General features: G+C 40.4%; 12 protein-coding genes, 1 long non-coding RNA gene and 1 other non-coding gene across 35 annotated transcripts in view; 4 read left to right on the top strand and 10 right to left on the bottom strand.

Annotated features, from left to right (window-relative positions):
- The first annotated feature begins 2,508 nt into the window (after positions 1-2,508).
- si:ch211-85n16.4 (ras and Rab interactor 2) lies at positions 2,509-27,681 on the top strand. 2 transcript variants are annotated; one of them, XM_037536358.1, is made up of 11 exons: positions 2,509-6,219; positions 8,039-8,142; positions 8,362-8,545; positions 8,654-8,765; positions 9,716-9,788; positions 10,981-11,072; positions 12,097-13,392; positions 17,531-17,839; positions 17,998-18,135; positions 26,588-26,751; positions 26,909-27,681. In XM_037536358.1, exons 1-11 carry the CDS (start codon positions 6,160-6,162, stop codon positions 27,230-27,232), a joined length of 2,856 nt encoding a protein of 951 aa, XP_037392255.1. In that variant the 5' UTR covers positions 2,509-6,159; the 3' UTR covers positions 27,233-27,681. The 2 variants fall into 2 exon arrangements, with proteins under 2 accessions (XP_037392255.1, XP_037392256.1); XM_037536359.1 differs by lacking the exon at positions 2,509-6,219 and adding an exon at positions 6,857-7,590.
- A 4,628-nt stretch (positions 27,682-32,309) lies between these two features.
- On the bottom strand, positions 32,310-36,205 carry LOC108436405. Its single transcript, XR_001858523.2, has 3 exons — positions 36,072-36,205; positions 35,777-35,837; positions 32,310-35,541 (listed from the first exon to the last, which is right to left on the bottom strand). It is a non-coding gene; the product is annotated as an uncharacterized LOC108436405 (long non-coding RNA).
- A 5,500-nt stretch (positions 36,206-41,705) lies between these two features.
- rapgef4b (Rap guanine nucleotide exchange factor 4b) lies at positions 41,706-81,634 on the top strand. Of its 6 annotated transcripts, XM_017712895.2 has the most exons (30): positions 41,707-41,862; positions 46,800-46,942; positions 47,053-47,141; positions 51,891-52,037; positions 61,275-61,347; positions 62,178-62,242; positions 62,903-63,009; positions 63,291-63,412; positions 63,651-63,834; positions 67,236-67,320; positions 67,539-67,599; positions 67,728-67,804; positions 67,906-68,052; positions 68,173-68,279; positions 68,380-68,465; positions 68,640-68,718; positions 68,988-69,138; positions 69,705-69,793; positions 69,906-69,936; positions 70,050-70,128; positions 70,338-70,484; positions 70,932-71,029; positions 71,113-71,238; positions 72,323-72,501; positions 74,768-74,858; positions 76,160-76,210; positions 76,315-76,402; positions 76,555-76,619; positions 77,115-77,169; positions 78,485-81,634. In XM_017712895.2, exons 1-30 carry the CDS (start codon positions 41,795-41,797, stop codon positions 78,610-78,612), a joined length of 3,018 nt encoding a protein of 1,005 aa, XP_017568384.1. In that variant the 5' UTR covers positions 41,707-41,794; the 3' UTR covers positions 78,613-81,634. The 6 variants fall into 6 exon arrangements, 4 of the variants coding, with proteins under 4 accessions (XP_037392413.1, XP_037392414.1, XP_017568384.1 ...); XM_017712896.2 differs by lacking the exons at positions 41,707-41,862; positions 46,800-46,942; positions 47,053-47,141; positions 51,891-52,037 and adding an exon at positions 57,974-58,118; XR_005130009.1 differs by lacking the exons at positions 76,160-76,210; positions 76,315-76,402; positions 76,555-76,619; positions 77,115-77,169; positions 78,485-81,634 and having other exon boundaries at positions 41,706-41,862; positions 71,113-71,240.
- Positions 81,635-82,330: 696 nt separating this feature from the next.
- Positions 82,331-106,353, top strand: LOC108436423 (mitogen-activated protein kinase kinase kinase 20). The gene is made up of 12 exons (XM_017712897.2): positions 82,331-82,462; positions 87,535-87,733; positions 89,449-89,536; positions 95,181-95,282; positions 95,558-95,623; positions 99,390-99,418; positions 99,569-99,706; positions 100,735-100,821; positions 101,882-101,956; positions 102,541-102,647; positions 103,998-104,139; positions 105,154-106,353. The coding sequence occupies exons 2-12, from the start codon at positions 87,575-87,577 to the stop codon at positions 105,499-105,501; spliced, it is 1,341 nt and encodes a 446-aa protein (XP_017568386.1). The 5' UTR covers positions 82,331-82,462; positions 87,535-87,574; the 3' UTR covers positions 105,502-106,353.
- A 3,431-nt stretch (positions 106,354-109,784) lies between these two features.
- Positions 109,785-113,778, bottom strand: LOC108436392 (tubulin alpha chain). Its single transcript, XM_017712847.2, has 4 exons — positions 113,662-113,778; positions 111,803-112,025; positions 111,388-111,536; positions 109,785-110,930 (listed from the first exon to the last, which is right to left on the bottom strand). Exons 1-4 carry the CDS (start codon positions 113,662-113,664, stop codon positions 109,953-109,955), a joined length of 1,353 nt encoding a protein of 450 aa, XP_017568336.2. The 5' UTR covers positions 113,665-113,778; the 3' UTR covers positions 109,785-109,952.
- Positions 113,779-116,055: 2,277 nt separating this feature from the next.
- LOC108436424 (tubulin alpha-1A chain-like) lies at positions 116,056-117,890 on the bottom strand. Its single transcript, XM_017712899.2, has 3 exons — positions 117,681-117,890; positions 117,266-117,414; positions 116,056-117,160 (listed from the first exon to the last, which is right to left on the bottom strand). The coding sequence occupies exons 1-3, from the start codon at positions 117,859-117,861 to the stop codon at positions 116,180-116,182; spliced, it is 1,311 nt and encodes a 436-aa protein (XP_017568388.2). The 5' UTR covers positions 117,862-117,890; the 3' UTR covers positions 116,056-116,179.
- A 9,162-nt stretch (positions 117,891-127,052) lies between these two features.
- Positions 127,053-149,448, bottom strand: bin1b (bridging integrator 1b). Of its 10 annotated transcripts, XM_017712900.2 has the most exons (21): positions 149,144-149,448; positions 143,380-143,460; positions 142,568-142,622; positions 141,799-141,893; positions 141,098-141,133; positions 140,118-140,213; positions 139,927-140,034; positions 139,527-139,619; positions 138,502-138,587; positions 138,295-138,370; positions 138,138-138,193; positions 137,975-138,001; positions 137,617-137,683; positions 136,783-136,908; positions 135,475-135,555; positions 133,525-133,548; positions 132,567-132,806; positions 132,283-132,309; positions 131,887-131,952; positions 131,680-131,781; positions 127,053-129,843 (listed from the first exon to the last, which is right to left on the bottom strand). In XM_017712900.2, the coding sequence occupies exons 1-21, from the start codon at positions 149,222-149,224 to the stop codon at positions 129,742-129,744; spliced, it is 1,725 nt and encodes a 574-aa protein (XP_017568389.1). In that variant the 5' UTR covers positions 149,225-149,448; the 3' UTR covers positions 127,053-129,741. The 10 variants fall into 10 exon arrangements, with proteins under 10 accessions (XP_017568389.1, XP_017568393.1, XP_017568391.1 ...); XM_017712904.2 differs by lacking the exon at positions 139,527-139,619 and having other exon boundaries at positions 149,144-149,447; XM_017712902.2 differs by lacking the exon at positions 141,098-141,133 and having other exon boundaries at positions 149,144-149,446.
- Positions 149,449-149,774: 326 nt separating this feature from the next.
- On the bottom strand, positions 149,775-158,822 carry ihhb (Indian hedgehog signaling molecule b). Its single transcript, XM_017712849.2, has 4 exons — positions 158,143-158,822; positions 153,374-153,635; positions 150,376-151,057; positions 149,775-149,898 (listed from the first exon to the last, which is right to left on the bottom strand). The coding sequence occupies exons 1-4, from the start codon at positions 158,440-158,442 to the stop codon at positions 149,895-149,897; spliced, it is 1,248 nt and encodes a 415-aa protein (XP_017568338.1). The 5' UTR covers positions 158,443-158,822; the 3' UTR covers positions 149,775-149,894.
- Positions 158,823-159,376: 554 nt separating this feature from the next.
- Positions 159,377-177,499, bottom strand: nhej1 (nonhomologous end-joining factor 1). Of its 4 annotated transcripts, none has more exons than XM_017712854.2 (8): positions 177,418-177,499; positions 176,882-177,103; positions 176,220-176,438; positions 175,930-176,068; positions 174,180-174,238; positions 161,003-161,201; positions 160,830-160,903; positions 159,377-159,678 (listed from the first exon to the last, which is right to left on the bottom strand). In XM_017712854.2, exons 2-8 carry the CDS (start codon positions 177,050-177,052, stop codon positions 159,592-159,594), a joined length of 948 nt encoding a protein of 315 aa, XP_017568343.1. In that variant the 5' UTR covers positions 177,053-177,103; positions 177,418-177,499; the 3' UTR covers positions 159,377-159,591. The 4 variants fall into 4 exon arrangements, with proteins under 4 accessions (XP_017568343.1, XP_017568339.1, XP_017568340.1 ...); XM_017712850.2 differs by having other exon boundaries at positions 160,988-161,201; XM_017712851.2 differs by having other exon boundaries at positions 160,988-161,201; positions 176,882-177,081; positions 177,418-177,474.
- A 15,523-nt stretch (positions 177,500-193,022) lies between these two features.
- Positions 193,023-204,852, bottom strand: atg3 (autophagy related 3). The gene is made up of 12 exons (XM_017712910.2): positions 204,643-204,852; positions 204,056-204,097; positions 203,902-203,951; positions 202,876-202,946; positions 199,016-199,123; positions 198,884-198,933; positions 198,625-198,709; positions 197,269-197,303; positions 196,973-197,128; positions 196,732-196,859; positions 193,857-193,925; positions 193,023-193,524 (listed from the first exon to the last, which is right to left on the bottom strand). The coding sequence occupies exons 1-12, from the start codon at positions 204,712-204,714 to the stop codon at positions 193,443-193,445; spliced, it is 948 nt and encodes a 315-aa protein (XP_017568399.1). The 5' UTR covers positions 204,715-204,852; the 3' UTR covers positions 193,023-193,442.
- Positions 204,853-215,347: 10,495 nt separating this feature from the next.
- LOC108436428 (DDB1- and CUL4-associated factor 6-like) lies at positions 215,348-236,927 on the bottom strand. 4 transcript variants are annotated; one of them, XM_017712914.2, is made up of 19 exons: positions 236,437-236,927; positions 235,803-235,864; positions 235,626-235,718; positions 235,360-235,542; positions 232,972-233,085; positions 232,706-232,853; positions 232,147-232,355; positions 231,120-231,207; positions 230,056-230,172; positions 229,726-229,854; positions 227,655-227,760; positions 227,471-227,568; positions 223,686-223,848; positions 223,535-223,576; positions 219,609-219,747; positions 219,060-219,216; positions 218,774-218,862; positions 216,193-216,298; positions 215,348-216,049 (listed from the first exon to the last, which is right to left on the bottom strand). In XM_017712914.2, the coding sequence occupies exons 1-19, from the start codon at positions 236,525-236,527 to the stop codon at positions 215,997-215,999; spliced, it is 2,187 nt and encodes a 728-aa protein (XP_017568403.1). In that variant the 5' UTR covers positions 236,528-236,927; the 3' UTR covers positions 215,348-215,996. The 4 variants fall into 4 exon arrangements, with proteins under 4 accessions (XP_017568403.1, XP_017568401.1, XP_017568400.1 ...); XM_017712912.2 differs by having other exon boundaries at positions 229,726-229,896; positions 232,718-232,853; positions 236,437-236,926; XM_017712911.2 differs by having other exon boundaries at positions 229,726-229,896; positions 236,437-236,925.
- A 4,865-nt stretch (positions 236,928-241,792) lies between these two features.
- LOC108436404 (voltage-dependent L-type calcium channel subunit alpha-1D-like) overlaps positions 241,793-288,358 on the top strand; it is a 64,087-nt gene continuing 17,521 nt past the window's right edge. Inside the window, exon 1 of the mRNA XM_037536588.1 lies at positions 241,793-242,035. Within this exon, the coding sequence (XP_037392485.1) occupies positions 241,916-242,035 (120 nt within the window). The 5' untranslated portion in view covers positions 241,793-241,915. The remainder of the gene's footprint in view (positions 242,036-288,358) is intronic.
- On the bottom strand, positions 243,776-285,652 carry hs6st3a (heparan sulfate 6-O-sulfotransferase 3a). Its single transcript, XM_017712916.2, has 2 exons — positions 284,488-285,652; positions 243,776-246,971 (listed from the first exon to the last, which is right to left on the bottom strand). The coding sequence occupies exons 1-2, from the start codon at positions 285,015-285,017 to the stop codon at positions 246,230-246,232; spliced, it is 1,272 nt and encodes a 423-aa protein (XP_017568405.1). The 5' UTR covers positions 285,018-285,652; the 3' UTR covers positions 243,776-246,229.
- Positions 254,741-254,904, bottom strand: LOC119262953. The gene has a single exon (XR_005130025.1). It is a non-coding gene; the product is annotated as a U1 spliceosomal RNA (small nuclear RNA).

Raw genomic sequence — 288,358 nt, forward strand, 5'->3', positions numbered from 1 at the left:
GTTTGGAGTTGAGGGCCAGAAGGACAAAGCGTGGTATTAAAACACCACGTCGTCGCGTAAAGCGTGTGATACACGACGATCCTTGTAGATTCTTAGCGCAGAGTGAAGTGGTGAAGTCTAGACGGGAGAAGTCGCTGAAGACTGTCCGGACGGCGCTCATGTCATCTTGGACGGACTCCACGGTCACCGTGCGTTTCACCTGAATAACGGAACCTTATGGTTAGTCACTAAATTCTTTGGAGGGATGTTTAACTGTATTGATCTTTAAATGTGTGATTTGTGAAGACTCCTTGTCTGGGCAAAGGAAAGTATAGCACGTTTACTTCTATTCCAAATTCTCTTATTCTTCACACTTCTGTTGGTCGAGTGGTGACTTTCAGTGAAGTTGTTGTATAATATTCAGTTATTGTTTAACAGTAGAAATAGAAGAGATCCATTAAGCCAAGTTCATTTCAGAATTCGCTTAATTCACTACACTGTCACTTCAACAGAATAACGCTTGGCAATATTAGAACAGCTTGCTTGCTCTCAGCTGCAGGTAAAATACCTGCACTTATGCTGTCACAGATCTCCCACACTACACCTGAAGCTTTGCTCTTTGGAATTAACACCTGCATAGGAAACTGTATACAGATGGTCCTGTTGGCCTGGAATACGTTCAGAAATGTTCTCCTTTTTATTCCAGACCAAATGAGTTGAATTTCAGAAGGGTTTGTATGTTTTTTATTTAATCAAGAAATCAGAATGAAGAGAGTAACTGGGTAAGTGGGATAGGGGGTAATTGGCAAGCGGCATCAAAAATCTCCATTTTTGTCCATTAAATCGCATGTGTCTTTGTTTGCATGCAGCTGCATTGAGTATGTCCTCTTACACTTCACTGTTTAGCTGAGATAGCCTGAACTGAGACTAAGGACCTCTTCACCAACAGCACCAACAGTAATAATAGGACTGCACAATATATTGTCTGTTAATTGTTATTGCAATAATGACCTTGCAATACTATTGCAGATGGTTGTGATATGCAAATGAGCCCTCTATGAAATCACTGATTTGTGTTGGGTTTTTTTTTTTAAACAGTGCTGTACACTGTGTGACCAGTCAGTTTCAGATACGTGTTTGTGGGTATTTTGAGGAAGCAAGGTTTAAATGCAAACAAAAGTAAATTATTTTGGTCAAAGGAATGCAGGTGATGAATGCCACTTTAGTCCTTTGCTTTATAGTCGCTATATAAATATTTTGTCCATATTTCTGATAAATTGCATATGCTTTGGGAAAGTTTGAACTCAGCTTGGACACAGCTCACCCTGTGTAATTGGGCTAACTGGAGTGTGGATAATCTCATTCTGTTTCTTCAGCTCTTTTCTGAGTTCTGAGCCACCCTGCCACCACTTGTAGCCATGCTGATTGGGACAACTCTATTCTGTCCTTTATTTCATTTTATTAATTGGGTGATTGGTTGGTCGGTTCCTGTTTTATGTTCTGACATGATAAGACGTGTTAAGAGAATTCCATGGATTTTTTTCAACATTTCTGCATAATTAAATTAGTAAACAGTGAAAAGTATTTCAAAATGGTTTGATGTGAAATGCGCCATTCCACAAAAAACACAGAGTCAGAGTTGGTCTTAACAGTAGTGATAGGAACCAAACATCTGAAACATTTAATGATTTTAAGTTATTAAGTGAAATGGTAATGTTGCCTGATCTGTCCATTGTTGTAGTACTTAAATCCAGTCTCGGTCTTGACTTCTGTCTCAGTCCCATTTGGACTCGTTTTTTTTTTGGTCTCAAGATTAAGGTGAAATCGGTAATTATTGTTGAGACCCAGGAGTGGAAAGTGATGAAGTACAAGTGCTTTGTTACTGTACTTAAGTATACTTTGGTTCTCTGCCTTCTTTGCTGTAGACTGCGGTTCAATCCCCACCTGGATAAACACCCTATACCAATAAGAGTCCTTGGGCAAGACTCCAAACAATGCCTGTACCTTCCTGTGTAAAATAATCAAATTGTAAGTTGCTCTGGATAAGACCATCTGCCAAATAATGTAAATGTAATGAAATGTACTTTGTTACTGTACTTAGGTATTTGTACTTGAGTATTTCTGCCATTTAATACTTTTTACTTTTACTCACTACATTTTGAAAGAAAAAATCCAAACTGTTTACTCACAACATTTCCAAAACCAGCTCTTTTATTTTAGTTTTATCAATGTATCAGTTTATCAATTATATATGTTTTAATCAGCCAATTCCATACAGGTATCTAATGATGCAAAATCAGAATCCTACAAGATATGAAAGGTGGAGAGGTGGGAGCCTGTGATTGGCTACGTTCATGGCTTACAGGCCTCAGCAGTGAGCAGACAGAAAAGGAAGAAAAACTAAACAGATGAGATCATTACTAAACACTAAAAAGTCAGCTCCTCATTCACCAACTTCTTGTTCAGATTTTTCCTTTTCACCTTAAATGCTGTACCAGTTATTTATCCAAGCACCATTTAAAGTGGAACAGGAAAATTTGAACAAGAAGTTGGCGAATGAAAAGCTGACTCCAGCCTCGTAAAAATCTACCGTTGAAAGATGTTTTACAAGACACTAATGTTATTCCACTTTTGTGGAAACGTATTCTGCGAGAAAAGTGGTTACAGCTGAGCTAAAGCTTAAAAGAGAGCAAAGTAAGTCTGTTTCCATTTATATTATATGTATTAGCCTGTACTAGCACATTAGCATATACTGAGACATACAGCCAAGATGGTAAAATGGACGTAAAATGTTGTGGCGTTCTGGTTTAAGTTTTGTTAAACGGACAAAATGGCTCTTCTCAACATTTGGGTTGCCTACCCCTGGGTGTAAACATGCAAGAGGGATAGAAATAATGTTGTTGACAGCTCTTTACATTCTATGTTTTCAGATTTCTCTTCAGTATTTTGAAACAATGCCGCCAGTATTTGCCATATGTTGTTGTTTACAGTAAGCTAATGTCAGTGAAAAGGGCAAAGCTGAAATTGGCTTCCTTTTTGGCAGATTCTTGTTTGAGAGAGTCCAGAATGTAACAGCTGCAGCATTTATGGCGTTACATGAAAATGCAAACAAGAGCTGACTTCAGCTTTGTGTAAAAAGTTATTGTAACAGTTTTATATCCCTCAATTCTGATGTACTTTGACATTTTCTGTGTGTTAATACTCTAGAAGTGCATTGTTAACATTCTGGAGGCATTTTTAAAAAATCCCCTTGGGGACCACGCCCCCCAACTCCCCTATTACAGGTTTAGCCCCTGTATCCATGAACCTTTAGTGATGCTCCAGGTGAAGATGTAATTCAAATTGAGACGCAATATTTATATGTATTTTGTATTTCATCACATGTTAAAAACAAAATAGAATCACCCATTTGCCATTGCATTTCCTCATTGATTGTCTCATTGCAATCCTGTTTGTAATTACATTTTCACTGTTAATGAGGCACCTTGATCAATCAAACGCTAGGCAGGATGTCGGGAGAGAATATTAGTGTGGGGTGTGTTTTAGGAAGAAGTGATGAGAATAAACTGTGGTAGCTTCGAAGCAGATCTAGATACCTGTTTAACGCAGTCAGAACTGGCAATAGAGCTGTCTACAGTGATTTTCATGTGGATATGATTCATGACCAAATATGAGGGCCTGTGACTGCACAGGCAGCGATGTTAATGATTATTTTAGACTGTTCACAGCATCTTTCAAATGTGACCTATATACGGCTTTAGTCTCAATAGATCACGCTCCTAAACTGACCCACATGCACAAAACAACAATGCTTCACATGGCGTACTCACCCAGAGGTAAACAATCATGAAAAGCATCCCAAGTCAAAATTGACTATGCAGATTCAGTGTGTTTTTTGCAGGGAAAACAATGACAGTCCTGTGAGTTTCTACCCTTAGAGCTTCAAGCCAGTAACATTGGTGCTTGCGCAGATGCATGCGGTCATAAATTACTTCCACATAATGAAATTCACTTTAGACAGAGTTCTCCTTGGCCTGTTTAGCAATTGGTACAATGTCTCTAGCAGTGGTAGCTGATGCTAGTTCTGTATTGTATTAAACAAGCATCTAGCTAGCTTGGATTTATCGTACCTCTTAAAACAATTCTCTACTGACATTTTTAAAAAAACATCAAAAAATGGCATATAGCTTGTCCAGCCGTGATAATGGATCTATGTTAGCTGGCATGGAATGACCCAATTGAAACATAAGATAAAATATCAGATTGCAATATACTTATCACAGAAGCATGATAGTCTACATTTAACCTGACACCCATTCCCTACACACAAAAAACATGTATGCTGTGTAGGAGAATTCAGTGCATTTTAATAGCAAGCAACACACACAAGCTGAAGATGAGAGGTGCACAGCACCATGTATTGGAGAGCCAGTGTTCAGGACAGTTATGTGATTTACCTGCTCAAACACACCTGATTTGACTCATCAATTAATTGCCAGGCTTAGTGCATGTGTTTGAGTAGTGAAACTTCTGGACTGTGCTGGACACTGGGCCTCCAGCACCAGAGTTGTACACCAATGCTTTTGTAGTTCTTTTGTAGTTAATTCATTCACATTACTTTAGGGCATCGACCCAGCAAACACACAACATTTTCACAATGTTGCAGACCTTCTTACAACATTGTTAATTGCTGCACCTGTCCAGGGTGTATTCTGCCTTCTACCCAATGACCGCTGGGCTAGGCTCCAGCACCTCCACCCCCCACCCCCACCACCCTGAGGGAGAAGCGCCTTAGAAAATGTGTGTGTGTGTGTGTGTGTGTGTGTATGTGTTAATTGCTACTTGTCAAAAGGTGGTGCTGTTTACGTTGTCTGACTAAGGTTGTCACGACGTTATTGTTATGTTACATTGCCCTACAGTATTATGACGGCTTACTGACAACAATGCCACTACATTGTTATGACTTTCTAGAATGTTGTCATATTACATTGTTGCAAATTTTCTTACATTTTAACATTGTGACAACGTTATGGGCATCAAAATAATAGATTGACACAACACTGTCACATAATAACCGGAAATGGACAATAAACAGGTTTCACGCCCACTGTGGCAGTATGCTGTTCCCTACGATTATATTGTTCTGGTTTTTAAGATTGTGTCTGTGTTGTTGTTTATTTCTTTTAAAGTTTGTACATCTTTAATTCTTTTACTGTCTGTCCAGTTTATCGTTGATCGACTGAGTTTTATCATCTTCTCTGGACAGAAGTTGCGCTTGTGCTGAGTGGACACATGCTTTATAGAAAGGTGGTGCAGTATTGGTTGTGTTTATGTGAATCCAGCTTTCTGGTTTACTGCTGTTTTGTGTCAGGCCAGAAGTGTTGGAATATGTAAGGTGACGACTGCACTGTTGTTAGGAATAGACTATAGCTGGATGTAATGACATTTATCGTAATTATGACAGTATTTCACAACATCACATTAACTATTTGAAGGCATGTCTAGGCTCACTGGTCATTTTTGATCACTGATAAAATCACAATATTTCTGTTGTAGACATTGTGATCCTTGGTTTCTATCACCATCATTGTGGTGAAAATCCAGGTTGGTAATTTTCTCCACAACAAACCATTTCACATGAAAACACTCTGAATGACTTTGTTTCAATCTCTGAATTACAACTTACTGAATTATGTAGAAGCAATAAAAATGGTCATAATTCCCCTTAAAGAAGAATGTCTCAAAGATAATTTACTGTCTCTGAAACACAGGGAAAATGATAACCAGAGATTCTTGTTGTCCAGTGATGTTCTGGTAAACCAAATATAAAAGAATGGTTGAGCATACTCCATACAGAGACATTATAATATGCAAATTGATCTCCAAGTCCCTCTGTACCACTGGCTTCAGCCAGTAGACTTTAAAGTAGGGCTCACAGACGTCTCTTTATCTTGATAACTTCCTGTGCACGTGCACACACTTGATGGTGCAATTCAAGAATACCCAAACTACACCCAGCCTGACAGAAACACAAACACACCAAATAAAGATGTAAAATGATCAGAGATGACATAAAGAAAAAAGATTCTAGCACCACTGCAGCACAGTCGCAACAAGTGCTTTGTCTTACATCTCCCCTTTCCTGTTGAATTAGCAGGGTCTATAGACAGCCAGATCAGCATGTCCATGAACATTGGTTCCCTGCCCTGCAGGATGGACAGAACTGGGAGTTTCTTAAAGGTAAGTTGTGACTTGGAATGCTCAATCATCATTCAGTCTCATGTGTTTCTATCCTCTGTCAAATTCCCTGTCAGTCAGCTATCAGTTTTATTTCCTCTCTGATTCTCTGATAATAATGTAACCATTTCTGCAAATGTTATAAATATGCCTATTCACCTTCTACAGCAGTGCCACAGAAGGCATACTAGGGAACTTCTCTTGATGTATCTTGAACGTAGAAAAGCTTTTGGAAAACTGCAACTGCTTTTGGGGTGGATTTTGGGGGCAAGCTGTATTGAAATATTTTATGTTTGTTTTGTTTTTGTTTTTCCATTAGCTGATGAAAGCAGCTACTGTTACTGTTATTGCTAGGATGATGAATATCTTATTCTGTTCTTATTCTTGCAGTCTAACTAGAGTCTTCATCATTATAATAGTGAGAATGGATGACACTAATGACAGAAGTGAATCTTCATTTGTATACATCTTTTCCTATATGGATAAGAAATATATGTGAAGTGTATTTATCAATTACATTAGGAAACTGACAAAAAATTGCTTAATGTACTTGTATAAAGTATATAAATAGATTTTGGAATAAAATAATACATTTCAAACATATAAATGTCAAATAAATCTACATGCCGTTGCATTTATTTTCTGTATCTCTTTCATTATGTGCAATCTGAAGGATAGTGGGCATTTTACTGTGTAGGTAAACGATGGCCAAATAACTTCAGTAGTAGTAGTAATCATACGTTTGACTGCTGTTAAAGCTATTTTATTTATGATGGTGGTGAGTAGCTGCACATACATACACCTTCTTGCAGATCTGAATTTATTATTTTCTCATGTGATAATTGGTATTAATTTTGGACATAAAGTTCAAATAGCATGCTTACAGGTCTTCACATGCAGAGTCATGAACAAAACCGGTGTCTCTTTGTACTGTAGAAGAATACTGCCCTCTGCAGGTCATTATCTTATTTAGTGTCTCGACACCCAAATTTTACAACAAAAATAAAAGTTCAGTGGAATGCCCTGCGACCCCAAGGGAGAGGTGGCTTAGAAAATGTGTGTGTGTGTGTGTGTGAGTGTGTGAGTGTGTGTGTGTGAGTATGTGTGAGAAATGCTCTTGGTCTCATAAACTCTGCATCCAACTTTGTATCCAAGTCTACTTTCACATCCCTCCTGAGATCCCTTATTCCCTCAAGGACCAAATGTTTACACCACTTCGTGAGCTCACAGGCTGATAAGCAACTTAAGCCAGTTTGCAATAGCTGAAATTACGGGAGCCATTACAGGGACTACATGAAGCGTTACTTCATGGCTGATTTTGGGGCTGTAATGTTAATGTGTCCAGTTTCCTGAATGGATTTTGAGCACAGGAAGGTGAGTAACTGGCTTCCTCCCTCTGGATGGATCTTAGAGGAGGTTGAAACATTTGTTTAGTTTCATGAAAGCGGTGTCCTGTTGTTGTCCTTTCCGTGTTTGTAGAGGATGTATCCCTCTCTCTCTCTCTCTCTCTCTCTCTCTCTCACTCTCTCTCTCTCTCTCTCTCTCTCTCTCTCTCTCTCTCTCACTCTCTCTCTTGCCCCCTCTCTCTCCCTCTCTCTCTCTCCCTCTCTCTCTCTCCCTCTCTCTCTCCTCTCTCTCTCTCTCTCTCTCTCTCTCTCTCTCTCTCTCTCTCTCTCTCTCTCTCTCTCTCTCTCTCTCTCTCTCTCTCCCTCTCCCTCTCCCTCTCCCTCTCTCTCTCTCTCTCTCTCTCCCTCTCTCTCTCTCTCTGATACTAGCTGTTTTCAGTAAAAGACTACCTCTGTCAATCTTTCTGGTTCTGTAGTTGGTTGATGCATTTGCATCAGAGCTTGATCAGTTGGAGCGGGAAATGGTTTATACAGCCTCACAGAGATACACCAGAGAGCCTGAAGCCCCTCTCTACCCAGAGTGAGTAAAAGCTCTGTTCTTTCATTCTTCACGTTACTCGTTTCACTATCATCATCATCATCGTTGTTGACCGCTTAATCCAGAAAGGGTCGCGGTTCATATCACTATAATAACACAAAATATATTACACAAGATTACAAATAGCACAAAAAACTGTGAAACTTGTATGGCTTTGTAAATCCTTAATCTTTTGCTTGATTTCTTTCTCTTTCCTTATAGAGTGGAGGGAGAGGTTAGTGGGGTTTACTTGCAGTCCCCTTTGGGAGAGAGATCTTGTGTCAGCGACTGTGTAAGCGGACACATGAGTGTGCTGGACAGGCTCACTCTCACACATCCCATTTGGTTACTTCTGTCTATTACAGAGCAGGAGGCCAATCACATCCTACTACAACAACCAGCAGGGGTGAGAAGGAGAATTGTGTGTGTGGATGTATGTGAGTGTGTATAAAAGGGGCTCCTACCCTTTGTTGACCCCTATAATAGTCATGTTTGTGACCTCTGCCACCTACAGGTATTTTTGGTGTGGCGGTCATCTGCACTGCAGAGAAAGGTGCTCTCTCTTCATGTGAATAATATGCCAGCGTCTCCTGTCATCCACTACCCTGTAAAGGAGAGCCTATACAGTATGTTGCTTCTCATTCAGACACATCTTTGTTTTGGAAATGTCACAGTAATGATATTATGATTTTTGATTTATCATTTTATTTACGTTATGGTCTCTATGTTTAAATCAGATCAAATTTTCTCTTAAATGAATGAAGTGAACAAGTAGGGGAGGTGTATAAGACGACAGGGGATGTCTGTTTACAAGGATATAGAGAAAAGAGAAAACACTGTATAGGCCTTGAAGTTGTTTGTCTTTCTTTCTTTTCAAATGATCCCTCTTTTTAAAATATCACATGCCTTTCAAAGAGGAAGACTGAACTAAAAAAATAGTAAAACATTTGATGATGATGAAATCCCCAAGTTTTTTACTATTTGATGCTGTTATTTTTGAATTGTTGCACGTGTCCCCATCTTTACTTCTGGAACACTCAGCCTCTTTGCGATGCTCTTTTTATACCCAGTCATGTTACTGACCTGTTGCCAGTGAAACACATTAGTTGTGAGGTGTGGTGTGAGGTTGTTTTTTAGCCTTATACAACTTTACCAGTCTTCTTCTGCCCCTGTCCCAACAAATGTGTTGCTAACATTAAATTCAAAATGCATCTTTTTAAAAAAACATTAACATTTTTCAGTTTCAACAGTTAATACTTGTTGTCTTTGTACTATTTTCAAATATATGATTTAAATGATTTGCACATCATTGTATTCCATTTTATTTGCATTTTGCACAGCATTTTGCACAGGTGTGTGTTTGCACACCTAACTTTTTTTTAAACAGGGCTGTGTATGAAGCAGCTTGTTGGACATACAGTATAATCAGCTAGTTCCATTTGACCCTTTAAAACTGTAAATTTTTGTTAAACAGTGTTAAATTTGACACTGTTAAACAGAGAGATGGTTAGAAAATAAGCATACTATTTAATTTTGTGAATTGTTAATGATCTGTGTTGATGTTAATGTGTTCTAGCATTCTCTTTGGAAGGTTCAGGAATCAGCTTTGCAGATCTTTTCCGCCTTGTGGCCTTCTATTGCATCAGCAGGTAAAATCAATGTTACATCACACACCACCTGATGTTCTAAAGTGTTTTCTCTGCGAATCTAAAAAATCAACGCAGATATGTAGAGTGATGTTTGAAGTTTATATTGAAGTTATGTGTAAGAAATTGAGACAAGGTTTCAAAACAACTGGAACTGCACACACATAATTAAGGCCATTTAAATTAATTAAGTGATACTTTTTTGATCCCACAACCAGGGAAATTGCACCTCCGCATTGAACCCATCCGTGAAGTGAGACACCACAAACACACTAGTGAACACACACACTAGGGGGCAGTGAGCACACTTGCCCAGAGCGGTGGGCAGCCCTATCCACGGCGCCCGGGGAGCAGTTGGGGGTTAGGTGTCTTGCTCAAGGACACCTCAGTCATGGACTGTCGGCCCTGGGGATCAAACCGGCAACCTTCCGGTCACAGGGCCAGATCCCTAACCTCCAGCCCACGACTGCCCCAAAGATTTAGATCCTATTTCAAACTTGACTCACCTTTCAACCCAGCAAACCTCTCACACACAGCGTTAAATCTTTTATATACACTGTTATACTCTTACCCACTCTGCCATACTCTATCAAACTACATTCACAAGAGCTAAGCAAGAAGTTCAAACCTGTCCGTTGAAATCGCCACACAAGTCGTGTGTTTTTCAAATTTTAAGTTAAGTGCAAATGATTGTTAGACACAGCAGAAGAGATCAGATTTGGATGCACTGGTTTTGTTGCTTTACTTACAGTTTTTTTTATTTTTATTTTAACATCAAGGACAGGAAATGTGCCTGAAAATACTCACAGTGTGTCAGGGTTACAGAAAAGTGTTAAGACCCAGTGAGAAAGGTGGAATTCTCCTTTAAGTAATTTAGATGGGATTTTTTAGACCTTAATTTATAAACCATGTGACCACTGCTCTTTGCGAGACTTGGTTACAGCACCCCTGAACAGCTTGGAAGCAAGAGCCTTCTGGGAATCCCCGTGAGACCCTTTGCAAGTGGACCAGTGCGACTCTCAAACTGACAGTACAATCAGTAATGATTACACAGTTTAAAATCCTGCATTAATTTGTGGTATTCATTCAGGCTTTTTTGTGTGTGTGCAAACCTCTAGCTCTTGCTGCCCTTCCCTTGTTTATTTGCCCTTTCTGACACTTCCTGTCTGGCTGTCTCCTGTGATTTCCTCTAAAGAGATATTCTGCCCTTCACCCTGAAGCTTCCTGAAGCCATCAGCTCAGCAAAGGCCCCTGCAGAACTACAGAAAATGGCTACGTTAGGAGCAGGTACTGCACTGGGATCAGGCCAGCACAATAGCTCACAACAGTAATCCATTCCACTCATTAGCAGTACACCTCATGTTTCTGGCCACAGGTTTTTAGCATGAATGATTTAGTGTATATCACGTTCATGATATTTTAAAATATTAATGTAAAGAAAATATCATAGCAGATAATATTGTTGTAGGTGTCACAAAATAAAATAGTTCTTTGTCATGTTTACTTTTTATGTTATTTGTTGTGAAAGATGGTTTGTAGTTGTAACATGGCAAAAGCTGGCTGCTAATGAAACTGTAAGTGAACTCTCACTGTGTTTTCGCTGCTGCTGTTAGTCCCACTCCTGTTATGGTCTCATTCCATGTTATTATTAGTGTTGCCAAGTAAGTGTGACACATGGAATTTACATCAGAGTGAAAGTGCAAGTGGTCTGTGTATATATATACAGATACTGTACATATGTGTGTGTATATATATATATGATTGTGAAAATTGTTTTAGTTGTATTTTGCTGCTTGTGGTAGCAAAATAATTGCTATAGGCCAAATAGCAGAAAGAATGAAACTAGGCCAGCTGAATGTAATGGGTAGAAAGGGGGAGGAGAAAAAGGAGGGGCATTCTCAGGCATTTATAGTTCTCTCGTCCACACAGAAACTTAGTTTGGATTTGAGTGGCTCAGAGGTGACGGCTGTGTTAATATCATGTGTCAGATTGTTCAGGACTTGTGATTCAGCACTTGCGTACCATAATGCAAGATTGAAATCACTGCCATTTCTAAACCTTCAAGATCGTGAAGATTAGAGGACCCTTTTGAATCTCTGTTTCTCTCTCTATCTCTGTCAGACACACACACACACACACACACACACACACCCACATAGACACACACAAACACACTTATACTTTGTACTGACCAGGAAACAGAAAGGAAGCACGCGTGAGTATTTGAACTGACCTTCTTTTCATTTTTTTGTTAAAAGTTCATGAGTCTTTAGTTACTCTTCTATTGTATTGTACCTCTGTTTTTTGCCAGGATTCTGGGACTCTAAGGCATGCTCTTTTTCACTAGTTCAGAACAAACTTCCCAGCTCCCTGCAGTGTGAACCACTGGTAACAAGGACACAAAAGGTAACATGGACACAGTGTAAGACACAAAGTCAGGTAACATGGACACAGAGTAAGACCCTATCCAGACACAAAGTTTTACCTGGCCAGGAGGGTGCTCCTCCTGCACTGACCCGTACCTGCTCCACTGCTTCTCCTAAAGATCAGAGTAGCTCCAATGAGCTACCATTGTCCTTCTTTAATCCACTTTTTCTCCAGACACAACAATGGCTCACAGGGAATGCCATAACAGGCACTCACAAGGACCCCTGCAAGCCTAACTTTCGATCACAGGGGGCTACCAACAAATCCCGGCCCACTCCGCCACCCAGGCCACCTCCACCTCGCTGCTTGCCTTGTCGTCCAGCTTTGCCCCCAGGTCAGAGAAGACTGCCTGTGACTGCTACATGGAGCAAAAGCAGTCAGAGCTCAGCGCAGAGATCCAGACTCACAGGCTCTATGGGGCCAAAGCACAGTACTCTGAAAAGACACCAAGCGCTACCTCTGTCACAAAAGCAGCTGGACATTGATCATCACCGCTGTACTTTTGCGCTAGATGAGGAGAACATAGCCAAGGCTTTGTCCCAAGCCAACCAAGCCTGTAAGGCACCTTTGAGACATACAAGTGAGGCTGTTCAACTTTGGGATAGAAAAGGAGAGTCATGCCAAGGACTAAGCGACGTATCCACCTCCTCATCTGACTCCCTGGACTTGTCCCCGCAGCCTCACCAATCAGATCTGTCCCTTAGCCCAGACAGAGGCCTCTCCACAGACAACAGCAGTGATGAGGAAAAAGAGGATGAAGAGGATGACGACTATGGTGCAGGACTTCAGAGGGACTTGAAGCTGCGGATGCGAACCTCCCAAAACTCCAAGAAGTTCCTGCCAGTGGGGCCTGTTGGGGTTCGTCCAGGATCACTTCTGATCCTGCCACAGGCACTTAAAGGGCACTTTCATAAGGTCAGGGGAGTTCTAGGCGTGTTGGCCACTCCTGAGAGACGTGCCTTGCGCCGTATTGTTGAACTATCCCAAGACAAAAGCTCTTACTTTGGCTGCCTCATACAGGACTATGTAAGCTTTGTTCAGGAAAACCATAGTTGCCACACGTCAGGCTTGGACCTGCTGCAGACCATCCGACAGTTTATGACTCAGATGAAGGTCTACATAATGCAGGGCTCTGAGCTGAATCCACCCATTGAGTCCCTGATACCTGAAGACCAAATTGGTAAATATTTCAGATTTCGTTTTCTCCTAGATTTTCTTTTTTGATTTTATCACAGCTCTTTATTGTAGTCAGGGCCTTTCCCTCCTTAAATTAAAAGTCATTATTTTGTACAATTACAAAATAGTGTAAATTATAATTATACCTGAGTGAATTTGCATCCCCCACATGCCTTTCTGTGTCTAGAATAATGTAATATTGGCATTTTAGAATGTAGACATAATCTCCCAATACTTTTTTTTTCAAGATTCAAGATTCAAGAGTTTTATTGTCATGTGCACAGCAGAACAGGCAGTTGCACTGTACAATGAAATTCTTACTTTGCTGTTCCTCCATTCACCATATATACTCTTAAGAGAATAAAAAAGAGTGTTATTATTAGTGTTTGAAAAATATGTTGACGTTATGGGAGCTATAAGTTGCTCTTTGTGCTATAAGCTACTACTCAGGACATATTTTTGTTTGTGTTACCATTACATATTGATTTAAAGTTCAAAATGTTAGCCTTAGAGTACATGTGTTTAACATGGCTTCCTCTCTTCCTCAGAAGCCAGGGTGAGCTCATTTCAATGCAAAGCTTAGGAGTTTAAAAACAAATTTATGAATGTACTAATCACACATTGTGTCCTATACTATGTCTTACACAACATGTTGCAATTACTAACTAAGCTGCAGGGCCAGCTTTAGCCTTAGGGGTGCCCCAATAGGAATTTTTGTGAGGCCCCTATTTTGCTAGCTGATATACTGTAACATTAAAGATGAACTTATAACCATGACCACCACAAGCTAAATTATGTAAATTTATAACTGTCTAATTTCTGTGTTGTTGATGACTGGATGTTCATTTTGGGTTCCTAATAAGTCATAGAAAGCCTTCGTAGCATGGTTTGGTAGTGTAACGGCTCAGATGTTTGTGGAAAAATGAACAAGGAAGACTTTATTAATGAAGACATAATCCAAGCTCATAGTCACAAAAAGGGCGTGGGTCAAAACCAAACAATCCAAAGGGCGAGGCAAAAGATCAAAGTCCAGAGAACAGTCCAAAAGGTCAGAACACAGAGATATTACCACAGGCAGATAATCCAAAGGGAATAGCAAAAGAAGTAATCGGAAAACAGGCAAACGGATCAGAAACAATCACAGATATACAAAGAAAACGCTCAGTAGGTCAACAACCGATACAACAAGCCGAGAGGGAACGAGAACTCGCTCCCCCGCCTTTTCATCACCGACCCCAGCTGGCAGCTTGGGCGCCTGGGTGTAGTGAAGTGGCATAGCTGTGTCACCAGGGGCGGGGCCTGGGCAGCAGAGCTCAGGACTCGCTCCTTGTTCTGGTGCCTCTGGTGGTCGGCACCAGCGTCCTCGTCCTCTTCCTCTTCCTCCTCCCTCCGTCACTCTAGTGACTTTGCGCTCTGCCCCCTCCACACTCGTGGCTGTCTCCCTGGCGTCCTTGCCGAGGTTTGTTACCACTGGGTGTTCGGGCCCCGCCTTCCTGCTGGCTCTCCTGGCCACTGTTGTCGGGGCCCAGGGGGCGGGCGCATACCACACTGGATTAACAGTGAAAGTTGTTAACATAAAACAAGTTAACTGCACCGCGGAAACTTCAGAAAGTACTTAACACTTTGCAGTGACCTGAACGGGCCATTGTTTATTCAAAATATGCCAAAACTGTAACAGCAAAATAGGCATTGAATACTTTAAAAAATACAATCTCGTTTCCAAAAAAGTTGGGACGCTATGCAAAATAGAAATAAAAAACAAAATGTAATGATGTGCAAATCATTTAAACCCTATATTACATTGAGAATAGTACAAAGAAAACATATCAAATGCTGAAAATGAGAAATTTTATATTGTATATTTATTTTGAAAAATATATGCTCATTTTGAATTTGATGCCAACAATAAGGAGTTAGGATGAGGGCACGTTTACACATTGCATTGCATCACCTCTCCTATTAATAACACTCTGTAAGCATTTGGGAATTGAGGAGTCCAGTTGCTGTATTTTGAAATATGAATTTTCAGATGCTCAAGAGTTCATGGTCTTCTTTGTTGTATTTTTCATTCCATAATGTGCCAAATGTTTTCAGTGGGTGACAGATCTGAACTGCAGGCAGGCCAGTTTAGCACCCGGACTCTTTATATACAAAGCAAAGCTGTTGTAATGCATGCAGAATGTGGTTTGGCATTGTCTTGCAGAAGCAAGCAAGGTCTTCCCTGAAAAAGACATGATCTGGATAGCAGAATATGTTGCCAAGACATGTAAATATATTGTTAAACATTAATGGTTCCTTTACAGATGTGCATGTCACCCATGCTATGTGCACTGAAGCATCCCTATACCATCATGAATACTGGCTTTTGAATTGTGCACTGATAACAAGCTGAGTGGTCTTTCATGTTTTGATTTGTCGGACCCTGGAAGACACTTTCCCACTTCCCCCCAAGTCCATTTTAAATTAGTTCAGGCCCAGAAAAGGTAGCAGCTTTCCTGGATCCGGTTTATATATGGTTTTGGCTTTGCAATTGTGGATGCAGTGTTGAACTGTTTTCACAGACAGTGGTTTTCAGAAAGTGCTTCTGAGCCCATGCAGTGATTTCCTCTACAGAATCATATCTGTTTTTAATGCAGTGCAGCCTGAGAGCCCAAATAGCATGGCCAGCGAAAACTGTTTTTTGTCTTGTCTCTTGCATACAGAGATTTCTCCAGATGCTTTGACTCTTTTAATGATATTATGTACTGTAGATGATGATAAGCAAAAGTTCTTTGATATTTTATGTTGAGAAAATGTTATTATTGAATTGTTGCACTATTTTATCGTGCAGTCTTTCACAGAGTGGTGAACCGCTCCTCATCTTTACATTTTTTTTTCATGCCCAATCATGTTACTGAGCTGTTACCAATCTACCACCAGGTGTTTTTTGTTTAGCATTACACAACTTTACCAGCCCTTTGTTGCCTTGGTCTCAACTTTTTTTAAACATGTTGTTGGCAACAACTTCAAAAAATATTTTTCAAAAAACAATTAAAAAATGGGGGTCCCCATTCAGTGCATGCTAGAGACTAGTGCTTCTCAGGGTGAAATGGACTAATAAGAATAAAAAGTTAAAATCATTTCGCAGGCCTAGAAGGACTGTGTCACAGGCCTGACTTGATACGTTGGCACATGGGCCCTAGATCAACTACTTGTCTTTCAACTACAAGCCAAAATAAATGGCATTACCTTAACACTACAAAAGAAAAAAAAATAACATATCTTCACAAAAAAACATCACATCAGCAGAGAGAGTAGGCTATTTTGAACAGGTGAGTTTTACGACTGGATTTGAAAAGAGGAAAAGAGTCAATGTTACGGATGTCAGGTGGGAGGGAGTTCCAGAGTTTGGGAGCAGAGCGGCTGAAAGCTCTGCTCCCCATGGTACTCAGACGAGCAGAAGGTACAGAGAGATGAATGGAGGAGGAGGATCTGAGCGAGCGGGTAGAAGTTGCGATTTGGAGAAGATTTGACATATGCATCTCTTTTACAACACAGACATTTTGTAAATGAATCTAAAACAAATTAAATAATGTGGGTGGTGTGTAGCAATACGGAAGCTAATATATGGATTTTAAAGTAGTCTGAAATTCCTTTCAGTTCCTTTGAAGCTTGGATAGTTATTCTGCTGTGAGGTCTGATGAACTTAGCAGAACACTGGTGGTGTTTCATTTAGCTACATTAACATAATCTCATCTCAGTAGTTTATAGGAAACAGTGACATTTAAACTACAATCAAAAGGTAGGAATGGATCATAGACAGGTTAATAGAAAGTAGGTGTTTAAAATTCAACAAAATTCAGTTCTATATAATACATTAGTGTCTCAATTTGATACATTTTCTAATACAACAGAGTGGCTAAAAATTTGTCTGTGTTAATGTTTCCATTTTCTGTTTATTAGCATGGTAAACATTATTCTAGAACAATATATAAAACAATACGATGCTTTCTAGTGTTCCAATCCAATGCTCTGGCCTGTAGCAAATATGTTCATGATACAACAAAACATATTGTCATATTCCTAGTCCACAGGCTTTATAACTGCAGTGTATTTGAGGTGTATTTTAGAGAATGATTGTAAACATTTCTCCTCTCTGATAGATGCGGTGCTGGAAAAAGCCATGCATAAATGTGTGTTGAAGCCTCTGCATGGCTCACTGGAGGCTGCCCTGCATGACTTCCAGGTCAGCAGTGGTGCATGGCAACAGCTGCAAGAGAATCTGGCCTTGGCCAGGGCCAGGCAACCCAAAGAGCTGGGAGTAGATGGAGCCCAGCCTCCAGATTCTCATGCCATTGAGAGAATCCGACGCAAACTCCGTTCCATGTGCAAGATGTACTCGCCAGAGAGGAAGGTCATGGTGCTTTTGCATGTATGCAAGCTCATCTACACTGTCTTGCAGGATTACTCGGGTGAGCAGGGCAGTGTGTGTGTGTGTGTATGTGTGTGTCAGTCAATCAGAAAATCTCTCATAATTATACAATAAATGCATTGGTTAAACGATGGAGAACTGCATGTTAAATTAGGAAAATGAGTACTTACTGTTGGATACGCCTTCCTTCTCTAACAGTGGCAGGGAGGATGTTTGGAGCTGATGACTTCCTTCCCATGTTGACTTATGTGTTGGCTCAGTGTGACATGCCTCAGCTGGACACACAGGTGCAATATATGATGGAGCTCCTGGACCCCTCTTTGTTGCATGGAGAAGGTAGACCTCCCCACTGTTCCCATTCTTGTGGATACACCTGTGTGTGCTTTCTCAGTTGGTCTTTTACTTAGCAAAAGCTATACATGCAATCAATCACATAAGTGTCATTGTTAACAGGCTTAAAGCTTTATTTGAGGGTACTGACATCAAAATGGTTGGATTCACATCCATTTTCATACATTTAATAGGACAGTTGGTTGCTTAGCTGTTCTGTGGCCAGGTGTGTGTTATTCCTTCTTTTTCACAAAATGCGTAGAGTTAATTTCAATTGCAGTATTTGAACTAAGAATCTGTTGCTGTTAACTGTCTAAAGATCTATCATTGCCACCGTTAGGCTGAAAAACAAAACTATCTGAGAGAGAGCAAAAACATTAGATGTGGCCAAATCAACTATTTGTTACATCCTTAGAAAGAAAGAATGCCCTATTGAGCAAAATGACCAAGAAGACTATGCAAAACAATTGCAGTGGATGACAGAAGAATTCTTTACCTGGTGAAGAAAAAAACACCACAAGATGTAAACCATTGGTAAGCCTTACTCATAGAAAGACCAGATTTGAATTTGCCAATTAAAAAAAACCTCAAAGAAAAGTACAGCTCTGCAAAAGCATCTTAAGGACAGATGAAAAAAAGAACAACTTGTACCAGAATGATGGGAAGAAAATGGATAAGGGAGGTAACTGCTCATGATCCAAAGCACAGCACCTCGTCTGTCAAATCAAATCAAATCAAATTTATTTATATAGCGCTTTTTACAACTGATGTTGTCACAAAGCAGCTTTACAAAAATGGGAATCACAGCACAGAGAATCAGACAAAACACTGAACATAATATACAGAATATACAGAATATACAGAACCCCCGTGAGCGCTGAGGCAAGGAAAAACTCCCTCAGAGCTGGAGGAGGAAGAAACCTCGGGAGGACCAAGACTCACATCTAAAGGGGGGACCATCCTACCACTGGTCAGACAACTTATAAGTTAAACATTGAAAAGTCAATTTTACATCCACGCAGTTCTAATATATTCAGGTGTGTATAATCAACAGTGGAAACAATTAGAGTTCATATAGATTTGGATGTGATCTGTAGTGGAGAAGCTGCGTTCCAGAAACTTCCATCAGTCTGGTCAATCAGGGGGACAGGGGGACTTGAGGGTGGGACATCCATCAGTATTTGGCCCGACCGGTGGACAGTCAGTAACTCGGAGGAAGGAAAGATTTAGGAATTAGTTTAGACTGGATTTATGAAGAACAGAAAATGTAAAAAATTATCAGAGTGTGACTAACGACTCCGGCAGGTCTGAATATAACAGCCTAACTAAAGGGAGAGAGCCAGAAGGTAACATAGACACGGAGGCTCCCTGAGACACTGGCATTCACCCACTCCACCGTCCACAAACCTGAGTGACTGAATGTAGTGAGTGACAGCAGCACCAGCATCTCAGTTTACCCACAATTCACTATGTCCATGAACCCCTGGATCTGCAGCCTTATCTAAAGGGAATTAACATTAACTACCAAAAGCTAAACTAAACAAGTAAGTTTTTAGTCTAGACTTAAAGATTGAGACTGTGTCTGAGTCCCGAACATTATCGGGGAGATTATTCCAGAGTTGGGGCGCTTTATAAGAGAAAGCTCTTCCTCCTGCAGAGCTTCTCTGAATTTTGGGAACTACTAGGAAGCCAGCACCCTGTGATCTAAGTAATCGTGGTGGTTCATAATAGGAGATAAGGTCTCTCAGATACTCAGGAGCGAGCCCATGTAGGGCTTTATACGTTAACAGGAGAATTTTATAGTCTATGCGGAATTTGACTGGAAGCCAGTGAAGAGCTGATAGGACTGGACTAATATGGTCAAATTTTCTAGTTTTAGTAAGGACCCTGGCTGCAGCATTTTGAACTAGCTGAAGTTTATTTAAGTTACTGCTAAAACATCCTGACAGTAGCGCATTACAGTAGTCTAGCCTTGACGTAATGAAGGCATGTACTAATTCTTCTGCGTCATGTAAGGATAAAGCATTTCTTAGCTTGGCGATGTTACGGAGATGTAGAAAAGCTGTTTTAGTAGCATTAGATATGTGTTTATCAAATGCTAGATCTGAATCTATGATAACGCCAAGATTTTTAGCTGTTGAACCAGGTGTGACTGAGAAGTCGGCCAGATTCAACATTAGGTGTGATAATTTATTTCTAGCAGCTTTAGGGCCTAATAGAAGAACTTCTGTTTTATCACTATTTAATAGAAGAAAGTTGTGTGACATCCATGATTTCACATCTTTTACGCAATCCTCCATTTTCTTTATTCTCTGTTTGTCATCAGGTTTGGCTGATATAAAGAGCTGCGTGTCGTCTGCATAACAATGAAAATTAACATTATGTTTTCTAATAACTTTGCCCAGGGGGAGCATGTATAACGTAAATAATAACGGTCCTAAGATAGAGCCTTGTGGAACTCCATATCTAACCTTTGTATAATTGGAGGGTATATTATTTACCCTCACAAACTGAAAACGATCGGTCAAGTATGATTTGAACCACGATAAGGCAGTTCCAGTTATACCGACCATTTTCTCTAATCTTTCTAGGAGGATATTATGATCTATTGTATCAAAAGCTGCGCTCAGATCAAGAAGTACCAGTAAAGAAACGCAGCCTTGGTCAGCGGCAAGAAGCAGATCATTTGTTATCTTAACTAGAGCTGTCTCAGTGCTATGATGAGGCCTAAATCCAGATTGGAATTTTTCATAGATCTGGTTTCTTTGCAGATAAGAGCCAAGTTGTTGGGCCACGGCCTTTTCTAAAATCTTAGAAATAAATGGTAAATTTGAAATAGGTCTATAGTTAGATAGTACACTAGGATCAAGATTTGGTTTCTTGATCAAAGGTTTAATTACTGCTAGTTTAAAGGCTTTGGGAACATGCCCCAGGTTTAATGATGAGTTTACTATTGTTAATAGTGGTTTAATTATGTCTGGTAATACCTGTTTTAATAGTTTTGTGGGAACTGCATCAAGTGTACAGGTTGTGCAGTTTGATGAGGAGACAATTTTCTCCAGTTCTAACTGATGTAGTGGGTTAAAAACTTCCAACCTGACTTCGGTAGCTGGATTTTGTTCTATATCAGCCACACCAGATGACAGACAAGATGTGCTATTTATCTGTTGAATTTTGTCCCGAATATTTTCGATTTTATTATCAAAATAGTCCATAAAAGCATTGCTAGTGTGGATTGCTGGAATCTGAGGATCAGTACCTGCCTGATTTTTAGTCAGTTTAGAAATAACACTAAAGAGAACTCTAGGGTTGTTTTTATTAATCTCGATCTGAGAGGCCAGATACTCTGAGCGGGCTTTATTCATTTCTCTTCTATATTCAACAATACTGTCTTTCCAAGCAGAGTGGAATACTTCCAGTTTGGTTGATCGCCATTTTCGCTCAAAATTTCGTACTAATTGCTTTAAAGTACGAGTTTGGTCGTTATACCAAGGCGCAAGTTTTTTCTGTCTCTCTTTTTTGTGTTTAAGTGGTGCTACACCATCTAAAGTAGACCGGAAGGTATTTTCTAAACAATCAGTTAGTTTGTCTAGTTCTGCTGGGTTACCTGGAGAGTACACTATGGTTGATAAATCAGGAAGGTTATCAGTAAATTGTTGAGCGGTAAAGGGCGTTATTGAACGTTTCATAGAGTAGCTGGGGGATGTACGTATATTATGACTAAGATGAAGTTTAAAAGAAATAAGATAATGATCTGAGATTACTGAGGTTTGAGAAAGAATATCTAGGTTATCTATGCTAACACCCAGGGTCAAAACCAGATCCAGAGTATGATTACAGTAATGTGTAGGTCCTGTTACATTTTGAGCAATACCAACTGAGTCTAGAATTGATGCAAAAGCCTTTTTTAATGAGTCATCAACTTTTTCAAAATGAATGTTGAAGTCTCCTACTATAATTACTTTATCACTACAAACTGCTAAATCTGCAGCGAAATCACTAAATTCTTTTAAAAATTCTACATAGGGTCCTGGTGGTCTGTAAATATTAATTAAAGAAAATGCATTCTGTTTTGTAATTGGATTAATTATATTGATGTAAAGAAGCTCAAAAGAAGTGAAATTATCATAGTGTTTCTGATTGACAGCTAGGGAATTTCTAAAAATTATGCAGACCCCGCCTCCTCTACCGGACGATCTGGGGTTGTGTATATAATTATAGCCTGCAGGGGTGGCTTCGTTTAATGCTAAATATTCATCGGGTCTAATCCAGGTTTCAGTGAGGCACAACACATCAAATTTCTGATCAGTTATGATTTCATTCACTATTACTGCTTTTGAATTTAGAGATCTTATGTTAAGTAAACCAATCTTTAGTTTTGAAGTGCTAGTGCTACAGTCTGGATATGATTGTTTAATATACGTTAGGTTATTTAGATTTACTGTTTGAGTTTTTTGACATTTATGTTTGACTCGGGGGACAGACACAGTCTGAATACATTGGTATCTAGGTAACGTCTCTTTGCAGCTCACAGACGGTCGGTTAAGCCTCTCTGTCTGCGGCCTGGTCCCGGCTCCGGTTTGTCAGCAGCTTCTAAGGCTACTGCTACTCTGCCGACTAACTAAGAGACTATGTGCTATGCTGCACGAAAGTAAGGCAGCACCATCCCGCGTGGGGTGGACACCATCCCTACCTAAAAGACCAGGCTTGCCCTCAAACATTAGCCAGTTGTCTATAAAGCCCACATGATTGTCCGTACACCACTTGGACATCCAGCGGTTCAGCGAAGAAAGCCTGCTGTAAGCTTCATCGCCACGCCTCATTGGGATGGGGCCAGAACAGATTACCTCCTCGGACAGCGTCTGGGCCTGTTTAACCACCTCTTTAATATTAGCCTTAGTTACTTCAGACTGCCGCAGACGAATATCATTGGCCCCTACATGAATAACTACCCTCGAATATCTCCTATTTGCTAACAGCCTAAGGTTGCCACTAATGTCCGGTGCTCTGGCTCCCGGTAAGCAGATAACTCTAGCCGCTGGTGCCCCTAAAGGAGTAGCTAATTTCACGTGCCGGACGATAGAATCTCCTATCACCAGAGTACCTTTAACAGGCTCCTCAGCGGGTGCTTCACTGAGCGGGGCAAACCTGTTTGACACGTGAACTGGGGGAGCATGGTGTACAGGTGGGCTGGCTGTGGCCTTTGCAGTAGCATTAGCCTTAGCCTTTCGACTATGCCGCCGAGACGTTACCCATTCGCCCTGCTGTGGGGGCTCTAAGGCCGGAGTCGAGGGGGTACTAGCTCTCCCTGGTGTACCCGGGGCTGCTAACAGTGACCCTTGCTGTCTATCCCTTATTAAACCCCGGATACGCAGCTCTAACTTGTCCACCTTCTCTACCAGGCAGTTAACTAGCTTGCACTTTGAACAAACCCCACTATCATTATGACTATCGGTGGAGAAGGGGTCTAAACTAAACATGCCACACTCTGAACAAGAGAAAAACCCAGCAGTAGCCATGACAAAAAAGCACTCACCTTGTTTAAGTTGAAATTAGAAACTAACACAAACCAAACAGCAGCAGCAAACAGCTAATCCAGCAAACCTGTGGAAGAAGTCTGTAAAAGTGAGCTAAGAGTGGATTAATAGGTGGGTAGAGCAAAGTGGAAGCAGGCTAAAGGTGGATTAGTAAGTATGAAGGGTGAAAAAGGAAGAAAACAGGGGTAAATGTAGAAATTGAAGTAAATTAAAGAGAGCTAGCAATCAGCACACCACCAGCAACAGCAGCAAGACAGTAGCAGCATGTCTAGCATGGTGCAGGTACTGCATCCAGCATGCATTTCACTAACTGAAGTGAATGCTAAAGGTAAAACACCCCAAGAACATGCAGAAATGATGTCTGATGATGTCTATGAGTTCCAGTTCATTGATTGCACAGTATGTGCAAAGTATCAAAACTTACCCTTCAATTTATGATTATGATTTTATTCTATTACTGTTGAGCCCCTAAACATGGGGCGTGCTATTTAAGAAAATTGTTGTAATTTGAAGGCCCATCTATAGATAAAGCTTTGGATGCGTTCAGATAAACTGATTGCTTTAGACGCTGTTGGATTTGACCTAGCCTTAAAAAAACTTTGCAGGAACTTGTAGGAGCCAGCCATCTCAATGTTTTCCGGTAGTAAGTGTTTGGATACTGGAAGGGTTTCATAAACCTCAGTGGGTTGTCTGTGCTGTGCATTGTTACAGTCAATGGCACTTCCTTTACAGGCTCATTTCCACCTGGGTGTTGGTCTCCTGTTCTCAAAAGGTAGTGGTCAGAAGCCCAGGCAAAGTAAAATTGTCACTAAGGTTTTTAAGGAATTCAGGCACACATAATCCTTAGTCTTGTGTTATCTTACATGATTAAAAATGAATATACAGTATATAATATTAAGTTTATACATGCTGCATTTCAATAATTTGTTTATGCTGATTTAAGCTCAGAAGTTCCCTAAGGAACTTTAATGCACAAACAAGTGTGGTGTAGAGAAACTTACTGACTTGGATTTCTTCAAAATGGTGGAACCAGGGGTTGTGATGTCTTGTGATGCAAATCTAGCCTTTTTATTTTCTATCCAAAAAGACCAGTGAATCTACACGTCTTCTGATTTTTTTTTTCTCATTTTATAATTTTTTCATATGTAATGTTGATAATGGTGAATTGGAAAAAATAAGACACATCTCTGCCGTGAATGGATATTAAAAATGTTTAAGCCAACACTTTATCTCAGAACTAAATGATCTATTTTGGATAAGGCCTAATGATTGTTTTAGAAAGCTTTAAGCCCAAATCCTGTCACAGCTTCAGTGGTTATCAATCAGTGTTACTTTGAGCAAGTAGTACCAGAGACCTTCCCTAGGTCATATATGATTGGATTTCCACTCACCATGTCTGAGATGATTCCGAGAGCCTGCTGTTATGCTTTTTCTCAATGCTACACAACAGAGGTTTGCCACCTCCTCTTATGTTATGTTAGAAAATCTCTGGTAGCAAAACCAAGATGATGTATCTGCTACCAAGCATTGATGATGCCCTGGATCAGCTCACCAGCTCTGCATGGTTCAGATCGTTGGACTTGTGGAGCAAGTATTGGCAGGTGCTGGACTACGGCAGTTTACAGTAACCTCTGACTGCACCTGAAAAAATGCAGCTGCCTCCAATGAGTTTCCTGTGGAATGCAGGAGTGAAAACAGACCTGGGTCTGGCTTTGTTCTATTGCTGCTTTGCATTTGGGTTCCCTATCATAACCACACCGTTACACTGACTCACAGAAATGGGTGCTTCCTTCCAAAGGGATGAGGAGGCTGAGTGCGTGTTTGCTGCTGTCCGTGCCTTGCTATGTGAGGGGCTGTGAGTTTGTTGTAAATGTAGACACCAGTGATAAGGGCACTGGCACCATCCTCTTGCAAGTACAGGAATGGAATGAAAGAGTCACTGCATAATGCAGCCGATGGGAGCAGTTGCCACTTCCCCACCACCAACGCTGGGAACCACTGTGTTCTTGTGACCATGGATTATTTGATCTTCAAGTTGGTGATCATGGCTAAGGTCTGTGACTTGCTTGCTACCTACCTTACCATCGTCACTGCCCAGCATCAGCAGAAAAGGGTAGGTTCTGGTCCTGCTGGCGTGCCGCTCCACCATGTGAGAGTCGACTGATTTCACTCCTGTTCATGTTTAGCAGCAAACTCAAGACTTCCATGGGGCTGGTTTTTGGTTGCCCACCAAAGTCTAGGAACCACCAGGGCACATCCAGTGCTCAACAAAAATGGGCATATGACTCCCAGGGTCAGTCCTTTTCATGGGTGTGACTATACAAACTGTGCTGCAGATAAGGATGGCACCTGTTGCTGTGGGAGGGCCCCAGCATGCAGACAGAACTGTTATAGTCCAAAGAGAAAGACTTTCCTCAGAACTGACCCTGTGAACAAGAGACTATGGCTGAAGAGTGGGTGCCTCGCAGCACTTGTGTTGACCAGGACAAAGGACATTCTAAAACCTTTACTGCAGAGAGACTGCAGCAGAGGTGACACATGCTCCCTCACATCTCAGGGACATTTTTTTACCCTTAAGAGGGGTGACATATAGCATCTGCCCCTTGCCCTGTCTTTCAGAAGGGGTTTTAGGGGTGTGGTATACAAAGCTGTGCAGCCTACCTCCTCCCCCTTCATTAAAAGGACATTTGTTTTTGTTGTTAATGTTCTTGTTTGTTAGTTTAAGATGTGTTTATGTGTTGACTATGTCTTATTGTGTTGGGCTGTGGGCTATTTAGTGTGGCTTTAGTTTCTACCATAGACTGAAGTGCCTTCCCCACTATTTTTGCTGTTATTCATTGGCCTTTTCTGAATAGTGAATAACTGTCAATAAATAACTGCCATAAAGTGAATAACTGCCACATCTGGGTTTTGTTTTCTAGGTGGATACTATCTTACCAGTGCATATGGAGCCATGTCACTGATTAAGAACTTCAAGGAAGAGCAGGCTGCTTGTGTTCTCAGCTCTACCTCTCGCAATACACTGCACCAGTGGCACCAACGACGTACAACCCAGAAAGATCTTCCCTCTGTAGAAGACTTCCAGGTATTACAGTGATTACAGTATTAAATGTATGACACTGATTCCAGAACACAAGTTTCACAAGCGTTTAACTGCAGATTATTGTGTATATTTTAGATTGTTGTTAAAATTGAAATGCTTTAACTGTTTATCTATTTTCTGTATGTTTATGTATGTTCAGAATTACTTGCGAGTGGCTCTGCAAGAGGTTGACAATGGCTGCACAGCTAAAACTTTGCAGGTGCACCCCTATACTACAACCAGGGAAGTCTGCTGCCTCTGTGCCCACAAATTCCGTGTGGCTGACCCAGAAAACTATGCTCTCTTCCTTCTCACGGATGACAGCAGCCAACAACTGGCCCCAGACACATACCCTCAGTGTATCAAAGCTGAGTTCCACAGCCGCACTCATCCCAAGCCCTTCCATTTCGTCTATAGAAGACTGCCAAAACCTAATGGCTGCATTCCATCGCAGCGTCTCAGCAGCAGCTGCTCCCCAGACTGAACATAGACTATTTGTGGACTACACTTATTGAAACATTGTAATGAACCACTGTATGCTGTATTATTTGAGTCAATGTTTAGGGGTCCCAAATACCTTCTCAGTTTGCCATGTGACTAGGATGGTCGGGTGAAACTCAAAAGAAAAAAAGTTGGCTGGATAGCTGTCCTTGATAGTACAGTTAGTAAGATGAGTGCAGTGTACAGTGCTCTCCAGAATCAGCGTCAGTTGATATGAATCAAATATACTGTATCAATTTCACTTGTTTACATTGGTCTGGTAATTAATAAGTAACAACTTCCTTGGAGAATATTTCCAGAATCAGAATCAAGCTGTATTGGCCAGATATGCTTACACATAGAAGGAATTTGGTTTTTGTTACAGAAGCTCACAGTGCACAAGTATCTGACAAACATTTACATGTAGAGAATAAAATAAAATAAAACATGCAATTCTACCATCACTCCCTCACACACACACACACACACACACACACACACACACACACACACACACACACACACACACACTCAGTCCTACCTGTAACCTTTAAATCCTACACTTTTTCAATGGCGTTTTTGTTGGAAGACTAGAATGGACATTGCATTTAATGGAATGCACTGTTTTACTGGAAGACATTCAGTGCTGCTCTAAAGTGAAATATGCTAAAACAAAGCTAAACCGCGTTTCTGTCACAGTAATTTTTTTTGCTTAAATGTTGCTCTTTGGTGGCTCAGAAGACTTAAAGGTGATTTATCCTAAGTTTCATTAGAAGAAAAAGCATTAGAAAAAAGAAGACATTATATACAGGCTGAAGGAACAGGAGGCCTTGCATGGACGCTGAAATGGGACTAATGGGAATATATGGATATATTATATGTAATAATGTAACAGTATGTAGCACTATATGCATTTCTCATTACTATATGTGATGAGAAATATATATATATATATATAAAATTCTGCCCTTACTGCCTGTACATTGATCTGTAGAGAAAGTATCTTAGCCCTGCGTTATTTCCACATTCTAAACTTGTGCTTGTGAAACTAACAGGGCAGTTTCAAAAGAGTTGTTCTTCAATGATGTCTAGTGTTAAAGCAAGACTGTGAGCTATTGTTTCCTTTAACTAAGTTAAGTGAGAGTGTGGGAAGATACTTCTTTCTCAGTGGAAGTGTATATCACTTTCATTTGTCATGGAAATACCTGCGTTTAGAAAGTTTCTTGTAAATATTGATATAATAGAAAGTTCCTTCATTACAGTTACAAGCTTTTCTTATCTACTATCCAAACAGATTAAATTAGTATCAGTATCAATCAATTTTCAGGATATAGCTGGTTAAAGCAATTGTTTGGCCAAAAATCAGGTTTACAAAGTTTTGCAGTTACATCAGGCAAGGCATGTTTGTCATCTGAAAGCTAACAAATTATGCAAAGAAACAGATGCACTACTCCAGAGAAAAGAAATATTCTAAATGAGATCTCCTCTTGATCTCAGGTTCTTCTCCTAGACGTGGTTAAGTCCAGTTTGAAATCAGAATGAGCCGTTTTCCCGTTTCTGAAATTTGGCTCCAAGAAATAACCCTCAGATTTTCTCACCTTGGTCAAAATGTTGTCACACATGTTGCTTAAACTTAGTGTCTGACTCATCTCACCCCAGTCTCAGCTGAATAATATTTCTCATTCATCATCAGAACTTTTCACAGTGAAATGCTGATTAATCTCCTCTTTTCTCTTGAGAGGGGTTTAGAAGAATTAATTCAGAAATCAGTGATCCTTCATTAATATAATATTGAAATCTACTTTATTTCTCTGAGACAATCATAAGAAAGATTTTTTTTTCCTCTGGGACAGTCTGTAACACAATATACAAATATAAAGAAAAAAAAACACACATACACAGTGTATCTCCTAAATACACTCATATACATACATGCAGATAAACAGTTTGTAGTTAAATATAAGCTTTCCAAGTGGGACTAATTTATGAACAAAAAGCCCCTTAGCACTTTTTTCCAAACTAGATCATCGAGCCCAGAAATAAGTGTTCAAACAAATTGTGTATGCTGAGAAAATCCACAACAAACACCACCTTCAGCATCACATCGTGGAGGCTTGTGACAGCATAAAAAATAAGATAAAATAAAACAGTGTCCTGTGACTTTTGGCTCACCCAAAACATTTTCTGGCACAATACAATAGAATATGCAACAAATGTATACCTGAAAAATTTTGAGGTAAACCCTCATTGACCCCTAACACACAAATCTTAGCCCCTAAATTAAGAGAACATTTGAAAATGTTCTCAATTGACCTCAAACCAAAACTTGTGTATATGCGGACAACCCCACAAACAAAGAAATAAAGATCCAACTGCTATGTGACAGTTATTACTGAATTAAGACTAATTAATTAATTTCGAATTCATCTTATGTCTAGATTCTGGGGTAATATAGAGCCAATTCTGAAATGCCTCTGCAAATCTGAGTTGCTTGCTACAACATGAGTGGGTTGTCCACATATATTTATCCAGTTATCCAAATCAGTTAAACCAAAATCTTCTTCCCACAACTTTTTAGTTTTATTAGTATTGTCCATATTGGTATTATTAAGATCACTGTATCAAATCAAATCAAATCAAATTTATTTGTATAACGCTTTTTACAACGGATGTTGTCACAAAGCAGCTTTACAGGATTTCAGAAAAGACAAAGTTTCCACAGGACTGAAAGAATGTACAGAACCCCCCCCAGTGGGCAAGCCAGGGGCAACAGTGGCAAGGAAAAACTCCCTCAGAACTGAGGAAGAAACCTTGGGAGGAACCAGGCTCACCAGGGGGGACCCATCCTCCTCTGGTCAAACTACCTACAAGTGATTATACTACTAATATTAATAGCAGTAATATTGGTATTAGGAATATCTAGGAGTCTATGAGAACATCAGGGTAGGGTGGGCAGCTCATCCAAGGTGGGCGGTGGTAGCTGAGGTGTGGGCAGCTGGTCTGAAGTGGGTAGCAGGAGGGCTCGGCAGTCGGTCGTCCTTCAGTGTCCAGCCGGACATGTGGGCGGTTGTATACTCGGAAAAAAAAGCAGGTAAATGGGATTAGTTTTGTTCTATCCGTTTGTACATAAACAGGGAATGTAAACATTTACAGAGTGTGGCTAACGACTCCGGCAGATCTGAATTAGGATTATGAATAATCCATTCTAAAATAAATCTTAGCTGAACTGTCAACTGATGCAGATAAGCCTCCCAGCTTTGAAGGCAAACCAGATAGCTGTATCTTAACCTAGGCCGTTTTCTGCACCAAATAAATGAAATGATGACACTGTTTTTTTAGTTAAACTTTTCCTTGATAGTAACACTGGGACCACCTGGGAAAGATACAAAAAACGTGGAAGGATATTCATTTTAATTAAGTGAATTCGACCCAACAGTGGTAAGGGAAAGCTACCCCATTTTTTACAGCCTGAAGAAGAGGAGCAAAGCTATTCTTAAAGAGGTCTCTTTAGCTGCAGAGAGATTTTTATACTTAAATAGGTGAAGCTGGATGGGGACCAATGAAAGGGCTACACTTAAGTTTAATGCCTGTGAATTCCTAAGAGTCACGGCTTCACTCTTAGTAAAGTTTAGTTTATACCCAGAGAACATACCAGATTCATTTATTAGCTCTATTAATTTCGGAATAAATTGTTTCAGAAAATCCAAATATATCAAGACATCGTCAGCATACAATGAAGTCTTGTGCTGACGAGCCCCCAGAGTGATGCCTCTAATTTCCTTACTCTGCCTCACAGCTGCAGCAAGTGGTTCCATGGTGAGTGCAAACAACAAAAACATAATCTCCTAAATCAAATTTAGAGAAGATAAAAATTAAATAGGGCCATTCTAGCCGATCAAAGGCTTTTTCAGCGTCTAGGGAGACAACTAAAGCCTCCGGGCTATACAATGATGCATGCAGAATGACATTTCATCTCTTAACATTGTGGAAGAGTATCTCCCTTGGACAAACCCAGTCTGGTCATTATCAACAAGAGATGGTAAAACCTTTTCTAGTCTTAAGGCGAGAGTTTTAGCTAACAATTTAAAATCCAAGTTTAAGACAGATATGGGTGTATAAGAGGAGCATTCCTCTGGAGGTTTTCCTTTTTGCAAAACTAAAGAAATATTGGCTTCTATTAAAGAAGGGGGAAGGGATCCCAATTCAAATGAATACTGGATCATATAATGTAAGGGTGATACCAGGACGTCTACAAATCCTTTATAAATCTCAGCATTAAGCCCGTCAGCAACATAATACTTAGCAAAGAAAATTGATTTCTCTGCTTTCTTTGTCCACATTGCCTCTGACGAGGCTTTAATCATGTGTAATTCACTGAACAGCTCATCTCATGGGGATCTGTTAAATCTCTGCTGTAAATCATGTCGTTCTAATTCCAGTTTCCTTTGCTTTCCTCTATTCCTCCTCCTCTGATTGGCTGCATATGCTATAATCATACCCCGAATGCAAGCCTTTGCTGTATCCCATAAGAGACTAGGTGAGACACCCGCCGTACTATTCTCTTTGAAAAAATACCCAAGCTGTTCATTCATCTATTTCTTGAAATTAGGGTCATGTAACAAAACAATGAATTAAATCTCCGTGCTTTATTCTAACTAATCATATGAGAAATGTCCATCTCTAAAAAGCAGCTTCATGATCTGAAATAAAGATGTCCCTTATAGTACAACTATGAATATTTTGCAGTGAAACCTTAGGTGTTAACATTAAGTCAATTCTACTATTGGACTTACGGACTGCTGAGAAAAATATAAACTCTTTTATGGGAGGCAAATCCAGCCAAAAAAAAATTTAAATGAAAACAATAAATGGAAATGCAAACCTCTTTTGCCATTTCTTTTTCCAAACATCTGCACAAATATCCTGCCAAAATTGAAAATGAAATAAAATGCCTTCATTTGCAATTTCATTTTTCACATGAGCACAAGTCATTTGTGGCAAAAATAGAGATAAATATAAAACATCTATTTGTCATTTAATTTTAGTGCTTATTCTGGTCTTTCATGGCCAAATCTAAAATGAAAAAGCTAATAGAGAAAAGAAAATCCAAACTTCGCTTTGGCTTTGTCTCAAAAATCTAAATGCAATGTTTACATTCTTTTTTCTTTTTCATAGTAATTGGCTGCATATCTGACAAAATTAAAATGAAAATGCAAAATAGATAAATCAACAGCAAAGCGACAGTTTCAGTTTTTGGTGTGGACGTGCTTTAAATATCAGAATAAAAAGGCAAATGGAAACGAACATCGACACCACCTGCTGGAGATTTACTTTACATTTTCCACGTTTTTGTTTCTGTTTTCAAACTGACCAACATGCAAATGTTAATTAACACTGGGCGGACCTAAAACTACAGAACTGCCCGCAAAATCCAGCAAAGGCAGCTCATAGCAACATGGTGGACAGATTGTTTGAACGGTAAATGAGTTATTGAGTTTGGCGAATTGTCAGGATGAAGATTATTCCTCAGATGTGAAGTTATATTAGACAGAATTGGTGATATTGAAGCTTTCACCAACGCGGAGGTGGATAGAGTTGTATGTCAGAATTTATGTGAAGTGGTAGGCCGCTTAAGCTCGGGGTCAGTGACAAAGGCGACCCGCCCTGTGCGAGGTCAACCTAGGTTGGACATTGCAGTAGATGCAATGAAGACGTATCTGCTCTATGGAATGATGGCCCAGAAAATTGCGGAGCTCTTCTGAGTTTCCGAGAGGACCCTAAGGCGAAGAATGGAAGAGGTTGGACTAAGGTAAGGAAAAGTACACTTTGGTTAATATGCTACTAACTTAACCTAAAACTAATAAAACGACACATATTCACAGTCATATTTGCAGTTGCACGCCAAATTGCTAGTCAACATAGTTACACAGCTAGCAGCAATGCAGTTAGTCCATCTTCTGAAAATCGAGCAATTACGTTAAATGTTTGTGAGCTGTCTTCTGGACATATTAGCTCCTTTCAGGATAAAAGCTGTTTCCAATGGTGTTTCCACATTTGATTTTATCTTCAAAGTGTCTGAATTGTACTCAGAAATCACTGATGCAGATCTTGACCGCACTGTGGAAGAAATCCAGAGGTTGTATCCTAACTCTGGAAACAGAATAATTCATGGCCATCTTCAGGCAATAAGGCTTTGAGTCCAAAGTAAGTATAAGAAACTGCCAAAATGTAAAATGTGCTCATATTTGACTGCACATACGTTGCATTTGTAATGTAAAACACACATGTATATTGTGTATGTTAAACTTCCATAGTAGTGCATCATGACTTTTGAATAATTTGTTATAATGTTCATTACAAACTAACCTAACTAATTAAGAGCATGTGCACCTAGTTAGTTCTTTTATTGTTGTGTTTAACCGTCAAGAGTGCAATGTTCTCTTCAAAGAGTGGATCCTGAAGGGTCACGAATAGGGGCCCTTTCAGCACCTATGGTGAGGCGTCGGCAGTACTCAAATAAAAGCTTAAGGCAACCCCCACATTCCCTGAACCGGAGAAAATGGATTCTTTCCTGTATTGACGTTGTCAACCTGGAACTTTCAACTGCCCACATTCATAGCGCTAAGGAAAAGACATAAAGGATAAGGCTTGGGAGGATGCTGCTGACATGTTTACAACACTGCTTTGAACTTGTCTAATTGTATCTCTGATTACTGTTTTCAATGTAACATTGTTTTTGATTTAACTGGCTACTGGAGAAGGGTGCCTTGGGGAGGCGGGGTGGGAGTTCGTGGGAGGTGTACACAATCACCCCCATTCTTGATTTTATACTGTAATGTATGTTATTGCTTATAGGTGGAAAATAATGAAAATAAATAAATAATTGATCAAAAAAAAATAAATAAAAGCTTAAGCAGGAATATCACCAAACTGCATAAATCCATGAAAATTATAGATGGATGGATGAAAATTGTAGAACTGTCTGGGATGGCCCAACAAGATGTAGTGAAGTGAAATTTCAGTTCCTGAGGTCCAGCTACCACATGACCTCACAGCACAGGAAGTGGAAGTGGATCCCCATGTTCCCTTTTCGGATGTGGTAGCCACATATGGCAACACAGTTAACCAAATTAATCAACTGGTAGGATAAGGCCTTACTGACTTTTGAGACCGTTTACTGTGTTGCAATTAGCTACATTTATGAAATGTACTTTTTTAACCTTACAGGTAACTGAGTCAACGTGAAGGTTATTACAGACAGTTTTCAGCTGTTTTCGTACATGGAAAAGAACATAAAACCAATCAACTCAAAACTTTGTGCCTTTCGCTTTTGTATTTTGTATTATTTCCCTGTTCTATGTCATTGTCCATGATAATTGTAATATTTAATTATTTTTTTTGTAACACATTTTTTTTTGTATTTATTTATTGTTAAACCAGAATGTATCACTGAATAAAAGAATGCAGTTAAACAATAAATTGTCTTTATAAAACATTCCTGGACAAATTTAGCTTTTTGGGGGAAGAGAACATCACCACCACTGGGGTTGAACAGAAACTTTAAGAACAATTTTAACAGCAATGAATGTTCAGAAACAGCCACCCTTGAATAACAAATCCTTAAACCTCTGTACTGCATTTAACTCAACATTGAAACTGCATATAGAATTAGTCAAATGGTCTGAGAATGTAAATCATATGCACAGAAGCAGAAGCATGTGTTGCTTAAGAAACCAAGTTCACATTTCAGCTCAAAAATTATAACTTCAAAATTGTTTCAGTTAATCCAGAACACCTAACATGTCCAATGTACTGGCACAAGAAGCCTGTCCCTTTGCATGAACCTTCAAGCTGTCACAATTGGCCCCTCCCAGTCCTGTCCATATGTTCTTGTTGTGTTTTAGTCTAGTCCACATGCTTTCTTTGTTTTGATCCCCAGTCCGGCCCCTTGTTTTGTAACTCCACTCCTGATTGTTCCCACTTGTGTTTCAACCTGTGTCCTGTTATCCCTTGTTAGCCCTATGATATTTAAGCCCTGTGTTTGCCCCTTGTTTTCGTTGATTGTTTGTATGCTTGCTTTATTGTGCTGTTTGTATGTATAATTTGTGTGTTTGTTGGATGTATCATTTGCTATTTGTTCTCTGTGTTTAGCCTGTGTTCTTTTGTCATGTTTGCCCCCTGATATTTTCGTGTTGGCTATATGAACCTGGACTGTTCTGACCCTCACCCTGAATTTGCTCCATGTCACACAAGCTGGTTGTCCATGTCCTCATCACTGTCAAGTGTTGGCCAAACTGTTTTGTCCAGGATCATCTACAAAAAACAAACATCTTTAAATCATCTGAAAATAAAATTGTCACAATTAACAGTTAAACTGACTGTACCCAACACTTTGTGTAACATAGTGTGAACAAATGTAAAACTTTGCAGGGATGCCCCATCCTGCTACTGGTGATGTACTTTCAGCAGGTTTAAGCTGCAGCAACCCTCAACTACTCTTTACTGTAATACTCAGATGGTTGTAAATGTAAAACATGATGGTTGTTACCGTTTCCCCAACTTCAGTCTTGAACCCCCTTCTGCACAGCATGCTGGATTTTTGCTGGACTCTGGGGACAGATGCACATTAGAGCAGAGAAAAGAAAAAACTGTGCAGTCAAGATCAGGGGTTATGACTGGAGAGAAACTGTTAATATTCAATTAATATTCAAGCAAAAGTCTGCAGGAGAGTAGACCATGTGTAGGAAATACAGGGACTGTCAAATAAGCAAACAGAATATACAGACCATGTGGTAGAATTATATCTGTTCTGTACAATCAAAGGGTTAAAAAAGCTATCATACCACTGTCTCAATTACTTGAGAAACAGTTCTTGGGAAAAGCTGTTCCATGAGAGCAGGGGGTTCTTTAATCATGGAGAGAACAGTGTCTTTCAAACCCTTCTTGATCTGCTGCGTCTGCTTTTCTCTCCGACCAGCAACCTAATAACAAAATGTAGAGTTACACACACTGGATAACTGAAGTCATAAGAAAGTCTTACAGCACTGTGCCAGCTTATCCCCACTTCCTGCACATGCCTACGCTTGGCTTTAGTCAGTTTCCCAGGACCCTGAAGCTGATGCATCAGTTTAAAAAATATCTGCATAAAAGTAATGTTGCTCAGCAGAGTGTACAAATCATAAGTGCCAACAGTGGAAAATCACTAGTCTAACATCAATGTTTTCATCACACTCACAAGAGAGACAATTTCCACGATGTCAGTATCAGGACAGTCATCTAATTTCACAATCACTGGTTCATCCTTCTCTTCAGTCACCAGCCTGAACATGGAGCGGCTTAGTCTGGTGAGCAAGGGTCTACCATGTATGAAAGAGTGAGCTTCAAGTCTGGTTCAAGTTTCCAACCTATTAAAATGCTAAATTGAAGTGAGAAAAGAAATATGTGCAATCAGCAAAACTCTGGTTACTTCTAATATCTGAGTCCTAACCATGATTCTCCAGACTGCCCCTGCCTCTGGCCTTTAAGACTGATCCATGATCCTCTCTGAATTGTCACTGCCACTGCCTTCCAGGGCTGCATAACATCTTCCTGGACTTCGTCTTCCACTGATGTCCAAAGCTGGAACATGACTGTGCCTGCCTCTGTCATCTAAAGGCACTGCTTGGCTAGCTAATCTGTGTCTCACTCCTGATATTTGTTGCTCCTGGTTACCGTTTTTCTGCCTGCAGCTACTGGATTCTTCAGATCTGAAACATTAGTTTAATTTTTATGCAGGACCATGTTTGTCAGACTCAAATTCAAAAAGTGTCTTAAGAAAAACCTTAAATGTGTTTTTTTCTGAGCTTCATTCTTAAGAAAAACAGTTATGAGAAATTGTTATTCTTCAAGTAACCTCTTATGAGTTCTTATTTTCTTTTCTTAACCATTTTCTTAAGAGACATTCTAAGAACAAGTGGTATTCTTGAAATTACTATATTCTTAAATGTTTTCTCAACCTTACAACAAACTCATACTGTCTTAGGCTGTAAGAACTGACTAAGTCAGAATCTGAATTTATCACAGACATCGTCTCTGCTACTCCTGCCCATCCTCATCCATCACCACTAATTATCAGAATTTCCAATGAGTATTTTTTCCTGTTGGCTATTTCTACCACCATCACCTGTACTTCTTGTTTATTACATTTTTAAATGCTTGGTTTGATGTTTTTCTTCCTTTGCTCCTCTGAGTGGATTAACTAGATAACAAATAACAATTAATACACATTCAAAATCTCTCACGGGTTGTTTACGATACGTGGAATACTGCAACGTAGCCCACATAAGAAAACAATGAAGAAAACAAACACTAAGAAGTTCATAAAAGTGGGACTCATTCCACAATATCTTCCTACGTTTTTCTTCAATTTGTTTTTGAAATAGATGCTAAGTAAAAGTCGACATCAGATTTATGATGTTTTTTAAGCCACAGAATTGTTTGCACCTTCGTGCTCGAGTGTGTATTCTGTTCCTTCCTAAGAAGAAATCCCAAATAAGAAAACATTTGTGAACATCAGAATCTTTGTCAAAGCTGCATAAGTGGATTTTAAGAAATTACCGCTAAAGAACAGTTGATGAATGAGGCCCAATGTTCTTAAATGCAACTGTCAAAAAAAAAAACAAACTCCAAAGTATTCTCTTAAAATAACCTAAAGTAATAACTTAACAACAAAAAAATAACTTAAAATAAAATGTTTCCTCCCACAGTCCAAAGACATGCAGTCAGGCCAATTGGACATGCTACATTGCCCCTGGGTGTGAGTGACTGTCTGTGTCTGTCTGTCTGCCTTGCGATGGACTGGCGACCTGTCCAGGGTGTATCCTGCCTTCCGCCCGATGACTGCTGGGATAGGCTCCAGCACCCCCACCCCTCCACCCCCCGGCCCCGCGACCCTGACGGAGAAGCGGCTTGGAAAATGGATGGATTTTCGTAATAAAAGAAAGAAAATCTTCATTGTTTTCTTATGTAGGCTACGTTGCATTTTACCACATAACAAACAACACAAGATACATTTTGAATTTGTATTACCTGTTACTCGGGTAATCCAGGGGAGCAAAATGTTGAAAAAACATCAAAATAATAGAACTAGAACAACTAGAACTAAAAGTAATGGTGGAAGAAACAGCCAACAGGGAAAAATCCTCACTGGAAAATCTGATAATTGTGGGGTAACGGACGAGGATGAGCAGGAGTAGAAGAGGCAGCATCTGTGATAAATTTAGACGCTGACCTCGTCAACTCTTACAAGCTAAGACAAGCGTGGGGCTGTCGTGAGGTTTAAAGAACACTTAGGAGCATATTTTCTAGAATACCATTTGTTCTTAGAATGAGTCTTAAATAGAAAATAGTTAAGAAAAGAAAATAAGAACTAAATTGCATATGAAGAATTACAATTTCTTGTCATTTTTTTCTTAGGAATTTAAGAAGTTAATGAAAAAAAAAACACATTTAAGAAGATTTTCTTTCTTAAGACACTTTTGTGAATCCTAGACAAAAAATATTGTTTTTTTCTCACAAGTTGCACTCGTCCACATGGTCCTGTATTTCAACATGGCAGAATAGTTTGCTGCAGTAAATGAACTGTATCATTGGTCCATTTTCATGCATTGCTTTAGATATATTCTAAGACAGCATTGGGGGAAAAAAGTTTACAAATCACATTACAGAATAACTTAATGATTTTTAATGGATAGCTGTAACAAATCGTCACATGAACACAATAGAAAAAGGTTACATCAGTTAAAACATTATGCAATCGATCTATTAGTGTAGTCACGTTACTCTCCTGAATGAAATTTTTAAATTTGAAATGCCTCTCCACAGATTAGCAGCAGCATCTGCTGAAGCTCAGACTACCAGCTAAATATGTTCTGACATTTATCAAAGTCTTTAAATGCTGATTAATTTCAAACTCCCCTTATCTAACCTGAGATCTCGCTGAGAAAGGTCTAACATACACAGTTGCTGCATGAATTCCGTAACCCTCAAGATGTTGTGGAGGGTATCCTTCTTCCGGACAGGGAATGATCTCCAAAATCTTGCTCCTAGTTGAGCCATAGGGTCTGAGCAACTGAAAACCTCCTCCATCTTTTAACTTGGGACACTCTTTCTGAAGTCGTGCTTCTAATTCACCCTCTGTGCCAAGTTCCTTTGAGCCAGAACCAGCATATACTGTTTTAGAAAATGGATAGTTCTGGTCCTAAAATCTGATTGACTGAGCCACGCTCGAAGTCATTGTAAAATCCCCAATATACACACACCTGTAACTGCCTCACAACAACTGAATTGTGTATTACTGCACTACAGCACACAAAAAAACATTGGGCTGTTAATGGAATAATCTTTGACTCTCATGCTAGCCTCTACAGCCAAATAAATGTATCGAATATGGATGTGGATGAATCCCACATGACTTCTTAGCTATATTTTGAACCGTTGATGATCGTTATTTAAATCCAGTATTTAAATTCCTAGTGCACTATGTAAGGAGCAGGGAGCCATCAGCCCCAGTGTATGATGAGGGGCACCGCTGGACTGGTGTTAAAAAAGACTTGTGGTGGTAATTTGGTGACCAAAAAGTACTTCTAAAGTGAAGGTTTCTGCTTTAAACAACGCTGTGTTATCATATGTTCAATATATACAACAAAATTTTTTAAAAAGTGCATTTGAATAAAAGCAGATATATTTTTGGTCAAATCTGTGCATATACACTCACTGGCCACTTTATTAGGTACACCTTGCTAGTAAAAGGCTGGACCCCCTTTTGCCTTCAGAACTGTCTTAATTCTTCGAGGCAGACTTTCAACAAGGTGTTGGAAACGTTCCTCAGAGATGTTGGTTGGTTATTTGAGTTCCTGCTGCCTTTCTATCATCTGGAACCAGTCTGCCCATTCTCCTCTGACCTCTCACATCAACAAGGCATTTTCATCCACACGACTGACTGGATATTTCCTCTTTTTCGGACCGTTCTCTGTAAACCCTAGAGATGGTTGTGTGTGAAAATCCCAGTAGATCAGCAGTTTCTGAAATACTCAGACCAGCCCGTCTGGCACCAACAACCACGCCACGGTCCCTTAAATCCCCTTTCTTCCCCGTTCTGATGCTCGGTCTGCACTTCAGCAAGTTGTCTTGACCACCTCTACATGCCTAAATGCAGTGAGCTGCAGCCGTGTGATTGGCTGATCAGCTATTTGTGTTAAAAAGCAGTTGAGCAGCAATTGAAGTGAGTGTAATTTTGCGCAAGCCTCCTTAATGAAAACATAAACCTTAATGCAAAATAAAACTTTATCTCAAATGTGCGTTTACTCTTGATATTCAATTTCACCAAGAACTTTCAAAACATGACCATGCTGACAGTTTGCTTGAGAATTCTGCTTGAGAACATAAGTTGGTTCGTTCCTCAAGTGAAATACACTCTGTTGCCAAATGTACTCGCTTCACATGCATATGAAATTGAGTGAGATCCCATTCGCAACCCATAAGGTTCAATATGATGTTGACCCACCCTTTGCAGCTATAACAGCTTCAATTCTTCTGGGAAGGCTTTCCACAAGGGTTAGAGACACTGAACACATTTATGGTAAGGATACCTAAAACATGTAAAGTGCACCCAAACTTGCATTTAACCTATATTTAACAACATCTGAAGACAAGAAATCAGGATCTAACAAACAGAAATCCACTAACTTGCTAGGACTTCTTCATAACTCCTGTATTAACCTATTGCTTGTCTTTTGAGTTTGTTCTAGCTACTTACTGAACGTGATCGCAATTCATTGAAATGTATATTTTCATTTAAGTACAAATAACGGCACCAGCTTCGATGCTCCAGTGCAAACACGTCTTGGCTGATAATCTCCATTTCGAGTAAAATGTGCCGATTTTGTTCTTTTTTTTTGTTTTGTTTTTTCGGACCACCTCCAGGGCAGGGCGCTGTGCCTGACAGCATCTCATCACTTCCTCTCCCGCCCGCTCTTATTCCTCTGCAGCTGCAGCATCTAGGTTGTCACCACGGCGACAGGCTATTACTGTAGCGACTGGCCCGCCTCAGCACCGCTGGACCCGTTTTGGGGGCAGCTGCCCTGTGTCGGTGCACAACTGCTCCAGTCGACAGCAGAGGGATAGTGCTTAAGGCTATAATCCTCCCCGACCACATGCTGTCCTTGACCCGCAGATCAGCTAGTGTGTCTAATTAGGTGTGAAACTTCGCCGACAGCAACGCAGCTTGACCGTGTTTATCGTTTAAAAGGCCTCGTCTGTTCATGAAAGCATGGCCTATATCTAAATCGTATAACAAGCTGAAGGAGCCTTCCTGCCGGACTGTGCTATTGTTTCTGTGAGCTCACAGCGAAGCTCAGTCCACGCCACTGCAGTCAACGGCAGTGGTTGAGAGGGAGGGGTGTTGGGAGGAGGAGGAGGAGGAGGAGGAGGGGGGGGGGGCTGTCAAACCTCTAGTAGACTAAAGCAGGCTGATGTAGCGTAGAGTAGCTTGCTAAAGCGTCTACAATACACGGTAGTCTAGCCGAAGATGGTAGCAGTGTACACCTCCGCCCAGTCAGTCGCTTCCACCGAGTGGATTGTCTGCCTTGACAAGAGGTGAGCAAAAATACATGCAGGTGCTCGGCCAGTGCGATTCGCACCCCTTCGTTCGAGCAACAAGGTGACATCGTGAAGCCAATCCGCCATCGCCGTGCGGTGTTATTGCAGCAGAGTTGTGCGTTTTAAGTGATGTTGCCTTGCTGTCTATGCAAGACCGTTAAATGCGCATCCAGAAACCGCTTGTTCGAGGCTATTTGGCATTGCTGACTATCTTTAATAACGCAACGCTACGCGATTTAATCGAGCGCTTCCGAATTCCCCAAACTGGAACGCCACATTCACGATTTTCTAGCGTGTGGAAGGCTAAACGACTTGGAGCCAGCAGAAGAGGCTGTGGTGCTGCAGGGATACAAGCATGCCTCAAGACTGTGAGAGAGAGAGAGAGAGAGAGAGAGAGAGAGAGAGAGAGAGAGAGACGGGCTAAAAGTGCCGATCGCTTTGTAATTCAAGCAAATAAGTGAGGAGGAAAGTTGCAAGGTGCTGTTAAGGTTAATCGCCAAATCCTTATTTATTCACTGAATTCCGCGTGGCTGCGTGTCTCATTCTCACTGTGATGTGCTGCATTGGCCCCCCTTCTCACTCCGAACCCCAACCCCTTCTTAGCACACGCAGGTTGCCATGGCAATGTGAGGAAGTGTGAGATCACCTTTCTAGCTGGTGAGATCGGCCTGGCAGCAGACGATGTCTTCTATTGAGTTTTTCAACCTATCAAAAGGAGATCATGTTTAAACAAATCAATATCATATTCCTTCAGTGGATTTCTTTGCTTTCAGGGCCCTGCACTTAACTCTGGAGCACTCAGCACCAGTCCTTTATGCTCAAGATCAGCACCCATAGCACAGAAGTACCCCCTGATGCTGAGCTCTCTGCTGCTCAAAGCTGCCTCTGCGCTTCAGAGACTTAATAGTTTGTGTCTGTTCAGAGCAGAAAATCAGCCTTTTTAATGCAGGCAGTATTATGGAAAATGGGAAAATGTGCATGCTTCAACATGTATTTGTTTATTTGTCACTTAGCCATTTCATTTATGGCATGCTGAGATGCATCTGTTGTAGATGATTGATCGATACATGTAAACATCCTGTCAGATGAAGCAGTGAAGGCTAATCCTATGGGTTGGACAAGGAGTTGGTTCAGGTGGGGTTTGATGCAGCCTGTTGACTTCTGTTGCAGACTGTGAGATATTGTGAGATACCTGTCTGAGCAAATATCCCTGCAGCCCTGGGATCAGGCAGAGGGGGTGGGGTGGTGCATTTACATCAACCATCTGAGGCAAAGGGGATGGGGACTACATAGCATGGAAGACTCAGTAGTATATATGAACACATCTGAGAGATGGAGGGAGAAGGGAAAGGAAGATTTTAGAAAAGACCCTTTAGTTGATTAAATGTTTTTTTTTTTACAGTTGACAATAGTAGAAGTACTAGTGAGCCATGCAATTGTAATAAGGCAGAGAAAGAGTGGTTAGTTGTCTTGCTCAAGGACACCTCAGTCATGTGCTGTCGGCCCTGGGGATTGAACCAGCAACCTTCCAGTCACAGGGCCAGTTCCCTACCCTCCAGCCCACGACTGCCCCCTCGACTGTATGTGTACACCGGATGTCCACACCACTGACTCCAAGCACATAATGCTTGGCCGCAGACACACTCTGAAGAATACAGAATGACTGGCCAGAATCACTCAGGTCAATATGTTATGGCGTACTGTAACCTTCAGGCAAATGAACAAATACAAATGACACAAATGGGCATGCTTTGCAGTAACTCCACTGGACCATAATTTAGAATACATGTTATATCCTTGACATTATACATATTCTTGGTACAGGAATTCGTCATGTAGCACATAATGCCTTCTTAGGATTATGGCTTTGCCTGTGGTGATTTGATTGAGTACAGTCAAGCAGAGGGGCATGTGAAAGAATCTTCAGCTATATTGTAAGCAAAGCAACCTCTGATAAAGACAGTTTTGCACTAAGGCCATAGTTTCTGAACATTTACAAGATGGCCTGGGGGCTGGTAGAAGTTATGATTAGCAACATTGGCTTATTTAGATGCCTGTTAGCCAGGACATCTACTCTTCCTTACATGATACCATCCAGAATGTTATACAGCTTTACAAATGAAGGTAAAGAGTTCACACTGTGATTTTCGAAGGCTCCTTCTGGCTGTCCTGATATAAAAGCTTCATGACTGTCAGCTTTTATCAGCTGTGCTAGCTAGTGTCGGTATGACATATAGGCAGAGAGTTCAGGCACTTGCCTTTTTAAGAAAGTGGACTGCTACTAACAAGCATAGTGTTGCTAATAAAAATGATCTATACAAAAAGCTGCTAATTGTTTGTCATATCTTTAGTCTGTGAAATCATCTAGTTTAGGGTACTCTGTGAATGCAAGAACCAACCCTCCTCCATGTCACTGAAGCCATGTCTTAGCTTTTATCTGTTTGGTGAGCACAGAAAAAAAGACACTCTTGACTTGGACTGCTCTGCACAAAAGCGAAAACAGCAAGCAAAACAGTGTTCTTCTCTGCAAAAAGGCATACAGTGTAAATCTTTCTCCTTATGAGAGTGAGAGTATTTGATAAGCTCTTCTCATGATGAGTGACCATCTCTATGGCAACATACAGATGTCCCTGATGCAGAAAATGTAATGATGGTCCTCTCTTCGTGCGATGCATTTACACAGTGTATGTATACACTCACTCTTTATGGTGAGTTGGGAACAGATATAGACTATTCCAGTCCATTCTGTTGAGCAGTTGGCAGCTGAGCACCTATGGGAGTGAGTGCTTTAATGTATTGACCTTCCATTAGATTTTGTTTGAGTAAAAATCTCAATCCACAGATCATACAACACCTTATAGAAGGTACTATATGAGTCATATTTCCAACTATGACTGCAATATTTGTGGTTGATAACTGCTAAATGGCACAATTTATATGATTCCATTCAAGAACACTAGAGTCTATTAATACAACAGTTTCAGTGGTAATTTTCTACCATGTGTTGTTTTTTTTGTTTTTTTTGTTTGTTATGATGTTTGTTTTATAAACCTTTCACCTGAACTCAGTGCCCTGCCTCCCCCACATCCTTTTTCTTGTTGTGATTACCAAAATGTATGCATGTACGGTGGTGCTTGAAAGTTTGTGAACCCTTCAGAATTTTCTATATTTCTGCATAAATGTGACCTAAAACATCATCAGATTTTCACACAAGTCCTAAAAGTAGATAAAGAGAACCCAGTTAAACAAATGACACAAAAATATTAGACTTGGTCATTTATTTATTGAGGAAAATGATCCAATATTACATATTTGTGAGTGGCAAACGTATGTGAACCTGTAGGATTAGCAGTTAATTTGAAGGTGAAATTAGAGTCAGGTGTTTTCAATCAATGGGATGACAATCAGGTGTGAGTGGGCACCCTGTTTAATTGAAAGAACAGGGATCTAGTCTGCTCTTCACAACACATGTTTATGGAAGTGTATCTTGGCCCGGACAAAGGAGATTTCTGAGGACCTAAGAAAAAGAGTTGTTGATGTTCATCAGGCTGGAAAAGGTTACAAAACCATCTCTGAAGTGTTTGGACTCCACTAATCCAGTCAGACAGACTGTGTACAAATAGAGGAAATTCAAGACCATTGTTTCCCTCCCCAGGAGTGGTCGACCAACAAAGATCCCTCCAAGAGCAAGGCGTGTAATAGTCGGCGAGGTCACAGAGGACCCCAGGGTAACTTCTAAGCAACTGAAGGCCTCTCTCATATTGGCTAATGTTAATGTTCACGAGTCCACCATCAGAAGAACACTGAACAACAATGGTGTGCATGGCAGGGTTGCAAGGAGAAAGCCACTACTCTCCAAAAAGAACATTGCTGCTTGTCTGCAGTTTGTTAAAGATCACATGGACAAGCCAGAAGGCTATTGGAAGAATGTTTTGTGGATGGATGAGACCAAAATAGAACTTTTTGGTTTAAATGAAAAGTGTTATGTTTGGAGAAAGGAAAACACTGCATTCCTGCATAAGAACCTTATCCCATCTATGAAACATGGTGGTGGTAGTATCATGGTTTGGGCCTGTTTTGCTGCATCTGGGCCAGGGCGGCTTGCCATCGTTGATGGAACAATTAATTCTGAATTATATCAGAGAATTCTAAAGGAAAATGTCAGGACATCTGTACATGAACTGAATCTCAAGAGAAGGTGAGTCATGCAGCAAGACGATGACCCTAAGCAAACAAGTCGTTCTACCAAAGAAGGTTAAAGAAGAATAATGTTAATGTTTTGGAATAGCCCAGTCAAAGTCCTGACCTTAATCCCATCGAAATGTTGTGGAAGGACCTGAAGCAAGCAGTTAATGTGAGGAAACCCACCAACATCCCAGAGTTGAAGCTGTTCTGTACGGAGGAATGGGCTAAATTTCCTCCAAGCCGCTCTGCAGGACTGATCAACAGTTACCTGAAACGTTTAGTTGCAGTTATTGCTGCACGGGGGGGGTCACACCAGATACTGAAAGCAAAGATTAACATACTTTCCACTCACAAATATGTAATCTTGGATCGTTTTCCTCAATAAATAAATGACCAAATATAATATTTTTGTGTCATTTGTTTAACTGGGTTCTCTTTATCTACTTTTAGGACTTGTGTGAAAATCTGATGATGTTTTAGGTCATATTTATGCAGGAAAATAGAAAATTCTGAAGGGTTCACAAACTTTCAAGCTCCACTGTAAACTATCCTGTTGCATAATTCGCATGTATGAGCACAGTTGTGTGTGTTAAGGTGTGAAATGGTGTAAATTTCACAAACATGGTGTACTGCATGAAGTTTTAGATAAATTATGGCACTGCTGGCTTGACTATGTTCCTTGCTCTTCTAACTTTGTATATGTGCTGTTTATTTGTGTATGTGTATGCATATTTATTTGTGCTCCTCAGGCCAGCAGAGCGCTCGGGGGAGGATGTGGACATCATTCTGGCCAGGCTGAAGGTGGTGAAGGCCTTTGCGAAGTTCCACCCCAACCTCCTGCAGCAAATCTGTCTGTGTGGCTTCTATGAATACCTGGAGAAAGGAATCACCTGTAAGTGAAAGCTGTGCACTGTGTCTTCAATGAGGCTTCAGACGTACTGGAATTATTGTATCAAACTAGTGAAGATTACCCACTGAGACATCCCTCGCATCCCCCCACAGTGTATCGACAGGGAGATATTGGCACTAGCTGGTATGCTGTTCTGTCTGGCTCGCTTGATGTGAAGGTGTCTGAGACTGCCAACTATCAGGTAAAAAAAAAACACACACACACACTCTAAAAGTATTGCCTCCATACAGAACATTAATGAGGTTGTGAGTTTCTTTGTGTCATTGTGCTCATACAGACAGTTTGAGTGGGTGGTGATCCCGGTCACTGGCTTGTTGAATGTTTAGTCGCGTGTGTAGGTGGTGGGAGTACTGTGGAGAATCTGATCATGTGTCTTAAAGAGCAGGGGATTCGATGAGTCACACTTGAAGCTCTCTTCACTGGCCCTAAAGGAAAAGGGATTCTGGAAGACTCTGGAAAAGCTTTAAGAGTCTGCTATGGGCCTATACTTACATTTGAAACGGTTTTATTAATACATGATAGATGAGAAGTAAGCAGAATTGCTCTACACTATTGAGATTTGTATATTTAGGCTTGCTCTCCAGTAATTAGTTAAGATATTTTCTCCAGTGGTTAGAGAGAAAAATAACAACAAGGCCTCTTTTACTCAGCAGCGTACGCCACACAACACTACTACACTGCTAGCCCTATTTCTAGAGTGTGGGATATGTTTCCAGCCACAAAGGGAAAGACACATAGTGGACTATTCTGTTTTATTAAAAATGTCTGAATACACATGATAATCCATGCTTTAACCATTTTTAATCACCTATTATGTGTTTTTAAATAAGCAATAAAAGTCATGTATTTCAGATCCAAGATAAAAAAATAGACATGCACAGCAGGGGCATTTCTGACTGAAGATGGTAGGTTTCATTATTATTATTATTAATATTATTATTAATATCCTTTTTTTTTTGTCGGAAAAAATGTTCCAAGTACATAAACTGCAATGCTTTTTCATAACTATATACAATGTTTTATTTTAGCAAAACTGCAGATCTGCATATCTCCAATTAGGGCACTTCTTTTCTTTCTTTTTGTTTTTTTTTGTTTTTTTTTTGTCAAGGAATCAGTGAGAATAAAACAAATATGCATCTACAGTTTAGCACATTAGCCAGTGTAGTCAAGGACAGATAGACCCAGAAGTAGTTGTGCAAGATAGGACAACACATTTTCTAATTGGCAGAGAATCCCTTTTAAATGTTTATATTGTTTAATTTTAACAGCTGACAGCATCTTATATACACATATTTTGCAACATATTTAGCAAATATTTTAAAAATTAGTTTAGCTTATTAGACATTTAATCAGCATTCAGTTTAAATCCTGCATAGCTGAAACCTAAATTAAGATTTATATCAAAGGGTGATTGGCCAAGCTGTATGTCCACATTTATTTTGTTAAATATGCTCTAAATACTGTACCACTCATTTCAAAGGTTCAAATCATCTTTGTCATTGGAATCATTCCTTCATTTCTCATTGATTGTTTAGCATGAAATAGCTTTTGATCCACAACAGCAACTGTGAAGTTCCACAACATGCTATCTTTTCAAACTGCTGTAAAGCTGCTTTGTGATAATATCACTGTAAAATGTGCTATACAAATAAACTTGAATTGAATTGAATATCTGAATAGGTTCAATAATAGGTTCATCTATACTGATATCCTTAAAACTCATAAAATGCTATTTTTTTGGTAAGTTTAGGCTTATGAGATAGGATATGATCTATATAAGACTATAATTTGAGCTAAATTTGCACTTGTATAACCAGAGTAGTGTTTTGCAAAACTATTCCAGAAGCCTTTTTGAGTGATATAAAGGGTATTAGAAGGTTTTAATTGCCAAACTGTGTCAGTCTTTTAGGCTGTTTTCTGTTTTCTGAAGGGTATGTCAATAGGTGGCAGTATATCTAGAATCTTTCAGCATAGCAACTGAAGTTTTGTTATTTTATTGGTCTAAAATTGGGGGAAAAAATGCAGTGCAGATGCTTTTGTAACATAACATGCATATCATGTAACATAAAGAGATAAAATAAAGGAATTTGTGACTAAGTCATGAACATTAAAAGGTAATTATGTAAAACATTGATAATGTTCCTCACATGTATTTTTAATAAGAAGTAAACGCACTGTCATTTAAAAGTAATTCTATCAAAATATTGCTTAAGTAAATATAGCTGAATAAATTTTACTACCTACTTATGCAACAGCATACAAGTGGAAGGCATTTAAAACAATGGCAATAATTGCAAGAAGTAGGCGCCCCCCTTAAATGTCAAGGAGAATAATAAAAGAGGAAAAATCACTGGTAAGAAGAACGCTGAACAGAAATGGCATCTATGCAAGCGTCCCCAAGAAGAAGCCTCTTCTGTCAAAAAAAGAGCAGAGCTATTCATCTGACATTTGTCAGAGACCCCTTGGACAAGTCTAAGGAGTTCTGGAAGATTGATCTCAGGAAGTTGTCCGAAGTTGAACTACAACCTTGGTTCCAAATGTTTGGACACTGCAAAACGTAAATACAACCCCATATCCAAAAAATTATGATGCTGTGCAGAATGGAAATAAAAATAGTATGCAGTGATATGCAAATCAAGTAAACTATATTTTTAAAGGAAAATAGTACAAAGACAACATATCAAATGTTGACACTGAGAAATGTTGTTGTTTTTTGAAAAATATGGCCATTTTGAATTTGATGCCGAAAACACATTCCAAAAACTTTGGGATGGGGGCAAGTTTACCACAGTGCTTCATCACCTCTTCTTTTAACAACACTCTAAGTGTTTGGGAACTGAGGCGTCCAGTTGCTGTAGTTTTGAAAGTGAAATGTTTCCCGTTCTTGTTTGATGTATAATTTTCGCTGCTCAACCGTTCAGGATCTCCTTTACCGTATTTTTCATTCCATAATGAGCAAAATGTTCTCAGTGGGTAGCGGTCTGGACTGCAGGTAGGCCAGTTTAGCACCTGGACTCTTTACATGCAGAAAATGGTTTTGCACTGTCTTACTGAAGTAATAAAGGTCTTCCGTCTCTCTGGGATGCTCTTTTTATACCTGATCATGTTACTGATCTGATGTCAATTAACATTATTAGTTCCATGAGGTGTTTTTTTTAAGCATTAGGCAACTTTACCAGCCTTTTGTTGTCCCTATTCTAACTTTTCTGAAACGTGTTGCTGGCATCAATGAAATAGTTTGAACAATTGATATGTTGTCTTTGTATTTTCAATTAAAGATAAGATTTAAATGCTTCGAAAATCATTGCGTTTTGTTTTTATTTACTTTTTACACTGCGTCCCAACTTTTTTGAAAATGGGGTTGTACTTGGACACAACAGGATAGCCTGTTTGGTGAAGAGCCAAGACAATCTACCACCAGCAACATCATCTTACATTGTCAAGCATGATAGTGGAATGCTGTCCTTGTATGATATTTATCTCACTTTGGCCCTTGGCAGCTTAACATCATTTGGAAATCATGATGTCTGAGAAATATCAAGGAATTATTGAGAAAACATCAGGCCAACGGATTGAAAATTCAAGCTTGGCACAAAGTGGGCGTTCCAACAGGTCAGTGACCCTAAACATTCACAGTGTCCTGGAACAGCCACAACAAAGCGCTGACCTGTGTCCTATTGCTGTTTTGACAGGGTGTGGAGAGGCCTGTTCATGCAAAACAGTTTTGAATCATGACAGAGTTTTGAAAAAATCCCTCTAGTAAGATGTGAGAGCCTGATAATTGGTTATAGGAGTTCACTATGTGAAGTTATTTCTGCTAAGGAGGTGTCACACTTGGAGTGAAATGGGGTTTTTACACTGGCACACAAGAATAACTGGTGTCTTGCTAATGGTCAACATAAAGGAAATTGAATGTAATGATTTTTTTATGTGGAAGGTTTTTGGATATTCATTCCATATATTCATAGAATTAGAATTCATAAATAATAAAAAATAATGTCCAGTTCACAAATGTATTTGCCTTACTGTAAGTCATAATCCATGCAAGAGTCACCACATTTCATATGCATGCTTGCCTTGTCTTTTGAAAGAGGAGGGTGGTGTCTCCAGTATCGGCGCTCAATGCCACCTCCTCTTTCTGGCAACTAGTTACAGAATCAATAGAGAACACTGCAGATATGATCTACTATGCAGTTCTTGGTCTCTCTTTCTACAGAATATCCACTTTGTATAGATATTTGTGTGAACATGTGTAGTTTCAGTGATATGTTCACTCTGTTGTAGCTGTGTGTGAGGCATGGATTTTTAAGCGCTCTGTGGGGCATTCTGCTGCCACGATGAAGCACTAATCAAATCTGTCTGAAGTACATGGATTGGATGGTTGAGTCGTTTGTCCAGGGCAGTGGAGCGACACAAATACACAGTGCTTAAAAACATGATATTTGAAATGGCATTTTTGTTGCTAAAGGCCTACATTCCTGGCCCTGTGATATTAAAGCTATCTTTGAGAGTTTTGAATTTTTTTTTTTTTTTTTTTTGAGTAGTTCACTGTGTGTACTAGTCTGTTCAGCAAATTTGGAGTTAAATACATTCAGTAACATGAACATACGTAAATATTTGTTGAAAGTGGTGCCTGTGTGTGGTGTCCACTATGCGTTGGTTGGTTAGTGTAGTGGTTAACACCTTTTGCCTTCTATGCTGAAGACTGGGGTTCAATCCCCCACCAGGGTAAGCTCCCTGCACTATACCAATAAGAGTCCTTGGGCAAGACTCCTAACACCACCTTGGCCTAACTGTGTAAAATGATGCCATAGCTCTTGCCACTAGCAGTGACCTTTTTAAAGACAGTATGAATACATTTGAATAATTTGGAGATTAGCACATACTGTGATTCAGACTTAATTATTTTTCTGGCTCTGTCTTTCTCTAGGATGCTGTAACTATCTGTACGCTGGGAATAGGGACTGCGTTTGGAGAGTCTATACTGGATAACACACCACGGCATGCCACCATTGTTAGCCGAGAGAACAGTGAACTCCTGCGCATTGAGCAGAGGGAGTTCAAGACCCTGTGGGAGGTATGTGAGTATTTTTGTCTGTGTCAGTTTTAGAATATGGATGTGTGGGTCTGAGAGTGTGGCCATAAAAATCGGCCTGAAGTAAAGTGACATAGCTGTCCACAGGAGGGTGTCATGTGGTTTTTTAACATCATGGGACTTTTAGTAAAATGTTTGTGTGTGTGTGAATATGCATTTGTGTGCATGCATTTTCAGGACAAACTGTTCTGGCTTTGTAGGACAACAGGGATAACACATCAATATAAAAGTATTTTTATTTATAAAAGCTACGGTTAAATGCAAAATTTTGAGCACCCCTGGTCGAGTTAAATGTTTTTAAAATCACATTTTGCTTGCAGTTTAAAATGTGCTGTGAACGCACGTTTCCAATATGTGAATTTCAGCAAATAAACAAGAATTGTAAAAAATAAAAATGTGTAAAAAATATAAAACAAACTGCACAGAACTATGCTCTCTGTAGAGGATATGTCCTTATTTTCATATCAATAAAAAGTAATTGACCAGGGACTTTCAGTCTCTCATAATTTATAGATAATGAAAATGTGTGTAAGTATGTATGCATGTTTAAAAAATATATGCATTTACGATAACAGAGTAGCCTGAGCACATTTAGGCATCTGTGTTGTTACTGCTGCCTATGTATGTTGTATCACTTCTTGCTCACAGTTTAGAGATGACCATATGAGCTGCCTCACACACACACACACACACACACACACACACACACACACACACACACACACACACACACACACACACACACACAGACACTTGTGATGTATTTGTTCACTCGCACACATACAGCCTGCTGGTGTGCTGTTTACTTATAGGTCAGAGTGAGATGCTGGTTGAAAAGCTCTGAAAGCATAATTGGAAGGTGAAAAAGTACAGCATGAATTATGCATCAGTTTTATGGAGCAAATGGTGCAAAGCTCTCTGTCTGTCCACCCCTCCCTTTCTTTCTCTTTTTCTCTTTCCCTTTCAGTTGCTATACTTTTATAGCTCCAATTAAAGTAAAAAATTAGGAAGTAATATTACTGGATGGATCCCCAAGGGGAAATTCCGCTCCACTGGTCTGTATACACATGGCTGTCTGTCCAATGTACCATCTTCAATAATTGAAGAGACTGCAAGGTCTCGAAAGCCTTTTAGCTTGTGTGTGTGTGTGTGTGTGTGTGTATGTTGCCCCTGGGTGTGAGTGACTGTCTGTGTCTGTCTGTCTGCCCTTTGATGGACTGGCGACCTGTCCAGGGTATATCCTGCCTTCCGCCCAATGACTGCTGGGATAGGCACCAGCACCCCAGCGACCCTGACGGAGAAGCGGCTTAGAAGATGGATGGATGGATGGATGGATGGATGGATGGATGGATGGATGGATGGATGGATGGATGGATATATAATATGGGTTGTTCTAAAGAGCTCACTAAATTCGATCGCAGTACCATAATAGGATAATAGGCCGCGTAAAGCACACGGCCACTATACCTGGGAGCCACCACAGACTGAAAGAATAACCCCAGTTTGCACTATAGCTGCAACAGACAAATAATTTGATAGTCGAATCATCTATTGATTACTGAAACGAATGATCAGTTACTCAGATTACAAATCATTACAAAATGAGAATGTAGCTATTAGCTTTTAAATTTCACTTGAGGTCATTTTATGCATTTGCTAATTAACAATGAAAACCATAAAAATGAATAACTTATTCAAAAATTCACTGTTCCAGGTGCCCTATATGTTTGTGTAGAGCTACCTCCTTAAACTGTTAGCATGTGGCGCTAAACGTGTGCGGAGAACAGAGACCTGTTTGTAATCGCCCTCCTATTCACCGAATTTGAACGCACCTGCAGCCTTGCCATGAAGGCCATGGTGCAAGGTTTAAAACTGTAAGCATTCTCTGTTTCAGCTACATTAACGATACCAGAGAACGTGCACTTGGAAATAGATGTCCTAGCCAGCTCAGAACATGAAATAGGTCGGAATTTAACATTGACACTAGCTAACTAGTTAGCTCGCTAGCACAACTATCACTGTGTCCCAAACCATCCACTACTTTACTTCACACAGGAGTATGTGTTTCCATAGCCAGCTAAGATCAGCTTACAAATAGCACAACTGAACTTCTTTTCTAAGTTTAGCTCCACATTTATTTATTTTTTCGGATGATGCGTAATGACATCACCAACTAATCAACTACTAAATTAGTTGCCAACTAATTTGGTCGTCAATTTTAGTCGACTAAGTCGAATAATTGTTGCACCCCTAGTTTGCACAACACTCAACATACTGAAATATTAGTCCTTGCACACTTTGAAAGATCAGAGTTTCCATAGAACAAAGTGTGCTCTGGCCTCTTCTGTCCATGTTATCTTTCAGTCCAGTCAGTCAGGAGGCTGTGGGTGCATCAGCCTGTTTTGCTCTGAGCTTGTTTCCCAGATGGAGGAGCAGGACATGGTTTAAAGCTGGAGAAATCAAATAACTTGGTTCTAACTATGGCTCTGGCTTGTAATCTGTGTGAAGCATGTATATCAGAGAATCTTGAGGGTTCATGACCAAAGTCAGGAGCTGTTTAAGTATCAGCATCTGAAAGGTTTTCTCATGTGTGATGTGAGTAAAACAGTTATTCAGGTTGCAAGACCATTCTGTCTTTGCCACTGGGATGAGTTAAGGCACTTTCTGCAGTCTCAGGGAAAATATGAGAACAGTTATGGTAGCATCCCACAGAGCCGGCTGATGCAGGTCTTCACTGAAGCAGGGATAGTGGAAATTGGGAGAGATGAGAGGGAAGTGGGATTCATTTTTGGAGGAGTTGTGAGGTTATGGGAGTTGGGGAGAGGAAATACAAGTGCTACAGGAACCTGAGATACAGGACTACTTACTAAGAGTCAAATATGATTAAAATAAAAAGCTGGCTTGCGCTCCAGTTTCTTCAGCTGTAACCACACTTGTTTTCATGCCTGCAGGTCCTTTGTGATCTGTTGTTTTGTCATGGGGAAACAGTTGATTTAGCCTGTAATACAGTAGCTAAGATCTTCAGTCATTTCTCTTTGCAGTTCTCAAAGCATGAACAGTATGTCTCCTTCTGCGCAGCTTCCTTATCCTTTTATTTTCATTTTTTCATAGTCCTGGTGGTGACAGGCAGGCAGGGAAGAACAGGTGTAGTGAGATGCAGCATGCGGTGGTCTGGTATGCCCAGTTGGGGCAACATCTCTACCTTTGTGTTGCAAACCCATGCTGTAACAGTTATGTGCCCTACAAAAAGAGAAAGTTCACCTTCTGCCCTCTTTATGCTGTCTTTTGTGGTCCTATTCATTTTTTAGAGTGTACATGTAGGTCATTGTGTAATGGTATTGACATGTACACAAGTGTGCAAAATGTTCAGTACATAACACCATACAAAAAAGATATAACAATAAACATGCATACAAACCTATTGCTTAACATATGTCTAATACACTATATTGCCAAAAGTATTCACTTGTCTGCCTACACACACATATGAACATCCCATTCTTAATCCATAGGGTTTAATATGATGTTGGCCCACCTTTTGCAGCTATAACAGCTTTAACTCTCCTGGAAAGGCTTTCCACAAGGTACAGGAGAGTGTTTATGGGAATTTTTGACATTTCTACCAGAAGCGCATTTGTGAGGTCAGACACTGATGTTGGACGAGAAGGCCTGTCTCCGCTCCGCTCTAGTTTTATCGGCTTGAGGTCAGGACTCTGTGCAGACCAGTCAAGATCTTCCACACCAAACTCGCTCATCCATGTCTTTATGTACCTTTGTGCACTGGTGCGTAGTCATATTGGAACAGGAAGGGGCCGTCCCCAAACTGTTCCCACAAAGTTGGGAGCATGAAATTGTCCAAAATTACTTGGTCATTAGGAGTTCCTTTCACTGGAACTAAGGGGCCTAGCCCACCTCCTGAAAAACAAGCCCACACCATAATCCCCCCTCCACAAACTTTACACTTAGCACAAAGTAGACAAGTACTGTTCTCCCAGACTCGTCCATCGGATTGCCAGATGGAGAAGCGTGATTTATAACTCCAGAGAACACGTCTCCACTGCTCTGGAGTCCAGTGACGGCGCTTTACACCACTGCATTCAATGCTTTGTGTTGTGCTTGGTGATGTAAGGCTTGGATGTAGCTACTCAGCCATGGAAACCCATTCCATGAAGCTCTCTACGCTGTTCTTGAGCTAATCTCTTGAAGTTTGGAGGTGTGTTGTGATTGACACTGTAGAAAGTTGCCTACCTCTGCGCACTATAGGCCTCAACATCCGCTGACCCCATTCTGTCATTTAACGTGGCTGGGATTCACTGAGCTCCTGAGAGCGACCCATTCTTTTACAAATGTTTATAGAAGCAGTCTGCATGCCTAGGTGCTTGGTTTTATACATGCGTGGCCACAAAGTGATTGGAACACCTGAATTCAATGATTTGGCTGTTTGAGTGAATGCTTTTGGTATTATAGTGTAAGTTTAATTAAAAAGGAAAGGAATATTTAAATTTACGTTTTGCATTATTGCAACCATATAGTAGTAAAAGTAAAGCAAAAATATAGTTCATATAGAGGGAAACAGAGGGATTTGAGGATAAATTAACTTATTAATGACCAAAAATTACAGAATTTTAGAGTAGTATTTACTTAAAGGAATTATTCTATTATTATTATTATTATTATTATTATTATTATTTTAAAATAACCTTTCCCTGCTGCAACTTTGGCATATGATCTATTATCAATTATATTATCAATTAGGGGCAGTCTTGGGCTGGAGGTGTGTGTGTGTGTGTGTGTGTGTGTGTGTGTGTGTGTGTGTGTGTGTGTGTGTGTGTGTGTGTGTGTGTGTGTGTGTGTGTGTGTGTGTGTGTGTGTGTGTGTGTGTGTGTGTGTGTGTGTGTGTGTGTGTGCGCTCACTAGTGTGTATGTGGGGTTTCACATCACGAATGGGTTAAATGTGGAGGTGAAATTTCCCCGTTGTGGGACTAATAAGGGTCAAAAAAAGACAATGAGGGGAAAAAATGAGGAAACGTGTTGCCTCAAACTACACTTTTAATAGAAATTGACTGGCAGGTTCTGACAAACTGATCATTTGTTTATACTGTATTGTTGGTGTATTTCTTTAACTGTAACACTGAGTAGACTGTTCGTAACGGGCATTTGTTGTTTTTATTATGCTCTTCCCCAGACATGTCTGGGAAGTTGTTACTTTGATGGGAAATGCTTTTAGTCAGAAAGACCTTCTTAAAACCTCCTGTCAAATCCTTCTATGGTAGTAAAGACAGACTCATTTTTAATGTGGCAAATGTGATTTCTTTGTGCCTAATGGGTACACACACACACACACACACACACACACACACACACACACACACACACACACACACACACACACACACACACACACACACACACACACACACACACACACACACACACACACACGGCTGTCTGCCTGTTCAGTGTAAATACAATTTAACATCTTAAATTATTGATGAGACCTTGCTCTCAGGAGCCTTTTAGCAGCCCATACTCACATTCTCCTTCTCTCATACATCTTTTTCCATCCCTCTCTCTCTTTCACACTTGCACTTTCATCTTTGTGCATGCTATCATGCTTTCACATTTTCCTCTCTCTCTCTCTCTCTCTCTCTCTCTCTCTCTCTCTCTCTCTCTCTCTCTCTCTCTCTCTCTCTCTCTCTCTCTCTCTCTCTCTCTCTCTCTCTCTCTCTCTCTCTCTCTCTCTCTCTCTCTCTCTCTCTCTCTCTCTCTCTCTCATGTGAAGGGTGCATTGTGTGTAGCTCCCTGATTGGCTTACAGTAATCGCCTGGCAACGCCTGGTGTCCAATCACACATGCGTACACACACGCACAGACATGAGTGTGTGGAAGAAGAGTTTTGTTGTGTGTGCATGCATCTGTGTGTAGAGGGTTGGTCTGATAGAGAGGAAGATTTAGGGGCTATAGTAGATGATGCTGCTGTGTCGGCTTTGTTTTGAAAGTGACCGAGACAAGTGTCTCTTTTTTGGAAGAATCTGTCAGAGTACACTACAAAAACCTTTCTTGGGTAAGTCTTGTTTGGATTTTTTTTAGATTTTATTTAGCGAAAAGTGTAGTTTAGTGTTTTGCTGGCTGGTCTGTTGTCTATACTGGTATAGCAGTACTGGTATCACACAACAATGTTATTGGTAGCTAGCAGTAACTTAGTTAACTGTAATGTTGTTTGTGGCTGCTTACAATGGTCTGTTCTAAAAGAATGATTCAAATGCATAAAAGTAGTTGAATTAACTTATAGAAATGTGATTTCTCTTTGGTTAATATTTACATTACTGTGTAAAATTTATGAGTTCATGAAAAAGACGTGAGTTGAGTAATATAAACTAGTACTGGTGGATTTAGTGGTGGCGTATTCAATATGTTGCAAATTATTGAACTTGAGGAAAAACTAAATATTTTGCTGCATGTTTTGTTTGTAAAAAGTATTGTGAAACTGTATTTTTGCTATAGCAGCCATATTGATCATGTGTATATTAAGCATGATGCATAACATGGATTGTTATCTAAAATGATATCTCCCATGACAAATATTGTGTAAACTTCCATAGGCTAGTGTTGAATGTATATCACTGTCTCTGAATCTATTGTTGGCCACTGTAAAAGTCCTTGTGGCTGTTGTCTGGTATTCTGCTTTTAGTGAATGTGACTGGTGGTGCAAACTCCACTAGTCATCATTGTTCGGAGTACAGCAGTAGAAACTTGCCAGAGCTGCTGTGAGCTGCATGTTGAGGAGCTTCTCTCTCACATCTGAGATCCAGGCAGGATGGGGCACAGCCTGACCTGGCAATGACTTAAGAAAAGGAACACGCTTTCTGTGTGTGCGTCTGAATTACATAATCATGGTTTAATTATTCAACCTGTAAGAGAGCAGCCAGCTGGAATACAGAGAGACAGCCGTTTTTGTTTTGGTGTTTGTGTGTAGCAAGGGGGCCGGAGGGCTATTTGGAAAAGAGTATATTGACTTTGTAAGGATGCAGGGTTGCGGAATGGGTATGTTGAGCACTCATGTACAATTTATATCATGCTGTAGATTAGTCAAAAAATTTTATTTTAATTTAGTTCCAGTTCAGCTGTGCCCTCAGTTTGATCAAGGCTAAACATTTGGTGATATTCACATTTCATTTCTGTTTTTTAATGGTGCTCAATGGACACTTTACTCAAGGAAACACTTTCTTTACAGATATTACTGTTTTAAAGCTTACCAGTTCTCAGCATATTTGTCCCTGTGAAATAATGTTATGCTTATTCATCTATCTCAGCAGTTATCCATAATCTGTCTATAGATGGGAAGGCATCCTGTGGATTTTACACAGTAACTTTTTTGTTCTCAGCTGTTCAGCAGCTTAAGCTGTGCTAGAAAGGTCACAGTAGCTTTACATTTTAGATGATTGAAAGGTATAATACTGTAGATTTGCATGCTGGATTGTTTTTCTTTCAGCAGTTCTGTACTTGTCAGCAACATGGAGTGACTGAGAGGCATTGATGTTTAGAATGGTACTGTAGTTGACAATTAAAAAATGTTGATTGATTGTCAGTTAAGGTTGCATTCATTGATGAGGTACTGTCCAAGACTAAATACAGAATTCAATTCACTATGAAATTCCTATTTTTCTATACACCAGTGATTTCTGTAATGAGTTTTCCATCAGACTGAGATTACCCAGAATAAATTTTTGTATAGTAGAGAGGCATTGTGATGAATTGAGCTTTGTTATATGAAAGTAGCCTGTTTCTGCGATGACATGGTAATTAGTGAAGTCAAGGAAGATGAATAGACATGTATTGTGTAATGTTTAATAAAGAAATTATTATATAATCCTAACCCTATTATATAGTGTAATAATAAAATATTATTTAAAAATAAAATGCTAAGCATTGGACAATTTACAGTACTGTACATAAGAGACCAGAGACCTTTCATTTCTTGAGTTCAGTTAAGATGCTTCTAAATAAATAAGATCATCAAATCAAATCAAATTTATTTGTAGCGCTTTTTATAATGGATGTTGTCACAAAGCAGCTTTACAGAATTTCGGAAAAGCCAAAGTTTCAACAGGACTGTAAGAATGTACAGAAACCCCCCCGGTGGGCAAGCCAGGGGCAACAGTGGCAAGGAAAAACTCCCTCAGAACTGAGGAAGAAACCTTGGGAGGAACCAGGCTCACCAGGGGGGGACCCATCCTCCTCTGGTCAAACTACATACAAGTGATTAAACTACTAATATTAATAGCAGTAATATTGGTATTAGGAATAACTAGGAGTCTATGAGAACATCAGTGTAGGGTGGGCAGCTAGTCCAAGGCAGGTGCTGGTAGCTGGGGCGTGGGCAGCTGGTCTGAAGTGGGAAGCAGGAGAGCTCAGATCACTTGCATAAGAGCTTCCAAAAAAATCCACAGGTGTTTGTCTGTCCTTCCACCGTGAGAAAACAACACAATGGTACGGGTCTTAAAGAATGTGTAGCTGTCAAGATGCTGTTATTGAGAAAAGGAAATAGACAACAAAGAAGAAAACTTGCAAATTGAACAAAGTAGCTGCTGCTGTTCTCAGAACAGTGCACTGACCACCCCGTTGTTGAATGTGTTTGGAATTACATTCTCCGTTCAGAGAAGCAGAAAATGCAACCAGATGAACTTTGGAAGTGTGGAAAAATATTCCTGTACACTTCCTTGAACAACTGAAAAAGTCTAATGAAATAAAGGCGTAGTGTGAACACACTAAATATGAAGCATGTTATGTGTTAAGTTGTTGAGGCTTCTGTATAATTTTTTATTAAATATGTTTTCTGCTTTTTTCCTGACACTGCAAAATTATTAATATTTTGACTGGAAACATGTTTTTTGAATGAGGATGTGTACTTGGGTAAGGGTAGTTCGGCCATTTACAGACAGCTGTGCCCCCAGCTGCATCTAATACCTCATCATCCATTACCATGGAGACAAGGTGACACAAATAGAGACTGGACAAAGACATAAATAAGGGAGATATGAATATTCATAAGGATGGTTGCTAAGTCACAGGGGGCTTTACTCTAATTGGGTGGGCTCTTTATGGGGTGCTGGCTAAGAAGCTGTGGTGACTGGGTATCTTCTGAGGAACGTGTTAATTCCATAGGTATGCAGTACATATGACTGATTCTCTCTGTAACATGTGGTAATGTGTGTTACAGAAATACAGACAGTGCATGGCAGGACTGCTCGCCCCTCCTTATGGGGTAATGGAGAGCGGAGCTAGCAATGACAGTGAGTTTGTTCTTCTGTGAATGAAATTGCTATAAATATGGTCGTCTGTTAGTCTAGCTTCTGCTGATACATAAAGTTCTGTATGGCTGGGACAATAAGCAATTTTGAAAAATCAGTGAATCAGGATAAAAATCAGTTTCATTCCAAAATGCATTATATCCATGTGTAACAATTTTGAATATAACAAGCTTTAGAAAAGAATAAGAGGTTATATGTAATGGAAAACATTGCATTTTCTCTAATAAAGGTGATATCAATCATAAAATAGTATTGAGGTTTCTTATATATGTAAAGCCTCCTCCTAACAAAGTATATCATAAAAAAGAATTCTTGAAGGTGGTCTGTAATGGATTTTTGGAACCTTTTCATAACTTATTGATAAATTGGTATTTTTATTATTTATAAGGTTTACAGTTCAGCATTTAATAGACCTATATCTGAAAGCCTTAGACATGATGATTAAACATCTAGTTAAAGTTCAAGAAAGAAATATTCTTATTTTACAGGTCAAATCTTTCAATCTGGAACTTGAATCAGGTTTTAGGGCTTGGAATTTGTAATTCCTGGTAGTCAACTAAACTTCTGGTGTAACTAAGTGGTCACCTAGTGTCATAACTACCAGCAATTAATTTTTTTCCTCTGCTATATATATATATATATATATATATATATATATATATATATATATATATATATATATATATATATATATATACATTTTATATATATATATATATATATACATTATTTATATATATATATATATATATATATATATATATATATATATAATATGTATATGTAATCGTAATCTGTTTGTATGCCTACAGGAATGCCAGACAAGGACAATCTCAGCACAGATCCACTGAATTTTATGTCAAAAAATCTGAACAAGGTACATTTTCCCTCATGTTTATTATCTGTTGCAATTCAATTCAGTTGCAAAGAAGCATTTTTCTGTGCTGTCACTTTTTCAAAACTCTTCACATACTTTTTAGTTTTAATAGTTTTCCGAAGTATTTACAAATTAAGCTACAGAAATAATAACCGTTTTTTTACAGCTGTTTTTTGGAATGGTGGTCACTGAATATATATTTTTTTCAAGCATGGAGAAGAAAATTATGGTTTGATCTGAACAAAGTGTTATTGTTATAACTGTATGAACAGTTTTGAAAAAAGCGAGCACCATAAGCAAAAATGCTTGGAATGATTGTAAAAAAATGTAATTTCCATAACATAACTACTCGTTTAATTGTTTCTCAGTAGTCCTCTCGGGGATGTACTCCTACGTGGCTGCAGGTTATTGTGACTTGTTTCACAGAAATGCAATGGAATTGTGTTCATAGAGAATAAAAAGTCTTTTGTCATCAATGTCAGCCAGGTGTACATATGGATTTGTGCGCTTGTATTGTATTTTTTGGATTTAGATTTTTACATATAAATGCTCTTTCTTTCTTTGTTTTAATCGACCTCTCTTTCCATCACTCTCTTTTCATACTCTTTTTCACTGTCTCTCTTTTTTTCCACTCTCCCCATTTCCTCATCTCTCTCTCAGGTGCCATCAGAAAAGATTTTGAGGGGAGGCAAGGTCTTACGTAATGCAATTTTGGCGAGAGCTCCCCACATGATCAGAGACAGGAAATACCATTTGAAAACATACAGGTACAGTTTGCATATGGCATTTGAAATTAGCATATAACATGTATTGCTAATAATCACTGTGCTGATATTAGTTCTATGTTGGTGATTTTGAGTAATTAGTCTGAATATAGTCAAATAGACCAGGCGTTGTTTTTTTAGATTTAAACCCTGAATATATTCAATTTAATATAGCACAGAATTGCCAGAATTGTCCAATTTTGGAATAGAAAAGAACTCAACATGTCATTTTCAGTGCAAAGATTCATGTTCATTTGTGTATTGTGTTGGTTGTGTATCTACAGGCAATGCTGTGTGGGCACTGAGCTGGTTGATTGGCTATTACAGCAGAGTTCATGTGTTCACAGTCGAGCCCATGCAGTTGGCATGTGGCAGGCTTTGCTGGAGGAGGGAATTCTCAACCATGGTGAGACTGCTACTCGCACATACATATCATACCTGTCTGTCTTTCGGTCGTACCGTGGTGGTTTTGGAGATACAATGTTTTGTTCTGACAGTTTGTTACAACACTATTATCAAGATTTAGTATTATTCTTCATGGCCTCATTCAGCAACTTCAGAAATATCAGTCAATCTACAAAGAAGCACACAGCACCCAGTCCCATACAGACGTGAGAAACTTTGGAATTTTTCTTTTTCTACAGTGGATCAAGAGCTTAACTTTCAGGACAAGTACCTTTTCTATCGTTTCCTTGATGACGAAGAGGAGGATGCAGTGTTGCCTAGTGAAGATGAGAAACGAGAAGCAGAGGAAGAGCTGCAGGAGACCCTCCTCTTCCTCTCACAAATTGGCCCAGATGCACACATGCGCATGATTCTCAGCAAAGTGTGAGTGGACCACCGCAGTACCCACAATTTAACAAAATCGAGGTAGTTTAAATTACAATTAGGGGAGATTAACACATTCTGTTTTAGTTGTTTGTGCTGTACCTTTTAAATGTAGATACAAGATACCCATATTGCCTGTTACAAATAACAGTAGTGTAGAAATCTGCTTTCATCGTTACAGTCTAACCCATTAGCGAGGAGAGTTGGGGGCGAGAATGACCTACACTTTTATATAACTGCCAACATGTATTTCTTCTATTTCTTCTATTACCTCTATTACTTCTATTTTTAAAATCTCTTTACATAGTTAGCACAACTGTAAACCGTAAACATGTTTTCCTTTGCTTAAATATATAACATTTCAGTGAACCATGATTTTCAAAATTTTTATTCTCTGTGTTCACCTTTTAATAGATTTGTGTATTTCTGTAGCACAGTTAGCAAATGCTTGCATATGCTATTTCAAAAAGTGTTACACTTATCTCCAGAACCTAACATGAAAAAACACTGCATATCAATCTACCAAATAACAAATAAAACAAACATATTAAACATTAGTCAAATAAACTATCAGACAACTGTCAAAGCCTAAATAATTGTAATGGTTAAAGAGACAAACTGCCAATTAAATGCATATAAATAAGCCAATTACAACTGATTCCTGTCTGAGCTGAAGTTCTACCCAAGTGTTGACTGTCTATAAAGCAGGATAATCTAGAGCATGTGTACAAGCAAGAGAGGACATTAGTTGGGTTGTGGATGAGCATAAGATTATTTAATGCGAAGCAGGTACAGTAAGCATTTATAGTACCTGCAATTTTTTCTTTGCTAGATAATGAAAAGTTTGGATTTGTATTTTTTATCACTTCTTCATTTGTTTATATATGATATATATATGATTTTTTTTTTCCACTGTAAATAATGGTTTGTTGCTTCAGCTGTTGGGACCAAGGGCTATCCAGCCCTAGGTCTCCAACGTAATATTAAGCCCAAACCTTTGTGAGAGAATTAACATTCTCTGTTTGCCCAGGACTACCTCTTTGGTGTCCACAGAGAGGAGGACGCCCAACAAAGCTATGATGAACTCAATGGAAAGATACCCCCAGGGGTGCCCAAGAGAGGCACCCCTGTCTGACGGACACAATGTCAACAGACCCAGGCAATTGACAAACGAGCAAGCAGTGTGCATGTGGTAGTCTGCAAGAACATCCACGGCCTGAAAATCCACCAACCAAAGATGAAGTGTTTGTTGGGAGCAGGAGCACAACGCACAGATGTTCAACCTGGTGAGACCAGGCCAGAGGAGCAGGAGGAGCCTAGCCCAGAGTCACCCCATAGTACCTGGGAACCTCCATGTGCTGTCGACTAATCCCCCAAGCATCAAGTCGGACTGGAGGCAGATTAAATGGCCTGCAGCTACTGTGACTTCACTGTGGAAGAAGTTTGATGGCGATGTTGACCAAATTCTGGAGGCAATGGCGAAGGGAGAGGCTGACCGGAAACGTCAAGCCATGACAACGATCATTGTCAGCATTGCAGCTGAATGGTTTGGCAAGGAGGAGAAGAAAAGCTCCAGAACATCTTACTCAAAGAACCAGAGAGCTGTGAAGATCCACAGCATCAGAAAGGAGATGAAAGCTCTGAAGTCCCAGCACAAGGGGGCAGGAGAAGAGGAATGCATTGGCCTAGTCCAGCATGTCCATTGTGTTCCAAGAGACATACCCTAGAGCACATCCTCAGCTGCTGCACTACGGCACTTGAAGAAGGACGATACCGGTGGAGGCATGACCAAGTCATTGGACTTGTGTGGGCAAAGCAGTTTCATCCCTCCAAGAAAACCATCGCCTTCGTCAGAGCTGGGGAGCAGGCAGCCCCGATCAAAAGATCACCAGCAGGCGTCCTGACCACTGCTAGAGACTGGCAGCTGTTGGTGGACCTTGAACGGCAGCCTAAGTTTCCCAGCCACATTGTTATCACCACCCTCTGACGAGACATTGTCCTTGTGTTTGAGTCGACCAAGCAAGCCGTGCTGCTGGAGCTGACAGCCCCGTGGGAAGATCACTTGGAAGAAGCATTTGAGAGGAAGCTCTCCAAGTACGCATGACTGGTCGGCGACTGTCAGCAGGCTGGATGGAGAGCGAGGTGCCTCCCAGTGGACGTTGGATACAGAGGTTTCGCGGCCTGTTCCTTGGCCAGAGGCTTAAGCAGTTTAGGCATTGTGGGAGAGCGAAAAAGGAGAGCCCCCCGCAATACCACCGAAGTGGCAGAGAGGGCCTCAAGATGGCTGTAGCTCAAGAGAGGAGAACCATGGAGTTGTGGTAGCCAGCTAGCCAGCCATCTGGACACAAGCTGGGGTCTGATCAACCCCCAACCTGGATGAGGGTGTATGATGTTGAAAGACCCGAAACACCCAGTGATTCCAGGAACATCACTAATGATGATGCCAATATGCATCAGCAGATGTATTTACACACCAGTGGTTATTGATTACAATATTTATTCTATTTGATTAGTGATAAGGGGAATATTTCTTCAAAATTTCCATCACAGCTTCCAACACATACAACTTAAATATTTTCAATTAGACAATGCAAAGGTAAATGTTAGTTTATATTAACAAAATCAACATTTTACATCAATTCAAACAAACACTTCAAATCAATGCTTTTTGCAGCGTTGTTCAGATCAGTCTTAGCACACCAACACAATACAAAACAACAGAGTAAATATCTTTACAACTCCATAAATTACATAAAGTGGGAATTTGTTTATTTTTAAATGTTTCTGCAGTCATTTGACCATTTTAGGTACAACATACTCTGTAGTTGTGAGCTGCATGTTTCTGCAAAGAGGACTATAAAGAGTTTTGAAAAATTGAACTTGTCACTGAAAAATGCTTCTTGGCGAAGCATAATGAACTACAGTTCTGATACACAGGGAGCCGTGGGACCCATTCTTTCTTTTTTGGTCATGACATGACAAGTTTTTTTTCTCCTGTAAATGAAGAAAAAGCATACATTTTACATATTACATTAAACCCAAAAATCAATGATTTAGAATGTGTCAATTAGAACATTTCATCTCTGTTAGTATGAGTGCTAAGCAAATTTTAATCAGGATATGAAACTTCTGTTAGCTCAGAATGGTGATGTGCGACTATGGTAGTGAGATCAGCCATTTTTGATTGTTGAAACCAGGAGTGTCAAATCTTACCTTGTGATACAGTCCTCAAGTCTCACCTACAGCAAAGTATATACTATAAGGATTATACTATTTCTTCATTTGCAGTTTTTGTTACAGTCTGATTATTCTTCTATCATAGAGAAATCTCAGATTCTAAAAGAAAGAGATTCTTTACCTATTATTCTGTCTTTGCTCTTTTCTTATGTGTCTCTGTGTAGGCCGGGGCAGAGGACACCTGAAGACCTGGAGATTATTTACGATGAGCTGCTGCATATTAAAGCTCTTGCTCACCTCTCCAACACTGTAAGATGACTTTATTTATATATATAATATAGACATTGTTCAGTTACTCAGTGTAAACATGCACAGGGATTATCTGTTTTGTTTCCATACATGGCTCTGAGATTACTGTTATTGATATTTTTTAACACTGTTTACTGAAAATGTTTTCTTTTTGGTGCGCTGCCTTGCTGTTGTGCACTGAGTCGGCCTATTAGTTGTAGTTATGTTGCTCTCTGCAGGTGAAAAGAGAACTTGCTGGTGTACTCATATTTGAATCACATGCCAAAGCAGGCACAGTCTGTAAGTGCAAGAAGTTTATATTTACTTCTGTTCTTTGCTTAGAACATGTATTAATAGGAAAGATCTTTTTCAAGTGGCTTGCTATGATGATCATAATTAACCAATATGTTTTTGTATGTGCTATTTAGTGTTTAATCAAGGTGAGGATGGCACGTCCTGGTATATTATCCAGAAAGGATCTGTAAATGTTGTCATCTATGGCAAGGTGAGGCTCATGACACAGTGGGACACTTTGACTAACTCTTACTGGTCTCATCACATGAGGCTTAGTGCAAATAAAATGTTGCCTTGGCTCTGTGTTTGTAGGGGGTGGTTTGCACTCTGCATGAGGGTGATGACTTTGGCAAGTTAGCACTGGTCAATGATGCTCCACGTGCTGCCTCCATAGTTCTGAGAGAGGACAACTGCCACTTTTTACGAGTGGACAAAGAAGACTTTAACCGCATACTCAGGGTGCAATACACACACACACGACAGATGTAATTCAACTTACGAAAAGACAGTATAAAATGAAGAGAAATCTTCCCCATTTTCTCAGTGATCGTCTAAATGCATGTGTATGTGTACGTGCAGGATGTAGAGGCAAACACAGTACGGCTGAAGGAACATGATAAGGATGTATTGGTGCTTCAGAAGAGTCTTCGTCCCTCCAGTCATGGAAATGTCCCTGCCCATTTCAAGTATGCACCTGCCAATCAGTTTATACATGGTTTATCATGTATAATTAATCAATTAATTTAGATCCATTTGTGTATTAATCAGTTTGTATTTGGCCTGAAGGTACACTGTGATGTCAGGAACCCCAGAGAAGATTCTGGAACATTTGCTGGAGACAATGCGTCTGGATATTCATTTCTCTGAACCAGGTTAATAGTGCTTATTCTAAATTAGCAACACACATTTGATAGCAAAGGACAAGGGTAAACTTATTTACCATACTAATAAAAAAAAATAGAAATGAATAGATTTGTTTTGTTGATTAAATGGATGTTTGGTTGGAAGATCTGACTGTTTGCTTAATTGCTGCCTTTCCAACACAGATCCTGCTCTGGATGACTTTGTTCTCATGCACTGTGTCTTCATGCCCAACAGCCAACTGTGCCCAGCCCTGCTAGCCCAATATCCTACTCAGTAATTCTCACAATATAGTTTTACGTTCTGTTTTACATCTCCAAAATTTAGCTGCCCTAGGCTGTTTTTAGCAACTGATATTATTAATATTTTAATTAAACTTGATCATAGTGTGTGTGTGTGTGTGTGTGTGTGTGTGTGTGTGTGTGTGTGTGTGTGTGTGTGTGTGTGTGTTTGTTAACTTTCCTCATGATGAAGTAAGCCTCTTGTCTGCAGACAGCATGTCCTTATGTGTGTAGTCCTTAGCATGTGTGCACCTACCATTCTCAGGCGTCTCAGGGTTCAGAGCAGGAGCGCATGGACTATGCTGTGGCTAGTAAGAGACGTGTGCTGAGCCTGGCTCTGCGGTGGGCCAACCTGCAGGCCCACCATCTGCTGGAGGATGACACTGCACTCAGCTTTCTAGAGGTTAGATGCATACAAACACATTCGCGCGCGCACACACACAGCTGTCCATCAGTGGGATTTTAGCACCCAGACACTCAAAAAACTAACCATCAAAAACACTACAGTAACCCAAATTACTAGAAAGTGATGCTTCATTTAGTTGCACAAACAGACATGCTCTCTACTTACTGTATAAACCAATGTGCCAGTTTAAGTCACTCACTGACTGTTTTGTCAGGGACACCCACTATATTGGTGTCCCTATATCTCCAAAATAATATACCTTTACATCAGAAGGTAAAAAGTCATTGAACAAACATAAGTGTAAGATTTATTCCATGGAATTTTTTAATGGAATTTTGAATGCAGTTTCTCTTGGTCTATTTGTCATTAAATGCTCAAGCTGCCTTCAAATGGTGTAAAACATTTAACTATGAAGTTCACATAGTTATCACAGCAGTTATATACATATATTCAAAATATGTAACATACTCTGTGTGTGTGTGTGTGTGTGTGTGTGTGTGTGTGTGTGTGTGTGTGTGTGTGTGTGTGTGTGTGTGTGTGTGTGTGAGAAATTGTGTATACAGGAGCTGTATGGTTTTGTATCAGGTGACACCAGGGTTTTACGCCCACTGAGGGAGCTACTACCAGAACTGGAGAAAATCATTAGGCAATAGTAAGCATATATGACCTGTATAGAATATGAATGAGTATAGGAGTATGCATGTGTGTTATGTGGTGAAAACTGAAGCATTTAGAAAGCAAACTTTTTTTTTTTCTTTTTTCAGCCCTGACGATGCTCGAACTTCTCAAAAAAAGGTGTTTTGTTAGTTGTGTCATTGTTTTTCCTACTTAATTATCCTTAATGATCTATCTAAAAGTTATTGTATGCTCCTGTTTTACTGTAACAAAACACTTCGTTTCACTTTTAGCATAAAGTTCTGTTGCGGCAGTTTAGCTCTGGAGAAGAGAGGCTTGCAAAGAAGCACCCAATCAGGAGCTTTGATGACAGTGAGTATGAATGTGTTTGTGGTGCAAATGTGGATAAATAACATTATCATTATCAAGTCTTATGTCCTGCTGTGTTCTCTCTCATTCTTGCTTTCTCGCTCTTGGTGTGTGTGTGTGTGTGTGTGTGTGTGTGTGTGTGTGTGTGTGTGTGTGTGTGTGTGTGTGTGTGTGTGTGTGTGTGTGTGTGTGTGTGTGCTTTGTTTTTTTAGTACTATTGAAAGTGTACTGTGGTGATCACACATATACCACCATCCGAGTTCCTGTGCTAGCAACTGGGAGAGAGGTGACAGCAGCTGTAGCTGATAAACTAGGTTCTACAGAGGAGCTACTTCTTATCAGCCTCAGTTCTTCTGGAGGTACTCTTATGTGAAAGAATGGTGGTAATCCAATAAGAAACTCTAAAATTTCAGTAGTGCCATATGATACTGTAATAATTTATAGAATAGCATATAATATGTGTAATTTTTTGAAATATCCTCAGACTGAGGTTGACTGAGCTTGTTAACAGGTGGCAAAAATGGATGACCTATGACACCATAGAAACACAGGGATAAATGGACATGCAGGGACACACATTTAAAAATGCTCTTTTGATTAGAGATTTGTATCCACAGACAACCTTCCCCTGCCTACCCTCCTTTCCGTTTTGAAGTTGTTCTGATTGACATTTACTTTGACATTTGTGAATATACCTATGGATACTTGCAAAAATCTCAATCACTTAAGTGTTAAAAAAAAGATTAGGAAAAGACAGAAAAGTCAATTAGGTCAACTGAAATGCTTTTGCTTTTGTTTCAATGAAGAGAAACTGATTCTGAAGCCCAATGATGTATCAGTGTTCCAGTCACTAGGAGTAAATGGGCGGCTGTTTGTCTGTACTAGAGAACAGCTTGACTCACTGGTGAGAGAATCCACTTATTCAAAAGTTTTGCATGTGTGTGAGAAGAGGTGTGTTGCATGAAGTATTCTGTTTTATGTTTCCAGGCTTCTCTTCCAGAGCAAGAAGGTCCTTCCACGGGTTCCATGTCCAGTTTTGAGCTTATGAGTTCTAAAGACCTGGCTTTTCAGATGACCCTGTATGATTGGGAACTCTTCAGCTGTGTGCATGAGGTGTAGATTATGCACACCTACACACACACAGTATTACACACACTTGCTTTACTAGTTTAAAACTGCTCATCGTGGCCAGTGATTACTTCCTGATACTAACTGATAGTTAAACAACATCTTGAGCTGAGTGAGTGTTTAGAGCAGGGTACTCCAGGACCAGGATTGGGAACCACACTGCTCTAAAGGAATAGCTAGAAGATTCTAAATGTTTTCTAAGCATTTTTTAATTTAGGCATCCATCTGGAATTTTGTCCATTTTTAGTCTTCCTGTATAGTGATAGTCTATAGTGGCATCTAAATTGATTGCCAAGCTGTGATAAAGCTTCTGAAGGTCTTGCAGATGGTTTTCTGGGTGAGAAATCACCCTGCTAGATGTTCTGTACAGAAGTCTCTTAACATATTATGTAACGAGACCTAATAGGTGTAGCCGTGGATTTATACTAATGAAGAGAAACACTTGTAAATGTGGAGGATTGAATGATTGTTGATGGAGAGTATTTGTCTTTAGTATAGTGACAAATATTCCAATTATGCTGTGTGCTCTTAAAACATAGGCGAGAGTTTAAAGCTGCTTGTTCATGCTTCTGAAACATGAATATGCATACTCAAGTGTCTTCCAATTGATCTACCTTAGAAATGCCTGATGAGAGGGTTCTTTGTAGCCACAAATGCTGGGTCAGTCCACTCGCAGCTTTCATATCCATGTGCTGGGAGATTAGAAAATATGTTTAATAAGAACAGTGCAAGAACACAATTCAACTCCAGTGACAACAGATTTTTTGGCATTTTGTTCAGCCATATTGCAGGTTGATGCATAAAGGAGCTTAAAAATACCTTGGCTCAGACGTAAAACTAACATTGGCATGAAAGTAGGATGTTTTGTTGTGGTAAAAATATATACAAAAATATATGTTCGATTAGATTAAGTGACCCTTATTAGTTCCACAATTGGCAAAAGTTCACAGATAAGTTAAATATAAATATATTACAAAGTGTTTTATATAAAATTGTTTACATTTCTCTGTGTGTGTGTGTGTGTGTGTGTGTGTGTGTGTGTGTGTGTGTGCGCGCGTCATTCCTGCAGTATGAACTGGTATATCACACATTTGGGCGGCAGGCGTACCGTCGCTCCACAGCCAACCTGGAGCTGTTCTTGCGCCGCTTTAACCAAGTACAGCTGTGGGTAGTGACAGAAGTCAGCCTGTGTGGTACCCTCAGTAAACGGGTGCAGCTGCTTAAGAAGTTCATCAAGATTGCTGCCCAGTAAGCAAAACACACACATACATGTATTGTTTACAGGCAAATCTCAGGGACCATCTAGTGTTTTATTCAATGTCAAGTCAAAGCAGACATTAAATAAGTTATTTATTTTTCAGCATCAGCAACGCATGTTTAAAAGAAAATTACTCAAAAGACTCAAACACTAAGTACAAGCCCGTTTCCAAAAAAGTTAGGACACTATGCAAAATGTAAAGAAGCACAAAATGCAAAGATGTGCAAATCATTTAAATCCTATATTTAATTGAAAATAGTGAAAAAACAACATATCACATGTTGAAAATGAGAACTTTTATTGTTTTAATAAATGCATAAATCCATTTTGAATTTAATGCCAGGAGCACATTTCAAAAACTTGGAATAGGGACAAGGGACTGTATAAAAAGAGCATGCCAGAGAGGCTGTCTTTCAGAATTTTCAGAACTGTGTGGGTAAATAGTGCAAAAATTCATGAATAACGTTTAAAAAAAACTTTTGCTTTTAATCATCTATGATGCATAATAACATTAAGAGATTCAGAGTCTAGAGAAATCTCTGTATGCAAGGATGAAAACCGATATCGGCTGGCTTTTATCTTCAGACCCTCACGTGTCACTGTATCAAAAATAGATTACTGGGCTGAGGAACACTTTTGAAAACCATTGTCAGTGAACAGTTTGTCGCAGCGTTAAAACTCCAAAAATCAAAAAATGTCACCGCCTTCTCTGAGCCTGAGCTCATTTAAGATGGACTGAGGCAAAGTGCAAAAGTGTCTGTGGTTCAACGATTAAAAATTTTATCTGGTCTAAAGAGGAGAGGAACCATCTGGCTTGTTATCATCTCACGGTTCAAAAACCAGCAGCCATAATGGTATGGGGGTGCATTAATGTACATGGCATGAGTAAATTGCACATCTGTGAAGGTACCATTATGGCTGAACAATATATATACAGGTTTTGGAGCAAACTGAGCTGCATTCTAGATGATGCCTTTTTCACGGATGGCCTTGATTATTTCGACAGGACAATGCCAAATCTCATTCTGCATGCATTACAACAGCATTGCTCCGAAGTAAAAGAGTCTGGGTGCTAAACTGACCTAGTTGCAGTCCAGACTTGACACCCACTGAAACCCTTGGCACGTTATGAAACAACAATTACGACAAAGGAGACCACAAAACTGTTGAGCAGCTGAAAACCCATATCAAGCAAAAACGGGAGAACATTTGACTTTCAAGCATAACAGCAATTAGTCTCCTCAGTTCCTAAATGCTTACAGAGTGTTATTCAAAGAAGAGGTGATGCAGCACCTCTTAAAATGCCCCATCCCAACTTTTTTTGAAATGTGTTGCTGCCATTTAACTCAAAAAGGGGAGTATATTTTTCCAAAATATTTATTTATTTATTTATTTATTTATTACACAGTACCCCAACTTTTTTGTAAAGGGGGTTGTGTAATATAAATTTATCAGTATTTAATTTGTCCACTCTTATCTTTCTGCATCCTACTGCCATTTTAACTTTTCCATTCTGAAAACCAACAAAGGGTTCTCCAAAAACTATAACTGTCATCTTCAATGATGTCTTTAACATCCTTCAAAGACACACAAGCAGCTCCTTAAGCTGAACCAACACACCTTAGTCACTCTGCAAATGTCATTCTAATATGCATCTAAAATGGTTATATGAGGCATTTCTAAAGACTTTAGAAACCTTAACACTATGGGTCTGAAATGATGTGTAGTTGTCAATAAGCCATTACTGAGAAAAGGATGTAGCAATAAAAAAGAACATTTGCACTCCAACACTAAAACTGGGCATCGGAGTTGTGCAGTAATAATTTAGGGACTGATGAGTTTAACTTAGTAATTGGAGTTACTTGGATAATGAAAAGCAAAAGATGCAACCAACTTTTAAGAAATTTGGGAAAAAATGTCCCTGCAGATTTCTTTGAAAAACTGAAAGCAAGTCTCCCGTGAAGAATGGAAGCTGTAAAAAGGCAAAGAAAAAAAGAGATGCTTAGTTGTTAAGGTTTCTCTATATTTTTCTGTGAAATGTTTTCTGCTTTTTACCTGATGCTGAAAAAAAGAATAATTTGTATTTAAGGCATTTTGACCAGAAATTAAATTAAATTTTAAAAAGAATGGTCTCTGATTGTTGGACAGTACTGTATGTATTTTAATTCAATAGAAATGGTAACCGAATTAACCTCTGAACAATGTCAGTGTGTTTTTGAAGAGACCTAAAAAGCATGATCATCTATATTTCTTCAGCTGCAGAGAGTTTAGGAATCTCAACTCCTTTTTTGCAATCATAATGGGCATGTGCAATCCAGCTGTCAGCCGGCTCGGGCAGACATGGGAAGTAAGTATACCACAAACAAGCACAATGTACAATATTCACAAACCTCAATTCCCAAACAACTGGCATAATATTTCAATTACTAATAAAATCAGCTGCAATTTTTAAATCCACTTTGATTTTAAATGAAAACAGTACAAAGACATGATTTACCACGTTATCAGTTTTATTGTGTTTTGTAAAAATAAATTCATTTTCAAATTTGATGCCTGCAACACATTCAGGAAATTGAAGTAGCATTTAAAGCTAGAAATGTTGTGAAATGTTCAAAAAACATCTTGAACAGGTGCTGCAGTCATGCATGGGTATAAAAGGAGCACCTAAGGAAGGCTTATTCCTTCATGAGCAGGGATCAGTTGAGGCTCACCACTAGTCACAGGCTTGTACTAATGAATAATTCAGTAGTGTAAGAACATTGAGCAATCACAGTATTTTAGAGTGTGAATAATATCAACAGATTTAGGAAACTGTGAGAAATCATAAAGGGCGAGGACAAAAACCAGTTGGCACTGAATTAAAACCCGCCATGCTTCTGTGATGGAGGTCACCACAAGGGCTCAGGAATACTTTTACAAACTGTTGTCTGTGAACAAAATGCAAGTTAAGCCTCTACTATGCACAGTGGAAGTAATATGTGAACAACATATGAGCGTACCAAGGCTGTACGTCTGTAAAGGAAGCAATGAAAAACACATGAACATGTTGGAATAGCTGATTTCCTTTACTCAGGCATGTCTATGCTAGTTTCTATAGGACGACACCAAGACACATTCTGCGGCTTTTACAACAGCATGACTAGTGTGCATGTGCTAGACCGGCCTCTCCCACTGAAAACCTGCGGCATGTTACAAAGGGCAAAACACAATGATGGCCCTGTACATTTGCAAAGCTGAAGACTAGTGTAATAGAAGAATGGTAAAACCGTCTTTAGTCCCCAAAACTATGTTTAGTGGTAAACATGTTCCAAATTTTTGGAATCTGTTGTAGGCATGAGATTTGGAATGAACATGAAACAATAGTTTGTAATGTGCTGTTCTAATTTGAAATAGATCAAACAGAATTTGCTTATCACTGCTTTCACTCTCTTTATTAGCATGCCACACACTGTCTCACCTTTTTTGGATTTGAAGTTTTTACACGCTGAATGAATTTAATGATGTATAATCACATTAAATGCTAAATTAATCTGCTACAATAATCTGAATCTCTGCTGGACGTCTAGAGGCAGATCAGTCACTATTCGCGTAATGATAGACATTTATCAAATACTAATACAAATTTTTTGTTTTCTTTTCTTTATGCAGAAGCTGCCCAGTAAATTCAAGAAGTTCTACGCAGAGTTTGAGAGTTTACTAGTATGTATCATATCAGCTTAATGTTAGGCTTGAGATGTTTTTTCCCCATATACATTCCTCATTGACTGTTTTAGCTTCCACTTATCAATGCTCTGTCTGATTAGGATCCATCCAGGAACCACCGTGTGTACCGCCTCACTGTGGCTAAGATGGAGCCACCAATCATTCCTTTCATGCCCCTCCTCATTAAAGGTAAGGCCAGATATCGAATGTGCCTTGCGTCATTTAGGTTTTTCTTCCCATAGTAACTTTCATTCACTAACCATAAGGGTGAGCTGATGAACCATGGCATATGCAACAAAATGTAATGAGTTTAACACCCAAATCAACACTTCAATCAACAGACATGACATTCACTCATGAGGGTAACAAGACGTTTGTTGATGGACTGGTGAACTTTGAGAAAATGGTGAGTACAATTCAGTTAACATTTTAAACATATAGACATTTAAACTCAGACCAACCTAGAGGTCACAGCAGACCCAGTCATGCTGCATGTTAATTCATTGTGGAGGTCAGTGAGCTGCCAAATAGCTGACAGCTGCATACATGTACAAGATGTCAATGACGCACATCTAATGTAAACATGTTTCTGCAGATACAGATAAAGTGCTGTGGTTCTGTACCCTGATGCCTATGTACATTGCACAGTAGACAATATTGTATATTTGCACACTACTGTTTACTGACCACACTGGTATTTTATAATTGACATGAGTGTACTTTATCTCTGCCATGGCCTTCAAGACTCCTTGCACTCACAGTGACCTGCTTGTACCATTTACACTACATGCTCCTTCTACTGAACCACACACTGAATCTCATTGTACCTGTACAATGACAATTAAAAGGTAAAAGGTTTTTACGTGGCCTTTGGTATATAATTTTCGTTTGCTTCCTTTAGCGCTTGATTGCTAATACAATCCGGGCAGTGAGACACTGCAGGAGCCAGCCCTTCAGTAAGTTGACTATTACATAATTAACTAATCACAAATATTTGAGCAGATTGCAATTATGTGAGCTGACTGCAGTTATTGTCCAAAGTTGTTTACAACCTAAACGGAATTTAATTGGATGTATTTTATCATTTGTTTGAGGCAAATTCAAGTGGGAGTGGAAAAAGCAGAAAATGGATTTATTGAGACACATTAGTTTTACGAAAATAACAGAAGTTCTTCTTCTGACTGCTAAACATATGTAGAGTGCAACATAATGTTTTCGTTAACTGAGCTTTATCTGTCAGTTGGGAGCTACAAAGTATTGACAGCTTACAAGCAACATAGACAAACAGCCACATTTTAGGCATATATTTTAATACAGTTTAATTGGCTTTCACAAAAAGACTATTACTAATTTGTTAATTGCAATTATGCATTTTATCAATTGTAATTGTATTTGTCAATTATTCATTAGCTGAATATTTTTGATCTTCAGGAGCTTAAAATCTTAAAATTATTAAAATATTAAAAAAAGGAAATTAATTTCATGAAACAAATTGAGAAAAGAGAAAGAGAAAAGATCAGTGATTAAGTTCAGAAGGTGAATGTAACCAGTTTAAAAATCTGTGGTTGATTTTCCAGTTTTGTATTTGCTAAACTGGTTAAATTGATTGAGGTGAAATGAAACTGACCTCACGTTGGGTTGTTCGTTAAAGAAAGTGCAACCCCATTTCTAAAAAGATGGGATGCTGTGCAAAATGTAAATAAAAACAAAATGCAATGATGCGCAAATCAATTAAACCCTATATTTCACTGAAAAACGAACAAAGACAACATATTAAATGTTAAAACTGAGAAATTGTCATTTTTTTATAAATATGCCCGTTTTGAATTTGATGCCAGCAACATGTTGGGACAGAGTCTTTCAGAAGTAAAGATGGGAAGGGGTTCACTACTCTGAAACTACATTAGCAAATAGTGCAGCAATCTTTCTCAGTGTAAAATAGCAAAACACTTCATCATTTACTTCATATAATTGAAAGAGTCAGAGAAATCTCTGTATGCAAGGGACAAGGCAACCACACCAGCATTGGCTAGTCATGAGCTTCTGGCGCTCAGGCAGCACTGCATTTAAAAACCAATGTGATTCTATAGTGGAAATCATTGCATGGGCTCAGGAACACTTTCAGAAACCATTGACTCTGAACACAATATTTGATTTGTCTTTCTACTATATCATTGCATTCTATTTTTATTTACATTTTGCACAGCATCCCAACTTTTTTGAAAACAGAGCTGTAAGTTTTTTTTTTTTTTGTTTGTTCATTTCTCCTAGATGTTGAGGCATCTCCAGCCAGTAAGAATCCCCAGGAAGTGCGCAACTATGTGCGACAGCTGTCTGTGATCGACAACCAGAGGACCCTGTCCCAACTCTCCTTCAGACTGGAGCCAAGACGAACCTAAGAGCCAAAATGCTCAGTGATCCCACTCTTCTCTACAGTATCTACATATTTCTTTCTTTTTTTTCTCATGCTCTCTCTGATACATATCTCTTACTGTCATTCTGACACACAGAAACACTCATCCATAGCCAGAAGTGGGTAGCGTAGCATAGCCTAAACCAAAACCTTACTTAAAGTGGGGTACCAGTGATTTTTCAGAATGTTCTTGTAATTCAGTTGTTGAGATGCAAAGAAATTCATGCAGAGTTCAATGTAAAATGCTGCATTGTAGAAAAATGTACTAACTCCTTACATTGGTGGGTAAAGGTGCCAGAGGTCACAATGTCTGCAACATAAATGTAGCCATTTTATTTACTATCCAAAATGACCAGTGACCCTACATGTCTTCTGAGTTTTTATATGTGATTTTGATGATGGTAAAATAGTGGAAAATCTGAAAATATTTTTTTGGGCACTGCATCGCCCTGTATTGCCCTACCTCTCAACCTTTAAATGTATTAAAAATAAATGTTTTAGACAAAACTGTACCTCAAAACAATCATGAAACAATGTCTCAGGCATCAGGCAGCATCTGTAAAAAATTCACTCTTCAGACATTTGTTTCTCCAAAGCGTTGTGGCTGTGTACGTTTCTCTAGAATGCAGCATTTCATACTAAACTACTCTTGTGCAGTAGTTTTGAAAAATCTGTGAATTCCCCTTTAAGTACTGAGTTCCATAAAGAACTGCAGCCAAGATTAGTTCACCCAGCATCTATATGAAGCAAATATTGTTAGCTGCTATTCTTCTCTTTGATACAATCTTGTCTAAAATAAACTAGCAAACCTCTAAAGAGGTCCTTTTAAGCAACAGTAAAGGAGTATAGGTGCTGTCAGTAATGGAGTAAAATGAAAAAGTTATTGACTGAAAGTTTGCATGTATGAAATGAAAGGAATGACTAAAATGCAGTTGACTAAAATGTATGCTACTATCTTCTCAAGAAAGTTTAAAAATACCCAGCAAAATACAAATCCAACATCATTTATATGAGTACAGGTAACCAAGTAAATGGAACTAGTCACCTTTGTCCATAGCTTGCATACAGTGTCCACCATTAGTAAATCGAAGCTATAAGCTGCAAAAACTGTTGAATACTTACTGTGTGTGCTACCACTGCCAACTGATCTGTGTGTATGTATGTATAAGGGCATTCATTTGTGTCCAGATTTACGTTTTAAAATATGTGTATGCTGGAGGAGACCTGTGTGTTTGTATATTCGAATGCAGAACTTTGAACACCCCTCGTTAAATGACATGTATTGATTATGATGTTGTAAATGAAAATAAGTTAAAACATTTCTATTATTTGGCAAGCTTACACAAAAAAACCAAATATATATAACAGCATTTATAGGGGTCCAAGCACTGTCAGCCTTCATTAGCACAATAAGTCTCCATTACCATTAAGTTATTCATTCATTTTCAGTGTCTTACAAAGCCCTCAAGATACAAACCTCACATTGCTTTGAATTGCTTCGGTAAGGACAGCTCCGGTGGGATTTGAACCTGAGCACCTTCTGATTGGAAGGGAGATTTTTTTTCATGGTGAGCCACAAGTGGCCTATGGCAACATTTACATTTTTCAGACAGTTTATTGGTAAAGAGCAATAAGCAACCAAACACCATTTCCTTTCATTTTTTAATATAATAGATCCTCTGTTTATCATTCTGTACAAATGTTTCAAATTCATCCATCCATCCATCAAATTTTGAGATGATTTGATAAAAACTAAAGTAATGGCGCCACCACATGGCCAACTGAGGTCAAATTTTATAGGATATTAGAAAATGTCTGTGTGGACATATTATTCAATTTGTGTGATGATTTGTGTGATGAAATGTAAAATGTTGCTCTAAGGCACTGCCAGCAGGCCAGTTGATCTCAATTTGTTTGCTGGAGTAGTGGGTCCAAAACTACACCTATGCACCAAATTTGGTGTCTGGATCACTTACAGAGTCTACCCCCCAGTGTCATTAGGGCTCCATGCTCCTACAGTGCTTCGACCCGTAATGAAATATAAAATGTCATAACTTTTTCCAAGCCCACATTTTATGTTCATTTTGCCAATATGTTAAATTAAAAAATAAACACTAATTGCTATTAAATGAGCAGAAGTAAAATTTAAGTGTACTTACTTTCACTCAGTCAGAAAACATGTAATTTGACCAGTAATCCCAAAATTTTGTGTATGTGTATTTACTCCATACAAATTATTACTGCCAGTCATATCTACAGATATGTAGATATCTAGTCATTTGCTGGCATTCAAAGAGCTGATATTCAGTGCCGAATGACGCATTTAGTGTGTGTGTGTGTGTGTGTGTGTGTGTGTGTGTGTGTGTATTAGTGTCCTTAGATTCAACACAAAGTGTGCTAAAACAATCTGAATATGCCTTGTACTTTGAAAAGGCAGTCAAGTCATTACTATAATAGACCATTACAGTACAGTGTAATCCTATTTTCAGTACTTATGAAACATCTGTATGTCCCTCAGAACATTACCTAGTCATAGAAGGTTTTTGAAGGTCTTTAAATATTACTTAACCGAGTTGAGCGAGGCCAGTGACTTAATGAAATATTGTGTGTGCAACTATGAAACATCACACTAATGATGCTTTGTTTAAATCTCCCAATCTTGTGTTCTTTTATTTGAAGCCTTTTATAGTGGGCTCCATCAGTATTTTTGCTCAAGGACTATTTTTATTGCTGGTATATTTCTGTGCTATCAATTTACCTCTTGCCATAGCCTGTAGCATTTTCAATGTCTTTTTGTATATTCAGACATATTTGAATATTTTTTTGGTTGACATCATTTTGTTAATTTATATTTTAATGAACCTCAGAATGCCTTGTTTGTTTTCATCCTGCCTTGGAGAAAGCATCTCTTAGAAGCTGTAGAGTTCTTTATCTGTTGGAATATGTTGGAATATGCCTCTACTTACACTGTATATAGTATAATCTAAATAAACGTATTGCTCAGTGTTTTCTGTCTGATCGCAACAGTTTCCTCTGGCACCAAGTTATCAGGGCCCCAAATGAAATGTGAATGCTCTGCAGCGCTCTCTGTGACTATGCACAAATGTTCTTCATCTGGTAAAACATAGTGGGCGTCCAGGAACGTAATGGGGTGGTGGTGTTATTTTAAACACATTGCATGATCATTAGTCATTGGTCATTACATATAACAGCTGTTCATTCATCTCATTTTTACATCTGCAGCACCACGGCCCTTGTCTTTGAGCTTCCTAGAACCTTGCGGTCTGAGGGCCCCTGAGGTCAGTTCAGTAATTGATTCAGGGGAGAAACTTAAGTGAAGGTATGAATACTGTTAGAATCGTACTCAATTAAAATTGTAGGCCGAGGATGTAGTTTAGTGAACGTCAATCGACATATAAAAATACGCAGTGCAGGCAGTCGAGCACTGAAGATCCAAGTAAAAATGCTAAAGTATTTTTTCCTGTTGCACATGTAATTAAGCAAGAGGACAAGTTTTCACTTTTAATAGTGCTTCAGTAAACTTAGATCTTCTATAATGCTACTTAGCCATAGTCAAAACGCACAATGAAGTATGTCATCCCTGCTTTGATTTAATGAGCTTTTGGGAATGCAACTCCCCTTAGTGCCCCAGTTCCATATGTGGCCGTGGTGCGGCGCTGTCGGCCTTTGAGTTTTATGGCGCACCGGGCTCCAGTCGCGTGTCCTGTTATGGAAGTGCAGTAACACGAGACAATAAGGCTCCGCGTTATTTTATGACGCGGGTTGTCCGGAGACCAACCGTTACTACAGGAGAGAAGGGAAAACACGAAGAACAGGTATGGAGACATTATTTTGTCGGCTTAGTTTACCATACAGACATTGAACCAAGTGGTTTAATTAACTTTAATAAACTAGTGGTCACCGCATATGTGTAATAAAACCTCGAGATGTCTTGGATGTCATGGAGTGGGTTAAGAGACGAGGCACGTTGGAGTTTAATCTCATCTAACCTGCGGGTGAATGCTCGAATTAATCCCAGCGGATCTGCTGGAAACTGGAAGGTGATGAGGAGGGCAAGAATGTTCCAGAAAATGTGTTGGCTGCATCTTTATTATGCCATATGCGCTGTTCGTGTGCTGAGTTACTTTGAATGTTTTTGTCCTTGAGAAAATGAGTGCACTGGGGAGCTGAGCTGGCCTGCAGGAGCTGCGTCTGCTCAGGAATATCTGAACGTGTGACACAGTGCACTCTGTTTTGCTCTGATGTCACCGTGCCAGCAGCCTCACTGATCATTTGTTGTTTTTAGTGGATGAGAACTTGATGTGTTAAAAGATAGGCCTGTGTGAGTGGGGGTCTTTGGGTGTTCATACCCTCCTATTTCTACAAATGTCCAGATGGGAAGTGTGGGGTAAACGGGGAAGTTCAACTGTTTTTTCCAAAATATCTGTATAATTCAGAGATATCATGAGATATAAACATAGCAGTTCAGAGTGGTCTGATCTGAAATTTACAGCGGTGGAGATAGACGTTCCGACTCCTGGTTCCTATGTCACTGTGAAGTTAGACCTCTGCATTTAACCCATCTGTGCAGTAAAACACCCACATACATGCACGCTAGTGAACACACTCACCAAGGGGCAGTGAGCACACTTTCCCGGAGCGGTGGGCAGCCCTATCCATGATGCCAGGGGAGTAATTGGGGGTTAGGTGTCTTGCTCAAGGGCACTTCAGTCATGGACTGTCAGCCAAGGGGATTGAACTGGCTGGTTCCCTAACCTCTAGCCTGCGACTGCGCCCTTTTATTTACTGTACAGAACGGCCCGTGTCTTTAGAGTAAACAGTCTTAGAATTTTTCTATCTAGCTTCGATAGTCTTAAAATAGTGGTAAACCTAAGGAACTAAGTTTACTTTGGGCTATTTTGCGCTCATTTAAAAAAGAAAAAATGGGACACTGAGCAGAATGTAAATAAAAATAGAATGCAACAATATACAAATTATGTAAACCATATTTTTAAAGGAGAATACTACAAAAACAGATGTTTAAATTGAGAAATGTTACTGTTTTTTTTTTTAAATATTGATTGATGCCAACAACATATTCCAAACAAGTTGGGAAGGATGCATGTTCACCCCTGTGTTTCATCACCTCTTCTTTTAGCAACCCTCTGTAAGCATTTGGGAACTGAGGAGACCAACTGTTGTACTTTTGGAACTGAAATGTTTTCCAGTTCTTATTTAATGTAGGATTTTACGATGAATATAGTTTGACATCGTCTTGCTGAAATAAGCAAAGCCTTCCCTGAAAACGACAGTGTCTGGATGACAATATGTTGTCAAAACATGTATATATCATTCAGCATTAATGGTGCCTTCAAAGATATGCAAGTCACCCATGCCATGTGCACTACTAATGGACCTCTATATCATGAATGCTGAATTTTGAACTGTGCGCTGATAACAAGCTGAGTGGTCATTAGCTCAGAGGACACAGTGTCCAAGACTTCCCCTCAGTCCATTTTAAATGAGCTCAGACCCAGAGAAGGGGCAGCATTTCTGGATCATGTTTATATATGGTTTCTTCTTTGTGTTTTAAAGTTTTAACTTGCATTTGTGGATGAACTGTTTTCACTGAGAGTGATTTTCAGAAGTTTTTCTGAGCCCATCTAATGATTTTACTACAAAATCATGTCTGTTTTATTACAGTGCCACCTGGGGGCCTAAAGATCACGGCCAGCAAATAATAGTTTTTGGCCTTGTCCCTTGCATAGAGAAATTTTTCCAGATTCTCTGAATCTTTTAATATTATAATGTACTACAAATTATAAAAAAAGCAAAAATTCTTTGCTATTTTATGTTGAGAAATGTTCTTCAATTGTTGGACTATTTGATTGTGCAGTCTTTCAGAGTGGTGAACCCCTCCTCATCTTTACTTCTGAAAGGCTCAGACTCTTTGGGATGCTTTTCATACCCTCTGTTATTGGCTTGTTGCCAATCAACCACCAAGAATCTTTTTTAGGATTATACAATTTTACCAGCCTTTTGCTGCTCCCATCCCAACTTTTATTGAATGTGTTGTTGGCATCAAATTCAAAATGGGCATATATTTTTCAAACAACCTTACTATTTCTGTGTTTCAATATTTGATATGTTGTGTTTGTTCTATTTTCAAATAAAAATATAGGGTTTTAATAATTTGCACATCATTGCATTTTGTTTTTATTCACATTTTGCACATAGTCCCAACATTTTCTGGAAATGGGGTTGTATTTCTCTGCCATGAATTGAATTCATAAAAACACATTTTAGGCCAAAAACCTATAACTATATTTCAGGCATCAGGCAACAGATTTGTGACCATTTAGTGTAACTGTCTGCTTTTAGAGGCAATAAATTAATTAGACGTCTGGTTCCTACCACTGACACTGTGAGTGAATTTGATTAGGCAGGTTTCTTCAGAACAGAGTGTCTCACATCATACCACTCTGAATGATGTTTGTTTCTAAATGCTTAAATTATACAGAAGTTTTGAAAAAAAAATAAAATAAACTAATGAAATTCCCTTTTAAGGTCTGTTTTATTGGTCCTCACTTGAAATGAGCTTTGCAAGAAAGCCCTGTCCTTGATGTTTAAACCTAGAACATTTTTGCATGTTTTTGGATATTGTCTGCTAGGGGTAGGTAGGTAACCCTAACCCTAACCTGTAGTGCCACATATAAAATAGGCCATAATAAACCCTACAGCTACAATGATTTTTGATCATTTTTATTCAGTGTTTCAAACTGCACTTTAGTCCAAATAGGCCATTATGCTCACCTTGTAATGAAATATTCAGTTAGTCAGTGTTCTTTAAGTACTGAGAATACCCACAACATGCTTAATATGACAAGTGTAATGTGACATAATCAATCATGAGTAAGATAAAAATATTGTCATATTGCCCACCTCTATTGTAGAGATTAGGGTAGATTCTTGTTAAAGTTAGGCCTCAGGTAAGGTTAGGGCAAGGTTAGATTTTAGCTTAGGATAAGACATCTAATTACATTAATATTTAACTGTTATCTGTTATGCTTTTGCCTTTATTGTGTTGTATAGCTTTGTGTGTATGTAAATGGTCTGCGAAGTAACAAAGCTCAAAGAACGTACCAGAAGAAGTAACTCTCTCACAAAAAAAACACTTTTTCTCAACTGCTAGAAATGTCTTGTTGGACTTTAAGCCATTTTCCTTTGTTATAAAATAAGGCAACACAACGCAATACAATGCATAACACAGTCATTATTGTCCACCTACCGGCAAACTTGGCACAACACAGTTTTGGAGCCACGTGGGGAAGATGCAGAACTGACCTTCAAGATTGGACTCTGGCTCAAAATGATTTGACAGAACCAATGCCATAGGAAAAATAGCTACACCAGTGTTTGCCTGATGCAGACTGCAAGACAGGGGTGGAAGGTGTAATTGACTGATCAGCACACTAGGCTTTCAGGGGGAAGATTTGAAGAAACAGGAGCTCTAACAGAGCATTTCAGATAGAGGGTGAATAGAGATGATGTTTTTGAAACATTAAAGCATCAAAGCGAAATATTTCTACAACTGTGAGGTGCCTAGGAACCAATCACATACCAATTGAAAGAGGTGGTTTTTGACTGTTATCGGAAGGTGGCTCCCTTCAGTCTGTGAGGAGACGGCGACCTGAGCAGGAATCGTTCTGCGTTCTTCACTTCAAAAAGAGGGAAACCGTCATAACTCTGCAATGTGGTTTTTGTTGGCAGTAAATCTCCAACAGCTCAGGGCATTCTTCGTTGGTTCCACTACACTGGATGATCTCCAAAATCTCATTGAAAGAGCCATAAGTACAGTGACAAACAACATGCTCAATTGAGTATTTGATGAATTTGACTATGGCATTGATGTTGTCCGTACAGCTGGAGGAGGTCATATTGAGCACTTTTAAATTACGTATTAAGCTTTATGTAATGATTTACAAGTGAAATAAGTCATTTTTAAATTGGATGAATCTTTTTCTGTATTATAACGTTTGCAGCCTTGAGTTTAGCACTTTATGGACAAACTTACAGGAAAATATAAAACTTTTGATATTTGGCCAAAATAGACTCTCAGCCACAACCACTTGGAGAAAATTAATTTTGGGAAACACTTGCAGCCATGCGGACCTTTTACGGGTAAGCTTGGACACCGCTGTTCTAGTCTAATAAGGAAGGTTGAGTGACTGAAGCTGCCTCTTCAGATGAGCTACTGTTAAGGTTAACTCTCATCATGGTTTTGTCATTTTATTTACTGATGATCAGGACAATGTACATCTGAATTATATGGTCCTCAGTACTTGAGGCTTTTCAGCATCTCAAATTCTAATAATTCTGACAAATTCACTGCAACTGCTGTTCTCACTGGATGTTTGTTCTAAGAGTTGTATCTGAATGTTTTCCTTTGCTTTAGTAGCACTGAGTGTTCATCAATTATTTCAATCATTATTTTGCAATTTTATTTTGCAGCCAGTTACCAAATAACAGCTGTTATTTAAAAGGCCAGTATCACAGTAATGCATGACCATACATGATATAGAGTACATGCAGCTTTATGTTGTAAAGGTGATGCATAAGGCAGAGGCAGTAACAGCAATGGGTCAAGTGGTCCTGGAGGCAGACAGACAGTCAAAACATGCTGTAAATCACACACGGAGGCCAGGTATTTCACACGGCTCTTCTTTGTACAGGGTCACATGTGCCACTAGTGTCAAAGCAAATCCCCATTCATTGAAGACTGAAATGGTTTCCTGTGGTTATTCGAGCTGATGCAAAATAATGGCACTGAATCACTGCCGTCACATTATATTTTATATATTTTATATATATATATACTTGTTTTTCACCTCCTTCCCTCCTTCTGCAGATTGTGGCATTTTGTGGTGGGGAGTATATGTCAGTATGAGATGTCGTCCCTCAGTGCAAGTTTCGTGCAGATACGTTTCGATGATGTCCACTTTTATGAGAACTGTGGTGGCGGGAGCTTCGGGAGTGTGTATCGGGCACGCTGGATCTCACAGGACAAAGAGGTGGCTGTCAAAAAGCTGCTGAAGATTGATAAAGAGGTGAGATAAATATGAACCTGCGCAAATTAACTGCAGTTCTTTGTTTCATTTTGGTGTTTAAGTTTGAGTTCCTCTTCAGTTGTTGTGGCCCGTCCTAAGATAAGCTCTTCTCATAAATACACATTTCTGGGCATCATGGGCATTCTAGAATGTTGAACCATAACAAATACAGATTAGAACTATGTTATAGAGGGTCTATTAAAAAAACAAAAACAAAAAAAAAACAACAACAACAGCCAGTGAATTTCAATCAGTCAACCATCTCTCATAAATGCATTGAGGTTGACCCTCATTTTCAATGCAAAGGGATTGAAAAGAAATCAAAATATAATTGAATCAGTTTAAACTGAAAAGTCTAAACAGAACCACTTAACCAACCAAGCAAATCGGAAAAAGAAATTCAGAGGACAATTATGAATGAATTAAGAAGAACAAGGATTAAAAAAAGAGAAAACAAGGATAAACAAGCATAAAAGAGGCAAATTAAGTAAAAGGATTGTATGAAGTAATAAAGTAAAATAAAACAGAATAAATTAAACAGTAATAGAACTAAGATCAAGTAAAAAAGATTTTAATTCATTCATTTAAGAAAAAGAAACTCAATTAAAACACACACAGGGTTGCTAGAGATTTAAAGTTTTAAATGATTGAGCGACACCAGTGAGCCGAGTTTTAAAGACTCCTGGGGTGAATCCCACCTTGCTGGTGTGGTATAGCTAAAAGTAGATTAGTAGATAGGTCAGTTAAAACTTCTGTTTATCTAACAGTGTGATCCATTCACTAGAGCAGGTCTGATAATTACTGTTACCATTATTTATAGCGATCATAGATGCTGTATAGCTGGAGAGTGATTTATAAATAAAGCTAAGCCAGTGTGTTTCCTGTTGTGCTGTTAGTGAGAACCATCCAACCTTTCCACCCAAGTGTTGTAAGGGTGATAGTATCAGTCTAGCAGTGTGGGATACTGGTGAATGCAAGGTTGCCTCCATGACTCTTTTTCTTGCATACAGACAAGACTTAATTCGATAAAGGAATCCAAGCTTCTGCCTCCACTTACTGACTAGTTTATTAATATTAGATTTTAATACAAGTTTTCATATACACTGTTTAGTAACAAGCAGCTGATTGGAAAAAATACTTTAAAACAGAGATCAGGCACGTCTGTAACTATTTCATGTACAGTTGTGTGCAAAAGTTTGAAATCCCCAATCAAATGACATTTTTTGTTGATTTTCTAAGTTAAATAAAATATATTTTTCAGAGAATATGTTTTTTGTCAAGTATGCCAGAGGGACAGAGGGAGTGCCTGGCTAATATGAGATGCTTTCCAATCACGGTTCTAGTTTCTCATGACTCCCTCATTCTCCCTCTCTGTCTATAAGGCAAATCGGAAGTGTCAAATTTAGTGTGTTTTTGCTGGCTCACAGCTTTCAGTAAGAGCCAGAGCCTCCCTCAGCAGGATGTTTGAGGATCACTGTGTTCTGCTGTTTACTGAACTTGAGCTGTTCCTGCTGGCCACTGCACTTATTCAGCTTTTCTGGTCACTGCTGTAGTCTCATTTGGAGTTGCCTTTTGTGAAGAGGTTACTGGTTCCAGTGCATAAATGATCATGATATTGCTCAACGAAGGTTTATTAGGCATCCTTTAATCGGTTGGTCAAGTGTTTACCTGATTGTCGTCCCCTTTATACAATTTGTTTCTTTTCTCATGTTCAGGCTGAGATTCTCAGTGTTCTGAGCCACAAAAACATCATTCAGTTTTACGGAGTGATTCTTGAGGCACCAAACTATGGCATTGTCACAGGTAACAAAAGTATGAATGTGACTAGGGAGTTCATTATGCAGCTGATTTCCCCACTTATTTGTGGAATCTTGGTTTCAGCATTTTGTGTGTATTTTTTAATCATTATGTTTATCTTTCTGCTCTGCTTCTGGCTGCACATGTTCTGCCTGCTCTCTGCTAGCCTTCAGTTCATAGTTCTATTTTTCTTATTTTCTAAAGTTGTGAGCTGCACACACTGATAAAACAGGTAGACCACAGATTTTCTATTGAGAACAAACGAAAATGACATTACGTCAGTCATCTGTCCAAAACTGCCATCCATCATGCTTTGGTTGTTGTGGGAAATGACCTTATACTACTATGCAAAAGCTCATTCTGATGTTCCATGACTCTTACACTCTAACACTAATATGTAGGGGTACTAAAAGTACTGATAGTACCCGTTTGTTGATTCACAATATTATTGTATAATACTGCACTAGCCACCAGTGGTGGACAAAGTACACAAATCATGTACTTGTGTTAAAGTGGAGATACCCAAGGTAAAATATATCTCCAGTAATATTAATAAGTAATTAATAGAATCCTCCCTTTAGACATCCACTTGAGTAAAAGTACAAAAGTATTTGCCTTCAAATGTATATAAGTATCAACAGTAAAAGTATTAAAAGATTAGAGTCATAATTATAATGTCCTATTACCATTTTTGTAACAAGACTCTATTTTCATTTTAGGTGAAAATACTCCCGTGTCACTCTTGGTAAACCAATCTTTTAATAGAATTTCATTAATTAGTCTGACACTGATGTCTATTAAAATTATTATAAGCACAAAATACTGAAGGCAAACTGAGTGGCTCTGAAATCACTTTTTACAAACAAGCAAAGTTTCAGTTTAAGATTTATTTGTAACTTAATAACAAGTTTAAGTTTAATAAAAACTTGCCTTGGTGGTCTAGTGGTTAGGATTTGGCTCTCACCGCCATGGCCCGGGTTCGATTCCTGGTCAGGGCACATCGTTTGGAGCAGTCATGGGCTGGAGGTTAGGGAACCAGCCTTGTGACCAAAAGATCACAGTTTCGAGCCTCAGAGCCGAAAGTACGTGACTGAGGTGTCTTTGAGCAAAGCACTTAATCCCCAACTGCTCCACAGATGCTGCGTATAGAGCTGCCCACTGCTCTGGGCAAGTGCCCCCTAGTGTGTGTGCTCACTAGTGTATATGTGGTGTTTCACTTCACAGATGAGTTAAATGCGGAGGTGAAATTTCCACGATGTGGGACTAATAAGGGTTTCTTAATCTTTAAACACAGATAAATGAGTTTTCCTTTACTATATTGCATCTGTAGATCTCTGTTCATAAACATAAACTAGTGTTTATGTATAAATGTATAAGTAATGTTTGTATAAATTCAGAAAAAAGACACATGACAGTTACAACTGCATATGTGTACATATTTCTATATTGTGGTCTAATTATACAAAACTTAGTTCCATCATTTATGTTGGCGTAGGCACTCCCAAAATTTTACGCTGCTGCACTGATGTTGAACTGTACAACAACGTTGTATGGCCAGTGTTAGTAAAAATGTTTTTATTTAGAAACCTAAAAAAGGCTAAATGTACATCTTCATATTTGGCATTGTGAACCAGTTTAAACATCAGCCTACAAATGGGACAATTGCTAAAATACTACAGTATTCAGTAGACCAGTCTGCTTCCCTCTCATCTTTAAAAAAAAAAACACCATTCTTTCTCTACAATAATATTCTCTTGAGGGCAGGGTCAGATGAAGAGAGCGCTCACAGAAATATCTAAATGTGTATGTGTCCTGCCTTCAAATTCACTTGGTTCTACATATTACCAAGTGATTATGTAATTACTGTTTGTTAGATAGTGATTGAGGTGTTACTGTCCTTCATTAGGAGTTAATTATGACCAGGAACAATATAAAATGAAACAATAATAACTCATTATCAATGACCAAGGAGTTTACATATGTACTGGGTGTTTAAATGTGCATAAGTTTTGGACTAAAGTTTCTTTTACATTATCAGATATTCTTAATAAAACCATTCGAAATACAGTACAAACTTTACTTTTGATTGACGACTCTGAATGTTATTTAAATTATGTTGAAAAATGTATCTGGCTGGCTGGTCTTATGCTGCAAAAAAAATGTTAGCTTGCGTTGGCAGCCTCCACATTCTCTGTGCTGGTGGCAACGGATCATCACCTTTGTGGATATTATTAATATGGAACTTTCAACTGCAAGGATCCGTGGAGCTAGTGGGAGGACCTCAAGCTCTTTGGAAAGTGCAGCTAATAAAATTAGCAAGTTATTGTGAAACCTGTATTGCATTAATTGATATGTCATACAGATTATTCATTTATTTATTGATGGTCAGGAACACTACAAAGTGAAGCACATGGTAACTCATTATTAATGAACTAGGGGTTATTGATGATCTAGAACAGTATTATGAAGTGAAACACATGATAACTCATTAGTAATGAATTAGGAGTTAATGATGATCAGGAACAGCATTATAAAGTGAAACACATGGTAACTCATTACTAATGACCTAGGAGTTAAAGATGATCAGGAACAGTATTATAAGGTAAAAAACATAAAGAAATTATGTACTGTAGTAGAAAAACCCTAAAGAAATTATGTACTGTAGTAGAACAATCCAAATGTGAAAACGTACCTGGGTTAGCTAGCTATATCACTGACAATAATACACCCAAATAAAATGATATCAAAACATGTCATTACTACTGAAGGAGAAGCTCTGAGAGCTGAGACCAATCACAGTATATTCTGATAGTACATTAGTTAAACATATTTCTGTTTCATATCTGAGGCACAATGTTTTACTGCCTATTAGCTTAACTTACATTAGCTAAATTAGCTAGCTAGCATGTGATTTTGATTTCATTTTATTTGGGTGTATTATTTTCAGTGATAGCTATCCCAGGGATGTTTTCACATTTGGACTGTTCCCTAATTAAAATGACTCAATAAACAACTTATTTACTTTTACTTTTTTCAGAATTTGTTCATTATTACTTTTTCTACTACAGTACATCATTGCTTTAGGGGTTTTTATTTCTAATTTATTGCTAATATACTTCTGTTTATAATACAGTTCCTGGTTATCATTAACTCCTAGTTAATCAATAGTGAGTTACCATGTGTTTCACTTTATAATACTGTTCCTGATCATCATTAACTCCTTGGTCATTAAGAATAAGTTACCATTGTTTCATTTTATGTTATTCCTGATCATTATTAACTCCTGATGAAGAACAGTAGCACCTCAATCATTATCTAATAGACAGTAAATAAGTAATCACTTGGTAATATGTAGAACCAAGTGAATTTGAAGGCAGGACACATAGACATTCAGATATGTCCATGAGCCCTCTTTTCAACTGAACTACTGTTCAGAATAGACACTGGCACATGTGCTCCTGCAGAAAAGAATGGTGTTTTTTTTCTAAAGATGAGAGGTAAGCAGACTGGTCTACTGAATACTGAAGTATTTTAGTATTTTAGTATTTTTGTCCCATTTGTAGGCTGATGTACAAATTGCTTCACACTACCAAATATGAAGATGTACATAAGGTTTTAAGGTTTCTAATCAAGAAAAAAACACATAAGGGACACAAGTCAGTGTCCCCAGCCTTGTTTCTATGAATAGAAATGGAGTTATAGAGACTGCACACTGTGTAGTGTATTTCACTGCTGTTAGAAGTGTTGGAATACACTCCATCAGTTAACAGTTCAATAGGAAGCTTGTCAGACTCAGCTATTGAGCAATTAATGTTGAATTGATCGGTAATTGATGAGTTATTCTAAGAAACCATAGTTACCAAGCAATTCGCTATAAGTTATTGTTTTGTTAGTAATGAACTACCATAATCATTAGTTCACTATTACCTACTGATTCGTTAACTAGTAGTCCATGGTAGTTAGGATTAGATAATTAAGTTTTAAATTTAATTAGTAAGTGTTAATGCATATATATATATATATATATATATATATATATATATATATATATATATATATATATATATGCTCTAATGATTTGTAAGGAAGAAAAAAATGAAATATAATCCATTTTTATAAACAATCATTTCTATCATGTTACATTATAAATAGAATATTTTGTAAAAAGCCATTTTAGGCCCAGCTGTCCAATAATGAAACAGCACTAGATTCTTGGACATGATGGTTGTTTGGGGGTGGTGATGGTGGTCCATGAAAGAGATCACTTTCACTAAAATGATAATTACACAAAATCATCCATCAAATTTTGGTCATTTAATACAAATAAAAATTCCAACTTTTAGATAGCTGCTACTTTTGTCTTTTGCTGAGTAATTTTGTTCATTCTTATAAAAGTGCTATACAGTGTCAGAAAAATCTAAATCAGCTCTATCTGTGATTACTTAACAATGTTATTACTCAGTAACATTCAGGCAGGTGTGTAACAAGTGAATACATTGTTTACCAATTGGGGAATGCCCAGATTGGCCAAATTTTTGCTTAAGCACACACATCGTCGAGCACATTTTTATCAGGTATTGAACAGGTCTTATTCAGGGTTATAGCAAAGTTGGTTTAGTTTGTGCTCGGATATGTTGAGAACAGAAGTGGAAAAAAGTGCAAAGACAGTGTACTTAAGTGAAAAAGAATACTGAATTAAAGTCTTACTCTAGTGGAAAAGTGAAAGTAAAAAAATATATTCTATAATTGTAATATTTATTTTTAGCATCAAGGTATAAGTATCTTCATTTAAATATGTGCGATGTCTTCTCAGGCAGTACTGATAAATTAGCTTAGCTGTTGGCACTTTCATTTTACATTGATATGAATTTGGTTGAATGCTTTAATAAAAAAATATAAAATTCACAGGATCTAATTGTGAGGCTGGCTGGTTTTTAAAATGTGTACTTTGTACTTTAAGGTTTAAATGAAAATGTAAGGAGTAAATGTTTTTTAAATTGAAAATGTGAGTAAGAGAACACGTCTTCAATTTCACACAAAGAGTGAACCTCAAATAAATGAACTGAAAAGTGAAAATGGCATTTTTTCACATAAATTACAGTTTTACATGTGTTCTTACACTGTAAAAAAATAAAATTCATGTGTTAGTAGGTTAACTAAAGAATTACTTTGAATGAATGATTTTGCTTGAATAAGACTAGTTCACATGATGTCTTTAGGTTGAACTGACACAGCATTTCTTATTTTTTAAATCTACTAAAATTACTGTAACATGGTTTATTTTTCATGTTTGCTGAGACACTTGGATTGGCTCTAACCCACTGGCTTACCCTGTTCTCCCCTACTATTTTTGTCTTTTCTATGCTATGCACACCTGACTAACTGCTCATGAAGGGTTGATAATTTCCTGAAGAGAGAGGCAACCGTTATAGTAAGCAGTGTTTGTCTCTTCACTAGGAGTTCTAAGTGATAAATAAGCACCAGTAATATTTCTCTCTTTGGTTTGGAAAGATATTTGTCTCTTCTCCGTTTCTACGCTTGTTTTGAGGACAGATCAAATGTGTGCATCTGTGCAGACTATGTTTGATCCTTGACACTGAACTACATCTGAATCTTACGCTTTGCGTTTGTGTATGTCTGTGTATGAAAGAATACGCCAGTGGAGGGTCGCTGTATGAGTATTTGTCTAGTCCAGACAGTGAAGATATGGACATGGGTCAAGTAATGATGTGGGCAATGGATATCGCTAAAGGTAGGGATGAGTGTGCATACTTCTGATTGAATTCTAATTCATGCATGTCAAACTAGAAACCTTCCAGCGCAAAGTGCTGTGAGTAGTAGCGTTTACCCTCATCTAACGCTATGAGTTCAGTTCGTGAAATCCTTGTTAATTACCTGGTGAGCTGGTGAGTGTTTAATGAGGCTGTATGCTAAAGTCTGCAGTGTTTTAGCCTGTGAATACTGGACCATGACAAATGTGTTCTAATGTAATGGGATTCGTATAATTGATGTGATTGTATTTTTTAGGAATGCATTATTTACATGCAGAAGCTCCAGTGAAAGTCATTCACAGGGATCTGAAATCACGGAATGGCAAGTTTTTTGTTAATATATGTGTAGATGTGTAATAGTGTGCACTCTATATGAAGGTACTTTGGGTGTATGGTTATAGGGGAAAAAATGGATTGGAACTTTCACATTATGTGGATGTTAATATAACATATTTTATTTGAAAAATGTCCTTTAAAGGGGAATTAAAATGATTTTTCAAAATGTCTGTATAGTCAAATCATTACAGTAAATGTAAAAATAAAACATAAGTGGCTCTTCTATAGTATTGCTCAAAACAACATCTTTATTATGTCTGTATATTTTCTATGGAGACTTTTCTATTATGGTTCATAAGCAGTAATGCAGTTAAATAAATGTTATGCCTTTTGCTAAATAAAGTTAGCATGCTGACTAAACAGTGAGCATGTTTCATACTCACACATTTTGAATGTAACAGCACCGCTCATAATCAACATCTCACTAGCCGTTATAGTGAGGCCCTCATGGGGAGCTCTTTTATCCACAGGCCACTGATTAGGAATATATACTATCAGATGTTCCAAGTTCCTCCCATCGACCCACCACCAATGAGAGGGGCAGTAGTAGGGGTTCGGTGCTTTGTGGATCGGGCAGTGTCCGAAGGCGTGGGCCTTGGCATTCTGATCCTCGGTTGCTGAAACTGGCTTTTGGAACTTGGAACGTTACCTCACTGGCGGGGAAGGAGCCTGAGTTGGTGCGCGAGGTTGAGAGATACCGGCTAGATATAGTCGGGCTCACCTCAACACACAGCTTGGGCTCTGGGTCCAATCTCCTTGAGAGGGGCTGGACTTTATTCTTTTCTGGAGTTGCCCATGGTGAGAGGCGGCGGGCAGGTGTGGGCTTTCTCATAGCCCCTCGACTCGGCGCCTGTATGTTGGGGTTTTCCCCGGTGGACGAGAGGATAGCTTCCCTACGCCTTCGGGTTGGGGAACGGGTCCTGACTGTTGTCTGTGCTTATGCACCGAACAGCAGTTCAGAATACCCAGCCTTCATAGAGTCCTCGGGAGGGGTGCTTGAAAGTGCTCCTCCTGGAGACTCTATTGTCCTACTGGGGGACTTCAACGCTCACGTGGGCAACAACAGTAAGATCTGGAGGGGTGTGATTGGGAGGAATGGCCTCTCTGATCTGAACCCGAGTGGTGTTCAGTTTTTGGACCTCTTCACAAACCACAGTTTGTCCATAACGAACACCATGTTTGAACACAAGGATGTCCATAAGTGCACATGGCACCAGGACACCCTAGGCCGCAGTTCAATGATTGACTTTGTAGTCGTGTCATCGGACTTGCGGCCATGTGTTTTGGACACTCGGGTAAAGAGAGGAGCTGAGCTGTCAACTGATCACCACCTGGTGGTGAGTTGGATCAGGTGGTGGGGGAAGATCCCGGTCAGACCAGGCAAACCCAAACGTATAGTGAGGGTTTGCTGGGAACATCTGGCAGAAGAACCTGTCAGATTGATCTGCAACTCACACCTCCGTCAGAACTTTGACCAGATATCGGGGGAGGTGGGGGACATTGACTCAGAATGGGCCATGTTCCGTTCCTCCATTGTTGAAGCGGCTGACTGTAGCTGTGGTCGCAAGGTAGTTGGTGCCTGTCGGGCGGTAATCCTCGAGCCCGGTGGTGGACACCCCAGGTGAGAAGGAGTTCTACTGGACATGGTTGGCCTGTAGGACACCAGAGGCAGCTGGAAGGTATCGACAGGCCAAGCGATCAGTCGTTCAGTCGTTGCCAAGGCAAAAACCCGGGTGTGGGAAGAGTTCGGTGAAGCCTTGGAAAGTGACTTTAAGTCGGCTCCGAAAAGATTCTGGCAAACCGTCAGGCGACTCAGAAGGGGTGTGCCACTAGCACTGTCTATAGTGGAGATGGTGTGCTGCTGACTTCGACTGAAGACGTCATTGGGCGGTGGAAGGAATACTTTGAGGACCTTCTCAATCCCACCAACACGTTCTCCAGTGAGGAGGCAGAGTCTGGGGACACAGGAATAGGCTTGTCCATTACTGAGGCCGAAGTTGCTAAGGTAGTTAAGAAGCTCCTTGGTGGCAAGGCTCCAGGGGTGGATGAGATCCGCCCTGAGTTCCTCAAGGCTCTGGATGTTGTGGGGCTGTCTTGGCTGACACGCCTTTTCAACATTGCGTGGACATCGGGGACGGTGCCACTGGATTGGCAGACTGGGGTGGTGGTGCCTCTTTTTAAAAAGGGGGACCGGAGGGTGTGTTCCAACTACAGGGGAATCACACTCCTCAGCCTCCCTGGTAAGGTCTATGCAGGGGTACTGGAGAAGAGAGGCCGGCTTATAGTCGAACCTCGGATTCAGGAGGAGCAGTGCGGGTTCCGCCCTGGTCGTGGAACACTGGACTAACTCTTTACCCTCTCCAGGATTCTGGAGGGTTCATGGGAGTTTGCCCAACCAGTCCACATGTGCTTTGTGGATTTGGAGAAGGCATTCGACTGTGTTCCCCGGGGTATTCTGTGGGAGGTGCTTCGGGAGTACGGGGTACATGGCTCTTTGCTATGAGCCATTCAGGCCCTGTACAAACAAAGCAAGAGTTTGGTTCGCATGGCCGGCAGTAAGTCAGACTTGTTCCCAGTGAGAGTTGGACTCCGTCAGGGCTGCCCTTTGTCACCGATTCTATTCATAATTTTTATGGATAGAATTTCTAGGCGCATTCAGGGGATGGAGGGTGTCCGGTTTGGTGACCTCAGGGTCACATCGCTGCTGTTTGCAGATGATGTGGTCCTATTGGGGACATCAGGCTATGAACTTCAGCTTTCACTGGATCGGTTTGCAGCCGAGTGTGAAGCTGCCGGGATGAGGATTAGTACCTCCAAATCCGAGGCCATGGTTCTCAGGCGGGAAAGGGTGGAGAGCCCTCTCTGGGTCGGCTCTTGCTCTTGCCTCAAGTGTAGGAGTTCAAGTATCTCGGGGTCTTGTTCACAAGTGATGGTACAAGGGAGCGGGAGATTGACAGGTGGATTGGTGCTGGGTCAGCAGTGATGCGGGCTCTTTACCGGTCTGTTGTGGTAAAGAAAGAGCTGAGCCATAAGGCAAGGCTCTCGATTTACCGGTCCATCTACGTTCCCACCGTCACCTATGGTCATGAGCTTTGGGTAATGACCGAAAGAACGAGATCGCGAATACAAGCGGCCGAAATGAGTTTCCTCCGCAGGGTGGCTGGACTCTCCCTTAGAGATAGGGTGAGAAGTTCGGTCATCCGGGAGGGACTCAAAGTAGAGCCGCTGCTTTTCCACGTCGAGAGGAGCCAGTTGAGGTGGTTTGGGCATCTTGTTAGGATGCCTCCTGGACGCCTCCCTTGGGAGGTGTCACAGGCAAGTCCACCGGGGAGGAGACCCCGGGGAAGACCCAGGACACGCTGGCGTAACTATATCGTCCAGCTGGCCTGGGAGCGCCTTGGAATCCCTCCCAGGGAGCTAGTGGAAGTGGCTGGGGAAAGGGAGGTCTGGGCCTCATTGCTCAGGATGCTGCCCCAGCGACCCAAACCCCGGAGAAGCGGAAGATGATGGATGGATGGATGGATGGATGTTCCAAGTTATTCCAGTTTTGTAAATTACAAATTTAAAAAAGAGAGAGGGCAATGCAACATAGTTGTATTTCAAAAGTTAATATACTTTTATTTGTAATAAATAAGTTGTATGAAATTAATTACTAATATTCTGTTAGGAAATATCCTAGGTATGCAGGTATGTGTTTGTGATAGAAATATCATAGCTTTCTGAACTAACTCAGAGATTTCTTTTGTTTTTAGTGGTGTTAGCTGCTGACAACGTACTGAAGGTACATATTATTTTAGCAAAGTTCAAATCCTTTGAAATCTGTCTGTTGCGGCCATATGTTCTGTCATTTACAAATAGTATGCAAACGTTGTTGTGTGTATATTACTGTCTTCCACCCTACAAACTTTCCATATATTTCACTTTCCATCAGATCTGTGATTTCGGGGCATCTAAGTTCCTGTCTCACACCACACACATGTCGTTGGTGGGTACGTTCCCCTGGATGGCCCCAGAGGTGATCCAGAGCCTGCCTGTATCTGAAAACTGTGACACATACTCGTATGGTGTGGTGAGTACTTCGGTGTGCTTTGTGTGTGTGTCTGTGTGTGTGAGTGTCTGGGTGTGTGTGTGTGTGTGTGTGTGTGTGTGTGTGTGTGTGTGTGTGTGAGAGAGAGAGAGAGAGAGAGAGAGAGAGAGGGAGAGAGAGAGAGATGGCACTGATCTGATACCAAGCAATGCTTCGGCCATTATCAGCAGAAAATGCTGCATCAGATATCAGAGGGAAAGAATGAAGCTGATCTTGTAACAAATCTAGCACATCCTCACAGTGCTCATCTTAATGCTTCAATTAAAATGGTTCATTTTAAAGCTTAGCGGGTGAAGAAAAAGAGATCAATATCGGCTGATAATCTAAACAACAATATCGATATCCATGTCAGGAAAAAGTGGTATTGCGCCATCCCTAATGTGTGTAAGCCCCATGTCTGAGCATTAGGTTGTGTGCATATGTGCACATGTCCATCCATCCATTCATTTTCTAAGCCGCTTCTCTGTCAGGGTCACGGGGTGCTGGAGCCTATCCCAGCAGTCTTCGGGCAAAAGGCAGGATCCACCCTGGACAGGTCGCCAGTCAGACAGACACAGACATTCACACCTAGGGGCAATTTAGCACATCCAATTGGCCTGACTGCATGTCTTTGGACTGTGGGAGGAAACCGGAGGAAACCCATGCAGACACGGGGAGAACATGCAAACTCCACACAGAGAGGACCCTGGTCACCCAGCAGGGGAATCGATTCCAGACCCCCCTCGCTGTGAGGCAACAGCGCTACCCACCACGCCACTGTGCCGCCCTATGTGCACATGTTTATTGTCATATTGTCATATTGAAACTTCATCTTTGTGAAATGGTAACTTAATACCATTAAGTAAAACCAGACAAACCTCTTAACCTTTTGGTGCATTAATGTTAAAACAATTTCTGTTGAATTATGTCAACTAGAATTAAGGGGTATTGATGTGACTGCATTTATATGTGTTGTAGAGTGTTTTTTTTAGTTTTGAGCAAGATTTTGAGCTGACAGTTTTGTCTTACAGGTTTTATGGGAAATGCTGACCAGAGAGGTGCCCTTTAAAGGATTCGAGGGCTTGCAGGTGGCCTGGCTCGTTGTGGAAAAAAATGAGGTAAAATATTACATACCCAATCATTTTTCTCTGGCGTCTCCAGTTAGATGACTAGTAAGAGGAAGTTCACTGTTATGGCAGCGTTTGAATGAATTGAATTTTTTTAGTTTATGTTTATATTCTCACTTTAACTGTTCAGTCCATGAAATTCTCCCTCGCCTCCTCTCCCTGGTTAGAGGAACAGGATGATAATAGATTCCTGTGCATCTTTGGCTGGGTATTTATAGTGGGCTGATCTCAGACTTCTGTGATTGAGTGAGGTAGCATGAGTGCTCTTTACTCAGCCCGAGCATGATATGTGTACTATATGGTTGTGTGTATCTGGGTGTGTGTGTGAGTGTTTGTGTGTGTGTGTGTGTGTGTGTGTGTGTGTGTGTGTGTGTGTGTGTGTGTGTGTGTGAGCTTCTCTGCCTGCTGTGGGCCTTGATCATAAGAGTGCTTTAGTACCAGCATGTAATCCAGAAATGTACTTTAGATAAACAAACCCAGTGAGTGAGAGTGAGCGGAAGATGAAGAGCATGGAAAGAGATCTGAAAAGGAGTAAAACTAGAAGTAGAACAGACTGACTGTAAGAGAGAATGGGAAAGGTCAAAGGTTGGATGGAAAGATATTTTTGTTCATGTTACTTTCCCAAAGGATTGCTTTTTTCCATGCTTTCCAGTGTTTAACATTTCTGCGGTGCCTCTATAGAATCAGCAAAATACAGTGGGTTACATGTGAGAGCTGCACTGCACTTCCCATTCAGCATACCAAAGTGTCACTGTATGATGTGCACGTTCAACCATCATATTAAATATATTATTAATCCTATTAATCCTAGCATATTTGACTCTCAGGCACTCTTCAATATGTAGAAACAGCACAGCACCACCACCACCACCACCCCCACCCTAACCCCATGCTGTAAACAGTCCTGGGGGAGAGATTTTTCCACTAGTTTGTGTGCTGAAATTGAACTTGGGCTATAATTGGAATTTTATGTAACGATGATCAAATGATTTTTGTGTGTGTGCGTGTCTGTGTGTGTGTGTGTGCACGTGCACACGTGTGTGTGTTTCAGAGGCCGACCATTCCAAGCAGTTGCCCTGCCAGCTTTGCAGAGTTAATGAGATCATGCTGGGTGGCAGAGCCCAAGGTAAGTCCAATATGTAATTTTCAGGTAAAACTAGGAAAAAAATAGGAAATATTCTAATAAGAATTCATTTGAATGTTGATCTGTACAATTATGTATTACAGAAGCTAGTATAGAATATATTGTCTGCATGAAAAGGACAATACTATGTCTGTCCCTTTCCCTGATCTGTTCTTTGTAGCCTCATCTGTTCATTGCTAGCAGTATCTAGTAGCATTCATTTCCACAAGAATACTTTAGGTTAACAGAAGAGTTTAATACTCACTATCGTCACTAATGTGACAGAATGTCACCTGTCACCCCCCAGTTAAGACAAAATTAAGTCTAGTCCTAGACTGAACAAGATTTTCCGTGTAGAACACCTGCTTACAGTGTAATTTAGATTTAAACTAGACTTAGTCCATGTCCAGCAGTAAAGAAAGGAAGAGATGCTTGGTTCTCAATATAAAATACTCTTTTGCAGTGTGCAGAAGCACCCAAACCCAGTGCTGGGGGAGAGAAAAGCAGTGTCACCATAACTGTCAGTAACATTTCAGTAATGAATATAAAGGACATTTGCAGTAAAAATGTTTTTCTTTTGTTCTCAGGAGAGGCCTGTGTTTAAACAGATCCTGGCTACTCTGGAGTCAATGTGTAATGACAGTAAGCTTCCTGATCAGTGCAATTCCTTCCTACACAACAAAGCAGAGTGGAGGTATGTCCTTTAGCACACACACAATTCTGTTTCATAACATTTGGAGGCCCCTTGCCCACCTCTGTAATGTTATTTTGCGTGCAAGAATGACAATTAATACAGCTTTTATTTTGAAGACAATATAAACACAATATAGACAATAAATATGATGAACTACAGATGAAAAATCTTCTTTCCATCCACACACATACACACACACACACATCCCAGCACACACACACACACATACATTGTAATGTTAATATCAGAAAGTTGTACAACGCACACGGCTGTAATGAGAAAGGCAGAATGTCTGTTTTTATAATTCCTAATCCTGGTTGAAGTCTAAATAAAGGCAGGGAAGAGGGAGGGTTGAGCAGAACATGAGAGGTTAAAGGAAAGAAAGGCAGCTGGAACAGATGTATATGTGAGATGGGATCAGGGGCAAAAATAGTCAAGGGTTTGTTGTGGGAGTGTGTTCTGGATTCCCAGGAGCTAATAAAGCCAAAATGGCAAGAGACTAACATCAAGAGTGCTCCGCTCAAACAGATCTGCACCAGTGGAAAGAGAGTTCTCTTGAGAAAAGAACTGAGAGAGGTTGGAAAAAGAGGGTCTCAGGGAGAGGGCCAGAGAGACAGAGAAGGAAAGAGAAAGTGTGTGCATGAGTCAGAGAGACAGAGACAGAGGGCGAGAAATTCTGAGAGTGCCTGTCAGTAAGTGGCAGAGAAACTAATTCTAGCAGCAGGAGGGAAGTTTGGAGAGTGTGTGTGGAGAGTGAGCTTGGCAGGAGCAGACAAGGATTCAGGGGTAAAACACACGAGGAGGGGGTTTCTGGCCCTGCATCACATACCTGTTTATAAATAGCTGCACTAAGGGCTTTGTGTCTGAGCAGCCATGGCCCTCTTACAGCATGGCACAGAATGACCCCTGCTGGTGTGGTGAGGTAATGTGCAGTAAGGTGCAAACACTGCTATTTAAAGTTAACCTGAAGTCAAAATTGACTCAGGCTTTTTTACCTTCTTAGTTTGTGCCCCTGGTCATGTTAAGCATAATGATCATATAATATAAATAAATATCATATGATTAAAAAGACAGTTTTGACTGCTTTTAGCAAAAAATGCCACCCTACCCACCAGTGGGTGGAGAAAATAATAGTAACCAATAATATGGTTACTATGATATGGTCAATAATATGGTCACCTTCCAATCCCACCAGCCCACTCATCATCAAGCAAAACGTGTAGCTACCTCAAACATCCATTTTCCGCTCTGCAACACATTGCAGTACGGAAGAACAATGCACTACAGTGATTTTTAGCATATGTAATTTTTTTCTTCTTCTTTCTCCTTCTCTGCTTTTCTCTTTCCAAGGTGTGAGATTGATGCGACTCTGGAGCGGCTGAAGAGGTTGGAGAAAGAGCTGACCTGCAAGGAACAAGAGCTGGAGGAAAGAGAGAGGAGATTGAGAGAGTGGGAGAACAGACTCATGGAGAGATCCAGATCATGCACTCCTGTAAGAATTTCAAATTTTAAAGTTTTACTTTACTTTATACCTGTGTTCTTTGAGATTTTAGTGTCTTATCAGCATTAGTCTGTGTCCACAATCAAGCTTTTTATCAATGAAAAGGGCAATTGGGTTATTCTCATTAATACATTACAGGAGAGGTGTAATCAGTTTTATCTGATTCCACTTGTTTAATTAAGTGATCATCAAATCATTGATCAAACTTTTGAAATGAAACCTGCATAACTTGTGGATAAGGATGGATACCACTGCTTTATACGTTTGATACAAATGTGTCTAATACATAAAAATACATTTCTGCAAAACTCATTTTGAAAACTGAAAGACATGGCTGAAAGATTTCATTTCAATAAGGAAAAACCTCACACAATATAAATATTCCTCTAATACATTTGTGGGATTACACTGACAAAAAATGTATTTATTTCAAATATTGCTAAATGTTATTTCAAAGTACAGTTAAAATTAGACTCAAATCATTCTGTAAGCCATTCAGTTCAATGTAGAAGTGTAGATGTGATTTAGAGACTGAAAATCTATTTGGAGCTCAGTACTGAAATTTTACACGGTTGAAAAAACAGATTTTTTTACTTGAGTTGTTTCTTGGGAATCTTTGACATGACAGACTACAGAGTAGGGATGTAAATATAACTTGGAACCACTAGGGGGAGTCAGAAACCTTATTATCTAAAACTTCACTTTTTCTGACCTGTACTTTTCCTTTGAGCCATGCCTTTTAGAACAATGTTTGAAAATGACTTGAGTGTGAAGAAATCCTAAATGCTTAAAGAACTTCACATAATTTTAAGATGCTACACTCACACATCCCAAAACTGGTTCTCTAATGAGTAACCCATTGAAAGGTTATTTAGGGAACCAAAAGTAGTTTTTCTTTGGCATTGTGCAGGGAATCCTTTTTTGGCACCTTTATTTCTAAGAATATTTTCTGATTTAAACCTTTTTTTGATATCCTCATGCAAACTATCTTGCTCTCTTTCTCAGTTCTTCTCCCATATCTCCCCTCTGGCTGCCACCCTGAGCGCTGAGTCTTTCTATGAGTCTCGCTCTGAGGAGACCAACAGCTCTGAGTTGAGCTGTCACATCTCCTCCTCCTGTAGTAATGGTGATCTGGGCGGGGCCAGCCTGCAGGCAATCATGCGTGGCTTTGGAGGTGTGTTTGACATGGATGTGGGCGTGCCTGGTAGCGGCACAATGCGACAGTCAGGCATGCAGGTGAATATGCAGGCCAAGCAGAACTCCTCCAAGTCCTGCAGTGTGCGCGAGGGCCGCAAAGTCAATATGGCCATCACCATGAACCCCTTTGGCTGGTCTGACGACGACAGCGACTAAGAAGCTCTTGTGAAGGATGTGAGGGTCACTGGGCATGAGAGGGAACAAGCCATTAGGTTAGAGATAGGCCAAAGGTCAAATATCTATTTGAAGTGTTTAAAGGAAACCAATACATAAGATGACCTTACATCCACTGACTGGAATAAAAATGGAAGGAAACCCAGAAAATGCCATTAAACATACTTAAATATCTGTCCTATTTCTTATGACCTAGTATAAAAGCTTATGTTTTCCATTAGACCCAAAACAGATATAAACACTGTGCTGGCTCTGTATGCAGTAGGACTGCAATACTGTCTGTCAGTCAGTACCAAGCTAGCTTTTTACATTTACAGCATTTGGCTGACGCTCTTATCCAGAGCGACTTACAGTTTGATCATTTTACACAGGTAGGCGAAGGTGGTGTTAGGAGTCTTGCCCAAGGACTCTTATTGGTGTAGTGTAGGGTGTTTTACCCAGGTGGGGATTGAACCCCAGTCTACAGCGGAGAAAGCAGAGGTGTTACCCACTACACTAACCAACCACACACACACTTTTTACCAAGCCAAGCTAAGCACAGCCTAAAGGAACAATGTCTAAACTTTTATAATCAAGGGTTTAACTCAAGCTGTAAGTTGTATAACTCTCTATATATGGCATAGGTTAGTCTTTCTGAATAAACTGTGCAGTCCCATTCATTTCAAAACCAAATTGCACTAGCAACTCTTGCTGAAATTAGCAAATGCAGTGTCACTGGCTGTTCCAGCATCTGTGAAGTGGTGAAATATTTGATCTGAGGCCTGATGGTTATGATTTGTGAAGGTGTGTTTTTGTAAAGCCCCTGTTTTATAATAAAGGAATCACTACAGAGTTTGTCAGAATTCATTTTTCACAAATACAGATCAATTGAAAGAAATGAAAATGTGGTCACAGAAGTGTTTATTTATTTATTTTTTTGAAGGCGACATCTGTAGCCTATAAAAAATGGAATTCTGTTTTTTGCAATTGTGTTGGTAATAGAATGCAACAACCCAGTGAGATTACTGGGGACATCTAGGAGACACGTGGAAGCAAACTTCATTCTTCAAATTGACTCAGAAGATATCAACCTGTATTTAAGTGATTAAGTGATTAAGTGATACTTTTTTTGATCCCACAACTGGGGAAATTCCACCTCCGCATTTAACCCATCCGTGAAGTGAAACACCACATACACACTAGTGAACACACACACTAGGGGGCCGTGAGCACACTTGCCCGGAGCGGTGGGCAGCCCTATCCACGGCGCCCAGGGAGCAGATGGGGGTTAGGTGTCTTGCTCAAGGACACCTCAGTCATGCACTGTCGGCCCTGAGGATCGAACCGGCAACCTTCCGGTCACAGGGCCAGATCCCTTTATGTTCTTTTGCATGTATTCTAATGATGCGTAGCATTTTTGTTCCCGGTTGTACTGCTAAATAAATGATAAAGGATCTATGGTTTTAAACAATATGCTGAGGTGTCCAAGACTTTTGCACAGTGCTATATATTCAAGACATGTGCAGTGAACCTCTGTACCTCTGGTAACAGTTTCTCTGGAGAGCTGAAGCCATAATCTCCATGCTAAAGCATGGGTTGAAATATAGCTTGCATAAGAGCACATACTAGTATATGATGATGTCTCATGGTTTTTGTGAGAGTGCAAATGGCTGTTTTTTGACAATGCAGTGTATGTGTGTGTAAGAGAGAGATAGGCTGGATGCCAACTCAGACATGGATTGCAATGGTCCGAAAGGCCCACCCTGCACCCTACATGCTCTACATGCTCCAGATGTTGTAAGTACACAGAAGCAGATCTGCGGGTCTATGAGTTGGGGTTAATGACTGCTTTCCAGTTCTGAATGTTTCCTTTTCAAGTCAGCCTGCTAGCAATGCATGGAAGATTATGAGTATGGGCAAGTGTGTGTGATCCAGCTTTACACTCACAAGCACATTTCTACCTCTACCTCTACCTATGCAAATGGAAATTTAATCATAAAACTACCACAGAAAACTGTTCAGAGGACTAGCTTGTCTACTGCAGGTTGTCCACATTACAGCACTACGTAATGGTCACAGTTCCAAAATGTATCAGAATTCATCAGAATAGTTTATCATTTATCCATTTTATAGACAAATGGTTTATTCAAAATCTTAAGGATTCTGAGTTAGTAAATCCTGTAATTCCACACAGAATGTGAATTATACAATGACAATTGGGAGTAACATCATGTCTGCAGTTTAGATGATGATAAATCCATTACACAAGCTCACTGGGTATGTGCCACACAATAACCTTTGTAATCTGGGGTCAACAAAAATGTATTCTAGAGAAAAACTGTCAGCAAGTCGTCAGAATCACACACACACAACTGCAGACCATCAGTATAGTCAAACACAGATCCACACAATGCTATGCCAGGAACAAAGATGCTATCAGCATGCAAAAAAAGATGCATGTGTTACTACCATGAAGCATCTAGGCCTAGCCTGAGTAACACTTAATGCATAGGCCACCCCTTAATCTAACTGTCTGCTTTTGTCCTGCATTGAAAATTAAATGCATAATAGGCAGGATTTTTATTCACAGAAAAGATAGTAGCATAGGCTCTTGAGCTTTACTATCAATATAAAACACCTTGTTGAAAGTCCTAGTATAGCTAAAAACAGGTGGTTATGATTATTTTGCATCCCACCACTCTGAAAGTGTTTACATGGTATGATGGCATACACCTTTAAATAGCCTAACCCTTATAACTCACCTCTTTGCTACTAGGTCATGTCTGGTCTTCCTAGCCTCCTCCTGCCCATCATTCCGACCTTGCACTGCTTCCTTAATACAGCAGCTCAGAAATGTAAAACTCACCATGACCCATACTATTCTGCTCAGTATTAAGCCTGTATGATAACCACAGACAATACAGGCTGGATTATCATCTCTGTGTCCTAATTCTTGCAAACTTCAACTTACTCTGTCTAGCACCAAGAAAGATCTCCTCTCCTCTTGCTCAATTTCATTCTCTGACTGAAATCTGAGTTCAAGAAAGTTATACATTTGTACTAATACAATTCCTCGGGTCTTCAACACACAACGGTTTGATACTGTTCAGCTACCCACCCAGGAAAAACCCCTGAATTAAAACAAAGAGGACGCCTGTTACAAAAGCTAGTAACAAAAGGCAAAAGATAAATTAGTTAGCTGTCAGAAACTCATAAGTGTATTAAACGTGATAGCCGTTTATTTAGACTACACCATATCACCAACAGCAAAATACAGATACTTGCACTATTGAAGAGTACTCCCTTCCACCAATGCACTGCAGTGCATTGTGAAACAGGCCAACACTGACCAAAAAAACATTTTCACAGGCCTGATGCAGCCCCTGTGCCTAGTGCTTGGCATATGGGAGGTACAGTACCTACATGGACTAGTGCAACAATTGTGGCGAGTAGAATGAGGCAGAGGAGGCACAAAAACTAAAGATAGGAAGTTGTATGGTGCACATTAGGGGCATCTGGAATCATATTCTTCCAGGCATGAATGTTTGGACCCCCCAAACTGTTTTTACTTCTGTTGGGAAAAAACATGATTCTGTGCTCTAACTTTTAGCATATACACCTGAAAAAGTTGAATAAAAGGCAATAAACAGAAGGTAAGGTGCTAAATTTATTTTCATATATACATTTTATAATGCATCAATTTAACTTTTGTGCTATCCAGTCCCTTTTAGAATGACCTACAACTTCATTTGTTGCCATTTCTTACTCTGATCCATTACTTGAAACAGCTACAACTGCACAAGAGCATACTAGATTTATTACATGCATTCACTTGAAGTTTTTGAATGACTGAATAAATCCAAACACTGGAACAGTCCCTAAAGCTTACATAAGGCCCAGGGCACCGACAGCATTAATGATGAAGTGTGGGAGATGTCTCCGAGCATGCTTCAGTTCCGCTTGTGTTAAATTAGGCTTCTTAAACTCAAACATCTCAGCCACTGATGTGTCAAACTGATGCCATCACTTCCCTGTTCCTGTGAATCACACTTTCCTCTTTTCTTAGAAACGCTAATGGACATCTTTTTTTGCCTTTGCACCGATGCATACTGATCTATTTTTTCACTTTGTCTTTGCATCAAACCCCGTAACGGCACACTCTGAAAGAATAACCCTTCCAAACCGACCCAAAGTCATTCATGTTTGACTCCCTGCAAATTAAATGTTTTTCCAAGAATGAACAGAATTGTAATTACTTAAATACTCAAAATAAAGACACAAACAGAGCCAGATTTATTCTTTTATTTAAAATGAATGATAAGACTAAACTGGTGAACTGTGCACTTAAATGGAATGATTCATATTTTGAGCAATTTCATTTTCTTGCAGCAAATATAATGTGCGGTTATCTGGTCGTCTTCTCTTGATGAAGTAGAGTAATCCCATTCTGGCCATTAGTATTCTTCTCCCTCCTCCTCCTCATCTCCAACGCTGTCTGTGCCCACTTCTTCATAATCTTTCTCCAGAGCAGCCATGTCTTCTCTGGCTTCTGAGAACTCTCCCTCCTCCATGCCCTCTCCGACATACCAATGGACAAAGGCTCTCTTGGCATACATCAGGTCAAACTTGTGGTCCAGACGAGCCCAAGCTTCAGCAATGGCTGTGGTGTTGCTCAGCATGCACACTGCCCTTTGCACCTTGGCCAGGTCTCCTCCAGGAACAACAGTGGGGGGCTGATAGTTGATACCCACCTTGAAGCCAGTAGGACACCAGTCCACAAACTGGATGGTACGCTTGGTCTTGATGGTAGCAATGGCAGAGTTAACATCTTTAGGCACAACATCACCACGGTAGAGGAGACAGCAGGCCATGTACTTTCCATGGCGGGGATCACACTTCACCATCTGATTGGCTGGTTCAAAGCAGGCATTGGTGATGTCAGCAACAGAGAGTTGCTCATGGTATGCCTTTTCTGCAGATATCACAGGGGCATAGGTAGCCAGAGGGAAGTGAATGCGAGGGTAAGGCACCAGGTTGGTCTGGAACTCAGTCAGATCTACATTCAGGGCTCCATCGAAGCGCAGGGAGGCTGTGATGGAGGAAACGATCTGACCAATGAGCCTGTTGAGGTTGGTGTATGTGGGACGCTCAATATCGAGGTTCCTACGGCAGATGTCGTAGATGGCTTCATTGTCCACCATGAAAGCACAGTCGGAGTGCTCCAGGGTCGTGTGGGTGGTCAGGATGGAGTTGTAAGGCTCCACCACTGCTGTGGAAACCTGAGGTGCTGGGTACACCGCAAACTCCAGCTTGGACTTCTTTCCATAATCGACTGACAGACGTTCCATCAGCAGAGAGGTGAAGCCAGAGCCAGTGCCTCCACCAAAACTGTGGAAGATCAAGAAGCCCTGAAGCCCAGTGCACTGGTCAGCCTGAAAGAAACCAAGGAGTAGAATTTCACATCTTTGGCCTAATAGGAATATGCAGCGGTTCCAGTTCTGTAGGAGACCAACCCAAATACACCTGCTAGTTACCAGGTATGTTTTAGAAGTGTACTGAGTAAACTTCTGAATTAGACACTCCTTGCTTAAATAATTTGGGATTTCTTCTCCAATGACTTCAGTCACATACTTGGCAGTTTGTCACCATTTTGATGTCAAACAAAGCCATCAAGAAAACACTGCTACAAACTTTCACAGTCAAGTATTTTACTCAGAAGTTTTTGCAGTTTATATGAAATGTTTGTCTTTACAAACATTTACACTGTTTTAACCAAGATTCTCCAAATGTTAGGTCTACTTCAGCACCTCTAAACATAAACAAGTTTCTAGCGCACCCAAACACTGGCTTGGAGCATAGCAGCCAAGTTTATTCAACACGGAGCCTCACCAGTTTGCGGGTACGGTCCAGCACAAGGTCAATGATCTCTTTGCCAATAGTGTAGTGACCACGGGCATAATTGTTGGCAGCATCTTCCTTCCCTGTGATTAGCTGTTCTGGGTGGAAGAGCTGGCGGTAGGTTCCTGTGCGCACCTCATCTGGAGTGGAGAAGAAGGAAAAATATTCATTACAATTGCATCTGATGGCCTAAAAGTTCAAACTAAGCATTAATGCAGACTGCACAGACTTTACTATCTGCAAAACCATTTTCTGTCCTATAAATCAAAACTACTACAAAAACTACCATTCAATTATCACCATATATTGTGTACACTACCAGTATGATTTTGACAAGTATTTACATAGTAGAGCAAGAGACAACTTGAAAGAGGTAGTTTCTTTGATTAAAAGAGGGAACTGTTACCAATGACAGTGGGCTCCAGGTCTACAAAGACAGCTCGGGGAACATGCTTGCCAGCCCCTGTCTCACTGAAGAAAGTGTTGAAAGAGTCGTCTCCTCCACCTATGGTTTTGTCACTGGGCATCTGACCATCTGGCTGGATCCCATGCTCCAGGCAGTACAACTCCCAGCAGGCATTGCCCATCTGGGCTCCAGCTTGGCCAACATGCATGGAAATACACTCACGCTGGTGAAAGGGGAGAAATTAAGGGATTTTCAGCATTACTTAGAAAGGCATTTCAGCAAAGGGGTTAAGTAACCAAGAGCTTTCATTTACACCCGTTTCTGATTTGTACATTTTTAAAAATCACCACAAACATCAGATTATAAAGAAATCTGGAAAACTCAAAAGCAAAATGATTAGTTTGACTGTTATCAGGCTCTTGGGGGCTGTCAGTGTTTAAAGAGAGGGAGGAGATGCCAATCCTGCCATGCATCTGTTTCAGTCATTATCAGAGGGTGGGGACTTGTGTAGGCACTCATTAAGGCAGGACGTTCCCCTGTTCATGCTAAACTAAGACCAGATAAACCCATCTGGTCCGTGCATTGTAACTCATTATCAGGCTACCCTGAATAGCCCTGTTCTAAAGAGGTCATTAATTTAAGGAATGATCAATAGAGCACCCATTACCAAATCTCATCAATAAAAGCTGTCGGACCAAGGACAGCCTTTCAGCCAGTAGTGTGACCTGCTCTGCACTGGGTTTGCACTTACATACGTCACATCAGCTATAACTGGGATATCTTCATCTGCATAAACCGCAACACAACTGCATGGACATAAATGTCCTGTGCAGATACAGCAAGGTACAAGCAATGTGACAGTACCTTTAAAGAGGTATAAGTGTTTTTAAGGCTCAATTGTGGGACTTAAATGATCTAAAATCTCGACAAGTAGCGCCATGTGTCATTTTTTTAATGTTAGCAGAAGCAGGCAAAGCTTTCTACTCAGTACAGCAAACAAGTCGGTCTCTATTCATATCAGACAGACAGACAGACGGGCCGAACGAGAGACAGACAGACGGGCCGAACGAGAGAGAGACAGACAGAGACTCCACCCCCACCCCTTACCGCCAAACTTCCTCTATGACTATGAAAGAAAAGAAATGGAGGGAAACCGATTCAGCGCCATCCGCGACTTCACCCATTCCTCTACATCACTGCCAGCATTCAACCCAAAATCCAGTTAATCCGTATCGACCTTCAATACGGACATCGCAAAACATGAGCATCAGTACTTGAACGCCTCGCTGAACTGAGCTTCAGGTCCTGATCGGCATTGGAGTGAGTCAGTAAACCTTCTGCGTAGCCTAAAAGATCACGAACGCACCCGAAGCCATGCCTCGTCCTCCCATTCGACGCCATCGACGGGGTTTAATGCGGCTCCTGCAAGGAAGCCTGCACTGCAAAACAGTCTCAACAGAGCATTTTGTTCATATCGGGCAGCCCTGCTTCAAAACTACGTGCTGCGCGTGATGTAATGGAGCCTAATCTCTCTCTGGGGAGGAATCCGCGCCCTCCTCGGCGCCACTGCGGGAATTAAATCCACTTTCCCGTCATTATTCCCGACGAGCTAAGGCCTAGGCGCTGTACGTTTCCAAGGCCCTGACGCAGGGGAGCGGCCTACACGGCCTTTCTGCCTAGAGGAACCCATTCCAGGATAAAGGAAACGTGCGCTCGTGTTAAGCGCCCTCAGGCCGCACCATCGCGGGGCTGAGAAGTCAAATATCCTAACGTCACAGCCAGAAGACATTAATGTGCACGTGAATCATTCTAGATGTTTGATTCCGGCTGCAAACAACTCGAACAAAAGGAAGACTCACCATTGTTTCGGATTTTCCCTCCGGGCCGACGTCGAGGATTCGGTGAACGAGGACAGTGTGGGCGGCTAAACGTGCGTCTGTGTTTATATAGCATGGCGCCAGTCTTGGGCGCTGGCGGGGGGCGGGGCATGCAGTGGCTAATCATCAGTTTTCTATTGGCGGGAAGGACAGTTGGAAATCGGTAGGCGGGGCTTTGGTTTGAATAAGAAGTACTTGCCAGACAGAGAGACATGCACATAGTCGAGCTGTGCGCTCATAAGGTTGTCTTATCTCACACTAACACACGTATATCAACCCCACAGACACTGGCAAAAAGATCAAACACTGCACACATTTGGGGGGGAAAGTGGGCCTAGGGTTTACACGCATCTGTCATATGACTGCGATGAGCTTGAGCAGAGGACAGGAGTGGCCCACCCACAGTCATCTCCTCATCTTTGTCACACTACACAGGACTACACAGTACATTTACTGAGAAAGATGCAATACCAATGCTACTAGCTTCATCACTGTGATTTAGGTCATTAATGTCAGAATGAATATGCATTTCATGCATTGTGCAAAGAATAAAAGATGGCAAAGTGTTTGTATGTACTGTGGTGTCCATTAATAATCAGACAGCTATTCATTTTTATAACAGCTTTTAGACCTGTGTTCCTGCTGACCAAGAAACCATGCACTTAATTTATGAGTTCGTTTACTTACTGTCCTGTGGAATAGGAACACGATGTACATAAGGGGGCTGTGGTTACTATATACACTTCACCCAGTATAAATGCAAACACCCTTGAATTAAAGAGAATTTTCTGCACTTTAACTGTAGTTATTGTCATCTCAAATCAGATTTGCTTGAGTGCAGTTATATCACTCTTCAGTTATTTATGGATTGCACTTTAAATGCTTAGAATAAAAATGTCCAGAATGTACCAAGCAAAGTGACAGTCACAAAAGAGGACAGAAATGTAGAGCAAAGTTCCTTCACTGAAGTCCCCTGAGGCAAGAGTTTTGTAAGTTGAGCTACAGGAGATGAAGGAACGAGGTGTTTTTTCTATTTGTATGTGTTACTGTAAGGCAAATTCTAATGTGCTACAGGCTGACTTTTTAGAATACAAAGAATGCAGAGATATATTCATTGAGAACTATTCATTCTCAACCACCCAGAGGTAGATATTCCCAGAGACTTGAATCATATCAAACCCATGCAAATTGGGGCCTGCAAACTTACTCTTTTCTCCTTGGATCCTTTACCTGTACTTGTCTGTTGTCCCTACATTTGCATTCATTGTATGTAAATAGTGGTCTTTCAAATGCATTATTCAAGAAAACTCTTCTGGAAAGGCTTTCCACAAGGGTTAGGAGTGCGTTTATGAGAATTTTTGACTGTTCTTCCAGAAGCACATTTGTGAGGTCAGACTGATGTTGAATGAGAAGGCCTGGCTCACAGTCTCCACTCTGATTCATCCCAAAGGTGTTCTATGGGGTTGAGGTCAGGACTCTGTGCAGGCCAGTCAAGTTCTTCCACACCAAACTCGCTCATCCATGTCTTTATGGACCTGCTTTGTGCACTGGTGCGTAGTCATGTTGGAACAGGAAGGGGGCGTCCCCAAACTCTTCCCACAAAGTTGGGAGTATGAAATTGTTCAAAATCTCTTGGTCTGCTGAAGTATTAAGAGTTCCTTTCACTGGAACTAAGGGGCCAGGCCCAACTCCTGAGAATCAGCCCCACACCATAATCCCCACTCCACCAAACTTTACACTTGCAGTCAATGCAGTGAGACAATGCAGTTAGACCATTACCGTTCTCCTGGCAACCGCCAAACCCAGAGTCATCCATCAGAGTGCCAGATGGAGAAGCGTGATTTGTCTCTCCAGACAACATCTCCACTGCTCTGGAGTGCAGTGGTGGCGCTTTACACCACTGCATTCGACGCTTTGCATTGCACTTGGTAATGTAAGGCTTGGATGCAGCTGCTCAGGCTTGGAAACTCATTCTGTGAAGCTTTCTACGCACTATTCTTGAGCTAATCTGAAGGCCACATGAAGTTTGGAGGTCTGTAGCGATGGACTCTGCAGAAAACTTTCTGCAGAGTGAATCGCTACAGACCTCCAAACTGAGTGAATACTTTTGGAAATATAGTGCACTTAAAGGATGGATCCTTAGATTTATATCAATGAAATGTACCTCAGCAGGATATATTTGCTGAATGTAATTTACTTCAAAAAGAGTGGAAACAAGAATTAGATTGTGAATAGAACTCAATTAAAGACATATTGTAAAAAAAAAAAAAAAACAAGAACACATTTTTTACTGTTGGATTAGTACCTTTTTTGTCTTGGTTGTTTCTTTTGTTGTTTTTATTTCTTCTTTTCACATATATTTAAAAATACCATGGGTTGTTTGTATTGTTTAACATTTATTAGAATCAGAAATACTACATTTGTGTAAATGGAATGGTTTTAACACATGAAATACTTTGTTACCTTTATTTATAGGAGAGAAAATAAGACTTCACTAATGTTAATATTCCTCTCCCTCCTCCTCTCCCTCATCTCCAATGCTGTCTGTGCCCACTTCTTCGTAATCTTTCTCCAGAGCAGCCATGTCTTCTCTGGCTTCTGAGAACTCTCCCTCCTCCATGCCCTCTCCGACATACCAATGGACAAAGGCTCTCTTGGCATACATCAGGTCAAACTTGTGGTCCAGACGAGCCCAAGCTTCAGCAATGGCTGTGGTGTTGCTCAGCATGCACACTGCCCTTTGCACCTTGGCCAGGTCTCCTCCAGGAACAACAGTGGGGGGCTGATAGTTGATACCCACCTTGAAGCCAGTAGGACACCAGTCCACAAACTGGATGGTACGCTTGGTCTTGATGGTAGCAATGGCAGAGTTAACATCTTTAGGCACAACATCACCACGGTAGAGGAGACAGCAGGCCATGTACTTTCCATGGCGGGGATCACACTTCACCATCTGATTGGCTGGTTCAAAGCAGGCATTGGTGATCTCGGCAACAGAGAGTTGCTCATGGTATGCCTTTTCTGCAGATATCACAGGGGCATAGGTAGCCAGAGGGAAGTGAATGCGAGGGTAAGGCACCAGGTTGGTCTGGAACTCAGTCAAATCTACATTCAGGGCTCCATCGAAGCGCAGGGAGGCTGTGATGGAGGAAACGATCTGACCAATGAGCCTGTTGAGGTTGGTGTATGTGGGACGCTCAATATCGAGGTTCCTACGGCAGATGTCGTAGATGGCTTCATTGTCCACCATGAACGCACAGTCAGAGTGCTCCAGGGTCGTGTGGGTGGTCAGGATGGAGTTGTAAGGCTCCACCACTGCTGTGGAAACCTGAGGAGCAGGATAAATGGCAAACTCCAATTTTGACTTTTTGCCGTAATCAACTGACAGACGCTCCATTAGCAGAGAGGTGAAGCCAGAGCCAGTGCCTCCACCAAAACTGTGGAAGATTAGGAAGCCTTGAAGCCCAGTGCACTGGTCAGCCTAGAATATTAAGAAAAAAGTTGATCTGTTTGTTTTCCAGGAAAAACCAAATCACACAAGCAGAACTTCGTTCTGTGTCCATGGAAGTGATGTGTTATTACTCACCAGTTTGCGGGTACGGTCCAGCACAAGGTCAATGATCTCTTTGCCAATAGTGTAGTGACCACGGGCATAATTGTTGGCAGCATCTTCCTTCCCTGTGATTAGCTGTTCTGGGTGGAAGAGCTGGCGGTAGGTTCCTGTGCGCACCTCATCTGGAGTGGAGAAGAAGGAAAAATATTCATTACAATTGCATCTGATGGCCTAAAAGTTCAAACTAAGCATTAATGCAGACTGCACAGACTTTACTATCTGCAAAACCATTTTCTGTCCTATAAATCAAAACTACTACAAAAACTACCATTCAATTATCACCATATATTGTGTACACTACCAGTATGATTTTGACAAGTATTTACATAGTAGAGCAAGAGACAACTTGAAAGAGGTAGTTTCTTTGATTAAAAGAGGGAACTGTTACCAATGACAGTGGGCTCCAGGTCTACAAAGACAGCTCGGGGAACATGCTTGCCAGCCCCTGTCTCACTGAAGAAAGTGTTGAAAGAGTCGTCTCCTCCACCTATGGTTTTGTCACTGGGCATCTGACCATCTGGCTGGATCCCATGCTCCAGGCAGTACAACTCCCAGCAGGCATTGCCCATTTGCACACCTGCCTGGCCAACATGGACTGAAATGCACTCACGCTGCAAAGAGAGGATTCAAATATCAGAGCAAACAAAAGCGTTCATCATATAGAATATTCTCCTGATTCAGTTGAAACTGAAGTCATTTAGGCATTAATGAGACTGCATCCCTGTCCCTCATGACCACATGGTAAGCAGGTAGATCTCATTGTTTTAAAATAAATGTGTCCCAAAGTCCCAAAAAAAAACATAAAAAAATGTCACTACCTAAACAATGAACTAAAATAACTAAAATGTTTTTGTTTTTAAATAAAAAATATTACACTCGAAATTTGCTAAAATTCGCACTGCTGAAACAGTCTAAAGTCTCAGTCAGTTAAAAGTCTAAAATGGGTTTTAAACTCTGACTTTGAATCAGTTCAGCAGAATAATCCATATAATTTTTTTTGCACATGTACATATATAATCAGTACAGACACATAAACCCATAGACACTTGTAGGTATATAATTTCATTTCATGGTTTTGGTTTGGAACATAAACTGTATACATGTGAGATTTTGAGATGTACACTACATCATCTTGCATATTTAATGTATTATTTAATCATTTTCCCCCCAGATATCAAAGGTATTCATAGAGCGTTTATTCCCCCTTCACTGGTATTTTATGGTGCTCCATTGTTCCAGAGAATGCATTTCCACTGCTCCGCAGCTCAATGCTTGGAGGCTTTATACACCTTCAGCTGACACTAGGCACTGTAAGTGCACCAAAAAATAGCTGAATTTACTAATTAGAAGGAGATACTTTTAGATATATAGTGTAAATCCCATTGGGAAACAAGTTTTTTCCTGGTTTATCACATTGTTTATCTATATTTGCCATCTGTCAGATACATATATAAAACACATTGTCAACTTCCTTCTTAAGAGAGGACGCAGTTTTATAAACACAGCTGTTGGAACAAAACCTCGTATCTCAGTTTTTTTTCTGTTTTTTCCAACAACAGTGTTATGCTAACGTAACTTATAACGTCCTCGAAAAAACCTAAATGCAATCAAAGGATTGAGCAAATGAAATATCTTACCATTTTGGTTCTTTTTTCTGGCTGCTGTCAGGAGTGCGAAGGACAAATCTTGTGTTTAGATCTCTGTGGCGATGATATTGGTATATATAGGCCCAGATGATGCCGTGGAAACAAGCTTTGTTGTTGGCAACAATGGGGTTAAACCCGTTTTTTGAGAACTGTTCGGTTGCCTGCCTGATTTAGAGGTGAGCCAGTCATACAGGTCTGCAGTGTACTGAATAAACGGTCACACATCAGTGCCACTCCTCTCCAGTACAACACGCACACAGACACACATTAATATTTAACTCTGATCTGCAGAGACAAATGAACAACTAGTATCCCAGAGCAGACTCTCATTCAGGCCACTGTAGGGTAAACTAGAATAAGGCATAAAAAAGCTAAATAATGCTCCTAGGTTTAAGATTTAATCTCGTTTGAAACGGATTAATCCAAGCTGTAATTCAGCATGTTGATCCACTGCTATTATGATCACATTACACTGCTCATCTCTTGCCTGGGGCATACCTTTGCCTTGTCACACCCCACCCCCACTTCCCTAGACCACCATTCTCCAGTTTTTTTCATTCTCTGACACCCACTCCCACCATGCACGCAGAATCTCTGTTGTGTTGTCATGCCAAGTTAGACGTATCCTAAGGTTACACATTGACATTGGAAACCAGCAATTGTCATGGTGACTCCTCCCTTCCTTGCTCAGAACTTGCTCTCCCTCCCTCAGTATATGAGCAGATCTCAGTGACCTATGCTCTCAGAAAGAGAGCTAGTAACAGTATATATTAATCATCTTAATAGTAATAATAATAATAACATATAATAATAAATAATAATATATCTGTCCCTTCAAAGTCTCTAACAATGTTACTGTCAGTAGTTGGGGGGCATTTGACAAATTCAGCAAAGAGAATAAGTCTGCATGGCAGATATTTATTCCCACTCCATGGGCAATTAAGGCCTTATTTTGGAGGTGTTTGACCATAGAATGTGTGGGGTCATGTTTATGCAATTGGAGATTATGTTTGTATTTCTCAAACAACTCTGCCCTCCGGTCGGCAGATAGGAGACATCACCTCCAAAAATGTTACAAAACCAGACTTCATCTAGACTTCATTATACATTATACTGTTTTTTTGTACTTTTTCAAGAGCTGAATTTAACTGAATTCAATTAAACCCCCAATGAGAGAACAAGGACCTGACCAATTTCAAACAGAGGCAAGAAAAAATATTTTAGAAGACATGAGGAAGAAGCTATGATTAAAAAAAATAACCTATGCTCCTTTTGACAGCACAGAAACATTAAATTGTAGATTGACATGAATGACATTTATGTTAACCACAGAATGACTTGAGAGATACACTGTATGTCCAAATGTATCTAGACACCTTCTTATTAGTGAAAATTTCTACTTTGTGGTGCCCCTTTGCTGAAACAAAGGCTCAACTGTGCCCACACAGCTACTACGGTTTGTATGTGACTTGGCCACTATGTCCAATGCCAAGTGTCAGCTACAGGAGTATAAAGCCCCCTGTGGAACAGTTTCATTACGTTCTCTAAGATGATCAAACATCATCCAATACCTTTAGAACGAGGTGGAGTGGAGTTTTGTGCTCTTGTGGTTGAATGCAATTAAATCCTCACAACAATGTTCCAAAATCTAGTGCAAAGACTTACCAGAAGAATAGAGGCAATTACTACAGCAAAGGGGGTACGAACTCTCTATTATAAGAATTTAATAGAATTGACTTTGGAAGAAACACTGATTGAGCAGTGTCAGCAGTGTAAATCAGAAATTGTTGATAAAGTTTGAGGGTGACTAATGCTTGAATAATACATATGAAATACTACTATAAACAAACCCCAATTCCAATGAAGTTGGGACGTTGTGTAAAACATAAATAAAAACAGAATTTGATGATTTGCAAATCCTTTTCAACCAATATTCAATTGAATACACTACAAAGACGAGATATTTAATGTTCAGATGGATAAACTTTATTGTTTTTTGCAAATATTCACTCATTTTGAATTTGATGTCTGCAACATGTTCCAAAGAAGTTGGGACAGGGGCGTGTTTACCACTGTGTTACATCACCTTTCCTTTTAACAACACTTAATAAGTGTTTGGGAACTGAGGACACTGATTGTTGAAGCTTTGTAGGTGGAATTCTTTCCCATTCTTGCTTGATGTACAGCTTCAGCTGCTCAGCAGTCCGGGGTCTCCGCTGTCGTATTTTGTGCTTCATAAAACGCCACACATTTTCAATGGGAGACGGTCTGGACTGCAGGCAGGCCAGTCTAGTACCCACACTCTTTTACTATGAAGCCACGCTGTTGTAACACGTGCAGAATATACCTTTCAGCATTAATGGGGCCTTCACAGATGTGCAAGTTACCCCTGCCATGGGCACTAACACACCCCCCCACACCATCAGAGATGCTGGCTTTTGAACTTTGTGCTGATAACAATCCAACAACAGTCCTTTTCCTCTTTGGCCCGGAGGACACGACGTCCATGATTTCCAAAAACAGTGTGAAATGTGGACTCGTCAGACCACAGGACACTTTTCCACTCTGCGTCAGTCCATCTCAGATGAGCTCGGGCCCAGAGAAGCCGGCGGCGTTTCTGGGTGTTGTTGATATCTGGCTTCGCTTTGCATGGCAGAGTTTTAACTTGCACTTGTAGATGGAGCGACGAACTGAGTTCACTGACAGTGGTTTTCCGAAGTGTTCCTGAGCCCATGTGGGAATATCCGTTACAGAATGATGTCGGTTTTTAATGCAGTGCCACCTGAGGGGTCGAAGGTCACGGACATTCAGTGTTGCTTTTCTGCCTTGCCGCTTACTTGCAGAGATTTCTCCAGATTCTCTGGATCTTTTGATGATATTATGGACTGTAGATGATGAAATCCCTAAATTCCCTGCAGTTGCACGTTGAGAAACGTTGTTCTTAAACTGTTGGACTATTTGCTCATGCAGTTGTTCACAAAGTGGTGACCCTCGCCCGTCCTTGCTTGTGAACGACTGAGCCTTTCAGGGATGCTCCCTTTATACCCAATCATGACACTCACCTGTTTCCAATTAACCGGTTCACCTGTGGAATGTTCCAAACAGGTGTTTTTTGAGCATTCCACAACTTTCCCAGTCTTTCCCTGTCCCAAAGTCTTTGGAACGTGTTGCAGGCATCAAATTCAAAATAAGTGATTATTTGCAAAAAACAATAAAGTTTATCCATTTGAACATTAAATATCTTTGTAGTGGATTCAATTGAATATAGGTTGAAAAGGATTTGCAAATCATCGTATTCTGTTTTTATTTATGTTTTACACAACGTCCCAACTTCATTGGAATTTTTCCTCCACTACATTATGTGAAACCTGTCGTTCCTTTTGTTTTCTGTGTGTATAAAAACGTAACATGTCAAAACGAAAGAAGCGCAAAGCCAGAGCACCAATCAGGGCCCAGCGGTCACTTTGTTTAGAGCTGGTTTTGACCTGTTGGTCATACCGACCCAGTGCAGCACGCGGTTCAACGTCAGCGCAGCAGCGTAAAACTTTGGGAGAGTCTGTTCAACATAAATGATGAACTAACCTAACTTTGTGTAAATAGAGCTCAATATAGAAATATGTCCACATATGCAGTCGAGACTGACGCGGCTTTTTTCTGAATTTCTACAAACACCATTTCATTTTATAGTAAATGAGTTTGGGCTGGTTTATGTTTATGAACAGACGCCTACAGATCAACATAGTAAAGGAGCTCATCTGTGATCCTGAGTTTAAAGCCAGTTTTTATTCAACTTAAACTTGGAACTAAGTTGTAAATAAATCTGAAACTGAAACTTTGCTTGTGTGTAAAAAGTGATTTCAGAGCCACTCGGTTCTCCCTGATGGAAACTGTTTACCTTCAGTGTTTTGTGCTTCTGATCATTTTAATAGACGTCAGCGTCACTAATTAATGACGTTCTATTAAAAGACTGGTTTACCAAGAGAGACGCTGGAGGACTTTCACCTGAAATGAGTTCATGAAGCCAGTCTGGTTATAAAAATGATAACAGGACATCAGAGCCAGAATTACTCTTTTAGTACTTTTACTTTATACTTAAGTACATTTGAAGGTAAATACTTTAGTACTTTTACTCAAGTTGAGGTCTAAAGGGAGGAACTTCTACTTTTACTGGAGTAGTATTTTACTATCTCTACTTTAACTCAAGTGCATGGTTTGTGTACTTCGTCCACCTCTGTATACTATACTATAAATGAGTACTATAAATGGCAGGAATTTTGGGAGGCTGGTAATGTTTTTTGCAAAAGGTTGAACAGCACACACAAAACCCAGACCTGTGTCGGACAGAGACAATAAATAAATAAAAACTCTAAAACAGTGAGAAGCTAGGAGAAGAAAGTAGGAGCACCACAGCAGAGGTACTACAGCAAGAGCTCACAGCGGTGGGCAGTCTGGGCCAGGAGGGAGTACGAGTGCATTTAATGCTCACAAAGATACAATGGATAGTGTATGGATAAGTTCTAAATGATAGTGTAGAAAACCTTTTTGCTGTAAACCTGAAAAAGAAGACAAAATATGTCAGATTCTTCCAGATTAACTTATAACTTGCAAATTGCATGTGAAAAAGAAACAAATAAATAAACAGAAAACAAACAAAAAAGTTTAATAAGTAGGTTGGATAAGAGAATGTAATTAATACTTAAGTAGAGGTGCTTTTTGCTCAAAACTCAAAGTACAAAGTCAGTGTGGCATGCGCGTGCCACTCGGGCCCGACGATGACGGCCGCGAGAGCCGGCAGGAAGGCGGGGGGGCCCTAACACCCTGAGGCAATGAACCTCGGCGAGGATGGAGAGAGCCGCGAGGGTGGAGGGGGCGGAGCGCAAAGCCCGAGCTCCCCAGACGGACGACAGTGACGGCAGGAGGAGCAGGAGTGGACGCTGGTGCCGGCCACTAGAGGCACCAGAGGAAGGAGCGAGTCCCAAGCTCCAGCGCCCAGGCCCCGCCCCCTCGTTACCGCCTGCAGCTGGCAGCTCGGCCGCCTGGGTCGAACATGAGGTGTAGTGAGGAGGCCTCGATGCGTAACCGGGGCGGGGCCCAGCTCGGGACTCGCTCCTCCCGCCGTCATTCCCATGACTGGCGTCGCTCTCGTACGTCGGGGGAGCTCGGGCTTTGCGCTCTGTCCCCTCCACACTCACGGTTCTCGCAGAGGTTTGTCACCGCTGGGTGTTCGGGCCACCTTCCTGCCGGCTCTCGCGGCCGTCATCCTCTGGGCCCGGGGGCGGGCGCATGCCACAGTCTGTTTGAACTTATTTCAAGCACCCTAAGAACGAGAAATACTTGTCCTTTCCTTAGAGAATTTCTGTTGATGTACTGCCCTCTTCAGGCCATTTCAAAGATTTTCAAAGACACGTCCAGTCAAGGATGTTTACTTTCCTGTCCTTCAGCCACTGTAGGACTAGGTTAATTTGGCAGTGTGCCATTGTATTTTGCATCATTCATCTCCCATTCTATGCTGAAAAGTTTCTCCATCTCAACTAAAGTGAAACATCCACATCCACACATAGGCCAAAACGGTTGCTTTTGACTTCTTGCCACAGCACCCTATGCCACATAGCTAAATATAAACAAGACTTTGTCTTTGGCAGCTCTTTTGTCATGGAACCCATAGTTATTGTCCAGATTTGTAGAGCAATTGCATTACTAATCTTCATCACAAATGCCTGCAGCTCCAAACTGCTATCAGCTCTCCTAGTCAATTATCCAAGTTGAAGGGATGGCCTTATCTAAGCATCTGGGTGGTGCCACATATGCCAATCCCAATACAAACACAAATGTTGATTAGAAAATTCCATTTGGCATGTATTAAATTGAAAACAGTACAAATTCACAATGTTTTTACCTTATGAACTTTATTGTTGCAGTCATTCCAAATATGATATGAAATCTGTAACGTGCAAAAAAGTTAAAACAGGATAATGTTATGCACTTAATAAACATGTGCTGACTCAAGACCAATTGATTCAGTTTTAAAGGCAGAATTTTTGGCCCTGCTTCAGTTGTACGTTTTAAGCTGAGCAACTGTACTGGGCCTTCATCGCTGTATTTTGCACTTCATATTGCACCAAATGTTTTCAATAGGAGACAGGAGGGATCTAGCACCCTCACTCTCTGATTTCACAGCCACGCTGTGGCCGTTGACATTTTGGAATAAGCATGGATGTCCCTGAAAAAGATGGCGTCAAAAGGCAGCATATCGCTGCTGTCAGATCAAAACCTCGTATCTCCGAAATCCTCCCTTTACAGGAGAAGGAAAAACCTTCTTTACTTTTAATGTAAGTCAATGGAACCAGAATTTTTTTCTGAGTCATTCTGGGTCATTTCTTTTGGTCCAGTCGTCATGAAATTTACACACACTGTAAAGGACAACAGGCATTTTCAACATCAAAAACTGAAAAAAGACAAAAGAGGAGATACAAGGTTTTGCTCCGACAGCAGCGATATGTTGCTCCAAAATTTGTAGATATCACTCAGCATTTCACAGATGTACAAGTTACCCAAGCCATGAGCACTAATTCACCCCCATACCTTTTTTTTTTATTTATGCTAACAATCCGGTTTGACCTTTGCTTCTTTGGCCTGGAAAACATGACGTCCATTGTTTCCTCAGACAATCTGAAAGGCTTACTTGGCAGACAATACATGTTTCCACAGTGCACTAATATGTTTCAGAACTCAAGCCTGGAGAACTTTCTAAATGTTGTTGTACAAAAATGGACTCCGTATGCTTCACTATACCGACAGTGGTTGTTCAAAGTATTCCCGAACCCATGCTGTTAATATCAATCACTGAAGCAAGGCAGTTTTTAATGCAGCATGCTTGCTCAAAGGACTAGGCCTTTCCTAGATGCTCCTTTTGTACCCAAGCATAATTATATCATCTAGTCTAAAAGGACCTCTTTTATTGACTCAATATGTACTTTATCTCAAGTTTGGGGGCGGATTTAAATACCACAAAAACTATTGAACAAAAACCCACTTTAACCAACTTAAATGTTAGTACTGAAAAAGTCATGAAAGTTTAACAGCTGAGTGGGGAAAATATTTAAAAGTGTTTAGAAGTGACGCTGCTTGTAATTTTGCTGTAGATACAGTACGACTCCATAGGCATCCATGGAACAATGAACTGCATTCAGACGCATTATCTTAACAGACACAGTAAAAAATGTGGACATAAGCTATTTCAGTTCATAACATTGACAGATAGGAAGCTGAATTTCACAAGCTCTGAACTGCAGTGAAATCTATGACTACCAGAGCATAAAGCAGGAAAATAGAGCAGCTTTTAAAGATTATGATCTTTTGTTTTCAGGCTTTGTCATAGCTGCTATTGTATGTATGACTTTCAAAAAGCCATTTTGAACCTATGAGGCCATGTTTTGCATTTTTGACACAAGCATTTCACAACAAAAGCTCCAGGGTTGGAAAAACCCTTTAAAATTTGTTTTTTTTTTCCAGAAAGTTTTATTTTACATTTTTTTCTAAATACATGTAGATCTTTAAATGTACCAAGGACACATTTCAAAGGCCAGGAGAATTTTCTCATGCCAATTCAGTTGAGTTGCTACACATTTAAATTGTTTAGATTTTAAACATCCAACTTTTTTAAAAGAAAACATTGAATTTTACCCATTACAACAATTAGTCTTTACTTTTACATACTTTAATATATATAGTTCAGTGCACAACATTTAACCCCTTTGGTCAAATTACATGTTTTTTTTATTTTTATAAATGATATTAACATATCCTTGCATTTGTGTTTTACTGAAGTATTTCTTGCTGCATAAATCCAATTTTAATTGAGTTGAAATTTTAATACAGCACCCATACTATCACTTAACTCAGCTGTGCTGACATGAAATGCATTTCTGTTGTTTAACTGTTCTACCCTCAAGAACTGCCCCAGAAGTATCAAATCACATACTGCATAATTTAATATTTATCAGCCAACATCTGGATTTTTTTAAAGGAACTACAAAACAAAATAACACAATGCATGAAATGCATCCCCAGAGACGTGAATAAACAAAATAGAGACACACAAAGTCACAGCTGGATACAATGTGTAGAATCAACATTTAATATTGAAATACTTCTCATGGTTTGTGAGACAGAGACAGAGTGCGTTTACAGAGTCACAGCACGTTTCAACAATTCAACCCAAGCTGCCTCACATTCTTCATAAAATCAGAAATCGTGCTCATGTACGCAAAACTTTGAAAACCTCAAGTCATGTTTTGTTGATTTTCTATGTGAAAATAACATTTAAAACATTTATTTACGTGTAATTGATGAGTTTAACATACTCAAAAAGAAACCATATAAAAAATAAAATGTGCCGTGACATTTGCACAGGCCACATTTTATGTTTTACTTTTTTCCCCAAATATTAAATTAAGCTGATAAACAGCAATTGCAGGTGAAGTATACTCATTTTCCACTTAGAAAATCAATAAAACATGACGAAACGTCTTCATTTTTCATATAACTGTAACTAATGAAGTGATGCTTGTATAAAGATTCAACGTAACTTTGTCTGAAGGCAAATTTCATAACCAACAAAGACTTCTGACTTGCAGCTAATGTATCTTCCTAGAGAACAGTTTCATCATGCAGGATGTTTCAAATGAGCTGTTATAACCGGTGTGATAAAGCTTTTAAACCCAAGTGTAATCCTTAACCCTTTCTGTTTTTCTTATTCTTTTTCTTCTGATAACAGGCGTTCTATAATCATTATTAGAATGGTGGTCTACTGTGCAGAAGCATCATTATCACTATTTATCTACTGTGGAGAAGAACACATTGGTTCTTTCTTCCCCTCAAAATTCAACATTCAGTGTCAAAAGCATTCAAATTCATTAAAAATCACTAGTGCTGCAAATTTGTAAATTAGATTTAAAGCTATTTACCTGGCAGAAAACATCTATTTGCTCAAAAACATTACAATCAATACAAATAAACATAGAATAATATAAACAGTCATTTTGTGCATTACTTGTGTCAATGTCTTGGCTTAACCATTTCCAGACTTCTCCTCAAAGCAGCCAAATATTTTCCATTTCATGTTATCAATTTCAGCTAAATTGATAACATCCAACAGCTCTGGTGCATCCAAGAAGCAGAGTGATGTTCTAAACATCTCAAAAGGGATCAACAATGTTTTAGAAAGAAGAAGATATTCTTGTTAGATTTGACTGTAATGTTTATTTGTATTAATTCTAATGTGACATTGCATTTTTACAGATTAAGATCCACCTACTGCCCACAGCTTTAAACAGTTCTCATTTAGTTCAATTTATTTAGGTAAAGAAACAGTCCTTCATTTGGGCCTGACCGTTTCCTGATCTAGGCCAGATTAAACCAGATATAAAAATAATGCTTTGAGACTTGGCAGGTGCAATAATCGCAGCTCTGTAAACATGTTTATAAGAAGAAGACAGTGGGACAGAGAAAGACAAACGCCTTTACTGTTGTGTTGATTGTAGAAGAGGAGTTAGAAAACAGCAATAAAGGATGTTATAGGTCACAGTACAGGTGGACATTAGAATCAGGCCTAGCAAAGGTTTCCTGATTTCACAACATGTTAGCAGCTTATTTACTAATAGCTTCAGACTTTTTGTGCTTGACAGGAAAAATGATTAAACATACTGAAGGAGTGTTACCACAGAAGGAGCACAAGGGGCCAAATAGTGACCCTAAGTGCCATCACTGGGATACATCACCTGAGGTGAAGAGATCAGAAATGAAAGCTTAGCAGATTATAGGGACTAGATTCATTTGAGAGATGGCATCTCTGTCCAGTCTACTCCAGAATTTCCAAGAGAGGTTTGAGACATGATATGCACAATTCAACAAAGAAATATAAAATTATCATGCAATGACAAAAACATTTAAAAGAACTGCAGTAGGTGTTTTATACAATCAGTTGTTCAAACAATATAACCAAATATACTGGTTTTGTCCCAGGCAGGCTGTTTTTGTTCTTTGATCTTATTGTCAAATTCTTTTCATAACCAATGACCTCAAAATAGAACTAAAAGACACAAACATAGTAAAAACTTAAAAGATGCAAGTATATATGTATATAAAGTATGTAACTGTATGTGTCAATCTTGCTTTCCACATGCAGGAATACTCCACAGCTGGAAAACCAAGTTTGTGAACATTCATTTGTCCTTTCACACAGGACAAAGTCTAGAAAGTGTAAGGTGGGAGAGATGAAGGACCTTTTATAAGCAAGCTGCACAAACAAGAACTAGTCAAAAAAATGGTTTCCAAGTTCCGACCAAGTCATAAATTAATTGACCACAGAACAATTTCTGCAGTGATACAGGTCATATTACTTCAGTAATAAGAATCCTACTGGCACGGTGTCTATTCCTCTATCTCACTAAAATCCATAGCTTTAAAACCAAGCACACACAAGATAATTAATACGTATAAAAAAGGTTTAAAAGTACCCACCACACATCACTTTTATTGTTCCAGCAACAATAGTGTTGCACTGTGCTGACCTGATGGTATATTGAGATAACTGAAGAATGGGGCACACTCCACCCCCACGTCATACACTATAGTGCAGGGAAAACTGCATTTGTAATAAAATCTAGTTTGTTTTTGTTTTTTTTGTTTGTTTTTTTTTTTTTAGACAAGCCCTGTTCTTCAAAGATGTCACAAGAAAACGTATCGAAGAAAAAGAGTGGTTAAAAATCTCAGTGAAGTTAAGAAGTAATATGGACATCCTGCTCACAATCTCTGGGTGAAGTTTTCAGGGAATACTCCTTTAGCAGTAAGGTCCTTATTCAGGAGCCAGTGTGACTCCTTCACACCAAGCAACCAGCCATCATCCTGCACATACACACACATGCATATACACATGAGAGCTCTGCATAAGAGAAAACACTTTTCTGTGGCAATGTAGTTTCATGAAGTCAGAGACCACCATTCAATGATTTAACTTCCAGTCAAAACGCCCAATAAGCACATAAATAAAATACAATTAATAATAAACAATTAATAAATATATTATTTTTCCACTGTCAGGAAAAAAAGTAGAAAGCACATATTCACCAGAAAATTACTGTTTTTAGCATATGCTTTTTGTCCAGCCTTTATATCATTCCTTTCAGTTCTTCAAACAAATCTGGAGAGATCATTTTCCAAATTCCTCCAAAGTTCAGTCCTAGAAGTTGGTTGTGTTTTCATCTTCTCATGATCCAAGTAATCCCAAACACATTTAGCCATGACTTTGACTTTCCCTTTACTTACGCAGTGAATTATTTCTCCTGAAAGGCCATAATGACTGGAAATGAAATACATGAATGGGGATCTCTGATTTCTGACACTGCATAGTACTATACAGTGCCTCGAAAAAGTATGCACCCCCTTTGGCTTTTTATCCGTTTTGTTACATTACAACCTGTATTTAAATGTTTTTTAATCTGAATTGTATGTGATGCATCTGCACAAAATAGTCTGTCGTAGTCAGACTATGCAGTTATGGTATAATAAATCAGTCACAAGTTGGTGAAGTGAAATGAGAAAATAAATAAATAAATAAATAAAAATCCTTGGAAATAAAAAACTGAAAATTGGCATGTGCATATGTATTCACCCCCTTTGCTATGAAGCCCCTAAAAAGTTCTGGTGCAACCGATGACCTTCAGTAGTTACATGCTTAGTGAAATTAAGTCCACCCATGCACAATCTAAGTGTCACATATGTCAGTACATACACACCTTTTCTGAAAGGCCTCCCACACCATTTTTGCAACTTTACTTACAAACATAGGAAGGCTCGTTTTGAGGCTTGTGGGAGACTCCCCAAATGTATGGAGGAAGGTGCTCTGGTCAGATGAGACCAAAATTTAACTTTTTGGCCACCAAGGAAAACGCTACGTCTGACGCAAAACCAACGCATCTCAGCACCCAAAGAACACCATCCCCACAGTGAAACATGGTGGTGGCAGCATCATGCTGTGGGGATGTTTTTCAGCAGCAGGGACAGGGAAACTGGACCGAGTTGAGGGGAAGATGGATGGTGCTAAATACAGGGATATTCTTGAGCAAAACCTGTTTCGGTCTGTCAGTGATTTGAGACCGGGACGGGGGTTCACCTTCCAACAGGACAATGACCCAAAACATACTGCTAAAGCAACACTCGAGTGGTTTAAGGGGAAATGTGTAAATGTATTGGGATGGCCTAGTCAAAGCCCAGACCTTAATCCAACTGAGAATCTGTGGTTAGACTTGAAGATTGCTGTTCACCAGCAGAAACCATCTAACTTGAAGGAGCTGGAGCAGCTTTGCCTTGAGGAATGGGCAAAAATCCCAGTGGCAAGATGTGGCAAGCTCATAGAGACTTCTCCAAAGCGACTTGCAACTGTAATTACCGCTCTACAAAGTACTGACTGAGCGGGGAGAACAGTTATGCACAATGAAATTTTCTGTCATTTTGTCCTATTTGTTGTTTGCTTCACAATAAAAGAAAAAAAAAATCTAAATGTTCAAGGCTGTAGGCATGTTCTGTAAATGAAACGATGCAAACCCTCAAATAATCCAGGGCAAAAACACGAAAAATGCCAGGGGGGGTCAATACTTTCACAAGGCACTGTACACAATTGCTCAACACAGCATTTAATTTTACAGTAATTTGTGTCACCTTATGACTGGGGCAGTTACTGACCTGTTCATCAGGGTTGTCAAAGGGGAGTACAAGTACAATGTCACCTGCTTTGAGGTCTAGTTCATCACTGTCTGTGGCTGCATAGTCATGCATTGCTTTCACCTGTGACACATACAGACACCAACTCAGATATTAACACAAAACAATCTGCTCCCACAGCCAGCAAGTACCTTACTGCAAAAACATTATCACACTATTCAGTCTGACCTTATAGGCAACACCTGAAGGAACCTCAGCATCTGATGAACCATTGGTCACAGTTGTAGCAGCATTCTGAGCAAAGAAAACAAGCTCTTTTTAAAAAGAAGTTAACATGGAGCATGCAAAGACTACTGCTTATTAGACAAAATCCTTTAACACCTTTCATTTGTTAAAACACTACATTTCTTAAGCAGAACAATTTTGCACAGGTCAAGAATTGGCCCATTCAGGGTAAGACTAGACAAATTTGTTTTGTTAAATGTTAAGATTAATGCAAAAATTCACAAGTATATTTGAATGTCAATTTTTAAATCTTCTAGAAGAAAAACAACAGATCAGAGAGTAGATCTTGAGGAGAAACCACAGTTTGTGCACTATTTAAAGGTTTTTAATTGTACTTACTGGTGGGGTAGTAGCAGATGTATCAGTCTGAAAGAGATCACGGAACATTAAGCACAACAAGACAGACTCACACTTAAATTTGCTGACATCTCACACACATTCAAAGCCTCTGAATCTGCTTCTGAAGTACAAAAACACTCACACAATCCACTGCAGTTTGGCCTACTTCATCCAAAGTCCTTCATCTCTAACAATTTGTTCTTCCCAGAGAGGAAGCCTTAGATACTGCCCACCCAACATGGGCCTGCAGAAGCGTGTGCAGCTACAGCCTGCTCTTATCCTACCTGAGCCCCTTCCTCGCCCCAGCTTGCCTCCTCTTCATCCTCCCAGCTGGGCTGGCAAGCCTCAGTTTCTGCTGCAGCCCTGTGGTCTTCCCAAGCCTGCGCAGCCGGAGTGCCCTCATCATCCCAACTTGGGGTTTTACAGGTCTTCTTAGAAGAATAGTCCTCAGCATCCCAGCCAGGCTGTGCTTCTTCATCCAAGTCCTGCTGCTTGCTTGCAGCTGAGGTCTGCTCAGGTTGGGGCTTGTGGTGGGTTAAGGGAAGAATCAGGAGGTTTTGCAGGTTTAACAGGAGATAGGTCATATAGGGTGTTCCAGGAACAACATGGAGGCAAGAGAGCATCCAGAAGGATGGGAGGGAGATCAGGGCAAGGGTGTACAGGAGAGAGAATAATGATGTTTATGGAAATTACACTTCCAGCAAGTGATCCATTTGTTTCCAATCAGACTATTTGCAGAGTTGAATTTCATCCATTATGCAGGAATATTAATTCATTTTCACATTTTTCCAGGTCACTTTGATAAAGTTAGATCCAATGGCTTTATCCGTTGCAAATAATCCATTATTAAACCCCTATAAATCAGCTGATGAGTCCACCGAGTTGTTCACCCTTTGCTATTCTTTTATACATAAATGTTCAAAAATACTGTACAAAAAGCAAGGTAGATGTGCAATGTGATGCGCTTAGTTTGTAAAGGACCATCAACATTGTCATCTCAACTCAATTCAGTTTTGAGTAACATCTGTAACTTCAAGATTTGTTTGTGATGGGAACGTCACATAATTTAGATGTAAGCACAATATTCAGTCAATGTGACATTGTCAACAGGTGTGGCAGACATTAGTTCATGCACTCAGTCAGCCTGGAAAACGGTGGCAAACCATCACAAGGGATGCCCAATGGAACGTTGAGCATATTCTATTACCAAAACACTGTATCCTCCATAACCAATGTTCTTACCTCCCATGAGTCCCATGAGGCTGCCTTCAGTGAGGCAGTGAGGAACAAGAAAGCAAGAAATGATAAAAATCTAGTAAACATAGACGTGTCACCAAGACAGCAAGAGGAGACAAGGACAACACTAAAGGAGTTAACATGTTCATAGAGACAGCTGTCTGATATGGCCTCCTAAATGAACCTGACAAACACTGCAGCACATCCATGAGAGGAAGTCATCTGTTCCAAGCAACATGAAATACTGAAAGATACTAGGAGCTAAACTGGCCTCCTTTACACAGTGTCCGTCCAGAAAATCCATATACTGGATATCTGCCGGTCACTTATTACATTCACTGATAGATGTTCAGGCCTCTGATGCTTGTAGTCAGTTGGAACAGGTAATCATGAACATGTGAGCATGTTTGTCTGATTTTCACATCACTGAATAATTTGTGTGGCTGCTGGTTCTCCTTTTCTCTCGTTTTAAAAAATAAATAAATAAATAAATAAATAAATCATTATGGTTTGACTAGTCAGCCTGTCTAATCAAATGATTAGTTGTTGACATTTTCCTTGCAATGCAGATTAACATAGGGGAACAGTTCAGCTCTATATCTACAGACCTACTGTGTTCAAGTAATCTGATGTAGTGGATAAAGGCACAACACCATAAACTGTACAGGAACATCGTTGCCACCAGACATTTTTCTTAGCAGTGGACAGATGGGGCTGCTGAAAATCATAGCGTGTCACACTTAAACCAAAAGCAATAACTGAATTTCAGTTATAATTTTCCATTATACTACAGCAGTACATACACTAGTTGAAATCTGTGTAAATATGAGTGTTATGGAATTGCATATGGATATACTTTGGTTTCTAATTTTACAGTTCTTAATTATCATGTGCATTAGGGCTGTCAAAATTGGCCAAAAATATTTGAACCATTTGAAGATCTACTTTTGTGCAAGATATCCATAAGAGGACAGACCAACACAACAGTAGCATTGCATCATATTCAGTTCCCCCTCAAATAAAAAACAATGGAGGAATATTTGAGATGTGGCCTCAGATCGCTAGAGCTGGAACAGCAAGCTAACTGTACCTCACATAGCTTACATACAACTTTATCTTGAGCTTCCACAATTTTGCCGTGTAGTGATCTATAAGTACTGCTCTGAAGTACTTCCAAACAGGGCTGTTCAGATTGCTCGAAGTGCAAACCACCCTCTCTGTGGCTGAGCGGAGTTGAACTCATCAGTACCATACAGCTGTGGCTGAATTATTTGCATTATAGTCAGAAGTCACACAATGTGCCTTTAATGATTTAAAACGACATGCAAGTTCAGCTGAAACGAGCATTCGGTGCAACTGCTCAGGCACATGGGTGAACTCGCGGACAGCCGTGGTAATGCTCCTTTTCTCTCAATCGAATATTAATTTTAACAAATTATTTAATCAAATTTAGAATATTAGTTGACAGCCCTAGTACCTAAACGAATATAACAGAAACAAGCTTATTATACAGCACATTATGCATATGCCACTCACAAAGAGGGGGCCAGCACATGCATCAGAGGGCCCCCCTAGCCCTTCTTTGACGGTGCCATTATAAAGAAATGAAAGGTTTTTCTTAAAACTCTACGTACAGGAGTGTAGAAGACGCCTTCAATTCTTATCTTTGTCCATATTTTGTCCTTTCTCTGGTCACACTGAGTAAAGCACTCAGTCTTGGGCTCCTCTGTGGGAAATTGTGGAACTATACTTTGCCTTCCCCAGAGGTGGTCACGTTGACTCGGTTTGTCCAGGAAAAAAACAAACAAACAAAAAAAAGACCTTACAAAGCTCCCCCTGGTTTTCCTACAGCCTGGTGGCCTAAGATGACCACATGGAGTAGTTATCTTAGCGTCTTTCGGTTTTTGAACTTTCATTTTTGTCCTCCTGACCTTTGCCTTGACCTGTTACACCCACCTGGGGGTCTCGTGGAGCGCTGACTGCCTCCATAGCATCCAGGTCCATATCCAGTAGATTGCCCACTGTGGGGGCATCAAACTGCCGCACGCACACACACGAGAAAACACACAGCACCTTTACTGGGATGGGCTTATGGGGATGCTTCTGAGCACTGGGGGAATACTCATGTTTATTGGAAATACTGTTTGTAAGACCTCTAATAGCAAGTTGGGTTACTGGCTCCTCATGTCAATACCAAATTTAACATGCCCTTATGCACTTGGCCTTGCCATCTGCCCTTGAGGAATTCCCAATGCCTGCACCATTCTTAAGGGGCTTTTGCTTTACTTTACTAGCTCGAGGGAAATGTATTAGATAAGCCCTCACAGTGGAAAGGGATCACGTGAACATATGTGTCAACTTCAGCAGCAGAACTTGCCCAGAAATCATAGAGACATGCATGCATTTACATTTTATAACCAAAATATATGGCAGACAAAGCAGTTTATAAACCATAAATATTTTTAAATACTTTTAAAAGAATTTTTTAAAAATGCTTTTAACATACTTCAAATTTATAACACAGATGTTCACAGATGTTCACAGTGGGTTTAAGGTAGTAAGGTTATACATGCTGCTGACTGCTGATTCAACTTCATGACTTTATTCTGCTAGCCTGCTAGTTAACAGGTTAAATGCTACACATTTAACAACAAAAAAAACACTACACTGCATTTTCCCCACAAAATGTATGTACAGTATGTTCAAATTCAAAAACTGTTTTTACCAAGTTTGCAGGGACAGCTATACAGCTCACTAAAGGCAACCTAGCTGAAGCTGAACGTACGCCAATTGAGTTTTCCACCTCTCACTTTCCCCTTCTCCCCTTGTACTGCAAGGGGCTATTTGTGTAACACAGGTGTGATGCACTGTGGTGAGTTGAGGTTGGCGAGGGCATGTTAAAAAAACAATACTGAAATGGGACCTGGGAAAAAAGCTCTCCTGCTTTTGGAGAGTGGATCGGTAATGGGAAAAGCATTATGGGGTGCTGAGTGAGCATGGTAGCAATAAAGTGACGCCAAGAGGATTATGGCAATACTGAAAGTAGTAATGGTATAAATTAATGGTAGTAGTAATGGTAGAATGACGCATGTAAAAAGAAATGGACCTGCAGCAGGGGCTCCTGGATAGATGGGAAGTTCTGCTCTAAGCATGGATGGTGAAAGTAAATGGAGTAGACACACAAGCGAATGTTTGGATGAAGAAGGGGACTTGGATAAAGCGGGGCTCACAGATTGAGAGGTAAGCTGTAATTTGACCCCTAACCTTTGATGGTGTGGTAACGTTAATATCTGGTACCACTGCGTCCTCAAACAGGTTAATGATGTCCGTTTTCGCATCTTTAGCTGGAGAAGGCCTGGGGGGCCGTGGGACTGGTGGCCCCAGTCTCAACTGCCGCGCACACACACAGACACAGGGCACACACAACATATGCGTGCAAATAGTAAAGGAGACAAACACACGTCATATGATTAGTTAAATATCACAAAACAAGAAGGCTTCAGTGTGTCGTTAGATCATAAATGTCTACTTTGGGTTAGTAATTACACTGAGAAAGACAAACAAATGCTGTGTTTGACTGTGTGTGTATTTGGTATAATGTTGTGCACGTGTACAGCTTTCCTTTGAATTTTCATTGCTTCCTACATCACATTACATACATGTGCAAAAGTCAGAGACCTTCATTTATTTAATTTCCCATTTTAATGGACTTTAAATATTAGATATGTTTGAGCAGATTAGGTATTAGATCTACTTCCATACGGAAAGTGAAAGTCTCTCAGATTAGAATTCAAAGAGGATTAAAAGATTCATTGAAGGTGTGGGGTCTCCTAACAACCACGCAAGACCCGCTGACCATCAGAACTGTAACTGACGACACAAAAAATACAGAAAAATATGACGTTATATTTAGTTAGATTTGTATTTTGTGAACTAGGTTTTCTGTTTTGTTTTCCGGACGCTGAAAAACAAGTAACTTAATAGCTGTTTCCACAGGAAATTAAATATATGAGGGTTGGCGTCTAACTTGTTCAGAACTGTTCATGATTGCCTGTGAAACTGTCTCTCTCTTTCTCTCTCACACTCATAAAACAGTACCTTAGATGCTGGTACAGTTGTGTCTGACTCAGATGCTGCTGTGGCATTGTGGTTGGCGGCTGCTTCACTGCAATTAAAGAAAAAAAAATATCACTCAGCATTTCTGCAGTGTCTCAAAGTCACCACTGTGTGGCAACAGAGAGCTGGGAGAAGCCATGCTGATATCAAATGGCAAGGCTATAAACACTAGATATAAGAACTAATATCATAATATGAGCTTCATAAATATTTGTCCACATGCACATTCAGGCACAGACTGAAAACAAGGTAGCAAGTGCAAATTACATTTGATGAGTAAACAAATGTTAATATTAGTGTTGCTTGAACCATTTATACACGCAAAACAACACATATATACCTCTTCCCGGTAGTGTTGACAGATTTTCTAGGGGAGGTTTGAGGATTTGTTTAGTCTATAGGGAATACAGAAGCTCCCAAAGCAAATTTCTCAATAATATTGCAAAAATTAGACATAACAGACTCCTAAATTACAGAATGGACAAAATTCAGACAACACTCACTTGGCCTCTCGCTGTTCCTCCAGTTTGGTCATGATATCAAAAAGATTCTGGTTCAGCTGTGAATAAAAGAGAGCTTTATTCAAGGGGCAAGAATACTAATAATCTATGTCTTTATTCTGTTGTAATAGGTGAGTTGATGAATCAGCAAAACTCTCACTTTGCCCATCTCTCTGTGGAACTTTTCTTCCATTCCCGCCACATTCTGAAAGGTGGTCACATATAAACCTACACGACTAAGAGAGAGAGGGGGAGACAGAGATATCGTGGGAAAACCAAGCTGAGGGAAAGTGTTCCTTTATTTAAGGATGAAGTATGGGTAAACAGAGGACAGGGGGTGGGAAGTGAGAGATGAAGGGATTGGTACCTGCTCCACAGAGTTGGAAGCTCCTCTTGGAGATCATAACTGATCTCTTCAAACACCTTTTGTGCTTTCCCCAACTCTTCCTCTGCCTAACAACACACAGACAAATAATTAATGTAATTACAGTTGTAAAGCTGTTTCAGCTGTAGAGCTAAAGTTAGTTGGCTAATTCGCTAACATTAGCCAATGACTTTGCTAACGGTCTTTTTTTGCTTCAGACCTCGTTCCCCTATTGTTTGATAAACCGGACTAAACCATTATTCTCATATAACTTCCAGTGTCTGTCTCCTTTTGCAAATGCAGCCAATATAAAATATACTTGGCTAACATTTCCTACATTGAACGGACTGAGTGGATGCTTACTGAACTAGTGGACACAAGTGTTACCCAACAATCATATGAATAGCAACGTTAGTTATCGGTCATCTGTGGCAAAGCTTGTAACATATCCCTAACTTTCTCTGTTTCAGTCATGAAGAAGAGCATTTCAGATTTATCTGGAGAAAGGAATCGCAGCACAACTCGCATTACAAAATGTTCTTCTGCATCTTCTGTGCAAGTGACATATTTCCACCAGAGCGGTCCTCAACTGCCCACACTGACCAAACTTATAAAGTGCAGCTGTAAGAACACCTTTAGAGTGTTAGCAGCATTGAGTAATGGTAGTTTGTTTAATGTTTAGTATTAATGCCTTTAGAGGGCAGTGGTGAGCAATTTGAGCTTGAGCTGTGCCTGTTGTCAGGTAGAAAGTTTCAACAGCTAATAAGCTAAATAGCTAATCAGCCAATTTAGAAAACTTACGTCTTGTATTTTAATGATCAAGACAAGCCCAAAACTTTTTGAACTCTTCTGTATGTAAAATATATATAAAATCACACTAAAATACATTTAAATTGCATTTGAATTACGGATTGTTCTGGAGTACTTCCATGACATGGCTTTATATAGCACAGCAGGCAGTTTAGTCTATGCCAAGACCCAGAGTCAGACGGGGTTAGAGCATTAAGGCAAAGTGACAGGTGTGTCACCTGGCTTCTGCTGAGGTTAGTTTGAGCAATTTGATGTGCTGTGATTATTCCCTGAGCCCAACCTGGAGCAGCTTTCTCCATCAGAGCCAGGGGCTAAACATGCAGAGAAAGAGAAAAAGAGAAAGAGAAAGAAAGAGAGAGGAGAGAGAGAGCGCAAGAGAGTCAGAGAGAGTGCAAGAGTGAGAAAGAAAGAGTGTTTGTTAGCAAGCATATTAGCGCACACATCACACCGACTCAAAAAAATGTCAATTATGACAGCAAACGTATTTAGCTTGTGTTGCACAGAACCACACACATACACAAACATAACCACATAATTAATGACACTGATTTTCCAAAAATAGAGGACAAACAGTTGCAGATTACACATAGACACACAAGACAGGTGCATCTCTGGTACCTTGGCAATTTTGGCCTCATCCTTCTTCTTGCTTTTCTGTATGGAGGCAAAGTGATGTCTGGCACTGTCAAAGTCCACCAGCTTTCTCTCGCGCTTCGCAATACGAGCCTGGAGGGGGAGCCACACAGACCTCTGCTATAAGACATGTATTCTTCTACATCCAGAATAGTGTAATAAGAGCTAAAGCTAACCTTAATTTCAGGAAACTGAGCCATGTATGTATCCATGGAGATGAGCGCACTGTCCACAAGCTTCTGATAGAAATCTCCCCATAGGACATCTGTGTCCTGCCAAGCAAAAGTCATTAGATCTACAGACACACAGACATACACTACTGTGCAAAAGTCAGACACCACCTTTCATTTATTTCATTTCCAGTCAACATGTCCATAATACAAGTTATTCATTTCCATTAGATATTTCTGAGGAGATTAAATATGACAAACCACAATCTCACCATAAAAATGAGAGTCAAATGAAAATAAGTAAAGGAAAAGCCAGAGTTCCAAAACTAAAGTTCAAAGAATTAATAACAAATAAATAATAAAATGGGAGAAAAACAGACTTCTAACACCAGTAGTTTCATCTCTGGCAGTGCTATGGGTCTGAAAGGATGTTTTGCTGTCAAGAAGCTGTAACTGAGAAAAGGAAATTTGGAAGGAAAAATATGTGCACTAGAACACCAAAACTACAAATCTGAGATGTGGAGTAAAGATTTATGGACTGATGAGGCCAATTTCTCAGTGGGCTTACTTTAGAGACTGAACCAAGTCCAAACTCCCTGCAGATTTCTTCGGAAATCTGAAAACAAGTTGCTCAAAAAGAATGCCGCAGTTAAGAAGCTGCAATAAATGTAAAGGGTAGACACATTAAAGTGTTCTAGTCGAAACTCGATTGAAGTTTTTTTTCCTAAAATGAGCAACTTGTACTTAACAGCCATTTGTCTGGTCATTAAATGAAAAGGTGGTTTCTGACTGCACAGTACAGATAGCAATCACATATCAATACTAACCTACCCTAACAAACAATTCTTCACTACATACAACTGACAAGCCTAAACGCCAGACATGGGACACCAAAGTGCCAATGTATCTTCAATGCTAACACAGTCACTACATTTAACCAGACCCTAAAGCAAGTACAGCTTGGAAGAGTTGTCTAACTACTTTACCTCCAGATTATTATCCATCTCCTTCTCTATTAACTCCTTCATGCAGGAGTAAGTGCACAGAATGAATGACAGAATAGGAGTGTGAGAGTTATAGAGAAAGACAATGCAAGCAAAATACTGAGAATGGAAAAACGGAAAGGAGTTACAACTCTATTATATAAGCATCTACTATATATATATATATATATATATATATATATATATATATATATATATATATATACACACACACACACACACACACACACACACACACACACACACACACCATGCATGGTCTTTTAAAGATTTAAAAAATCTTAACTGAAAAAGATAAACAAGCAAGCATCTTTAAAAACACACACACACACACACAAAACAGTACGTGTGAAAAGTTGGTGTGAACGTCTTTGAGTGTAAGAGATCACCATCACACCAAAGTGCCAATTAATCACTGTGCTAAATCAGCGAGAAGGTAAATTTTATTTGGTCGAACTTTAATCAATTTCTTGATTTATTATGGCAGCTCTGGCTACAACACCGTTAAAACTTCAGGGCGCTGCTGACTTTTAACATACAGAAAGCTGAAAATGGTATTAAAAGTCCTGTAATGGTGACAGGCAGTGTCAATCACTTGACCACTCGACCTCATATAACCCATTTCATTGTGGAAACGCACACACATCTGACGCAGGAAGCTTGGCAGTAACGGGCTTACACACCTCTGCGAGGGCATCCATCTCCTCCTTCCCAAACCAGTCTGGCTCATACATTTCTGCTAGACAGTCCTGCAGACGCTTGGAGCTTTCGTGCATTGCTGAGGACAGACAGAAAGACAGACATACAGCTGCCAGAAGAACTAAAAAAAAACAACATAAGCACAGGAAAGCACAAAATACAGTCTCCCATACAGACGTACACACACTTATACAACCACACAGCAACAACTGAAAAAGCATTATCAGGAGGGTTAATCAGTACATTAATTACAGTTCATTAATAGTATATGCAAAGTACACAGAAAATCTAGTTGGAATAGAAGAGATTTTAAGATTACTCAAATATAAGTATAAGTTGCATTTATTAATACTAACCTATTTCACTGCACGCTTACGTTTTATAAAAGCACACTTAAACGCATTTTAATAGTTGAATGTGTTTACATTTATTTAGTGATATTTAGTTTAGATGCTGTAGAACTCAGTAAGTAGCACTTAAGTGTAGCAGTACATCAAGTATATTTATAATACATCACCAGTGTAATAAGTTATGCCTACAAACTACTTACTTAAGTACAACTTAAACTGTTAAAAAATACTGAAAAGCATCACTGAAATGCATTTAAATTTACATTTAATGCAAAGTTATCATAGGTTGTATGTTTTAAAGTAAGTTTAAAGTGTAAACATTAAAAACATCTACTTTTCATATTAAATACACTTTTGAAAAGTGCATTTAAATGAATTTTTTCTTTAACAAGGTCTGACTTACTTTTTACTGCTGCCAGATATGCCCTCAGATCTCTTTGCAGTTTTGTGCCTTCAGTCTGTACACAGAAAAAGAGAAGACCACCACTCCAATGAAATGTTTGGTACTTTCAATCACTTAGTTAGGTTAAGTTTTAGTTACCATAGTTACTTACTGCCCATCACCTCCAGAGAATGAATGTGTTTAGAAAGCGTTCTACCACTATGAGTCTCCTTTACACAGTAATTTTCCCAGGGTTAATGGGATGTAGGTTGTAAGACGGTTACAACTTTAACATTATTATTAAACTCTTATTAAGAGTCCTTAAGACTCAATATTCAGTAATTACATGGACTGCAATGCAACCTGGCTAATACGTTATTCTTAAGTTATACAAGTGGGTAATAAATGGCAAACTAAGTGGTTAAACATTTAAAAGCCATGTCTTAAGGTGGCATATACCACCTTTTGACTGCATGCAACTCAAATAATCCAGGATTTCTACTCTGTTCTTTAACAACTTAAATATATGACAAAGAACAAATTTGCTAAACTTGCCAATCTTGTACCTTGGCTGTTTAAAAACAAGCAGAGATTGTAAGCCTTGTGAAAAGATAATAATACTGAAACCTCAGTTAAAGTAAATGTCTCAGCTGAATTACATCATGCCATTACAAAAATAACATTTAAAAAAAATCAGTTAAGAGATCTGATTTGCCACTCAGTGTTACAGCATAGCCTGTGTATGGGTTAAAAATGGAGAGGTAGCTTTAGGCTCAGAGGTCAGAGCTGAAGAGTTAGGGGATAGAAAGACCGTGTATTAGAAAGGATCTTACCATCTGCTTGTTGAAGTTAGCCACACTTTCCTCAAATGCTGTATCTTTGGTCTCGTCAGCTTTCCCCAACTTCTGCATCATCTAGAAATCAGACCAGATGTATATTGACAATTACTCATGTAATTATGACGTTCACTAATTACCAAAGAGTAAGAAGGTTTTATTTTTATACTTATATAAGCATAGTATAGCATAGTATACTTATAGTAGCATTATTTGAGAATTGGTATTGTATTTGCTTTTGGGCTCCCCGTACAGTTACAGAGTGTATTTATTTCCCCTTTACACTTATAACTTCACATACAATATATATATATATATATATATATATAGCACACTTTGTCAGCGCCAGTCGCTTGCTCACTCTCTCTCACATCTGGGGTGATGCCCATGCTGGAAGTACCAAGCCATCTGAAGACCCCTAGCTGCTGGTGTATGACGTGGTGCTGTAAAGCGTTACACAGTTATGGTACTGGTGAAATGTCCTACCAGGTAGGGTATGGGTGATGTCAGAACATCACCCTGGATGACTGGAATCTCAGAACTTCAGATCTGTTATCTGGTTAATCTGCTAAAAGGGATGTTGATTTTCTAAGTGAAATAAGTGTGAATACATTCATACATCCTCTACATGGAAAAAAAATAAGAGCTATAGTATTTTTTCTAAATTTTAGTCCACAATTTTTTTTTTTAAAAAAACAATTTGAAAAAACAAAACACAAAATGCAAAATGTGCCATAACTTTGCACAGCCCAGGTTTTATGTTTTACTTTTTTTGCACCACCTAGTATGTTAAATTCAGCAAATATACAGTATCTGTGCATTAAAATATGTAGAGGTGTGTTCTCTGCAGAGGATGTGCACATAATTTCACTCACATTCAACAAAACATGCAACCTGACATGTAACCCTTTCTTTTCCTTTTCCACATGTATAAAATAGACCCTAATTCTACTGAGGCTTAAACCATGCCTCAGGGCCAGTCTCAACATTTACAGAACCAGAACAGAAACTTAAATATGCTTTTTCATGGTTTTTCCTTCTTTTCAGAAAGCTGTGATAGAAGTTATATATACACTGTATATATGCAATGTTATGCTGTTGTTGCATATAGAAAAAAAAAGACACCACTTCAAAATGTTTCTTATTTCTTAGGAGTTTTGACTTGTTCCTTCTAAATGGCCCAGCACGCAACAAGCTCACATGAACCCAGGAAGGAATGGAGAGAATATAATTTACCTTTACAACAAAATCAAACTTAATGGATAAAACTGGCAAAATCATTCTCCAGACCTGCAATCATGACTCCACACAAACACAATAAAGCACAAAGCAAACATGACTTTACCTGAGCTAAGTAAAGTCACCTGAATGTTTCTGAAGCATCTTTCTAATGTGTGTAACATGCACATCTTTGAACAGTACTCACAAACCTCACTTCTGTCAGCTAGTTTCATTTCTACATTTGTAGATTTCCACAACTTAAACTTTTACTCATCAAGTTAGGCGGCTCAACCGTCTCAGCACTGACAAAGACACAAAAGAAAGAGAAAAGAACAAAAGAGAGAAAGACCACAGCAAAGCAATAAGAGGAAAAAGAGCAAGGAGGAAGACGCCTGACCAACCACAGACTAAATCCTATTACAGAAGGAAATTAGAAGTGTGTTTGCACTGAGAAAAGAAGGGAAGAGTGCTGCTCAATGAAGGACAGATACCTTTTCATCTGGTCACTTAAGTGGGCAAGCACAAACACGTATAAATACAGAGATTCCGTCACCAAGTCTACTGTTCTTTCAAATTAAATAGCATTAGATTGATATTTCTACATGAAATGGATAGCATTTTGGTCACTGAAGGGACAAAACCTTCTCTCCGTGTTTTATTTTGTTTGTTTTAAGCAAGCTGGACTTTACATTTTGGGATTTTGCAACTTTATTGTATCTTTTGTCCACATTTATCTGTGGATAGAATACGAGACAAACCAACAGCAAGGAACAAAACGTCCACATTCAGGCAGGCAGGCACGCACTACACAGCTATCTATCTAATGTAGACCAATTACAACTAATTACAACAAACTACCTCAATCTCCAAGCCATTTGAAAACTGCAGAAGAGCAAACAAGATCAGAGATAGCAACTTTCTACGGCTGCTTTCCCCCTCCATGCTATGGGGGATAGAACGTTTTAAGTGCATATGCATTATTGACAATGGAGTGTGTAAAAACTGATCTAACATTAATTATGCGGGGGTTCCTCGAAACCTTTCCTCTCAATTTCGACATGCTAGTTTCAGAGCCCTGGAGTTCTTTTGCAGATTCTGAATACAGAAGGTAATACATTTACATTTATTCATCTACCCAGAGTGATTTGTTCAAAAAACAGAAAACTCATTTAATAAAGTTATACCCAGACAACCTGTAAGGATCTATGACCTGAAAGAAAAGACTATAAAAGAATAGATTTCCAAAATGTGCTGCCACAAGATGTACCACAATGTTGCCCCATTTTGTGTCGCTCTGGGCTTGCATTAGGCTGAAATGTTGGGATGGATCGTAGTGAAGTAAAAACATTAAACCCAGGCAGCTGTTCATTCAGGGTAGAGTAGGGAGGCCACTCTACACTGCCTGAGTCAGCCATCTTTCATTCATACTGCACTCAACATACTGACTATTCTGAAGCAGCTGAATAAATGCTTTGCATGTGTGTCCAACAGAGAGAGAGGGACAGAGAGAGAGGCAGAGAGAGAGGCAGAGAGAGAGGCAGAGAGAGAGGCAGAGGTTTGATGGACAAAAATTACACCAACACATACTGAGAATACTGAGAAACAGCAACCACACACACACACACACAGCGGTCTTAAGTCAAGTGGCTAGGCTCCCTGAGTTTTCTTACATAGCTTTAGCCATCAGGTCGATGAGGCTTAGGTCACAGGAGACCCAGGATTATTGTTTTTTGCATTTATTAGTCAATTTTTTTCATTTGTGTTTTACAGGCCCCACAGGCCTCTGACTATTGTGCACTGGTGTTCAGTGACAGGTCCAAAAATAGACCTGAGCCTCATTTAGCCCTCCCCAGATCTAAAAATCCTCGCCACATTCTGTGGGATTAACTCACAGGCTACAGCCTGTCTGCTATTCATAGACCTGTTTCATGTCCAAAGGCCTTCTGGACCAGAACAGGTGTGTGGGCGTGTACCTATGAGGAGGGGTGGTTGGGAATAAGTTGATTGACATATGGTCTGTTCGCTGAGACTGGAGGGCACAGGTCAGAGCAGAGCTGGGTGATCCTGATAGAATCCAACACACCATGGAATCACAGTATCAGATGATATTTAAGGTCACCAATAAGGCTAACATCTATGCTTCCTGAGCAATGGTAAAGCTCAAATAACCGAGCAATGCTTGTTTTGATTCTTTTGCACTACAAGGACTATTTGATAATACATGTCTACCAGTACAGCAACAGGGATACCATTACTTATATGAGTGTATAATACCTAATCGATCAATACTGCTTAAACTGAAAACTTTTTGTTGTGTGACACCCACACCAGTATAGACGATATATCGGCCTGCGCGAAGAGAAGGGCAGATGGACGTTTCCCTCTGTGGGGCAGGGTCAGTGGGCTCCCTTCCTTATGAGTGTCTAATTTGGGAGCAGATGCCTGCGTGAATCTGATGCCTGACGGCTCTCCGCTCCCATTCCTCCCTGCTCTGATGTCACACTGACATATCAGACCCGAGACCATACATGTCTCTATAGCAACCGGACATGCCAACGTCTTTTCCAGTTTAACAGCAAGCCGCTGACCAGGAAGAGGAATGACTCAGGACAGGTGATGTCCACGGTGGAAAATGCATGGGATGGGGTGGGGCTACAGGGCCAAAAAGGGGCGAGGGAAAGACGGATATACTGAGAGGGAAAAAGAGGGAAGACAGAGAGCAGAGAGATGTAGGTCTGCCAGAAGAGTGTTCTCCTCTGGCTGGCTGAGTTTCAGAAGGGTAGAGGAGACCATGACCTCCCCTCAGAGCAATCACATGGAGGGTCATATATCACAGAGAGAGAGAAAACACATACACACATCTACGGTATCTGATGTGAAGTCCTGCCACACAAAAGATAAAGGCTAACTGACAAGGCCTGATCGAACATGCTAATGAACCAATGAAATGTAATAAATGAAAAGGGCCTGTATCCCACTTTTCTGATCTTGTATTTCTTCTACAAAACTTGTAAGATTTTAGGTCATAATTCTTTTTTACACAACTATTTTTAGCCTCTTGTAACCTTTAGACAGGCTGCATTTGCTACTCTGCCTTTAAGATTGATATATGTAAATATGTTCTGTTCTAATTGGCTGCCCTGTATAGTGTCTCACACAAAAAGTGGTCCCTTAAAGCTTTACTTATATTTATACAGGTTATTATTATTTTAGATGGCTGCTGCCAAGACTGCGATAATCAAGGTATTATAAGTAACTTATTCTTGTTCTGAATCTTACACATTATAATAGCTAGAAATCGGCCTCTGCTGAAAGTAATTCCCAGGCAGAAGTGCTAGCTTTGCATTCCTCATATTTTCTAGAGGCTGATCCTTGAGGCACATGCATGCAAGAGGATGCGAGGAACGAGAAAAGTGATCCTCTATTAGATAAACAGCAGCATATGGAAGATGAGGCAAGCAGAGAACTTAATGAACTCTTTGTCCCTAAATGAGATACTGATACACACACACACCCACAGGCAGCAGCATGCAGGCTTGAATCCGAGTATCAAAGAACGATGTAGCTGTCTTCTTCTCTAGAACCATCTGCGACTTGCCTACCCCTCGTCACTTCCCACATGCACCTGTTTGTTCATAACAAGAGCCTTCAGACAAGTGAAAAGCTCCCAGCCCTCCTCAAGAGACAAAGGATAAGTGAATCACTGGAGACTCATATGTCTTAAACCTATGCACAGCTTCCAGTGCCTGGGACCGGTCAGCTCATAATGCAGAGGCATTGATCAAAGCCACATGGCATACATATGGATAGTGAAGAGATCCCTGGCCCACCAATCACATGAACCCCTACAGGACCCCAATACAGAAAAAAAACGTTAAGTGTTTCACTCATTTTACTTCCATCTGTATTTTAATACACATTAGGCTCCACGGCGTGGGTCATCTACAGTGTTCGCAGAGGAAAGGGCACTTCCTGCCTGGAGGCCGATTCTAAATGGAGCTGTAGTTAAGTCGCATTCAGGACAAACCACAGTATCAGATTCACACAAACCCCAAGCATTTCTTAGTGAAAGGCTCGGAATGCCCCAAAACACGCACGTGGTTCGCCGTGAGTGAACTTTCCCATAAGGGAACCTCTTCAGCTGTAACCGGCCGACGGGGAGCGACAGTGAAAATTCCGCTACAGACACGGTTTCCGCTCGTCTTCAGCTCCATCGATGGAAGTAAACCACTGTTTATCAGCGAAACCGCTGGAAAAGCATAAAGCGGTAAAGAACTTGAACAGCGCGCTGCGAATCTACACCTAAATAAACTAAACTATACATACGACCGGAGTGGATACACAGCACTCAAATCCCGGGAGCCCTGCCCGCTTTAGCACACGGCGTTGAGGGTCTGAGTCCTCAGCCCATCGCGTTCCTCTGTCTTTGACGTTTGGCGAGGTGACTGGAGCGCAGACGGTCCCCGCACAAGCACGCAGCTCTGCAGGCAGTGAGGCTGAAGGTGTTAGCGATGTTCGGGGAGTTTTTTCTTTACCGTACCTTCTCTTGTGCTCGAGTTATCCTCTTCTGTACATTACTAGCCAGTTTCCCGGCGTTCACCCCTTTCCCTGTCTCAGCCATGATAGGCAATGCAGTCGCCGCAAGTCTGCCGCAAATAAACTAACGCGAAAGAAGCTAAAGTGCGGGAGAAACTAACGCGGGGGAGGCACGAAACGAAGCGAAACTGAAGTGGGAGCTCGGAGGAACTCCACAAGTGTTTCGGGTCTCCAGCCGATTCAGTGGTTAAAGCCTCTTAAAGGGATAGCGAGGACAGAGCGTAACTCTAATCCCTGACAACGACAGCCCCTTTAAAGGTGAGCGTCGCTATTGACGCGCTGCCTAAATATACTCAAAGACTTAGTAACTTGGAGAAATTTGTGTGGCTGCTACACCCGCAGCGTAGCTTGTTTCTGGTAACAACAATTCATTAAACAGGAGCTCATAAATCAAATTAGAGCGGATTATATTACCCCTCCCCTGGACAGCCTCTTAAAGGCACCGGTAAAAGCCACAGTATTAGCCGACACTGTGCTGGACGCAGGAAGGATGTGCTAATATATAACGGTCTCTAACTCCAGCGCTTTAAACATCTTTATTTTAAATAGCATTCCATCATTCCAGGTGAAACAAGCCCGGATGTAAGCTTCAATGGCTTGTTTGGCGGTGAAGTTGTCTCTATATGGGACCACGAGGCACCACATTCATCACATCTGCCTGTGTCCCAAACACAGCCTACACATCACCAATCCAATTATCTGCTAAGATAAAAAAAAGAAAAAAGTTAAAGAATAGCGAGCATTAGTAACAAAACAGTCCATATGTGATTTTAATCTCAAATTAATAGTTTAATCTCAAAAATAAACCTTCAAATATTCTACTCTGTAACATTGAATATTAGAGACATCCTGATAAAACAGATAGAACATTTTCATATTACATACACTTGGTGAAAATAAACAGATATTAATTTGGAGATGGGCACCCTTTACTGTGCCAAAAGCTGCCAGTCATCCACCAAATAGAACAAATAACATTTGATGACTGGAATTCTTGCAAACCAAAGATCAAGAGGTATGCTTTCTGTCTGTTTCTGGTATTTTGCAGCTCAGTCTTTTAGAGAGGATTTTTTGGTTTAATCCAGGTGTCTCTGTAGTGGCCTGCTTGCCCTAAAACATAACCTTCCATTAATTTTGCTTCTTCTGCCGTGTCCTCTACATGTTCCAGGCCTTTACCTATCGGTACTCTCCATGGCCCAGGGGTGAAAGAGTTCAGAGTCCAGCAGCAGTTTTCCCACCCAGCGCAAGGCATGAGCATACCAGTGTAGTCCCTCTCCCTGGACTCGATTCGGCCCGGTCCAGCTGTAAAGCATGCGGAGTGGGCCAAAAGCCCAGTGAGCAAGCTGATGTTTTTCTACTGCAGCATAGCATGAAGTCATTGCCCCATTGACCAGCAGGCTTCCCTGGGCAGTGAGTGGGGCGTATGCACCACGATCCTCCCACACACGCAGTCGGGTGATGCGCGAAAGCTGGCCATTTAGATGTCCCTCAGCCCCTTCCTCTAGAGTCAGCAAACACTGCCCTGGGTGTGCATCGCTGGCAAATATTGTTTGCATAGCCCCTTCTGCTGGCAGGGCCCCACCAGTGCAGTTTCCATCCCAAACAAAGAGCAAATGTGCTGCAGTCATGGAGAGAGTGGCTCCATTGTGTGTACTGATCACATAGAAGTGCTTCTTGATCGCTGGGTCACGGTCCAGGAAGGCAAGGACCTCACTATAGATGAGATTGCCCCTCTCTGTAGATGCCAGGACACGATCACCAGCCTGCAGGTCACGCATTGACTTCCGACCCCCCTTTTCCAGTGTCACCCATGCCCTTCCTGGAAAGCAACCCCCCGTCTTAGCTGCCAGGGAGTGTTCTATAGAGCCAAGGGCCAAACAGCAGAAGAGAGAGGGAAAGAGAAAGCAAGGGTGTGAGAAAAAGAAGACATTTGGAAAATGAGGGCTAACACATTTTCACAGCACACGCATATAGTTCTGGGAATAACCTTTATATATAACCTTTATTTAAACATTAAAAATCTACACATCTCATTTACAACAAAGTTTTTTTTAAGACCATTCGTTCTTTTATGGTATTCCATATAATCCATTTTCTAAATTTCTACATAATTTACATTTGGAGTGGCTTTGATATGGGTCCATTCTAGAGAAATGTACCGAGTTAGAACTGTTCACAGAGGTGGAGTGTTTAATGCGTCTATGAGATACCGCACCGAAGCAAAATAGGACCCAAAGAAAACCCCCCAACCCCCCATCCAAGATTTACCACAATTGTATCATCACCATTACATGTAAAAACCCAGAAGACTTGTAGGTTCACTGATCATTTTGCACAATAAACAATCATTTTTCTTTGCACTCTTAAAACATTTTGTCCATGCCAACCCTGACCAAGGCTAATACCTCTGTCTTCCTTTTCACTCACTGGTTGAACTGATGTAGGTGATCAACAAGGTTCCTGATTGCGTTGAGCTATGCATTGGCCTTCGTGTGCAATTCTCCAAAATGCAGTTTGGGAGCGCCTCCCAGTGGATTCTTTAAGACCAGTATTGCCAGCAATAGTTGCCTTATAGTTATCGTCTTAACTTTAAAGCTGAAAAAAATACATTGTGGCTTCTCACCTCAAAATAATAATACATATTTGATAATATATAAATAAGCGTTTAATTTAGGGATAAAGTTTCTCTGTTCCCATCCAATCAAGTCAAGGACAGCGAACTTGCATAACGATCTGGGCAGAAAGGACAGTAGGAGAGAAAGAACAAGAAATTGGTAGAAAAGGAAAACACAAGAAATGGAAACAGAAAAGAGAGAACAAGAGAAAAAGAATATTACAGCTTTGATTATGAATACACAAAACGAAAACTATAGTTGAGTGATGGCTATTTTACTGCTCTCTAGTAACAGAAGATCTTAATGCACAATTTATGCACTAGTAACTAGAGACGGCCATCTGTCAAACTTCACACTGATTACACAAACAGTTACATTTATACACATAATGTACTTTGCCCAGTGTTGAAGGATAGGATAGCAAGACCAACAGACTCTCTTCCCCAACCTTCTAGAAATATTGTACCTGTTCCGTGTTAATCAGCCTTCAGCGTAAAGCTTGGTGAAGCCCATGACAGCTGTTAAATAAGAAAGGGAATGCTGAAGCAGAATCAGATATATAGAGGAAATTAGAACAAGTTAGGGGATGATCAAAAGAATGTATTTATTAAAGAGCCCAGTCCTGCTTGAGGATACGCCAGTGCAGCACTGTGTTGCAAAAAGACTAAGGACCAAAACGACCACAAGAAACTTGTAAACTTGTCATTTCTTAGTAAACGTGCATGTCACAGCAGAGAGTGAGTTTTTGGGCACACCATTCCTTCTATTGTATGTATATTGAGTTGCCTGTTTATTAGGTACACCTGTCATGTACCTACACCTATTGCATACAGTAGGGTCCAAAAGTCTGAGACCATTTTGTGTACTTTTCTAGCTGAATACCAGGATTTTCATTACAAATTTTATTATAGGCATAGCAATTTAAACAAAAAGTCTAATCTTATTTCTTGTTTATTTCTAGGTTTAAATGCAAAAATAACCAACCAAACGTGATGAAGTGATGAAGGGCTAGTGATGAAGGGCTAGTGATGAAGGGCTAGTGCATGACTAACACAAGATGTGGATGAAAAAAAAATAGCTATAGTCTCTAACTGTATCATTGTACACCTAAACAGTGCACTAGCAAACAAGGGGTGTCGAATAAAGTAGGCGCAGTCTAATAAAATGTCAGCAACACTGCTGCATATGGTACACTCGCACCAGCAGAACCTTCACTAACAATACAATACGTAATTGTATTTCTACAATAGGTCAGTGGTAAAATGGTCAGTGAATGCAGCTACAATGACGGTATACCTAATAAACTAGCCATAAACATGTACCGGCATGCCTGCCCAGCGCATTGTTCTTGCTCTTGTGTAACTTGCTCTACTCACAAATGCGGTGAGAAGCTGCTTAGTTAGTTGTGGTTAGACAGAAAAGGGATATTCCACATTATCCAAGCTCTATGCCACAGTTATGCCCCTGACATTCTCCTTGTCCTGCTCCTAGTTTCTAAATTCCTCAATCTTCTTCTCACTTCACTCGCATCTCTCTGCCCTTCCCTCCATCCCTCTCACCTGACTTGACACTGCAGTGGATGTGGCCTTTGGACTCATAGTAAACCCAATCGAAGCCGGCCTCTACAGCCAGACGGGCCAACATGGCATATTTATTACGGTCGCGGTCTGAAGTAGTGATGTCCACTGCTCTGCCCTCATAGTGCAGAGACTCTTCGGAGTGATGGCCATCCTCATCCCAGCCCTCCGTCACACGCAGACGCACACCTGGCCATAAGTTCATCACTGAGATCGCCAGAGAGTTCAGCTTATCTTTACAGCGCTACAGAGAGACACAGAAGGATGAACAATAGAATTAGAGCTTTGTTTCTGATCTGCTCTGTTCAAGCAGGTATTTTTTAAAGTGAAACAGGTCTGATTAGAAAGTCTGTGATATGAAATACAGCTGTAGTTTCTGTTTTGCTTTAACTCAGTTTCCAGTACACCTGTACCAGATATGCAGTGTTCGTATTGGCTCGGTTCAGATGTGCCGGAAGCTGAGATAGACCAAAATTTGAGCCATCTAGAAGGCTCAGAGGACGTGTTCAAGAACCACTGTTTCAAGTAAAACGTCTACAGAGTAAGAACTCTATACATTGATATTTAAATAATTAGCATCACTTCCAAACAGCAGTTACCAACCCTGGTCCTGGAGATGTATCTTCCTGCAGAATCTACCTCACTTGCTCTAGCTAATTACCTTCTAATTAACTAAAGTCCTAGATTGGCTGGATCTAATTTTAGCTAAAAAGGGAGCAGCGTGTTTGGATCTCCAGAACCAAGGTTGGTAGCCACTGCTTTAGAGCACTTTTTTAAAAGTATGACAAATTAATAACTGCTGTATTATATCTAGTGCATATAATAAACCCATATTTAGGGAACACAGAAATAAATTTGTAAAATGATAAAGTTTAAATGATTTTAATATGAAGTTATTTATTAGGAATATATTAAACCAAAAGTAAAGGTGGCAAAAAAGTGATGAAGTTAGGAGAAAGTTGTCCATCCTTTCAATGGATGTTTTGGTAAAGAAACACTTTTGTTAATGAGATATCTGCCCGTTAGGAACCTTTTAAAAGTTTATCCAACCTATCCATATCAATTATAGGTATTTCCTAGAACCATATGTCCTAACGAGCAACATTTAGCTTTTAAAGAGTATATGTCACTAAAAGATGAGCCAGATTTGGGATCAAAGAGAGACAGAAGTACAGAGAAGCACTGTGTCTGTGCTTGGGTTTCCAGGAAGCTGAGCGTTTTCAGGCCGTCTTGTCAAATAGTCTGTGGTCTTCTACAGTAAGCCAATAGCTTACTGTAATAACCTTTTCAGTGCCAAGTGGCATGCAAAGGCAAATACAAGACTAGTCACAATGCACAATGCAATGTACTTTCTTGCTTGCACATACATGCACATACCTATAGACAGTTTGGATGAGTTTGAAAACCATAAAAGAAACACAAGATCAAGATCAAGACCACACTTAAGCTCACATAAAAGGGTTTAATTTTACATCATAATGAAAAGTAAGGCAAATAACACCTGCATTCTCCTTAACGGTACATCTCAGTACCTTTAGTCAGGGAACATACTAAACCAACGTACTATAATTCATTGAAATGATATTGTCTAAGTTGTACTGACTCCACACACTGTCTTGTCTCCAGGCCTTTTAATGCATGTTTTCAAACATTAGGTTATAAAAAAAGATCAAAATGTGTACTTTCCCCACTTATTTAGGATACACAACTGGACCTCAAAACCACTGTTTGTGCCTTGCTGAACGAAAAACGTACCTGCACAGTGCCTTTACATCTAACACTGTAGGTTGAATCCTGTCTAGTTTCCAGTTCCACAGACAATGCATTACTTCTGATACTTGCAATGGTATGCAATGGTATGCATAATGCAGATGTTCAAGTAGTTTTGAGCCCTTAATATCTAACCTATTAGTATAATGTCTTTCTGAATCATCTCTGCCATGCACTCCACTCAGCCCTGGTTGTCCTCCTCGGACCCCCCAAATACAACTCCCACTTGCTGACCTGTGTTTGCGCTCTGCTGCCACCAAGTTCTCAGAGGCCTGAGGAAAAAGAAAAAAAGAGCAAGGAGAGAGGGATAGACAGAAACAGACAGGGGAAGGACTGAAGACTGTGAAAAAAGATAAGAATAAGAACATGAATAATAGATTCTAAATCTAATAATAATGTTTCTGTTATTAATAAAGCAAACACAGATAAACAATAGACGATACAAACTAGAAAGCTTTGGGAAACGAATGAATACAATGGAAGAGGAGAATTTGTGCAGGATAGTGTTATTAATATTATTATTAATGGAAATTGGGTGAAACTGCTCAACTGTGGAGGTAAAAGAACTCCAACACTGAGGTGCTGCACTACAGAAGTTTCCACTGCAGAGATAACAGAGATGAGACGAAGGGACAGTGAGCAAGTCATTAGAGAGGGATGAAATGGACAGGAGGTGCAAGTTTGTGAAAAGCTTAACATGTCATGAGAAACCAGTGAAGACTGCAAAGGGCAGGTGTGATATTGAATACTGCAGACAGCAGCTAATTCCTGGACAATTTAAAGTTTGAGGAGTCTGGACAAAATATTGAGCACACAAGCTGAGAGACAGGGTCTGAGTTTTGCAGCGCTATGAAGGTGGCATGTTGTTTTTTTTTTATTAAGGAACCATCAAATGACAAGGTCACAAACAACATAGGGAGATTAACCGTCTCACCAACGTGAAGATTTATTAAGCGTTGATTTCAAGGCAGTAAGAATAAATTCAGTCTCGTCACTGTTGAGCTTCATGCCTTGCTTTCTGATAAACAGGCTTCACTCTGAGTCAGATTATGAACGGAGTGTATGCTGAAGGAGTGAGTATAATCAGCACAACATTGAAAAAAAGAATAAACAACAACAACAACAACAACAACAACAACAACAACAATAATAATGTAACATTAGAGGGAGTAATAAAATATTTTCTATGGGCCAAGCGGAATCAGTTCAGTATGGTCCAGGCGGTTCCTTCACAGAGCGTTTGGAGAATGGTCTGGAACACTGTATAACAGCCTGCTTCAAAACTGTGGCAAACTATTTTGTTACATTGAGTCAGTGAGAGGCTGAAGCCAAAACAGGTAGGCTAGCACATTCCCAGACTATAGCTGATGCATCAACAACGATAACACATATGTGCTGAGCCTCACTCCCACTGCGACATGGTGTGAGCAATGAACGCTTTGAATTGAATGCACACTGGAAAACTGTGATTTCTCAGAGAGCATGAAATCAGTTCTTGTGCACGGATAACGCGCTGCCCTCATCATTATACTGTAAGTAGCTTTTTTTAAGTGAGGCTCTATGTCGAACTAGTGGACTTTGATCTTTGTCCTACATTTGCGCCATTTACGCAAACACGTCTGATAGGCACGCAGGACTATGGAACCAGTTTAAGGAGGCAGGAGCAGCTTTTTAAACGGACTTTTACTGATACGTGTGTTTGACGTTGTCGCTGTCCAAAAAAGGATGAAACATATATTGGGGTTTTAGCCAAATCATTTTTCCGACCCCGTCTCCGGGCTTGTGGATAAGAATAGAATCTCGCGCAGTGGTAATAGATGCCCATTCACACTGTGGTGTGGATTTCAGCGCCCGTTACTTTTTTCACGTTGCGGTTACGAAAAGTGAACTGGACTTCATAAATCAGCCCGCGAACTGTTGGTTTAGCTTTCAAGGTGCAGCTCGACGGGCTCCGAGCAGGAGCGCCTTCGCGCTGACCGCGGCCTGCGCAAACACAAACACGCGCCTGTGCGGGAGAGTCGCCGCTGCATCAAAAACCGAGCCCTGAAAATATGCGTATAATTAAGGCTCAAATGAATGCGAAGTGGGCTATTTTTACACTCTCGAGCGCTAGAAAAACAAACAGAATAAATAACACAAAATAAAATGAAATAAAATGAAAATAAGACAGAGCAGAGTTTGTCTCCGGCGCTCGCCGCAGTCTGGCCCTCATAAATTGTGCGCGGCCTGCGATGTGGCCCCCTCCATCCCCCGTCCGGCTCCCACGGGGTGGGGGTGCACGGACAGAACCGCTCGGCCATTCAGAGGAAGCTCGCGGTCGTCGGAGCGCCGATTATAAATACTTTTATTCTGCGGGATTGGAGCTGCACACATTCCACTCGGAGCCACATCAATGACAGGGTCATAAAAAATTCTGACAGGCACCAAAAAAAGGTGGCGGGGGGCACCCACGAGCAGTCGCGCGTAAGCTGACGGTAAACATTAAAACACTCCCAGGTCATGCTCGCATCTAAATGTGTCGATGTCGTGTTTTCGTTTCCAAACGTGCGCCTGCAACAGAGAACACAGTGTTTTAATTAAGCGCGTCGCCCCCCTCGCCTTCCCCCCATTTCACTGAGAAGACCTCTGAGCACGAGCTGGCCGGCTTGTTTCGTCCCAGAAGCTGAGCCGCTTAGTTTAGACGCGTGATAACCGAGCCGCCTCTTAATAAAAACAGCCCGCAGGACGTAACACGTCCCCAGCCTCTCAGAATCCTTCACACGAGAGGGAGAACCGCGGCGCGTGTGGCGAATACCCGTTACTCACTTACTACCAGTAGCATTTGCGGTGCGCTATAAGGCGGCAGGCGCGCGCAATAGCGCGTGGATCCACTGAACGGTAGAGCTCGCTGTGCCATGGGACACTGAACACTGGGCAAATAACGCTGGACCTCCGCGGCTCGACAAAGCGCGCTCCACGGTCAGCGAGCGTTCCCGCCTTACCTGCGTCATCATCCGGTCCGCACCTGTGTTCTCCTCATCCTTAAAGATGATGTCTGGGTTATAGTTCGCCGTCAGCTCTTTAAAGCGCTCCGAACTGCGCGTGATCTTGCCCTCGTACCTCCCGCTCGCTCCCAAGGTTTTCTCGGCTACGTTGGGGCTGAACTGTTTGTAGGCCAAGGGCGTGAGCTTCCGGGGCGGCCGCCTCTTGCCGTAGCCTCTGCCCGGGCCGCAGCACGCACACGCCGAGGCGAGCAGCAGGATGCAGCCGGTAAGGAGCGGCACCCGCGTGGAGAGCCTCATCACACGAGCGCTCGTGGGTACTTCAAATAGTCCTCCCCCTGGTCGTGGCTTCTGTCCCCACGCCGGGTCACTGAGGGGGACTGGGGTCGTGCCTAGGAGGGCATCATGTGCTGTTCATCCCGGACAGAAATGTCCGGCGTTTTTGGGCGCAACGCCTTTAGACCGGTAGAGGTAGCGCCACGGTGCTCGTCTCGGGTCTCTGCAGCGCGCGCTCTCTCTCTCTCCCTCTCTCTCTCTCGTTTTCTCTTAGTCCTAGAATAAATAGCCACTTTCCGTTTGTCTTGGCACGCGCGCTGAGAGCCGCTGCGGTGGTGAGCAGTGCGCGCAGACGGAGCGCGCTGCGCTTTTTGCGCTGCGGTTATAGGGTGTCCCCGCCGCGGCTTGGCTCTGAATGCCGCCCTGTGGCACGCGGCTCTCAATGGAAATGGGCGAGAGAGCGGAGAGTTCAGATGGCGCTGGAGCAGACCGCACCCTGCCCGTCCTGCCCGGAGTCCCAGCCCACCTCTCCTCTCCTCCTCTGCCCTCCCCTCAGCCTCGCTTTATTACCCGCGCCCCTCTCGAGCTACTACTAGTGTAACATACGCGCTCCGAGCCATTAAAAGTCCCGGACATCGGACACAGTCCTTGGGGGTTGTACACATACACACAGTCGCACACACGGGCGAAGTGAGAAACGCGCTAAATAGTAGCTGACGGGTCCAGACTGGACACAGCAATCAAGGGCAAAGCCAGTATGGTGCAGAGATGAGAGCTGTTCTATTGTGAGAACTACGAGGGATCACTCTAGAGGGGGAAACACATTAGCATGGTTAGGCATATTAACTTCCCTAACAGATTTGTTAGCCAGGGCACTGACTGGGCACCACAGTTCATCTAAGGAACAGCAGAGGGCTGCAGGACTGTGCTGGTACATCAAAGAGAAAACTAGCCAGTCTGAGACTTCAAATAAAATAGCTTAGTTCTTTATTTCAATAAAATCTTGCATGTGGACAGACTTAATTAAAACAGATAAAAGATCCAGAGAACAATGAAAAAACAAACACTCATTGTATCTAGATGTCCAAGTAGAATTGAAAGTAGATCATTTAAGTAACAGTACACTGAGAAAGATCTATACTATTGTGGAGGACATGCGAAAAAGACCCAATGTCACCGGAAGAGCCCCACCACTTTCTTCTTCTTGGGCCGCAGAGGCAATCGGTTTGCAGATGCAGCAGCAGGTATGAGTGGCACCGTCTATTTGAAACATAAAAAATGGCTCCAGTTACTTGTCAAAATAGTGCCAAAATAACTGATACTGAAATGGTGAAAAAAGACTGGAGAACCTTTCCTCAGTTTATAAGGTCATCATGGATAACTCGGTGAGCTCCAAGTGTTAACATTTCCATAAAAAGGTCCTACTGGCATATATAAAACAATAGGAATGCACGATGGCAGATTTCTGTTCCAAACAGGCAATCAGCTGATTTATTCTTTTTGTTTTGGCTGTGTTATGTAATTACATGACATAACAGAAGTCAAGTGCATTCATGCCGTTTTTAAATGCTTTTAAACCAAATACGTATACAGCACTACATTTGATTCATGTAATTTACATAGGCACTTGATCATTAAAGAGCAATTAATGTTATTTATGCTGTGATTTCACTAACAGAAACCACTGGAAATGCACTAGTGTGTTTCATGTGTTAATTTAGCCCACACTGTAGAAGTCATTTCCATCAAATGGATTTTTAAATGAAAAATCTTTTAACACTTTAAAAAGTTCATTTATGCAAACTGTAATATTTTATAAAAGCAAACAAAATGTTTTTTGGTAGTTTGGTAATACTTGAAATATGAAAACTTTTACATTGCAAGTATTTTTTTCCCCCCTGGAAAAACCACATTAATGCACAGGTTAAATTTGCTTCTCAAAGCAAACACCAAGAACATGGCAGAGAGGTACAGCTGAACGGACGAGGAGATGAGAGCATTTTTAAAAGAAATGCTACCACTTTTCAGCTTTTACAGAGAGAGAGATGTCCAGAAAAGGTTACAGCCTTTCTAACTTTAAAGTGCTCAAACTTTTTATGGCAGAGAAATGTGATCTATTGCATAACGGTTCCGATGGAAAGACATAACGGAAAAAATAAACAACATTTCCTTATCAGTAGGTTGTTGGGAGGTCAGGGAAGCCAAAGGCACAAAAGTTGACACACACATGAAATCAGAGATGGAAACATGTCAAACACAACTTTTTTTTAAATGGCCAACCAAACTAATGTGACAAGTTTTTTGCAGGATATTGTCATTATGTAAAGCAATTTTTGCTGAAAGTCAGACCAGAGTAGACGGTCTGGACAAAAAAAAAAAAGATGCTTAGGCAGAAATGAAAAACATCAAACCTGTTCAGTGTCAGCCTCCTGGGCTTCTCCTAGTGGCTGCTGGAGATCGTTTTGATTAGACCCAGGCCTCATATCTAGAGACAGATACAAGCAACAAGAATGGTAAGGCATCATGGACAGATCGTTGGTGAAGCAACAGATGATAAAAGTAAACATACCATGAATAAAGCTACCTTTAGGCAGACTGCTGTGGTCCTGGTCGGGTGTGGTACGTTCAGGGACAAAGCTGAAGTTGTCTGTTGAAGCAGAATCATGCTCAGCAGAGCGTTTACGTTTCTCGCTGTTTCTTGCAGTGCTCACAGCCACATACAGCTCCTGCAACCCAGAATTAAACTCCAGACAGTCCTGCAGCACGCCCATCTGAGGAAGAGTCTAATAAAGAGCAAAAAGAAGACATGAGATATTTTCTAGGTATTTTTAAGTTTAATGATATAACAATGAAATATTTATATAATAATAAAAAAACGAAACTAAAATCCTAGTAGTGGCCTGGTTGGGGGATGCACTGTATCTAAGTGCCATAAGAAGAAAATTATTCAGGAGGAAACCAGCAGCAGAGCCATATTTAAATATTAACAACATCTACTCATTTAGGAATCTATCATACCGCAGCATACAGCGCATCCCCATACTGCGGCCAATACAAAGTGATGCATTCAAACCCTACCATGTTAATCAAGTCTTTTCTATCGAGCACATGCAGGTCATTCACGGTTTTGTTTTTTTGGTCACCTGCTGTTACAGAAACATGTACAACATGTAGTGGGTTTAGCATTGCCTAATGCTGGGCCTAACATTAAAAACATTCACAATAATATACATATATGCAGTCACTTATACACACACACACACACACACACACACACACACACACACACAGAGATAAATGCATTCACACACACACAGAGATAAATGCGCACCCATGTCTACTTGAACACACACTCTTTCACAACAGAGAGGACAAGCTCTCCAAATTAGCTCTCCAAATATTGACCTGGTGAAATTGGTGGTTGCACTCTGCTATCCGAGTGAGGGGCTCCTAAAAATACATGTAGGCTTTGGGGTTTACATATATTTATTTTTATTATTTGTTTGTTTAAATACTGTAAAAATAAATGTATGCTCTGGCTGCTTTGAGTTCCTCTTTGGGCACAGAGCAAGCAATGTGAAGGAAAAAAAGCCACAGTGAACCAGGATACTCTTCCTTTCTCTCTTCTCCCCTCTGTTTTCTCCTCATCCCTTCATTTTTCTCTGCTTCTAAATACTCCACAACTACATTGGAATCACTTGTCATTACAAATGATCCCAGGTGTTTCGTTCAATAATAATGTATACAGTGTAAATGATGAGCTAGACCCCAGCATGTGTTTTCAGATGTAAAGAAGAAGTTTTTTTCCTGCACACCAGTGAATTATAAAATGACAAGTTAAATACTGTAACAGTCTAACATCTTTACAACCTTATTTGCTTCAAGACTCAATCATCGTATTTCAAACGCAAGGCATTCTGGTTGCTAATTTTATCATAACTTCATTCTCAACGTTATACAGCTTTCTCAATTATTATACAATCACCTACAGCTCGGTTTATCATTTGGGACATTTCTTCCTATTTAACAGTTTCCTATGAATTAATAAGAAACCAGTGAACTTGTAGTTGGCTCTTAAGTGAATCTTTTTACATGCACCTCCAACAATTTTGCAATATTTATAATAGTTTCGTAATATTAAAAAATATATATATTTCAGACTATAGTGTATATTGTTACAAAAAACAGGCTTTTTCAAAACGGTTACTTCATAGAAGGAAAATAATGTACATTACTATGTATTAATATAACAAGACTTTTCCAAGTAGTTTTTGACTGTTTCTGTTGATCCATTAATCATGTAAACTTTTAACCCTGTTGTAATTTATGTCAAATTCATGTAAACTTTTTATTGACCTTAAATCGGGGCAACACTTTACTTGAACCCTGCTACATAACATACCATTGCTACTTACATAACTATACCATGGATATGTCATGGCAGAGATTATATGCTGGCATGTGTTGTCAAGATAATGACCAGGAATATAACAGTGTCATGTTACTATTACCACCGACTGTCCTAATGTGATATTGTTTCACGTCAAGTATACTTAGCAAAAATCAGCCTGTGAAATGGGTCATAAGTTGTTATGAAATCAAGCATTATTGCATTTCTCATGACAATGACCAGTAATGGTCACATGACACAAGTCATATTCCTGAACATAATTTGCCATGACAAGCATATGTCATCTGGCCTGACATGTATATGGCACGGTTATGTCAATGTTATGTAGCAAGGTTTTAAGCATTACCAAACTTATGACTTACGTCTACACATCAACTATTCATCATTTTATCAATGTGTGTGTGTCAAATGCCTTGTTTGAAAGAAGAAAAAAGTACAGAGAGGTCAAAAAGTGCAGTGTATGTGTGTGTTTGTACCATGCTGACTCCCCCTATTTATAATGTGTAAACAACCACAGTCATTTTGCAGAGGTTGTTGTTGTGTGTTGTTGTTTGTCTGTGGCTAGTTTACCTTCACACTCCACTCTAACCCAAGACATCGCTCACGGAAGATTCCAGAAGACTGGTGAAGGCTTTGAGAAGCTAAAGCCAACAGTGTCAGATCGACACCTTGAATCGAAAAGTCACTTTCATAGAAAAGTTCAGCCCCTTACATAAGACCCTACACGGACACAAAGGATGGTCTAATGCTACTATTTTCCAAGCGTCAGTTTTCAGAGATATTAACTGACAGATTTTCACTTGGTGTTGAATAAAATGATAACCTCATGTGGTTATATCTCCAAGTCTATGGACACTGCAAACATTTCTAAAGCAATGTCATCACTGAAACAACGACTAATATCAGGGCAACGGAAAAGCCTCTGAATGTTTTATTCACCTTTGCCCATATCAACATGCATGCCAGTGTGTGCTCCCATGGCCAAAGGAAAACAAACAGAGTAGGTGAAGTTTTAACCAATCGTCTCAGAACAAACCCTTCACTCACACACGGCCCCTTCTCCACGATCTATTCTTCCTTTCTCTCTTTCTCGGTCTCCATTACATATTCTAAAGTTCTGCTTTTAGGTCCTTTAACACCCCAACAGTGTCAAAATCCCCACAAGTGATCAGCCAAGACACATTTGGTGTCCAAATTTGGCTTCTTTAGTTTAGCACTGGTGCCAAAAGGTTGTCTCCACTCATATTGAGGAACTGATCGTGCTTGTGTGTTTAAAATGGGCTAAAATCACAGTGTATTCCTGGCGGCAACATTTAAACTGACCTTTGTGTCCGACTGTGACAGAGTCAGTAGCTCTGTGTGAGCAGACTCTCCTTCATTGCATTTATTCATTAGTGTGGCAGTTACACTTGGCTTATGCCACATGGTGTCAACTGGTATTGGGATGTTGGTATTTTTTTTGAGAACAAGTAAATGAGCATGGTATCAGCCTGATACCCGATACCAGTATCAGTATTGATCATACACTATATTGCCAAAGTTATTCACTCAACCATTCAAATCATTGAATTCAGGTGTTCCAATCACTTCCGTGGCCACAGGTGTATAAAGCCGAGCCCCTAGGCCTGCAGACTGCTTCTACAGACATTAGTGAAAGAATGGGTCGCTCTCAGGAGCTCAGTGAATTCCAGCGTGGTGCCGTGATCAGACGCCACCTGTGCAGCAAGTCCAGTCGTGAAATTTCCTCACTACTAAATATTCCACAGTCCACTGTCAGTGGTATTAAAACAAAGTGGAAGCGATTGGGAACGACAGCAGCTCAGCCACGAAGTGGTCGGCCACGTAAAATGACAGAGTGGGGTCAGCAGATGCTGAGTTGCTACAGACCTCCAAGCTTCATGTGGCATTCAGATTAGCTCAAGAACAGTGTGTAGAGAGTTTCCAAGGCCAGGGAGCTGCATCCAAGCCTTACATCATTAAGTGCAAGGCACAGCATCGAATGCAGTGGTGTAAAGTGCCGCCACCGGACTCTAGAGACGTGTTTTATTGATTCATTATTATTTGAATCCTGTTATTTTTCTTAACTTTACTCAGTTTTTTTTACAGCACTTACCCAAATGTGTCACTCCTGTTTTGCTAGCATATTTTGTCTTTCCATTTTTTTTTACAAATCTAAAAAAATACACAAATATATAATCAATTGCAAAAACGTCTTCAAGTGTTGTGATGTAATATTTCTGTTGTTTTGCCTACCAGTAAGTGAAAGCTTCCCTCCCACTCTCCTTTTTCCCCATGGGCTTTCCTCTGTTCTCCTCAGCTACAGCCCAAGCTCCAACACAGCTTTAGTTGGATCTTGGACTGTATTATCATGAAATTGGGGATTATGATGAGATTTGAGAGATATGCTTGCTCTTTTTGGGGTTAAACGATCTAATGAGTTTTAAATGAAGCAGTTTGCCACAGAGAATGCTAATTACAAACAAGGGGTGGTCCTTTGGAAAAGTGGACTTACAAACCAGAGACAGTGAGAAAAAATGGGAAGATACAGCAAGAGGCCGAAGAAATAGGAAAGGGATGAGCTCTGCAATCACATTAGGCCCTTAGCATGGTTCTTAGCCGGTTTCATGCGTATCGGTTAGGGGTGATTATGAAACCTAGAGCAGGTGCTCAGTTACAGGCAGCAACTGTCCATCTCTTATATAACAGAAGCTATTTCTGTTTTTTCCCTACAAAGTCACGCCTTTTTATCACAGACGGCTGAAATTCCTCAGGTATCTGTCATTCGACTTGCCGTCTCTATCAGGATGAAACTGCCAATGTTTAGAGGAAAAGAAAGTTGTCACATGGTCATAAAACTCTCCTTAAAGAAAGCTCTTTTTACTCTTTTATTCTGAGGGCACTTGTTGCAATCAAATGTTAAACTGTAAACAGGGTTATGTGAATACTGAGTAATGGTGTACGTATTATTTGTTGTTATATAGGCTTGTCACGATAATGAAGACTTAGTTGATGACTGTCATAGAAATAACTGGGATTAAGAACTGAACTGTCTTGTGTGTCACTGTATGAATAAGTACGTAACCTCTAAAGCAGGGGTTTTCAACCTTTTTTACCCTAAGGCCCACCTGTTTATAACTATAAAGCACAGCAGCTCACAGAAAAACTAAAATCTTTTTTTTTCTTAATTGCTCACACTGAAAACCTGTGAATTAGGGCCTGAAAAAGATCAGATCATCCATTTTAGTTCAACCACAAAATCTGTTGTGTTTGCAAAAGGTCAAAAAAGGGAAAAAAAAAAAAAAACATATGTAGATGTAGATTGATTTGGAGCTGCAGTCCATCATGAGCTCACTGAAATGCTCTTGTGTGTTTGCCCACAAGAGTAACTGCTTGGTCTGGAGTCTCCTTAGTTTTCAGGGTTTTACGCCTTACTTGAAATAAACCTCACTCCAACTCACGCTTTTGGATCAGCGTCGCTACAATCAACAATAATAATAAACCTTACTTAATATGGTTTTTTTTTCATTAGTTTATCAAGCTGAGTTTATCAGGTACTCGAGTCGTAGATGCCAGAAATAAAAACACAGCTTTGCTATTATTTTTTGGCCCATCTGTCGTTTTTAGGAACGATATGAGAGCAATAAGTCACACCTTAAAACAGGCAGATTATGATGTGCTGGTAGAAGAAGAGGAAAGTCAGTTCTATTGATAAATTCCCTCGATTTATCATAAAATGCGTTTACACCAGCAGTGAATTGAACAGGGTCTTAGCATGGAGTGTTCCGATGTGCAGATGGAGTGTTCACACACGTCAAAACAGAGCGAACTGAAGAAAAAAGTTTGATAGGTCAGCACCAAACAAGGTAGTAGAATACACCGTGAGAAACCTATCCGCATGGCCACATTGTCTCAAACTGATGGCATCTAATTAGCCTGCGACCGGTGTTTTTGTTTATATGTCTCTGCCGGCCCACTACAAACTACTGCCTCCCTCGCAAGTTCAGGCTTGTGGATTACAAGAGTGCCTCACGGCCCACAGGTTGAGAATCCCTGTACTAAAGCAAACGCATTGGTTCAACTGGTTTGCTTCCTAGCATATGATACTGTGACATGGCGTAAGCTCAAATAAACAATTATTACTCACTGCCCTCTAATAAAAAACAAATGAATGTTGAAACAAATTAAGTTATCGATTAGTTGGCTAACCCTAACCCTAACCCATGACTGAAAGAGGGAAATACTAATAGCAAACACTGCAAAATTGTGCACAACCCAAAAAATTCCTAATTCAGTAGTCAGGGTATTGCCCCGGATTCAGACATTTTCTAGGGTGTCTCACTGTAAAAATCATTCATTCTCTGAAAGTTCTCACAATGCAGCGTGAAAAACAGCAAGCACTGACTGTTCACTATGCCTCCTGACCTGAAATAGTGTCACGGCTCATGCAAAAGGCTGTATGTTCTCATTTGCCACCTTTTGTTGGACAAAACACACACCTACCAAGAAAAAGGGTTATGGTCTAGCATGACACGATGACTCATTATCAGTTTTCTATTGACTGACATGTTAACAGGATCCTGTTAGCTGAGCTTAGCTAAGCAGTTACATTTGTTCCTGATTTAATTTTACTTATATGCTATATGCTCATGTTTGCCTCTGACTACCTACAAAATAAAACCGTAGGCTATGTTTAATAAAACATGCTGTATTTCACTTTATCCATTTTATGAACAAGGCATTAAAATAGCCTGGCCTCCTAACAGGCTATAGCTAGCAGGCTACCTAGTCCCCATTGGAAATATTTAGTTGCAGACTAAGTTTAAATCTTTCCAAAAAGAATCCGATTTAATGACTTTTCAGTCATCAGTTGACTATGATTTAACTACAGCTGCTATGAATTGCTTAGCTGAACCATGATTAGCTTGGTGTGAGCAATGCTTACCAAATTAGCATTTGCGCTAGTAGTGTTTATTGCCTGAAGAAAGGCTTTTTTTTATTTTATAAAAGTAAAAATGTATTTTGTGTGACTGACACACAGCTGTATCTGGGTGTCAGGGTAAACAAAATGAAAGTGCTTATGAAATGAAGGGAATATTCCATTTTAAAAAGACAGCATGGCTAAGCACAGCACAGTGGATGAGCTTCCCAGTCGATGTTGTGGGTATTTTGTCGTTGCATGTATGTAGCATGTATGTAGATAAAATGATGGCTCATTATCTGCATGTCTGCTATTAGTCTTAAGATGTAATGTTTCATGTATGGCCATGAATATTTCTCTGCTGTGCGTGTTTTCAGGAGCCTAACAATGAGAGACATGTAAGGACCTTTTTCAATGGTTAAACACCATGCCCAGGGGGGATAAGGAAATTAAAGGCAGAGAGGAGGCCAGTGGAAGACCTGCACCCTGCAGCCTGTCAACATGCAGGCATAACTCTACCTTGTAGCCTCTAGGCCATATGTTTCTTGCCAAAAGTATCTTGGCCCACTGGCTGAGGACCATCAGCAATGGTCTCTGGTGAGAGAGGTGGTGCACTATGATCTTGGAGTGCTGGCAGGTAGCTTTTGGATCCATGGCCGGGGTTTGACATTAGTGCCCAGGCGTGGCTTGGGTAAATCGAAGTTTCCGTGCAGTGAAAGCGGTGCGGCACTCAAGGTGTCTCCAGTCTAATCAACTCAGAGAAGAAAGAGTAGCATTCAAGAGCTTCCTTAACTGTGGGGCCGAAGACAGGGCTCACAACTAAGAGCAGAAAGCAAATCGTCACCCTACATGTGTCTGAATGTGCGGACTGCGCAGGACATACTTGGTCATGGCAACAAACCACATTTGCCATCAGTCTCAGAGCTAGACAACCAACCGACTGATGGGCAACGTTTAAAAGTCTGTTGGTTGCTTTGTCAGTGCTAAGGCCTTGTAGAGAAGAAGCTAAGAGCAAAAGGAAGAGAGAGTTTACAATCCTGGTCATCCTGGTATTCCACAAGGTGAGCTTATAAAAGCTGCACTTATTTGAATTAGCCTCATTTGATGTAGCCGCACAGCTGACTCCAGGCTCAATGAGCTGCACCAACACAATCTAGGTGAGATCTGTTATTAAAAAAATGTATTTTCTACACATTAATTTTAGGAAGTGTACCAATGCCCCTAACAGCTCCACCATTCATGTGATTTTTAAAAGATCTTTCCTTCGTTTAAGCTTACAGTTGTCGTCCTCACTGTGTTAAAGTGTGCAGTCTGTCTCACAGGCTCTTAAAGGAGTGCTTAAGAGATGCTACAATTAGTTAAATTTGGAATCTATTTTGAAGTGCAGATTCTGAATAGGGCGTACACAGAAAAACACTGCAACTCCTCACAGTAGGCCAGAAAATATACACACAAGTAAGTGTTACAGTTACACTGACACAGGAAATAACTGCATTTTTTGGGGTGGTCAATGACTTGACCCTGCATGAACCTATTAAAGCACCTTTATACATTTCAAATCTTTTCTGTGATAGATCAAGAACTAATAACAATTGAACTAAACCTTTGCGTTACTCATTCTAAATTAACCCAATTCTTGTTTATATATGACTTTTTTTATTGCATAGTATTTTTTAAGTAAATATATTGTCATGTCTTATTAAGGCTCCACAGTACATTCATAGTAAAATATTAAAAATAGCACACACACTGTACACAACAGTATATTAAACAGTATTGAAGTGGAATGTTGTTCAGAGGTATTGTTTTAACTGGTGAGCCTCTGATGTCATATGGCTAGTCCAACAGGCTTAGGAGCAAGTTTGTCCAAAAGCATATGCTCTCATGGTAACTGAGTGGGGCTTAAGATTAGTTTCTTTCATGACACTGAAATTATCCAGGTTTTTAAGTTAGTTCACCCTGGGTTGACACTGTTCAGGGCGCAGCACTCTTTCCGGTGACACCCAGAGAACTTGTAAAAAGGAGAATTATCACTCAGTAATGTCTTTTGGCTTTCATCCTGAAAAACCACAATGAAAAAAAATTTTAAATCGATATAAAAGAATCCCAAACATGGAGCAGCATAAAACACTTTTACACTGTTATAATTTTGAGCACTTTTAAACTCAAGTTATAGGATATTTGTGACATCAGTAAGCACAAACAGCCAATGAGCTGCACCACTCGCCAACCACTCAGCACTCAGTTTTTGATATAATGAGGGAAATAGGAAGAGGCCCAGCTCCTCATTACCCAGCTCTGACACCATCTTAAAAGCAACATAAGCATCCACTGCTGGCAGTGAAGCAAGGTGGCATCTGTCGTGTTCGCCAGCACTGGTTCCGTCAAGCTTGTTCGATTCTGTTGAGAGCTTGAGTGAAAGCCTGCCACAAATTGAGCAGCAAAATCCTCCCCAGTGGGAACACGCATGCATGATGATGTTACTCATTTTCAGGTCTGAGCTCAGCTTGTTTTGAACATGGGCAACCAGCACCATTGGACGGAATGCTTGCCTCGGAATGCTGTAAGGGCAAGCTGGAAAGAGGCTTCAGGAGGCTGGAATGCCATCCGTCATAATATCGAAATCGCCAAACGGCTGCTATGTAGCCTTTCGCACACACTGATCGCCGAGCTTGTCATTAAGTTATTTGAATACGGTTCTTAGCTTTGCTCCGTCCTCAGAAAACTGGCCCATCTGTTTAGTCAGTACAGTGAACCATTTGTTATTACCATCTGAGGGCCGTTTAGCTGCTTTCTTTGCTGAACGCGGTGGCACTTGCAGCACAGCTTTACTCCTGGCTTCCAGGTCCTTTAGCCTCTCTTGGTAACAAGCTAAAGGGATAACAGCACAGTTTATGCACTTAACCAGTGCCTCACAGTGGTAGTCTGACCAAAGGCATGAAGGGCATAAGTTGTGGGAATTAACACTGTGTGTAGGACCCTGGTAATACATGCTGCTTTTTTTTCTCTGGGTTTTAGCCTTCATTCTACATGACAACAGAGCTTTAGGAGTTTTTTTTAATTATTATTATTGTGAATGTGGACTGATAAAAACGTATATACACCATATTGCCAAAAGTATTCACTTGTCTGGCTTCACACGCATATGAACTTGAGTGACATCCCATTCTTAACCCACAGGGTTTAATATGATGTCTGTGCAGCTACAACTCTTCTGGGAAGGCTTTTCACAAGGTTTAGGAGCGTTTTTATGGGAATTTTTGTGCTTCTAGAAGCACATTTGTGAGGTCAGACACTGATGTTGGATGAGAAGGCCTGGCTCGCAGTCTCCGCTGTAATTCATCCCAAAGGTTTTCTATCAGGTTGACGTCAAGACTCTGTGCAGGCCATTCAAGTTCTTCCACACCAAACTCACCTATCCGTGTCTTTATGGACCTTTATGGTTTTGTGCACTGGTGTGCAATCATGTTGGAACAGGGCCATCTCCAAACTGTTCCCCCAAAGTTGGGAGCATGAAATTGTCCAAAATCTCTTGGTCTACTGAAGCATTAAGACTTCCTTTCACTGGATTTTTCAGCTCCTGAAAAACAGCCCCACACCATGATCCCCCCTCCACCAAACTTTACATTTGCCACAATGCAGAAGGACAAGTACCATCTCCTGGCAACCGCCAAACCCAGACTTGTCCATCAGATTGCCAGACAGAGAAGCGTGATTTGTCACTCCAGAGAACACGTCTCCACTGCTCCAGAGTCCAGTGGTGGCACTTTACACCACTGCATTCCACGCTTTGCATTGCGCTTGGTGATGTAAGGCTTGGATGCAGCTGCTCAGCCATGGAAACCCATTCCATGAAGCTCTCTACGCTGTTCTTGAGCTGATCTGAAGGCTACATGAAGTTTGGAAGTCTGTAACGACTGACTGCAGAAAGTTGACTGTGGAATATTTAGTAGCAAGTAAATTTCACGGCTGGACATGTTGCACACGCGGAAGTGATTGGAACACCTGAATTCAATGATTTGGATGGATGAGTGAATACTTTTGGCAATATAGTGTATTTGGAAATGCATGTGCATGCTCACTGCCAGTTTGTGTGATGAGCTGCTTAAAGTCTCCATATTTGACACAGCTGATGATCCATAATATCATATGTATTTCATTATATGATGTTTGACAAAATCTTTAATTTATTTTTCATTAGAGGATAATATAGAAACAGTCTACATAGGAGTATTTTGGATTTGTTGTTTTTTAATTGGTTTTTATACCTTTTATAAATCTGTTTCTGTGCCCTTGATAAAAAGCTCTTTTTTAGAAAATATGATTAAGAGGACAATAGTAGGTGTCTTTAAAAAAGGGATAATTAAGATAGCCTACTAAAGTAAAGAATGTAAGACAGTGGCTATACAAAGCTCTGCAAAAGGCCACAGTGCACAAGTTTGAAGGAATAAAATGGCTTAAACAATTAGTTTGGTAAAATAAATAGTGTTTAAGTTTGGTAAAAACGAATGCTGGGGTGTGGTGGGAAGAAAGGTCACTTACTGCCAAAACCCCAAAGCTTTCCCATCTAATCCGGTTTCGGTTGTTCTTTTTCCCCCTCTAGCCCCAAAAACCAAGAGTATGCGTCACTGAAAGGAATACAGAAAAGGCCCAAACTAAGACTCAATCTTTCTCTTTCTCTCTCTGCCCCCACATACACACACCACTGAAACCTAACCATGCGTCATGGCACAAACACACCTCTCTCACACACATGCACACAGACACATGCCCGGCACTACACTGACCCGAGGCATGCGTCATGATTCCAAAGAAAACTGACCAAACAGACACTCTTTGAGTCACAGTGAGGTCACCCCATACTGGACCACGAATCCATATATGGGCATGGCAGGAAATTGAATTCAGCATCTCCACACCTTCAGCATAAACAACTATGCATGAAAACACATACAACCACAGCTGAACATAAAAGTACCTTTCAGCACTCAGATCAAACAGGCTGACAACACACACACTTGAAACTTGCTCAAATGACCTTTGTTTTTCCAGGTACTTGCAATATTTGGTTAGCACTTTTATGAGAAATTTTTCCAAAATGTTTATTTCAGCCTTGAATTAAATTATAAAGGGTTCATCACTACAATGCAGAAATCGACACTGTATTGAGACATGCAACAGCCTGTTGACATACAGTGTAGCACAAATCTCAGAGACCACCCTTTCGTCTGTTTAATTTCCAGGTAAAACAGCCAGTAAGTAAGTTATTCCATTTTCAGTGACAAAAAAGCAAGAAACATATTTTACAGAAAATTATGCAAAGGCCTTCACCACTAAGTATAACAAACTTATTGGTATTTCATTTATTTTGATGCATCCTTCTGCCACTTTAACTCCCCGGACTTTCCGATCTTAAAACCAAAAAGTTACTGTATCTTCCCAACAAAAAATCTTCCCAAAGCTAGCTCTGACATTGTCAAAAACTGAAAATCATCAGATGTTAAAGCTTTCATCTCTGAGAAGCCCTATTCTTGCATCAGACCTAAACAATCCACAAGTGTGTCTGTACATCTTTCCTATGCGGACAAGGTTTAATTGGCTGATGAGTCCAAATATGTAACTGGGATTACTTGTATCATGAGAAAATGCAACCAACTTGACTGCAAGTTAATAAACATAAAGGCGTTAATTTAATACAGATACAGACATATCAAAGGACCCTGCAACTCAATGGCCTTGCTCCCAACACTAAGCAACCTTAACAAATCTCAGGTCACAAAAAACATCAGCATACAAATCAGCCGGATATGCGCACACACATACACACACACACACACACACACACAAACACCTTCTAGGGTAATTCTTAATTGACCTTAATTGGGACTGCTGGGTAGGCTCCTCCTTGTGTGGTCAAAATGTTTGAGTGAGGCCAACGCAAAGTGGTCAGGAATGTGCTACATCGGTCTGTGATTCAAAACAAAAACAGGAAAAATACTCGTTCTCCTCACCCTCACCCACACTTTCGGTGAAAAATCATACTATCAAAGGCTACTGAAAAGCTGCAGTGGCAAACACTTTCTAGGCTCCACAAAATCACACCGCAGTCTAATGAACTAAAGCACATGTGTGGATCTGTATGACTGAGTGGAACAGAAAGCAGGAAATAAAGAAGAGAAAGAACCATTTCTTTAGGATAAAAATCAAGGTCATAAACTTGCACTAAAACACTTGCAATTAAATTCATTTTCAATTCCCACAAAGATGTTCAGCCCGTCTCGTCGTCATCTCCTCTTTTTTTTTGCACGGTCACTCCACTCACATTTGAATTATGTGAGTAAATCTGAGTTGGAACTCATACCAGTTACTTTGGGTAACAGATTTATATTTAAAACTTTAAGACTAATTGTGTTTGTGTGTGATGGCTCTCACCTGGGTGATAAAGTTCTTTTGATAGGTTTCCTCCTCGAATGGCTCGGTCTGAAGCCTGCCTGCAGAGTCACAGATATACTCATACATGACTGAGAGGATTACAGGAGTTACCATTTGTGTCTGCATCTGACAGTGTGTGTTTATAGAGGTCTACAGGGACATGAAATACTGGCCTGTATTCACAACTGTAAAACCCCAGCTCACCTGCTAAACTTGAAAACCAAACCTGATTTAAAGCCGTTAGAGATGGATTACAACTACAGTACTTAGCGCCAAATTTTTCCCACTACTTCTGGTACTTGTGGAAATACTTAATACACTGATATTCACACCAAACCCACATATATATATCTCTCGTAATCTACAGCATCTTCACTATATGTCCAAAAGTTTGTGGACAACATTTCTTTTTAGTGAATTCAGCTGAATGAAAGCACACTGCTGACACAGGAGTTCAAATGCACACATATTGCTGATGTCAATAAATGTAATCTCTACAGAACTTTTAATTCACTTTTACTTTAGAGTTTACTTTATATCTGTTAAAGAACTTTTTGTGCCATCACTACTGAAGGTTTTTGAAAAGTTTAGGAAAAAATTTTTAAAGTAACAGCTTTTGTCTGCAATATTTTTTTTGCGCTATTACTTTAATGAAGGTGTTTGAACGTGACAATTTAGGACACAGTCTTTTCATTGAAGGTGTTTAATCATAATATTTTAGTAAAAATCTGTAAAATAACAGTTTTTTCTGCAAAACCTTTACTGAAAATTACTGTTTTTGTGCTTTTTTTACATTTTACTTGAATTTTACACTTTTTGTTTGGCAACCGCTGCTGCCAGTCGTTTGACCCTTTTTTTTTTTTTTTTACACAATTTTTTTTCTTTTTCAGTGCAGCTTGTATAGCCTCCACAGAAAAACAGTGAGAATAGAACAGAATGCTCTACAGCAGCTGCACATGTGCCTAAGGTTACCATGTCCATTGCCAAGCACAGGATAGAGGGGTATAAACTGAGCTGTGGAGCAGTGAAACCAACCAACACATTTGGGCTGAGCTGGAGTGGCGTGTGTAATATACAACTAATCACCCAACATCAATACCTAAACTCACTAGTGGTTTCACTGCTGAATGTAATCAAATCCTCACAGTAATGATTCAACATTCAGTGTTAAGCCGCCCCAAAAAATAGAGATAGTTACTACTGCAGAGGGCGACAAACTCCTATTTAATACTTTTGGTTTTGGAAAAAATATTGGGCGCCAGTGCAGGAAATCTACTACATAAAAAAATTTGAATCACAAATCCAAATAAAGTTGCATGTGAAATTGCATGATGAATACATATGATTTGTTTTCTTTTAAATACTAGCAAAAAAAGTAAATTTTTTCAACATTCAACTTTTTGCTTTAGTATATTCCATTAAAAAGGATCACTTGTACTGTCTTGCAGTTTCTTATGACTTATGACTGCTTATAACTATCCACTATATGAACAGAGAAGCAAGTTGTGACAAAAGTTACCACAATAACGATAAACTAGCACCATATTGCCCAACCCTACTGTGCAGGATTCAAAATTTCTTGCCCTGAAGTGCAGCAATCTAGGACAGTTTGGTGATTTTTCCTGCTGTAATCCTGCTACTAATCCTTGTGATCAACACTGAGTTGAATCTGGTTTGAGTAGGGAAATCAAAACATTTGCTGGTCTCCATTAGTGGAACCAACAAGCCCTGGTGCAGAAGAAGGTCTCACCTCGGCTAAGAATGGCTCCATTCTCTTTGTAGTCCTGTATCTCAGCATCTTTCCTAGCCAGCAGAGTGGCCAGCTCCCCAACCTGCCTTTGCAGTACAAGAGTCACAGCTAGCAGGGGGCGCACCAGCTGTCTGGACACCTTTAATGCAAGACATAAACATAACAGATACATAAGAGTACTGTATTAGAAAGACGCTGTACATTATAAGCTCTATCTCACAGTCATCTCACAGAAATTTCCACACCACATAACAGCTGCTGCTTATGTCAAGACACAACAGAGAACATACCACTTCTACCGGGGCAGGGGTGCAGCGGAACTCCCAATAGAAGGGCACTCCTGCTAGCTCGCTTTTGACTTTGACAGTTAGGTGGCTACTGTGAGGCTCAAGAGAGAAGTATGATGATGTGCTCTGGTCATCTGACTGCCCGGAGAGACATGGGACGGCCACAGACCGCAGGTGAGCGAAGAACGCCTGTACTGGAGCCCTCAAACGCTTATTCAGCTCCTGAGAAAGAGAAAGCTAATTAGCTCCAAAAGGAGAAACAAAGTATTTCTTAAGATCAACCTTTTTTGTCTCAAGAGAGATAAAACATCTCAGCATTATATTAATGGTCACCAATTTCTAACTTCAAGAGGAGTTTAACATGAGCATTTAATTACAAGAAGTTCTGGAGACAAATGAGAGGAACATCCTACACTAATAAATTACTAAAGTATTTTTGAGAGCGATATAAGACGTAAATATTACTCAATTAAGACTAAAATCTAAGGGTTATATGTCAGGAGCAGAATTTCAGAAATAGGAGAAACCTGCTCACACTTGTCTTGGAGACATGGATGAGATTAAGAGCAGATCTCATGTAGTATCTCATGCTCTCCTCTAAGTATGCAGCAGAGCATGTAGTGTTATTTGAAGTCCTAAGCGCTGCATGAATGTAAGATTCTTGCCTGAGCTCGACTCTGGATACTGTCTCTGCTCATCTCTTCCTCCCACACGTTGGTCAGGTCACTCAGAAGCACTTTATATTCAGTGTCACCGAACCAGGCTTTGGCCAGCAATCTGGAGTCCCCCACGCTTACAGGCACCCACGGCAGCGCCGGACCAGCCGCAGTCTCCATAACACCGCAGCGCAGGACCACACATCCACCTGAGCAGTGGGTTTCACAGCCCTTTACACAGTTAACTTAGCAGGAAGTTGGTTAGTTAACTTTATAATATATTATAATAGGCAAATCATATAAATCCTATTTATTAATTGGAAATAGTACAGACAACATAACTAGCTAGGTTAGCTAAGCTAGCTTGCAAACTGACTGTAAAACTAAGCTTAAAACTCCACAAACCATAATTATATAGAGAGAATTTAATTATTGGGCACGTGCCCCTGTGTTATAAAGGAGCGTGAAAGGCGAAGGAGGGCATTTAAAACCTGTTTGCACGAAAAGCTGCTGCAGTTTTGCGGAGCGACAACTAACAAACTTACTGTTTGGACCGTTCCGCTGCAGGGTAGTATTCCCCAGAACTACAAGCTGGACCAAAGAGTTCCGCTTCGAGAAGTATGTCTGTGGGATAGGAACACTTAAATCTATTAGGACAACACTTTTAATCAAAAGCCGGGGCTTAAATCACAATTTTATTTTACATCACTGCCATAACCCATAACTTAACTTCATGCCCTACCACCTTTTTTGTATTTGTGTGTATTCAATATTAATACAGTTCAACAAATGTAAACAAAAACAGCAATAGGTCAATTTCACGATTCATATAATCCAAGAAACTAATAATAAGCTAAAACAAAACAAAAAGCAAGCATCAACAACACAAGGGAAAAATACAATTGAAAAGCTTGAAAGTAACAATGGATTTATGACATTTCTTATTTTTCATGTGTCGAAAATTTACCAAGGTATGTATAGAAGTGTACAGATCTGAATAAATGAATGTTTGCTATGATGGTATATTATTTAGCAAATTTCATTTTGTGTATATAATATTTACCTAAAATTATAATTACATTTATTATACATGTTTCTTTAGGGTTAAATAAAGGGTCATTAACATATATAATACATATTGGCCTTTGAGGGGAATTTCCTTACTAAATCATCTCTTCAATTCTAAAAATAGAATTCAGAAAAATCCAAAAAGAACAGAAAAATACACACACACACACACACACACACACACACACACACACACACACACACACACACACACACACAAAGTGTTCATTGGATTTAGTAGTTCCTTTACAAAAAACACAAGCATCACTTATATCAAAAGATTTACTCAAAATAGCTTTAACCAGGGAGCACCTATGCAAAATTTTATAGAGCATTTCTTTTATTTTGCTATTGAGAACATTTTTGTAAGGAAGATTCCAAATTAAACGACTTTTCCTTTGTTGAGCTGGCCACTTAAAGGTTACTAAAGGAGTAGATTTATGAGATAATAGCTTCCTAATAGTCATTATTACACTTCTTATCTACTATATCAACCCCACTTAAGCCCTACAGCTCTTTTAGCATGGCTGAACAGGACATGGGTGGGGGATCTGCTCTGGAGACTGGCTGGTAGGAAATCAGACCACTGTAGAGGGGAGTAAGAATCCTCTCAGAGAGGTCCGACTACTAATTCAACAGCAGGACCGAGCTTGCTGCACTTAACCAGGTTAAGATCTGAGTCAGTCATCATTTCCTCTGCTGCCCTCACCAGGCCAAACTGCAGAGAGCCAAGATGCCAGTGAGCCCCTTCCACAGACGCTGCTGACACGGGTGCCTAGGAGCAAGTTTGGAAGAAGGTGTGGCTCAAATGGAAAGAGGTAAGAGTGGAAAAAGGTGGGAATTACATACAATTGATGGTCTTGGCAGCGAGGAGTCTAATAGAGCTCATCTGTGCTTAATTTAATCATTTAGATGTAAACAAAGTTGTCAATTACAGAGAAACTTATCAACTCTGATTACTTTACAGTGGTGGTGACAGGACCCAGGAGTGTCATTGTCTGCGGTGTAAACATATCAATTTCATTTAGCCTACTATCCAAAATGACAAGTGAACCTACGCATGTCTCCCGCGTTTTTATTTGTAGTGTCGATATAGTAAAATACCTGTAAATCAGAAAAAAGATTTCTCTGGGGACACTTTTGCCTTACAACGTCCTGCACGTACCTCTCGGCCATCAATAGATAAAAAAATCATTTTCGGGCACCATGTTCATGATAATGAAGCGCGTTAGCTTTTTGTGTTGTAATTTTGAGATCATCACCATTGCGAATGATTCGGACTCTGTAGGTTTCCCTAGAACGGAGCATTGGGCATCAAACTACTCTGAATGAATTTGTTTACATGGTAACTAGTTAATCATGCAGAAAATGTTAAAAATCAGTCTGCTACTGCTTTTTGCCTCAAAAATTCTAAAAATCTCAGGTGGTGCAACCGTCAAATTATATTTGTTGATTCCATAAACTGTCAAAAAGGCAATTTAGCTATAGAAAATAGTACATTAATTTTGTGTTTTAAAAGTTTAAAATAAAAATAACACAAAATAAGGCAACATTAAAAGTGTTCAACTCTCAAAGAACTTTTGTCTGCAAGTCCTTACTTCTTCAGATGTTAGGTGGTACAACCAAAAACACTGGACTTTTATTTTGACCTGCTTTTATGAAATAAGCACTAGACTATACAATCCTAAAGAAGAACAAGGACCTTCATGGTGCAAAGCCAAGGTCAGTAGCCCTTTCACATATGTTTCATGGTTATAATGGTTTGGTGTACCACGCCAGGTAATATGACCTCAGGACAACGATGAAAATGTGTCATTGTTTTAAAAATGTTTACATATTTGAAAAAACTATAAGTATACATGTGTTTGTTTACATTCATACATATATGAAGTATAAACTTCAGTTCAAAGACAAAGGATTATATTGGTGTCTAAGTAGATGTCTGTTTAATTTGATATTAGTCTGAAAAATGGTGCAAACAGACCAGTATCATATTAATAACTGAAAAGGGGGAGTTAAAGCTTTGATAACTAACCGTATTTAAGGTGTAAAATGCACATACATATAAATGCAAATATACAGTGCCTTGAAAAAGTATTCATACCCCTTGAACTTTTCCACTTTTTTATATGTTACACCCACAAACTTTACACAAAATACACAAACTGTATTTTATTGAGATTTTATGTGATAGACCAACATAAAGTAGCAAGTAATTGTGAAGTGAAAAGAAAATTATACATAGTTTTCAAAATTTTTAATAAATAAAAATCTGAAAAGATTGTGTGGCATGCATTTGTATTCGGCCCCTTATACTCTGATACCCCTAAATAAAATCCAGTGTGACCAACTGCCTTCAGAAGTCAGTAGGAGACCACTTGTGTGTAATTTATTCTCAGTACACTCAGTATAACTACAGCTGTTCTGTGAAGGCCTCAGAGGTTTGTTAGAGAACATCAGTGATCAAACAACATCATGAAAATCAAAACTTTGCTGTGAGGCGACAGCGCTACCCACCGCACCACCGTGCTGCCCATCTATTACCATACTAATTACAATTTGATTTCAGATCAAGGTAAAATATTCAATCAGGCCTTCATATCTGGGCATCCCTGTGCGACAAAGCCACAATAACTTAAAAACTTAATCCAAGATACATAAGCAATAAATCGGCAACAAAACAAAAACAATTAACATAGAAATAAGTCAATTCTGTGTACCTGGGCACTTACACTGTGCAAAATTCCCAGAAACCACTTCACACTTCACTCACAGCACATGTCTCTAAGTTGTAGTGTCATTCTCCTTGTCATAGGCACAAGATTATCTGGTGTAATCACTTTTCTACACTGTGGTGACCAGGACCACACTGGAATGCAATTCCCGTTGGAGACTTTGATGTAGACTTGAAGCCACTTTTTTCACTTCCGCATCACGTATTTCGGAGACCCATCTAGGGCTCCTTTTACCTTCCCAATTGGTCACATGGACAATATTTGAGAGGGCAGAATCAGTCACTCCCCCCCTGTATAAAAGGCTTGGACAGTTCTGGGTGCATATCACCTTAAGACTCATGTTCTATAGGTATAGGGAGTGATGTATATACCCTGCTGGTTCACCTTTGTAGATGGAATGAGTACTTGAGGTCAGTGTGTGCCACTTCACAATTTATATTCACTTACCTGTGACTGTCAACGTTTATACCTTGTGAGTTTAACCCCACAGTCGCATGTGTTCATTATGAGAAGAGACATTGTCAGTGTTGTGATATTCGTGGAATAACTGACTGCATAATGTACTAAGCTAGTCATTAAGCAAGGTATGTGATCCTTCATATATTTCAGTTAATGTGAGAATTACATCTCCTCATTTTCATTCTAGTGTCCTGACCGATACACCATCCTGTTTACTGCCAAACCTAAATGGACTAGCCCTACCTAATTACCTAATTATTAAGACTTAATAAATACAAAACAGGACACAGATGGTACACAGTACTGGGAATATGTAGAGTTGTGCAAATCAGGATGTAACATACTTTGACATATTAGCAGATAGCTTAACAGATATGAACATAGCAGGCACTAAGGAGCAGTGGACATGCTGGGGCCTATTGTTCACCAGTCCCCCTTAGAGACTCTCGCAGCTCTCTGTTCACCTGAAGTCTTGCTCATCATTTAGCTGTCTCTCAAAGATCTTCAGCATCTTCGTCGGTACGGTTCACTGCAGAGCAAGAATTTATAAAAACATGGGACATAAACATATACATTATATATTATTAGACTAGGTTCAGGATTCTTAATGCTGTGTGCTAATACTTTGGCTTGGTGCTGAGTGACCTTCTCTCTACTTTTGCAATCTGTAAATAATAAGTTAAACAGCTTAGATCATAAAAAGTTAAAAGCTGACATATGACAGAGGTGTTAGCTGACAGACTGGTTCATTACTGTGCTGTTAAGGACACACGTTTGCTACTGAAGGAAAACAATTTCAACAGCTGGTAACACCTTTAGTTTCTGTGTCTGCATTTGAGCTATCACAGCAGTGAAAATTCAGCAGAGCAAAATCTTTGAGGAACAAAGACCTCACCAAAGCAGACTAATATTATACACGGGTGTATATTAACAATGAACCAGTTAACAAATTAATCACTTAAGCTACATAATTGATATTGCAGTGTGACAAATTAATTTGTTTAACCAAACATTCAAGCTTCTAGATGTAAAAGAGGCCTAAGAGAAAATGACCACAATGGCTGTAATTTGCCTAGCTACAGTCTCTAATAAAGTACTGCTGACAATCTAATGGAATAGGCTGTTTATGAGCAAAGCTGAAACATCATATCAAACCAAAGAAAGTTGAGAAATGCAGGCTTTGAGGGAAAAAAAACAAAGACGGTTGAGAAATATAGTCTCTGAAGATAAACATGCTCTTTCTCAACCACCTGTTTTTTCTTTTAACAGATAAACTCGATAATTATTCTGAGTCAGCACCAGATTTGAGGTTTCAATTAAATGGTCCATGTACTACATGAGGCAAACCAAAAGGGTTAAATTTCATCCTCCCTTATTGAAAATGGCACTTTTTTTAAAGCTTGTCATCATCATTCAGGCTGATGTGTTAGAATACCATGACGGCATCAGGCAGACCAGGCAACTGGGGTGTCTGTGCTCTGCTGCAGGTTACACTCCAACAGCATTGATTCTGGCCTGGGGTCATAAAACAGTGGAGGAAGCACGAGGATGAGGAAACAGCCTCCCAAGAGTTCTGCTCCTCCAGATCTGCAACTTCAGTCACAGAACACCAGCCCTTATTTCCACATCAAAGATGCAGCACTCGGGTGCGGTAGACGACTCCAGCTCAGGCAGTAAAGTGCACAGTGACAGCATGCTGTAGGCCCCATGTGGAGGAGCAGTGATTTTCCAAACTGTGGAAGCCCCCTGTTTCTAAGGGTCCTGAAGTTCTAGACTTACACAGAGACCCCATTTTCTGAAGTTCTCTGAAAATGCAGCCCAAAAATCCAGTAGCTGAAGACAAAACAGCAAAAAGTGAATATAACGCAAGTCCAAAAATATTCTGGATCATGGAGGGGTTTTGTCCTTTTAGCTTCATGCAAGTATGAAGTAAACCAGAATCCAAACAAAACCAAGCACTGAAAAACCTATTAAAGACCGCCAGTTTGTTATGTTACTCTGATAGGGATTCAAAATGTAGCCCTGAGCAAACAAGCGCTTAATTACTATAAGAAAGCAAAATATAAACCTATTATTATTATTATCATCTTGTTTAACACAAATATGAAAATCATTCATTCTTTTTTTCTTAAACCCTTTTAACATTTCACAACCCTACTCAATTGAGCACCTGTTTGTTTACTTTACTTCAGCACATATTGTAATCCTCTTCTTTAAGATTAGTTGGGATCAAAATGTCTAGAACATCAGTATCTGTGATCATACATATGAGCTCCTTCGCTGTGGCCTGAAAACATTGAAAAATACTTAATATGACTAAAACTTAATATGTTGACTCATGATTTTATTTCGGATCTAACTTAAATGCGCAGAAGCTTAAAGATTTTGACAAATTGTTCAAACTGAAGATAAATGTAGGTCAGACAGAAGCACACGTAAGTCGAATTAAAGGCACAGTAAGAGAGGCAAGCATGTTGTTTCTTTCTCAGGGCTCAATGGCTCATGAAAGGCCTACTGCATCCTTTGTAACACACACACACACACACACACACACACACACACACACACACACACACACACACACTCCCTTAGGAATGTAAACATTGTTCAGTTAGAGAGAAACACATACACATTTATATGTGTGGAATCACTTTTTTATAACTAGTTATTTTACTTAGGAATGACTTTTACTATGCAGACTGAAATAATCCCCTGCCATATTTATTGACTAACTCCATTTCATCTGTATTTCAAGTAGTTTGTGTTATCCAAATCATATTCAACCCGATATTGAAATGAACAGCTTTATTTATAATTTGATCAAGTTAGATTAAGAGTATGAATATACTGTGCACACCAGGCTGCACATACATATGCCTTTGTAACCCTTATGCTGAATTAGGTATAACAATTTTGCTTAAATAGTGCTTTTAGTCCTTCAAAATGATACTGTCCCCTATGGGCTGTATGGACTCTATTACGGTCTTACTCATATCTAAATCTAAAGTTATGTATATTAGGTGCTGCGTCAGTATATTCCCATGCACCATTCAACAATACATCACTTTCCATTTATTTGTTAAATGTCATTGAATAGATGTTTACATTGTATATTAAAGCCATAAGCCATGAGAGGCTGGGAATTACAGCGATTTTATCACAGGAAGGGAGTTCTTAGTTCTTAAAACTCTCTTCCCTGTGATAAAATCGCAGTAATGTACAGCTTCAATGGCTTATTGCTTTTATAACATGGCAGCAACACACAATTTTTCAGAAAATAAATTGAGCTGCTATTAATAATAATCAACATCAATAAGTATGTCAAATATTAGAAAGAAAGAAATATTCCTTTAGAGTATGGGATCATCGCCAAGCAACCATGGATTGTTGCATGAGAATGTGGCTTCCATGAATTTTAGACGTTTTGTCGTATAACAACATAAGATAACACAGTACAAAATACAAAACCCTTTCCTTTAGAAGTACCTTTCACCAAATTAACACACACACACACACACACACACACACTTTCTAATCCGCTTCTCCGTCTGGGTCATGGGGGGTGCTAGAGCCCATCCCAGCGGTCATTGGGCGAAAGGCAGGACACACCCTGGACAGGTTGCCAGTCCATCACAGGGCAGACAGACACACACACACAGTCACTCACACACTCACACCTAGGGGCAATTTAAAATGTCCAAATGGCCTGACTGCATGTCTTTGGAGTGTGGGGGGAAACCGGAGTACCCAGAGGAAACCCACGCAGACACAGTGAGAACCTGCAAACTCCACACAGAGAGGACCCTGGTCACCTGACTAGGGAATCAAACCCTGGCCCTACCTGCTGTAAGGTGACCGTTCTCCAAATGATCACAGAGTCTTATTTAGCATTAATCCAGTGGTGCTCTCTTCTTGAACTGGGTGTGAATCTCAAATGGCTCCCTGCTCACTCCATAGTGCACTACGTTAGAATTTAAATACTGGATCCTGCACCCCAACTGTGTAAAATATAGCTCAGAAATAGTATTTGACTGTAGAGGTAATTTTCAAAACATTCATAACATGCTGTTTAGGGAGTACAGAGCGAATTGTGATTTTACCTGCATTTCCCGCTACTTCTGACTGAAACACAGGCACTTGAAGTACAAGTCATTCAAGTGACATTTTTTTAGACTGCCATTTTTGAGTAATGCCCCTGGACCCCCCTACAAAAATCGGATACTGTAATTATATTCATTTTGCCTGCACCCCATTAGATTATATCATTGTTTACATACCCTATTTAGGAAATGTTGTTGTTGCCCACACAAATAATTCAAATGCCCACCCAAAGCTGGCACCAATACATCTGATATGATATATGCCACTCTCTGTCAGAGGAACATATTCAACTGTTGGCGGACGTTCTTATACATTGTTTAAATTATTGATGTATTACACGTTTGAGTGATGTGTAAAACTCGCAAACATTCAATGTATACCAGCTTGTTAAACATAACTAACTCCTTTTGGTCTACAGTTTTATGGCTTTTAAGAAATGATAGTTAGGCTAAGGGGGCTACAGCTAGCTAGCAGTGTAACAGTAAGAATATGTCTGTTTGGAGTGGAGTATGCAAGTGCCAGTCTAATAAAAACTTTACTTAACTAATATGCCACTGCCAAGTGAGATCTGCCAGTTAGCGAAATATAGTGGCTGAGTGGAATATGACAGCGAATGAAATATAATGGAACATGCTACTGCCAATTGAAAGTATACTTACAAAAATATAGATGCAGGAATATACAGGTAAAAAATTCACAATATATCCTTAATTTCAACTTGATTCTATTTAACATTATCTGATAAGTTTCCATACCATATTTGAAACAGTTCTATAGTATTAACTAAGGTTTACTGTAATTAGAAATATGTGCGTGTACATCATTTTTAAAAGCTTATAGCACATCCCTCATTCCTAGTTGATTCTCTTTAACAATAGCGGTCATGTATCTACACCAAGATTTAAAACAAAACTATGGTAAAAATGTTGAGTTTTGGTAAGGTATAATATTTGTATATACATGGACCTACATCTTTCAAGACCATTTACATTTTTTAATTCTAACTCATCTGAAACTTCATAAACTATTTAATTCACAAAAAACAAAAACAATATATATAAAAAGTATATATAAAAAGGGTATAAAAAGAGCATCCAGGAAAGTATTAGAGTGTGGATGTGTCGAGGATGTGTAGAGTATTAGAGTGAGTATTAGAGTGTGGATGTGTCAAGGATGTGTAGAGTATTCGAGTGAGTATTAGAGTGTGGATGTGTAGAGTATTAGAGTGAGTATTAGAGTGTGGATGTGTAGAGTATTAGAGTGAGTATTAGAGTGTGGATGTGTAGAGTATTAGAGTAAATATCGGAGTGTGGATGTGTCGAGGATGTGTAGAGAATTAGAGTGAGTATTAGAGTGTGGATGTGTTGAGGACGTGTAGAGTATTAGAGTGAGGATGTGTAGAGTATTAGAGTGAGTATTGGAGTGTGGATGTGTCGAGGATGTGTAGAGTATTAGAGTGAGTATTAGAGTGTGGATGTGTCAAGGATGTGTAGAGTATTCGAGTGAGTATTAGAGTGTGGATGTGTCGAGGATGTGTAGAGTAATAGATTGAGTATTAGAGTGAGTATTAGAGTGTGGATGTGTACAGTATTAGAGTGAGTATTAGAGTGCGGATGTGTCGAGGATGTGTAGAGTATTAGAGTGAGTATTAGAGTGTGGATGTGTTGAGGATGTGTAGAGTATTAGAGTGAGTATTAGAGTGTGGATGTGTAGAGTATTAGAGTAAATATTGGAGTGTGGATGTGTCGAGGATGTGTAGAGAATTAGAGTGAGTATTAGAGTGTGGATGTGTTGAGGACGTGTAGAGTATTAGAGTGAGTATTAGAGTGTGGATGTGTAGAGTATTAGAGTGAGTATTGGAGTGTGGATGTGTCGAGGATGTGTAGAGTATTAGAGTGAGTATTAGAGTGTGGATGTGTCGAGGATGTGTAGAGTATTAGAGTGAGTATTAGAGTGTGGATGTGTCGAGGATGTGTAGAGTATTAGAGTGAGTATTAGAGTGTGGATGTGTCGAGGATGTGTAGAGTATTAGAGTGAGTATTAGAGTGTGGATGTTTCGAGGATGTGTAGAGTATTAGAGTGAGTATTAGAGTGAGGATGTGTCGAGGATGTGTAGAGTATTAGTGTGAGTATTAGAGTGAGGATGTGTCGAGGGTGTGTAGAGTATTAGTGTGAGTATTAGAGTGTGGATGTGTCGAGGATGTGTAGAGTATTAGAGTGAGTATTAGAGTGAGGATGTGTCGAGGATGTGTAGAGTATTAGTGTGAGTATTAGAGTGTGGATGTGTCGAGGATGTGTAGAGTATTAGAGTGAGGATGTGTCGAGGATGTGTAGAGTATTAGAGTGAGTATTAGAGTGTGGATGTGTAGAGTATTAGAGTGTGGATGTGTAGAGTATTAGAGTGAGTATTAGAGTGTGGATGTGTCGAGGATGTGTAGATTATTAGAGTGAGTATTAGAGTGTGGATGTGTCGAAGATGTGTAGAGTATTAGAGTGAGTATTAGAGTGTGGATGTGTAGAGTATTAGAGTGAGTATTAGAGTGTGGATGTGTAGAGTATTAGAGTGAGTATTAGAGTGTGGATGTGTAGAGTATTAGAGTGAGTATTAGAGTGTGGATGTGTTGAGGATGTGTAGAGTATTAGAGTGAGTATTAGAGTGTGGATGTGTCGAAGATGTGTAGAGTATTAGAGTGAGTATTAGAGTGTGGATGTGTAGAGTATTAGAGTGAGTATTAGAGTGTGGATGTGTCGAGGATGTGTAGAGTATTAGAGTGAGTATTAGAGTGTGGATGTGTCGAGTATTAGAGTGAGGATGTGTCGAGGATGTGTAGAGTATTAGAGTGAGTATTAGAGTGTGGATGTGTCGAGGATGTGTAGAGTATTAGAGTGTGGATGTTTCGAGGATGTGTAGAGTATTAGAGTGAGTATTAGAGTGAGGATGTGTCGAGGATGTGTAGAGTATTAGAGTGAGTATTAGAGTGAGGATGTGTCGAGGGTGTGTAGAGTATTAGTGTGAGTATTAGAGTGTGGATGTGTCGAGGATGTGTAGAGTATTAGAGTGAGTATTAGAGTGTGGATGTTTCGAGGATGTGTAGAGTATTAGAGTGAGTATTAGAGTGAGGATGTGTCGAGGATGTGTAGAGTATTAGTGTGAGTATTAGAGTGAGGATGTGTCGAGGGTGTGTAGAGTATTAGTGTGAGTATTAGAGTGTGGATGTGTCGAGGATGTGTAGAGTATTAGAGTGAGGATGTGTCGAGTATTAGGAGTGTGGATGTGTAGAGTATTAGAGTGAGTATTAGAGTGTGGATGTGTCGAGGATGTGTAGAGTATTAGAGTGAGTATTAGAGTGTGGATGTGTCGAGGATGTGTAGAGTATTAGAGTGAGTATTAGAGTGAGGATGTGTCGAGTATTAGGAGTGTGGATGTGTAGAGTATTAGAGTGAGTATTAGAGTGTGGATGTGTCGAGGATGTGTAGAGTATTAGAGTGAGTATTAGAGTGTGGATGTGTCGAGGATGTGTAGAGTATTAGAGTGAGTATTAGAGTGAGGATGTGTCGAGTATTAAGAGTGTGGATATGTAGAGTATTAGAGTGAGGATGTGTCGAGTATTAAGAGTGAGGATGTGTAGAGTATTAGAGTGAGTATTAGAGTGAGGATGTGTCGAGTATTAGAGTGAGTATTAGAGTGAGGATGTGTTGAGGATGTGTAGAGTATCAGAGTGAGTATTAGAGTGTGGATGTGTCGAGGATGTGTAGAGTATTAGAGTGAGTATTAGAGTGTGGATGTGTCGAGTATTAGAGTGAGTATTAGAGTGTGGATGTGTAGAGTATTAGAGTGAGTATTAGAGTGTGGATGTGTCGAGGATGTGTAGAGTATTAGTGTATTAGAGTGTGGATGTGTCGAGGATGTGTAGAGTATTAGAGTGAGTATTAGAGTGAGGATGTGTCGAGGATGTGTAGAGTATTAGAGTGAGGATGTGTCGAGGATGTGTAGAGTATTAGAGTGAGTATTAGAGTGTGGATGTGTAGAGTATTAGAGTGAGTATTAGAGTGTGGATGTGTAGAGTATTAGAGTGAGTATTAGAGTGTGGATGTGTCGAGGATGTGTAGAGTATTAGAGTGAGTATTAGAGTGTGGATGTGTCGAAGATGTGTAGAGTATTAGAGTGAGTATTAGAGTGTGGATGTGTAGAGTATTAGAGTGAGTATTAGAGTGTGGATGTGTCGAGGATGTGTAGAGTATTAGAGTGAGTATTAGAGTGTGGATGTTTCGAGGATGTGTAGAGTATTAGAGTGAGTATTAGAGTGAGGATGTGTCGAGGATGTGTAGAGTATTAGTGTGAGTATTAGAGTGAGGATGTGTCGAGGGTGTGTAGAGTATTAGTGTGAGTATTAGAGTGTGGATGTGTCGAGGATGTGTAGAGTATTAGAGTGAGTATTAGAGTGAGGATGTGTCGAGGATGTGTAGAGTATTAGTGTGAGTATTAGAGTGTGGATGTGTCGAGGATGTGTAGAGTATTAGAGTGAGGATGTGTCGAGGATGTGTAGAGTATTAGAGTGAGTATTAGAGTGTGGATGTGTAGAGTATTAGAGTGTGGATGTGTAGAGTATTAGAGTGAGTATTAGAGTGTGGATGTGTCGAGGATGTGTAGATTATTAGAGTGAGTATTAGAGTGTGGATGTGTCGAAGATGTGTAGAGTATTAGAGTGAGTATTAGAGTGTGGATGTGTAGAGTATTAGAGTGAGTATTAGAGTGTGGATGTGTAGAGTATTAGAGTGAGTATTAGAGTGTGGATGTGTTGAGGATGTGTAGAGTATTAGAGTGAGTATTAGAGTGTGGATGTGTCGAAGATGTGTAGAGTATTAGAGTGAGTATTAGAGTGTGGATGTGTAGAGTATTAGAGTGAGTATTAGAGTGTGGATGTGTCGAGGATGTGTAGAGTATTAGAGTGAGTATTAGAGTGAGGATGTGTCGAGTATTAAGAGTGTGGATATGTAGAGTATTAGAGTGAGGATGTGTCGAGTATTAAGAGTGAGGATGTGTAGAGTATTAGAGTGAGTATTAGAGTGAGGATGTGTCGAGTATTAGAGTGAGTATTAGAGTGAGGATGTGTCGAGGATGTGTAGAGTATCAGAGTATTAGAGTGTGGATGTGTCGAGTATTAGAGTGAGTATTAGAGTGTGGATGTGTCGAGTATTAGAGTGAGTATTAGAGTGTGGATGTGTCAAGGATGTGTAGAGTGTTAGAGAAAGTTCCAAAGCCAAGGTCTGTCATTGTGTGGGAGTGTATTAGTGCAAATGGCAGTAAAGGCACCAATAAAAGATGTACATATACACTTTGTAGCAACACATACTGCTATCTACACTCTTACAAAAGATGGTTCTTCAAGCATTCTTTAATAAAGAAAATGGTTCTATATAGAACTATGAGCACTCAAAGAACCATGCACGATTTGCATGATTAAATGGTTCTTTGCATTGAGAAAGGGTTCTTCAAAATTAATGGATAATGTCAAGTCAAGTCAGTTTATTGATATAACGCTTTTTACAACAGGTCAAAGCAATTTTACAGAAAAATCCAGGTCCAAGCCCCCATGAGCAACCCCAGTGGCAAAAGTGGCGAGGAAAAACTCCTTAAGAGTAAGCAGAGAAAATCCTGAGAGGAACCAAGAGTCAAAAGGGGAACCCATCCTCTTTTGGTTGACACCGGATAGCAAACAGCATTAGTATACAATATTAGGATACAGAATGGAGGGGAAAAACAGGCGGAGCAATAGTTAATTATATAGTTTGAGTTTAAGCAGCAGCAGGGTCAGTTAATGAAGGTGAGGTTTGCACAGCATGAAGCTCAATAGTGGTCAAAATGGACCAGAAACCTGGCAAACATTGGGCACCCAATCAAGGCAGAAGAAGCAACAGCATCAGACTGCACAAGATGGGGAGTTGAATGTGCTAAATATAGTTCTACAACACACTCTGCAACCCATTCTCCATCAACATGAAGAACAACTTAATTAAAAGGTTCTTTGTATAATAATGCCAAGGATTCTTGGAGTGTTCATAAAGAACCCTTAAAGATCTTTAAGTGTGTAGATGACATCTAGGTATTTCTAGCACGTCCCTGCTTGTTTCAGCAATACAACGCTAAGCCACATTCTGCATGAGTTACATCAGCATGGCTTCATAATAACAGTGCAAGTGTCTGCCTGCAGTCCAGGTCTAGTATCTCCCTTTAAAAACGTGTAGAGCATTATGAATCGCAATGTATGACAATGGAAACATGACACTGTTGAGTAGCTGAAAAAGAACTAAAATCAGTAACAAATCAATTACTAAGTGCATTTTAAAAGGAAAGGTGGTGGAACACAGTGATAAACATTATCTGTCCCAATTTTGTTAAATTTAGAATAAGAATACATTGATAACGACCAGACGCCTGATAACCTACTGTTTAAAGTTACTGCTATTACATAAACTAGGCTCAACAAGCAAACGTAGTGAAAGAAACCCATTACCTCGTGTAGTGCCATCTAAAAAAATCTCCATGCATCAAACAGAACAAGTACCCATGGAGGCTTAAGCCACTCAGAGACACTAGATAGCAGGTGTGAAGGGTCAACCACCTTTAACCCTGGTGGCTCTTCTTAGGTCAGGGGTGTCCCATCTTAACCCCAAAGGGCCAGTGTGACTGCAGGTTTTCACTCAAAACAAGCTAGCACACCTGATTCCACTTGATTGATCAGTTATTTTCAGTCTTCAAACTGCTGATCGGGTGATCTGCTTTGTTGGAATGAAAACCTGCAGCCACACTGGCCCTTTGTGGATAAGACTGGACATCCCTGTCTTAGGCAGTGTCAGAAAGGCCTTTGCTGAAAGTGCCGGAGTGAAGTGACTGCAGTGGCTGCTTCCTACCATCACCAGAGCCGCCATTTCCACCTGTCATGCAGCACAAACATCAAGCCCCTATTGTAAAAAGACAACCTCTTTAAAAGGACTAAATGCTGCCTCTAATGATGCGACAAGACCTTAACATCCATTTAACAAGAGTTTAACATTAGAGAGAGAAAACAAACAATTTTGTAGCCAATTTAAACTCACGGTCAAAAGCTTGAGTGGAAAAAAAAAAATGGAAGCAGTATATGTGATGAGTATAGGGCTAATTTGGCTTAGACCGCATGAGAAGAAACAACCGCCACCTCTAAAATTAGATATTTATTCATAAATTCACATTATTTCAAAATGTACATAGCAACAATTAAACAGCCCCATATTTTTATATATATATATATATATATATATATATATATATATATATATATATATATATATATATATATATATATATATATATATATACACACACACATACACACACATACACACACACACACACACACACACACACAATAAGAGGCAGGTGACCTGCAATATCTTCTTGCACAGTGTTTCACAGTGTTTCTGAAAAAGCCACTGCTACCGTAATGCTGATTCAGCAACACTGTCACAGGACAAGCATTTCACTGCAAACTATGGGATATGCGTACTGGAGGTCTTGAGTCCATAAATATGTTACAATCAATTTGGTGTAAACTCTATTGATGTCAGCTGCGGGATTAAAAAAAAAAAAAAAAAACAACAACAAACAAAAAACAGAAAATATTACATTATTATAACAGCAGACTTACAACTGTTTAACAGGACAGCGGCCTAAAGCCAAGACACTAATTCCAACATTCAAAGAGCAAAGCATTAAGACAACCTGGCATAATTACTGTTTTACAAGAATCAACAGGTCCAACACCATAGAACGTTTATTGCACACCAGTCAGAAGCTACAGAGGACAGAAGGAATGCTGGTTAGATTGATAATGCATTTCATAGCTATTTTCATTATAGATAATCTGGCAGCACGGTTTAAATCCAATGTAAATATATAAAATACTTTTAGCAAGAGGACATCAGCAGGACAGTGAGCACCTTATACAGAAAATGAGAAAGGTTCCCATGTTGAAGTTACTGCTAGGGCATAGTGTAGCTATTGTCATTAAATCTTCTCCTCATGCAACAAAGGCTATTTCATAGAATATGTAACATTCCTTAAGTATTTCTGAGAACTGTCTAAATGTGTTATTAGCCACTGCCTGCACACTGTAAAACAGCTTCCACTTGCAAAGAAGACATGGGTGTAATTCTGGGACACGTTATGTTTACATGGTGAAATGCCTTGTGTAATCGTATTCTATTGTTGGAATGACAGCTTGCACAAATTTCAAGAAAATCAGAAGATACCTGGATGTCATACTTAAGGAAAATTTTTGTATACTTTTCTGGTATTAAAATGTATTGTATCAAAGTAAGTGATTGTAAAGGGAAACAACCGTAGTAATTCACAAATGTATGTTTGGGTAATAAGATGATGCTATACACTTGCTCAGATATTAAAGCCACAGTCAGAAATTTGAATTTCTGAATCAGCACATACAGTTTCTACACTTAACAGATGTTCCTAGAGCTCTGGCAGTTTGTCTTGCACTTTTGTTAAAGATCAAAATGAACGCGTCCCTTTTTCTTTGTATTTTTGAGTTTTTAAATTGTACTCGCCAAAGGCTAAGAAAGGATACATGTGAACTCCAAGCTCTCCTCCACCTTCAGCCACTGTCTCAATGATCTTCTTCATGACTTCAGCATGTCTGGGAGGGAAAAAAAAACTATTTAAAGCTCAAATGTAATTGATTTAGCTCTACTGACAGTGTGCCTCTTTTGTTTTAAATGAACTACTCAGACTTCTTTTATAGCCATCATAAATGGGACAGTGATCTTGCTTCTTCCCAGTTTGCATGATTTCTTCAAGCAGGTTGTCAAAACACAAGCCAGTAGTAACTGATGCACTGACGTTTTGACAGTTTTCCATTTGAACATGAAGCCTATAAAAGCTATTTTATATACAGCACATACTATGTGGTTAGAACAGTTATTTAGAGTGTAGGTATGTCTTTAATATAATTAACTATTTTGAAGCAGGAAAGGGTAAGGTGATCTGGTTCTAATATTGTTTCATTAATCATTTTCCCAAAGAAGTAATTACAAGTTAGTACAGTATGTGTAATGCAAATGCAAATAAAAAGCATGACGACATTAACTTCATTGTTTTTTTGTGAACATTTTGAAATTGATGTCCACAACACATTCCCCAAAAAAAAAAAAAAAACAACAAAACAAAGGGGAATGACCTCTCATCAATAGACAGTGAAAGTGTATTTGACCTTTCAGACTTTTTTATAGAAATATAGATGTTTTCTTCAGGCCAAAGAGGAAAAAGATCCATCTAGATTTTTACAGTTGAAAATTCAGGGTCTATCACGGTAAAGGGATGTATTAATAGGAGTGGCATGCGTTACTTGTGCATCTCTGAAAGTACCATTAATGCTGATAGATACATAAACAGAAGTAACAAATCTTCTACAAAACGTCTTGTTAAGAACATCCATGCTTATTTCCACGTGCGCAGCTAAAGACCTGTATAATGAAAGAAGAGTAAAATATTCTGCTTATGAAAAGCAAAGCTGATGTAACATAATGGTTATCATGCTCTTTTGGAACACGTTACCAGCATCAAATTTGGAATGACTGTATATCGCTGTTGTTGGATCAAAACCTCATATCTCCAAAATGGTAACTTTACAGGAGAAGGCAAAAACACACAGCAGTTTTAATGCAAGTCCGTGGAACCAGATGTCTTTCCAAGTCATTTTGGTTCATTCATTATGAAATTTACAGAAAATGTAAAGAGCAACATGTCCTTTGAAATTATGCTAGAAACTAAAAAAAAAATGACAAAAATGGAGATATGAGGTATTCTTCCAAAAGCAGCGATATATTTGGGGGTAAAAAAAAAAAAAATCAAAACAAACAAACAAACAAACAACAAACACAAAGTCAAGGTTACAACTTCAAAAATCATGTCTTTTGCTCTGTTGTCAATATTATACAGGTTAAACATAATTTATTAATCACCTTTTCCTGTTTAATTAGCATTTCACATACACCACCATGTCCAAAAAAACTGGGACACGGTGCAAAATGTAAAGAGAAACAGAATGCATTCATGTGCAAATCATTTATACCCTACATATTAGTACAAAGACAGCATAACAAACGTCTCCAAAGTGTATTTTTTTTTTTGAAAACTATTTTAAAAAAATGGTTTTGAATTTGATTTCAACAACACATTCCAAAAAAGTTGAGAAAAGGGCGAGTTTGCATCACCTCTTCTTTTAACAACAGTCTGAATGTGTTTGGAAACTGAGGAGACCACTTGCTGTAGTTTTGAAAGTGAATGTGAAGTCATTCTTGTTTGATACAGGAATTCATCTTCTCAACAGTTCAGGCACTCCTTCGTTGCTTTTTTCGTGTTTTATAATGCATCACATTTTTTCAATAAATGACAGGTCTGTAATGCAGGTGGACAGGCCTGTTTAGCATATGGACTCCTTAACTGCAGAACATGGTTAGGCATTGTCTTGCTGAAATAAGCAAGGCCTTCCCTGAAAAAGACATCATCTCAATGGCAGCATATGTTGCTCCAAAACCTGTTTATATTGTTCAGCATTAATGGGGCCTTCACAGATGTTCAAGTCCATATTTTGATTTATTGGACCACAGGGCACTTTTCCAGTTCAGCTCTGTCCATCTTAAATGACCTCGGGTCCAGAGAACGAGGCAGCATTTCTGGATCCTGTTTACAAATGGTTTCTTCTTTGCATGGAAGTGTTTTGACTACCAGTTGCTAAGTCTGTCGTCTGGCGGTCTGAAGATCACAGCCAACCAATATTGTTATTTGCCTTTGTCCCTTGCATACAGAGGTTTCTCCAGATTCCCTGAATCTTGTAATGATATGTACAGTAGATGATGAATTGTCCAACATTGCCATGTTATGTTGTGAAACAGTGTTCTTGAATTGATGCACTATTTGCCATGCAGGTTTTTATAGAGTAGTGAACCTGTCTTCATCTTTACTTCTGAAAGACTAAGCTTCTCTGGGAGGCCCTTTTTATTTCCAATCATGTTACTGACCTGTTGCCAATTAACCTAATTATTTCATGAGAGGTTCCACCAAATGTTTTTTTAAGCATTATACAACTTGACCAGTCTTTGTTGCCACAATCCCAACTTTTGTTTGTGTTGCTGGCATCAAATTCAAAACGAGCATATTAAAAACAAACAAACAAACAAACCAATAAAACACCACCACACAATTTCAACATATGTTGTCTTTGTACTATTTTCAATTAAATATAGGGTTGAAATGATTTTGAATGATTTGCACAACCATGCTGTTTTTTTATTTACATTTTCTCAAGTATCCCAATATTATCGGAAATGTAGTTTCCAACATGTTTGGAATTAAGGTTTGCAGTTAAACACGTGAACAACACCCATCATCAATTCTGAGAAAATTTCACAATTTCAAGAAGGACTCCATTTGAGTTTTAGTACCTGCATGGATGCACGGAGCACATGGCAGGAGGAGGCAAGTGTGGGTGGTTTTCAATGGTGACAGTTTTCTTCACATGATCCTGACTGATGTCTTCATACATTTGATCCACAGTGAGAGGCTGTCTTTCCTGAGAAAAGCACAAATAAACAGAACAAATGATTGTACTGCATAACCTTAAACTGCTTTTTGAAAAAAAAAAGTTCAACATTGTACTACTGAAGCTCTGTTTTAAAGTTGAACCTCATCATATCCAAAGAGCCACAGCCTGGGAGTTTGATAGTATTTGTCATAAGTAATGTACAGGTCGTAGGTTCTTGTTTGTAGAATGGCATCTTCTCCACCTGCGTCAACCTTGCATTTGGCTGTGTCCACAATTTTACTTGTGTCAAGTGTGGCCTATACAAATGAAATAAAATTAGCAATCAAAAAATTATGACTAGATTAATTAGTAAATCAACACTGGCTAAAACAGAATATTATATAAGGGAAAATGTTTTTTTTTTTTAATCAATGCATAAGCGCTGATCTCACTGCACCTCATCTGTTTCCAAGAGCCCACTTTCTTCATATTCTGAAACACAAACGTCAGGTTTATATCCAATAAGACAAAGTAACTATATTTTTGATTCAAGAAGAAAATCAATATTCCACCAAAACCATTACAGGGATCCATTTCAATTAGCATACAAACACAATCTGACAGCACTACAACATACTAATATTTTTATGACTGCAAAGTTCCCTTTCATTCCCATTCATGCCTTGTACAATAAAAAGCACATAAGCACAGAAGAATAGAAAGTTTTCACAAAAATGTAAGATGCTCAACGATGCTCAAGAATTATGCAGATTTTCAGTGCAACATCCACAGCCCAGCACAATCTGCTATATGAAGGTGCAAGGGTCACAAAGAGCCACAAAGGCACAGGTTTTCTCTTCAACAAAGCAAGAAATCACCTGATCAGCTGTTTGAAGACTGAAACCAACTGATTAAACAAGTGGAACCAGGTGTCCTCAAGCTTGTTTGAGCTCTGATTCTCTGTGCTGTGATTCCCATTTTTGTAAAGCTGCTTTGTGACAACATCAGTTGTAAAAAGCGCTATATAAATAAATTTGATTTGATTTGATTTGAATGAAAATCTGCAGCCACACCCGTCCTTTGTAAATTAGATTGGACACCCCTGTTTTAGACATTAGGTGCAAATATAATGTTGAAAGTGTGCAGCTGTTACAGTGTGTTAATGGTCTTGATTTTACTGACACCACTGGGAGTAGATGGTTATGGTTTCTAACAAATATCTTTTATGATTAAGCTCAAATACATAGTTAACATTTGTTGTGCTGCACAGAGTTAGTTTTACTAATTTGGGGCCTACCTTCACTTGATATGCTGATATTTAACACAGTAATGGCAGATACAAGTTCAAAGAGAACGGGATGAAGTTACAGGGAGAGAGGCTGTATGTGCAAAGGATGGCAAATACTTATCAAACCTCTCACTTTGAGAATGCTGATCTGGGATCAGCTTTCGCTGTTTACATAGCTTTAAACAAAATGATAGAATTATAGGGGCTGAGGAGGCCAGATCTTAGACCTTATTTTGTGGTGGATGAATATGGTAATGTCAGCAGTGAAACGTTAGAGACACTGCAATGACGGGTCAACTCCAGTGTTCAGGCACCGTTCTTAGGCTACAGAAGGTGCTTAGAAAACTTGAGACAAAATGATCCACTGAGAAGATACTAATAACCATGTCCTCCTGTTGATATTCTATTTCAGCTAGCCGTCCTGCACTTAGTTTGCATGGACTGGCTTGCATGAACACACATCACTCTGTGCTGCATGGAAGTTCTTGAGCTTTGTGTCACAAAACAATTGCCTAAATTAGTTACCTTCCATATCTGCTGCCTCTCCCTCATCATCATCGTCATCATCACCATTTCCACTGCCCACATTCACATTCATGTTTATATTGTCCTACAGAAGGGGAGAAAGCACATAGGAAGACATGCTATGGTCAATTATGAACTTGCCAATTGGAAGTTGATGATATCCAGCTGAAAAAATGAACAGATCCTGCCTTTCTTAACATCAGTGAAAAATGTCTATGGTCTCAGAATTTACCTAATTACATTCATATTACAGGCTTACTTTGTTATCCAAAGAGATTTCCCGAACTGCTTCTGTCATTCCTGTCACACCTGGCAAAGTGACAAATTTTATAAATCTTACTGTTTAACATTTTCATCACACATTATGTATTAATAGATGCTCATGTCTCACCAGAGTTATGATAGGTGTCAACCCATCCTCCATCTCCATCGTCCTCTTCTATAATAGCCTCCAACTCATCAGAGTACTCCATTTGTTTACAACGCTTGTAACATGGCACTAAGATAAGAGCGACATAAAACTGAAACTGTACATGTCATTTAAAGACCAGGGACATATTACAGGAGCATCCTATCTTTTTTGCTGAACAAGTCAAATAAGATTTTCACAAACTTGTATTAAGGAAGCAAATCCTATCTTACTTTAGAAATATATTACATATATTTACATATATATACATATATATTATATTACGTATATTACAGCATCTGAAGTTAGAACAACTTAACTTACTTGATCAAAGTCAACAATTAACTCATGTCTGGTACATACAGTAGCAATCAAGCATAACAGCTGAAACACGTATTCAAAATAATCAAGTTAGTTAGCAAGATAGCTAGCTTCCCTTACTGATGTAAAAAAAAAAAAAAGTTTTAAAGAATAAACAAAAAACAAAACAAAACAAAAAAAAACACTCAAAGTGCTAAAAACTTGAAGTTAAGAATGTTGTGACAGCGCTTCGTGATGTTCACGAGTGTCGGCACACTCCAATTTCCGTTTCCCAAATGCTTTAGCTGATCATGCTAACATTATTCCTCCTAATAAAAAGACACAAATTCAGTTCTGTGTCTGTATTATTCACCACCATCGCTGTAATATTTTATCTGATGTCTTTTCATCAGCACAAACACAAGAAGGGAAAAAGAAGGGGCAGTGGAGATCTGCAGTGTCTGGGGCTTTTAAAACACTGTTTGGTGAAAAACATAAGACCTCATAAGTCAAAGCATCATTTTCGATGTACTTAAATGTTACATCATCATGCTAGTTATAGTGAACTATGCTGCCTGTGACTGTATAAAACAATAGAAACAGATTTAAAGTTAAAGTTAGGACGTTTCTGTAATCCTGTTTTCTTACTTGGAGGTAACGGGTAAGACTATGAACTTAGTAACTGTTCTGTAATAGCTTCTGTCCTAAATTCAGTCCTAACTGAAGTTATAATAGTGATACGGAAGATGGGAGAAGATTTCACACTTGAGAAGTTTCTGTAATACAGTCCCAGATTTATATGGACTATTCTACTGAATTAGTTCAAACTGGAAAAAAAAAAAAAAGTAAAGTAACAAAGAATTACATATTCAGACCTTAGAGATTTACGAGGATAATGTTATGATCTATTTCAGCTCAAGGCATTATCCAGACAGTAATAAGCAAAATATAGACAAAATCATCATGTACAGGGTACTTTCTAGGGCTGGGAATCTCTAGGCACCTCACAATTCGCTTACGATTCAGAGGGCTGCAATGCGATTATAAAATGATTATGAAATGTATTGATTTTTTTTTTTATACAGGATTTGTGTGAGGACTTAGTACTTTTAAAGTAAAGTACTTGTAAATTCATTTGTAATTTTTTTTTTTAAATAAAATAAATGGAAGTGACTTGGCAAGTGAAGTAGAAAGCTCTCATTCACGGCCATTGACTGGAGCACAAGACACTGGCTGCGGTAAAATAAGCAGTTACAGTGACATAAGATCCAGTGGCAATAGATGTCTGCACAGCACGTGTTACAGCAGAGCCGGTTTACAAGGATCCTGCCTACCTATTCCCCCATTATACTAAAAAACAGGCCTGCTATACAGCAAAGGGCGCCCGCCAGTGATTCCTCAATGAATGAGAGTGAATTGAGCTCATCAGCTAAAAATCAAAGGCTAAAATAGTTTCTAATCACTCACCCAGAACATTTCTTTAATTTTAGAAAGTAGAAGGATGTATTTCACAAAAAATTATATATTTCCCTTTTTTCTACAGCAAATGGGTTTTGGGCAGCAGAAGGTGGGCATTACTGCTAGAGCGTGATGATCGCCTGTTTTAAACTCCTATAATTCAAGTTAAAAGCTCTTAAAAATATAACAGCAGTGTTAAAAAGCTTCATGATATTCAGTAATCAGAAAATGATTGAGCACTTTTACACTGAAAATGTTTAAGCATTTATAAACTATGATTTTGCTCAAATGCTCCATATCAACCCATTCATTTTGCTCACTCTGGAGGTCCCTCTAGCGTTTGAGGAAACCAGAACACATTGCAGAGTGGTAATTCTCCTCTCTACAAGTTCTCTGGTTACAGCTTCTACAAGTTCTCTGGTCCTACCGGTTGTCTTTTATATTTTCTTTAATTGCAACTTCGGTATTGGTCTTGTCATGGAGAGTGCGGGTCGCGGCGTCAGTAAAATATTTGAGACTGGACGCTGTATCTCGGGTCCAAAGTGTTCAACATAGCGCGAAAGCCCTGGTTCACAATGACTGAGACCTGCTGTGCAGACTGCAGATCACACAGCAATGCAGTATTGCCCGGCTAGCAGCTAACGAAAAAAGGAAAGAGATTTAAGACACACATTTGGAGACAAATGGACCTGCAATGAGAGACTGTCAACCGCTAAAAAGTTCCGAAGCAGTTCACCTTCTCTTTCGAATTTTCCCAGTCCACCTTCTGGCGCCTCAGGCAGAATTTAAGGTGGAACAGGTAAATTCAAACAAGAAGCTGGCAAATGAGAAGAGACTTCATCCTCGTAAAACAGTCGAACGTTAAGAGACATTTTACAATAAACTGTTCTACTTTTGAAAAGTTTTCTGGTGGTGAAGGGAGGAAAGTGGCTAGAGCTAAAGCTTAAAGCAGAGAAAAGTGAGTCTGCCTTTTCGTTCATATGTTTAGACTATACTAGAACATTAACACATACTGAGACATACTGGGCATCAAATGTTGTGGCTCCCAAGGTGGTTTCATTTTTGTTGAAAGGACAAAATGGCTCTTCTTAACATTTTGGTTGTTGACTCCTGTCTTAAACTAGCTATTAACGCAGAGGGCGCTGGTCGGGTTTCTCGCTCATCCTGTTTTTGTGATGTGCGTCACAGACTGTTCGGGTGCATCACACTCGCACTCCTGCGTTCCGTCAAAATGATGTTATAAATTTTAATTTTGAAAATTGATTTTTGACATTTGCCATCGTCCACGTCTGCATTGTGATTCATCCAAGAATCGATATTCCCCACACCTCTAGTACTTCCTATTGGGAGGTGTCTATCCCAAACCCTGAATTTATTTTTTTGAAAATAATCCTTAAATTGTTTTTTTTGGGGTAGTATTTATTTTTTAATAATTTAAAATATTTAGATGTATCAAGAGCTAATTTTAAAAATCTAATCTTTATTCCAAAAATGCTGTCCCACAATTTAATTTCGTTATCAAAACACACAGGCAAAGCCACATTTTAGCCACATTTCTGCATTTTACAGCAGGAAGTGATACTGCATCCCTGTTAGATCTCATTGTTTTTAAGTAAATGTGTTCCGAAGTCTGAAAATCACAGTGTAATCTTAAGACTTGTTACTAACCAAACATATGTATTCTACAATTAAGTACACTTTGTGTTTTAATTTTTTTTTTTTAATTATGATTTTGTGTACAAGTGTTCAAAGCTGTGTTTGCCAGCCATTTACTTGCTAGCATTTGGGAGTTGGCTAAAACTGAAAACTACCAGTAATTGGTTTGGTAGTAAAGAAAATCGCATGTTCAATCATTTGTTTTAATAAACAGTTAAAGTACAGTACAAGGCCTCAAAGCAAAAGGATTTGAGTAGGTCAATTAAAAGTCCAAGTCAAGTAAAAGTTTGAAATGTATTTTCAGCTCTGATCCAATCCCGGAGAATGATCCATATATACCCAACGACTCATGGAAAAAAGCTAACGCTAATGTAATTCTGTATTTAGTTGTGAGTACGGCAGCTCCTGCCTGGTGTGGTCTTTCTTACCATTTCGAGTTAATAGGAACTGCTTGTCTTTGGGCAAATACGGCTTCACCTTTGCTTCTTCGCCAGATGCCCTACAGATAAACAAATTTGTCTTAACTGTGTGCAATTACTGACCAAGGACAAACAGTGATAAGGATAACAGGCTGGTTATCATGTATGCAATTACTAAGTTAGGATTCACCCAATACCAGATCAAAACAGCTGCACCACAAAACTAGATTTTAGGAGGGCAAGTTGTGACTACACAGGAAAACAAATGAAGAGGTAATGTGAAAAAGAGCTGCAAGGCAAAAAAGTCAAACTCTGCGTTTCATCATAGCCTGCTGATTTGTTATATATATATATATATATATATATATATATATATATATATATATATATATATATATAGCCATTAATCTGGGCAATAAGCATGTGTGTTAAACATCAACATTAGAATAAATATAAACAAGCAGTACAGTGTGGTTTTATTCATGTGTATCAGGGTGTTCATTTATTCATTTCCAACCAGTCCTTAAGGAAGCCCAGTTACCATCCAGGACCTAGTTTTGTCTAAACAATACTTCTTTACTTCATTCTTATACCTGTAATCTTCTAACCTAGATATTAATAGCTTATTTAAAAACAAACCAAAAAACTTTTGTGCTTATGTTCATTTCTTTTTACTGGCAAAATCACATCACCAAAATGAACAACTTTTTGCACAGTATTGTACATCCTAGGTCATATTAACAAAGGCACTACTTACAGACTGATGGCGCAACCAAGCTTTCTTTCAAACCAACTAGTGGTAACTAGTTATTAATAACAAACAAATAAAAACATAAAAAACCTCTAATCATTAACCTAAGCCTAATCAGAGCAACCCAGGCCAGGTTTCAACAAGAACCCAAGAAGCTTGAAATTTTTATAACAGCTAAACTCACAAATTGCATTGCAAGGGCACAATTACAGGTGTCAAGAGATCCTGACAGGATTCACATACACACATGGAGCCACGTGATGAAAAAGATGCAGAGCTCTTACCATTTCCACGTGGGGCAATGATGAACTAGATGATCTCCTGCAGCAACAAACTGCACAAAGACATACATTTAATTTAAGTTTACAATCTGATATCACAAACTAAATCTTTAATATAATATTCAACACTTTACCAAAAAAAAAAAAAAACATTTACCTCCTCCGGAGTTATAACTCCAGTTTCTTTAAATTTAGATTCCTGCAAAACAACACGAGGCACGGTGAAACAATGATTCTGCAGAAAAAGCTTTCTAGAAGAGTTTGGTTGTGTGGTCAGTGTAGTGGGTAACACCTCTGCCCTCTACACAGTAGACTGGGGCCAGGGTAGACCCCACCTGGGTAAGCCCCCTACACTATACCAATTAGAGTCCTTGGGCAAGACTCCTAACACCACCTTCGACTCCCTGTGTAAAATGATCAAATTGTAAGTCGCTCTGGATAAGAGCGTCAGCCAAATGCCGTAAATGTAAATGTAGAAGAGGAGCAAGTCAGTGAACTCGGCCAGTTGTCAAGGCATCCTTGATAAGCACAGCATAGCCTAGCTAGGCTAATTAAATCAGAGGGGCTCGACTTGCACAGACCATTAACAACTCGCTCGTACCGGTTTATTGGGCCTGTTTATGACTCTCACTTCTACCACTCCTGCCTAACAAAATGAAACACGACAAGATACCGCACTTCATCGTCTTGGAGCATTTTGCTAGCAGCACTAACCTGCCCGGGTTAGCGCACACGGCGGCTTACCTTCAGAACTGGCGTCAAAAACTCGGCCACCCCGAGAGCGGTGCCCTTCACAGAGTTAATCACGTTCTGCATGCTGGCAGTGGGCGGTATAAACGGCTTCTGTCCGTGACAAAGATGACCTGCTTTTTCAATGAACAGAGCAACAAACAAGCGCTGTTTACTGACTTTCTCGGCATCGAGCTCCCCCACATCAAATACCACATGACCCAAATCATCTGACTAAAGTCTCGCGAGAACCGGGCGCTCATTCACGAGGATCTGACCTCACGGCGTTCGAAAAAAAAATCACTGATCTTCAAACGCCACGCGCCTGGAACGTGTGCGCGCGTATGAGGTGTAGATCGCAGGATTTGTGCAGCGTCGGCGCAGCCTCACCAGTCGGCTGTGCTCTCTCTGCTTTCACATCCTTTCTGTAGGAGGTGACTATCTTTCAGGTTCATCCTAAGTGCTGCTGCAGTATTTCACTTATACAGTATAAAAAAATGAGTGAACTGAAACGAAAACGAAATCTAATTCGACGCAGTGTAAACGCAGGTCACGCGAGGCGCCGAGGCCTCGGGAACGTTCATCAGACAGCGGTGTGTTTGACTGCAGTCAAGCCCATGATGGCTGCTTCGTTAAAAACAACTATACAATGGTTCGCAACACATTAATTTGGACACAGTTTTCTAGTTACTGAAGAGGAGACTAGAGTCACGCCAAACAGATGAGAGCACAATTACAGGGGCGTTAATATCTGTGTTATGTGCTATTATGTAGTGCACCATTGCAGTCTTCGGTTTCAGCATTTTGATGGATCCTTTTATGCAACACCTCACATACACTGAACAAGTACATCAACCAACAATTAGGAAATCCCCATGATGTCGAAGCTGAATAGAGATCTTCAGCTTCCTAGCATTAATGTTATCTAACTGGCTTCCTTCTGCATTAGCCACCTTGGGAGGGGTGGGGTGGGGGCAGACAATTCGAAGAGCCCACCTTCATGTATCTGCCTTAAAGTGCCTTAAGAGGAAATCTCACTCTCAAGACTATTATGGCTTGTTATAGGAAATAAAAAGGCCTGCTTACCACAGAAGTAGCAATGGTTACATTTCTCATTTTAGCTAGACTGCCTCTTTAAGTGCTTTACAGGGCCCGTTATAGGGTTAGCTAGAAATTGGGCACAAAGGGTGGTGTTAGGAAAAATGTACGTTGATGATGTTAACTGATTGTAAACCATCAGGTGATTTGGAGTGGAAAAAAATGCCTAGGCTTTCAAAATCAGTCAAAAACAATGTGAATGTGAACAAACATGCAAAACATCATGAATTTGTATGTATGTCACATCACATGTCAATTTGTGTCACATTAGCATGTGTATTTAGGGCTGCTCCGCAGCTTTAGCAGCCAAAAAGCAATAGTCAATTGAATGGTCAAGTCAGTTGAACTATTTTCCCTACACAGGATGCTCATGGGATACTGGTAACTGCATTGATTAAAATCCCCTCATTAGCAGTGCCCTGCAACTTAATCAAAAAAAGTAGTGATAGTCTTAACTTTCATGTCAAGTTCCTCAGTAGTGATGAAATCATCAAAATTCCCATTGAAAATTCCCTTTAAACATTTTCTCTCACTCTAATCTGGCCTCTTCCATTAAAATATCTGAATACTCTGCTTGGTCTGCTCTGCTGGGGAGTATTACTGACTGGAATCTGCCTTTTAACCAAGCACTTTAAAGGTTTACACTTTTCAGGCCACTCTGCTAGTTTGTGTATCATAGGAAGGAAATCACTATATCATGGTTAGCAGCAAGAGACTGGATTAATTATAGACTTGGAAACCTCTCATTGCCCTTAGTGAAAGAACTACTTAAGTGCATCTATACGGTAAGTGGACCTCATAAAATGGACAACAAATATGGTTACAAGATAAATGTACTTATTAAAGTGTCTGATATACAGGGTATATAGGGGTGCCCAATCCAGGTCCTGGAGATCAACCACCCTGTGGAGCTTGGCTTCAACCCAAACTAACATGCCTGATCCAGGTAATAAAGGCCTGGAGCAGGCATCTGAATAATAGAGCCAGGCATGTTGGATTTGAACTCTGTAGGGCTGCAGATCTCCAGGACCACGATTGGGTACCCTCAACGGTATGTCAACGTTTGAAAGCAGAAACAACCACTGCTTTACAGAAGCTGAGTATTACATGACTCATTAGTCTCCCCAGTTATGTAGGCTTAGATCTTTTACATTTATAAAGCAACCAAATTGAAAATTTATGCAACTTAACAATAGATCTACTACAATTGTATCAGAAGCATAGAATTTTCTTTTTATTCTTAGTAAACATTGTCAAATCAAAAGCACCAAATGGCAACTCTCGCTGTTCTGAAATTAGTACAGAACACCACAATCTTATGTTGAAAACACCATACACTTACATAACTTCGAACGAAATGCTGAGAGGAAAGCAATGACTGTGTAAGGATGTCCTTTTCCTATTAAACCAATTGCTCTTGTTGGGAAATGCACAAGGTTGAGATAGCTACTGAAAAATTAGTAGTTAGCTACTTTGTAGCTACTCTCATAAAATTTAGCTACTTTTCCAGAAAGAGTAGCCGCTCCTTTTTAGCTACTTTCAAAGTGTGATTGTCAGAATGTTTGTGAATCTGACGCACCTGACGCACCAAACAAGCCCAACTGACAGTGTGAACAAGACACTGCATTTAAAGATGTGCCAGAAACACACAATTAAAAATATGCAAATATATAAAAAGATCACCACAAAGTGTAACCAACAATCAAACTTACCTGGATATGCATGCCCAATTGGACCTCAATCTGGGGTACTGAAAACACACACACATATTTTCTAAACCACTTTTCTTTCTGGGTCACAGGGGGTGCTGGAGCCTATCCCAGCAGTCATTGAGACGCTGGTGCTGTTGTCCCGCTGCTCGCATGCGGTCACTCAGGTTTGTGGACGGTGGAGTGGAGGGATGCCGAACTGTTTCAGAGTGCTGCCGTGTCTGTGTGTCCTTCTGGTTCTCTCCTGTTAGTTAAGCTGTCATAGTCAGATCTGCCGGAGTCGTTAGCCACACTCTGTAAATGTTTACATTCCCTGTTTATGTACAAACAGACAGAATAAAACTAATTCCCTCTCCCTGCTTTTTTTCTGAGTATACAATCACCCATATGTCTGGCTGGACACTGAAGGACGACTGACTGCTGAGCCCTCCTGCTACCCACTTCAGACCAGCTGCCCACGCCCAGCTACCACCACCTGCCTTGGACTAGCTGCCCACCCTACACTGATGTTCTCATAGACTCCTAGATATTCCTAATACCAATATTACTGCTATTAATATTAGTAGTATAATCACTTGTAGGTAGTTTGACCAGAGGAGGATGGGTCCCCCCTGGTGAGCCTCGTTCCTCCCAAGGTTTCTTCCTCAATTCCCTCCGTACGGAGTAGCCTTCAGCACAGATGAACACATTAACTTCCTGTTAATCAGGAAGTCCAGGACCCAATTACAGAGAGAGGTGCTCAGTCCAAGTGTATGGAGTTTGTAAGCCAGGGTCTGGGGAATCATGGTGTTAAAGGCAGATGTGAAATCCGCAAAGAACATACGGACGTAAGAATCCTTATTCTCCAGGTGGGTGAGGGCAGTGTGGACCACAGAGGAGATGGCATCCTCTGTGGATCAGTTTTTCCGGTATGCGTACTGATGTGGATCCCCAGTGACGTCAATGTTGGCTTTGATGTGGGTCATAACCAGTCTTTCAAAGCACTTTGTGACTATCGGGTGAGGGCTACTGGCCGATAGTCATTCGGTCCTGTCACTGTGGAGCTCTTAGGGACTGGGATGACGGTGGCAGTCTTCAGGCAGGTGGGGACAACTGCCTGGATTAAAGAGGAGTTGAAAATGTCTGTCAGCACCTCAGAGAGTTGGTCTGCACTGCACTTCAGCACACGCCTGAATGTTATCCAGGCCAGCAGCTTTGCGGGGATTCATTTTCTTAAGGATCCTCATCACCTCAGTTTGGGTCACTGAGGGGCTGTTCTCCAGTTGGTGGAGTGAGTCTGGTGCTGGGGGGTATGTTTGGGTCCTCAAAGTGGGCATAGAACTTATTGAGAGCATCGGGCAGTGAGGGGTCCCTAGTGCACTGTGCATCTCTGGTGGTGTAGTTTGTGATGCACTTGATGCCCTTCCACATGCTCTGTGGATCCTGGGAAGAAAAATGACCCTGGATCTGCCATTTTAAGAAATCCTTAGCTGACTTTGTTGCTGATGGGAAAACTTGACCGAGAACTTCTCCATCTTACCGTACCAATATAAAAAAGTTTTCTTTTTTTTTTTACCTTGAAATGCCTAGATTACAAGTTTAGTAGTCCTACACTTATAAGTACACTTATAGTCTGCTAGTGTATGCTGAAGACATTTTTTTCCAACTTGTTATGTAGGCTGCAGCATAACAAGTGGTTCCCAGATCTCCCCACCTTCACTGATCGCTACTCCGGGATATTGGAAAGTCACAGGAAAACTTAAGCGTTATTTTCCTCAGGTCTGTGTGAGATGACCACGCCATGGATCTCCAGCCTCGGTCACCATTTGGATGACTCAGCTTCCCAATAATGAATAATAGCAGGTTCTGCTGGGGAATGCTACAGACGTGTGAGACGGCAACACCAGGATTCTGGCCATCTATTAGTTTGTCTCAGCAACCTGCTCGTAGTATTAACCCTTTACCGGAAGCCTTACTTTCTGACACTGAGCAAAAAGTTTGTTTTCAGCATGACACTGTTTAACCTTCTGCTGTCTGCATTGGTTCTGCCATTTGTGGTTGCCAGCTCTTTACAACAGGAATGGCTCTTTGGTGTAGTGTGGTGCAACTTCACAGCACTGCTGTATCTGCTCATCAGTGCTGCAAGCATGCTCACATTGGGAACCATTGCCATCAACAGGTGAGACTGTTTTCCTCTACCTTTTCGATTCTAGATTTGCAGTGGGATATGATATTATTCAGCTACAGTACTATGCAAAATTCAGAGACTGCCCTTCTGTTTATTTTCCAATCAAATCAGCCACAGAGGGCGAGTTAGTCTTTTTTTGGTGTTGGGGGAAAAAGGTAGTAAGCATGTTTAACTGAAAACTATATAAAAGTCTCCAACACCAAGTATGTCAAATCTATTAGTGTGAACTTGGTCCACTGTATTTTTGTGCATCCTGCTGTAAGTTTTAATCCTGCTTTGAATCTCAAAGTGTCCCTCACTATGAAAAATGTCCTCAGAGGTATCACTGACATTCATAAAAGATAATCCATTTGCATAAGGACAATAAAAAAAAGATTACAAGACATAAAGAATTGGGGTGGAGGGCAAATCCAAAATCAGGGTCGTGACGGTCCAGGGTCATTGAGCCAATACGGAGAGAACAGGGTGCAGACATGACAAACCAGAATACAATCAACAACACAGACAGAGATTCAAACAACGCAAACATCAAACAAAGACCAGCAAAAACAAGGGGCAAATACAGGGCTTAAATACACAGGGAAGACGAGGGACAGGTGAAAACAATCAGGGGCAGAGTCACAAAACAAGGGGCTGGACTAAACCAAAACAAAAACACACATGGACAGGACTGGGAGGGGCCAATCGTGATATCTACCGCCTCTCTTTGGCTGGTCCACACTTGAGTTTGCCCATTAATATTAAGGGTTACTGTGCAGGCACAAGTTGTTGGAGAATACTGAGACTTCAAGAATGCCACACTACAGTGCAGTATTTAGCAAGCGCAGGAGCTCCATGACCTTTGAGGATCAACAGAGGCATCAACTTTCTAAAGACACTCTAGTTGCATGAACAGTGAAGTGTTGAAAAGAAAACAGTCCAAAAGAACTTTGTGTTAATGTTCTACAGCTATATAAAAAGGGCTGGCATGATTTACTTATTTAAACTTTTAATTTTCTGAATTAAAATTCACTTCGGCAATATATTCAACTTATATTTACACACAGTGTCTTTTGAAGCAGAAAGAAATACCTTTTTTAAAACAAAATTGATAGGGACAAATATATTCAAATTAGACTATAAATTTATAACGTTAGTTATAATATATATATATATATATATATATATATATATAATATTTTGCAGCAATCTGGTAAAATTTTGGTCCATTTCTTTTGGCAGTTCATCTTAATTTCCACAAGGTTATGAGCACCCATTTGACATTTCAAATAAATTTTTCATAAATTTTCGATAAGATTCAAGTCAGGAGATTGGCTAAGCCATGCAAGCACCTTCACCTTCTTTTTCAGATGAATGTGTGTTTGTGGTCATTGTGTTGTTTTAATATCAATGTTCTCCATTTTCTTGGCTGGCAAGATTAAATTGTCCTGGAACATCACTCTACTTATTTTTCCTTCAATGACGTATAATTCCCCAGTACTGTTTGTAGAGAAGCAGCACCCTATCATAATGCCCCCTCCTCCATACTTTACTGTGAGGATGGGGTTCTTGGGATTATAGTCCTTTTTATATTTCATCTGATCAGAGTACATTGCACTGATTTGTCTAAATACTTGTGTGCAACTTTTAGATGTGAACCTCTGTTCTTCTTTTTAAGCCAAGGAGCGTTACGAGGGATGCAGGATGATACAAAGAGGATTGTGGTGCAGTTCGTTGCTTATTGTTCTGTTCTGTTCTATTCTGCTAAACTATTCTGTTCCTGCTGCTTTCAGGTCAACCTGCAACTCTTGTGTGGTGCAACTGTATGGGAACGACTAGTTGTGGTTCTAAGAATGATACACTTACATATGATTGGCCCAGTCATACTGTCAGGGATGATTTAAGGTCTTTTCTAGGGCTCTGCAGCTTTTTCCATTCCTGTTATTTATATATGCTATCCCTGAGAAGGAAGCTCATTCACCATTATTGCTACCTTTTGCATGAAATCTTTCCCAACAATGGCAACATCTTTTATAATGATGCCAGGTGCAATTTTCATGAACATTTTTTGTGGGCATTTATATCTAGAGCTTGATTCAATTTCATGTAACCTTTACACAACCTAACACATGTATTTTAATACAGTGTCTGAAAATGTTTTCCCTGTCAATTGTTTATGTTTGTGAATAAATACTTACTTTTTGGTTCACATTTATAAGTACAAAGTGAAAAGACATTGTGTGTGTGTGTGTGTGCGTGTGTGTATGTGTGTATGTGTGTATAAATTTAAGGTAGATACATGCACTGGATGTATATTAAATAACAACTAGATGTGCATTTCCTGAAGGAACTGCAAGGGTGCTTCTCTGTAGGTGAACAACACCTCCTCAGGTGTTGTTTGTGTGTGTGTTTGTTTGTGTGTGTGGTTGGGGGGGGGGGGAGTCATTCAAATGAACTGTCACTCTGTTATTATGCAGCTCTTAGTGGAGAAGCCTTGTTTGAGTCTGATTTGCACCCTCTGAACAAACAGTCATAACTCGGGAAATGTTCACTCTATCGCTTTACTGGATAGATGCTGTGAAATAAGACCCCTTGAGGATTATTTTGGTGTAATGTTGTGTGTATTGAGAAGAAAATGAGTTAAGACAAGTTAAACACAGAGAAAATCTTGAAATAAGCAGAATCTGATTTTGAGAAATTTACATGGGAGTGAATGGGACAGTTTTCTGTACCTAGTGCCAAACAAACGCTCATAACTCTAAAGCTAATTGATAAAATGATGAGATATTTTGAGGTTTCAGAAAGGACAAGTTTCTCTACCATTTAAAACTAAAATGGAGTTTCTAGGTGAAAGTTTAAGGATTTTACAGCAGATTTCCTGCGTGATCAGCTGTGTCTGTGAGACTGACTGCTGTGACATCATCGATGTCAGTTAGAATCTGAGGTTCTGAACATTCGGCCGTTCATTCTTATGGGAGGTTTTTAATTTTTAAACTTAATTTTATTAAAAACTACCAATCCGATCAACTCCACAAATACACAGCACAAGTCACAATGTGGGGGACCTTCGAAACGCAGTTTGAATGGAGTCTGTACGCTAAGCGGTTTGGGCTGTATTAATGTGAAGGTTTGTGTCATTTTATATGAAACTACATTTGAAAATAAGGCTAGGCATATTCTCTACAGAGAAACACTGAAAAATGTGTGTCCTATGTTTTTAACTATATCTAAAGCTGACTGGTGCACTTAAGGGAAATATAACCACTTAGCCTACAGCAATGAATTTAGGAGTTACAGATGTCAGTAATTATGAATTACATACACCTTTTGAATCATTTGAATCATTCTATATAGGTTAGAATTCAGAACCAGTAGCCTACTGTGTTTTGAGAGGAATTAGACCTCTGCATTTGACCCATTTGTGTAGTGAAACACCCACATACATGCACACACATACTAGGGGCCACACCTGCCCAGAGCAGTGGACAGCCCTGTCCACAGCACCTGGGGAGCAATAGGGGGTTTGTTCAAGAGTACTTCAGTCATGTACTGTCAGCTGAGTGTCTGTCTGCATCGATAATTGAACCAGCAAACTTCTGGTCACAAGGATGGTTACCTAACATCCAGCCCACCACTGCCCCCTGGATATTTGGATATCTTCACGAATTCCCCCCTGCATACCAATGCTCATACCATTTCATCTTTTTCTTAAATAAAGACCAAAAATGTTTTGTGTAAGGTATTGGTAAAAGGACTTTTCTGAAAAGCTTGGTTTGTCATCATCAACATTGTTCTATTTAGGGACAATAGGGGCAGTCGTGGGCTGGAGGTTAGGGATCCAGCCTCGTGACTGGAAGGCCGCCGGTTTGATCCCCGCACATGACTGGGGTGTCCTTCAGCAAGACACCTAACCCCCAACTGCTCCCCGGGCGCTGCGGATCGGGCTGCCCACCGCTCTGGGCATTTGTGCTCACTGCCCCCTAGTGTGTGTGTGCTCACTAGTGTGTATGTGGTGTTTCACTTCACGGATGTGTTAAATGCAGAAATTTCCCTGTTGTGGGATTAATAAGGGTCATTTAATCTTAGGGATTTCATTATACTTGGCAGGTTCTTGATACTGCCTGAAAGATGTGGGTACAAAGTTTCATGGTCTTACATCACAGAGTGAAATGCAAAGTATCAAATGCAGTGGTGTAAAGTGCCACCACTGAACTCTAGAGCAGTGGACACATGTTCTCTGGAGTGACGAATCCCTTTTCTTTGTGTGGCAATCCGATGGGCAAGTCTGGGTTTGGCTGTTGCAAGAACGTTATTTGTCTGACTGCACTGTGCCAAGTGTAAAGTTTGGTGGAGGGGGGATTATGGTATGGGGTTGTTTTTTAGGAGTTGGGCTCAGACCCTTTGTTCCAGTGAAAGGAACTCTTAATGCTTCAGCAGACAAAGAGATTTTGGACAATTTCATGCTCCCAACTTTGCGGAACCATTTGGAGACGGCCCCTTCCTGTTCCAACACGACTGCGCACCAGTGCACAAACCAAGGTCTATAAAGACATGGATGAGTAGGTCTGGTGTGGAAGAACTTAACTGGCCTGCAGAGTCCTGACCTCAACCCGACAGAATGAATTATAGTGGAGACTGTGAGCCAGGCCTTCTCGTCCAACATCAGTGTCTGACCTCACAAATGCGTTTCTGGGAGAACGGTCAAAATTCCCATAAACCTTGATAAACCTTGTTGAAAGTTTCATAAACCTTGTTGAAAGCCTGCAGAGAAAAGGCGAAGCTGTTATAGCTGCAAGTGTGTGAGTGACTGTCTGTGTCTGTCTGTCTGTCCTGTGATGGACTAGCGACCTGTCCAGGGTGTATCCTGCCTTCCGCCCGAAGACCGCTGGGATAGGCTCCAGCATCCCCCCGCGACCCTGACGGAGAAGCGGCTTAGAAAATGGATGGATGGATGGATGTTATAGCTGCAAAGGGTGGCCCGACATTATATTAAACCTTATGGATTAAGAGTGTGATGTCACTCAAGTTCTTGTGTGTGTGAAGCCAGACAAGCGAATACTTTTGGAAATATAGTGTACAATGTAAATATAAAATTTGTATCCCATAATGTACACTTTTGCTTTCAAATACTACGTTTCATTTTCTTGTGATTTGAGACAGCCTCCAATTTTTAATTTAGAGGATATCATTTCAAAATAGAAGAGAATAGACTTCAATTTACTGTGACTGGCAAAATCTAGTTTTGTTTTATTGTAGGCAGATTGTTACTACTGGGATAGATGCTAGACAGAGTTTTGCAAATTACTAAGAAAAAAGTTTTATCTTACACTTAGACCTCCTTAATATTCTACCCAAGGATTTCAGGATGATTAAAAAAGATCTAAAAAACTCTAGCCTTAAGCAGGCAATAGCCTACACATAAAAGAGAAATGTCCCAGCTTATCACTGTGGTTCAATAGAATGACATCTGGTCTCATTTCAGAAAAGATTACTCGGTTTAAGAAAGATAAACAATGGCAAATTTGAAATAATACATAAATACATTTAAGCCTTTTGTAATTAATCCTTACCTATACAATGAGGAAATGTAGGAAATAACAGTTTGAAATAGTTGCCAAGCATTCTTGCATTGTTTTTGCTCTAAAATGAGCTCAAACATACTTACTATCTCAAGCCACCACTCTGCTAGCAGTAAAACCCATTCAAAGCTTTCAAAACATTTTTGACCAGTTCAAACATACAGGGTGAATGAAGGAGAGACAGAAAGTTCAGCAGTAACTGAAGTGTTATTTTCACTTATTATAAACCAAGGCAGTGCTTTATATCTTATAGAACACTTCAAATACAATGTTTTGAATGCATACAGTCTCACATACTTATGGTGAATCACACAAACAGCAGGAATCTCATGAGTGTAGAAGGCAAAGAAACTACCCATCATTGCACCAAGATAAATTTTGACAAGAGGTCTTGTACTTTGCAGTTACAGTAGAGGCACAGTTATAAACAACCACATAAACATAAGCCTGGTGAAGGAAAAAAATATCCTTACGAGCTTCCACTTTTGTTTCACTCCCCAAATTCAGCCACTGCAAATAATGAGTAATTGTGCACATGAATTTTACTTGCGTGCAAGGTAGCAAGTCTTGCCAAACCTGTTTTTATTTCTGCACCCTTTATGTCAAATATCAACAGAATCAACTCTGCAGCTCCGCAGAACACTCTAATTGAGTCGCTACTGCTAGTGGATAAATGCCAGACAGAGTCTCTGGGGGAAAAATAAAATTAATAGCTTGCAAGATTCAGGATGGATTTTGCCAGGTAACATAGCCATGTCCTTCTATCTATAAATATACTGCAATTTAAAGAACGCTAATTTATGCAGCTTTACTTGTTGCTTGATATAATGTCCTGCATCAGTCCTCATTCTCTTGTCCCGAGCCTTCTGATGGATCTCCTTCAAATCGATCTGCAAAAAATGGTTCCATAGTCAGCTCAAAAATCTTATTACTTAATTGAGCATGAACTGATCTAATATGTATCTTTAGAAGACCATTAGCTATTAAAATAACGAATATGATGTGTTACTGGAGATGCAGAGAGCAGACTGACCTGCCCTGATGTGGCTAAGGGAAGCCAGCATTCTGAGCATGAATGATGCTGGGACAGTTACAGTGTTTCTATTCTCTTCCAACATCAGCTCATTACGCAGGATCACCTGCAGATGGTGTTAACCATACGTATTAATGCATTTCATATAAAATATACTTCTCAATTTAATGAACATGCAGTACTGTGAAAAATCCAAGATCTTCATTTAATTATTTTCCAGTTAAAACATCCATTAAGTACAAGTTATTTTTAATGACACATTTCTGTGGAGATTAGATATAAGATAATCCACTTGCATAATGAAGGGGAAAGTCTCCAAAACTAGAATTAGAAAATATTAGAAGATGCAGAGAAAGTGTGGGGACTCCAAACAACCATGCAAGCCCTGCTGTACATCAGAACTGTTAACATATGACAAACAATACTTAAACTTTTTATCTGAACTGTTTTTACTTGGATCCTGAAAAGCAGAAAATACAACCAACTTCTAAGTCTGAACTTGAAACATGTAGAACTGAAAGCAAGTCTCCCAAAAAGAGTGGAAGCTGTAATAAAGGTGAAGGCGCTAAACATTTAGTACTGAGAAATTATTTTATATGCTTGGTTGTTGAGGCCTCTGTGTAACTGTGTTAAATATATTTTCTTTTTTTTGAGAATAAAAATAGAAAATCTTAATTATTGTTGCAGACTGGAAATTTAATGAAGGGTGGTTTCTGACTTTTGTGCTACGCTGCTTATTTTTACTCACCAATTGACATTATACATGTCCAACCTCACTTCCAAAAAAGTTGGGATGCTGTGCAAAATGTAAAAACAAAATGCAACAATGTGCAACTCATGTAAACCTTATACTTCATTGAAAATAGTATGAAGACAACATTCAAATGTTGAAACCGGGATTTTTTTTGTTGTTGTTTTTTGAAAAATATATGCCCATTCTGAATTGGTGTCAAACAACACGTTCCAAAAAGTTGGGATGGGGGCATGTTTACCACTGTGTTTCATCACTTCTTCTTTTAACAACACTCTGTGTTTGGACTGAGGAGACTGCCTACTGTAGTTCTGAAAGTGAAATGTTTTCCTATTCTTGCTTGTTATAGGATTTCACTTTCTCAAAAGATCAGGGTCTCCTTTATGGCATTTCATTTCATAATGTGGCAAATGTTTTCAGTGGTGACATTAATAGAGCTTCCCAGATGTGCACGTCACCCATGCCATGTGCAGTAATGCAGCCCATACCATCATGAATACTCGCTTTTGAACTGTGCACTGATAACAAGCTGAGTGGTGTTTAGGCTGAAGGGCGCAGCATCCATAATTTCCAAAAATAATTTTAAATGTTGATTTGTGGCACCACAGAACACTTTTCTACTTTCCTCTACAGAATCATGTCTGTTTTTAATGCAGTACCGCCTAAGGACTTAAATATCATGGCCAGCAAATACTCGTTTTTGTCCCTTACATACAGAGATTTAGCCAGATTGTCTAAATCTTTTAATATAGTTATGTATTGTAGATGATGAAAAGCAAAGGTTCTTTGCTATTTTGTGGTAAGAAACGTTACTGTTGAACTGTTCCACTATTTGCTTGTGTAGTCCTCCTCATCTTTACTTCTGAAAGACTCCGCCTCTCTGGGCTGCTTTTTCATCATGTTACTGACCTGTTGTCAATTAACCACCATGTTTTTTAGCATTACACAACTTCACCAGCCTTTTGTCGCCCCATCCCAACTTTTTTGGAAGGTATTGTTGCCATCAAACTCAAAATAGGTGTGACGTGGAGCGAGGAGGCGGACGCATATGCAGAGATACGTGGCTTTTATTAAGGGCAAATCCAGGGTCGTGGTCGATATAGTCCAGGGTCATTGAGCCAACGCGGATTGATCAGGGGGCAGACATGACAAACAAACAAGAATCAAACAATAAACAACATCCCAAACAACAAACAATCAGAACGATCCAACAGGCTTACAAACAAACAAAGACTAACGAAAACTAGGGGCAAACACAGGGCTTAAATAATCACAGGGATGATGAGGAACAGGTGGAAACAATCAGAGGCGGAGTCACGAAACAAGGGGCCAGACTAGACGGAAAAACAAAAAGCACGTGAACTAAAACAAAACACAACATGAACACATGGACAGGACTGGGAGGGGCCAATCATGACAATGGGCATAACTTATCTTCAAAAAAACTAAATTTCTCAGTTTCAACATTTGATATGGAAGGTTTGTACTATGTTCAATTAAATATAGGGTTTAAATGATTTGCACTTCACGGACTTATGACTTACGAATTAGCAGGCAGTATAAGACAGAGACAACCGTCAATTAACACAGGTGTTTAACAACTCAGTCTCTAGCCCACTAGACAGTGTAGATTTTTGTTCTAACCTAGCTCCCAGTTTCTCAGTATCTGTATTCAGTGTTCTTAATGGCATGGTGTTGAGAACTGGTACAGAACAAAAATGTGGACCAACAGGTGGGCCGCAACAAGCTGAGAAATGGAATTAAAAGTTTTCCATTAACAGTATATGGAATTACTGTTCATGCTTAAAAATGAGGTTTCTGTGCACTTACTTCCTCGGTCAGCACTCTGTCAAATGATGGAAGCTCCTCCATAGGTGACCAGATCTTTATATCGTAATCAATTCCAGAAGATGCTAGCACTGAAAAAAACATGTACATATTTAAGACGTCATAGTAAAACCACGTTGAACTAATAATCACCATGGAACCATCAAGTCTCATGAAGACTATTTCAGTTTTTCACGTCCCACTGTTCACAAGTACCATAGAGAATAAATGCAGAGTTTTAAACAGCTCTGCTGAGCACTGTTCTCTGTTAGGTGCTGGAAATACTCACATGGCTCAAATGGATGTGGTTGCAGGCAGTTCACTACATGATTATCAGCCTCCAGTAGCATCACATGCTCTCCAGTGTAACGGTCCCATATAAAGATGTGTCCACAGTCTGAACCACTCAGAACAAAGCTTTTCCCCCAGAAACACGCCTCTTTAATCTACTTTAGCAGACAAATCAACAGCATCTCATCAGGTTTAATGAACATCATACAGTGTAAGTTAGAAATGTCTTTATTGTGTTGTGCTAATGACTGTAAATTCAGTTTGGCATCTTCCAATCAGATGCAGCATCTACAAAGACCTAGGCAATGCATATATTTGCCACATGCCAGTTCTGAACACTGCTGATAGACGTTATTAAATGACAATTTCTTGAATTTGATGTACTAGGCATTCAGACAACTATATTGTGGACTGACTGAGAGTCCCTGATGAGTGGTTAAGAACCTTTGACTTCTGATTAGCATTCAAAGAACATTTCTTCTAAAAGCCTGATTAACTACTACTTCATTTAATATGGAGTTTTTGATGTTCTCAACCATGACTATACCATGGTCCTGGAGTTACGGTGGCCCTTGAAAGACATTTTGGCAACAGGTCTTTTGATACCAAGTGCCTCTGTCTCCTCCATCTCTCTGCGCTCCTTTCTTCTACGGAAAATCTCCTGGATCCTGGCAGCTGCTGTACGTCTGAACAAGAGGAACAGTGATAGAGACACTCATTAAGTTTATTTGAGCACATTCACAGATTAACTTGCCCATTATTTCAACAGTCGCTACATGGACACGTTTCTAAACAGCCACACATTCCACTGCATGATGGCAGCGCTAATACTGAGTGTCCCTGGTCTAATTACATATTTTGTGAAAAAAAGTACACACCCACATTTTCTGCACATTTTAATGCAGTGTTTTAACGTGAATCTGTTCACTGTAGAGCAACTTGCACCGTTTCTTTACAGTGGTGATGATGGGAACCACCAGCTTGTGATGTCTACAATGCAAATCTAACTATTTTTTTAGGGATGTAGAAGGAAGTGAATCTACCTGTGTCTTCTGAGTTTTCATATGTTAATAATGATTAAATAAGGGTAAAGTTTTATTTGAGTACTATTTTGCCTATGAATGGATGTACAAAAAAAAAAAGGTAATTTTATAAGAAACATTCTCAAAACGACTATAAAACATGTTTCAGGCACAAGGCAGCATATTCACATCCATTACCTGTAACATGTAGAATTGGACCCTGAATTAATTAAGAACTTTTTTAATTCAATTAATTTTAATTAAATTAATTTTGCCAACTGTGTTTGTGGAATTAGACCCATTAACCCATCAGTGCAGTGAAACACCCACATGCACAGTAGTGAACACACACTAGGGGGCAGCCCTATCCACAGCTCCTGGGGAGCAATTCGGGGTTAGGTGCCTTGCTCAAGGGCACTTCAATCATGGACTGTCAGCCAAGGGGATCGAACCAGCGACTTTCTGGTCACAAGGCTGGTTCCCTAACCTCCAGCCCACGACTGCCCCATCACCCCCTTACCCTTTCACATCACACCACTCTGAATGACTTGGTTTACATCTTATAATTTTAGAAAATGCATGGAATGCCCTTTTAAGTATAAAGGAGCCCTAAAGGGTGAAGAAGAACATTTAAAAGAATGGTATTTAAAAAAACTTTGTTGTCTTTGACGTGTGGAAATGTAGACCTTTTTGTTATGATTAAATCTAAAAGTTCTATACCAATGGTTTTTCCTAGGACCATTTACCTGAGCTGCGAAAATGTGTTAGCCCTCATTTTCTAAATGTATCTATCTTCTGTTTCTCACACACTTGCTTTCTCTTTCCCTCTCTCTTCTGCTGTGTGGCCCTTGGCTCTCCAGAACATTCAGTGGCAGCTAAGACGGGGGGTTGCTTTCCAGGAAGGGCATGGGTGACACTGGAAAAGGGGAGTCAGAAGTCAATGCGTGACCTGCAGGCTGGTGATCGAGTCCTGGCATTGACAGACATAGGGCATCTATAGTGAGGTCCTTGCCTTCCTGGACCGTGACCCAGCGATCAAGAAGCACTTCTATGTGATCAGTACACACAATGGAGCCACTCTCTCCATGACTGCAGCACATTTGCTCTTTGTTTTGGACAGAAACTGCACTTGTGGGGCCCTGCCAGCAGAAGGGGCTATGCAAACAATATTTGGCAGTGACACACATCCAGGGCAGTGTTTGCTGACTCTAGAGGAAGGGGCTGAGGGACATCTAAATGGCCAGCTTTCGCGCATCACCCGACTGCGTGTGTGGGAGGATCGTGGTGCATACGCCCCACTCACTGCCCAGGGAAACCTGCTGGTCAATGGGGCAATGACTTCAAGCTATGCTGCAGTAGAAAAACATCAGCTTGCTCACTGGGCTTTTGGCCCACTCCGCATGCTTTACAGCTGGATAAACAATACCAGTAAAGAACAGGTATTATTTGAATAGTGGATCATTCGCAGCACTGCAATGAAACTGACATGGTAGTGTGTGTTGCACTGGTACAAGTGGATCAGACACAGCTTTGCTGCTAGAGGAAGCACCTTGTTGGATTAAGAATAGTCCACCAACCAAAAATATCCAACAGCATCCCGTGGGCAGCATACAGTGTCCACTGATAAAAGGCTAGAAGGTGACAAACACAAGCTGCGCAGCAACAGATGAGCTATTGCCTCCGACTTCACATATACAAGGTGGACCAATACAACCCCAATTCCAATGAAGTTGGGACATTGTGTAAAACATGAATAAAAACAAAATACAATAAAAACCAAATCCTTTTCAACCTATATTCAACTGAATACACTACAAAGACAAGATATTTAATGTTCAAACAGATAAACTTTATAGTTTGTTGCAAATATTCCCTCATTTTGAATTTGATGCCTGCAACACGTTACAAAGAAGTTGGGACAGGGGTGTGTTTACCACTGTGTTACATCACCTTTCCTTTAAACACTCGATAAGCGTTTGGGAACTGAGGACACTGATTGTTGAAGCTTTGTAGGTGGAATTCTTTCCCATTCCTGCTTGATGTCCAGCTTCAGCTGCTCAGCAGTCCGGGGTCTCTGTTGTCGTATTTTGCGCTTCATAATGCTCCACACATTTTCAATGGGAGACGGTCTGGACTGCAGGCAGGTCAGTCTAGTACCCGCACTCTTTTACTATGAAGCCACGCTGTTGTAACACGTGCAGAATGTGTCTTTGCATCGTCTTGCTGAAATAAGCAGGACGTCCCTGAAAAAGACGCTGCTTGGATGGCAGCAGATGTTGCTCCAAAACCTGTATGTACCTTTCAGCATTAATGGGGCCTTCACAGATGTGCCAGTTACCCCTGCCATGGGCACTAACACCCCCCACACCATCAGAGATGCTGGCTTTTGAACTTTGCGCTGATAACAATCCAACAACAGTCCTTTTTCTCTTTAGCCTGGAGGACACAACGTCCATGATTTCCAAAAACAATTTGAAATGTGGACGCGTCAGACCACAGGACACTTTTCCACTTTGCGTCAGTCCATCTCAGATGAGCTCGGGCCCAGAGAAGCCGGCGGCGTTTCTGGGTGCTGTTGATACTGTTGGACTATTTGCTCACGCAGTTGTTCACAAAGTGGTGACCCTCGTCCGGTCCTTGCTTGTGAACGACTCAGGGATGCTCTCTTTATACCCAATCATGACACTGACCCGTTTCCAGTTAACCTGTTCACCTGTGGAATGTTCCAAACAGGTGTTTTTTTAGCATTCCTCAACTTTCCCAGTCTTTTGTTGCCCCTGTCCCAACTTCTTTGTAACGTGTTACAGGCATCAAATTCAAAATGAGTGAATATTTGCAAAAAACAATAAAGTTTATCTGTCTGAACATTAAATATCTTGTCTTTGTAGTGTATTCAGTTGAATATTGGTTGAAAAGGATTTGCAAATCATCGTATTCTGTTTTTATTTATGTTTTACACAACGTCCCAACTTCACTGGAATTCGGGTTGTAAGTTATGCATGTCTAACAGGAGCGGAAAGTGAGCATGTAACATGAACATGTAAACACTATGTCAGTGTCACTGCAGTGCTGAGAAAGAACCACCACCCAAATAATACCTGCTCTGTGGGGGTCCTGTAGGGGTCCTGACTATTGAAGAACAGGGTGAAATGGGGCAAGCAAAGTGTGCTGAGAAACGGATAAGACTGCAGTCTGTAACTGCAGAACTACAAAGTGCATCTAGTGTACATCAGTAGTAACTGTTAAACAATAAACAAACAAACAAACAAATAAATAATAATGGCACTGGTAATGTATAGGCCAGGAGAAACAAGTTTAGAGAGAAAAAAACTTTTGTCCTGAAGGTGGAGCTAAAGAACAAAACACACACACACACACACACACACACACACACCAATAATGAATCATTTTAGGGATGGTAAGCAAGTTATATCAGAATAGCAGTATTTACCTGAGAACTCGTTCACCTATAGCTGATCCCCTAAAGCTAAACCTGTGTGATGAAGGAAAAAAGCAAATTAAAATACATACAGAAGCCAATCATTTTCACCATCAACACACTGTCGTGGAATGCTTTAATCATATATGTTGGGGGTGTACACCTTTCAGTTGGACCTCTCACAGTGTGTGCAGAGGAAGTGTGTACTGTCTCATCATCGCTGTCATCTGAGCCCATCGCTTGCACTGCTGCCTGACTGTGTCTTCTCAATTCTGTTTGAGACTGCCTCTCAGCCTCTATACCATGTTCACTGAGCCCTTCCATCTCTGTCCCCGTGTGCACACACAAACACATACCAAGCATAAGTCATAATCATGCCTGATATATTCTTGATTACCTTGATACAGTATTAGATTCCATATAGACATACACTATATTACCAAAAAGTATTTGCTCGTCTGCCTTCACACACATATGAAATTGAGTAAGATCCCATGGGTTTAATATGATGTCGGCCCACCCTTTGCAGCTATAACAGCTTCAACTCTTCTGGGAAGGCTTTCCACAAGGGTAAGGGGTGTGTTTATGGGAATTTTTGACCGTTCTTCCAGAAGTGCATTTGTGAGGTCAGACACTGATGTTGGACGAGAAGGCCTGGCTCACAGTCTCCAATCTAATTCATCCCAAAGGTGTTCTATGGGGTTGAGTTCAGGACTCTGTGCAGGCCAGTCAAGTTCTTCCACACCAAACTCGCTCAGTCATGTCTTTATGGACCTGCTTTGTGCACTGGTCTGCATGAAATTGTCCAAAATCTCTTGGTCTGCATGAAGCATTAAGAGTTCCTTTCACTGGAACTAAGAGGCCGAGCCCAACTCCTGAAAAACAACCCCACACCATAATCCCCCTCCACCAAACTTTACACTTGGCACAATGCAGTCAGACAATTACTATTCTCCTGGCAACCACCAAACCCAGACTCATCCATCGGATTGCCAGATGGAGAAGTGTGATTCATCACTCTAGAGAACACGTCTCCACTGCTCTACACCACGGAATTCAATGCTTTGCATTGCACTTGGTGAGGTAAGGCTTGGATACAGCTGCTTGGCCTTGGAAACCTGTTCCATGAAGCTCTCTACACACTGTTCTTGAGCTAATCTGTAGGGCACATGAAGTTTGGAGGTGTGTAGCAATTTACTCTGCAGAAAGTTGTTGACCTGTACACTCTATGCGCCTCAGCATCCGCTGACTTCGCTTTGTCATTTTACGTGGCCGGCCACTTCGTGGCTGAGCTGCTGTCCCAATTGCATCCACTTTGTTATAATATCACTGACTTTTGACTGTGGAATATTTAGTAGTGAGGAACTTTCACAAGTGGACTTGTTGCACAGGTGGCATCCTATTGCTGTACCATGCTGGAGTTCACTGAGCTCTTAAGAGCAACCCATTCTTTCACTAATGTTTGTAGAAGCAGTCTGCAGGCTTAGGGGCTCAGCTTTATACACCTGTTTCCATGGAAGTGACTGGAACACCTGAATTCAATGATTTGGATGGGTGAGTGAAAACCTTTGGAAATATAGTGTAGCACCAATCCAATACCGTCTATGATTATCAGATTGATACCAGCAGAAAATCTGATATTATTATAAATCTATCTTGAAATATTATAGAATTGCTTGTATTACAACATAACACTGAGCAAATCAAAAGAAAATAACAGCCACATGTGGCCAACATGAACATAAGAACAACGAACAGCCAGCTAAGTATTAGACTTCACATTATATAGCCATGTTTGTTTTTTTTTTAAAGCAAAGTTTCAACCTAAATGTTTGTTAATGTCAGTTATAGAAACAGAAATTGCCATTTTATCAATGTTTACAATTTTTTTTCCCAGTTCAACTTTTGTGGAAAAACTGTTTGTCACTTAGTATAGAGGATTATACCCCCTCCACCTGACAGGAATAGGCTTCCATAATGGTTGGACTGAGGACAGTTTTTCAGTACTTGGAGATAGAAAGCTACAGCCTTTTAAAATGGAAAGTGCTCGGAAAGCTCAATATGGCAGAGAATGTAGATCTATCGTGCAGCGGTTCTGAAAACATAGTAAAGGGTTCATACTTTTTAAACAGTGGATTTCCATGAATTTTCCATGACATAAGATGAACCTTCCATGCCAAATATTTAGCCTAGTGATGATTTACAATCTATATCAGTATACCGTGATACTAACATATAATTTCCTGTTTTAGTGATATATTAGACAGGGACTATTTAATTTTGTGCACTTTACTTAAAGTATGCAGTCCTTTTGATGGTTTGTATTTAAGTCATTTGCTTTAAATCCATAAAAACAAGGAAACTGAGGAAACATTATCAAGTTTATTAATGTTAAACTTTGTCAAACGGATAGCATGATACTGTGGTATGTTTGAAAATGCCATAATATTAAATATAGTAATTCAATATTTAAATATTTTTAGCTAGTAAGTCAAAATGCACTTTAAATGTCAACCTGAAATCTGACCCATGTTTGGATATCTGCACCAGGTTTAACACTCCAATACCAGAGAACAGACCTTTCATTGGGCTTAATACATTAACTTTTTATAAGAGCCTTTACATTTTGTTTCAACTCCTCTGTCACCCCATATTCACATGTTACAAACAGAACCATGAGTCAGGTGTGGGTAGATGGATGACGACAAACTGGACATACCATAGAGCTGCAATGCTCTACAGACTGCAGTGGTGAACGAATTGGGAGTTAATTTCTCAAGAGTTCAAGTACTAAGGAATAAACTGGATGGTAATTTCTGGGGAGCCATGGATGCCAAACATCCCACTGTTGAATTCCAGGTGTTTTGTTCAACAAAAATAAAAGAGTACAGAGTATCCTCTGCCTTTGCCCAACTTAAATAAACAATTTACACTGATAAACCTCTTCTCTGATAATCATATTTTTGTCAGTAATGCTGTCAACATGCCAACATGTGCATGGCTTCATGTTTTTTTTTTGTTTTTTTTTAAAGACCAATGTGTGAACTCAACAGTATTAATGAAGCTGCAGATTTGTTTAGCCGCTGCAGTGCAGACCAAGCGATGTTACTCACAGTGATGAAGCCAGTCACGCATGTCTTGGAGTAAGAAGCAACAGTGGTGTGTTTACCTCTTACATTTGGCTTGTTAATTCATCTTCTCCAGTGTTCAAATGGCAAATTTTCCACAACACACACATCATGGATGTTGTACCTTAGCTAGCCAAGATCATTAACAGCATGCTATTAAAGCTGATCCATGTACAGATACACTAGTCTCGGTCTCTGTGCTGTTTGCAATCTAGACTCTTCAAATGTGATGGGATGACGAACTGCATTGGGGAAAAGTTCAGAAAACTCCAACATATGGATTTTTCCAACACATTATTTTCCATGACTTTTAAGTGATACTTTTTTTTTTCTTTTCTAATCCTCATTCATCGATTAATTAAAAGCCGTTTATCCTCCTGGGTTGCAGGGGTGGCTGGAGCCTATCTCAGCGTTCGTTAGGCAGAAGGCAGGAAACACCCTGGACAGGTCAGAGACAGACATATACATACACACACACACACTTACACCTAGGGGCAATTTAGTGCTCTCCAATTGGCCTGACTACATGTCTTTGGGCTGTGACTGTGTGAACCCTGGCAGTAAAAATAAAATGAAGAAAAACACTATTTCCTTATGAGTAGATTGTGAGTAGATGAGTGGGAAAAGTCAGGGAAGCCACATACTGTGACATAAATAAAAGCGATGGAATCATCTCAAACACAACTTTTTTTTTTTTTTATAAATAAAACTAAAACTTACACGACAATATATTGTTTTTAATCGGGAAATGTCATCAATAGGTAAAGTAATTTCATTATAAAGTAAGCTAGACAGAAACAAGCTCTTAGGCAGACCTCACCTGGCTGCCTCGGCTCTGTGCTTGGTGCAGCCCTGCTGCTTTCTCCTTCACCGGACCTCCTGCTGCTATGGGATTTACAGCATGATCCTGTTTCACCCCTGTTTAGACCACACAAAACACACAGGCATTAAAACAGCCAACAGACACACCCACATGTGCACATCTCAAAATCAGCTTCACTTACCACTGGTGTGTGAAGTCTAGCTTGATGGTGCTGGTGGTGGTGCCCTCTGAACTGTACTGCAGACTGATAACTGGCTCTGCTGAGTCTGTGAGAGCACCTCTGGAGCCTTGCAGTAATACAGAATTTAGTTTTTTTACTCAGCCATTCAAAAATGCTTACAAATGTAACAACTCTATTATAACTATAGTATACACTATATTTCCAAACATATTCAATCCAAATCATTGAATTCAGGTGTTCAAATCACTTCCATGGCCACAGGCATTTAAAACCAAGCCCCTAGGCCTGCAGACTGCTTCTACAGACATTAGTGAAAGAATGGGTCGCTCTCAGGAGCTCAGTGAATTCCAGCATGGTACCGTGATGGGATGCCACTTGTGGAACAAATCCAGTGGTGAAATTTCCTCGCTACTAAATATTCCACAGTCAACAGTCAGTGGTAAAGTGGAAGCGATTGGGAATGACATCAACTCAGCCACAAAGTTGTAGGCCATGTAAAATGACGGGGTCAGCAGAGGCTGTAGCAAATAATCGCCTACTTTCTGCAGAGTCATCGCTACACAACTCCAAACTTCACGTGGCCTTCAGATTAGCTGAAAAACAGTGCATAGAGAGCTTCATGGAATGAGTTTCCAAGGTCGAACAGCTGCATCCAAGCCTTACATCACCAACTGCAATGCAAACGTTGAATGCAGTGGTGCAAAGTGCTGCCACTTGACTCTAGAGCAGTGGAGATGTGTTCTCTGGAGTGATGCTTCTGCATCTGGCAATCCGATGGATGAGTTTGGCGGTTGCCAGGAGAACGGTGCTTGTCTGACTGCATTGTGCCAAGTGTAAAATTATGGTGTGGGGTTGTTTCTCAGGAGTTGGGCTCTGCCCCTTAGGGCAGTCGTGGGCTGGAGGTTAGGGAAACAGCCTCGTGACCGGAAGGTCACCGGTTTGATCCCCAGAGCTGACAGCACATGACTGAGGTGTCCTTGAGCAAGACACCTAACCCCCAACTGCTCCCCACTCCGGGCAAGTGTGCTCACTGCCCCCTAGTGTGTGTGTGCTCACTTGAGTGTATGTGGTGTTTCACTTCATGGATGGATTAAATGCAGAGGTGAAATTTCCCTGTTGTGGGACTAATAAAGGTCTCTTAGTTCCAGTGAAATGAACTCTTAATGCTTATGCAGTTCAAGAGATTTTGGACAATTTCATGCTCCCAACTTTGTGGGAACAGTTTGGGGACGGCCCCTTCCTGTTCTAACATGACTGAGCACCAGTGCACAAAGCAAGATCCATAAAGACATGGATGAGCGAGTTTGGTGTGGAAGAACTTGACTGGCTTGCGCAGAGTCCTGACCTCAACCCAACAGAACATCTTTGGAATGAATTAGTGAAGAGATCCACCATCAGTGTCTGACCTCACAAATGCGCTTCTGGAAGAATGGTCAAAAATTCCCATAAACACACTCCTCATCTTTGTGGAAAGCCTTCCAGGAGCTGTTATAGCTGCAAAGGGTGGGCCGACATCATATTAAACCCTATAGATTAAGAATGAGCGAATACTTTTGGCAATATAGTGTATTTTATCGTTACAATATAGTTCTTATAAATTGTTTAAGCATTGTTTTTATAAAAACTTCTATCTGCTACTGAAGACCTCTGAATAGAGCCATTTATCCCTGTTTTCTAACTCATAGTGCTGTGCTGCACTTGTTTCCCATCAAAACCAGCACAACCAATCATGCCAACAGCTTCTACCTACACATCTCGAAGTTCTTTTACATTGTCTCTTTATTATTCTTTGTATTTTTTATTCTATTCTATAGAGACTGTGTATCCTTTTGAGGCATGTTTTGAAATGATTAAGCTCACAATAAAACTACAATTTATTATATTAATACTTATTGCATTCATTCTAACTATATTCTACTCTCATTCATCCTATCATCCTAAACACTTTCAAATTTAGTCCTGTCATTTAACACGGCACTACTTTTCAAATATTCATCTCCAAACCAAAACTACATCCAGTAAATCACTGCAAATTGTCCCATACCTGAGAAATAAAATAAGCTTCACTCACCTTGATACTGTGCACTATGAGATGTGGAGGAGGCCCGGGGTGAAGAGGTCCCTGTAGTTGAGTTAGAGAAAGGCATGTTCTCTGCAGTGGCCTGTGCAGTACTCTCAGCACTGGACTCTGTCCGATCTCCTGCAGAAGACATGCTAGAAATGGCTGACTGAGTGATGTTTCCTAAAAAGAAAAACAGTATAACAGTCCAACATGTCCACGAGGTATTCACGGCAGCTGTGAAAACCTCTATTTGATTTTGTAACTTCAGGTCTTCGTTTTAGCAGAAGCCACAGTGGAAAAGAAATGTGGGATCATGCATGAAAGTGTGCAAACTCTCACCACTTGAGTGTGAACGTGAGTGGGCCCTGTTATTCTGAGCCTCACTGGCTTCCTCAAACCAACGAGATAACATCCCTGACATTCTCTGCATCAGTGACATGTTAGAACTGGACTCTCCTAAAAGAAGAAGAAGAACATTAATCAATCACAAAACCCATAAAATGTAGATTCATTTAATATAAAATGCTCAATGTGTCTTTTTAAATTTGAATCTGAATTCTAAAAAAATAAAGAAAACTGCTATGGAGAAATAAACGTATAAGGCCTTTATTTATTTGTAAATATTTTATACAATCTTTATCCTCACAAATTAAGCTTGAATGGATTAAAAATGCATCCTTGGCCATTTAAAGGAGAATTACACCAATAAAAAAAATCCACATAATTTTGTTGCTGAGATGTAAATGAAGTCATTCAGAGTGGTTTGATGTGATTATGGTTAATGGTTATGGTTATTGAGAAACTTGTTGATTTGGATTTTTTTTTTTTTTTTTACAGTAGTGGTGATGACATCACAACCCCTGGTTTGCAACAATGGACATATCCACATTTTATTTACTGACCAAAATGACCAGAGAAGCTAAACAAGATTTTTGAGTTTTTAAATCTAATGTTAATATTAGTAAAACAGTCAGAAATTTTCATCAGGGACAATATTGCTTTACAAAGCCTTGTATGTACCCCTCCACTATTAAAAATAAATCAGTTTAGGCCAAAACCTGATCTCTAAACTACCATAAAACAATGTCTCAGGAATCAGGCAGTGTATTTGTAGCCATTTTGTGTATTAACTTTCTATCAGGGATATAAGCTTAAATGCTTTCAGCTTTAAAGAGGGATGAAGCTGAGAGTTTCTATCACTACCACACTGAGCAATTCTGACTTGGTAATCATCAAACCCCTCAGGATGTCTCTGTTCACATCTATTAACAACCAATTAATTACAGCGATTGAAAAGTTGGTGGAATTTCCCTTTAACTATGGTTGTCTAGTAATCCAGCCTGAGTATTATGGTATGTTTCTGTGTGTCTGTGTGTGTCTGTGTTATTTTAGGCTCCTCTTACCAGTTTGTTCTCTCTCACTTTCAGGACGCGCCCTGGGACCAGTATCTGACCAATCACCTCTCAGTCGCAAGCGTTTCACAGGTGGTTGCTGCAATTGTAAGTGACATCATCAAAATTCTGTAAAACATCACACAGCTAACAGGAATAGCCCTACTGCCAGCCCTCCTTCTCAGCTTACTTTCTACTGGCTTTCTTAGCTGGGCTTGCACCTGGCACTGTAAACTCACCAGCACAAGATCACGGCTCAATTACACACTCATAGTCTTTCTGGAACACTCCGTCTGCCAGCCCCGTATTCAGCAAATTAAGAAAAAGGGCTTATGTGAGATTTGTGCTCCATCAAAAGATAAATAATAACCCTACAATTAGATTGTTTATAATAGTATTATTCTGATTCCCATTTTACTCTTACATGACGTTAGGCAGAGGTAAGTGACTGAGACCCAGTTTGACAAAATTAAGTGTTAATATAATTTCTTAATTCTTACTAGTGTTACAGTCTTTGTTCTGGGACATGTGTCACACATAGTGGTGCCTGGTAAATGGCAATGATAAGTAAAAGGCTACTCCTGCCGAGACAGTTACTACCGCTTCTGTTTTATTTCTGTCTACATTCACTAGCTGCCTGTAATGGAGACTGTTTTGGGAAAGGCATCCAAGCCTGTCCACTCAGACACACAGCCTGCTGGGAAAACATGTGCCACTGGGACATTTTGTTCCACAGCAAAATGTGAACTGGTCCCTGATAGTGTTTGTTTGACTGACTTCTAGCTTAGAACCAACAATATGTGATGACGCAAGTTCATTTTGATTTGGCAAGGACCTTTTTTAATGTTGGTAAATAAAGCACACATGACAGCCTGGTTATAATTATCTCTGCTGAGCTCCGATCATTTTAACAGACAGGCAAACAGACAATTCTGCAATTCTGTACTAGGCAACAGTTACCCAAAACTCTGCATTCAAGCTAAGCTTTTGTATCTTTAGATATGCCTCTAGCTAAGCTAATCCACTCCTTTAACCTCACCTCCTGTCTCCTGTTTTCAGATAGTCCCAACTTGGAGGCCTGGTCATCTTTGGGGTCGAACAGGTAGACGTAATCTGAGGAGTAGCTGGCAAGCACTTCTTGGCCATCGGCACTGTAACATAGCGAGGTCACACGGCATGACCTACCAGTCAAGTGAGGAGGCACAAAGCGTAGACAGATACCTGTAGTACCTCCAGTGGGACAGCCCCCTGGTTAACATGAAAGAAGGAAAAGAGAACATAGTTCTATAAAACAGTAAAGTCAAATACCTTGTGTTCTGGTAAAATACATGTGAGGATTAAGCTCATGTACTGTTCTATGCAAAAGTTTGAACACCTCTGTTCACATTACACACATTGTTCATTTTCTAAATGATAATATGTCTAGTTTTACAAATTAGGACAAAAAACTATCGCACAGGGCACAGGGCAATACTCCAACACTCGGATATATGTTTGCTGTATCACACACCCTTAGCTTCAGGACAATAATTTCTACTGGCCCATACTACACCCAGTATAAGCTCTCCAAACCAAGTCATCCTCTATTCCTCACACACCTTTAATCGCACCTGTAGTGATGGTCCCCAGCATCCTCCTATCGTATATGCGTACTGAGCTGTCAGAGCAGCCCAAAGCAAGGTAACAGGGCTCAACAGGGGAGATAGCCATGGAGCTGACTGCCCTGCGACATTTTATAAGAACATCCTGACAATAGGACAACAATAAATACCATTAAACAGAACACCGACAATACTGAACCAGCAAACAGACATCATACAAGAAAAGCAAACCATCATTTATTTGTTTAAAATGCATTCCATACGTCTCCGCATCTACTTTTGCTGCATTCATTTTTTAATCTGGTGTCAAACCAGCGGACGGTTCCATCCTCTCCACAAGACAGAAAAGTGTGTGGGTCATTGGGCACTGTAAGAATCTGTAAGAAATGCAAAAATCAGTGTCAGATCACTGCCGGGACAGTCTGCCATGTAGAGCATTGTGCAAAAGTCAGAGAGCATACTTCATTTACTTAATTTCTAGTGAAAATAGCCATTAATTACAAGCTACTCAGTTTTCTATGGAGAATAGATATACTTCAGTCCACTTGCATATGTAAGGGGAAAGAGTAAAGAAGATAAATGAAAACAAAACAGGAGTTAACTAAGAAAATGACTCCTAACAACCATGCAAGAACTAGTAGACCATCGCCTTTAAAGAAACACTAGCATTCACACATACGGCTACCCAAATACACCTTAGTGACCTTGCAAATGTCTTTTGCATGCAAATCTAAAATGGCTAAAAGGAAAGATTTCTGAACAGCTTAGATAAAAAAATCCAAAACATTTGCACATCAAAATGTAACATTACTAAAAGCCTTTGGGATGACTTGAATCATGACCAGATGAAAATACAACCAACTTGTAAGACTGAACTTTGGAGGAAAAAAATATCCATGCAGATTTCCTTGAGAAAATGAGAATAAGTCTTCTGAAAAGAATGGAAGCTGTAATGAAGGCAAAGGGTGGACACATTAAATCCTAAATATCCATCCATCCATCCATCCATTTTCTAAGCCGCTTCTCCGTCAGGGTCGCGGGGGGAGCTGGAGCCTATCCCAGCAGTCTTCGGGCGGAAGGCAGTTCTAAATCCTAAATATAATGATATTAATTTTAGTTGTTGAGGCCTCTATATAATTTACTGCTAAATATATGTCTTTGTTTTTTTCTGTGATGCTGACAAATGAATTACTTGTAGTTAATGACTGTTTTGATTGGAAATTAAATAAAGGGTCTCTGACTTATGCACAATCCTGTACATAATAATATACTGTTCACTCACTATAACAGGCACTACTGCCAGCTTACTAAGTCTATGTACAATTCCAATGAAGTTGGGACGTTGTGTAAAACATAAAAATAAAAACAGAATACAATGATTTGCAAATCCTTTTCAACCTATATTCAATTGAATTCACTACAAAGACAAGATATTTAATGTTCAAACGGATAAACTTTATTGTTTTTTGCAAATATTCACTCATTTTGAATGTGATGCCTGTAACACGTTACAAAGAAGTTGGGACAGGGACAGCAAAAGACTGGGAAAGTTCAGGAATGCTAAAAAAAAACCACCTGTTTGGAACATTCCACAGGTGAGCAGGTTAATTGGAAACAGGTGAGTGTCATGATTGCGTATAAAGGGAGCATCCCTGAAAGGCTCAGTCGTTCACAAGCAAGGACGGGCGAGGTTCACCACTTTGTGAACAACTGCGTGAGCAAATAGTCCAACAGTATCAACACCACCGGCTTCTCTGGGCCTGAGCTCATCTGAGATGGACTGACGCAAAGTGGAAAAGTGTCCTGTGGTCTGACGCGTCCACATTTCACACTGTTTCTGGAAATCATGGACGTCGTGTCCTCCGGGCCAAAGAGGAAAAGGACTGTCTGGATTGTTATCAGTGCAAAGTTCAAAAGCCAGCATCTCTGATGGTGGGGGGGGTGTTAGTGCCCATGGCAGGGGTAACTTGCACATCTGTGAAGGCCCCATTAATGCTGAAAGGTACATACAGGTGTTGGAGCAACATCTGCTGCCATCCAAGCAGCGTCTTTTTCAGGGACGTCCTGCTTATTTCAGCAAGACGATGCCAAGCCACATTCTGCACGTGTTACAACAGCGTGGCTTCATAGTAAAAGAGTGCAGGTACTAGACTGGCCTGCCTGCAGTCCAGACCGTCTCCCATTGAAAATGTGTGGCACATTATGAAGCTCAAAACACGACAGCGGAGACCCCCGGACTGCTGAGCAGCTGAAGTTGTACGTCAAGCAAGAATAGGAAAGAATTCCACCTACAAAGCTTCAACAATTAGTGTCCTCAGTTCCCAAACACTTATTGAGTGTTAAAGGAAAGGTGATGTAACACAGCGGTAAACACGCCCCTGTCCCAACTTCTTTGGAACATGTTGCAGGCATCAAATTCAAAATAAGTGAATATTTGCAAAAAACTATAAAGTTTATCCATCTGAACACTAAATATCTCGTCTTTGTAGTGTATTCAATTGAATATAGGTTGAAAAGGATTTGCAAATCATCGTGTTCTGTTTTTATTTATGCGTTACACAACTTCCCAACTTCATTGGAATCAGGGTTGTAAAAGATGCCATGTGATTCTCCAGCAGATCCTTAAGAACGATTCTTTTGAGCTGCTGTACCTCATAAACAGTGCCATAGTGGCAGGTAAACTTGTGTTGTGTGATGTCAGGGCTCCTGCTGATGTTGGTATAATGGATGTGTCCATCTCCTGCTGATGAAACAATCCAGTGATCACAAGACGCTGGCATGAATTTGGCACTGTAGATGTTGGCTCGATGATGAGAGGGGACATTGACTAGAACCTAGCAAAGAAAGAAAGCATAGTCTGGGCGGAATCAAACCATGAAAATAACATGAACTTTTTACAGCTTTTTACCACTTTTACCTTCCTAGTGAAAGGGTCTGTGATGACAAGGTTGGTGTCATCTGATCCTGATAGGATGTATTTACCAGTATCATTCCAGCATATTGTATTTACCTGGTAGAAAGGGGAAAAAACAGTACATATACCCCTTTGTGAAGCTATAGGCTATAATGACAGAGTTCATTATGGGCCACTTACACAGCCATCATGGACAGGTAGAGCAGCTTCAAGTTTTAGTCTTTGGACAAACTCTCGTGTGCCTGTAGCAATCAATCAACAAATATTGGCAACATAGAATAGTAAGAATAGCTAGAGATTACGAAAAAATATAGTAAACAGTAATAGTGGGCAATATAGTGATATGTATTGTTACTGTGATAAATTACATCACATTTTAACACAACATGCCTTTTTCCCTTATTACACAGTGGATATAATTAGTAGATAAAGAACATTGAGCCACTGCATGAATAATAACAAAGACTAATTTAATTTAGCGTGTAAAACACTGAAAAAACGTCTTTCTACATTTGTACATGTACTTTTTCCTGGTCTTTTTAAACACGTGGCTTGCAGGTTCTTTTCTCTGCGTTCCAACTTATCGAACATCAGCAAAAGTAAACATAAGTGATGCATCTCGTACATCGAGACAACATCTTGAAGTAGCTATATCGGCCACCGCTACGTAGCTAGGACTGGAAAAACTGAAATGGCTTTAATTCTGGAGATGGAAACGGGACACCTGAGTTCAACTCTTCATTAGTTCTGTTTTTACTGTACCACTGTCCAAAGGAGGCTGAGAACGATATACTACCTTTCTGCGTTTTCCTACCTAAATAATCTGCCCGCACAACATTGCTCCTCTCGTCCAAACCGAGTGAGCGGTTCCTTAAATCCCAAATGAGCTTGCTAGAGTGAGGCATGACTCCACCGCCGCCGTCCTGCGGGACTGCTTCAGCTCAGCGCTACTCCTGCTGCTTTAGAGGTCGTGCAAGACTCCGCAGTTCGTGTGAAACTTCAGCGGACTGGCGTCGTGTGAGCGTGGAGAAAATCTGTGCTGAGCGCCACACTCAGGCGCTGCCCAGAGGCCAGCGAGTGACCAGCACACATGCCCATCCGTGTGCGTTGACTATCAGTGTAGCACATGAGGGTAAATTCTCCCGGGTGGAAACACGGGAGCCGTGTGTATATAACCGCACCAGCCCGTTTGGAGGTGTTCTCAGGAATTCTGGAGTCGGCGCTGATTCTGAGCGATGGGATGGAGTCGATCTGCACACAGGCACTTTCTTGATTCTTGAGTCCGAAACATAAGTAAGGATATACAAACTACAGTATTAATTAAGTGCATCATACACTCGGGGTAGACCAGCGGGCCGGGAGAGCTCCCAGCGGTTTACCCACAGTAAACATTCGCGTTCAGACAAACCGTAAATGCTGTTCTGCACATCTTTAGTAATTCAGAAGTTAAACCAGTAGCCTCCCCTCGAGTGGTAGATCCCCGGTCTCCTGACTGAGTCTAGCGAACCGAGATTAGATTACGCCGAATTGGGCTTTTCATTCCAGCTTCTGGTTCCACCTTAAATGTTGTAGCAGTTACAGCCGGACGTCTGCATGAGCCAAAGCAACGGGCGATGCCGTGTAACTGGATTTAAACTCCAAGTGAATCGGAAATCTTTACAGCCGAGTTAGAGGCTTGTTTACAGTACAGAGCTAGCATTAGCAACCGCCGAGCGATGTGTTACCACTCCTCTGAACCAGGCCCCTGAAAATTCTCTCGAATCTGATTTTCATGTGGAAGTAAATCTTGAATGACTAAGAGCTCGTGGCAACACACACACACACACACACACACACATCAGTGTAAGTGACACTGTGACCAGTATTCTGGCGATTTGTGCTACTTTGTACCGCAGATTAAACCGAAGGCAGCTTGTTATAAATTTCCCAGTTCCACCTTAAATGGTGCAGCAGTTACGTTACGGTGTTGTGCCGAATTTAGCACCCCTGCCGCGAGATGTACCCCCTAACGGAGCGCGCGCTTAGTTTGTTTGACAGGTGGACTGAAAAGCCTCCTCTTGTAACCTTTTTATGAACTATGTTAGTAATATACACTTTGGGCCAGCGCGTTTTCTGCAATACATCTTCAGGGATGCAACACCAATTTAACAAAAACCAGCATTTTCTGGCACTTTCTGCTGCACAAAGCATTTCCCTGCCGTTTTCTTTCTTTTTTGTCTACCATGAAATGATTTTAGCAGACGGTGTGTATCCATGCGAGTTATATGGCAGCAATAAGACTGTATGCCGATTTATAGTGGGTTGCATCTCCTGAGAGTTTTTACAGGTCACTGCCACTAGAGTGTGAAACCTACTGAACTGATCCAGACTGGTGAGAAACGTCACACGATCAGTCGGTGAAATTCATGTGTATATTTTGTTGACAAACAGCAACGTACAACGTACATTTGCTGCATACAGGTCAGTGCAGACTGCTGTTAGAATAAGTAGCAGCTACGCTTTACTTTTGCGTTATTATTTACGAGCCACTGTACTTCAGAAGAGCATCCGGGGTGTTTCCAGTCGGTAAAACAGCGATTGATTGCGTTGCCATTCGGGTTTTTATAGCAGCGCTGATTATCTAGGATTAGTTTGTAGCATATTCACTGTCATGATTACGTCACAGTTAACATTTACATTCATGGCATTTGGCTGGCGCTCTTACCCAGAGCGACTTACGATTTGATCATTTTATACAAGTAGGCCAAGGTGGAGTTAGGAGTCTTGCCCAAGGACTGGTATTGGTATAGTGTAGGGGGCTGACGCTGGTGGGGATTGAACCCCAGTAAACAGCGTAGAAGGCAGAGGTGTTAACCACTACACTAACCAACCACCGGTTAAGATACGATACTTTTCCTAGTTTTTATTACTAACTCGCCACCTTAGTTATCTCAATGTGTAATATGAATAATAAATAAGAGTAAGACATTCAAGAGATGAAAATACACAGGATTAAAAAATAATCCCCATGAAGGCAAAGTCGTGTACGTGTGTGTAGCAGGAGAAGTGTAGTTAAGTTTGGCGTAGGCTGGTTTGCATCATGTAACCTCAGGTTTTAAACAAAGCGAGGCCCACACTGACCCTGCACTGTTAGGATTAACGGCATGACGAGATCTTCACATAGTAACTACATGTGTAACCACTTCAGTTGTTCTTCATAGGCACAGCAAGTCAGTAGTATGAACTATCTGATCACGGCAGTTTGGAGAGCTACTACTAGCCAAATGAGTTGGAGGCTAGCTAAACTGATTTTCCTCTTTCCTAGATGTTTCAGCACTGCTGAAGTTGATTGTATGCCAACTTTTTAGCTACAAAGTGTATATTTTATTTTTTATTTTCTGCTTTCTCCCAGCCCTGCGATGGACTGGCAACCTGTCCAGGGTGTATCCTGCCTTCCGCCCAATGACTGCTGGGATAGCCCCCATCCGCGACCCTGAGGGAGAAGCGGCTTGGAAAATGTGTGTGTGTGTGTGTGTGTTTATGCTTTCTCCAAACCTAAGTTCAGCCAGTGGAGTGATGCATGTATTGTGCAAGGATGCGTTTTTCAGCCAAGCTGTCTAGACAGTGACAGCAGAATATCTGGGAGGTAGTGGGAGGTAGTGTGCAACTTTTTTTGGGCTCCCAGCCCTGCAGTGAGCTTGACTTCTATCAACTTTTAGCCACTGGAAAACTTCTAGCCACAGAAAAAACACAAGCAAATATGCTGGTGTGTAAAAAGGTATGGTGGGCAGATTTGTCAAATCACATTTAGTACAATGATGCTACTGTCCTTTGGAAATATAGCGCACGTGGCACTTGCACAGCAGAAATGTTATTGGACCAGTGAAGAAAGCATTGATGCTCCATATAAACATACACCTGCCCCCTCTTCTGGCCCCTGTTATGTCACACACTTTCTTCTAAATACATAAAGGCATGTAAGTGGGCATACCCAACAGGCAACAACTAAAATATGTGCATGCTGTCTTTGATATCCTTCTCCATCGTACGCTGTGTGGGAGGGGTAGAGTTCTCTATTTCTTTCACATAAAGTTGAAATTAGTCAACAGCGCCTTCACCTTGTTGTGAGATGCACCTTAGTCTGAAAAGCAGGGGATGAGTCATAGCATTGAATTCAGTTGTGTAAGACCATCACCATTATAGTCCAGCATACTGCAATGTGACTCATAAAAGACAACAGACTCTTATTCACATAAATGACCCCGTCTCCTCCTCAGGCACAGACATAAGCCCACGACAGAGTGGAGAGCGGCAACATGGTAGACATATTAGACCAACCTTCACATGAACTTCAGCAACTTTCTGTAAAATTGACATAGAAACTATATCATCTGTTAGCAGTACCAGCTTCATCCTCACACACACAAAAAATCAGTATTACAATGCCTGTCTCAGGCTCGGCTGATTATCCACTTGAAAAGGAAATCCACCAATTTTTCAAAGTTTCTGCATAAATAGATCATTAAGATGTAATCAAAGGCATTCAGAGTGGTTCCATGTATTATGCGCCTGCAGAATATCTGTGAGGAAGTGCGAGGTACCTCACAGATGTTCTGCTGGGACATATTACATTTCTCTCTTCTAGAGAAACTTACAAAATCTAAATTTTCACAGCAGTGGTGAAAGGAACCAGCTATCTCAAGCATTTAATGCCTCTAAAAGCTACAGCACAGAAAGGTATTACAACCCTGTGTCAAAAAATGTTGAGATGCTGTCCAAAATGTAAATAACAACAATACAATGATGTGCAAATCACTTAAACCCTTTATTTAATTTAAAATAGTACAAAAATTTGATTTTTATTTTTAAAAAATGTGTCCATTTTAAATTTGACGTCAGCAGCATGTTTCAGAAAAGTTGGGACAGCTGCATGTTTACCACTGTGTTGCATCACCTCTTCTTTTAGCAACACTCTGTAAGTGTTTGGGATCTGAAGACACCAATTGCTTTTGAAAGTGGAATGTTTTCAAGTCAAGTCTAGTCAAGAGGCTTTTATTCTCATTCCATCTATGTTATAATAAATAAGATAAATTAAACAGACATTAGACACAGTTAACTGGCAGCACGGTGCAGCACCACCACAGCACACATTTCTGGACATGAGGTACTGAGAATAAGGTGCAAAGATATTAAACATGCTGTGATCTATGAGTTATGCAGTCAGATAACATAGAGAAACACAACAGTTACTGAGGTTGTAAAACCTGAGTAAACAGTGTAAACAGTGTTAGCAGCAATGTTCCAGACAATGCAAGTAGAGGTGTGTGTGTGTGTGTGTGTGTGTGTGTGTGAGTGAGTGAGTGTAGAGTATGCGTGTGAGGGGCGCTTTCAGATCAGTCCTTATGAGTTTAAAAACCTAATCGCTTGCGGGGGTCTGGTGGCACAGATGCTCCGGTACCTTCTGCCAGACGGCAGCAGTGGAAAAAAGTCTGTGTGAAGGATGGATGGGGTCATCCACAATTCTGGTGGCTTTTTGGATGCAGCATGTGGTGTAGATGTCCATGATGGAGGGGAGAGAGACCCCGATGATCTTCTCAGCTGTCCTCACTATACGCTCTAGGGTCTTAGGGTCAGAGGGGGTGCAATTCCCAAACCAGATGATGATGCAGCTGCTCATGATGCTCTCCACAGACCCCCTGTAGAACATGGTGAGGATGGGAGTGGGGAGATAAGCCTTCTTCAGTCTCCGCAGGAAGCAGAGGTGCTGCTGGGCTCTCTTTTCTATAGAGTTGGTGTTGAGGGACCAGGTGATGTGGACACCAAGGAACCTGATGTTCCTGATGATATTCATCTCCTTAGTTTTTTCTACATTCAGAAACAGGTTGTTGGCTCCGCACCAGTCTGTTAGCTGCTGTACCTCCTCTCTGTACGCTGACTCATCGTTCTCGCTGATCAGACCCACCACAGTCGTGTCATCAGCGAACTTGATGATGTGATTTGAGATGTACTTTGCGGTACAGTCGTGAGTCAGTAGAGTGAACAGCAGTGGACTGAGCTCACAGCCCAGAGGGGCACCGGTGCTCAGTGTGGTGGTGCTGGAGATGTTCTTACCTATCCTGACTAACTGAGGTCTCTCAGTCAGGAAATCCAGGACCCAGTTACAGAGGGAGGCGTTCAGTCCCAGCAGGCTCAGTTTTCCAATCAGCTGCTGAGGGATGATGGTGTTGAATGCTGAACTGAAGTATATGAACAGCATTCTGACATAGGTGTCTTTATTGTCCAGGTGGGTGAGAGCCAGGTGGAGTGTGGTAGAGATGACGTCATCTGTTGAGCGGTTGGGGCAATATGCAAATTGCAGTGGGTCCAGTGAAGGAGGAAGCTGGTCTTTAATGTGCCTCATGACAAGCCTCTCGAAACACTTCACGATGATTCGAGTGAGTGCAAATGGGTTTTCTCATTCTTGCTGGAATACCTATATATCATTCAGCATTTATGGTGCCTTCACAGTTGAGCAAGTCACCCATACCATCTGCACTATACCATCACAGATATCAGCTTTTGAGCTGTGCACTGATAACAAGTTGGATGGTCCCTCTCCTCTTTAGTCCGGAAGACGTGAGGCCATGATTTCCAAATTTTGATTCGTCAGACCACAGGACTCTCTTCCTGTTTGTAGATGGTTTCTTCATGTAAGAGTTTAACTTGCACTCATAGACACAGCAGCCCATGCACCATGCCACATGAGGGCCTGAAGATCAGGACCATCCAATATTGTTTTTCCGGCTGTGTCCCTTCCATACAGAGGTTTCACCGGATTCTCTGAATCTTTTAATGATATGATGTACTATAGATTATGAAATCCCCTAGGATTTGATATTTTACACTGAGAATCAATATTCTTGAATTATTGCACTATTTAGTCTTTCACATAATGGTGAACCCGTTCCCATGTTCTGAAACTGTTACATTCCTGTTGCCAAGTAACCTAATTAATTGTGAGTTCCACCAGGTGTTTCATTTTAGCATTTCCTAACTTTATCATAACTTTAATATTTCTAACTTTACACTTATATTTTCCAAAAAGCAATTCGATTTCTCAGTTTCAACATTTGAAAGGTTTTCTTTGTACCATTTTCAAATAAATATAGAGTTTAAATGATTTGCACATCATTGCATTCTGCTTCTACTTACAATTTCTTACAATTTGCACAGTGTCCCGAGATTTTTGGATATACATGAAATGGTTGCACATATGGAGCCCCATGCCTCAGTGTTTTATAACAGTTCTGAGATAATTGGGGCCTAAAACTCGTTTCTTTTTAAAGAAAGAGGTACATGCACGGTGTTGTAAAGCATATCAGTGCCCAAAGAACTGTTTTTCATATTTACCATTTATCATCATAATTTCATTAAAAAAAATTTTTTTATAGTAAATAAAATCTACAATTTGTGTTGTGGGCATCACAACCTCTGGCTCCTGTCATCACCACAGTCAGTACGTTTCTCTACAATGTGTTGTTTACACTTCAAGAATTTAACTGTACAGATTTTTAAAAATATATCAGTAGCACAGGGTCCCTGCCCAGGTGTGTAATAGAACCCCAATCTACAGCATGAAAGGCAGAGGTGTTACTACATTTACATTTCTGGCATTTGGCTGACGCTCTTATCCAGAGTGACTTACAATTTGATCATTTTACACAGGTAGGCCAAGGTGGTGTTAGGAGTCTTGCCCAAGGACTCTTATTGGAATAGTGTAGGGTGTTTGCCCAGGTGGGGATTGAACCCCAGTCTACAGTGTAGAAGGCAGAGGTGTTAACCACTACACTACGCTATCCCAACCACTGCTATACTTATTCGTCCATGTGTAGCCTGTACATCTTTAGGTTTGTTCCCATAGTCAGATCTATCCAAATACTTTCATGCAACTGTGGTCAGGACAACCAAACTTCACTAAGATGCAAGAAGCTTAAAAGGGCCTTTGAGCTGGAGCAATATTACGTATCTACATCATTAATGTGAATGAAACACTAAACTCATATATAATCAATGAGGCATTTGTTCTTAAGTTTACCTTTTCAATTATTATCAGGCAGATTTCAATGGCAGCTACTGGGGCAATGGGAAAAGATCCATGCATAGTTTGTCATCTTTGTGTTTATTCAGTGGAGAACAAAGAAATACAATTATGCGGTAGAATGGGTATTGACTAAGATGTACTAAGATGTATCTAGTTATAATTAATGTGGATTTATGTGTTTTTTTTTTATTTTAGTCATTAAGTACACTTAGATAACAGCAATTTACAGCAATTTGCAGTGACGACATCACTGACCCAAATCATTCACAATTCTTCCACTTCATTTTTCCTCCTGTAAGGCTTACAATGTCAGTGTTTTACAATCCCAGGAGAACAATTTAACATAAAAAAATAAAAATTCAAGTAGACATGTTAGTGATGATATGTTCAGGCCTATTCCTGGTTCATTAATCTAGTCCAGTGAAATCAGAGATGGTAACATAGTATATACATCATTTCCATTTGTTCTGTTAAAAAAAAAAAGTGTATGACTGTGTTATCAAATTGATAACATCAATCTTTAATGTGTCAATACCAAGTCGTATCTGTTCCATTACAAAGACATTCCATTTCTTCGGAGAGCTACAATACAGCAGCAGGGGCTGGGGACGGTTAAGCTATTTCATAAACAAGTACATTAAACTCTTTCTCCCTTTGTCTCAATAAATGAAAACACCAACAGTGCTCGTGCAACAGCGCTGTAACAGACCTCCTGGGTGCAGTGCTCATCAAAGAGCAAGACAGAGGTGGAGTGCAAGATAAATAAAGATGAATAAACTTCTGAGAATGAGACGGAGAGATGAAGAGAAAGAGAGACCCCTGCATATGAATACTGATTTGAACACACCCTCGCCTACTTCATCTCATGATTCAGGAGTGCACACTACCAGCATTACATCCAAGTGGCCCCCCTTAGGATGAGGGGAACCAGGGACAAGGGGGTTTTACAGTCAGAACTGTTGTGCATTATCCTATGATGGTTTTTTTGTTAGCTTTGTCCACAACTTTTGTTCGGCTTGAAAAGATTTGAAAAGAAATGTCAGTAACATAAAATGATATTTCATTAGATCGCAATGATTCACGTTCACTCAGTCCCTTGCCTCTCCACGGGGTTACCATGAGCCCTTTGTCATCACACCTATGTGTTTACAGGGGTATTTAACTATAAATAAATGAGAAAGGGTTAAGTGTGACCCCAAGATGAAGTCAAAATCCTAGGCAGATTGATGACCAGTACTAGTAAAGTTGTATAAAAACTGAATAATGTATCGGCGTCTGTTGTATTTACAGTCACGTTTTCAGTTTTGGTAAACGGAAAGCAACATTTGGTGTCTTTTGTATGATCGTTGTGACACTGCTAAAGAGAAGCAACAAGAAACTGCCCCTTTGAGTGTGCATGACCACTGAAAAAGCAACACAGCACCACTGGCAAAGTGAAATGTTTCTGTTTTTGTTTTTACAGTAAGGTTAACAGTAAGGATACATTAGCAGGAGTACATGATTAAAGATTGAAGAGGTGTTGACCCTTCATGCTAAGGATTTCATGTCTTGAGATGGCTAACGTGAACACGTACATCCCAATCAACTGCTGTTAAAGGGCTACAACTGGGAAAAGCCCCCTTTACATATCTCTGCTGTCAGAACCAAACCTTGTATCTCCAAAATGGTGACTTTACAGGAAAAGAGAAAAAACCTACTTTACTTTTAATGTAAGTCAATGGAACCAGAATGTTTTCCAAGTAATTTTGGGCCATTTCTTTTGGTCCATTCATCATTTTGACACAATGTAAAGGCCAACAGGCATTTTCAGACTATGTGAAACATTGAAAATCGACAAAAATGGAGAGATTTTCTCCAGACTGCAGCGATAGGCGCTTTAACAGTAGTTGAATGGGAAAGGTGTTCAGTGTGAACACAAGCTGGAGTCAAAATCCCAGTAAAGTTAGGACGACACCTGCACGAGAGTGAAACACCGAGGTGTATAGCCGGTAGGGCTCATGTGTAAACAGAAGCCGATGTATATTTTGGATTTTGGGAAACACGCAGAAGTCTCGATTACAGCTGGTTGGTGCTTTTTTTTTTTTTTTTGCATGTTTTAATTTAGTTTTGTGAGTGAAAACATCCCTGGAATGCATTCTGTACATTACATTCTATGGCGAAAATCTGCCCTGCATGCATTGGCTTCTTCTTTCTTCGGCACAACATCACCAGCATAGCAGAGCATTTGTGTCCTTACACAGGCATTTTGAAAGACTGATGGAACAACAAACTTTACTTGAGGTAATACAGTCCTGGAGTGAATTCCCCATGGGGGAAATGGTGAGGTCAAAAGTGCTAGCTATAAGAAAAGAGTGCACTTTGTTGTGTTTGTTGTTTGTTTGTTTTTTTTTGCCCTGTTGTTTGAATTCACGGCAATAAATCTGTCATTTCCACTCCACAGCAAACACTACATGAACAGTGAATGTTAACAAGTGAACCGTTGTGGGCACTGAGCGAGTGAACGAGGGCCAGCTGGAAACAGGAGGGAGACAGAGAGAGAGGTGCAGGTTCACCACCGCACCACCTGACTGCTGTAGTCCTCCGTAACACCCATGATCCTGTCATTCCCCTCTTCCTCACTACCCTCCTCTTCCTCCCCTCCCCACTGCCTGAGCTGCGAGGCCCTGTGCTCCCTCATCCTCCTGCGCTGCTCTTTTCTCCTCGCTCTCTCCCTGCGCCTCTCCTGCTGGTGGCAGTGCTGCACGCGCCGCAGGAAGAGCTCGCGCGCGTACTCGTACAGCTGCACGTCCAGCGCGTTGAGCCCCTCGATGTGGAGGCGCACGGCCGGGTCCACGGCCACGCCTGCGGCGCGCGTGCTGTTGATCTGCGTGAAGGGCGCGATGAAGCGCAGGCCGAACGTCCTCTCGAACAGAAACTGCGTCTTGCGCTGGAACTCCGTCAGGCCGAAGAAGGCCATGCGCCGCAGGTTGCGCTTGGCGCTGTCCAGCAGCAGCTCGGCCCGCAGGCCCTCGCTCATAGACGACAGGTTGTAGCAGCCCACTAGGCTCAGGTCGGCCAGCATGCGCGTTTGCCGGTTGTTGGCCAGGTTGGACTGACAGGCCATGAAGTCAACCAGGGACACCCCGGTCCAGTCCTCGCTACTGTAGCAGGCGGGCAGCTCGGCGGGTGTGGGCGGGCGACCGTCGCACATGTGGAGCGCAGTCTTCCACGTGGCGCCACGCTGCACGTGCTTCCATTCGCTGAGGTAACGCGACACGGGGTCCCGTAGCAGCGTGATATAGTAGAAGTTCCTGCGAACACACGAAAAGGGGCTGTTTTTAAATCAAGAAATTGCAGTCACAAAGAGTGGCGTCACTTTATTTGCATCATTTCTCAGTAGCCACGTTTACATGCAGCCTAATAATCCGTTAGTAATCCGACTAATAGCTCAATCGGAATAGAATACGCCCATGTAAACACCTCGATCCGAATAGTCTTACATTCAGTCAGATTGGCAAAAAATCTTTCCATGTAAACAAAGCCACTGTAACGCGATCTAATGCGGTGGAAAGAAGTTCAAACTGGAATGAGGCCAAATTAAAGACGTTACCACGAAAAACAAGAAAATTAAGCACACTGAAAAAAGTGAAACCGCCATGCCTTTTATTTAAAGTGTATTTTTATGCTGGTGTAATTGAAAATCATGAATTCCAGTTAAAACCCGTTTTATTCCGTTTGCCCAAAAGCAAATAACATTCTCCAGAACTTAAAAAAACTTAAAAGAAATCATTTTATTGAAATGATATTTTTACTTCAAGCCGGACGTTTTGATGTCACGTGACCTCACGACAGCTATGTGAACATTTGCATGTATGTTTAAATAGGAATGGCAAACTTTGAACTTTCATTTATGCACAAAGTGAAGACAGTAGCTCATTTTCAGTACTTTGCATTATCCCAAGGTGTGACATAACTGACATTATTTGCTATTTAACCAAACTGCCATTTTAAAGTATAAAAGAAACCTTAGTTGCCTATCAAATAAAAACATGTTTTTAGGTGTAGCAGCAGCATTCAAATGCAGCACACCTTCGCTTTCTGGTTTCATATTATTCACATCATTAAACTGCTATGTTAAACTATGTTAAACTGCATGAAGGGGGTGAAGGGGGGATGCCGCACAGTGCACGCATCGCCTTCCCAGAGATAGGCCAACTGCTCTCTCTTCAGCCGTGGATTGAACTGGCAATCTCCTGATGATGGGGTCAATGCCTAGACCGCTGCTCCATCAAAATAACTTTGTAGTAAATATCTTCTCTTTTATTAGGTTTCTCACAAGAAGGAAGCTGAAACGGAGCTTGAGAGGTGTACACTGGCAGGGTTTGTCATCAGGGGGGATGAGAATCCTCTCCAACCACCACATGATTGTAATTGAATGTGTGGAAGTCCTTAATGAGTGTGCAACTGACAGCAATGCATGTGCCGTGTTGTTTGGCATCATCTATGCTGTAAGCTTGAGCTAAGTTAAGTTAAGTGATACTTTTCTGATCCCACAACTGGGGAAATTCCACCTCTGCATTTAACCCATCCGTGAAGTGAAACACCACATACACACTAGTGAACACACACACTAGGGGGCAGTGAGCACACTTGCCCGGAGCGGTGGGCAGCCCTATCCACGGCGCCCGGGGAGCAGTTGGGGGTTAGGTGTCTTGCTCAAGGACACCTCAGTCATGGACTGTCAGCCCTGGGGATCGAACCGGCAACCTTCCGGTCACAGGGCCAGATCCCTAACCTCCACGACTGCCCCTTGAGCTATCGCTCAAATACACTTTTGATGCAGTGCAGAAAACATTCATGGAGATAGAGCCACGCAGAGTGTGCAGTCTTGGTGCCCAAAGAAAGACATTTTTGTTCTTTTGTACTGCATGTATTTAAATGCCTTCCAGCAAACAAACGTGTCATTGTTAACAGAATTCTTTCTGTGGTAGAAATATTGTGCCACTGAAAATAACATTGAAAATGTGAATATGCTAAACTCACAATAACCAGCATTTGAGAAGTACTAGCCTTTGTTCATAGATTGCACTCCCAGCAATCGAACCGCATTTCCGTGTTTTTTCTTTTTTTAATCTTTTGATTTCACTTGTTAATGCGACACTCACATTCTGTTCTCTTCACCAAAGGATAGCCAATCCTTTGGGAAAACCTCTAAATAACCTGTTAAATATTAGAATAATAGCCGTGTAAACGCCTGAATCCGATTGCGTTCCCTATCGGAAGGTGTAAGAACGTTCTGCGCATGCGCGGCGCGTCACAGCGAGAGGTTTATACCGTTCAGCACGGCGGAGCAGAAACTGGTCTACAGAGGAGACGAGCTTTATACCCTGAGCTTTAAAAGACGGCGGTGGGACGGACGGCCGGCTTATGTGTCTCAGAGCACGACGTCTTCCTCTCGCCGCTTCCTTTATAAGGACAGGTGAAGGGCGTTTTTCTGAGTCTGACATCAGTTTAAACCAATTAAAAACACAAGCGGACTGCTGGAAACTCCTCTCACTCTGACTGGACCTCACGTGATGTTCGCTGTCATGGTAACGTTTACTCTCAGTGCTGCTCCACGCATGCGCGTCACTTTGCGTCGGATTACTTGTAGCGAGCATGTAAACGAAGATTTTCATGAGCCTGTTGAACTGAGAGACAGTAAACACCTCAGTCTGAGTCTGTAATCTGACTGTATTCATTTACATTTATGGCATTTGGCTGACGCTCTTATCCAGAGCGACTTACAATTTGATCATTTTTATACAGGTAGGCCAAGGTGGTGTTAGGAGTCTTGCCCAAGGACTCTTATTGGTATAGTGTAGGGTGCTTACCCAGGTGGGGATTGAACCCCAGTCTACAAGGCAGAGGTGTTACCCACTACACCAACCAACCACTACACTATTCAATCGGACTGGCAAAGATCTGCAGGTAAACACAGCCAGTCATAGCTAACAGATTCGTTCCAAACTGTCAATATCACCTTTGTGCTCATACGTGGAAATGTTTTTGTTGGATTTGAGTTGGATGAAAATTTATTCCTTTATGATGACTTGTATAATGAAAAATGTAAACCAATTAAAAATAAGCCGGGACGGTGTGTAAAATACAAATAAAAAATACAAAAAAATAAATTCTATTTGACCTGTTTTAAATGGACATATTTAAAGCTTTGCCTTTATGAAGTTATTGGATTGACATAATCCAGTTATGTCAACAATTTCCATTAAACTGTCTTGTGTTAGATATAATTTACTAGTATTATTGAGATAACAATAACTGACTCATATGCACCAACATTAGGCAATTCCAACATTATCTGGTCAACACGAATTTAATAAATCAAATCAAATTTATTTGTAGCGGTTTTTATAACGGATGTTGTCACAAAGCAGCTTTACAGAATTTCAGAAAAGACGAAGTTTCAACAGGAGTGTAAGAATGTACAGAAACCCCCCGGTGGGCAAGCCAGGGGCAACAGTGGCAAGGAAAAACTCCCTCAGAACTGAGGAAGAAACCTTGGGAGGAACCAGGCTCACCAGGGGGGACCCATCCTCCTCTGGTCAAACTACCTACAAGTGATTATATTACTAATATAATAGCAGTAATATTGGTATTAGGAATAACTAGGAGTCTATGAGAACATCAGTGTAGGGTGGGCATAAATAGATCAGTGAATTGGTAACTAAACTGAACAGAATTTTACTGAATTCTGTTGCTCAGTTCAGAGTACGCTGTCCTACAGGAACGTTCTAGGGCATTCTTACTGAACCATTTTGATTGTGATTCACTCAACACTATTATGTTGTTTCAAATCAGTCTGCTTTTGTGACTTTAAGATAACCTGCTAAAGTGGACTAGGTTTAAAAAGCTCGAACGGTTCAATTAATATGTTCAGTGAAATGGATATAGGTGCATTTATTTAACTCGACAACTCAAGTTCACGTTAGTCAGTATCATTTATATGTACTGCCAACAATGTTGCTAGTCTGTTAACTGTGGAGTTTAAGAAAGATACACGCGCAAATGGAAGGTAGGCCAGGGCAAAGACAACACCAAGAGGGTGAGTAAAACAAGCAAGACCATGTACGGTAGCCTGTGCCAGGAGCCAGTGGGAAAAGATGTTAAGTTTTATTCAACAAGATTACACTGACCAAACAAGCACTTGAGAAGTACCTGAACCTGATAACTGAAAATTATTTAATTTCGTTGAAACAACTCAGCTGACTCAGTTTAACTGACTTGCGCTGCATTTGCTAAGCAAGATCAATGAGAGAAAACTGACTGAGCTCATTTTTATAAGTGTTCCTTGCTGTATTTGGCACTTCATAATGTGCCACATGTTCAATAGGAGACGGGCAGGACATCAGGCCAAAGAAGCCCCGAGAAATTGGTGGCTTTTTCGGATTGTATTGGATATGGCATTCACTGTGCATAATACAGTCTGAACCTGAATGTGTAGATGCAGTGAAAAACAGCACTTTGTCAGCACTTTGTCAAAGTATTCCTGAGCCCATGTTTTCAGTTTTTATTTTTTGGCCTTGCCTGTTAAACACAGATATTTCTCAAGAGCCCTGAATGTTTAATGTCATTATTCACTGAGGAGGGTGAAATAAATAACAATTGCTGATTGAGAAATTATTTGCTGACACTTTTTTTTGCAAAGTAGCATGCCTCAACCCATCCTTGCTCATAAAGTGTCTAGAGGTTTCTTCAGTATTTTAAGTTTTAATAGTTTAAGACGTCCTCTCTGTGCGGAGTTTGCATGTTCTCCCTGTGTCTGTGTGGGTTTCCTCCGGGTTCCCCAGTTTCCTCCCACAGTCCAAAGACATGCAGTCAGGCCAATTGGACATGCTAAATTGCCCCTAGGTGTGAATGTGTGAGTGACTGTCTGTGTCTGTCTGTCTGCCCTGCGATGGACTGGCGACCTGTCCAGGGTGTATCCTGCCTTCCACCTGAAGACTGCTGGGATAGGCTCCAGCACATAAGGCAAGGCTCTCTTTACTGGTCGATCTTCCCACCGTCACCTATGGTCATGAGCTTTGGGTAATGACCGAAAGAACGAGATCGCGAATACAAGCGGCCGAAATGAGTTTCCTCCGCAGGGTGTCTGGACTCTCCCTTAGAGATAGGGTGAGAAGTTTGGTCATCCAGGAGGGACTCGGAGTAGAGCTGCTGCTTCTCCACGTCGAGAGGAGCCAGTTGAGGTGGTTCGGGCATCTTGTTAGGATGCCTCCTGGACGCCTCCCTCGGGAGGTGTCACAGGCAAGTCCACTGGGGAGGAGACCCCGGGGAAGACCCAGGACACGCGTGACTATATCGCCCAGCTGGCCTGGGAGCGCCTCGGAATCCCTCCCAGGGAGCTAGTGGAAGTGGCTGGGGAAAGGGAGGTCTGGGCCTCATTGCTTAGGATGTTGCCCGAACCCGAACCCCGGAGAAGCGGAAGATGATGGATGGATGGATGGATGGATGGATGGATGGATGGATGGATGGATCTTTTCATTCAAATACAGGTCAAAGTGGATTTACAAGCACACCCCCATACCCTCTGACAATAACACACACACACACAATAGACCTGAAAATAACTTTATTAAATAGCTTTATTAATTCTTTATGTGCATTTAAACAAACAAAACCACTGTTTAGATGTGCAATAGCCTATTATTTCTTGCCCGTTATATTTCTACACATTGTTGGTGTGAAAGGGGCTTTTAAAAGTTTTATTATATACTTCTGTATATAATCTGTATTAAAAACACACCAATAACACACAGACTTAAACACCCCTCAGCACCACTTACCAGAACTTACATCTGTTGTATATACTGCCCATTATTGTATATACTGTGTAAATACTCTACCTGTTCATAAGTACATACTTATCCCCCTTCATATTTATAACCTGTTCATAGTACTTTATAACCCTTCATATTTATTCATAGTTCATAGTACTTTATACCCCTTCATATTTATAACCTGTACATTCTTGTTTATAACCTGTATAACCCCCTTCATGTCTATACCCCCTCATATTTTTAACCTGTATATACTGTACTTACTGTACATTGTAACATACATATTTATATTTCTGCTAAGCACTTCTGGATGGATGCAAACTGCATTTCGTTGCTTTGTACCTGCGACATACGCAATGACAGTAAAGTTGAATTCTATTCTATTCTATTCTATTCTATTCTATTCTATTCTATTCTATTCTATGACTTAAGAATAGGTCAGTCCTTATAGTTAATGAATAATAAGGCTTAGTATGTAATAAGCTTGGGATTTTAAGGGGTCAATTATTTGAAATATAGAGGCAGGATGTGGGCTGTAGTGGAATGTCCTGGGTCTTTGAGCCACCTTGGATGTTGTGGTTTGACGTTCCCCAAGGACCCTGGCAGTCAGAGGCCCTCGGCACTGGCCCTACATGCCTGGTCAGTATGGCAGCCTCATTCTAAAAATTCTTTGAGATGGAGGCAAAGCCCAATCAAAGTGGACAGTTTTGTTTACAGCTATCTGAACATGGCAGAGAAAGAGATACGCAAGCAGTACAAAAGCATTTGTGTGTTAACTTGCGATCGAGCCGTTTAATGCTTGTGCGTCTGTACACAAACAAATTGACTCATCAAAGAAAATGACTTTGACCATAATGTGCACACACACAACCTGCACGTCGCACAAGTCTGCCTTAAATGCACACTTCTAAAATTAGAGCTGTCTAGGTCTCTTGCCCTCTACGTCCGCAACACTGATGATGTCACCTATGTTTAGACTTAGAAGAGGCCGGAAAGGCACCATTAGGGACTTAAAACTATAAGTCTAAGCCTCGGACACCTCCGCCCTACGCTACAGATTTCATTCCATCCATTCTGACTAGATATCTGCACTACTGTGTATACACATATCTGCAAACTGTTTTTTTAATCTGTCCATCACACAACACACTTTATGAAGCCCACTCTGTGCACTGTGGCAACAATGAGCCGTTCCAGGCAAGTCATGCTTGCTAATTTTGAAAAAAGTTCAATCTGGTAACTATGTCTTGGAATTGGACATAGGATATCATTAATTCCAAGTGATAATTCCTGTGATATTAGGATCAGTAGGTCCGTGGTAGGTTACTTTGCCTGTTAGCCAAATTACCCTTTCCTGATACAGTAGGTGGTTCTTGGTCACGTTGAGCAACTAAACCCACTAGACTCTTAGACGATGCAGTCTACAGTTTAACAAGCTTACGTCAACAGTCATATGATAAGTGTAGACAATCTTTGAAATATGATTGTGTAAATGTTTAGCTGGTTTAGCTCATTTTGTTTCATAACTGTGAACTAATACAGTCAGCATGCATTCATAAAACAATAAGAGTCATAAGAGAAAAAGACACATATCTAAAGTTTGCAGATGCAGTTTGTCTTCAATGATTCCTCTCTCTACTTGTACAGCAAATCCCAAAAATAGATTTCAGCATTTGCCCCCTGCCTCCAAAATGAACTAATTGGTCAAATTAGCATAAAGTTACTCCGTAATAGTTACAGAGTGTCATAGCACTGCTAGTTGTGTGACAGTGTGTCAGAGCTGGGAGCTGAAGAGAGGTGATGAATCTCACAGTTTAGCTAAATTACATTGAGCCCAGTGACAGAAGCTCTTAGTACTACTGTAAGGAAAACAGGGAAATGAAGTGGTGGTTTCTGGCAACACGTGATTTAAATGATCACATTTACTTTAGATTAAGTGACCCTTATTAGTCCCACAACTGGGAAATTTCACCTCCGCATTTAACCCATCAATGCAGTGACACACTACATACACTCTAGTGAGCGCGCACACACACACACACACTAGGGGGCAGTGAACACACTTGCCCAGAGCGGTGGGCAGCCCAATCCGCAGTGCCCGGGGAGCAGTTGGGGGTTAGGAGTCTTGCTCAAGGACACCTCAGTCATGTGCTGTCGGCTCTTGGGATCAAACCAGCGACCTTCCGGTCATGAGGCTGGTTCCCTAACCTCCAGCCCATGACTGCCCCAAATTTTATTCTTTTCAGGGGAGAGCGCGAACGGAGTCCCCCACTACCAGAAATTATGCAGTCAAGATTCCCGATTTTGAGGAATTCACAAGGGTCAGCACCACTCAAGTGCAATGGCAGAGCCTCACCCTGGGTGAACCACCTTTGTGATCATGGTATCGCCCCTGCCAGGTAAGTATTGTAGTGGCCCCTGCCAGACTAACCTTACATGACACAAATAGCTGTTGTGATAACTAAAATGGTGACTGCATATAGGTAATAAACGTCTGCCAATCCAGAAATGAAACAAGTTCACAGTATGCTATAAATGCTAAAATGAGATAAACAGTGCTGGTACAAGCTTCAAGATTGTCCACCAGACTAAGTGCAAAATAGCTTGATTGTGCTAGAGAACAAATGAATGAAGAACCCTCTTCTCTAACGTCTCGCTCATATTCTGCTTACTACACAGGGAGAGCGCGTAATTGTTGTCTGGCACATTGTGAGGTGTGCTGCAGAGTGTAAATGTAATTCCAACTGGGCAAGCCTGACACAAATAAACATCCATCAACATCTGCATTGACAAACTGAATGTATGTATTATATGAATGTCTCCTTCTTCTTCTTCTTCCGGCTGCTCCCTTTAGGGGTCTCCACAGCGGATCATCTGCCTCCATCTTGCCCCATCCACTGCCTCCTCTACTTTCACACCAACCGTCTCCATGTCCACCTTCACTACATCCATAAACCTTCTCTGAGGTCTACTTCTTCTCCTTCTACCCGGCAGCTCCATCTCCAACATTCTTTGCCCAATATATCCACTATTCCTCCTCAACACATGTCCAAACCATCTCAACCTGGCCTCTCTGGCTTTATCTCCAAACTGCTCCACCTTCACTGTCCCTCTGATCTGCTCGTTTCTAATCTTGTCCATCCTTGTCACTCCCAACGAAAATCTCAGCATCTTCATCTCCGCCACCTCCAGCTCAGCCTCCTGTCTTTTAGACAGAGCCACAGTCTCCAAACCATATGTATTATATGAATGCACTATAACTTAATTACATTATTGTATTTCATGTAGCAGTTGGTTTTCCTTCTACCTGATTGGACTTTGCAGAGAGACATTGGAACATATAGCAGCGGCGCCCCCAAAAATTTGTCAATTTTTCCAAATTTTTTTTATATCTTTGAGTAGCACACTAGAAGTAAGAGCCACAACTGAATTTCTGGAATTCTATTATGCTATTTTAGTATATAAAACTCATTATATACTTTGGTTTCTTATTTTGCAGTTAAATGTTATTAATTATCTCAGGTGCATTACGGGTGTGAAAATTGACCAAAAAATGATGTTCGATTATTCCTTCTAAAATGGTTCAAACCATTGGAATATACATTTATGTGCATTATGGCCATACGAGAGCAAACCAGTACAACAAGTGTGCTGCATCAGATCAAGTCCCCCCTCAAATTCCTGTTCCCCTTCAGGAATCAATGAATTATCAGTGGGAATATGAACCTGAAATGGCACTGAATCGGATGCTAGTGCTGGAATGGTGCTAAAACAACTTTTTTCCGAGCTTCCACAGTTTTGCTGTGTACTGATCTATAAGTATTGCTCTGAAGTATTTCCAAATGGGGCTGTTCAGACTGTTCTGAGTACAAATCACTCTCTCTGTGGCCGAGCTGAGTTGTGAACGCTACCATCAATACCAATACCATACGGCTATGGCTGAATTAATTGCCTGTTTCAGACGGACCTACGTGTGATTTTTAATCAAGAAAGTGACGTTGTGTGACTTCTGTCCACCATACAATGCATTCAGTGCAGCTGCTCGGGCCTTTGGGAGAACTCGCCGTGGTAAGGTTGCTTTTTTTCATAATGGAATATTAATTTTCACAACCGAATGTCCTGCGATGGACTGGCGACCTGTCCAGGGTGTATCCTGCCTTCCGCCCGAAGACTGCTGGGATAGGCTCCAGCACCCCCCCGCGACCCTGACGGAGAAGCGGCTTAGAAAATGGATGGATGGATGGATGGATGGATGGATGGATGGATGGATGGACAACCGAATGTCTGTTTTTTTTTACAATGCGATTATATAATTGAATTCAAAATATCTGTTGACAGCCCTAGTACCTAATGTAATATAAGAGATGCAAGCATGTTATGTAGCCCATTATGCATACACCACCCACCAAGGTTTTATCATGGTGGCCTCCCCAGCCCCCTCATTTCCCCTGCCCATCCTTTAATGGTGCCACTGATGTGTAGATGTTGGCAGGCTCACTAGCCGAGCTACCGCTACCATTATTATTAAATAACATCATACCTTGCTCATTATGTAGTCAAATCAATACAACTCTTCCATTGCCATTCTTCTGGCCTTTAGCATTGACCTACTAAAATGCTAAACTGCTCAATAAAGTCAGATCAAATATGATCTGAAGACATAGATGAGGTCAGTAGGCACAAAGAAAAGAAACTACAGATCCTGTTGCATTATACATCTTCACTGAAAATACATAAATGCATTAATACATGATTCAGTGTATATTATTTTCACATGAACAAAATATATTACCCAATTAATATATAATATTAATATTTCAACCCAATTAATGCCAAAAGTAAGTAACTGAGACGTGTTAGTTGGCATGGTGTTAAGGTATAGACCAGTAGGGAGACCTCTCAAATGAAATGTTAACATAAAATATAACAAAAATGAGGAACATCAAAGAGCTCTGAATGTTAGAATCTGCTATAGTGGGGATAACTTTTCATTGTTCAAACGTTTGAAATGTCTACCTAAGTATGTACATAATAAAAATGGTTTGCAGAGAGACAACATGAAAATATACGACTTTTTGTTACATATTTGTTGATTCATTATCTGAAACTAAACTGTTAATGTTATACCAACCACCCCATAACATGGGCCAACCAACACCATGTTTAGTCACGAATGCACTAATTCACACTAAACACTAACACTATTTTTCTGAAAGTGTTTCCTCTAGCTAAGATGTTTACCTTTCATTCGCTGCTATTTAGGATACCCTTAATATATGGTATGCCTGGAACATATGATAGAGTGTGAAAGCTGTGCCAACCAATCCTGGTTCCCCCTCAATAGAAAGATAAAACTATGTTGATGCAATTTATTCATGTAGAAGATGCATGCGACTGAATCAAGTACATCCAACACGTCATGTTTTCAGTCAAGTAAAATGTCTTGTGCAGAGCTATCACGGGTATTAAAGGCAATAGTTATTACAGTAAGAAGTCAAAGTAAATTAAACAAAAGTGACTAATACAGAAGTCAGAGAGAGAGAGAGAGAGAGAGAGAGAGAGAGATGGGGAAGCATTTCAAAGCTATTAACTCACACATTTGGAAGCCAGTTGATGTTTACTGTGTGAGATGTCACATTAGAAGACATAGATTCTTATATTTAATCTCATAAATATGGAACAGGAAGTCCTCATTTTCAAATTAAGAAGCTCCTTCACTGACAGTGCTAATTAATCTCTTGAAATCGCTTTCCAATTACACCATCTAATTAGTCCGCTCAAATTCAATTAGCGTGACTCAAAGAACAGGCAGTCCTCTCTTATTATACATCCAGCATATCCCTGCTAAAGCAACATTTCACATCAGCTAAATCTGGGACAATACCCTCCTAATGAAGGCGTGCAAACACACATACAAACACACATACAAACACACATACAAACACACATACAAACACACATACAAACACACATACAAAGACGCAGACAAATGCGATCTCTCACTTTTCGTAGTTATCCGTCATATTCCTAACACAGTTAACTTGATGTTTTAATTTTCTAATAGCACTCTCACTCCTAATGGAATCAGAACACATAGCTTCATCTTCACATGGACAACCTCTAATGCTCTGCCCATTTTAGGTGCCCCTGATACTCCAATTACTGAGGAAAGTCAATTTCAAATGAAATGAAGAAAGACTAAGACAACGCAGAGAGAGAAACACATTATATGTAATGATGATTAAATCTATGATGAGCTTTTTCTATATTACATAATATTTTTTTAATCCAAACAGTTAAAGTTGGCATGTAATCTTGAGCATCAAAAGACAAGCCTTTTAAATTCATAGATGTATTCAAACCTATTCTCTATAGTCCAAAAATCTGCTTTGGTTCACTGTACAACTTAACGTGCTGCTGTAAAACGAACGGGCAGAGGGAGCATTAGGGTTCCATTACGCTGGGCAGGGTGTGAGGGAATGGACTAGTGTTGGACGCTAATATGGTTAGCCAAACAGAGAGGTTTATAGATGTCTGTAGCTTCTGGAAGAGATACTCACTTTAATAGCCTGAGCTGAGAGGAGTAATCAGACCCAACAGGATCTCACAGTCACTTTTGGTTATTGTTACAGACACAGGGCTGGTTACATTCGCCACTTCCTCTGCTCTGAGAGGAAGACTCTCACTGGAGCCTGGAGAGGTACTGGCTTTCCTCCGTTTCACTAAAGACCTGCGACAAAAATTTAGTTGCAGCAAAATGTAGACAGACCGCAGAACGCACAGACTGCACTGATTAAATTAACATTAAAAATTGTATTTACTTTATTAAAGAAAAACGGATTTAGTTTTATTATTTCAGCGCTGCTACTTTGCACAACCTTGGTTATAAATTTTGACAGGAAAAATACATTAGAGTTTTATTTTCCTATCACTTTTTTATGCGTTCTTGAATGTTATTCATCTTTATTGTCTTCATTGTTAGCTAGGAAATGCATAAACAACCTCAACCTAAATTAAAAAGCTAATAGCTACATAAAAGTTATTTTGGTAATGTAGTGATTCATAATCCGAATAATCGATTATTCGTTTCAGCAATCGGACGATTATTCGACTATCAGATTAGTCGTTTGTTGCAGCCATACAGACAACAATAAAAAGTAAAAAGTACTACAACACAAGTCTTGAAGAAAATAACTTTTAATATTTTACACTGAAATGATGAAACAAAAGTAAGTGTAAACAAAATAGTCACCAGTCCAATATTGAGGAAAGATGATGAAAAGTTGTAAAATAAAGTGCTCTCTGACTTAATGCAGCATGTAACGTTGTTTGCACAAATCAGTGAAGTGAAAAGTTGTTCATAAAAAACAGAAAATCAAGTTGGAATCAAGATGGAAGTTTTATCGTAAAAAGTGGGAGTCAGTTGTCCTTTTTCATTTGTGATCCATAACAATGTTGTAACAGTTTCCATCCTGCTTTCATATAAAACATCTGGCAACTCATGTGCCCTGTCTTTAACTGAAATATCCATTGCCAAATCAAGGGTTTACACATTAATGCGTAAATAATGCAAAAATCGTGATCCCTTGAAAATATTGCAAGGATTGGTTGAATTTGGTTGAACTTCCTTTTTTTGCCTTTTCACAGCAAATCAAGCCAGTCCTCCAAAGCTTCTTTCTCATCTTAACGGAACGACTAATCTCAGAGATCCCTTTAAAAAGCCATGATAACTGAAAGTATCTGAGATGCCAGTGTTTTTCAAACGCCGTCGATATGCTAAGTAAAATTTTTTATCAATATTTAATTTTGCTGTGATCTTCACTGTCCCGTCCAGTCTTCAACTGGAGATCGCTGACAACAGGCTTTATGTTACATAACACTGCAGACAGGATTGAACTGCTGTCTGTCTTATGCCCTGGAAAAGTATCTATATTCTATGATTGAACTGCGTGGTTGATACAATGGGTCATTTGAAGGAAAATACATGGGACAAAAATCTCTGTCACAGCCACAGATGGGACAAGTACTGAATGGATCTAATAGCTAAAATCCATATAGTCCTGAGATCACATTACCTGAGTTAAATGCCTGATGTACTTACAGATCAATGATAAGTGATCCACTGTATGCCTGTATGCTGAAACCAAACCCGTCTTTTAGTTACATACATGCAGAGCGGACATCTGTGCCCTATTGGTAGAGATCCACATACTGCTGGTCTGATATCACATCTATATATTTCTGGTATTTATGTTAGTTTATGCAACAACTGCACATCTTTAACTGTACAAACCACATCTTTAGATTTACATATTTAAATGTCTATAAATTTATAATATATCTATACTTACAGTGCTATCCCATATAGCCCTCATTTATAATGCAACTTTATATTATTCATATCCACTTACATTCACATATCTACAGATACACTGTATTTCCAAAAGTTTTCACTCACCCATCCAAATCATTGAATTTAGGCGTTCCAATCACTTTCATGGCCACAGGTGTATAAAAATGGGTCGCTCTCAGGAGCTCAGTGAATTCCAGCATGGTATCATGATCGGACGCCACCTGTGCAACAAGTCCAGTCGTGTAATTTCCTCGCTACTAAATATTCCACAGTCAACTGTCAGTGGGATTATAACAAAGTGGAAGCGATTGGGAACGACAGCAACTCAGCCACGAAGTGATAGACCACGTAAAATGACAGCGTGGGGTCAGCGGATGCTGATGCACATAGTGAGCAGAGGTCACCAACTTTCTGCAGACCTCCAAACTTCATGTGGTCTTCAGATTAACTCAAGAGCAGCGTAGAGAGCTTCATGGAATGAGTTTCCAAGGCCAAGCAGCTGCATCCAAGCCTTACATCACCAAGCACAATGCAAAGTGTCGAATGCAGTGGTGTAAAGTGCCGCCAGTGGACTCTAGAGCAGTGGAGACATGTTCTCTGGAGTGATGAATCACACTTGTCCATCTGGCAATCAGATGGATGACTCTGAGTTTCGTGGTTGCCAGGAGACGGTACTTGTCTGACTGCATTGTGCCAAGTGTAAAGTTTGGTGGAGGGGGGATTATGGTGTAAGATTGCTTTTCAGGAGTTGGGCTCGGCCCCTTAGTTCCAGTGAAAGGAACTCTTAATACTTCAGCAGACCAAGAGATTTTGGACAATTTCATGCTCCCAACTTTGTGGGACTTAGGTGTACTGCATGATATAATTAAGCAGTTAACAGTTTTCTGATGATCTGTGGCATGTACACAATGCTGAGCAGGTGCAGTTGACCTTGACTTTATATCAAGATGGCAAGAGATAAAGATCTAGGGTTCAGTTTTGGGGATGGCAGAAGCAGTCCCAAAAACTGGTTAACTGGCTAGAGTTTTTGTAGGAACATCTGCATTTAAACCTATGGGAAAGACATCAGAAAATAGGGTTGAAAATTGTGGTCATAGCACGGATTCACTGACAGTGATGTGTTCTGCATTAGTGCAAACAACAGAAGTGCAACTGTCCCTCAGGTGACTCAATATGGCATTGCAGGTTGTAATCAGACTATGTCAGCAAGAACAGTATGAAAATCAGAAGCACTGCACTATAGAAATGTGAGAAAAGTGAAATGCTCAGACAAGTCATCCTTCACTATATTCTTGGCAAGTGGGCGAGTGCATGTGTACACCAAAGAGAATGGTACAGGCCTGAATGACTCCTGGCTCCTACAATGAGGGGATCCAATGGATCAGTTATGCTGTGGGAGGGATTTACTGGTGTGGTTTGGTTCCACTTTTCCCCTTAGAATGAAGCATCACTGAAAATCAATACAAAGTTATTTGTACTGATCAACTATGAAGAAGCATGTCTCTACTGATGGGAGCGGTTTCCTCTAGGATGACAGTGCCTCCATCCATTAGGCACACGCAGTCACTGAATGGTTAGACGAGTATAAAAACTATGTAAATAATATGCTAAGGCCTTCACAGTCACCAGATTTCAGTCCAAATGAACATCTGTGGGGGATTTTAAACCAAAGCGTTAGACAGAGCTCTCCACCGCCATCATCAAAACACCAAAAATAAGGTAATATCATTTGGAAGAATCCAGCCAGTACAGTTGAAGCTGTCCTAATGGCTTATAGCAACTTACTAAGACATTTTTTTGTTGGTCACCTATTTATATATGTTGCAAACACACATATTCGTCACTGCACATCTATTCTACTTATTTTGAGCGTGTTGTTGTCTATTGTATATTCGTTATTTTTCTTAACAGCGACATCAATAAAAAATCCTTGTACATCTGTTCTAAGTGAATAAGATTTTGATTCTCATTCTAAAGACTGAAGTTCAGTCTTTTCTCTCTAAATCAGGGGGCCATTTAACTCACCTCGGTCAGAGTCACAAACAAGGCTGTATTGACTGGGGTGAGTGCCAGTTGAACATGAGGCTTCATCTATGGCCCACTCACGAGGGTAGGCCTGAGGAAATGAGGACTGCGCAGTCAATACCACAAGACAATTTTCATTCATTAGCATCAAGAATCCAGGTGTCACTGAATAGTCTGTTCTTGGAAAATGGTTAAACTAACTAACAAGATCAATCAGAAGTCTGTTCTTTCCCAGAAGAGGGCAAAAAAACACACACATTGGTGAGGCACTCACAGGCACATGAGGTAAGGCACTCACAGGCACATACTCATATATTAAGAAGCACATTAGGACATTTCAGCTTTCTATCAAAACCTTATACATCCTCATTCTCAATTAAGGCCTCTCCACATAACTTTACACACACACACACACACACACACACACACACACACACACACACACACACTGCTGTGTATCAAATATATATTAAAACATGATTGATTACTCTGGGCTTTGTAATTATGCCTATAGTTAATCAAACGCGTTAGGCCTTCTCTTCTGCTCAGCCTCAGCTATAAGGAGAACTCACTTCACTACATCTACCTAGATTCCACAGTAAAAACAATTCATGAATGGCCTTAAAAGCATGTGAAATCAACATCTGCCCAATTTCATGTTATACAATGTGCTTTGTGCTTAACTGGATGCACTTAATTGATGACTGATTAAGCAGACTGATCATGCCTGAATGGTACAACAGTGTGATACAATGTGGCGAGTAAAGTCACCTCCCTGTGGTCTGCCAAGAAAAAAAATGTCAGAATGCTGAGTCATCATTGTTCAGGTCCATAAAAACCCTGCATTTTTGCTTTTACTTTCTTCCACTGTTGGCGTGATCTTTGCTAGCCTTTAACAATCTTTCTGACCTTCACATATCCTCTCCATTCTGAGCAAGGGCTGTCTTAGTGTATGAGTCATTCTCTGAGACTAGAAAGCATGCTGTGCAGGAAAGAGTTTTGCACTATAGGGGACAAATGCAAAATAGATTAGAGATGTTTGTTCAAAATCCTGCAAGTGTAATGAACCTGGCCATTTGGATAATGCAGCCGAATTACAAAAGAAATTGAAAATTTTGAATATGTCAATTCACTCAGAGTGAGTACAACAAGGGTTAGTGTATGATTGCAAATTAATAGGACTACACATGTCTCTGAAGTGATGTAATTGGCAAATTGTGCTATTAAACAGATGAAATAACACAATGAATCTTTGAGATGAAAAAACAAAGATTCCAAGACGGGTTTATTTGGAGCAATGCCATAGATTAGCCAAGTTTAGCTCTGCAAATGTAGCTTAAACATACAGCCTGACTGACTGACTATGCTCATAGAAGATTTTAAATGTCACTTACAGACAAACTTGGAAAAAATGTAATACTGAGTTAAGAGCCACTTCAAAGAATTCTGGAGCTGTATTAACCCCATCCATCCATCCATCCATCCATCCATCCATCCATTATCTTCCGCTTCTCCGGGGTTCGGGTTGCGGGGGCAGCATCCTAAACAATGAGGCCCAGACCTCCCTTTCCCCAGCCACTTCCGAGGCGCTCCCAGGCCAGCTGGGCGATATAATCACGCCAGCGTGTCCTGGGTCTTCCCCGGAGTCTCCTCCCAGGTGGACTTGCCTGTGACACCTCCCGAGGGAGGCGTCCAGGAGGCATCCTAACAAGATGCCCCAACCACCTCAGCTGGCTCCTCTCGACGTGAAGAAGCAGCGGCTCTACTCCGAGTCCCTCCCGGATGACCGAACTTCTCACCCTATCTCTAAGGGAGAGTCCGGACACCCTGTGGAGGAAAATCATTTCGGCCGCTTGTATTCGTGATCTTATTCTTTCGGTCATTACCCAAAGCTCATGACCATAGGTGACGGTGGGAATGTAGATCGACCAGTAAATCGAGAGCCTTGCCTTGTGGCTCAGCTCTTTCTTTACCACAACAGACCGGTAAAGAGCCCGCATCACTGCTGACCCAGCACCAATCCGCCTGTCAATCTCCCGTCCCCTTGTACCATTACTCGTGAACAAGACCCCAAGATACTTGAACTCCTCCACTTGAGGCAAGAGCCTATACCTAACCCAGAGAGGGCTCTCCGCCCTTTTCCGCTTGAGAACCATGGTCTGTATTAACCCAGTTCACACAAAAACTACTGCTGTGTACCTCCACACACTACACTTCTAGATCTCCCTGATCATCTGTATCATTTCACAAGGGTCAAAGCACAGGCCAGATAGAGAAGCACACTTTATTTTTTCATACCACAGTGAGGCTGTGACAGACAATGGTGATTGGTGAATGAACACCTGCCACACATACTGTCTCTCTCTGACACAGAGACAAGGACACAATGGTGATGAAATTCGCATTCCAAGCACAGATGCATTGTTAATAGTCTGATTTTCCCTATGCACTGCAGTGCTTTGAGAAACAGTTTTTTTCAGTTGCATCGCCACTTGAGAAATTGGAGCAGATGGCAGATTTTACAGTCAATCGGGGATGCAGCAAGGCTCGAGCCATATCAGCAGCCACAGAGGCTACAGAACAAACAGCCTGCCATTACCATACCGACGGCGAAGCATGAAGCCCCTAAAGGCCGTCTTTAACCCCTCTGCTTGTATGCACTGACTCATTGGCTGCTAGCCGCAGCAGTCTTGGATGCTCTGGGCTCTAACACAAACAGACATGGGTGTAGATAGAGGAGGGAAAATGTAGTATAATGTGAAAGTAATGTGAAACTCGCCCACCTGTAATTTACTACAATCCTGTTAGTTCAGTGTAGACAGATCAAAGCCTTTTGCTGGTGATGCATGCTATGATACCTTCTCATACAGTAGCATCAAAACATCTGAGATTCTAAGGAGTTGTTCTTTAGTAGGGACCAACATAGACCCTCATCTTACAAGACCTTATCTTACAGATCTTTCCACTCTTGATCCCACTGTTTATTCTCACTCGAAAACTTGTGGTATGATGATTAACCTATGTATGCTCCACCCACAAGTGCATTTGTGTGTACATTGCTGCTTGTACAGCAACTGAGCAAAAATTCCATTCAGTCTAATGTGAAATTGTAGCGATCTTTTTCAGAGTTGCTACATTGAGTTATCAGTTTAAAATGTTATGCTACAGAATTGGACATCGCTGTGTCTAATTGTGAAAATCTAGGTAGGTTGGATGGTTAGTTTTATTACAAACACACATCTTCTAAGCCGCTTCTACTTCTGGGTCGGAGGGGGGGCTGGAGCCAATCCCAGTGGTCATTGGGCGGAAGGCAGTCGCAGGGCAGACCGACAGACAGACATATTCGCTCACACACTCACACCTAGGGGTAATTTACCATGTCCAATTGGCCTGACTGCATGTCTTTGCACTGTGGGCGGAAACCAGTGTACCCGGAGGAAACCCACACGGACATGGGGAGAACATGGGGAGAACTCCACACAGAAAGGACCCTGGTCACCCAGCCAGTGAATCGAGGCCCTACTTGCTTTGAGGCACCACCGTGCCACACTAGTTTTATTACACAACAAATTCTGTTGTGTAACAAACCTATTCTTTTACCCTAGTCTTGTCTGCAAAGGGCTTGTCTGCAGGACAGCATGGACATTATGGCAGTACATTACAGGGCAGACAGGCAGACATATACATTCACACACACACACACACACACTTACACTTAGGGGCAAGTTACCATCTCCCGTCAGCCTGACTGCATGTCTCTATACTGTGTAACTGGAGGAAACCCATGCAGACATTGGGGGGAACATGCAAATTCCACACAGAAAGGAACCTGGTCACCCAGCCAGCAAATCAAACCTAGCCCTGTCTTGCTGTCGCTGCTACCCCTATACCTGTTTTAAAAGCATGCAAAATAAATACTATTAGAAATTAATAATACACCCTATGTTTAGAAATTTTGACAAAAATGTAGACATGAGCAGAGGCAGAGTGTAACCTGTTTTCAGACTGGGAGTTGCATGATGCAAACTAGCCCATCCCAAACTCTAACTATATTTTCTCTGCTATATACACACACGGAAGACAAAAAAGGGTAAAAGAGAAAAGCTGGCAAGAATTCCAGTTACTTTTACTTCTGAAAATTGCTAACTTTTTAAGAGGTAGCAGCTTAAGAGCTAACTTAACAGGCTTTAAACAGGGTAATCTCTTCCAACTCTATGAGAGTGACCCAGTACAATTACCAAACCAGTGCTTTACCTCTTAAAGAGGGGCCTCTGATTTAACCCCTAAAATAATATTGGCTTGGTTGTATCATTTACAGTCTATGTGTGTTCTTGTGTTTATATGTGTAGGTGTGTGTATACTAGAAGCATGTGTATGTATTCTACCCTAAAATGTTACTAGCGCACTGGAGATTCACTGATCCAGTTACCCACTCCAGTTTTGTAAAGCTGATCAAATCTTGTGACAGTTGCTGCAAAATAAATAAATGAATAAAGTGTTTTGGTGTGCAGAGCATGGTAGGTCAATCGGTGTAAACCAGAAGATTGGTTCCTCCTATGACTTAGGAATTAACTCTGAGGAACCTTTTCCAACCCATTTCAAAGCTGCTTTGTGAAAAAGTTGTAAAACATGCTATAAAAGTAAGATATATATACATATTAAATTGAAAAATATCATTATTATATTACAACACAATGGTAATCTAGGACACTAAGACCAGTTTGGATTTAAATCTCTCCAAATCTCATTTCCATAAAGGACACATCCATAGACCTCTCAATGTCACCAGACACTGTAAGGTGTTATGGTAATGAGGAGGTGTTTATTCGGGCTTTTCACATGCCTAAACGCTTACATCAAGAATCTGTCACATAGAATTATGGGAGAGATTATCCCTGCCAACCAGAAACAAGAATCTGTTTAGGTGTAATATGAGGGCATATGTACATTCTACATCATTTTACATGTAGCAGGCTTCAAAAAGTACGTCTTAGTGGTACATGTACATATGTAGATAAAAACATGCTACCAGCCGTTAGAAGGTCAGTGTTAGATGCAGTGATAAGTGACATATTGCCAATTTCATTATAATCCTGTACATAAGAGCAAATATAGACATGTCTGAATGAATTCGTCAGTGTCATGAAGATGATATTTACAGCTTGGCTAGCTTGAAGAACCCTCCCTTCTGTCTCCAAGCCTGTCACACAGACATCTCAGCTTCCACACCACGCTCCGGAATGGTCTCCACCTAATTGGGGTGTCAATTTTACTTCCCTAGTAAAAGGATCGCAGCTTTAAATGCTGCATTTTGGAATGCAATTGATTTTATCATAACAAACACAAGATCATTTTCCAGCTTGCTAGTGATCAGCTCATTTTCCAGGAAACGCCACATGGAGATACTAGAGAGCAGTCATTAACAGCTATGCATAAATCAAACCTGACATTGACCTTCCGCCCCCGTTTAGTGGTGGGGAGCTGCTCAACAGTCCATTAAAGGTATCACTAGCACATGTCTCCAGCCATTGTCTCCTGAAGAGCAGGTCTATTAGCTGGCCACCTCATGCAGAACAGGACTACTACAAATCATGGAGAAATCCTCAAGACCAGTTGTAGTAAGAGCAAGACCTATTAAACATCCTTTAACTGGATTAGTCCTTGTTGAGAACAGGAGCGAGGCATACAATAATTGTGAATTGAGAGCTTCATGAAATGGGATTTCATGGCCAAGCAGTTTCACACAAACTGAAGATCACAATGAACAATGCCAAGCATTAACTGCAGTAGTGTAAAGCACACCGTTACTGGACTCTGTAGAAGTGGAAACATAATATCTGTAGTGATAAATCATGCTTCACTATCTGGCAGTCTGATGGACAAATGTGGGTTTGGCAGATGCCAGGAGAACACTACCTACCAGAATGCATAGTGCCAAAAGTTTGGTGGAGGAGGGATAATGGTCTGGGTCTGTTTTCTGGGTCCACAAAGACATGGTTTGAGGAGTTTGGTGTGGAGGGACTGGCCTGCACAGAGCCCTGACTACTACCCCACTGAACACATTTGTATGAATTGAAATACTGATTGTGAACTAGGCTTTCTCATCCAATGTCATTACCTGACTTCACAAATTCCCACAGACACAAAGTCTTGTGGAAAAGCCTTCCTAGAAGTTCATAGTATCTTTATGTTAATAACTCAGAAATGCAAATGCTCAGAAATAAACTAGTAAGAAAATACTGCGCATCAGGTCTTTGATGAAGCCTATTATGTTCGCTAGTAAAAAATTGATATGTTAAAAATACATTTAACTGAAATGTTTTCTGATCTTGGTCTAAAACTGCTGCAATTGTAGCATACACCTGCTTACAGAGGGTCATAATTTCCCTGTAGTAAAAACCCGTTGACCAAAACACTTATAAAAGAAGCCGATATGCAGGTTCTTTGAGGTTCTTTGGGATTCATGTTGTTTTGGTATTTATTGTTTTATTTATTATGTAAATTGTTATTGTTTGAGGTAATCAATTGTTTACTGCAGAAGATGCAGAGATTAAAGGGGAATTTCACCAATTTAAAAAAATCAGTCTAATTGAATCATCCAGATGTACTCAAAGTCGTTCAGAGTGGTTTGACATGAAATTGTTAATTGTAGAAACACTTACTCATTTTCTTTAAATTGGTGGTGATGTTATGACCAGTGGTTGCAATGTCTACCGCAGAAATATAGCCATTATATTTACAATGTAAAATTGCCAGTACACATGGACTTTAAGTTTCTATATGTAATGTTGATAGTGGCAAAAATGTGCTAAATAAATAAACTCATTTTTATTTATTCATTTTCTTTGGTAACTATTTTTGCTGAATAATCCCCTCAATGTATCTCTTCAGTAAATGTAGTTGAAAAATACATTTTTGGCCAAAACATTATTTCAAAATTATTGTAAAACTATAAGTCAAGCATAATCATCATATTCTTAGCTATTTAATGTAATAATTTTCTGTCAATAATTTTAGCTTTTAGAGGCATTAAAGTCCTCAGACATCTGGTTCCTATCACCACCACTGTGAATAATTCTAAATTTCCCATCAAATCATTCTTAATAACTTTTCACTCTTAGACATTGAATTGTGCTGAAATTTAGAAAAATTAAAGGAAATCTTCTTTATGATGAAAAACACTGAAGTGCTCCTTTGCAGAGCAGAATGAAAGTAGAACTCCAAGTCATGAGCACACATGTATGAACATTTCACACATATTAATGTCTCCTTTTTCTACCCCCTCTCTGTCCGTCTAACCATCTACCTTCATTAATTGCATACGTGCCAAAAGGAAAGGAAAAGAGAGGACATAAGGCTAATGCTCGCTTACCCGTTTAGCTCATTTTGGCAACAAAAGGCTCTGCTTGGGAGGGGTATCACTTTGATCCGTTTTCATTAGATAAGAGCACAGACAAGACTTGCTGCTATGATCTTGGGATGCTGAGCTCACATGAAAAACCCATCTCTACAACTCACAGCAGTGTGTGTGTGTGTGTGTGTGTGTGTGTGAGTGGGTATGCGTGTGTGCACTCAAATGACTGAATATGTGCAAGAATCAGCTCTTTTTTTGGCATTAATTTTCCTGAGGGGATTGTTTGCTGAACTCCAGCTTTAGGTAGAACAGTGGGACACGTAAACGAATATATCTTTAAAATATACGCTATCGATGAAGAAAAAACAGAAGACCTTTTGTAACATGCACATATGTGGGATAACACTAACAGCAGTAAAGGGAATACTCCAAGGTTTTCATGTCTCTAGCATATGAACTATTACCCTGGATGAAAATATCCCTGCACTTAGTAAAGAACAGAAAACCTATTGGCTGAAAACATACTTGTAATAGGATCCAGTGGGAAGATGTTTCAGCTCCTGTAGATGTGTTTATATTTTAAGGCTGTTTTATGTTAACAGGTTTTCTGCTCTCATACAAAGCACAGGAAAACATGTCTAATTATTGTTCAGGTAAGCAAACTTATGCTTTATTGTGTAAAGAGTAAAGAGCAAGAATAATGCTGTAGTATTCCTTTAATGAAAAAAAAAAGCACAGCAAAGATAATAATAATTAAAGCAGTCATACAAAAAAGTTCATGCTTTACTTTTTCATTATGGTTACTGTATAGCAGTCTTTGTAAAGGATGGGGAATAATACATAAACACATTTGTGGTGTTGTGTCTTGGGTAAATGTCCTGCTGTGACAGATTAAATGTTCATGTTCAGTGCCACCAGGTCTCCAAGGTAAATAAAGTGAGTTTAAATCATGTCTTGCTTTCCTGACCTTAGTGCTGCTTTGATTATTCATTTAATTTGATCTCACATAATTTATCACTGCAAGAGTTCAAGTATAACTAGCAGGGGGGCTTTCACACACAAGCATCAACACAAAGGGAAAATATTTATAGTAATCTGCAGAACAGTCTGAACAGGTTTAGAAGGTTTTAGAGGTTTAGAAGGCAATTTATTTCAGGGACCCAATTGTTCTTTAAAGCAATTGGCCACAAGAGACCATGGGCAAGGGGTATTAGACATGATACAAAGCAGTCTGGTGTTAGTCCTTCAGTTCTGACAATGACGTCTTGCCTGGTGAACGCATGGAAGTGCTCAAATATAAATTCAGGGAAAGGTCATTGTTTAGCTGATTCACTCTCAATTGCTAAGCATCTGCCTTTGGCATTTTTAGCTGATCCTAGATACAGCACTGGTCTGACTTATGGTGGCACTGTATCAAACTGGTTCACCTAGCTGTTCCTTCATAGCCTAAAAACTGTAACTATGCCTAGGAACATGTCCAATTTCCCAAGAGTTTAGTGGAAAGGGTCAACTTCTACTCATTTCTCAAAGACAAAAGAGAAGATGTGTAAGATCTCAGTTAATGTGAGGAAGAGCACAATACCAATCTAGAAAAGAGCTTTTTCAACAATTTTCAGAACAATTGTTAAACCAAACCATGCTTGCCAGCCCAACATAATGGGAAAAAATTGTCCATGACAAGTAAAATAGACCATTGAAGTCGTGTTGTCATTTTGTAGTCAGCATCAGTGCCGTGTCAGGACTTCTGGGTCTGAGCAGATTTCTCTCTGGTAAAAATGAACAGTGTTTCCAAAAGTTAAAAAGCAAACACATTTTGCCATATGACAGTTTTCCTTCTGATGTCTCTGGATTCTGTGAATTATGAAGTTGTTTATCATCCAAAATGCCAATATTGCTACATTCAAGCTAAAACTGCTAAGACTACCTCACCAAACTACGCCACGCAAACCAGCAAGCTTCATCAAATTTAGTAGTTAAGCTGCTTAGCCTTTGGTCAAGTCAAGTCAAGTCAAGAGGCTTTTATTGTCATTCCATCTCTGTACAAGTACACAGCGGAGTGAAATTACATTCCTCCAGGAACAACACGGTGCAACAAGGAACACAAAGTACAAAGTGCAAATGTGCAGACATCATGCGCAAACAAAAAATTAAACTAGAAACAATAAATACGATAAATTAAACAGACATTAGACACAGTAAACAGACAGGACAGTGCAGCAGCGACACAGCACTCATTCTGGATATGAGGTCGTGGAATAAGGTGCAGAGATATTAACATGATGTGATCTGTGAGTCACACAGTCAGATGACAGACATAAACTGTTATGTAGTTACTAAGGTAGAAAAACCTGAGTAAAACAGTGAAAACATAGTGTAGCAGCAATGTTCCAGAGCATCAAAGAGTTGTGTGTGTGGAGTATGTTTGTGAGGGGGGCGGGGTTAGCTCAGTCCTAGTGATTTTAAAAACCCGATTGTTTGAGGAATAAAGCTGTTGCAGAGTCTGGCAAGGTGGCACGGATGCTCCGGTACCTTCTTCCAGACGGCAGCAGTTAAAAAAGTCTGTATGAAGGATGGATGGGGTCATCCACAATGCAAGTGGCGTTCCGGATACAACGTGTGGTGTAGATGTCCATGATGGTGGGGAGAGAGACCCAGATGATCTTCTCAGCTGTCCTCACTATACGCTGTAGGGTCTTGCAGTCAGAGGCAGTACAATTCCCAAACCAAGCAATGATGCAGCTGCTCAGGATGCTCTCCACAAACCCTCTGTAGAACATGGTGGGGATAGGAAGGGGGAGATGAGCCTTCTTCAGTCTCCGCAGGAAGTAGAGGCGCTGCTGGGCTCTCTTGGCTATGGAGTTGGTGTTGACGGACCAGGTGAGGTTCTCTGTGATGTGGACACCGAGGAACTTGGTGTTCCTGACGATTTCCACAGCAGAGCCAGTGATGTTCAATGAGGGGTGGTCACCTCGCACTCTTCGGAAGTCAACAACCGTCTCCTTAGTTTTGTCTACATTCAGAAACAGGTTGTTGGCTCCACACCAGTCTGTTAGCCGCTGCACCTCCTCTCTTTACGCTGACTCGTCGTTCTTGCAGATCAGACCCACCAAAGTTGTGTCATCAGCAAACTTGATGATGTGATTTGAGCTGTACTTTGCGGTACAGTCATGAGTCAGTAGAGTGAACAGCGGTGGACTGAGAACACAGCCCTGAGGGGCACCGGTGCTCAGTGTGGTGGTGCTGGAGACGTTATTTTCTATTTTCTTAACTGAGGTCTCTTAGCCAGGAAATCCAGGATCCAGTTACAGAGGGAAGTGTTCAGGCCCAGCAGGCTCAGTTTTCCAATCAGCTGCTGAGGGATGATGGTGTTGAAATCTATGAACAGCACTCTAACGTAGGTGTCTTTATTGTCCAGGTGGGTGAGAGCCAGGTGGAGTGTGGTGAAGATGGCGTCGTCTGTTGAGCAGTTGGGGCGATATGCATGACTTCTTGATTTCAAGCTTCTTGAAGCACTTCATGATGATAGGAGTGAATGCAACGGGATGGTAGTCATTGAGGCAGGACACTGGAGAGGCACAGAGATGATGATAGTGGACTTGAAGCACGTTGGAACAACTGCAGTGCTCAGAGAGATGTTGAATATGTCTGTGACATGCTGTCGGATCCTGGTGGTTTTCATGGCTTGACTCTGTAGAGTTCTCCACACATCAGCAGTGGACAGACACAGTACCTGTTCACTCTGAGAAGGTGTGGTTTTCCTCACCGTCATACCATTCTGTGCCTCAAACCGAGCATAGAAGTTGTTAAGCATGTCAAGTTAGGCATCACTGTCACAAGCACTTGGAGGTGACTTGTAGTTGGTGATGGCCTGGATGCCCTTCCACATGCGCCGTGTGTCAGCAGTGTTTTGAAAATGATCATGGATTAGGCACGGTTAGCCTCTTTGATGGCCCAAGAGAGCTTGGCTCTTGCCACCCTGAGGCTTCCTTTGTCTCTTGACTTGAAAGCCTTGTCGCGGGTTCTCAGCAGCATGCATACCTCTGCAGTCATCCATGGTTTCTGGTCGGGGTGAGTTGTGACGGGTTTGGAGACGGTAACATCATCAATGCACTTGCTGATGTAGCCAGTCACTGATTCTGCGTACTCCTCCAGGTTGATGGAGTCACCAGTAGGTGGGGCTACTCTGAACATCTCCCAGTCAGTGTGCACCTGAAGAGCAGAGAGAGCTCCTGGCGGCCAGGTTCTCACTTGTTTCTGGTCTGGTTTGGCACATCTGATGAGCGGTCTGTATGCTGGAATGAGCATCACAGAGATATGGTCCGAGTAGCCGTAGTGGGGGTGGGGCTCGGCCCAGTATGCGCCGGGGATGTTTGTGTAAAGAGGGTTTGTGTAAAGAAGGATGTTTGTGTAAAGAGGGTTTGTGTTCTGGAGGTCACTGATAGCACTGTACAGCTCGTTCAGTGTGGCGTTAGCATTAGCACTGGGAGCTATTATACACAGTGAACTCGGCTCTCTAGGCAAATAAAATGGCCTGGCTCTGACAATCGCAAACTCCACCAGTGGTGAGCAGTGACTGGAGACAAGCGCCGTGTTTTTACACCATTCAGTGTTAATGTAAACACAGAGGCCTCCACCTCGAGTTTATCACACAGCTCAGCTGAACGGCTAAGTGGAGCTCGTCATCCATGTCTCCGTAAAAACAAAAACACAGCAGTCCCTGAACTCACACTGGGTAGCCCGCTGAATCGGGAGGTAGTCAAGTTTATTCTCCAAGGAACAAACGTTAGAAAGAAGGAGCAATAGAACGGCTGGTCATGTGGGGTTAGCTGTTAGCCTAGCATGCACGCCAGCTCACTTTCCTTGCTTCTACCTCCTCGTGCATTGCTTTACGGCCAGGGACCGTAGCAGGCCTAGCTCACGCAGCTCTCCCCGCAGTTCACTTGGAAGCAGAGATTGTGGCTGATTTCTCAGCTGTAGCAGGCTCTGACAATGGTAGATGATGGTGCTGGTTGAAACAGTCATGATATCTAGTTTTGGTCGGGGGGACACCGTTTTGCTATTCCCGAAGTGGCCGCTGCAGCTACTCACCGCGCCGCCGTAAATTTAATATTCTGTTATATTCTGTCAGGAAAAAAAGGAACTATACAGGTACGTCTTTGTTCATCATTGTGCCAAAATAGTGTAATGCTAATAGAAATTTTCTAAGACACTGCAATCATCTACTAGTTAGCATTGATGATATCATTGATATGCTGGCTCAGCCCATCATATCAGACTTCAGAGATTGTAAGCCAATCATATCAGACCTGAGGGAGGGGGTCTGGTACTACTCGCTCTGCCAAGTAACTGCTTAGTCCGTAACCACTAAACTTCAGCGATCTATGGTTGTGAATTATTGGGTACATACAGAAACCATGTGATCCGAGCAGTAATCCGCATGTGCATCTTCAATATTAAAGTCAAAAAGGCACTAAAAGCAAGCTTTCTCTGTGATGTGGAATATACTATGGAGGAGTGCATTGATCCATGAAGGTTAAGGAAGTATAATATGTTTCATGTATCCCAGCATGCTCCACAGACTGTCAGAGATATCACTGAGGCAAACTCCCTGCTCCACACCAGTTGTTAGTGGTCTGAGGCTAAAGCTTCAGCTCAGCCATCCAAGGCCACACACTCTCACTTGTTAGGGGTGGGCTGTGAGAGACTCGTTGTTTAGGAGGTGTATCATCACTGGCTCAGATAAATGAAAGTGATGCTCTGAGCCTCATAGTGTATGGCTCCTCTTGCTGTTCATTTTTCAGGTTTAGACAGGTCTGACAGGCTGTAATTCCGAAATGTGGTTAAAATTTAAATAACGACTGAGTGCACCCTTCTTTTCTTGGAATCTTGAGAGCGCTGCACGAGAGGGAAGAAAAGGAGATTCACAAGTGCAGGCCAGTTGGAAGACAAATGGAACCTTCATCTTTGTGGCAGAGATGGAATATGTAAGTGGTGTCAAAAAATGAAAAACAGTATATCTGCTCTGGAACAGGAGTGCATATTAAAACTGCACCGTATATGATGTTCTGTTTGCCCTCTATAGGGAAACACAGTGTTCAGGAGTGGAGAGAGAGACAGAGAGACAGGCGAACCCTCAGGAAAAGCATTTTACTTCATCCTTTTTTTTAGCACTTGAGTAAGGGAGGAGAGACCAGAACATGTGCAGAGGTGTAGGCTTTCCTTGTAAGAGCAATCTGGTGTGTGTGTCTGTGTGTGTGTGTGTGTGTGTGTGTGTGTATGTGTGTTACTTGATACTACACACATATCAGTTTCACTGCAGCCGGTACAGTGTTCCTCACCACTCATCCTAGACCTTAGAGTAAGTTATTCTTGGAAGTCCAGGAAAGCCTTGGGGGAATAGGATCTGGAGGTAGAGGAGGAAAATGATAATTTTACAGTAAGAGAAAAAGGAAAGAGAGCAAGATTTATGTCATTTTACTTAATTTCCAGTCAAAGAAAATAGCAGAAACATAATTAACAGAAAATTACACAACCATCAATATCTAAAGATTTTTGCAAGGTTTTTGCATTTTCTGCTTCTCATGATTCAGATAATCCCAAAACTTTTAATGATGTTGAGGTCTGGGCAGAAATCTGAAGCAAGAGCAGAGCTTGATTTTCTCCTGTGTCTCAGAGATGAAAATTTTCTCTATGTCTTTTAATATTTTTTTTCACTTGAGTTAAAGTAGGTAAAATATTACTCCAGTAAAAGTAGAAGTCCTTACTCTAGACCTCCACTTGAGTAAAAGTACTAAAGTATTTCCCTTCAAATGTACTTAAGTATAAAGTAAAAGTACTAAAAGAGTAATTCTGGCTCTGATGTCCTGTTATCATTTTTATAACCAGACTGGCTTCATGAACTCATTTCAGGTGAAAGTCCTCCAGCGTCTCTCTTGGTAAACCAGTCTTTTAATAGAACGTCATTAATTAGTGACGCTGACGTCTATTAAAATCATCATAAGCACAAAACACTGAAGGTAAACAGTTTCCATCAGGGAGAACCGAGTGGCTCTGAAATCACTTTTTACACACAAGCAAAGTTTCAGTTTAAGATTACTTTGTAAATTAGCTACAAGTTGAATAAAAACTGGCTTTAAACTCAGGATCACAAATAAGTTTTCCTTTACTGTGTTGATCTGTAGGCCTCTGTTCATAAACATAAACTAACCCAGACTAATTTGCTATTTACATAGCAAAAAGGTGGTCTCTGACTTTTTTGCTCAGTATTGTACATTTATGTGTGTGTGTGTGTGTGTGTGTGTGTGTGTGTGTGTGTGTGTGTGTGTGTGTGTGTGTGTGTGTGTGTGTGTGTGTGTGTGTGTGTGTGTGTGTTTCTGCAAATGTGTAATGGTATTCATGCATAAGTCTCAGCATTACTTAACAAAGTAGACTGAGTGCTTGGAAACTGGATAATGGTTAAAGCTCCATCTAAGTAGCAAAGTCCCATGGCACTTGGACAACAGTCAGTGTATTTCAGCCACTTGCTCTCTCTCTCTCTCTCTCTCTCTCTCTCTCTCTCTCTCATTTTTTTTCTGCAGTAGCTCTTAAGTTGATTGTTGGCTAGCCTCCAATCATTTGCATGTCATTTTATGGATTGTCGTGGTTTGGTTAAAACAATGCTGCATTGTTCAACCAACTTTTCTTACAGGTGACCAAATTACTTGGATACATTCTGTTGCTACACACTCATCTGCCACATGAAAACACATGAATCAAAAATGTCATCTCTGTCTGTATTCTGGTGATAAGAGCCTGCACATAGCAGGCTTAATCAGCTACATTCAGCCTAAAATGCCATTCACAAATGGAATTTGATAATAACCTGGCAGATAATATAATACAAAATATTATGCCACTTCCCCTGGTTCCTCTGGTTTCTATACTGTGTAGCATTCATACGGCATGTAAGAGTGCTGATTAATGGTGCTGCTATATAAAGCAAACTTCACTTCAGTGCACTTGGGCTGGGTCTTTGGTTTTTAGAACATCATTTTTTTTACACATGATATTTATGAATGAAGGTGAGAGCAATAGTGAACGAAAATAATCCAATAAATTAAAAATCACATTAGACATGGGACCATGGCAGCCAATGACAGTTCTCTTTAGTGCATCGGGGTGACGTGCCACTCATATTAAGACAGAGATTTCAGCATAAATCTGGACAGTAATCTCCCCCTGAATGATAAGATGTCTTATCTAGCCAGCACTAATCTTCCTGGAAGAATCTGGAAATTACAAGCATCTCCTGAATTCTTCAGTAGTATAGGTCACTGCTGCTCTCATTAGAACCAGACCGCAGTAAGGGTGTAGGATCATGTAGAATAAGGTTAATCCTCATATACACCCACTTATACAAAATCATGTACATGCCATGCGTAGAAGGAGAGAACAATAAAGGGAAAGACAGGGGCAGTGAGTGGATAGCATTGCATTTTCAGCTGTGATCCAAGGCAGTTAGGCAATCATTTCACATTTCTTAACATTCTCACATTTCTAAGTGTGTCTCATGCGATAGTAACTGTGATAGGTAACATGATCAGCACGCCTGGAGTGCAACTACAGAGGCCTGACTAAGTCTTTTTATTGGTGACATGAAATGACAAAGCTTCTATCTCTTAGTACATGGAAGCATACCAAAATTTCAATTAGAATGTAATATGTAAAATGAGAATGTATTTGCATGTTTGCATTTACATTTCCCACTCCTATATGCAGTGTTGAGCTCAAAATGAAAATTCAAAGCCAATACTGTGATTTTAATTTGCCCTTTTTTATACTGGTATTAATATTTCTTTACACAAGGATTTGGATACTTTTTGAGTCTTTTTATTTAAACTAAGATATATTTACACAGCTGCATGTTGTCATGGACAATGGGAACTTGTCCTTCTCACCAGCTTCATTTTTGAATTTTCTGGACCCCTTAAACAGTGCAGGTACATTCTGGTGCTTCAGTGCCCAAGGTGGTTGTGTGATTTACACTTCTATGTGTACCAGTACAATTACAACTAAATCATTTTATAAGTGAATTTCTGGTAATAAAAAAGTGGAGCATAGCAATATGTCCACCATATCTGATGCTCAGTATGTAAGTTATAAAAAAAGCTCTCAGTGCTGGATTAATCTCTATCTGCCGCATCTGTAGCCTGTGGTCGGCTAACACGGACAATAATTTTGACCAGCTGATAAAAACAGAAACATCTGCTACGTTTGATTAAAGATTAATTGTGGGTTGTGTATAAAGACTCATCACAGTATGGCATATTGCTCTGATTCGCTCCATCTTCTAAAGGAAGATTGACTACCATGGCTTTAGATATGGCTGTGCTGTTGGTTCTGCCCTGATAGGACGATTGACAGGTTTAATAAAAATGAAAATGCAGTCTGGTCAAATGCAGTTTCAAAAGCATTCTGGCATATTTAAATGAGTGCAGTAGACAAAAATATGTAATTGCAAAGAGGTGCTGTTTCCCATTTACATTAGAATTTTGGCAAAAGTGTTACTAGAGAGTGAAAATGCATATAACATAAATTACATGTTAATTATCATTTTGAAACTACTATTGCAAAATCACATAATCGCATCTGCCAACTCCTGGACAGTCTGTGGTGCAACGTGGCGTTGGTGGATGGAGCGAGACATGATGTCCCAGATGTGCTCAATCGGATTCAGGTCTGGGGAACGGGTGGGCCGGTCCATAGCTTCAATGCCTTCATCTTGCAGGAACTGCTGACACTCTCCAGCCACATGAGGTCTAGCATTGTCCTGCATTAGGAGGAACCCAGGGCCAACCGCACCAGCATATGGTCTCACAAGGGGTCTGAAGATCTCATCTTGGTACCTAATGGCAGTCAGGCTACCTCTGGCGAGCACATGGAGGGCTGTGAGCACAACACCCATCTGTGGACGTCAGGCCCTCATACCATCCTCATGGAGTCGGTTTCTAACCGTTTGTGCAGACACATGCACATTTGTGGCCTGCTGGAGGTCATTCTGCAGGGCTCTGGCAGCTCCTCCTGTTCCTCCCTGCACAAAGGTGGAGGTAGCGGTCCTGCTGCTGGGTTGTTGCCCTCCTACGGCCTCCTTCACATCTCCTGGTGTACTGGCCTGTCTCCTGGTAGCGCCTCCAGCCTCTGGACACTACGCTGGCAGACACAGCAAACCTTCTTGCCACAGCTTGCATTGATGTGCCATCCTGGATGAGCTGCACTACCTGAGCCACTTGTGTGGGTTGTAGAGTCCGTCTCCTGCTACCACGAGTGTGAAAGACCACCAACATTCAAAAGTGACCAAAACATCAGCCAGAAAGCAGAAAGGTACTGAGAAGTGGTCTGTGGTCCCACCTGCAGAACCACTCCTTTACTGAGTGTGTCTTGCTAATTGCCAGTGATTTCCACCTGTTGTCTGTTCCATTTGCACAACAGCTGTGAAACTGATGGCCAGTGTTGCTTCCTAAGTGGACAGTTTGATTTCACAGAAGTTTGATTTACTTGGAGTTATATTGTGTTGTTTAAGTGTTCCCTTTATTTTTTTGAGCAGTGTATATATCCCTGAAAAATGATACTTTATAGGAGGAATAGAGAAGAGAGAGGTTAGACATTCAATAATCCATCTGTAAAAGAAAGAGGACAGAGGAAAGCCAAAGAGCCCAGAGTGCACACCTCAACATCTTTGAATGTGTTTGGGATTGCTTGGACTGTGAAAAGTAAAAAATGTGAAAATGTAACCAACTTCCAAGTCTGAACTTTGGAAGCACTGGAAAATATCCCTGAAGATTTCTATCAAATCGGGACAGTGTCTCTAAAACAATGACAAAAAGTGCGAAATTTTGAAGTTCTATTTAGTTGTTGAGACTTCTTTGTGTTATTTGATAAATATATGATCATTTATAATGTCATTTCATTTAACCTTTTTAAATCATAATCTCATAAAGATTTATTGTTTAAACTGGAAACTACATCATTTGTACATTAAAGTGTCATCTCTGACTCCAGACTGCACTAAGGGTACTGTACAGCACAGAAGTGGTAATGTTAAAGATTGGGGCTGTTTCCTTACAAGGGTTTGTTTACATATTTACACAGTATTTATATATCACATATAAATATACAGTACTGGTAGGTGGTTACAAGCTATACATGTAACTTTACATGTATACCTATATTTGTTTAAATTACACTCAAATAAATTTCTTATAAATACAAATAAATAAATAAACAATACTTTGTGATTTTATGTCTGTCACTGTCCTTGAGGAAGCTCAGTATTTACAGTTTCCCTTCACTCCCTAGCTTGGCTGACCAATCCTTCATTACATTAAATCAGGTGTGCAGTTGATGGAATACAACAAATACATACAATGGCTGGAGTGTACTGAGAAGCCAGGAACTAAACTGTATTCTTCTAGACAAGATATTAATGACTTTAAAAGCACACACACTGCTCAGATGTGTAGGAGTGTATTATGTAAGCATATTTGTATCATATATACATATGCTGTGACCAGGGGCACCTAAACGTTTGTATATGAATATATAAATAAAGGTGCCAGAAGAGTTCTCACTCTTATAGAAGAGTCATATTTAGTACCATAAAGAACCTTTTGGGTTTTTCCAGCAATTTTTCAACCTGATCTCTGTTTAGAAACCAATGTGCAGTGTAGTTTTAAGTGGTGAACTGTGACTAATAGAGTTAGGCTTTCAATTTGGGCCATAAATGTCAAAACTCGGTCAAAACATGAGACAAAAACCCACCTCAATGAATATGCTAACTTCAGCTAGCATCCGTATAGGATTCTATCTTCTAGTTTGTTAGCACTAAGATAACAATGATTCACATGAACACTTTCTGACTAGGCTGAAGCTTCTTATTAGAGTTTTCTGTTCCACCTTACATTGTGCAGCTGTTACACTGTGGCACATTTAGGCAACAGAACAGCGTTTAAGGTGGAACTGAAAATTGGTGGCACCATTTAACCTTTTGGGGTCTAAAGGCACTTTCTCATTTCCAAAATTAGACTTTCCAAAACCACTGCAGCAACTTCAGCAGCTATCCACTTTTTGCCTTCAATTTCATGTCTCTGATGTCAACTGAATGGAGATGGAAGGGTTTTGAACGTGATGGGTCAGTCCTTAGTGATTTTCTGATTGTCCATTGGTCAGTTTCACACAAAATGATGTGAAATGTAGATGGACACAAGAATCCACCAGACAGATGATGTGTATCGTCACACGAGGCTCATGTTGAGTATGTGTTACATATTCCTGAAAGAAATGATGTCATGTCCTGGATTATCTAGGTGACCTCAGGGCTTATTTGGGTGATGACCACATGTGGATACAGAGAGTGCATGCTGGAAAGTCCTTTGCTTAATCATTTTAAGTAAAGCAATATATGTTTGCATTGGAAATTAAATAAATAATAATGGACTCATAAGGGTGCATCATAGCAAAAGGGTGCCTCATAACAAAATTATCTCTGAAATGGACATTGTTACTGTTGAAAGAATAATATTAATATGTTATTAAAATCAGGTTTTATTCCACGCCATTCGGACATCTCTGTTGGTCCGTTTATGGTGAAATGTTCAGACAACGAAAAACGTAGCTGCCATTTCAAATCTTGTTACAAGGTTTTCATATGACAAAGAATAAACTGGTCTGATCTTCTGTAAACCATTTAAGTAAACTCAGTCAGTGAGTGCTAGAGTGCAGGGAACTGTAGTGCACCTAATGTATGCTGAAAATGCAGCAGTCCTTCATGTGTTGCTAATCTAAAACCCCCGGCTCTCCATTCAATTTCAAACATGCTGGACATGCATGGACAGACAATGGCACGCTATCTTCCATTTCGAAGCCTCTCGGCTTACAGAGGTGTGTCCCTGACACCTGCACACACATCAGCTGGTCACTGTTGCTTTAATTCTGCTGTTTACATGTCACACTCTAACCAATGCAAATATAAAATGCAATTCTACAAACTGAGTTGTGTCTCCTTCTTGAAGGAAATAACATTTTCTCCATGTGGCGTCTTGAGCTTAGGATTTACCGGATGAGAGATTTCAGTGCAGGGTAGGATTAATGTCCTGAAATAAGCTAACAGATGGACAGTTTCTCTCACTGTTTGCTCAAGAGCTCATGTTGCAATATGACACCAACCACAACGTCAGTGATCTTGAAAATGTCACCACTCTGCGTTGTTATCTCTAGCAGTATAAAGAGGCAACTGGAACGTTCTTGCTGTACAACGTCTGGTCCTTTGTTTCTCTGTGAACTTTGCCTCCTGCCTGTGCCTGACAGACTGGGTCATTGTGTAACATAGTGCAAAGACATCCTGTATTGCTCAATGAGTGAATTCCAAGACTTTAAGGCCAACTTGAAATGAATGAGACGCACTTCCATAAAGGACAAGTCTAGGGAAAACCTACTCTCTCTGAATTTCACCTGTTAGGTCCAAATGAACTGCTTGCAGCAGATGTGTAGCAGCAGATTAAAGTGCTGTACTTTATTCTTGTTCTCATAGGTAGCAGTATGATAAAGCTGAGCTCTCACCAGCAGCCCTACCCCACTTTTTTAGAGGTTCTCATTAATCTTCAGTGGTAAGCAGTCCCTTTAGTGAAGGGCTGTAAACATGCATTTGCGCTAGCGGTGGAGAACTCTCGGGAATATAAGGGGGCAGGAAGATGACAAAGGAGCAGAGCGGGATGTGTGCTTAAAGGAACAGTATTCTATGACTACAGAGAATATATGAGCCTACAGTTCAGTACAGAGCCCTGAAATAGAGGTTAAGGCACTGTTTGAAGCACTCACAGCACTTCTGAAGCCCTGAGCGCAGTAAAAGAGCTTCACTGTGATTTCACTAAGCTCCTTCTCTCATGCACCAGTTAGAACCATGCAGCTTTCCCAGTGTCCTTCAGCTGCCTTACATTGCCTCAAACGCTTGTTCACTCCATCAGGGCATCAATGGAAGGCGCTCATGCTCTAATGGTGCCAAAATGACTTCTCTGGAGCAATGCCATAGAAGAGCCCCCAAAACCATTTTATTGCGAGGGTTCAGTGGATCCATCCGTTTAAATGTTCTGTGTGGAAGTGGTCCAAGTAACCCATTCTGTTTTATATGAAATGCGAGAAATGCATTTAGTGCGCGTGCTTTTCTCATAAGAAACACGTCACTGACTCAAATTAGAGTTAACTTCAGTTAACTGCAAACAACTCACCTTCGCTCCTGCGGCGCGTCTTTTCTCTGCTTTTTGTTCATGACAGCGGGCACGCAGCTGGTCAGCTCGGTCCAGTCCGCGTGCAGACCGCAGCTCCAGCCGGTGGAGAAGCGCGAGAAGAGCCATGACTCTGCTTTGCCCGGTCGGTGGCACGTGCACTTCTTCTGGCCGGGCTTGCAGTCGCACGGCCGCTCCAGGTGGATGTTCCTCACCAGGTGCCTCCCGAACGTGGTGCCCCCGGTCTTCTGTATATGCAGGAACACGATCACGTCGCTGCCCTTGATGTCGAAATCCACGTGGCGCTCCAGGTCTTCAAGGGTGAAGTTGAACATGGACGGAAACGTCCCCGGACCCTGCTCGTCCGGCTCTCGCGCGTCAGCCTTGCCGTCCAGCCCCGGCGAGTATTGGGACAATCCGCTCCGGAGCCGACAAGACGTGCTGTCCGCAGGGCAGATGTACTGATAGCATAGCATTACGAACAGAACGGCCAGGACAGGGATGAGAAGGAGTTTGTTGGATTTATCATCCATCGCAAACGGAGCACGTCGCTGATCACGCCATCGGTAACTCTCCGTTCAATGAGACGGGCCAGGTGGAGCTCGCAGAGAGCTCACCATCTCAGCCGCCGCGCCGTCCAGAAGTTCAACTCACAGCCCGCCGCTGCTACTGCAGACGGAGCTGAACGAGTTTGGATTCGCGCGCGCGGTTTCCCTTCAGGATCTATAAAGCTCGCGCTGTCCCCTTACGACAGTCTATCGATCAGTTTGGGGGGCTGCGTACGCGTTTTCATTTCGCCCAACTTTGAGATGACGTCTTCCAGAACGCTCAAGCTGAAACGAGCGCCTGGAAACCAGTAGATCGTGAATGAAGATCGTCTTTCAGCCCTTCTCCCTCTGAGTCAGTACCTCCATGTGAAGGTGGCGAGGCGAGGGAAGCCTACAGTCTCCATCCCGCAGCCCCCCGCTCAAATATCAAAACCTGGGACAAACGCATTCGCAGCCCATCTGCCAGAGCCCGTCAGTCCTTCTCCGAGAACGCATCATTCGAGCGTCTCCCTGAGCGGAAACCAAAAAAACAAGTAGTTCTCTTGGACGCCTCTGCGACTCGCAGCGGAGAGAGAAAGGTCTGTGTGCTTCGCCGTCAAAGTGAGACTGAACGCGCGAGGAGCCCGCTGTAATTATCCAATCGGAGTGCTGCAGAAATGTGGACCAATACAAAAATACACATCGACCCACTGCAGCCAATACCGGTTCAAACAGTGGACTATAAGATCAGCGCTGTCTATAGACTGCGCAGAGGAGCTGTGCATGTAGACTGAAACGGCCACCGTTAGTTCTGTGAGCTTATCTCCACGTTATGGCAAGCCGTAATACCCCGAGTTCCCATTTTAGTTTTCCTTTGAAGTGAGTCTTGCGATAAAGAGCAATAGATCGATCTTTCTGATCAAGTTTAAGCGGCGTCGTTATGTAGAAATACATATTGATAAGGGTTACTATGACTGGAAAAAGTGCTGCATCACTTCACTCAGACAAGCACATCATTCCCGCAACAATAACATTCACTGCCTTTCAACGGTTTAGGATAACATGGTGTTTATTCATCACTGCTGTACCAGATAAACAACCTATAGCTCAAAATACTGGCTAAAGGGATTTCACGATGTTTTGTTCACTGTTTCAAATTTTGACAACATCCAAGAAGTCATTAGATGACAATTAATACACTAAAATGATCTTAAACATCTGTAGATCATCTGTAGTTCATCTATGGGGACCATCACATAAAGTGTTAAAGATCCATTTCACTTCCGTCGTTTTAATACACTAATGTTAACTTGTTTCATCAAAAAATTGTTTTTGTATGAATGAAAACAGTTATTCCAAGCTTTGTGGTGATTCTTAGCCTCAGAGCTTCTCATTATCAAACATCATCGTTATTATGCCTTTCAGTTTGCTTACTTTTTGCACTAATTGTGATGTCATATATTTTGCTCACATGGTAATGATGCACATCTGATTTTAGACAAGTAAATTAAACACATTCATTTTACTCAGTGCATGCAGAAAGTCGGCTCTTTGCTGTAATTGCGATGTGATGTTGGAGTTTTTAAACTATTATAGATTTTAAACAAAGACATTTGCCATATGCCACTTTTGACAGAGTGTATCATATTTCATGGTGTATGTAGACAGCTCTTCAGTCTCTGGATCATGGAGAAATTAGGTAACACACAGTCTGTATGCTGGAAGCAGTTTTTGAAAATCTGGTCATCATACAGTGAGAGCCTGATGAACCACGATGCACTCAAGGAACAACACTCATTGCGAAATGGGTGGCTTTTCAGCACCAAGGACAGTTCAGAACAAAAGGTCCAATTTTCTGTGTGGCTTATGTTCTAAAAAGAGCTCCCCCAACACCCCCTGTCAAAATCAGGGCGATTTCAAGCTCCCAGAAGAGAGTTGTGAATATAAACACAGCTTTTATCTCAGTTCACTGACTTTCTGATTTCTGTTATAAGCCAGACAAAGTGAAATTAGCTGCCGATTTTAAATTGCATATCGATGATGTCACAGATGTCTCATTCCTCTCTACTGTTCTGTGGTGTCCCACAGGGTTCAGTTCTGGGTCCCCTGTTCTCTTTATATTTGCTGCACCAGGACAGATTATAAATAGATTCGATATTGCATATCACTTATTTGTAGATGACATCCAGGTGTACTTTTCATTCAAACCTACTGAGGCTCATATGTTACCAAGGCTTCTAGACAGTCTAAAGTCTATCAGGGACTGGACAGTAAAAATATCCTAGCTTAATACTAATAAGACAGAGGTTTTGATTGTTGCTCCTGAAAAGGTTCGCACTTAATTAAACACATGTTGGGCTGTTTTCTTCTGCTGTCCTCTCCATATTAAGCAGCTGACCGGGTCTTATTTTTTCCACTTTAGAAAGATAAATAAATTGAGATCTGTAGTTTCAAATGCAGAGCTAGAGATGCTCTTTCCTCCTCACTTAAATGTCTGCTCTTGATCATTTGCAAGAAATTCAGAATGCTGCCGCAAGACTACTTTTTAGGTCTGACAGACAGTCTCACATAACTCCTTTACTCATATCACTTCACTGGCTGCCTGTTGCAGATAGGATCCAGTTTAAATGACTTATTCTTACTTTCAGGCTCCTGTATATGTGGCTGATCACTGATCAGCTCTTTCTTTCAGGTGAAATAAGCTAAGTTTAAATCTGTTCCTGTCCCACAAAGACCTGTGGGGATCGAGTTTTTGTGGTTGTAGTATCTAAACTGTGGAACGCTTCGTCCACTCCTTGTACGTATATATATTTATGTATATATCTATGTTTTACTGAGAGGTGTGTATTTTTGTCATGTATTTGTGTTTGTACTTTTGACATTGTGAAACATTTTTAAATACATTTTACTTTCACTTTATTACTTACTTTAGAAATCATGTGCACACAGTGAAAAGAGCATGAGGGCAGTGGCAAAGGGGTGGGGGGGTGCGCGGGCCCACTGTGCCCAACCCAGAATTTTTTTGTACTGGGCCCCTCCAGGCTCAGACTGCCATCTGGAGTACTGGGAGATTTTACGACCAGCAGCCTGACCTGCCAATCGCACAAAGGGTGAACTAGAGCACAGCGCAGCCGCATTCATGAACATGAGGGGAAAAACTATTCCTCCCTCCGACCTCTCACGTGATTGGACATCTTAAAGTACGTTCATAGTCTATGCAAAATAAACGGTATTAAATCAGAGATGTGCAGTAGAACTAGCTGGCTAGCTAGTTTAGCCATTAAACTAGCCAACAGCATCACAGTTTGTGTTTACAACTGTCCAGAAAAGGTAGATGGAGGACAGAG

Source organism: Pygocentrus nattereri, chromosome 30 (genome assembly GCF_015220715.1).
Source record: "Pygocentrus nattereri isolate fPygNat1 chromosome 30, fPygNat1.pri, whole genome shotgun sequence".
NCBI lineage: Eukaryota > Metazoa > Chordata > Actinopteri > Characiformes > Serrasalmidae > Pygocentrus > Pygocentrus nattereri.

Excerpts from the sequence above, each read along its gene's own strand:
- si:ch211-85n16.4 (XM_037536358.1), top strand. The coding sequence starts at position 6,160 with ATGTCCATGAACATTGGTTCCCTGCCCTGCAGGATGGACAGAACTGGG. Across the intron at positions 6,220-8,038 it reads GAACTGGGAGTTTCTTAAAG|TTGGTTGATGCATTTGCATC; the intron begins GTAAGTTGTGAC and ends CTGGTTCTGTAG. Across the intron at positions 8,766-9,715 it reads TGTAAAGGAGAGCCTATACA|CATTCTCTTTGGAAGGTTCA; the intron begins GTATGTTGCTTC and ends AATGTGTTCTAG.
- rapgef4b (XM_017712895.2), top strand. The coding sequence starts at position 41,795 with ATGGTAGCAGTGTACACCTCCGCCCAGTCAGTCGCTTCCACCGAGTGG. Across the intron at positions 63,835-67,235 it reads CGCATGATTCTCAGCAAAGT|GCCGGGGCAGAGGACACCTG; the intron begins GTGAGTGGACCA and ends GTCTCTGTGTAG. Across the intron at positions 69,937-70,049 it reads CTCGAACTTCTCAAAAAAAG|CATAAAGTTCTGTTGCGGCA; the intron begins GTGTTTTGTTAG and ends TTTCACTTTTAG.
- LOC108436423 (XM_017712897.2), top strand. The coding sequence starts at position 87,575 with ATGTCGTCCCTCAGTGCAAGTTTCGTGCAGATACGTTTCGATGATGTC. Across the intron at positions 100,822-101,881 it reads TCGTTGTGGAAAAAAATGAG|AGGCCGACCATTCCAAGCAG; the intron begins GTAAAATATTAC and ends TGTGTGTTTCAG. Across the intron at positions 101,957-102,540 it reads GCTGGGTGGCAGAGCCCAAG|GAGAGGCCTGTGTTTAAACA; the intron begins GTAAGTCCAATA and ends TTTTGTTCTCAG.
- LOC108436392 (XM_017712847.2), bottom strand. Across the intron at positions 111,537-111,802 it reads CCTGGAGCCCACTGTCATTG|ATGAGGTGCGCACAGGAACC; the intron begins GTAACAGTTCCC and ends TCTCCACTCCAG. Across the intron at positions 110,931-111,387 it reads TGGACCGTACCCGCAAACTG|GCTGACCAGTGCACTGGGCT; the intron begins GTGAGGCTCCGT and ends GGTTTCTTTCAG.
- LOC108436424 (XM_017712899.2), bottom strand. The coding sequence starts at position 117,861 with ATGGGCAATGCCTGCTGGGAGTTGTACTGCCTGGAGCATGGGATCCAG. Across the intron at positions 117,415-117,680 it reads CCTGGAGCCCACTGTCATTG|ATGAGGTGCGCACAGGAACC; the intron begins GTAACAGTTCCC and ends TCTCCACTCCAG. Across the intron at positions 117,161-117,265 it reads TGGACCGTACCCGCAAACTG|GCTGACCAGTGCACTGGGCT; the intron begins GTGAGTAATAAC and ends TTAATATTCTAG.
- bin1b (XM_017712900.2), bottom strand. The coding sequence starts at position 149,224 with ATGGCTGAGACAGGGAAAGGGGTGAACGCCGGGAAACTGGCTAGTAAT. Across the intron at positions 138,371-138,501 it reads CTTCCAACTCTGTGGAGCAG|TCGTGTAGGTTTATATGTGA; the intron begins GTACCAATCCCT and ends TCTCTCTCTTAG. Across the intron at positions 135,556-136,782 it reads ACGTTACCACACCATCAAAG|TTTGATGCCCCCACAGTGGG; the intron begins GTTAGGGGTCAA and ends TGCGTGCGGCAG.
- ihhb (XM_017712849.2), bottom strand. The coding sequence starts at position 158,442 with ATGAGGCTCTCCACGCGGGTGCCGCTCCTTACCGGCTGCATCCTGCTG. Across the intron at positions 153,636-158,142 it reads CGGACCGGATGATGACGCAG|CGCTGTAAAGATAAGCTGAA; the intron begins GTAAGGCGGGAA and ends GTCTCTCTGTAG. Across the intron at positions 151,058-153,373 it reads CCACTGCAGTGTCAAGTCAG|AACACTCCCTGGCAGCTAAG; the intron begins GTGAGAGGGATG and ends TTGGCTCTATAG.
- nhej1 (XM_017712850.2), bottom strand. The coding sequence starts at position 177,052 with ATGGAGACTGCGGCTGGTCCGGCGCTGCCGTGGGTGCCTGTAAGCGTG. Across the intron at positions 176,439-176,881 it reads GTATCCAGAGTCGAGCTCAG|GAGCTGAATAAGCGTTTGAG; the intron begins GCAAGAATCTTA and ends TCTCTTTCTCAG. Across the intron at positions 159,679-160,829 it reads AGGAGGCTGACACTGAACAG|ACGGTGCCACTCATACCTGC; the intron begins GTTTGATGTTTT and ends TGTTTCAAATAG.
- atg3 (XM_017712910.2), bottom strand. The coding sequence starts at position 204,714 with ATGCAGAACGTGATTAACTCTGTGAAGGGCACCGCTCTCGGGGTGGCC. Across the intron at positions 197,304-198,624 it reads AGAGGCAGCAGATATGGAAG|AATATGAAGAAAGTGGGCTC; the intron begins GTAACTAATTTA and ends TTTGTGTTTCAG. Across the intron at positions 193,525-193,856 it reads GGAGAGCTTGGAGTTCACAT|GTATCTTCTGATTTTCTTGA; the intron begins GTATCCTTTCTT and ends TATGACATCCAG.
- LOC108436428 (XM_017712911.2), bottom strand. The coding sequence starts at position 236,527 with ATGCCTCACTCTAGCAAGCTCATTTGGGATTTAAGGAACCGCTCACTC. Across the intron at positions 230,173-231,119 it reads AAGTGAGAGAGAACAAACTG|GAGAGTCCAGTTCTAACATG; the intron begins GTAAGAGGAGCC and ends TTCTTCTTTTAG. Across the intron at positions 227,761-229,725 it reads TCATAGTGCACAGTATCAAG|GCTCCAGAGGTGCTCTCACA; the intron begins GTGAGTGAAGCT and ends TATTACTGCAAG.
- hs6st3a (XM_017712916.2), bottom strand. The coding sequence starts at position 285,017 with ATGGATGATAAATCCAACAAACTCCTTCTCATCCCTGTCCTGGCCGTT. Across the intron at positions 246,972-284,487 it reads GACGCGCCGCAGGAGCGAAG|GAACTTCTACTATATCACGC; the intron begins GTGAGTTGTTTG and ends GTGTGTTCGCAG.